The sequence below is a fragment of the Sturnus vulgaris genome, chromosome Z (genome assembly GCF_052056855.1).
Source record: "Sturnus vulgaris isolate bStuVul1 chromosome Z, bStuVul1.hap1, whole genome shotgun sequence".
Classification (NCBI taxonomy): Eukaryota; Metazoa; Chordata; class Aves; order Passeriformes; family Sturnidae; genus Sturnus; species Sturnus vulgaris.
Window position 1 is genome coordinate 69,205,154 of NC_142283.1, and position 207,952 is coordinate 69,413,105.

At 38.3% G+C, this 207,952-nt stretch overlaps 3 protein-coding genes and 1 long non-coding RNA gene across 15 annotated transcripts; 3 read left to right on the plus strand and 1 right to left on the minus strand.

Annotated features, from left to right (window-relative positions):
* Window positions 1–41,718: 41,718 nt before the first annotated feature.
* Window positions 41,719–146,889, minus strand: LOC148219907 (uncharacterized). 2 transcript variants are annotated; one of them, XR_015799334.1, is made up of 4 exons: window positions 146,753–146,889; window positions 134,669–134,784; window positions 57,781–57,888; window positions 41,719–42,502 (listed from the first exon to the last, which is right to left on the minus strand). It is a non-coding gene; the product is annotated as an uncharacterized LOC148219907 (long non-coding RNA). The 2 variants fall into 2 exon arrangements; XR_015799335.1 differs by lacking the exons at window positions 41,719–42,502; window positions 57,781–57,888 and adding an exon at window positions 139,341–139,445 and having other exon boundaries at window positions 134,650–134,784; window positions 146,753–146,879.
* On the plus strand, window positions 91,230–116,256 carry DAB2 (DAB adaptor protein 2). Of its 7 annotated transcripts, none has more exons than XM_088156195.1 (15): window positions 91,230–91,485; window positions 103,357–103,476; window positions 104,642–104,781; window positions 105,395–105,493; window positions 105,801–105,932; window positions 107,902–107,985; window positions 108,219–108,242; window positions 108,515–108,562; window positions 108,765–108,827; window positions 109,620–110,252; window positions 111,102–111,255; window positions 111,856–112,383; window positions 112,836–112,927; window positions 113,785–113,852; window positions 114,612–116,256. In XM_088156195.1, exons 2-14 carry the CDS (start codon window positions 103,383–103,385, stop codon window positions 113,845–113,847), a joined length of 2,154 nt encoding a protein of 717 aa, XP_088012321.1. In that variant the 5' UTR covers window positions 91,230–91,485; window positions 103,357–103,382; the 3' UTR covers window positions 113,848–113,852; window positions 114,612–116,256. The 7 variants fall into 7 exon arrangements, with proteins under 7 accessions (XP_088012321.1, XP_088012324.1, XP_014731004.1 ...); XM_014875510.2 differs by having other exon boundaries at window positions 91,275–91,485; window positions 103,350–103,476; XM_088156197.1 differs by having other exon boundaries at window positions 91,275–91,485; window positions 103,350–103,476; window positions 113,788–113,852.
* C9 (complement C9) lies at window positions 117,955–140,796 on the plus strand. 4 transcript variants are annotated; one of them, XR_015799332.1, is made up of 12 exons: window positions 117,955–118,058; window positions 123,508–123,625; window positions 124,320–124,467; window positions 125,716–125,863; window positions 127,503–127,641; window positions 129,119–129,337; window positions 132,340–132,580; window positions 133,875–134,003; window positions 137,066–137,244; window positions 137,372–137,644; window positions 138,378–138,557; window positions 140,591–140,796. XR_015799332.1 is itself a non-coding variant. In XM_014875519.2 (12 exons), exons 1-11 carry the CDS (start codon window positions 117,973–117,975, stop codon window positions 138,527–138,529), a joined length of 1,788 nt encoding a protein of 595 aa, XP_014731005.2. In that variant the 5' UTR covers window positions 117,955–117,972; the 3' UTR covers window positions 138,530–138,557; window positions 140,591–140,796. The 4 variants fall into 4 exon arrangements, 2 of the variants coding, with proteins under 2 accessions (XP_014731005.2, XP_088012327.1); XR_015799333.1 differs by having other exon boundaries at window positions 123,532–123,625; XM_014875519.2 differs by having other exon boundaries at window positions 137,416–137,644.
* Window positions 146,890–152,266: 5,377 nt separating the features above from the next.
* On the plus strand, window positions 152,267–197,493 carry FYB1 (FYN binding protein 1). Of its 2 annotated transcripts, XM_014875577.2 has the most exons (19): window positions 152,267–152,447; window positions 158,073–159,201; window positions 172,524–172,704; window positions 174,330–174,379; window positions 175,512–175,531; window positions 176,339–176,385; window positions 177,768–177,885; window positions 180,127–180,283; window positions 183,013–183,157; window positions 185,397–185,425; window positions 186,564–186,633; window positions 187,157–187,297; window positions 187,969–188,000; window positions 189,015–189,081; window positions 190,414–190,516; window positions 190,806–190,968; window positions 194,076–194,109; window positions 195,247–195,278; window positions 195,433–197,493. In XM_014875577.2, the coding sequence occupies exons 2-19, from the start codon at window positions 158,100–158,102 to the stop codon at window positions 195,471–195,473; spliced, it is 2,532 nt and encodes an 843-aa protein (XP_014731063.2). In that variant the 5' UTR covers window positions 152,267–152,447; window positions 158,073–158,099; the 3' UTR covers window positions 195,474–197,493. The 2 variants fall into 2 exon arrangements, with proteins under 2 accessions (XP_014731063.2, XP_014731066.2); XM_014875580.2 differs by lacking the exon at window positions 187,157–187,297.
* Window positions 197,494–207,952: the final 10,459 nt, after the last annotated feature.

Sequence of the window (207,952 nt, forward strand, 5' to 3'; positions counted from 1 at the left end):
AAATACAATTTTTCCTACTCCAAGTTATCTATCACTTTTATTGATTTTTCAAACTTTACAAGATAATTTCTGTATTGGGTTGTTAGGGAATGTATCTTACTATCACGCTGCAGAGCAAGTTGTAGTCATCACAAGGAAGAAATTCTCTTGATAGCTACCTTGCTGCTATCACTTTTCATGGAAGATATTAATGTGATCAGTCTTCCCTGTTCTACATTAAAGCAACTCCCATTGATAGAGTGATTCATCTATGATGCAACTCCCAGTATTGCATCCACTTTATGGTAATCACACTGTCTCGTGGTAACATACATGCTCATTGAAATGTGCAGCAAAGCTTTGATCACAATGCTTTACCTCCAGAACCAAGTTATCACCTCCTGGTTGCCAGCCTTTTGCTCCATGTATGAGATTTTTCTAACCCTCACAAAGGTAGGCGACGGTGCTGGAGAAGCGTGAGTAATAAATAATGGAACGTAGGGTGCATATTACTCATTATGGCAGGCTCTGTGTGGGTTTGTGGTCACTGACTGTGTGTGGGCTAGCTGGCAGAGAAAACAGTTTCGTATTTTGGACAAGATTTTCTAGATATAGCGAGGACCTTACAGGCAACACAGTCCAGCATAGAATCAATATGAAATGTAAGAAACTACGCTCATACAATGATAAAAGCTCTTTGTTGGGACTTGCACAGTTTTACACCATTGGAGCACTAAAACACACTGTTGCTGTTAATGAAAGAGGCTCCAGACTGCAGAAAGTTTTCTTGTCCTTTTCCTGCTGTTCTCATTCACTTTTCTTCAAAATTACTTGGCTTAAATAATGTAAAACTAGTCCTTGCAACAATTACTAAGTTACAGGAGAGGAGGAAGGCTTTGCTGAAGAGAAATATGAGATCAGGGCATGTAGATCAGTGCATGTGCGAATAAGAAAGCTCAGATGAGGGTAAAAAGGACTGATTTTAAAATAAATCTTGTTATGTGGTTGAATTTCAAGTTATCACTGCAGACTGCATAAGACTGAATATGGACAAGAAAGTAGAATTAATGTTTGATATTACAATTCTTTCTTCTGAAAAAATAAAGTGTTGCAGTTATAATCAAATGTAATGAAAAATTCATTAACCTAATGAGAAATGTAAGCATGGAAACTTGTTACTGAAGACACAACCCAGAGACAAACTCGGAGGATAAATAATCTGGACATTGAAGTTAAACTTAGCATGCTGAATGTCAGAGTAATTAAAGATTCTAGTAGCTTCTTAGGGAGCTAAAAGATTTCACTTCATTGGAAGTTTCAAAAAAAATTAAAGGAACTTAATTTTCAGAGTCGTAAGTTATTGATCATTATGAAGTCAAAAGCGAAAAGAAAAAAATGCACCTGTACATCAGTGTCTCACAATATACACCTCCAAATATAGGAAAAGTTATTTAATAGGCTAGCATGGAAAAGTAAAGTCAGAAACAATTAGGAGTAAATAAATCTTCCCCAAGAATCTTCTCAAAAATCTTTTCAAGTTCATAGCTTCAGATTATCAGATCAACAGATTAACAGACCAACAGCTGAAAAAAAATTATTTTTAACATTGGGATATAAAGATAAATCTAAAAAGTGCTTATTAACGGGGATTTTCAATGTAACTGCAACTCACAAATATTTTCAGGTGACTATTAGCATACAACAAGTCCACACATGAGGCATGTTTGCATACCAGACCTGTTAGTCACGAGCAGGGTCTCCCAGTGCTCAGTAGTGGGATACACTGTCCAGCATCTCTATAAGTGAGCTGGTTTGCTGATAACACCAAACTGGTTGGTGGGATGAACACGTTAGAAGGGAGAGCCATCATACAAGGAGAGATTTGGGCAGGCTGGAAGAGTGAGTGAGCTAGAACTTTACGAAACTTAACAGAGATGTGTGCAAAGTCCTGCTCCTGGGTTGGCACAAGCAAAGGTCCCAGAGCAGCGTGGGCTCTGTGTGTGTGGGCAGCCCTTTGCTGAAAGGGGTGTGGGTTCTGGTGGACAGCAAGCTGATCAGTGTCAGTGCAAGGGCAAATCAAACCCTAGGCTGCACCCACAGGTGGCACTGAGAGGCAGACAGAGCCTGGAGCAGGACTGAACACACTTCCAGTGGCAGTGCTTGGATGAGCATGAATTACTGGAGCAACAATTGATGGGAGCAATGTATCAGCACCTGCTGTGTGAAACACATGGCCTATTTCTTCCTTTTGGCATTACAGTGCAACAGGTCTTTCACACCTCCTAAGACATGGTCAGTTCCAGTTCCCAACATCCCCTGCATTTGACCATACATCTATTATGTCTAGACAATGTGTTAAAAAGCAATTCCTCACTTAAGGAGGTAGCTAACAGATATAACCAGGAAACCATACAAAACACAATCTACCCTTGACCTTTTTAAAAACCTCAGAAATGAGGAAAAATTTCTATAGAAATGCAAATTATTGGAGATCTACAACATGACTGTTTAGGTTATTGTTCAGAGAACAGCTTCTGAATGTCTTGGTGGACAAAGAGACCAGGAGAACTTGATTAATATTTTTTTGCAATCTCGTGTGAAAATGCTTTTGACTTTTCACAACAGTTTCCTGCCTTGACCATTAGACAAAAGTCACTTAAACTGCTCACTAGTAGATTAACCTATCAAAAAAATTGCTGCTTTTTTGTACTGAAGGATTACATGGATGCATACGGGTAAATCATGGTCAAGTCTTTAATTTTGTAATTTAATCCTGATTTATAAAGGAAAAGTGCATCACTAAGAAGCAAAAATATGAAGAGATATATCTTTATTAAGAATCTTGATGCTGACATTACATCACCTCCATATTCCTTGATCATCTACTACTAAAGCTGCTTCCTTTTGAAATCTTCTATATTTGCAATTAACGCACAGTGGATGTACAAGTGTCTGGAATTTCAAGCTAGGGGAAAATAAACTCATTCACTTTCTGGCAAATGGAAATATATATACTCTAAATCATATTCTTCCAGATGCAATACTCTAAGGAATACATAACCTACCTACTCTGCTCATTCTTTTCCTGCAAAAAGCATAGACAGAGGGATGAACCCAGCACAGCGTTATTTAGCCTTTTGTTGATGTAGTAGTGGCCCATTTGGTCATCCTATGAAACTCTTTTTTAAGCCATGGCTCTTCCTGTTGAATTAGATTGTGTCAACAGGGTGTGTAGTGCTCTAGAAACCTTTTATTAAAGGGTTGAGAACAGTGTGAAAATATATTGCAACATCTAAATTACTACACTATTTCCTCTTCTTTTATTTTAGTCTTGCAGCAATGCTGTCTTTGATAGATTGGTGGCTTGAGTGAAACATGTTAAAACGTTGTGGTGTCCCATCCTCAAGGGGAAGAGTGACCCAAGATTCATTGATGTCTGTGGTAGAAAGGAATGACAGAAGTCAGAGGTTCTGCAAAAGCTTACAAAGTTTTATTCATAGATTACACACTGGGCATGGGCATTGGTATAAATCAGTCCCTGATCTCCTTGTCCAAGCACACAGAGGTGGGTTTTGAACAAAAGGATAGGGTGAAAGGGAAGAGAGAGAGAGAGATGGATTAAAGAGGGGAAGAGAGACAAATGGATTAAAGAGCAGGAGAGAGAAGAAGAGGAAGAATGGGAGAGAGACTGCCAGTCCTGGCTGCAGAGCTGATCCAGCTGATGGGGTCTCCTGTTGGGGGGATTGGTGGGAGACCTTTTTAGAGATGAGTTTGCCATGCCTTGGAGATAAATTTCTCTCTTTCCATGCAAATCAGTTCTCATGTGCAGTTTATTATTTCAGACCTTTCTGGAAATGGGTCAGAGGCTGTGGAGGTTTTGGGTGTCTTGATACCTCCTACAGCCCATGTCCACTTCCTGGCCTCATTCCTGCTGTGCTGGGTTGTGCTGCCCATCTCCAGGAGCCAGAACAAGGACATTTCTTCCAAAAAATGCTGCCCTACCTACTGCAGAGGTCTACAAAGACCTACAGAGACCTACATGTCTCTTCTCTGGGTTCCTGTTCTTTTTCACAGCATTTGGTTGGTCCTTACCAACCACCCTTGGTTGGGTTCACAGCCATCCGACTACCAGTGATGTACACATTACCCCTTATCTTCTGGGCTTCTACAGATGCTCCCCAAGCATTTTTACTGCTGAGTCTGTTTAGATAAAGAATCATTTGGTTCTGTCAGTTGATAACCTTTTGCTAAATTTATCTCTTTGATACTTTATCAGATAAAATATCAACTCTGTCACTTGAAAAGTTGAAATAGATTATGCTAAATAAATCTCATGAATAGGCTTTAACCTTCATACCTCAGGAGAGTAATAGGAGATAGGAGAGTCTTTCCTGTGTAACATATCATCAGTGTTTCCATTTGATAAGGATGTGGTGATTCTTAGCTATAGACATGTACCTTTTCAGATAATTAGCAAGTACCACAGCCAAAGATGTCTCAGTCAATGTCTAAATATTCTTCAAAAAAAAAAATCTACTTGAAATAAAGCTCTTAGGAGGTCAGTATGACCTTCCCATTTACATGAGATACCAGATTTCTCTTCTGCCACAGAACTATCTGCTCATTCTAAGCATTTCTCATCAATTTTCAGTACCTTTGGGACTCAGACCATAGTAATAACATGCTGGGGGGACATTTTGGGAAACATTAGATGGAATGTTATCACTTCTTGTGTTCTTACTGCCACAGAATAAAGTTAGGAGGCCAGTCTTGAATTTATGTTTAGGAAACCCTGCACTGGTCTTTGAACAGCAAAAGAAAATATTCAGACACATTTTAGAACCTGATGACTTCAAGGCTGCATTTATGAGAATAACACAATCTGCTGAAAGCAACAAGTTCTGATGACTGCTGAAGAGATTTCTGTTGAACTCAGTCAATGGGTTTACACAGAAGATAGAAGGAAATACAGGTGAGATTTGTCAAGATTTCTATGAAGTTCTTTTGAGGTCTTATTTTCCTGGAAGTGTAAATACTATTAACACAGGAAACATTCCAGGAGTAAAATTCTGATCCTGTTATAAACTTCATGGGTTTTGTCATTAAGTTCAATGTCTTGAGGCATGTTATTCGTTTGACAAAAATAGAAAAGTGTATGAGGTCACAAGGGAAGAAGTAGCAAAAGATGTTTAACCACTCCAAACACTTTTTTCAAGCTCATCTACCACTCCACTCTCTTTAGCCACAATTCAATAAACTAGATATGGTTCAATATAAAACAGCTTTATGGGTTTTCTTAAATACCCATAGATCCACAAGAACTTATTTTCTTTCAGCTGTCATCCCTCACCCAAGCTAATTTGCTGTGCCCCCCATGTCCCTTACCTGCATTATAGCTTTCACAACAGGTGACCTGCCCAGCTCTGCAATCCCAACCACACCATTTGCTGTTGAAGATCCACAGAAAACTCCAGAAATGCTTTTCTATCTTTGTGCCACTAAACTGGACAAACCTGGGTGAGACTGCAGTGTTGGAGACCTTTGGCATTGGTGGAATAAGGCAGTTTCACTGTGTATCATTTTATTCTCATTTATAATCTCCTGTAGAATTTAAAGATCTTTCATCAGACATTGCACACTTGGCAGCTCTCCATGCTCCAGAGCACTCTCAAGAATTTTTTATTTCCCTTGGGAAGATAAGTGTCCTGATGAGTGGGATTTCTATGAACATCTGTAATTCAACCAGTCATTACTTCTTGTGGTTTAATCACACTGATTGCAAATTTATCTCCACATACAACCAAGTTTAAAAACATGGCCCACCTTTTGTACTTTAATCGTATAAAAACCTGCAATAAGAATTGAAGTCAGAGAGTATTTTTTTCTAATACAAATTTTATTAAGATGTATGTAAAACCAAGTCCAGACAAATGTATCTGTCCATAGCAGTGCTGAGTTTTCATGGGTTTGCTTCAGTCCTCTGCAAAGTTATACACAAGTGTTATAAACAGCATGAGGCATGGACACAGAGAGGCACAGGTAAGAATGCCAACTCAGATCAGTAGGCAGGACCTTCACTTGCTCCAGAAACATTTACAAAGGCCAAAGTTACTATCACTGCACTCGTAGGTGCATAGACATGGCAGCAAATGCTGAGAAAGAGGAAGTTTAAAAGTCTAAGAGTGAGGTTCTACCAGGTTGAATCTGCACTTTCTGGAATTCTCCATACTTTGTGTCGTGCCCATGACACCACTGACTTCACAAAAGTGGAACTGGGCCACTGAACACTGAACATTCCTGTGACTTCCACATTAACTATACCCATTTAGTGGCAAAATAAAACAGAGAAATCAGGTTGACTGCTTTAGAAATCTGTCAAATTAATCCAGAACTTGGAAGGGTTTTAATGCAGACAATTATGGATTAGCCCAGGCTAGTTTGTTTTTTCTTTTTACTCCTTGTCTTATTTTATTTTCACTAATATTTTTCAGGTTATTCAACTTATTACTTCTTTCCATTTCACATGGATTTCTAAAGCAGAATGGATGGAATATCTCTCCTTGAAAACAAAATTCTCAAGACGAAATTATGTACCATATAGACTAGGGAACTCTCTACACCAGCCAGATGTTTGACCCAAACTGACGTTTTTTCACTCCTGCATAGTTCCACTCTTTGGACATCTGGCATCTCTCTCTGCATCAGTTTTCTGACATATTTTAGACAATTATACAAAGTGGATAATAGTCTACAAAGACAAAAGAGCAATTTTCTCAAGGATAGCTACAATAATTAGAATTTTATAGAGCTGCGAGTTAATTATGTATATCAGAAAGATAATGTCTCTAGATGGGCTAAGTATTTAAAATTCCCCAGAGCCTGAGCATACTTGTACAGTGGCTAAAATAAAAAAGATAATTTGAAGCACTAGAAAGAGGCCAAAGAATAATTATTCATTCTCTCAGCACTTGAACTAAATGTTATGGACCATGAACACCATAAAGAGAATGTGATTACTTTCATATTTTTCATCTTTGGGGGGAAAAAGTCATAAGTCTAAATGCACTTCTTACCACTTTTGGTGAAGAGCTCTAGAGGTATGTGGTTTTTGGATTATGTGTTCCAAAATTCACTGCAGTAGAAATTCATCACACTCACTCTTAATTTTACACTTTACAGTGTAGAGAAAGTGAAATCCCAGCTTTGATATCTTTAAAACCGGAATTCTGACTATGTATTCCAGGTTCCCAGTACTTACATATATCAAACATGTTTTATGTTATTTAATATTCTTGTTAAAGACATTTAAATTACTTAAAACACTGTTGTTGCTGCTATTACTACTATTAGGCAGCTGCTTTCACTGAATGTTTTTCTTTCTAAAGACGTGATATCACTCTTATGGTATCTTGGTTTCTGAAATTAATTTCTTACATAATTCTACCAGAAGTGGAATTCAGAAATCTTGTGGGTATGCTAAAATTTCTCACTTTTAAAAGATGCAAAGGGGATAAGCAGACAAGTCAGATGGTTTGAATGCTAAATGTGTATAGCATTTATTATTGTTAATTTGGAGTTATTATCTTTAAGGAGATGGTTCTGGTGAAGCAGCTATTTGGTGGTTTTGAACTTTTCTACATCTGTATTTTAATCTAGTTGGGAAAAGTGGTAATCCTTAATAAAAGAGATAATGAAGGGGAACAGGCCAGGCCAACATATTAAAAATATACTAAATGGGGAAAATGGATTTGTAACAAACCAAATTTTTCATCTGTGGGCTCTTTCATAGCCTGTCTAAATTCAGTTGACTTTCTCTGTGTTGTGCACATCCCAGAACCACAGAATCACAGCTGGCACCAAATCACAATGTTTTTGTTGGAGAAAAACAGGTCTGAACACTGAGTAATCAGAAGTGCAGCATATGTAGCAATCTTGGGAAGACTGTGTTAAGCATGTCTCTGCAAGGTTTTCCTTTCAGATCCATGTTGTCCTGCTCTTATTTTTTTTTTTAATTACCCCTATCATATCTGTCTGACTTAAGCTGCTTGAAGTGAGAACCTGTTCTAGTTATAAAGCACAAAGCACTCTACAAACTCTAAGGTGTACTAGGAAGAGTAACTACACTGGTCACTAGTTACACTTCCTGTTTAGTTCAAAGGGAAATTAAAAGTTAGGAGACTCCTGACAGATTATCTGAAATAAATGTGTTTTGTCCTTGCTCCTGGATTGCTTTAGGATAGTTTAAGGGAAATAACCACAAGTCTTTTGCCAATGGGCTAGATGGAAAAACAGGACACATGTTGCTGACAATCATCTGCATCACAGGGCCTGGATACTCGGTGTTTATATAGCAAAAAAAGTGAAGATTAGGGACAGGTGAGCCATGGCAACACATTTGCTAATACATCCCAGCCAGGATGCTGCCTTGAGCTTCCCTGCTAACCATGGAATAACTGCAGTGCCATCCTACATACTCTATGAAAATGTCCTCTAGTCCCCGTGCAATTGCACTTGGTGGGGGTTGTGGGCTAAGCATGAAAGGAAATTATCCAACAATGCAGAAGTAGGCATGCTAAATCAAGTGCACCCTGTGGGAAATTGCAGCAGCTAAAATGAAAGGAAGTTTAACTTTTCCTGCTTTCTTCAATGAACATATTTTAAATGCTGCACAATAGAGTATAAGATTGATGCCATAACACTACAAAGATGAGATAGAGATATAGAAAAATAATCAAAATATAAATTTCCAAGTTCCCATATTAATTGTTGTGTTCAAGTAAAACAATGTATTTTATGTTAAAACAAATCTCTCTTGTTCTCTGTTGCCTGTCTGAAAGATGATATGGGCAGAGAGGTGCATGAAATGAATGTTAGCTGGAGACAAAATTATGAGGAATAAATCTCAGTACTAGAAAATTTCCTCATAGACAAAATGGGCTTTACACTACAAGGCTCTATGACAATCTTTAGTTAATAATACACAGACTATAGTTATGCCTCAACACCTTCATGCCACAGACTTGTGTCTACATCAGAAGCCAAACGAAGTACAGTTGTTCCCTTCAAATGCATGTCAAGGTTGTTTGTGCCCTATTATAACTTGTCCTGCTCATTCTGCCAAGCTGTACTTGCTGCAGGCTCTTTGTGCTCATTCACGTCTTCCTGATGGCATCACAGGTGTATCTTCACAGTCCCAGGTTTTCATAACAACTAATTTATCACAATATCTACCAACAGAATTCTGTGTATTGGCAGCTGTATCTTGGAGGCACTTAAGGTCATTCAGGGGCTCAGCCTGCTGTCTTCTGTGCTGAGAAAAAATACTACTCCTGGTGCTAGAACAGTCTAAACCATAGTTAGAGACACTGTGCCCCAAAGGATGGCAGGAAAAAAAAAAAAGAGAAAAGTTGAATAAAAGGGGGTTTACCTGTAAATTCCAGAGGCAGATTTGCCCTTTAACATGCATAGTCCACAGGTATTTTGTTCTGACAAGGCTACAGGTGGGGAAAGTTTAGCTGGAAGTCCCAGCGAAACATTAGCAGGTGTCAGGAGCACCTAAGGTGAGGAGACCACTGGGAGAGCAGTGTGGTAATAAAGCTGTACCTGACACTGCACAACATGTATTTGTCAGGAAGGAAAAAAATAAGTAGATGGGGAAAACTGATTTTCTCATCAAGAACTCAGGAAAGCTGCAAAAGAAATTACACAGCAGTCTTAAATTCTTAACAGGTTTTCTTATATAAAGAATTATTGTAGCAAAAGTTGTTGAAGGAAGCTTTTGAAAACAAAATCCCCTGGGGATGTCCACCTGGATTCTCCAGGTTTTTAATGGTTCTTTCATTGGAACAATTAGGTTAGTGCAAAGGATTCCTTTACTGCAGTGTAAATACCCAGTCCTGGCCCTATCCTTTGGGGACAGGAATGAACTCATACCAGCAACCAGTAGTTAAGTGCATCATAATAGTTAGAAGGCAGAAGGAAGCCCAAAATTAAGTTTCAGTGATAACGATTCTCCCAGATTATAAGAATTTCAAAAGAGCTAGGAGGTGTGGTCTGTAGTCCTAGTCTGAATCCTAGGCAAGAACTTTAAGAAAAACAAGGTTTTCCTTGTCCATCTCCTGTCAGATACAAGGTGCTGTTTCTCTACCATGAGCCATGGGAGCAAGCCAAAGCCTTGGATTGCACTCTGGAAAAAAGACTTGCAGGAGCTCTTGTCCTTCTTAGAAACTGAGTGCTAAATACCAATTGACACATCTAAACTGCCCCCCCAGTAACAAAAGTAATTATGAGTATGATACATGCTACTCTCCAGTCTTTCTCTAATCTAACGTTGCTTCTCCCCCTTCCCAGATGACAAAACAAATTGTCTAGAGTTAAGATCTCTGGTTCACTGAAAGGAGACAGAATGAGGGTTGGATTTGACTACCTATTAAACATGAGATAATAATATTTTGTTGCAGATCTGATTAGGACTCTAAGGACACTGGCAATCTGAGTGGTTTAATGTGATTTCCCAGTATGAAAATGTAAGGCGCTCCTAGGATTAGGGCCAGCATTTCTGGTGCATTGATTTGCTCTTTTTGTTTTCTTTTGCTTTCTGCCTTTTAGATAGATGGATAAGAAGAAAACCATAAACACTAACACTCAGTTAAATTCCATGTCTTTTATATCACAGAACTTAAATTAAGAAATAAAAGATAAGTATGGAAAACTTTCTTAAGGGTAAAAGTTTATCCTCTCCATGGACAAACTGTGCTGAGTCATCCTCATTATGGTACAACAGAACATTACTTCAGACCTAAAACAATTAGTGTTATGAGTCAGTACATCAATTGTTTTAGACCTTAAACCCATGTTCCAGCATTGTCATATAATGCAGTAGGCTTAACTAGCTGAGGAATCAGGCAGAAAGGTGGGACCAGGAAGCAAATACAGCTGTCATGGATATTTCTTCTGAAAAAGAACAAATACCAGAGCCATATTATTCCCAGTTCTGCATCATATCCAAATATCACAGCTCAGTTAAATACCTCTTATGAAACAGGGTCTCTTGCCTACAAGCAGAAGTTAGGATCAAAAAGAAAAGCACAGTTCCTACCATAATATACACACTCTCACTGTCTCAAATAAAACTGGAGCAAAAATTCAAAATAAGTCTTGGGAAATAGCAGCTTCTAAGCAGAAAACCAGTTCACAGCACCTTGTCAGTGGCATGTACCTCAATCCAGCAAACTTTATCAGGTACAGTGTTCGAGGGTTACAACCCCATGATTAACAACAGCTGACTTTGAAACACAGATTAGACTCTTTTCAAGTATTAAGCCCTGAATAAAGCCTTATTTCCAAGACTGTTTCCAAGGCAGGAAAAGAGCTCTTATTCTCAATGCCCTTGAAAATTAAGCCCTTTCATTTTAAAGAATGCACATGGGATTCTGGCCATTGTTCTGTTCTACTTGAGAAAAAGTGTTATCAAATTACTCATGTTTCATGTAGCTATTTCAAACATCTTTGAATATTTTGGCACCACCATAAATTTGCCAAGAACCCTGCTTGAAAAACAGAGCAAAGAAACAAGCCTTTCCTAAAGAGCTCACTACCCCAAATCTGAGGTAGCAACAACTGCAAACAAAATAGGCATGTGAAGAAGAGTATAACATAAACAAAAATATTTAAAGGCTCTGAGTTCACAGACACTTCACACACACAATTCTTGATAGACAAAAGTAGAGTAATCTTCCAATTAAGTATTTCAAATTTTACCTTTAAACCAGTGCATTTCTTCTAGCTGGACTACACGGGTCTCTGAATTGCACCTATTTGTGATTTCCATTGCAAATGGCTGAATTAAGGCAATTTTATATATAATAGTATACACTTGTCAAGCATCTCAAGGTAATATTCAGCAAAAGCAGGAGCAACTCAGTGCTCATTCATAACTATACTCCTACTCTTACTAAACCAGTAAGATTATCTTTGCAACATATTTTCAGTCATCTGATTCTTAGCTGTGATAGTGAGGCAGATTCCATTCTCCCTGGCCCCTCTTGTGTTCACTATAAAACAGGATGTTTCAAAGTTGTTTCCTCATGAGTGAATTCCACTGTTGGCTGCAAATCTCCACATACTGGGGTGTGTCTCCAGGTGAGGCTGAAGATTAAGACAGGAATTTGCCAGAGCCCCAAGGCAGCAGGATTGATCAAACAAGAACACATTTCATTAGCTGAGATCAGAGCACCACTCTCTGGACAAATGCTTACAGCATTTTCTTACCAGCACATGGTAGTTATTCTTCTGCAATTGTTCTTTAATAGACTGCATCATTTCCAGGTTCCTGATGAGGGGATTTCATCTCTTCAGCACTGACTACTTTTCTCCCAAATCTACTTTCTTTGCAAAGCAATAATCTTGAGGTGGAGATCAACAGGACTATGAGAAACCACTGACTTCAATTAGTCAAGCCTTTTATGGAAAACAATTGTATCATCTGAAATGTTTGGCAGTTGGAGCGAATTTCAGAAAAATGCTTTTCCTTCTCACCCTTGGAGAATGACAAGTTGCCCTTAGTAGAAACAAATAATTTTTCTTTCTCAGCCTGATCCTAGGATGTATTAAAACAGATTGGTGTGCAGCCATGGCTGTTGAATGGCATACTTCTGATGTTTACCTATGTATATATATGTGCTGCCAAAATGTCTGAAAAAAATTAAGAATGACTCTTCCAATGAGAAAAAAATAGAAGATAAGGGAATAGCACAACGTAGAGTGGAAATCAGTTCAGAACCAGGGGCTGTCTGTGAACTGATTTCTGCTGCACTGGGTGCAGCCTCTCAATGACTTGTGCACAAAGGGCAGTGGTGCAGCAAGAATTCTGTGAGTACCACAGCAGGGTTTTGGAACAGAAACTATCCTTTCAGAGGTGAAAAATGTGTTATGGTTGCAGTGCATTACATCAGCATGAAGAACACACAACATGAAACACATAAAGGAAGACATGAAAATAGGAAAATCAGTGAAAACACCATGGTTGAGTTCACAGGCGATATGGGAAAGTTTGGGGAAAAAAGGAAGAGAACAGACCAGTTCTTTAGTCACTGAAAAGGTACACATTACAGTCTAGGGAAGAATAACAGTTCTCATCCTCCTCTAGTGATCTCACTCAGGTTGTAAACTAGATTGTAGAGACAGAGCCTTGAACACAAAACAAAGAGCTTAAACTTGAGGTCAATGAACAGGGAAGCAACAAGCCTGCTGGCAGCAGGGAGAGGCACCTGCAAGCACCAAGCCTGTCTCTCCCTCAAGGGACAGCAGCTTTACAGCTCCATTCTAGACACGCCTTGGTCACACAAGCTGTACAAAAACAGTGCAGCAAGTGCTGTGCATCAATGGCAGCAGAGTGCTGGGGAATGTTTTCCATAGAGCACGGCAGGCAGCAATACTGTACAGCTGTAATTTCATTTTCTCTTCTCTTGAGCACAAGAAGGCTGAAAAAACATCTTGTAAATCAAGACGCACCAACACATGTTCAGTAGGAACTAGTTGTTTATTCCAGCTCTTTATGACTACCACCCCCAAACCCTGCTTTCACCTCATCACGCAACTACTAGAAAATTTATACACTAGTTTCATGGGGAAACTTTTGAAGTCTGACTCAGAAAAAAACCAAACATCTTTTGCTGCCAAATCATGGCTGAGCATAGTAAAAAATGAAGGAAAAGCAATCTATCTCTGAAGATTATAAATTAGGATACGAACAAGGGACTTAAAATGGTAATAAACTGGAAGGGAGGGGTGTTGGGCGTTTTGGTGTGGGTTGTGGATTAGTTTTGTTTACTTGTTTCAGTAAAATTAAAGCTTATTCAAATCTATATGACCGTGTTTTAGTCAACTCAAAATTAATGAAAAAGATATTTATTTAAATGTGTACCAACTGGTATGTTTGTTTTCTTTTAAACATAACAAAAAATTTTATTCAATCCTTCTGCCTCTATAATGAGTTTAGAAGTGCTTATTGTGCCATTTTTTTTTCCTTTTGTATGTTCAAAAATCTGCATTTTGCTGTTGTCTTAGACCTATGCTAATGTTCTGGAGCTGGATGTGAGAGGTGACAAAACCTCTTCTGATTAAGTACCCTTAGTTGCTTCTCCTCCAGAAGGAGGAGAATTATTTACTACAGGTCATATAGGAAAATAGGGATCACACCCATCTCTTTGTGCTGAACCTGAGGTACTCTCAGTGCTCAGCCCAGAACTGATGAATACTCTGCCTCTACTTCCTGGCATAGCTGCATTTCAGACTTCTGCTCTTTACAAGCACTGACAGACCAACCAAGAAACTTTCTTGGAAACGAGGTGGCTTCATCCATCCCTTAAACCTGAGGCCTGGGAGAAAGAAACAAAAGTATTGAATTGAAGACACACAAATAGAAACAGACTGCAGCTGGAGGAGAACTACAGAACAGAGCAACACCAGCTAGTCCAGATGAGATTTCTTATGTAACGAAGTAGTTACTCCAAGAAAGCTTTTTCAAGGCTTACCAAGAAAAGAAAGGTTTTTCATGAGCACATGTAGGGAAATCCATGCTGCAGTATTGTTACCTTAGCAGCTCTGTGAACCATTTCAGGCCAGTGTTATAAAACCGTAGACCACATGATCTTGTGGGGCACACATTGTCCCATGAAAATCTGGATTTTGATTGTAAGAGAAATACAGCTTTTGTCTCTTAGAGACATTGATATGGTAGACAGAGGAAAATAAATACAAGATAAATTGTTCTCATGGTCTCTAACATTGCCTGTGTTTTCTACCCAGCAGTTAAATATATTTATTATTGACATAGAAACTGAGCGAAATCTGTAAGAAAATTAATTAAACAATATCAATTAAATGCAACAGAATTTTTTTCCACCTATGTTATTTGTGTATTTGGATTAATGTGTCATAGCTGTTAAAAATATTTCATATAGCATTTTTAATTAATAAAGTTAATTCAGTCATCTTTATACAGAGTAATTCCTAAAAGCAAAAAGAAATTGTTAGACATATAATTCCGAATACTGCCTCACTAAGAACAGTTTTCAAAATTCTTTTTATTTAGGAAAAATTGCCTGCCAGAAAAGCTAACGAATTAAATGAACTTGTGATTTGTTGAGCTGCTTACAGCAACCACAGTATCCTCGTGAGTCCACACCAGCTATGGATACTTCTGAATAATTTTAAATCTCATAAACTGAATCCATAGAAGATTGGCACTGGCAACATCCCATACCAGCATGCCACTCAGCCTCCCATCACCTTTCATCAAAAACTCATCTCATTTAAAATACAAGTTTCTGGCTACTTAGGCTGCAAGGAAAACCCATGAACTATGTTGATGTGCATAAACAAAATTCACTTAATCTCTGAACATAAGTCACACAGACTCTGGGGAGTTATTCAGCAATATGACATTGATGTGTCACTTTAGCACAGATAAGGCAGGAAAACAGGGGATGTGATTACACACTTGGCCATAAATATCCCTCTTTGTTACATGGGAGTGGCAGGGGGGAGAGGCAGTAATCTCCAGAAAAAGAAACCAAATCTAAGGAGGCTTTATAGGACCATAGGACTATTCAGCTCCCATCAAGGAGAGTCACGACAGCATGGGATAGAATCCCAACGAGATACACTGTCTTACTTGAAATATTGGCTGAAAAATTGATAGAAACTTGCCTGGTTGACATGCATGAACTGGCTTTTGGGGAAAGTATTTGATTGGAAGTAGTTCCTTGAGCTTTTTATGATATCTTACCCCCTAACATCTGTCTAGCACAACAGATGGTTGTTAGAAATATAAAGTACTTTGTACCTTTTTATGAAATATTTCCTGCATGGCTATACTTCTCCTCAAGTACCTTCAACAAAAACTGCAACTCTCCAGCGCATGTAATATAACCTCACTGTAAAATTAAAAGCATAGAAAAAGACAAGACACAGTAATAGCAGGTCAGGTATTGAAAATGCTTCTTCAGGGGAACAGCCTGACTCAATATCAGAACATAACATTCAGATTTACTGATCATTAAGGCATTCTGCTTACCAGTGATTAGAAAGGATGTCCCCACCAACCCTTCAGAAGATATATTCCTAGGCAATAAATTTTATCTGTGGTACAGAGTTCCTTTGACACTAGTATAAATCTGGAATCACTTGTATTTTCTACCTCTGGAAAAAAGCAAGCCATGGCAAGGTAGCCATTCATCATTTCTATTGAGTGCTAAACTGTCCTTGAAGACCAATTTCAAACTGGTTGCCTTCAGAAAAATAAGCAACAGGAATGATGTGATGTCATGTCTTAGAGAAAGGAAACAGTGCTAATGTAAACAGTGCTGCCTTGGTCTTCTCTAACTGGGGAGAGGTACTAAATGCAGACTGCTTTATATAAGTTCTACAGAACAAAGCATTGGCTTCAACACTGAAATATTCCAACTTACAGTATCCTTGGAGATATTAAAAACCTGACAGGGCACAGACCTGAGCAACGTGGTCTAGTTGACCCTGCTTTGAGCAAGGGGGTTTGGACAAGACAGTCTTTCAAAGACTTCTTATATTTCAATAATTTTGTCATTCTGTTAAAATACTGTTTTAATTGAATATTTTCTTAAAACCTCACTGCCTGACCACATGTAGTTATATAAAATTCACATTCTTGTTCAGTATGGTTCTCATATCCCTAATAATACAGAATGGTCTGAGAAAGAGATTAATTCTTATGAGTCAAGAAACTGAAAAAAAAAAAATCAAAAAATAGTATTTTATGATCCAAGATGGAAAGGTTTTAGACTTAAGATCTCTAAAAATCTTATGGTTTACTACATTAGTACCAAGCTGAATTCTTCTGTAACTAGTATAGACAAAAGTCAGAAATTTTGCTTGTGACTGAATAGGGGAAACAGTTACATTAAAAAGCGTGTAAAATACATGTAGGATGCTCCAAAGCCTAAATGGGAGCAGCTGTTTTAAACAATGCCTGATTATGTGACATTTGTTGTCTCTTCTCTGAGACTGTCCTCTGTCCTTGGACAATCTGTAAGCACTAGCCTTCTTTAAATATTAACTTTTAAGAAAAAAAAGGGTACATGTAATTATTATGACCCAAACAATGGGAACACTTGCTTTGGGAACTTTGGGGATGGGAGTTCCACATCTGTTTGACATCTGTCCTGCTTTTCTGTTTACTTGGAAAGCATATAGGTTTGACAGTCATTCACAGACTGTTGTCTAATGCCGAGTATTCTAGGGAACTTCAAACTGTGTCTTCACTGACTTTGCAATACTTTACAAGCAAGATACTTCAGCTTAGAAGCAACTTGTAAATTGTGTTGTAAAATGTATCTTTCTCTTACAGGGGTACCACAGTAGATCAATGCATGAGTTGGAAAAGGCTTTGTGAGAAAAATTTGCAATGAGTTATTAAAAGCATCAAAGCTTTTTATCTTAGTTCCCCTCAGATTAAGTAACACAGAAGCTACAAACAGCATGAAAGATAGCTAAAAGAGGAGGAGTTTCTCTCTTCTCTGTGTTTGGAAGAGTGGCACTTAATCTTTAGGTAGGATAGAAGGCAGGAAAATGCTTCATACTATCTGCTAATCTTAGATGTACAAAAATTACATGACCCCTGAAAAAGTGAATACCTTTCAGATTTAAGCTTCTGTAAATTACATTTAATTTAAATTAATTTTTTTAGTTTCTTTCACAAGTCTTATGATATAGAGGACTTTGTGTTCTGCTTTTTCTTTTTTGTCACACTGACTATTTTACTCACCTCTTCTCCTTTTCTTCACTCTCAGCCCCTGAATCTTAGCTGCCCAAGGAACAGAATCCTTAGAAAATTCATCAAGATTGAAGGCAAGAGTGTAGCAGGATAGATTCCTGTTAGTTCCACTTTCTCAAGTCCTCAGCCTCTTTTTTTAGCCATAAGCAACAGAATATGTGCTAGCCATTTGGCCCAAGATAGGCTAGTGTCTTTTCTCCTAAAGGCCACAAATTATTTTAGAATGCAGTTGCCTTAACAATAATATTTACAAATATGTTAACATTAACGACATTAAAAAGTTTCTCTTACTCTTTTCTCCCTGAACACTGATGCTTCCCTCAGTTTCCTTCCTAACAGTACTTCAACTACTTAGATATCTCCATTTTGCATTTTCTTTCTAGAAAGCAAGATGTCCTTAAACTAAGAGGTGCACTCTATTCCTCTTAACTAGTAGCATCATATATAGGGCATGTAGCATAATTGATTAAATTATGCTCAATATCAGGACCATCATATCAGTAATCTAGAAAATAATTCTATTATTCAGGTGTCATTAGGACCACAACTAAAAACCCAGTGGTTATTGCAATTTTTATTTCTCCGTATGAAACATTTCTCCATTCTTCCAGGAGTCCCTACTGCTGGATTCAACAGACAATCTCTGCTCATACAGGAGAAAAAGGATCTTCCAAATCAGTGTAGACCTGCGAGGATATGGGAATCAGTTATGCTCCAGTTATGCACCTTAGTACCTTATGCTTCTACCAGTTTTCAGAAGAATAAATCAATCAGATCTTTTTCTCTTTTTTTTTTCAGATTTAGGTACACTGAAGCTGTGTCTTTGAAAACAGAAATATCAGATGAACCACCCAGGTCACCAGCATACTAATGAGAGTACCCCATGTAAAAGGTGAAAGATGCCTAGCAATCCAGATTTTTCACTTGACATCCCACTGAACATTTTGGTGAATCAGATTAGTTTTAGAAGTCTGATGTATTAATTCAAATATTTTTCTTTTGTGTATTTTGATTAAAGTAAAAACCTTGAGATAAAATGCAGGTGTACATCACATACCACAGAAGTTTGTATGACTTGGTCATAAAGTCGACAAAGTAATCATTCAGGTTCCCAATATCTACTGGTCTGATTTAATCTCATTACTTGAAACAATTAAAGCAGTTGCAAAACATTTCTTTTAACATCAATCAGTTAATAATTATGATCCTTTACAAATGATGATGTTAGAAAGTTAAATAAAATATTAAAGTTAGCTTCTTCATTCATTCCCAGAAAGATAATGAGTAAAGGGATTTTAAGAGTTAATAAAGAAATCAGAGAGGGAAACTGTAGCTTTGCAAGTTATTTCACCATTTCCCCTCCTCTCCCTTCATCTGGACTGGATCATGTTATTGTATGAGTCAGCTAATTATGAAAGACTTCTCTGAAATGAATTAGATGAACACAGCATCTTTAACAGAAACAGAACTTGTGACCTGGCAGAGTTCCCATCACAGACCAAAGAAAGCCCACCCAGATGTGACCACTTCCTTTACTGTAACTCAAAGAACAGAGTGAAACAACAATATGAACTTCCTCACCTAAGCATCTTCTCAGTGTTCCTGATGGATAGAAATAACAATCATTTGCTATTCTGATGAATCAAATCATATGTGGCACTATATCCAGGGATAAACTAGTTTAATATTATTGAGAACCAAGCTACACTTTTCAATAAAATGTCAGTTTACTATTGTGTGCAAAAAATGATTGGGACCTATGAACTTAGTAGGTATTTTAAAATGGCAGTTCTGATAAATTTAAGGACTGTAAACTTGTCCAAAAGCACTATTATCCCAAATGTGCTTTCCAGATTGTTTTTGGAACCTAAAAGAAGTTGGTGCACTTCACTACCAGGAGGAAAGATTGTGCACTTTGGTTACGGGTCTGACACATGGTTTTTCATGTTAGTGTCCAGATTCAGTTCAGTGGTGACTTCAGTAACCATGCACAGGAATTGTGCTATAGTTCACTGTCTTGATAGAACAACTGAAAAATTATGAAGCTTTAGTTGGTTTAGTCCCTGTGATGACATCAATAAACCAACAGATTAGTTTCACAATTAATACAACCTATAACTCAGTCACAGATTTGCAAGCCCAAACCCCTGCAGATAAGAACAAGGCAATATAAGTTGTAACCTGCACACTAAATGAACATTTAACTCATTAGCAAGTCAGATGTGTCAGTAGAAGTGGCCACTTACCTGTATAGACAAGTGATATCATTCACACCTGGTTAACATCAACTAAAAGAGCTGGGGGAAGAAACAAAACGAGAAGAAAAGGCAGAAAGAAATTCCAAGTATCAACACCCAAATCAGATCACCTTGACATTAGACACTCCAAAAGTATTAGAGCAAAATCAGACACACATCTCTATACTGTACAGCTGCTTGCACTGAATTAGCTATATACCTTAATGTAAAGCTAGTGATGGTTGGTCCAAGAAAATTCCAAGCAGACAAGGCTACGTTGGTCACATGAATCTCTGGAAGTCTTGTTACGAAGTTAAATTTTCCATTTCCTCTTTTTTTTTAAGATTTTTTTTTTTTTAATGCACCGGTTGTTTTCAGTGGGGCACGAGTGTGAGAATTCCAAATTAATATGACGTTACAAACAGAGTTTCAAAGCCTGAATGATTAGCTTTACTTACAGTACAAAACACATGGCCAAAATCTCTTCTTTCTTATGCTGGTTAAAATCAACAAATACTATAAAGGAAGGAAAATTTGACTTCTTATAGGACTCAAAAATAAGAGCTATTTTAAAAGATTCTGTCTAGCCTTATTAGTATGCAAACTTGTTCACCCCTATCAGTATTGTTAATCAGGATTTCTCAGCTTGTTTTTTAAGCATGAACATTTTATGGTTTTCTTACCTTTTTCAATTTTTCCCCACCTAGTGACTTGAACTACTATAATTAAACTTTCCAGCAATTTTCACACGTATTTATTGAACTCTTTGGTTACATTTGACATAGTGTGTATATCTATTTTCTGTTCTTTTAAGTGATACCCAATAAGATTGGTGATGTGATAAGAATCTATTTCCTTGGCCTTGAAGCCACCCAGGGGAATAATGGGTAGCAAATGGGTAATAATTTTTAGGTCATGATTTCTAGTAAAGACACTGAATAATGTCCGTCACCATTTCATTTAATTAACTTTTTACTACTAAATCCAAACCGATGCCTGTTAGTGCTCTCCAAAGATGGTTGGAATCAAGCAATGCTTTCCGACCAAACATTTAATTTAATTTAATTTAATTTAATTTTTTAATATGATATGTCCTACCTATTCTCTCTGACTGTATTAGAGCAAGTTCTTGTGAGAGACCATTCTCTAGTAAACCAAACCAGAGACAGCTGGAACTAAAACTGGTTCAAAATCTGATTATATCTCTCACTTTCACTATTAAACATCATGAGCCTTGTAAACCATTAATTGCTTTTTTTTTTTTTCATTTTCTTTCATTACTAAAATGTACTTATTCAATCTAAAACTCTTTTCTAACAAACTATGAGAGGGGGAAAAAATAGGTTTACTGTATAGAATCTATACAAGTAGTCCCACTTCAGGATTTTTCTGTGTGAATTTTCAGTTTCCAATGGGCCCCTGGAGGATATTGGATGCATTCAGCTCTTGCCACACAGCCTAGGGGTTACAGCACTTTCTGAGCAGTGGGATATACAATTTTCAAGACTTCTCTGATTCAGAAACTTTGAATGAGGTCTCTTGGAGGCCAAACTGAGAACACTGTTAACCACAAGCATTCTAGAGCTCAAGGCTGGTAAGAGAAGCCTCTTCTTTTTGCTGGCTTTGTCAACAGTCGTGAACCTTCTTCACAGCCATGCACCAAGAATCTAAATGGAAGAAAAATATTTCTGGAATGCTAAAACTTCAGGGTGGGCGTTATGACAAAATTACTACCCAACATCAATTCAAGAACTTACATACTTTTAGTGAAGTAAAACTGCATTTTTCTATAAATAAAGAGTGCTCGGGAAAATCCTGACAAACACTTGTGTCTTCACCATGCCATCCATCCAGATAGACACCGTTCTGCATTTCAGTATCTTTATTTGCTTGAATTATCTTATTTTTGTACAGAAGGAAGATGGTAAAAGAATCACTGCATGATGCTATCTAGAAAAAGAAAGGCTTCCCTTTTCAACTAATTATAGAAATTAAGTTACTCTGTGCTAGCAATAAAATAGAAAAGTCTTTTTAGTATTTTGATAATGGATTGTTTTCCAGTTTAATCCAGTTCATATTTGTTTCATACAATATTTCTTCTCACATTTTTTATTTTTTTGTTTAAGAAGAACCTTCCCAAGTCTTCTGTAATTCTGCTGTTTAAACTGTATCATGGAGTGGTGGGGATTTTTCCTAGAAAAAAATCCTCTTACACTGCCCTACAGTTTCTAAAATTAATATTATTCAAAAGCCAACTTCCCTGGCTAAATCATACTGTCAAAACAATCACCACCAAGACAATCATGATTTCTTGTCATATATATGCTGATTTGTCCCAGTATCCCACTATCATTTCATTATCAGGGCACAAAGAGCTGGAGACTTCTTTGCATAGCAGACTGCAATGTACAGCACAACTCTATGCACATCTTTGGGTGCCTGACCTGCTGCCCACATGCAAAGCCCCTATTCTTGCTCTATTTTCTGGACAGCAGAACTTGCAGCATTTTTCAGCTCCCAGAAGAGACAGAAGCTGTCTTCTGCAAGGCAAGGGTAGGATGAGTATATTTGGTTCTCCAGGACTTTCTTCCACCTGTGTCCCAGACCAGTCCCCTCTCCTATTCCACAAAAAAAATAGAAAGACCTGCTGGAGAAAGAAGGGGTGAATGCAGGCAGCTATGAGCTACTTTTGCATGCCAAATATAGGGAGAATGGGGACGTGAGCAGTGAAGCAGCAGAAGCAAGGAACTCACTGAGAAGAGAGAGAATATACACCCCTATCTTCCTCTCAGGACCTCTGAGATCACCTAGTATATTCCAAATCTCTAATGATTGTCTTTGTAGTCGTTTTGCCCAGGCTCCTCAGTCTCTTCAACAAAATCCACCATGGCAAAAGCACAGGATTCATAGACTCACAGGAATCATAGACTCGTTAAGGCTGGAAAAGACTTCCAACATCATCAAGCCAAACTATCAGGCTACCATTATGTTCAGCATCAAAGTATGTCCTTACGTGCCATATCCACCATTTTTTTAACAGTTCAGGGATGCTGACTCCATCACTTCCCTGGGCAGCCTCTTCCAATGCCTGAAAAACTTTCTGTGAAGAAATTTTCCTGATATCCAACCTAAACATGCACTGGCACAACGTGGGACCATTTCCTCTTGTTTTGTCATTTGTTACCTGGGAGAAGAGACCAACCTTCACCTCACTACATCCTCCATTCAGGGAGCTGTAGAGAGCAACAGGATGCCTGAGCATCCTTTTCTCCAGGCTAAACACTCCCAGCTTCCTCAACAGCTCCTCATCAGACTTGTGTTCCAGACTCTTCCCCAGCTCCATTGGTCTTCTCTGGACAGCACCTCAGTGTCATTCTTGAAGGCAGTGCTGGGCAGAGCACTCGAGGTGCCAGTGGTCACACACTACAGGTGCAGCCATTGTCCATCAGCATGCCCAGGTCCTTTCCTGTGGCCCCAGAGCCGATTTCCAGCCACTCGTCCCCAAGCCTGCAGTTCTGTTTGGTGTTGTGACCCAAATGCAGGAACAGGCACTTGGTCTTGCTGAGCCTCACACAACAGGCCTTGGCTCATCAATCCAGCCTGTCCAGATTCCTCTGCAGGGCTTTTCTGCCCTCCAGCAAATCAACACTCCGTTTTGATTGATTTTACCTGCTGAGAAGTTTTGAGCCAGTTCTGAGCATGAAAAAGGAGAATATATCACTTGATCCCGTCTTGGTTCAAGTAATACTGGCTAGTCCAGGATCTAGAGTCCTCACTGGTAAAGGAGAATCATCCAGTCTTCAGAAGCAAAAATGGCATGGGTCCCAAAGAAGACGGACACTAAGAATCTGTTCTAAACATAAAATTATAGTACAAGAAAAAGCTCCAATATTTCTATTCATTTATATTTTCTACTGTTCTCCCACTAAGCATATTTTATCTGTAAAATGCTTGTAAAACTCATTCCATACTGTGCACATGAACGGATATTAATAACCTTCCCAGCTGAAGCAGATCTGAGCTTCTTCAGAGCTTCTACTGATGCAGGGCATGTAGCATTTGCTCATACTAGACTTCTTTGTTCTCACAGCAAAAACATAACTACTTTAGATTTGCATTTTCTTAAATGCAAAATAGGGTTCTGATGCAATTCAGGTTCAGAACTCCAAACACACTGCTAATATTTATGCATGAATTCAAAGTCAATTCTGTGCTTGTTTCTGGAAAAGAGCTTCTCCTTAATCTTACTTGATACAAAAAATGTTATGACATTAACTGCTTTTTGGCATGAGAACATTTAACTATGCACCTAACACCTGTTCTGTACTAGTCATTTCTTGTCCAATTTTTCATGGATAAGACATTAAAAAAATACGCCACTATCTATTGATGTTTATAGCTTTGCTGTCATGGCCACCTTCAAAACAAATAGCTGTGCCAGCCACAAACCATAGATCACTATTAAGACATTGGGGTTTCCATAATGGAACATGCTGAGCAATCTGTTCATCTGTGGCCTCCAGGCTCCCTTCTCACAAACAGTGAATGCTTGCGCTGTGAAATTAAGATCAAATTTGGGCATGTGTGTAAAGATATGTTCAACCTCAGGTTTAGAACCCATCTCTAAAGTTTCAATCCTCAGGCTTACCACGAAGTTGACATTCAGTGTGGAAAGAACCTAAATTACCTGAACATTTATTCTCTTGATACTAAACCATCCTTATTTAAATCTAAAGGTTCAGGCAGCAGTGATGTCAAATCCTGAGATCAACAATCTACTCAGGGTGCAATAATACACTGACTTATGTTTCTTGCAAATATCAACTTGTTAGTGCAAAAAATAATAGGTATAATCCACCTTTTACTCAACAGTAGAGTAGCTCCTGTAATCATCTCCAAAGGAAAGAAACATGTTCAAATTATCCTTTCCTAAGTAGAACACTCATTTAACCTTAATTTTCCCCACAAACAGGAAAGGTGAGCTAGCTTTTATGCTATCTTGTATTCTACTAGATGTAGTCAGTCCCTCATAGCCATGTGGTTCCATTTTATATTAAGCTTATTAACCTTAATATATATATATTAAGTAACTATAACTAATAACTATATATATATATTAAGGTATTATATTAAGCTATCTAAAGAAGAAATTATGACTGCATGGAATGTTGATTAGGGCATAAATCTACGGTTAACTAAAAGATCTGGAAGTCACTGAAGAGATTTTATGTTGGAATATCATCTCCAACACAAGCATATAAAGAAATGAACCCAGTAAAGGACTAAGATTAGTCAAGGGCTAAAACATAGAAAGTATGTGAAGTGGAGAGAACAGTGTTCATTCAGCCTTGAGAAGTGACATGAAGGGGATTGAACATCACTATCTATAAATGCCTGATTGGAACAAAAGAAGTCAGAACTAGATTCTTCTCACAGCTGCACGGTGGATAAAAGGATAATAGACCACAAACTCAGGCTGGAACCCAGCTTGCCATCCTGGTGGACTCTGCAGTCCTCAGGGGCAGCCCAGTCTCTGCAATACCACAACAAATTGCAAAGAATCATTCACAGCATCAAATTACCAGTTAAAATAAAGACAAATATTACAAACGCTTTATAATATATAAGCTGTGATGATAAACACACATAAAACCCAAGCATATTTTCTCCATGCTTTGACTGCCAATATATACAGTCCAAAATGAAACACATGCCTCAAAATTTTATTACTATTTTATGCATTAAAATTGTTTTAAGATTACAATATTACTCTATTAACTAGCTCTGGATGCTTCTTTCTCTCATTGACCATGACATGATCCTGGACTTTTCTTCTACATCCAGCAAGTGTCACAGGATATAAATTACAGATTTTTTTCCCCTAGAAATATTTTCTCCCTTAAAATTGCTATCTAAAAATAATTTTCTCCCTCTTGAGAGTCATTGAGGCAGAATTGACTTGAAATTAATTTCTTTATCAGAGTTCACAGAAAAATAAAATTAACCAGATTATTTAAAACTGTTTATAAAAGCTAAAATATATAGCTAGTGAAAAGAGAGCACTAGTCTGTTGGATTATTAATGCTCATCACACATTAATGCTCATATTATTCTGGACATTTTGCTTAGTACTCCAAACTATACTTCACCAAAACGTTTTTGACTTTGCATTTTCACCTGATTCTTATTGTCTTAAAAGCAAATTACCTAAAATATGAAGCTTAGGCTGACATTTAGAAAACTAGACACAGAGAGCTGAGTTTTTCCCATAAAATAAATAATTACTGTAAAGCTCAACTCAAAGCCAGAATAAAGGGCAAACGTCTTTGACCAGCATTCCCTAAGACAAAGTAAAACGCATAACACAATGTTCCAAAACAAAACTGCCATAAATAAGCCTTGTCTCCAGAGGATGGCAGAAAGAATACACCATATATAACACTTCTCTTAGATCAATTAAAGCACAAGTTGGGGATTAAAAACCCAAGGAGAGTGCCTGAAAATCCACAAGAGAATGGACCCTATAGTCCATCTTCACAGACTGAGGCTTCAGTGTGACCCTCCAATTGCTGTCTTCTGCTTTCCTCCCTGCTGAACTTCCCTCCTCACAGCAGAGAGCCAGGGATCAAAGCCCCAGTTTCAATATGCCTTGACTAACTCCTATTTCACACACTAAGCAAGAAGCAATTCTCATATCCTGCCACTTTATAAGCTGGGATAAAGCCCATTAAGAGTATTTACCAACCATCATTTTTCTTGGCAGCCCTTACTTTTTGTATGTGTGTATGTCCAGCATTGTATTGTTAAGTAAATTAGGATGTTCAGATGTCCAACAATACTATTTTCCCACATGCATCTTAAGTGAAGTTGCATAAATGGTTCAAACCAAACTACTGCCACCTAAGACAACTCTACTTCACTGAGTGTTATCCAGTGTGTGAACAACCAGATAGGATTACAAAAAGAAATTATAGACTAGCATGATCATCTGCCAGTCATATAAAATCTTCCTTCATATTACTTCTAGATAATACCCACAATCCAATATTGGATAATAGGACCCTTTTGTCAAAACCTTCCAAAATAAATTGACTGACATTGGACCAGGGAGACAAAAGAAAATTGTTGTCCTTCTTTCACTCAAACAAAATAAGAGCTCAGGGCAGGAACAAGTGGAGAGCTTTCCGCCAACTGTCAAAATAAAACCAGGATAAAACACATCAGACATGGAAAAAGCTTCTGTCAACATAGTTAAATTTGGGCAATGTGAAGGCACCTAAAATAAAGGTTTCCTACTGACTCTGACTGTAACTCTAATGGCTTGTATTACAAATAAACATCCACTACAAGAAACCTGACAGGAATATCTTATGATTATGCACGTATAAGCTAATAATATTCCCTTTGCCATGATCATAAAAGAGTCAATTCTGGATGGAAAATGATGAAACTAAAGAGACTTGACCTTGAAGAGGAAAATTGACTAAAATTAAATATTTTTCCTTATTCACAATGGAAAAAACATGAAGTGGTGGGAAAAGTATTTAATTCTCAGAGTCCATTAGAAGGTCTACTGAGAACTAAGTCACTGGGACTCTAGAATGTCTCTCAAGCCATATCTTTTGGGAAAACACAAGGAAAAATAGTATGCAAGAGCAAAGACATCCGTAAATGTCAAAGACATTCAGATGAATCAAGCTGATTAAACATAAGGTAATACAGTGACTCACACCACCATCATTCAACTCAATCAACGAATTCAGCACAGGACATTTAGTGTCATATTAGAAAAATTAGTTAATGTTAGAATAATCTAAATCTCTCAGCTCATAGTACTTCATGTCTGATTACATTTGAGTGATTTAAGCTTTCATTGTTGAGCACCTAATTACACTAGGATGTCATTAGCCTTTCTGCAGAGCATATAAAGAGCTAACTGCCATAATAAAAATCACTGTGAAAAGATTCCCCCAGTTAGCCATTTAATGCAATGAGATTCTGTTGTTTCTGATTTGATAAGACTTCAGCAGTCACTGCAAAAACTGCTTGAGAAAAAGAAAAAAGAAGCTGTATTTCTGGTCTTCACCATCTCTTTGAATTTCTTCATCCATGCCTAAATGTTGATGTAAAATCCTTTCTTATCTACACAAATAAGGAAATAGAATGTAATTTGTGTGCAATGATAATAGACCTTATCACAGCTTTATTACCATATCACAAGTAGGCAAATGAATTATGTTCATCTATATTTCTTGTGCAATTTTGAGATGATAGGATATTTTTATTCTTCATTTCTACATGGCCGAATGACAGTGTTTAGCCAAATTTTTACTCTATAGCTGCAAGAATCCTTAAGCACTAAATATCACTCAGGTGAACAAAAATTATTACTTCTTCAGAAAACCAGTTTTCAAAATTCATTTTCAAAGGCTAGACAGCTAATTATCAGAAGTGATTCATTTGCAGTGGGGAAAGGGGACCAGATGGTAGAGGATAAAGAATCCAGCCATTTCCTAGAGTGCAGAAAATGTGTCCATACTAAAGGGAAAAAAAAATCACAAAAGCTGTGTTAAAAAGCTTGAGAAGGAACTTTGGATTTGGGTTTGGTTGACATTTGGTAAAACGTTGTTCTTACACAGAGATGAGGTAGAATTTCTGGTGCAGGATGAAGTTACTAAACAGCCTAGAGATTACTTTATCAAAACCATTGTAACGCTGTGAGAGGTGTTCCAGGTTATTTTAAATCCCTGTTTACCATCACTTGTTGAAGGGCAGCACTTACTGTAGACACTGTTGTTAAGCAGACAACCATGTTTCAGTGTGATGCACTGGCAGAGGAAAAGTCTCTAAGGCTTGCTGGTGGTCTGTGCCCTGCAGAAGACTATGCAAGTCTGAAGAAATGCAATCATAAATTGCAACGTTTTAAAAAACCCTGTGGATTACAAAATACATTCAGAAATTGTAAGACCTAATAAAACATTCTTGAAAACAAATTAATTTAAGTCAGACTTAAGTGCATTTTACTACTGTCTCTGTTGTGGTATGGTAAGTATTCTTTGATCTACTGAGTTAAAAATGTAAGTCAGCTGAAAGCTTTGTAATAGTGCCGAGAATATGTCCCAGTATGAGACGAGCAGAGTGAGGTAGGGGGAAAAGCACAAATAGAATGATTAAAGTCATCGCAGAGCACCCTCAGAAGCCTGCAGAACATCCTGAAGGTGACTGTGGAGCCAGTGAATGACACCTAATATAGCTCTGAGCTGAGATGTACCAGACTAAGCATTTTCCCCTTCAAACCTTCCCTGGCAGTGACAAATGGCCAGATTTCCCAAGGTGACGAAGAGATCCCATTGTTGGTAGGGTACAAGCTATAAGTTTAAGTCAAAAGGTATGAGAAAAAGCTTGGCAAGAATCTCAATACAAAGTTTTGGAATCTGGTACACTTACTGTATCTTTGTTATGTCAACTCCGTAGACTGAGAGGATGTGTCTTGCATAACATTTGTTAAAATTGTTAGTTTCAAAAGTGATTTTTGGTTGGTTGTTGGGTTGTATGTTTAACTAGCCTTATGCATAAATAGAGGATCTACTCAGACACTTTATTGTCCATTGTCAGTGTTTCAGAATTCCAGTGACAGATTGAAGGGTAAGTAGTCACAGAACTATATCTGTTTTGACACGTGTACATAATCACAGGTAGTCAAGATAAGGAGCACAGATTGTATGTGAAGGAAATGTTGACATAAACTATTGTTACTGATTTAAGTTCTACTTCATCTCTGTATAAGGAGATGTAACTTTTTCAAAAGTTACTCAAATCCAGAATCAAATATATTTGCTCATGTATATCATATATGTATACCATATTTTTTAAGCAAATTAAAGAGCAAGGCACATGTTTGATGTTTTGTATTGGTTGTTTGTTTTAGAAAAGGACTGCTCTTATGTGTTTTCTGAATAAATCTATATCTGCAAGTTACCAATTAAATCAAACGTGTGCAATCCCAGGACCTCAGACTGCATTTATGCTCTAAAGAATGCTTTTCACACTTTTATCTTTTTCGGCTTGGTGATTGTGGGAGATATTTCCTCAGCAGATTCGATAAAAATCTAGGAGGTTTAATATCAGCTAAAGGCCTGTGTTCAAGAAAATAGGGTACATTTGGGTCAAGCTAAGCTTGGCTGTTTTTGGTTGAGTACAGGTCTTACCCAGACTGAAATGAGAACTCCTTGCTCCATTTTGTAGCTCTGACATTCCTAACTATATCAATACCCTCAATCTGTCACATACACAACAAACAGATTCCATAGGATTCAGTTCCTCAGCCTCCTCAGTTTTCCCAACACTCTTAACTCTGTATGCCTAAAAGGAAAATGGTAAAATTATGAGATGAGGGAGCTATACTCAAATTACACAACAAAAATGCAGGTCCCAGTGTCTGCAATGGTTGTGGTACCATCTAGTGGAATAACAGGAGTTTTGCAAGCAGAAACTGCAACCTATAGGTCAAAGGGTAGAAGGAGAATTTGAGTCTCTAACTGTGCCAATGTATCCATCCAGCAAGGAAAAGTACACGGCACATAAATATTTTGGAAGCTCCGTGGGGTCTCCATGGGGTCAGCAGTCATGTTACAGCAGCAAATTGGTGGCACCTGAGAGAAGGATGGCTTCCATATCAAAGTGGTGTTGAGTTCAAGGAAGGGAGGGGGAAAAATCATCCCCACTGCATCCCAAAAATATTTGTTTAAAAATGGGGCTGAGAACATCCAGGATCTGATGAATGCCAGGTAATGTATTACATAATTATAACCTGCTCTGCTGGCTCAGTATCAGAAGTTTTAAGACTGGTTTCACTGTTTGAAACAGATAACTGGAAACTTAATTGAATACAGTTCAGTGTAGAGTGCTTGTCCTTGAGAGAAGATTGTGCCAAGCTGGTCTGGTAATTGAACTTCCAGGGGAGAAAAAAAACAACAATAAAAAAAACCAACAATTAAAAAAAACCAACCAAACAAACGAACAAAAAAAACCCCACCAGAAACAAACAATAAATGTCCACCAAAATCCATTAAAAAAAAACAAAATAAGGAAAAAAAAAAAAAAAAGGAAAAAAATAAACAAGCAAAAAAACCCAAACAAAAAAAAACCCCAAAAATATATTAAATCAAAGACTGGAGTACAATTATGGCAAGTAAAGAAATAGGTAAATAGGTATAAACCATTCAGGAGCTAGACAGGTGTCTAACCCTCCAAGGCCTGGGACTGAGGACAGCCTGCCTGCAGGGTGAAATGAGAAACAAGTTAATTAGCTGTAAAGTGCTCACCCCATATATTGGTCCATGACTGATGGGGGTTGGAGCTGCTGGTCCAGGAAGTTTCTACTCTTCATGTCCTATTTCCAGATCTTTCATTTTCCTTCTCGAATTGTCACAAATTGTGAAGCAACACCTTGGAAGACATAATTTCAATTGCAGAACCTGTGTCTGAACTGGTCCTGCAGTGAGCATATAAATCCCTGCTTCTGCTTATTAATTTTCAAGCAACTAGTTGTTTTTATAATGCATTTGATTTTCTTTCTGCTGAAATTGTTTTTCAATAAGGTGATGCACTGCCTTTTCACACATTTGATTTCAATCTTGATGGAACATCCCAGTTTGTACAAAAGGAGGCAGAAAAAGTCTCATTTTCTGATCTCCTACAAAGATTAGTTTTGCAACCTGAAAACAAATATTTGCATTTCTCATTACAACAAGCTGATTTATAAGCTAATCAAATAAAAGTATGTAGGTTTTTGTTTTCGTGGATTCTTTTGTTTACATTAATTGCTACTATAGAAACACCAGGCTCAGAGTTTACCTGGTGTCAGCACAGCAGTGGGAGCTCTCTGCAGAAGCTCACATAGAGAGAAGTGACTTGACAGCCCCTGTTGAAGGTGTAAAAAGTCAAAACGTGGCTCGCAGCCCTTCTCTGGGAAAGCATCGTTTGAATCTCCGGGACACAGGGAGCTCTGCGCTGCTCTGGACTGCGCTGCCGTGTGAGCGCTGGCCGTGCCTCGCTCTGCAGTTACCGGGAGAGACCCACAGAGGGCACTCACGGATAACCCAGCAGGTAAGGATGCCAGGACTTCTGTCCTGGAGAAAACACAGGAATGTTACTGCAGTTTACAGTCTGTGAATTTGCTTTGAGGAGGATCAAACAGATCAAGATCTTTAATTCAGGACTTACAGCAGTGTCCCCTAATCAAAAAAATACTTAGATTGGAAATGTTGCTGGTTCTTACTTACTGAACTGATTAAGACTTGCTCTTGCTCCTTGTATCCCCTCCAGCTCTTTACATCACCTTCTCCAAAAAAGCCAAGTGCTGAATCTTTTCAATTCTGATCCTGAGCCACTTATATCTCAGAATATTGAACAGAAAAGAAACTTAATGGGCTATTGTGCCAAGCCCAAGACATGCGTTTCACCTCCCACTCTCCCCAGAATCTCCAAAGCACAAACTGATTTTTTAATCTCCAAACATCCTTGTAACCATTATAGCATAACCAGAGAGAATGTATTTCAGAGTCTCTGCCAAATACTTTTTGAACATATACATGTGTTTATTTATTTTAATGTGATTCTCTGAAAAGCAAAAAAAATTCTCTAGTTCCAGTCCTCTGGCTCTTGGTTGATACAGCCAACACACCAGAACCTCTTTTTTGGTTTATTTTGCACAGCCTGTAGGTTATCCTTTTCCGTTTCAACAAGGAAAGCTTGCTATGCCTTGCTACAAACCACTTCTAAAGCAATTTCTGCTTCTCTGGAACAAATTAATGGAGATGGTATGAAAGAGTAAATTGTTTCAGCTCAAATACACTATCCAGAATAGATAGTCTTTTGACTAGAGCTGTTCCTTATTTCTTCTAGGAATCTATGAAATCTTATCTGACAGAGTCCACATTAAAAAAAAAAAAACAAACCAAACCTGACTGAATTCACTATAAGCATTATATAGTTCATTGTTGCAGACCTGAACCTCACTACATCAACAAATTCGTTCACAATGGGTACTACTATACACAGCTTTAACAGGGTCACTGCCCTATATGTTCCCACTGAACTTGCTGAGGCAAACTTCCAAACCACAGACAGCTTTACAAGCATGGGAAAAGAGTGGATCAAACACACTTGCCTTTCCTCAGGCATTCCCTTTGCATGGAACAGATGGGACTTCAGCATCTGAGTGACACAACTCATACCTTCCTTTTTCTGCAAATAAATTGTTGTCAAAATTAAATAGAAACAAGATATTTACATCATTATTCAAAATCCAACTTCTTGAATAAGTAACACCTTACCTTCAGAGTAATATAATCTAGTTATTTCTCAGACACTAACAACCCTGACCAGAAACTTTTCTATCCTTAAAAAATCAGGGTCTCAATCTGCATATAAGTCATGCTCTTGAATTTAATCACCTGGGAAAACAGCAAGCTTAGTGGAGCCTTTGTGTTTTTATTATAAGACAAAAACAATCCCTATCTTCAGCAGTTAGAATCTTTAAATTAATTATTTCACAGGTGCCACAGTGGCCCAGACTTGTAAGAATATTTTGGGACTGTGAGAAAATCTCCAAAATAACGTAAACTATTGTATTTACCTAAAGCTACAAGCAGCGAGGTAAACTCTCAAGAGCCTTCAGATAACTGAGCATCCCCCTACACCATTCCCACAGGCAGCTGAAGGGCTGCAAAAGTGAGGGAGTAAGGAGAGAGTTAGAATATCTCAACCTTCCAAGCAAGCAGACAGAAAAGGAGGTTGCAGAGAATCTTTGGCCTTCAAGCACTCATGTTTGGTCTGGGAAGAGCTGATAGATGCAGCACCCATGACCTTGCCCACACACTGATCAGACAAGGCTGGAGGAACATCGAGTGCTGGGTCAGTGTGGTCCTTGCTGGTTTGAAGGCATCGCAGAATTAAGTACAGAGGTTAAGGTGGACATGGAGGCCACGGACACACCGTGCAGGGCAGCCTGTCTGCCACAGAACTATGCAGCTATCAGATGCTACAAGGTTTCTTGTCTACTCTCCACAGGCACTTTTGTGGTCAGCATCTTTTTATTGCAAAGACGAGGACAGGTAGTGATGCTTAAACTCTCCCCCCACCCCGAGTACAAGCATCCAAACAATTTAGGCTCACCCCCTTGTTAGCACAATGGACAAAGAACTGAAATGTTCCATTTGGTGACAAGTACCTGCTGCTGAGAAACTGGATATCCCCTAAATCAGTAGTTTGAAATGTTTACTAAATATGCAGAGGAGGTGGCTGGGGCTTGTAGACAGGTGGGTGGTGTGGGTGTACATACAGGTGCTTGTTGCTAAAGGTCAGCTGCAAGCAGATAAGCTCAGCAAGCCACACTCCTGGTTGAAAATAAAACAGTAGAACAAAGAAAGTTATTCTTACAATGTCAGCACTGATTTCTAGTGGAATAGTCAAATACTTTGATTTTATAATCAGATTACTTCACTTTTGAAGCTCTCAGGAGCTCCCACATCTTGCACATGGCTATATCTAGACAAATGCATTATTATCCTCCTGGTAGGCCATCTTAGTGACTCATGTATCAACACAGGGCATAATAGCCTGACTTCAACTTGCACATATTTTGTAGTTCCTTTGCTGTTTAAGCACCTGAGGATGGAGGTTAGCTAATAAAAGAACTTCTACTTTTTTTCAAGTCTAGACACCTAAAAATTTAAGCAAATCCACTGTTCCTGCAAGAAGTTTAGGCTGCTTGCAAGTCAGCCACAGAGATAACATTGAGGATGGTTTTGCAATCTTAAGCAAAGACTGGAAATGCAGAGCTCGAGCAGGCCAGGTCCTCAGCGATGTCTCTTTTCAGGACAGAATCAGCATTTGTTGGAATCAAATCTGGCCTTCAAATTTGTGCCATCTCACACGCCCTATACATCACTGAAAATTTTGACTTCAGCCCTAACTATGTCTTAGGTGAGGCAGCCAACAGCCAAGTCAGTGATCACAGTCATTGACTGAAAATTTGGGAATAAGCACTTAACCCAAGCTTTGCCTAAAGCTTTGCCACTCTGATAAAACCAGAGAGTGAACATAGTCTTGTTCTCTGCCACAGTTCATGCATAAAGCAAATTATCAAGTTGAGAAAATTCTGATGAGACCCACACATCTAAAATATGTACAGAAACAGAGCAGCATGGATTTTAAATATGTTGGTGCTGCGTATTTTCATGTAATATCACACAAACTATTGAGATACAGTTTGAATAGGTGGATAGCACAGTGTGTTAGTAACTGGCTGCACTGCTGGGGCCAAAGGTTTTTGGGAGTGATCAGCAGTACAAACTGGTGTTCAGTCAGGAGTCGAGTTCCTCAGCATTTGATACTGTTTAGCATTTTCCTAATGAGATGGACAGTGGGATGCTCACAGTGTATTTGGGAGAGCAGTTTAGATACTGGAGAAAAGGATTTCTACTCAGAGGGATCCAGACAGACAGGAGTGAGCAGCTGATGAAAACCTCATTAAGTCTGACACAGTGAAATGCCAGGTCCTGCAGCTAGGACACAGTAGCCTACACAGTGGCACGGGGGAGGATCTGACTGGATGGAAAAGAGATTCTCAGGGAGTTGGTGAAAAAAGGAGCAGGACAAGGTCAGCAGTGTGCCCTCACGGGGAAGAGGGCAGGCTGCAGGCTGGGCTGTCTCAGCAAGCACACAGTCACTAGGATGAGGAGGAGAGTGCTCTCCTTTTTCAGGCCACATTGCAGTACTGACAAACCCAAAACTGGAGGAAGCACAAGACAGAAACTGCAATCATGGAGCAAGTCTGGAAAACAGCTTCAGGATGGTTGGGGCCTAGAACATATGGCACACAAAGAGAGGCTGAAGGAGCTATGTTTGGTGTCCAGCCTTAAGAAAGCTCGGTCTGGCTCTTCATGCTCACTACAGGTCCCTAATGGCAGGGCACAGAGAAGGTGGGATATGACTGTTCTCAGGGATGGAATAAAAAGCAAAGGAATTCTGTATTTATATTACATATAAGGTACTGGCACTTTTGGTCTCATGGGGACCAATTTTTCTAATTGTATGTCTTCAGAATTAGCAACTAAATTTCTATTATGAAGATGCCACTCAGCAAAACAATCATAGCCTCATTCTAGATTGAAGAATGATATTTATTGTAACTACAGTTAGCTTATATTTTTATGAAGCATGAAATCAAGAAAGGTTTAATGCAAGCTCATGATAACACTGACAAACAAAGGACAACTGAGTTCTCAGTCCTTAGTTGGATATAAGAAGTTATCAGTTTGATTAATCTCTTATCAAAAGTAGCTATTACTCAACCAAATTAAAGGGTAAATCCAAAATATTTTTTTCCTAAAAATTATGGGGTTTTTCTGCAAGAAAGAGGCCTTGCTAAACAATAATGGGCTCATCTATAGCAATTACATCTGTATTACAAGGATACTATTACTTTATGAAACAAAGCTGAAAAGCCTATTTTTAAAGCCACATCACATATGCACAGAAAACAAGAAGTGATGACCTTTAATATATCACTGTTCAAAAATAACCTCCAAGACCAAGAAAACAGTGCTGAACTGTCTTACTTGGAGCTCCCATGAACTCCTCCTCAATTAACAGAAGGAAACAGGAAGCACATCTGAACCCTTTGGCTCTCTTGACAACTGTACAGATGTGTTGGGGTACCCCTGGCACATAATGAAATGAGGTTTTGATTCTCAGCACTAGCTCTGATCATGGGTTTACTCTTAACATCTTATGTGATCCATTAGAGTTACACGTCTTTCACTCACAGCTAATATAAGCCTCAAAAACCTTCCTCCTGAAAATAACATATCTTTCCATTCAGCAACACATACACAGAGTGTTGTACTTCTGTATTGTATAAATATCTTCCTTAAATGCTGTTATATGCACAAGGTGTTTCACATCCAGTTCCTTCCCCTTTCCATTTATGCAGAGCAGCGAGCAGCACACCACGCATGTGGTCTGTGCTGCTGAGCAGAAAGACATTTTTGTTTTGCTGCTGCTAGATGCTGAATTAGAGTGCTTCAGAACTTCTGCATAGTGTTCCATAAAAGACATAAAACATATTGTACTCATGCCACCACGCACACACACACACATTCTGCCTCCCTGGGCCTGCAGAGAGCCTGCACAGTACCACAGCAGCAGTTCCTCCTTCTGTTCACCACCAGCTTCAGAATCCCTGCTGCAGGGCAGTAAAAATTTCATCTTTGTATGTCTTTGTATGCATTTAATTATGAGCATATACATAACTTAGCGTGTGTCAAACCAATTTCCTCTGTGAGTAGGTTTGGTTGAAGAATTTAAGTTCTGTTGCAACAGTCCTTGTACCTACTTTCATAGAACATCTAGAAAGAGTTCTGAATTCAGTATCAGCCCCTATGAAAAGAGCCTATGGAGGAAATAAAAAGCCCAGGAGCTTTGACTGGTCACGCTTATGATCAGGAAGAGAGAAAAGTGTCAAACCTCCTCAGTCAGTACACAGCATATCCCATATGTGATGTTCTGTGCTTAGTAAAGTAATGTAAAACTCTGTAAAACCACAGCCTTTTAATACATCAGTAAGAAACATAAAGCATATCTAGATTTTTCTGTTGAAGCAAAAGTACTAATATTACCACTTTTAAGAAACTTAGTTTCTTGAAGAAAATGTAGTTATTGGTGCCCTCCACCAGCTCCCTACAACAGTCAGCCTCTAACACTGTGTTTTATACAAAAATAGTAATTTCTCAGTTCTCATTTGGAACAACATTTGAAAATATCCATTTAACAGCAAGAGATTTGAAACATGACCAGGCACATGTTTGAACTCCATTTCACTGAAATTCAAGTGGGAAAAGACTGTTATTAATCCCAGGTCATCAGCCTGGCTATTTTAAGACATGCTTGTCTCCTTGTTACTATAATAAAATTTTGTTATTCCAAGAGGTTTCTGCTTCATCTACACTATGCATAAATTGGGAGTTTTACTTACCATAATCCAGGTGGGAAGTTTCATCTTTATACTATCTGAATACTACCTACCATAAATGAAACTATACAGAGGTCAGGCACAGGCATGTGTAGCTTCCCTACCTGTATTCAAGCCTCTCTTGGACTTACTCATGCATCAGGGTCATTTCTACTGTAACATAAATGAGAACTATCTGTATTTCAGAGAAACTACTCCAGAAAAGGATAGGTTCTAGGGAAGGTAGAAAGGGTGACTTTTGGGCTATTTCTTCCTTTGTAAATAAAGAAAGAACATATAGTCTATGCAGAAGAACTTGCAAGTACATATAAACAAACATAAAAGGACTGAAATATCAAGAAGAAGAATGAGAAAAAACAATCTGTTCTTAAAACCACTATGAGAATCTGGGAAATGCAAAATACAAATTTAGGAAAAGACATTTAAGCTAGTTGGCATTACTCAACTGCAGTGGTATGACTCACATGACTGGATATTAAACTCATTGGTTACAGACTATTTAGGAAAGACAGTGGGGATATTACACGGTTTAGAGCTGCAAAGAGTCCAGAAAAACAGAACCTTGATTGTATACTAATTCACATACTAAATTATAAATCACAGAATGGGATAATGCTAAGACAATATAATAGACTATTGAATAGCCTAAGGAAATAAAATAGCTATCCCCTTCCTTGTTAAAATATTGAGGAGAAATGTGTTCAGCTACAGACTGTCAGTTTAAGAGATTTTAGTGCTCTACAAGTACAAATACAAATCAAGTAGATGTAATTACAAATAGTAAATCAAGCAGATGTAGTTACAATTATGCTTTCTTCACATGAGAATAGAATAATACAGTTATGATTAATATCCATATTGGGTGCTTGAAAAGATCCAGTCTCTCAAAGCTGAAGACAAAAATTGAACAGAAATAGATCTTTAAATAGAAAGAACAGTTAGGAATTACTTTTGCTGCTATGTGGTCTTTCCAGCAACCAAGTTCTTGAGTAAGTTGGGCACACTTCACACAAATGTCTACTCCTCCTACTATACATACTACAGGCAGTGCATTTTCTGCCAATCTGATATGCATGGAAATTCTTTCTGAACTGGCCACCTGGAGGAAAAATTAATTTTTAGTACTTGAGAATATATTAAACATCTATAAGGTCTATAATAATAACAACTGCACTTTGCCAAATATAACTCCTGTAGTTGTAGCCATTTTGTAAGCATTACGAGAAGGCATTCCTTGCCTCCTTCTGCAGCTCACTAGAGATGGAAAAAGAAAAGTTGTCTCCTAGATCCCAGGGTGATCGGTATAAGTCCTGTAGAAATCCTGGGACTGATACAATTTGGTTTAATAACCAGAACAAATGCTGATCAGGAATCCTTCAAACCTTCTGGGAAATTGGCCAAATAAGGCTTTCCTAAATGCTCCAAACTGATAATGATTTCTGAAGGTGGCTGTAATTATAAAAAAGCAACATGAAGAGGAATGAAGACATTTGTAATGGCTGAGTATGAATGTGCTATAGAAAACCTGGCAACTAGAAAGGACAATATTGGCTAAAAACACTAATAAAAGAAGGAGGAAGTTAAAGTCAGTGAAATACCATGGCCATTAGAATTAAAGATAACAGGATGTTGAATGTTCAACAGAAAAAAGTATTTAGCCAATCGTTATTAATTTGGTAAAACTATTGAGCATGATAACTGAAGATAGCCTGCAACAGAATAATTTATACATCAATGTATAAATTCAATATCTTTTGCATTGAACTTGGAGTAAAGTTGAGTTTGGAACGAGTTCATATTCCAGAGAAAATTGCATCGTTTATGTTTAAACGATGGTCTTACACACTCTGAAAGTTGCATTTTTGTGAACTTCCAAAATGTCAAGCTAACAGCAACCACAGTTAAATCAAGGAAAGTCTGTTCCATCAGAAAAGCACTCCAATGTTATAACAGAATGAATGCAAAAAATCTTGGTTTGTGAGAGACTTGAGTAGCTGATATATCAGAAAAAGTATCAGAGAAAAGGAAATGGGTGTTTCTAAATGCTAGTTAGTCCTTATTGAGGAAAATATAAAAATTCCTAGCAATACCTAGCATTTATCAGTATAATTCATTGGAGGTGTAAATGAGATGTGAACTGATCAGTTATATAGGCTGGCTGTGTTACTTCCTAAGGTACATCTGTTTCAGCAGCATCACTTTAACACAGCTAAATTCTATGCCAGATTCCAGGAAGCACAGCTGCCAGGTACACTGCTAGGATTGGAGATGGAATCCTGGAAAGCAGCAACACTGGAGAGTGCATTGGAACCTTGAGGCCTGTGCAAGAAAGCTAAATGCAAGTCACAGATGCATTCTCAGGAAACCTGAAGGTGGGAGTAGGGAAGTAATTTAATACAGAAATTACAGAGCCTCTCACTGCAATAATCTTTCCAGATCCGGTGTCAACACTTTCTTTCAATACGGAAGCCGACAACTTTGAAAATTTACAGAGAGGTCTGCCATAGTGATTCAGTGAGTTACAATAAGAGACAGAGGAAGGTCAATTTATTTTCCTTGTTCAAAAGATTCTGTGAAATAGGCAGGGCAGAAAACTTTCCAGTAAGATCAGAGTGTGTGAGGGTATGGTACATCATGAAAGATATGGAAAAATTACTTGAACTCCAGACTTGTGAAAACACAACTGTTGAACCATCTATTGCTTTCTAAATTTCGACTGGAAGCTCAAAATCAACTATGAATTTTTGGCTGGAACTAATCAGGAGACAAATCCTTCAGTTCCATATAAGTATCAAAGGAAGATCCTTCTGACATACAGTGACTCTGCAGTTCAGGACAAAAAAATATCTTTTATTTAAAAGGAAAGTGTGTTTGGTTATTTATTTTTGTTTGTTTGTTTGTTTGTTTGTTTTAAAATACATAAAATTCTACCAACCCTCTACCTTTTGAAAAGCTTCCTGTAACATGTCTTGAGAAATGGAAGAAAATTTTAGTGAACAGTTGGTGTGTAACAAATCAGTTTATACTCTCATAGAATATTTTCTTTGTATTAAATCCAGAACTTTAATTTCTAAATACGTATCCCCATATTACCTGAATTAACGAGAATTACTTGCTATAGCTTATCCTCTAAATCTCCAGAACATTAGTAAATGAAAAAAGCACATTTAGTTACCAAGAGAATCCTGTTACCTTTCTTGTCATTAAGAAATTGTCCCATCCCACCTGTATCATTACTTCACTGAGTTTTGGTGAGCTAAATTTACTTCCATTGTTAAAAATGTCTTAATTTTCCCTGGAGTGGAATTAAAATGCCTAGAGCAAAAGAATTGCAAAGGCATGCAGAAAGAATATGAAGTCACTCATTTTAGAACTTGTAAAGGAGCCCTAGGATCTTGGATTTGCAGTCAGATGCCTGGAAACATAAGTAATCATAATCCACAGGGGGAAAACAGGAGAAAGCAGTCTTTTGTGGATGTCACAAAGGAAAATCTTGTAAGAAATACTTTCTTTCATGATTTTTCCACTCTCGGGATTTGAAAGCTAAGTCAGGAATTAATGGTTTGAATTTGCTTATGTATGTCAGCAGCTGCTCTTTTAATAACCACTTTCACAATAAAAGAGTAGTGAGTACATATTCTCAGAACAACAAATTAGCTTTAACCAGAATTTTTATTTATTGGAGGCCTTTGTTTTTCATTACAGAAATCTTTGACTCATGCAGTTGATTTTGGTTCAATACAGGGAAGATGCACTTCTTTGTAAAAACATGTGATGTACATATTATGCATGACAACTGGACTATGTACACAAAATATCCATGTATTTTTCAGACAAAATCTGAAATTACATTGCCATAGATTTCCTTTCAACAGTGAGGCATCCAGCTTTGTATGGCACAACAATTGTGAGTGATGGTGAGTCAAAATCTTTGGTCAGTACAGCAGCCTTAAATTCTGGATTACTTCAGTGACAAGTCAGAGAAACTGAGAGCAGTGTTCAGTTATTCATGCTTCTGTTTCTGAGAACTTCCTGTATGTCATGAGCCTTTGAAAACCTGCTTGAATGTTTTTCTTAAGAAAATGTTACTTTAGAAAAGTAAGAGTTTATGAAGGCATATTAGCTGTGTCCTTGTGAGGGATTGCACAAACAAGAGAACATAAATTCTTCCTGAAAATTGTTGGAATCAAATCCTGTTGGAATCAACAGTCTGATACTACAGAACCTTTTCTGTGTTGACTTCAAACGGTGATTTATTTCTGTTTTGGTAGAAAATCACAGATTTTCTGTTTAACTATTTCTCATTCTATATTACAGCAAAGTTTCTTGATCAACAGCTTGTTATCATATTTATTGCAGTTTGTCTTTTGTCCTGTGGGGAAAAAATACATCTGTGATCCTTTCTTGCATCTTCTAAAGCATATGGTTTTAGATAAGCTGAAAGGGAAGAAGACATATATTAAAAAAAAAAAAAAAAGAACATGAAAATACTCATTAGTAATCTTTTAAAGTGAGATAATGGGATCGTTTTCCTCTGTAGGAAATACCATAAAAGAATCCAGAAAAATTATCTGCTGAGAGTGCAATCACATGATTCCCATGGGGAAGGAAAAGGCCTAGTTGTTTAAGGTCACAGTTCAAGGGACAGAGCAGTTGATTTCTATATCCCATTAAATCTGAGAGCTTGAAATTGCACTTATAAAACCCTAAATTTATACCACAATGATAAGGTGTGGCTGCATGGTCAGACCACAAGACTAAGGAGAAATACCAAGCATTTTGTATGTCAAATTGCTTCTGGGGAAAGCAAATTGTTAATAATATAATAATTTTTTTCTCCAAATTTCAGCTGAAATATATTATTTTAAGGAGTAACATTTGTGCAGCTGGCTGTGACAGCATTCTCAGAGACATTTAACTTCACTTTTCCAAATGGAGCATGTTAAGAAAGTAGATTCAAGTGTCAGAATTACAAAAACCTGAATAACTCTTTTAAATAGTAGCAGTCTGTAAAAGAATTGGAAAAAAATATGGAAGTTATTTCACAAAATTTCCTCCATATGCATTTTAGGATACACTGAATCTTCATTTAACTATACATTATAAAATCAAAACTGAGGACAATGTGGTGTTATCATCAGTTGTTTAATAGTATAGAACATCTACTTGAAGAACAAGGTAAAATCATGACAGTTCATGTTCCCTATGAAATTTAGTGAACAAGAAATAATATTTCCACTGAAAATAAAACAACTTTTTCAGCAGATCCATGGCTGGTGGGCTGGACCTCATTTATATGGAGGTTTCTGGCACACATTTTCCTGGATCAAAGACCCATGACGATTATTTCTGTAACTGCAAAGAGAAGGCAAAGGCCTGGGGGAATCTCTGCTCCCTGTGTCACCTCTTTTCTATCTCTCAGCACTCATTATCTCAGAGCATTGAAACTTCTGAAAGATGAAGTTCAATTCATGCTCATTCTTTTAACCCGGTACAAATTCCTACCTAATGCAAAAGAAAAACTTTATTTATTATTGTTATTGTTATTGTTGTTTATTTATTTGATATTTAAAACTTAGTTATTTTATCATTAACAGTTCCTTTCTTGGCAATGTAAAATATTTATCAAGGCCTCTCAGTGCAAAGGAAACTCAGAGTAACCCGTGAAGTGAGATGGTCCATGCAGGAATAGTTTCAGTCAAGCCAGCATCTCTCAGACACTAAATGCCTGTCAATACAGACTACAAATCTGCAGACAGCAGTGCCCTTTGCCATGCAAGCTCATCTTGCTCCCATTTCCTTTGGGTGGCTGTAAGGGATTAATGAATTAAAAAAAAACCCACAACTACCATGCTAACACCTGGAATGAAGGATGTTGAAGGGTCAGTCTGTGATACAGTGAAAAAGGTGGAGATCTTGCCTATGTAACTATTGGGTCTGTCTGATAGCAGGTACATTGGTTTGTTGGTTTCAGTTTTGTTTTTTGGATAATTGCTAAAATATTTTCTTTCAATACTTCCTGCCAATTCTCTCTCTTCCACACTGCACAAATCCAGTGGTTAAAGTAGCACCCAGGCTGTAGAACAACAGCTTTGTCCAGCTTGGAGAAAAGTTTCGATATCTTATTTGTTAGGCAAGCATCCTAAATTTTAAGTATGAAATGGAAGGCCTATCCAAGTATTCCCTATTGAAGGGCCAGAAAAATAATAGGCTGGAGTAGTACTGATGAAATTCATAAGATGTATGAGAGAAGAAAATGGAAATACCAGTCTGAAAACTCAAATACCCCCAATCTGTGGAAGATTTGGCTGTAAAGACTGCAAGGTGACAGCTAACACCATGGTGACATTGACACTCATGCACTTAAACACATTACTAATGAGCTGACCCAGTGGGCATAGGGAAAGACATTAACATAGGGAAATGATGTATAGAATATGGTCAGTCAAGACCATATTCATTCCTTCTGTCCAGCACCTGGATCTGGTCTTTAAGCTCTGTCTTTGCCTCTGACCTTTGAGACTCAAATCGCAACTGCTTAACTGTAGGAAAAATAGAATAATTAAGAAAAATATTTTTAACAGTGATCTAAGGAACACAATACCACCAATGAGGAAGAACTTATCTAAAAATAAAATAATCTAACTTCCTAGAATAACTTCCAGACTGCTCCATTTTATAAATGGGACTAGTGGCACAATGTCTGCATCTCAAGGCATAATGTTTACAAAACACAACTAAATTAAGATCAATAACCTCTAGCCTGACAGAATATGAATAAGAAAGCCTATGCTGGAACACTTTTTTAATATACTGTTCTACTTTCTATTTTTTTCTGTGGGTGATATTGGCAGCTTTTCTTATTCTGAACGGAAAATTTCCAAAAGTCACTCTTTCCCTGCCAGCACAATGTTTATATTCATGCTACAACTTGTTGGCACATAATACCAAGTACTCAGAATGATTATGCAGCATTGCATTTTTTCTTAATGAATGGAGCACATTCACAGAGGATTAATACTAACCTTTAATTCGTGTCCCAAAGTTATTTTTAATTTTATTTCTGCAAAATATAGAAAATTTAGTTTTTACAGCAGGATTCTGCTTACCTAACAGTCACCATCTCAAGTTAGAAATTTAGTATAAGGCATTTGTATAGTTTCCCTTTATAATCAGTGATCTATCCATCTAAAAAGACATATGAGCTGAATTTTCTTCCAACAGATCCCATATATCTCCAGTGTAGGTGTAGGGAGCAACTAATTCGGAACTGCTAAAGTTAGGTGAGACAGATCCCAATCAGTTGCTGGGTAATCTGTTCCAAGAGAAAGCTGCAACATACAAATTATATTCATTACTTCAGGAGAAGATAACTGATTTTCTTTCTTGAGGGTCATCAATCTTTGCTGGGTAAATTCCTACAGAGTGCTAGAATTCAAACGGGAAAAAATCTTTATTGAGTTCATGGAGCACATCCTTCTGAATTCAGCTACTTTTTTAGCTGATGGAAGAAGCAATGTCTGGCAGAATCACTTTTCCTGAAATACGACCACTGAAGTGTTAGCATTATGTAGAGTGAAATAGCCTATGGAGTCTTTTTGGCACTTCACAACAAAATCAGTGTGTCCATCACTGAGTTTAGACAATACCAATGTATTATTTTAGAAAACCCACGGCTAGTCTGGACTTTTAGCTCCATAAATTACAAAGAGCAATGGGCAAGGCTGATTCTCAGATTCTTTTGTGGTGGTTCCCCAACAGAAGTGATACTACACGAGAAATTAGAATATTTGGGGAATAACTGATGTCTAGATGCACAGAGGCAAAGCAAGCAGCCAGTGGTGTCCACCCTGCACTCTCTCCACTTAGCTATCTGAGTTGAAATGGACATTTGGATGTGAAAACATAAATATGTAGAACCAACTGGCCCTTTTCATGTTCATAAATAGTATTTGTTGTGTATTTTCCTGGTAGTCAGAGCCCATTCCCCTGTCATACACTGTTCCTTTACAACTCAACAGAAGTTGATGACATAAACACATCCTTTTCCTAAACACTTGGGTTGTGTGTGATTTAACCTTTAACTCTCAGTTGGTGTAAAAGGTTAGATGTCAAATATTTCTTGCAAGCCTTTGGCAAGAGTTTGAATATATTTTTGTCACTCTTCCCCTAAGAAATGTAAGCTGCAGTTGCAGAAGCATCATAGGAAGGTTTCCCATCCCCCCATCCCTGTGGCCACTTCCTCCAAGCTCAAACAGGAAAGCAGGGACAATGCAGAGGGACCAGCCATGGGCTCAACAGTAAATCTGCAATTACTTGAAATGTCACTTCCTGTTTTTGAAGCCTGCAGAAGAATAAATACCCTCCTGTGCCGTGCTGTGAAGCCAAGGGGCCCTGGCGTGTGCGCAGCCGGCGCTGCTGGGGCTGGGGGCAGCAGGAACACAGGGACGTGCTGCTCGGCCAAACACTCTGATGCTTCCAGAGGTGACAGTCCATCTTCCTCTGGGGACTTATAAATGCTCTTTGACCTGTGTAAATGGGATTTTTTTTCACCCACTAAGACTGCTACTTTTGCCTCAGGAAAGAGCGCTTTGATAGTCTGTGGAGTTTAATTTGTCAGAAGTCCCTGCCGCTTTGTCCCTCAGAAATATCTGTATTACTGTTTTCAGTACATCCTGATGAAAACTAACCCACCACACAGTTCTCCTCCTAATGTCTGGGGTGAATTTTTCCAGATGTATTCAGTATTTGGTCATATTTACCAAGTTGAAAGCCCAAAGTGGGCTTGAATGTAGGCTGCAGAAAGGGCAGGAATGGGTTAAGCCAACAGTAGCTTAAGAGAAAGCTACTTATAGAAAGAACTGTGGTGTTAGTGTAAAGGATATTTCAACTCTGTAAGCAGTATTCAAGCTGTTGAATAAGAATTTGCAGTAAGTTTTGGCATTACATGAGTGCTCTCTCAGCCCTATATGTAGACCATCTTCTGTTCTTCTGGAAAATGCAGAAGAAAGCTTTTTGAAATATCTCAGCCCTCTCAGAAACACAGCAAGGTGCACTCCCTGTCTAGTTGAGCATGCTTTTCCAAACTGAAATATACTTAATTCACAAAGCAATAAATTTGTATGTTTAATTGTACCTCACGACCTCAGAGCACCAGATTGGGCATAAAAGGGAAGCCAGTGCTGCTGGTTTTGAAAATGGAAAACACGTTGCCAAAGTGAGCAAATGTTGCGTAAAGTCAGAAACTGTGTTCTGTGAAGTACTGCCTAAACTGTTTTCAGAGAAATGCTACTTCAAGAAAACTGCATAAAATTCTTCAGAAGAATTTAAAAGTGCTTTCTTCATGTTGTTCCTGGAGAACCATATTGAACCCGGAGTTTTACCAGAGATTTTAATTTCTTTCTTTTTTCTACATTTATATTTACCACATTTTCTTGCTACTTTTGTCTAAATAGTCAATAAAGAATGAGAACAAACAGGGATCAGATGAAAAATATCAATTATTTTCTTTTGTTTGGAGTTACTGTTGTTGTTGCAGTATGATTGTTTGTCTGATATCAAAATTGCACAAGGAAGAGGAGCTGGAAAGCTGTCCGATAGAAATGGACTGGAAGAGATTAAAAAGTGAATGGCTAATGACACAAAAGCATTGCCTACTTGTGGAAATGGCAGGGTGCTTTGCTGAGGCCAGGTTTACAGCCCCTGAGGAGGAGGAGGTGAGATTTTGGGCATGTAAAGGCAAGTCTCTGATCCACAGGAGAGAGGGTGAAACGCCACCACAGGAGGCTCCAAGCCAGATAAGAGCCAGACTCTGCAGAGAAGGGATGGTGCCTTTTACCATGCCATTTGCCTTCCCTCACACAAACTCAGGCTCAGCTGTAAAACCCCCACCTTGCCCCCAGGGAAGGCCACATTCACAGGAGGCTTTCACTTTGACAGGCTGGCCTGAGAACATTCATCCTTCTGATGGGGCATAGTTGGCTTAACTACATCAACTTGAGAGGTAGCTGTCATGTCCCAGAAGGAGTCATAAACCACCAAAGGCCCCCAGGTTCATCCTTTAGGATTTCCAACAGAGAACTGAAAGTTCCTCCCCCTAGGGGAGCTACACGGGCATTCCCATCTGAACCTGAGCATACATGAACCCATTGGACTTTGTGCTTCATCCCTCATCCCTGATGGATTGAGGCAGTGACCCTCACTTCAACAAGACAGTGACCATCACTTCAGCCAATGAAATTGCTACAACCAAGTCTTGTCACTGGACCCATGGGTGGTGACAGCATACCTTCCTAGTCTTACTCTTCCTTTCTTTCTTTCTTTTCTTCAATAAATTTCCCTAAGTGCTATTTTTATGCTTTTGTACTGCTATATCACTATAGATAACAGCCAAAAAGGCTACATATCTGCTTTTCATTGCAGCAAAATTGTTCAAAAATAAGCCCTACATATATGTGTATATAGATAGATGTATATGTATATGTATATGTATATGTACATAAAATCTGGGTTACCTTTGTCTTCTGGGGTGGCTTAGGGGTGCTGATCAACAGCAGCTGACCATGAGCCAGGGTGTGCCCAGGTGGCCAAGAAGGCCAATGGCATCCTGGGCTGGATCAGCAATAGTGTGGCCAGCAGGAGCAGGGCAGGGATTGTCCCCCTGTGCTGGGCAGTGGTTAGGTTGCACTTGAAATACTGCATTCATTTCTGGGCCCCTCAATTCAAGAAAGATATCAAGGTGCTGGGGCAAGTCCAGAGAAGGGCAATGCAGCTGATGAAGGGTCTGGATCACAGGCTTGATAAGGAGCAGCTGAGGGAACTGGGGGTGTTTAGCCTGGAGAAAAGGAGGCTCAGGAGAAACTTTATCAGTCGCCACAACTGCGTGGAAGGAGGCTGCAGTGAGGAGGAAACAGCGTCAAGTTACTCCAAGGTGGGTGTACATTGGATATTGCAAACAATTTCTTCGTGGAAAGGTTTGTCAAGCATTGGAACAGGATGCTCAGGAAGTGGTGGAGGTACCATCCCTGGAAATATTTGAAAGATCTGTAGATGTGGTGCTAAGGGACATGGCTTAGGGGTGAACTCAGTGCAGTGCTGTGTTAACAGGTGGATTTGATGATCTTTCCCTACCTAAACATTTCATGATTTCATAAAGCTTGCTACAAACCCAGTTTGTAGCAATTTGGTTCTCGTTCCAAGGGAATCAAAATAAAAACATAAGAGATTCATTCTCTCAGGCAAGAAGTGGAGGATTTCACCCAAATCCTTGCAGATCACCTGTCTGCTCCAGAGAATTCCAGCAAAGCACTTGACAGGGCCTCAGGGCTGCCAAATTTCCAAAAACATTCCCTAACTCTCCAGGAACAGCTTGGACAGGCTGGTGACCTTTGTGCTAAGAGGTGATTTGAGGGGATGGTCAGGCAGGCAGGACCATGGCCTTGCAACAGCTGTGCCATCCCACAGCAAAAAAACAAAACAAAACAAAAAAAAAACCACCAAAAAAAACAAAAAACAAAAAACAAAAAACAAAAACAAAAACAAAAAAAAAAAAAAAAAAAAAAAAAAAAAAAAAAAAAAAAAAAGGGACCTGTGCATTTAGGAAACAGGTCTTCAAACACAAGCATCCTCCCATAGCAATGCTTTCTCCAGCTGCATGGTTTTGTAGTAACCAAGGTAAAAAAGTGAGACTTCCATGTCCTCACAAAAGGATCAGTCAGGTAGGACTGGCACTGGCACTGGAAGGCCAGGGCACTTTCTCCTTCACTTACAGTTTTGGCATTTAGGGGTTTCATTCCAGGCTTAAATCAAATTTCAAGTCCTCTACACCACAAATGTCCTTACAGAAAACTCTGAATTATATAGCACTGTAGAAATGCAGCTCATGCTGCTTGGAAATGTAACCTATGCCACGTTAGGATTTCATATTTTCATTAAATATTTTCTATCTTACTATCATATTTTATTCTGCATTTTCAGATATACAGTTAATTCATTCTATCAGTACTCCTCTGATACTGTTAAGAATAAGACTTTTTCCAGTAGAATAGACTTTCATGTCTTGAACATATCCATGCTGGCAATTCAGAGAATAAAGCCATACTTAAATGCCTGTTTAGCTTGTGACCACAAACATAATAATGAGAGCAGAGGTGAATCTATCAGAAAATCCTCAATATTGTGTGCTTTTGCAATTAAACCAGTCATTTAGAAACACAAATCAAAGCCTTGAAGATATACTAATGGTGCACCTATTTTTCACTTTTTTTTTAATCGTTTAATTCTCATTAACTACTATTCCTGCCAAATATATTGGAAAGGCTTTTGTTGAAGCCTGCATTGTTTCCTGCCAGCTCATCAGCTGGCTCTGGAGGCCCTGTGCTCTTAGACAAGATCATATCAATGTTAGGGATGCCAAGTTTTTGATATTATTAGGGAGCAGGAGCCATGTGCTACTGAGGGTTCTCAGGGTACACACGGAGCTGCAGAACCCCTGTGGCAAAGTTAAACTGGGCTTGGACACTTCCCACACATTAGCTGGCAACCTAGGAAACTATAAGATTCATAAATCAAATTTAAACCCTAATCATGTTAGACACTTCTGTTCCATTACAAGATCCTTCAGCTACACCTTTCAGTTCTAAGGTCACTTATTTAGCCAGGACTTCAAAGACGCGGGAGTTCTGAGGGACAACAATTCTTCCTGGTTTCTTTCGGAAAAAAAGATTTAAAAATCAAAAATATTTTACATTTTTCTATAAGCTCAGACATTCCCTTTCTGAAGAGGCTATAATAAGTTCAAGAAAATTATATGTGTATTTTTCTAATTATTATAACTTCCTAGGGTCAAGAAATGCTAATTGTCTTCTTCATAGCTGATATGTTTTTAGAACCTCAGGGAAGTCTTAAGATTTTTGGGGTTTTGCTTACTTGGTTGTGGTTTTGTCTGTATTTATTTGGAGGGGTTTTCGTTTGGTTTGATTTAAATTTTTTGTGTTTTTTTTAAATTTGGTGGGGGTTTTTTGTTTCATTTTGGTTTGTTTAATTTTGTTTTGCTTCATTTTTTAATTTCTATTATTGAGTAAAATTTTAAAATTTGCCAAGCCTACAGAAGCAGATGCATTGATACCCTTAGATATCCAACATGGAAGTGCTGAGTCCCAGTGGGTTACCTAATTTGAGGTCGGAATCATTCATGTGGTTCCACAACAAAAGCAGGTACTTAGAGACACACAGCTGTTAAAAATCAGACACACAACTAGAAGTAATGAGTGGAAAACTCACAGGAGATATCTTTTGACTAAACACAAATGATTTCCGCTAGAAAAATACATGGATTTTTAAGAAATGATGATTAGTGAAAAGCTGTAAATATTAGGTGGAAGAGCAAAATTTTCATTCTAATTGTCACTACTTTTATTAAAGTCTGTCTACAGATTATACTCATTTGCATAAGTGTCTCAGAAGGACTTTTTAGATCTTATTGATCATGTTTGGCTTTTTCAGCCAAAAAGAAGGTTTTTCAACCTACACATATTTTTATCTGGGAGTAAATGCAGAGATTTATATTTAGCCAGACATTCACTTCTGGGGATTTGGTCAAACCAGAGTTCATACTTTCAGACATTCCCTTAAGACTATAATATGACCCCCCTTCAAAACCAGAGGATTTAGGAGACTTGGTCATTTAAGAGGCTTACTGCTAGTTTATAGGAATACAATTAACATCTGCAAGGAAGGCTAACTTTACTGAATACTTCCATGCTAGGAATCTGTAAGACCAAATTCACTGTAACAATCACTACATTTTCACATTGGTTCTAACTAATGGATTGAAAACTGTTAATTTCTAATACACTGCCCCAAGTGCTTGCTAAATGAATAGCACTTTTCAGTATAATCTTACAGTAATGTTCAGTTATCCTGATTTAGGCAAATATATGCATTCAGGAAGTCATTGACATAAATAACTTTATTTGTGAGTACTCATCAAGACAGAGGTCTCAGCTCATGCTGAGTTGATCTATTAAAAAAAAAATTCATTAAATTCAGCATTAAATTACAGATTTTATTGATTCAGCCTGGAAAATCTGTACAAATAATCAGATGAAAATAAATTCCTTTGTTCCTCACATCTCAGACTGCATTAGACTTTCCTATTATAATAATATCACACCTTATTTTTTTAACCAATATCCCCAGTTAAAATGTGTACCTACCTTGATATTAAGGATATTTAATTTCTTTGTGGAAGCACAAAGGTTAGTAATATTTTTGTACTGTTTTGTATTGTTTTCAAGTGGATAGGAGTGGCTTCTCAGATTTCAACATATTCTGGAGAATATCCAAGACCAGTCATAAACTAGAAGATTATATGAATTCCATAAATTATTAAGGGTCATCACTGGCCAACCTTTCTTCTCATTTCCTTTTGAGAGGAATAATGACTTCGTTATGAAAAACTTTCAAAAGTATAGGAATGTGAAGAATAGTCAGCCCAAATCTGTTTAATAAAGACAGATTAAAGTCCAGCTACACAGTAATTTATGGCACAGACTGAATAGTATTGAATAAGCATTTATATAAAAATCAGCCAAGCATAGGAAATAACACAATTTCCGGAAGTTTCAATTTGTTTGCCTTTAATTCATGCTTGTGTTAATCATGAAGTAACTTTAAAAATGTAGAAGTGACATGAAACTTCTGCCAGTCAAAGTTGGCCTTCTAGGAATACAACTCATCTATTTTGCAATATCTGTCACACAAAGAAATTGAAAAGCAAACTCCAGCCATAACTCTCTTTAAGATGTAAGAGACCTTGCTACTTTATTTGCTAACTAGGTGATCCAGTGATCCTTAATTCACTTGATAACTTACTGTAGAGAAAGCAGACAGCAAAACAGGAATTATCAGCTAAGACAAATTTTGAAAAGTTCCTGGCAAGACAGAATGGGAGGAAGCTCTCATGTGATGTAACTCAACATGGCTCAGCTGAAATCACCTATTGAGAAACTTTATAGCTTGGCGAAGATTTAAAACAAATGTCTCAAAACACATGCAGCCTTTATGAAGACTCTAATAGCAAACTTTCCGTTTAAAACCAAATATCACAAAATCACAGAATATGCTGAGTCGAAAGGGACTCACAAGGATTATGGAATCCAACCCCTGCCCTGCCACAAGAGTCACACTCTTGGCTTGAGAGCATTGTCCAAACAGTCCTTGAGCTCTGTCAGCTTTGGTGCTGTGACCACCACCCTGGGGAGCTGTTCCAGTGCCCAAACACCCTCTGGGAGAAAAGCCTTTTCTTTTCTTTCCCCTAGCACAATTCATGCCAGTCCCTCAGGCCCTGTCATGTGGTTCATACCTGCACAAAATGATTCAGCCTCCTTTTTTTTTCAGGCATGACAAACAGCTGCTATCCTTTTGTGGTCACTTGAAAGTGCTGAAGTTTCAACCAGTTAATTATGAAATTGCTGTTGTTTCTTTTATGCCTTTATCTTTAAATGAAGGCACATTGCAGGCTTTGCCATTGTATCAGTTCATTCCTGTCTTGCCAGATTTCATTTCATCAATGTAACATGTAAATTACAGTGGCTTGCAACCTGCTCCTAGCAGTGTGTTAAAGTCTGTGTGAAATAAATAGGGTTTCCTGGGCTTTGAAGGGATGAGCAGAACAGTATGGAGATGTGTCCTACTCTAAAAGGGGAAAAAATATTTTAAAATACATATTCTATTTGTTGTAGCTTTTATTTCCTCAGTTCTAACATTGGTAATATTCTTCAGGAAACTAAATGATGTCATTTCCTTTCTACAGGCAAGTTACATAAATGCTGGAATATAGCCACTTCAAACAGTGTTCAAACAGATGGCTGTGTGTCTAAGTGCCAGAAAAGTGAGAGCAGTCACTTGCAGTAAAAAATGTTACCCCACACATGGTATAATGTTTATTTTATAACCTCTCTCATGGACTTACATAGCTCATTTTTCTAATTTTTCCAGGCTCAAATCCCTTTGGAAGTAGCTGAAGAATACAAATATAAAATAAATTAAAATTATATAAATAAAATAACTTGGATAGAACAAAGCTTAATGTCTCAACAGATACCAGTCACAACAGAGAATAGAACGCAGACAGATCTCGATATCAAACATTCCAGGACTGAATTTTGAGTAATAAACCAATGAGACTTAAGAAAATCCAATTTGGTTCAAAGTATTCATAAAGCTTGGTAATTTAGGTAGAGGTGTGACAGCCAAATCCCTTGAACATGAACCCATATTTACTGTAAAAAAGAAAACCTGTCCGTAAGGCAGTGACCAAAAGCCAGATGCTGTACTCATCATGCACAGTGAGGAGGAGCAAACAGCAGTTTTGTTCTTGGAAACACAGCCATGAGGACAAAACCCAGTACTGCATGACCAGCCTTCCCAGGAAAGCTGTCACAGCACTGTGAGCACAGTGTTTCATGTCACAAGGGAGACAACACAAAGGAAGGGACCATCCTGCAGGACACACTGCAAGCCACCCCCAGAGACCTGCAGGCAGGGCAGCTGCTGGAGGTAATTCTGATTCTGCCTTTCTGTCACATGTCCCTCCTTACATTTTACCATTGTGGGATTCAGAATAAGGAAACACCAGTGGGTCAGCTGTACCACCTTAGTGTGAAGAGAATCAAGGGCACCCTGAAAGTACAGGGCTAACATGAAGAAATCAGAGAGGCCACCTCCTGGATTCATAAAATGCCACAATTCTTTCCAACACCAAAATCTTCTGACTCAATAAAACCGTGCACAGATTAACAGTGGGTAAAATTTTTTTTTAAAGGGATGAAATTGTTCTGATTCTCTTAAAATCTAACACAATGGGAGAAGTCCCTGACTTCAAAAGAAATGGCAGAAGGCCAAAGCACAGCACTTCTGAAGTTTCTGTCCAGGCAGCTTTGGGGCTACTTTCTTTCATGCCTGTGTTATCAGAGAATGATTTGTCCTGGCTCCAGAATTGTTCCTTCAGTGCCATGCTCCTGCCATGTGAAGATTCATTTCTTAAATGTGGCAGACTGATTTTTTCTCAGGTGGGAAAATCAGTGACAGAGAGATCTGGACTTTTATTTGCACTTTAACTTGATTTACTCATTCACTGCAGCCTGGTAAAGCAGTGGAAGCAACCACAAACTCATTACAGGCAATTTCCTCTTACAAACGTTTCCACACACAATGTTCATTTCCCAGGAAAATTTTCTATCTCAGCAGCCTCTTCCAAATACAGGGATAAAGTAAAAAAAAAAAAAAAAAAAAAAAGAGTTCTCGTGGATGCCACAGCTTATTTCAAGGACCTTTGCATAACAAAACAATACAGCTTATCTTCAGAATAGATAGGGGCACTGCCATTTGAATTCCTGGTAGTAATGATAACAAACTGAGTCTCATGATATTGCCTAGTATCATACTAAGCTTGTTGGACAAGGGTCACTGAGGTTTCCAGGCAGCTGTGCTTGAAGGTAGAGATGTTTCATTCTCCCCCCTTGCTCTCTGTTCTCCATCCATTATCATTTCTCATGTCTGAGACCTTTTTTCTGGAGTGATTTACTCTGTTACAGGGGTTATTAAAAAAGCAGCAGTTACAATGTTAGAATCCTTCCCCACAGATCCTGCATGCCTTGCTAGCACAGTATGGCATGAAGTTATAGACCATCACTCCTATAAAGATCACAAACTTGCTAGCCTGCTAAGAACATAATTGTGAGATTCTGTATAACAGCACCACAACTGTCACAACCTGCTATGCACCTTGGTTCTTGATTCAAACACTGCAATAACAAAGACCACTCTACACCACAGCAGCAGGTCACCACTTTACCTTTCTTTAAAGGGTAGTACTTTGGTATGACTTTTTGTCTCCTTGCATTACAGTCACATAAAAGGAGAAATATGTATTTATACTCCTTGAGTACAGAAATATCCACAAAACAAAGTCTCAGACTTTAGCTGTCCATCTTCTTATGGGGCAGAAAAAGATGATTAGAGGTCCTAAATTTTTCTATAACACCCAATTCTAATAAAGAAGCTACACAAGATCAGGATGTCCCTTTAATTGTTTTCAGGAGTGATCAAAGCTAGCAGCACCCTGCACAGGCCACAGTTTCATGCTCAGAGGACTGTCAAAGCAGATGAGAGGAAGGGAGAGAGTATAGGGGTTGCACAGAGCCCTCCATCCTCTAACACTGTCCCCAGAGAAGGATACTGCATAACAGTCTGCCCTAAGAACACCCATGGAACAGAAACATCCAGTGTTATCTCTTGCTATGGCTGCCAAAGCCAAAATTTAATCTGAGTTATTTGTTCAGTTTCTCTTATCATTCAACACTGTGAAGGAAGATCTGCTCAGTCTGGGGTCATTCTGTTCTCACTGTGCAACAGGGACAAGGAATCACTTGGAAGAAGGTACAAACAGGTGCTGGAAAATGGCAGCTCATTTGTGTTTCCCATCTGCAGCACTGTCTTTTTTCATCTCCAAGGAGACTGATTGACCCTCTCTGCCAATGCACCAGAGGCACAGAAATCCACTGCAGTGAAACCTCGGCTCAGAACCCCTCGATACAACTTGAACTGCTAAATAGCCAAGGATCAATGCACTCTGCTGAGGAAACAGACCCAAACTCACCAACTATTGCTGCAATCAAACCACTGGTTTTTTACTACTATTACAAGTTCTTTACTTAAGGTCTTGTGACTGTTTGGAATGTAAAATGTTCTCCATTCAGGATGTTTCTCCCCTGTATTCTGTATGTATTTGATTGCAAAAAACAGTTTAGAGATCCTATTACCTTAAGGTAGAATTGTGTCCTCAGATGTTTTTATGCTTCTCTTGGGCTCTGCTGCCTGAACTCCACCAAATAGTCTAATAAGTTCCATATGCCCATTTTTTGAAGAGCACATTTTCAAAGCAGCAAATGTTTTGACGGATTGGCTCACAGAGAGTCTGAATGCTGTTATACACATCGTTTAGCATTCCACAAGGCCCCCACTGTTAAATTCTGGGAATGTGGCCAGAGTGACCTACCTAATACTGCACTAACTAGCTTTAAAAAAAATAAAGAAAGAAAGAAAAAAGAAAACAAAAAAGAAAATAAGACATTCTTAACCATTGTGCTTTACTAAAGCATATTTGGAATTTGAATGTGTATTTGCTGCCCTGGTAATTTTGTCTCTGAGGCGTGTGGGAATGAAGCTGACACATATCTGGACTCACAGAAAGAATGTTTTGCATAAAAATAAAAATATTTTTTAAAGTAGCTCACACATATCATCTAAAGCAGAAGCTGGGGCCCCCGTCTTGCAAGAAGTTAAACACCACCTGAGTGGCTGAGCCTCCCACACACAGTGAGCCCAGGCAAACATGAACCTGTCCAACACTGCCTAGAGAAAAAAACAATTCACTAGAGTGCTCAACACTTCATTCAGAGTAAAAACAAAAATATTTACAAGCATGCATCAAACACATATTTCCTGTAATTAAACTATATATTATGAGTGAGGATTGGAAAACAAACACTAACATTTATTTTGGTTAAGGAAATGTTCTAATATTTTTTTCAAAGACAACAACCCCAATTTTGATTTTTCCATCTCCTTTTACTCTTCGAAACTTCGTATTTCTCTCTTCTCTCAGGTCAAAACATTCTGGAAAGCTGGTGTTGTTCTGCTAAATTTTTTACCTGTTAAAGAAAAGGCACTTGAGCAGACTGAGAAACAAATGACAACTTCACTACTGCAGCCTCATATCTCCCACGGTGAAGCCAAATGATGCTTACTTCTTCTTCAGGCTGAAACAAATAAAGAAAGGAATTACAATGCATTTGTTTATTTGAAAGGAGAAACTTCCTAACCTAGCGTGCTTATTCTGTGTGTATAACCCAGACAAAATTCAGTATCTAACATTAGGCCAAAGAGAGAGGAGAAAAAAACAGCGAGGAGGACAGATATATGGAAGATATTCTATATCTCTGCACACATGATGAAAGGCAAGGCAGGGTTCATAACTCAGGAGGGTTCATCAAGATTTAAATTTGTGAGCAGCAGTTATTAGACATATTCAGTAGCTAGTGTGGAAATCGGGTATATATTTATTATAGGCCCTATATGACATAATTTCTTTCACCCAAGCCACTTAGATTGCAAATATAGTAAGAATGAAGTGTATTGCATAGGTTTGCATGCAAGTCTGACTACATAAAAGCAACAATTTAATGCAGGAATATATGTACCTACAATAGAAAACTGAATTTCAAAATCTATGGCACTGTTGCACCACTTAATTAATGTCATGCCTCTAGGCTTACTTGTTGAAGACAGATTTCATTAATGTAATTCTTGATCTAACAAGAAGTGCTATAGGAAGGAAATAATAGACTGTATGGCCACAGTAGACTGAGTGGCTCACACAAAATCTGGTCATATTTTATGGGCTGATCTTAATATTTGCTCCGTTTCAAATACAGATTTCTGTTCTCACCAGCAGCTATGCTGACCTGTTACCCCAGAGTGTGGAATGCTGATAGCTCTGCCTGTCATCAAGATGCAGAAGGACTGGAAAAAAAAATGAGACCTTTGCAAGCTCCTAGCTGTCTATAATGACAAATAGAACTTGTCTGGGACATGCTGTCAGAAATAAGACACCAGCTCTGGACAAAGATCAGTGGGGGATTTAAGTATTTCTGCTAAAGTACAAAGGTATAAATGATGTTGAAACAATATATTTAAATACACACAACAGCTACAAACTGGAAGAGGGAAAATGAGCAAAACCATTTAACTGGCAGTCCAACATCATTTTGTAAGACCTTCTTTACATTCTGCATACTACCTTGCAGTGCCTCACAGAATTTACTGTGTGGTTAGAAAGGACAAAGTCAAACTTTTATCTTTTAAAAGATGAAGTCTTTGTCATCACTGCCAGTGTAAGATACTCGTATCCTTCCCATACATTCCTCATTCCCACCCTTTGCCACTCTCCTCAGTTGTGCTAGCATAGCTGCCCGTGCAGCAATGTCATAAAGCACTGTGAAACAGCTTGTAAATAGATCTCATCTTTAGAAATGCTCCCAAGAACCTATATTTTCTGAAGTTGATGATGTCCTCAGTCTGATTCATCAACAGCTGCACAAACTATGCTGTTGGAACATCTGAAGGGGTGATGCATTAACTGGTATAATTAAATTAGTATAATTGCCAAAGACTTCATCTTCTGAAGTCACAATCTGCTTTTTGTGTGTATTATAAGGTTTTTTTCTCCTAAGAAACTTACTAGTATTTCTCCTTTGAAAGCTGTCTGGAAATTACTAAACCAAAATATAGAGCATTCTACATATATGCTACAACTATTTTATTATCATGTATTTTACTGTACTGTCACTGATTTCTTGAAAGTCCTGAAGGACACAACTCCTACTGCAGCAGAAACACAGGGATTATAAAATGTACCTCCTCTGAATCATTGATCACCAAGAATTGCAAATTTTGCAATGTCAAGAAAAATAAATATAGAATTGCTCTAAAATTAAATTTAGGACTAAACAATGGTAGTGGGTTGTTCTAGCCTCATTCTGCCAAATGAGTAGCAAACACTTATTTTCAGTTGGTTCTTCTGCTCCTGCTGCCATCACCCCTTCAGAATTATTCTGCTTAGAAAATTTGAAATTATTTTGCATCTGTTCTGCATTTTGTCAGAACACTTGGTTTCAAAAGAAAAAGAATATCTCAACATGTATTTGAAATCCACATTTCAAAAGCAAGGATTGCTACAAGAAACTTTTTACTTATCCAAATGATGATGTGATCCCAAATTGTTTGGATTTATGGTGTTCTAGAGTTAGGCACATTGGAAAGAGGCTTAATCACACGGTTTTTTCTTTCAGCCATCTACTCACTCATGTAGAGCAATGAGAATTTTTTAGATCACCCCTTAAAAGGTAGTTTTCTGTAGAGAGAAGATCAAAACAATGTTATTCTTATGTAATTACAGAAAAGACTTGGAACGCTTTTTTCATCCCTACAGACTGCACACACAAAGCTCTGTATTTTAGATTTCTGGCTGTGGTTTTAGCTGACCTCTCACTTTAAAATACTTGTTTATTTAAAGTCCTGCATGCCACTGCTTGAAGGTTTTTTTCATTGTATTTTGCAGTCAGTATAACCAGAGGTCTCCTTAATCACTGGGAAACCTTGAAAAGTTACAGATTATGGCCTGGGATAATCCTGGGATTCATGGGCTGCCTCAAGATGAAACCCCCAGGTTCCTACACTGTCTCAGCCCTTACTGAGGCTTGGAATTTTCCTTGTTACCTCACCTTTGGCCAAAGCCAAAGTCTTTCCCACCACTAAGAGAGTGCAAGAAGAAAAAAGATAATTCTTCATTGAATATGGACAATGTCCATATGTCACATAATTTCAGGGGCAGTTTAGCACCCATAGCATCTGCTGTGGGGTCCTACATCCTATGACAAAACCTTCATTATGGAATACACTTTGCCTAAGTCCAGTTCTGATTTTTTCAGCATAGTCATCCAGTTAGTCCTCTACAACAGGCCTTCCTAGGAGGTGGAAGGGAGGCAGGGATGCTATTTCCATACCCACTGCTGTCCATCAAGGTTCTGTCAGTAAAGGGTCAGCTAAGACCTTCAGCTCAGCTGTGCTCTAGAATGCTACTGGTTTTGGGACTTAACCAGGTCCATGGTTATGCAGCTGGTACCAGCCCTTCTATGGTCCTTGCTCTTAGTTTTGCTCAGCAGAGGTGAAAATATGGTACATTTTCAAGATTAAATACTTCTTCTTTTAAAAACTAAATTAATTCATGCAAAATTATAATTGTGATACATTTGAGTATTACTACAGGACTGTATGGAGCAATTATCAGTTTAAAGAAAAGATCTTCACAAGGTATTTAATTGCAAAATCTACAGGACTTAATTTTGCCACGACAAGGCCCATTATTCCTTCAGCAAATGCAGTTGCCATTCTAGGAAGCCCTCATCACCTTTGCTGTTGTTTCTTGAAGTTATTTGGAATAAGCCATAACATTATTAACAGCCAATGGGCTAGTAAAAAGTAACTGTTAAATCTTCACCATCTCCACTCTCTGGTACCAAATATTTCCTCTAAAAATAATTTCAGACATTAATTTGAACTTGTCCGGGTGTTTAAAATGTCATTTGCACATAGAAAGAATGGCATATTTCTAAGTATCCTGTACAGCAAAGAAGAGAACCTGCAAGAAAAAAGCGAGGAGGCTCTGTGTCCTCTGTGATCTTATTTATCAGGGTGTTCACTTGGTCAAATTTTAATGTAAATAATGGTGGCTTCCTCTTGCTGACAGTCTGAGTTGTTTTGCTTGATCAGCACTAATATGGAAAAGGGTAAGAGAAAGATTAAATGCCCAGGCCAAAAAGGAAAATTATGTGCAATACTGCAGTGCAGCAAGGACCTATCGGGGTAGTATGTCCTTATTTCCTGAGTCTGTTTAGCACTGATGTGGTCTTGGAGTCAAAAGCACACAGAATTAGATGCACTTCTCAGCTGCCAGTCCACTACACTGCCACAAAGTGATTCCAACTGGGAGATAATTTTGAAGTGCAGAGAATGGGAAGAGATGAGGACCACACTAACCAAGTCCTTCTGGAGGGCCTTCAAGCAGGGGGATCTATTGGCTGAAGGGGCTGAGATAGCAAGACAAGCTGGTGGACCCTGGAATGGAGGTTGATGTCTTGTTTTACATCTGCCTGGAAACCCAGAACTTCAGAGTGTAGCAGCATGGAAGGCTGTGTTCCTGTGGGCACCAGGACGGAATCATTCCTGGGAGGAGTCAGGTTAGCAAGGCTGACCCATTTGCAATCATTTGCAGTCATGCAAACTTCATCCTGGGGGCTTTGATTTTTATAAGATGCACACACTAGTCTTTAAGACAGTTTCTAGTGCAGCAAAATAATTCATTGCCCCAGTGCAGGGTAACAATCAGTCACAGTACCTAAATTTGTATAAGCCTGAAACACCCACAATTTGTCTTTATACTAGAGGTGACAGTGTTTAATTTTGCTGTAGCAACAGGATACGTCAAGGCAAGGGAGCTTTGGCATAGAGAGACAACTGGTATTGTGGTGAGTTCTGATGAGAAAAATGGTCTAGAAAGGATCAATATTATTGCAGAGGCTGTCAAAACCTGAAGCCTCCTCCCCTGCCATGACATCCTTCTGCCTACATGCTAGTGCTTCTGCTTCTAAATTATAAAGTAAACTAAGATAATTAAAGGAAACTGGGATATGGAGGAAAATATTTTTCCAGACATAGGAAAAGTACTACACTTCCCCAAAAAATCTGCCCAGATCTACATAAATAAATATGAACATGTTCTCTTTCATGTGTTAAATACATATCTATCAGAACTTTGCAATCCAAGGTAAGACATGTACCAAGGCACTAGGGTCAAAATATAATGATCTTGTGACAGGGGCTGAGAAAAGCCTGTGCACTAAAAAACCATCCTCAGAGCACAGGCGGCTGGAGAGCACTGACCATGCACAGGAACATCCAGCCAAGAAAAGCTTTGCACACAGGAGATCAGGACAGAGAAAAAGTAGGCTGATACCTGCTTATGTAGGGAATGTGGTGAGAGAGGATGGACTGTGAGACTACTTTCAGAGCTTAAATGCCCTCACAGCCTCTTCTCCCAGTGCAGCCCGTAGCCCTTCCAGGCTCCAGTGTCTGCTGGGCTCCTTCCAGCTCCTGAGGACTCTCCTACTACCCCAAGCGTTTCCTGGCACTTGCTTCTTCCAGCCACTACCCCCATAGGCCTGCCAAGCCCTCACCTTGGATGATGACAATGGAAATAGACAACTCAAATAGATTTTCTGATACTCGTCACCTCCCTCCTTTGGTGGACGTGGCTATTTTTGATGAACTCAAATGCCAAGCACTGACACCACTTTCCCATTCTTTTCTCCCTGTCTTTCTCTTACTGAGGACGTCACAGCCTGCTCTGATTCCAGTCCACAATATAAGCCATATCTGTCAGAGAACCCCAAGGTGAAAAAAAGTACTAAATGATATATTTTTAGTATTTCATTTGCATTTCCAGCTGGTCATCCAATAACCATATGCCCTTGGTGCTAATAATTAAATCCCTGTATTCTTACAGCCCACCAGCAAATGCCATGGGACCTGAATAACAGAGCCAGTCACACAGCTCCAGCAAAACTTGGCAGGAATATTCAGCTGGCTCTCTTGCTTGTCTTTTCCTCCTCCGCTTCCCTGCCCTGACTCCTCTTTTGTTAGTTTTGGAGACACTCATTGACATATGTGAACATGCCATAAAAATCAATACTGAAATTCCTCAGGGTTCTGGAGGACCTGGAAAGAACGTGTAGTGGTGCTAAGATGGGCAGTGTTACCCAATCCCATCCCCCTAGGGCTAATTGCAGCAAAATATAAAACAGCTCCATCCAAAGGATGGGGTATAGCCAGAGCCATCATTCTCACTCCTCACCAGGCCCACTGTCCAATCAACCCCCAACACTGAGTCATCAAACTCGCCTTTAGCCTTCTTCACTGCTGGCAAACAAGCCAGAAGTAACCAGGATGTTGCAACACTTCCAGGACTTCATACTGCAGCCATCCAATCAGTGGAAAATGACAGGAATGAAGAGGCAGTCATGCTTCCTTTTTGCTAAACAACATTCTCATTTAAAGTGACAGATACAGAAAGCAGGTACTGGTATCCCCTGGTGCTGAAAAAGGTTTTGAGGTTACTACAGTGGTCTGGAACATTTTCAGCAGGAGAAAAGTAACTGGCCAAAATAACAAAACAGAAGTGCAAGAGGAAAGTCGCTGGTCCAAGCCTCCTCTTACTTATGTTGACAGAAAAGCTTCCACTGTTTTCTGCGAGGGGAGTGTTACTACAACAGGCATGAAATGTCTAAAACACCCTTCTATCTCATAAAACAAAGGAGACTTCATCATTTGTGATGAACCAGAATAAATCCTGAGTCATGAATCAGAGAGCAGAAAGGGCAAGGCATTTCCATCTTGTGCCTGCAAAGTGAGGTGTGAGAGCAGCCCAGGAGCCAGCAGATCTCCCTGCCACGATGGAGCCAGGATGGAGGAATGTTCAGCTTGGCAGCACGTGGTCACCTTTGCAGCACACAGCACTCTCCCAGCACGCTGCAAGGCACACAAGGAAGCAAGTGCTTTGCTCCTCTTCCTTCCTGGCAAGAGCAGGACGCAGACATTACCTCAAGAGACGTCTCTCACAGCAGGGTGAGATCCCAGTTTAGCATGGTATTGAGGAAACAGAGGCAACCAAGGGCTTAAAGCTGGAATGCTAGCTGCAGGCTCTAAAATGAGGAATAAATCCATATATTTCCCCAGGGAGACCATCATTTAATCATACGTTGGTGTTAAAAGACCCAGGATTCAAAAGTTCCCAGGGCTTTCTTTTGTTCACCTGTATTAGTGTAACTTAACAGAAGTAAGCTACTGAAACACTTAAGCAGGTATTTTATTATATTAAGGGAGCTACCATTGGTATTTTTTCTAATACTGAAAAAATTTAATTGTTATCTGCAGTCATTTCCTCTTAAAAATACCAGTTTGCACCATGTTATTTTTCTGCTTTTTCTGTTTGTTGATTCTGCAAGGAACTTTTAACTTTAGGTACAGAATCCTTAAGAATTAATAAAGAGCTAATGTTAGAAAAATCTATCAAAAGTACAGATATTCACCTGCTATGCACATTATTTTAAATGAGTAAAAGGATTTTTAATGTTTTTGCTGTCATGAAAAGGATTCTGTGAATCAGCCAAAGGCGTGCAAGACAGGGATATTTGTCTTACTTCATTTGATGTAATTCAGTCACATTATTATTCTGGCTGCTGAAAAATAACAAGGAATGTCTTAGGAGAGCTGGCACAACATGCCCTGTAGGCAGTGTTCTTCCTCCTGTCTACTGGAAAGAATCCCTGTTTAAATATTTAGAAGAACAAATCTTGTATTATTAACAGCTGTAGTTAAGCTAGCCTCAAGAGAGAAGGAGAGAGCAAAGAGGGGCAAGAGATAAAGATGGATAGAAAAAAGGATAAAAAAAATAAAAATAAAACTAAGAAAAGAGAAAAAAAAGAGAAAAAAAAAAGTTAAAAAAAGATCAAGATTGCTTCAGATTACCCAGTGTGGCTTTTTTCACATTTTACAGTGCTTCTCCCTAACATGATGGTGAAAAAGTCAACTTGGATACAGATATCTTTAGGACACAAATCATTCACATCACCACAGAAATAATTTAAAAACGGGAGAGAAATGGTTCAAGACCCGAGGAAAACAAGGCTGGTGCTTCAAACAGCAACATGTAATGTTCTGTGACTATGCCAGGCTTTGGGTCTATACCTGGAAGGCAGGAAACGCTCTCAGAGATGTGCTGACAGGAGTCTTTGGGTAATTTAATTGATCTTCCTTCATTTTCCCATTTGTGAAATGGAAATAATTATACTTGTCTCCTTTCAAATATCATTTTGACTTTTAAAGACGAAGGCTGTACACCTGATTTCAGCCAGATTCCTCTCTGCAGCATGAATAAAAATACAGTTTTCACAAGGGCAGAAATTGCAGCAGATTTTATGGAATTACATGGCTGAATGAAATGTAGCTGATTCACACTACAAGTGTGGCCCCCATATGTTTCCATTAGTACTGTCTCAAAATAAACCCTTTCCAGAGTTATCTGTGGTTGAACAAATATTTGTTATATCTATGAGTACAATATATTTCATTAAAATATGCTTTATGTTGACAGATTTTTGTTCCCAAACATACAATACCAAACATAGAATGGTGGGGAACTGCATAAAATATTAAATGATTGTGTTGGCTTTTTTGTCCTGTACTTAAGAGAATTATACACAGATCCCAAAGGAGATAAAGCAGAATGGACTCTAAAGACTAATGCATATTTGCATTTCTGTGCAAGTCTCCAGCCAGTTTTCTTTCATATTTACATTCCTATAAATGCCTTAATTCCTATTGTGTCTATCCATTATGTTCTGCTGTAAACCTAAACTGTGACTGTCTTCTTAGTTCCCTTCTTTAATAAACTCTTCTGTTTTAATTGCACATAATTAAGGGCTGATGGCTGAATACAGCTGCTTACACACGATGCAAGAACATGCATCTTTAGCAGGCTTGGGCCCTCGTTCAGCTGGCAGTGGTGTTGGAATGGGTATCCATGATCCTGTCTGCAGAGAAGAGGTGTTTTCAAAGACCAGGGATAGCCTGAGATGCTCCCACTGAGCCCTCCAGAGCCACGGGTGAGAGCAAAGCTGCTGTGGTTCCACCTGAGTCCAGCTCTCCGTTTCAAGGGGTCTGCCTCCACAGACTACAGAAATCTATGGAGGCTACAGACACTAAAGTAAGGTTGGGCTTAGAAAATGCCCCCCAGAGAGGCACTTGGAGCTGTAAAACCCTAGAGCACAGAAAGAGTCCTCTCTAAGTATCTTGACATCATGTTCCATCACTTGCAGAAAAATAAATCTGGCAGAACAATAATCATATTACTAATGAAGCCTTCTTATTATAAACCTGCAGCATGCACTTGGAGAGCAACTGTAAATAAGCTCTCCAAATATTTGTTAGCATCACAGAAAAACACCTCACCACAGCATTTCAATAAAAAGGAGATTTTAAATTTACTCTTGTCAGTAATGGTATGTTGTATGAGATACTGAACAGACATTGGCTTAACAGGAGTGAATAAACATCAAGGTTTATAGATATAAAAAGTAAATATTGGTGCAGGATGAAGGCAAGGTTAATTTTTGCCCCAAAGGACAATGAATTTTGGTGACTGACAAAATTTCAGCTTAGGCAAGGCATCTAACACCTCCAGATTAGTGGTATTAATACATTACTGGTCTGTGAAGCAAACACAGTTGTACCAGTTTGAAAAGAAACTCATGTTAGTCTTAATATATTTTCTCTTTTTCCTCAAAACAATGGTCTGATATCATGGCTATAATTTTTAAAGGCTCTTAAAATCCTACCTCTTACAGTAGGTATCATTAAATAGAAAGAGAAAATATGGAAGTAGATCAGTGTGATATGATTGAAGAATAAACACAATGAAATTTCTTTTTTAAATTCTGAGATGGCAGATAAAATGAAATATATTAATTTGTAGCCCAAATTAAATAAACATAATAATTTGAATAAAAAAAACTTGCATTGAATTTTTATATGATTCTGCCTTGATAATAATTGCAGCAAACTCATGTAAAACAAGGTAGAATTGTATTTTTAAAGCATTTTCCATCTAGGCTTTCCCATCACATGACTACTGATAATTTTACTTGTATATAGTATAAATCTAGCTCTATTCTGATTACCCAATCTGATTAGTTATTTTGTTATTTCAGTGCCATATGGATGATTTCAACAGAACTAAACCAGCAAAACAATGGAAAAATGCCATTGGAAATGAATCAAGCTCAACTCTTTTCTGAAGTTTACTTTTTCTGCCAGAAACATTCTCCAGGTCATGTGACCTAAACTCTAATTTCACAAAACAAAACAAAACAGAAAAAAAACCCAACCCAAACACTTTAAATGTCCTTTCAAGACTTTCTCAGAAGCAAGGATTTCCCATCATCAATACATCAGGTTCTTGTGCAAAGGGCAGCCACGGAGGATTCTTGCAACATCAAAAACAAATCCATCCTTGAGGGATCTTTAAAGCATTTCAAAACATGTTCTCATCAAAACAAGCAGCACACACATGGCAGAACCATTTTATTGTCACTTCTCAGCCATTAGGCATTTCTGTGTGTAAATGATTTCTTACGCTGTTATTCTACTACCTGAATGTTATGGTGCTCTCCTCAGTTCCTGAAAAGATGTAAAAGAGGGTTTATGATGTCCCTTTCTTTACATGTGATACTGATAACTTGATAAAGATTTTGCAATCGCTTTTCCAAGGACAAACAAGGAAGAAAAAACATCCAAATTCACATCACCAACGTGTATGGAGGACTTTGACACCAAATTAGTTTGCCCGATGTAACCTCAAAAGGCACAGCTTAAGAATGAGAAAAACATAGTTCTGAAAGTATATGATGTTGGTGTTGGCAATGAGTATTGCTGAACTGCTGAGAAACACAGGATGCTTCTGCTGTTTCCTTTTTGCAGAATACATTTGTTTTTGGAAGTGTTCTTTTAAGGTGTTTTCTGCAAATATAAACTACCTGATCTAAATGGGTTCTTTTACTAGTTTGATTACTTACAAATAATTTATACTTGCTGAATCAGGAATAATTGTGTTTGACAAGGATACATTTAAAGTTGCAAGAAATTGTGAAAGAGTTTGTTGGGTTTTTTAAGTAACATAAGTTGAAGTAGTTTGTATTTGTGTATAGAAATTCAGGCAGCTTGGGCACATGTCCACATAACCTTTAATTAATGTTTATTTATCTTAACAGACAATAAAGTGGAAATATTCTGAGCTGAATTCAGAATTCATGCTTTTACTTTTGGGAGGAATTTGCTCTGTCCAAACCCACAGAATTGATCCAGAACTTATTGATTATATTTTGCTAATGACAATGCTAATTGGAAGAAATGAACATCATACTATGTTTTAATTATTGGATGGTTTTAGTAGTTTGAGTCTAGCAGCCAATCTTAAAATAGCCCAGCAGTGTATTTCTCTATGGAATAATTTAAATGGAAAAATGTCGTGGAACTGTGTACTGAAATGAACTTAAGCCTCACCAAAGACGAGATTGTTAGTTCATGAAAACTGCAAACATTTGTAGCTTTGTCGAATCTTTGTTCCAAAGTGAACTTCAAATTCCTGAATTACCTCTGCATCTGGAAGATTGACAGGCAGAATCTGCAGATTTTTTGTATTTGCCTCAGCTGCATGGCGTGTAAGCCCTGGATGCACACACGTAGCTTGTGCAGATCAACCAGGCTGCAAGCAAGAGGCACAGCTGGCACCTGGGCTACCTCTGACACACCAACAATAGTCCTGCATATGGACCTGCCTTCCAGGAGGTGCCAGACCACTTCTGTGCTTCCCACACAACTGGCATGAGCCTGGCATCCCAGGACAAGGGGAGCAATAAGAGAAGTTTGACAGGAAACAGTCACACTTGCCAACAAAACTAAAAAAGTGCCACTTCCCCTTCCCGTTTCTTCCTGTGGCTTTGCAAGGGTCTTCACAAAATCTGGGACTCACTGTACACATTCTTCTGTGCCTATAAACAACAACCAGAGAGAGTGTGGCAGTCCTGTGTAAAAAGCTTTGAGTCAGCTTCCCATGTGCCAGCTGTATCCCTCTGACAAGTGAGCCACTAGCCAATGTGCAGGAGGTCTGTTCTGCACTATCTTCTCTGCAGAGAGGACCTCCAATGCCAAAACTGGTTTTCTCCAAATCCATACTTAGTTGCTGCCAAAAGAAGAACCATCTAAAATCTGTGGTTAATCTAGTTTCTCACACTGATGCACTCCAGGCAATTAAGAGTTCTGCTTTTCAACATGTCTGAAAACACTTATCTCAACCAGTCTAAGTAATTCAGCACTCTACCTTCCCCATGAGCATACATTTCTTTCACGCACAGACACTAAGTTAGTCAACTCTGAACACAGCAGAAAATCAGACTCTGCATTAAACAAGTCAGAAAGAGATGGGACAGGGGTTCACCTTCAGCCAGAGGATCCAAGGTAGAGTGATCTGGCAGGAACTTGTCACCAGATTCCTCCTCTAGACTTGGCAAATCAAAATATTTCACCCATATTTTCCACAGCAGACAAAAACCCTTTCTGCCAACCCAGAGATTCAAGTGCCCCTACTTCTCACAGGAATTTCATGTTTCCACAGTGAGTGGAAGAATTTAATTAGAAGGCATTAAATCTGATTTCTCCCTTTTTCTCCACTGAGCAATCCTTTGTCCTCTACTAAAAACATATTCCTGTGATAAGTGAGGTGACTGATGCCTGAAAACCTGAGGATCTGATACCTGCATGTCTAGAACCTGGGTGAAATCCCTGCCTAATTTCGGGGGGAATGGCTGACGTTATCTCCTCTCCAGGGGCATTTTTATAAGAAATAAAGAAAGCACAACCCACCAATCAAACAGAAGACAGAAGAGCTGTGTATCTTTCTTAAGAAAAACTCTAGGCACCTAATGTGTGGGATGGGAATCCCAAGACAATTCCAAGTGAAGGGAAGATCTTCTTTGAAATCCAGCACAAGTTAACTAACTATTCTCTAAAGAAAAGCAGCATTCAGATCTTGAAGATTTTTAGCCCCAAGTTGTTACTGAAAAATCACTTCACATGTTTTAGCTTTATCAGATATATCAAGAGCACCTCCAGGGGAAAAAGAGGACTGGGGAGACAAATTCATGAGGAACCCTGAAGGAGCCCAGAAGCAGAGGGCTTTCAGACCTGCTCACCTTGTCTAAGTGTCACGCTGGGAACACTATCCTGTCACTGTTTAAGGATAGCTGTCTCTCAGGGCCCTCTGAACTGTCCCTAATTCAATTTGGCAAAACATGAATTGCAGCCCCAAAATTGACTTTTGTCTACCTACTACGCCTGTCAATGGAAACATGACACTAATTTCAATTTGTCTTTTAATTTCTAAGTCAGAGACAGAGGAACAAGCTACACACAGAAACTTAAAGTTTCAGACAGTTGCAGTTTTTTCAAAAGAGAGCTGAGGCATTTTCAGAAAAAAAATACTGACACAAAGATGAAAATTTCATGTTTAGAACTGAAGTTGCTTTCATTTTCTATAAATTGTTATTTGTTATATTTTACATGTGATATACTTCATAATTTTGCATCATCAAATCTGGCCCTGTAGAATAAAACTTAAAAATTCCAAATCCTTAAAGCCTTTTATAAGTCAATCTTTTATGCATAAGCACTTCTATTAACAATAATAAAAATATTTCTCCCAATACAGACTAGCCCAGGGAGTTAACACCAAGTTCTCCTGGGCAGGTTGTGCTATTAAGACACAGTTTTGCATTGCTGCAATATGGACATGCCTGATTCATTCCAGAGATATCTGAGACTGTGTATCAGAGACCATAGGCATACCCAGACAGATTGATTTATGCCATATACTCTGACTAAGGGAAAAAGCTGTGTCACAATTAATATGGGTGTCTATAAATAATAAGTAAACAATTATCTTAAGTGAGCCCTTTGGCTTTTCTAATTTATATTCCCTTCTATGAGCACGCTCTTTAATTGTAGTTGGATACTGGAACTCAAAGCAAGGGCATAGGTTTTCAGAGAAATAGGAACTTGGGTCTACAGTTACCACACACAAGCTGGTCATTTACAATTCAAACAGAACAACAACAGGATGGTACAAACTGCTGGAGAGACACTTGTATCTTTTTAAATCCTAACTAGAGTGGAGCTTTTCTGGTATCTCAAAAAACCCTGGTGGGATGGTCATTATTTACCACCATCTGAAAATAAAGAGACTATGACTTAAGGCAGATGTAGGAAGGTGATATTACATGAAAATAATTATATATATTGTGTCTATGACCTGCTTCATGATGAAAAAAGGGCATGTGATGAAGCCCTGAAGCACACCGCCTTCTTGTCTTATCGTCCTTGTACATTTTTGCTTATCATTACATTAATTTTTGTAAAAGGATACAAAGGCCTTCAGAGTATATCACCATTTAATGGTGAATCCACACTAGCTGAAAGGCAGCGTCCTTACTGTCTAAGAATTGCTGGTACTTTATCTGGTAGTGTGTTTGGTGGCTTTTATTTGTGTGGTATACTGGCCAATCATTTTGTATTGCATGACTAGCAGCAATGTAAAAATCTCAGCTTCATGGAAAAGATGAAGTTTTGATAGATGTTTGAAGGGGTTTTTTCTGTAGTGAAATAAAGTCTAGAAGTTTTGAAAAATGTCTATGGGAGAGCTAGGAAAGAAAAATTCTGGAAGGGATCGGCTCACAGAAGTTGGTAAATCTCGCAGTTCAGCTGTAGAGGGAGATTAAGGAGGAGAAAGAGACTACTTGATGTTTTCTATTTCCCAGTCCCTCCTCTGTCTGCATTTTGCAATCTGCTGTCCCTGGTGGTGTGGCCGTTTCTGGTCTATCAGACCCCTGTGCATAACATGGTTTAATCAGTAGTCTGAGTTACTCTTTTACTGTAGCAATGAAAGAAAAGCAAACAGTTAACAAGTGACTAGAAGTCCTTATAATTGCTGACCTTCAATAGTCTATATAATGTGACTTTAGGCCACTGAGTAATAAATAGACTAGTGTAATATTTACAGACATGTCTGGAATGCAGTAAGTTCCTCTCTTCTCTTTCACGAAGTCATTAATGGCTCTGTGAGGAATCAGACTACTGCTGTTCGTGTTCCCCCAAAAACACTCTTTATCTCTTGACAGTTTATGCTGACCTTTCTACTTTGTTTTGGTTTGTTGTTCACAGATCCATTTCCCAAGTCCTGGAGTTTACAAACCTTTGTGAGGGGTTAAACATTTTCAGGAAATCATTCTGTGAACTCAGTTCTAACCATGGATTCCCCAGCCCAGTGATCAGAAGACCAGTTGGAGACAGTGTTTCTCAATCAGTTCCTTTCAGGTGGAAAGGACCATGTTGTTTGTAGGAATAGAGCTTTTCTTGCTGAAAGTATACAACTCTCCCTCTTTCCCCAGCCATCAGCCAGTTTCCATTGCTTTGAAATTCTGAACACTGAGGTAAACCAGAAAAATAGGAAATGTGTATGGAGAGAAAAAATGAAAACATATTGAAGAACAGTTTCTTGCTTCCCTTCTTTTCTTGCCTCTAAGACAAAGTTTGAACATATTAGTGTCTTCTGACAAGTCCAGCCTTGCAGAAACAAACTGTGTACTTTGTCTCTGAGAAAATTTGGTATACAGGATTTACTTATAAGAAGAGGGAGGGGATTACTTCCAAATAATAAAAATCTGTGCTTTTGAAAAAGTAGAGCAGAATCATAACACTGTGGAGTTCCATTTAAAAGTTTAGTAATTGTTTGCAGCTGCCCATTAAATCTATTTCCTTTAAATCCCATGGCACTGAAGGCAAAATAAGTATGCCAATTCTTATGCATGCTAGTGTTGGATATAAACCCTTCCACTGTGGTCCCCAAACCATTATTGGTTTGTTTCTGTTTTATTCCAAATACAGACAATATATACAGTCACTTCATGTTCCAAACCAAAAATAAAATAGTGAAGATATAAAGGATTGTACATAAAATATAGTCTGTATATTCTGAAGTCTTTACAAAACAAAAGAGAAGTAGTTGGAAGTCCTGAGTATTGGACAGTCCATTAAATGCTCAATCTGTGTCTGCATTAGGTCATGCCTATATTACAAATGTAGAATTAAGCTTGGTTAGACTCCTTGACATAAAATAGCACAGTCTGAGTCAAATCTGGTGTCTAGTGTTCACAGAGATTTGCATTCCAGCTTGTAATTTGCTATGATTTTAAATGTGCATTTTGTTGCACTGTGACTCAGCAATTAATTTGTCCCATGGGTGTATTAAAGAAGCATTGCCCTCAGCTAAACTCATTTACCTTGTAATATTTACATTGTGGAACTAATTTTGGCTTTCAATACAATGCTTTTACCTTTCACATAACTATTCAATGGCCTAATTACTCACCTGAACCTTACTTCCTTGGAAAACAACAGCATTAGTTAAGTAAAAGCCTAAGGCATTTTTAGCACCACTCAAAGATGATGGACCCAAACAATATCTATTTTCCAAGCACTATGTGGAATGAAGAGTGAATGGAAATTTTTTTGAAGGAATTTCTCTATGAGGTCAGTACAAAAACAATTATCAACATTCAGTTATTTTTGCACAATAGCAAATAAGGAAATATGAGAAATCTGCCTCACGTTATCATCTTCCTCTGATATTGGACAAGCTATTTTTGGATTTGTTCAGCAATTTCTTTCTCTTCCATTCCCACCCCCTCAATTTCTGCACATGTGCAAAAACCATCTGTGTTAAAGCAAAGACACATTTCTCACTTTGGACCCATTCCTTTCCCTTTTTAGGGAGAGCTGCTAGAGTCCTCTCTAGAGGACTTAACAAGCGGCAGCATGTTAGTATTTATTTTCACTTATTATAGAGAATAAAATTTTTCAGCACTTAAACGTCACCGTTTGGACAAGACTATGAGATACAGAGAGGACTCAGACTACAACAAAGGTCATTTGCATTCTACCTAAATTCAATTCACTTTGCCAAATATTTCTGTCTGACAGAACCACTACAAATGATTCAAGTAAGGAGGAAAACAGCGTGTAGATATATCTGATGCAAAGATATTTTCATCAAAGGAAAGGAATGAACTGGAGCCTTCTCAAAAATACTGTGCTATTTGTTGTGCTAGTCAATGCACCTTGAGTAGATTTTGCTGATGCAGTGGTTGGGATGACACCAACAGTAGAGATTCATTTAGATAAATTTTCCACGAAAAGAATTTATCATTGTGTCCCACACAATCTGTGCAATCTTTATTCATAACTGCTCCTATCATGCCCAGAAAGAAGCAATATTTTCATTTCAGGTTATCCAACAGTGGTCTCATTTCTCATGTTACATTTTATTGTAATATCCAAAATAAAAATAATACCAACACATGCATTTGTAAATGAGAAGCACATACAATCCAGCCTCTGTCTCCCATAGACAAAGAGGTTACTTTTGCTACCCAGCTTAGCGTTTCCCCATGAAATATTTTTACTTCCTTTACCACAAATACTACTATAAAAATAAAAAAAATTGCTTTTTTCTAATATACCAGCAAGGAAATGAGTAGTTCACAATGTAAGTGCTTGCACAACCCAAAGAGACATAGTGCATGAGACAGAAAAGCAATGTAAACAATAAAAGTAGAGAAGCAAGAGAATAATTATGGGAAACTGGCAAAAGGAGAAGCAAAATGTAAGCCAAGGCTTACATGGCTTCCAGTGTGTTTCTGCTTTGCGAAATGTATTTGCTTTTCCCTTTAACTATTTCATTTCTTTCTAGGCTTTCTTTTGCTACTGTTTTCCTCTTTAGCAAGAAAGATGAAGAGCTTTTCTGCAGCCTGTCTTTTCTTTGTGGTACACATCTGCTCATTGGTTGAAAGCACCATTGTCATGTGCACAGATGGCTGGAGCTGCACCTCCATTTCCCTGTCACAGTCCTATAACAACCTGATTTTTCTGCTGCAACCCCTAAGGCTTTTGGTTCATTTGCTCCGTTTTTGCATATTCTCATTTTACCTGCATCACCTGCAGCAGTGCAAGGGCTTCCTTCTGAAGCTGAGCCACCAGTATTTCATTCTGTTCACCTTCAAATCTGACTATTGCTTTTGCATGGTGACATGGCTTTGAATATTTTTATTGATTAAGCCCTGGCTGTCTTTCATTCTTTCTCTTCGAACTACAGAAAATTAACACCTGATGCACAAGAACATCCAAAATCAACAGATGACTGCCTTTAATCTACCCAGACCTTTGATATGCTGTCATTTGACAGTATATAAAATGGAAAACTGGGATCATTTGAAATCAATTTACGAAATCTGGCTTGCAAATTTGTACTATCTCATTGTTCACAGTGATGGTTGAAAAATATCTCTATATCTTAGTTTGCTTTCCATATTTCTTGCCTTTTTTTTAAAAATACTTGTAATCAGAAGTTGAGTCTTCAGTTGGTTCTCCTAAATGTTTTGCCAATTCTATCTTTTTGAAAGGGATTTTTGAACACTCTCACAAAATTCCTTCCTCTTTCACTTGTTTGGCTTAGGAAACACTGAAGCTGCACAAATCTGATCTGCAGTCTGCTAGACCAAGACACTTCTAGAGATACTCCTGTATTTTTCATATGCAAAAATCAAATAGCTTTCACAACAAAACAAACAAACAAACACTCTAAAGTTTCAGGTCATCCTTGTAAATCCTGCAAAGATGCATTCTTCAACTGCCTCCTCAAAAGAAAAAAAAAAAAAAAAAAAAAAAAAAAAAAAAAGAAAGAAAGGAAAAAGGAAAGGAAAGTAGGAAAGGCAAGGAGAAAGGAAAGGAGAAAGTCAAAGATTTATAAGGCTCCCAGAATTTTTTTTACTACTATATTGGCCACTCCATAAACCATTTATCCCATCACAAGAAGAATCACAGTTGTGAATGATCCTGAAGGTCTTGCTAGCCTGTCTCCCACAGTAGCCTTCAGCAGATGGCTGAAGAAGTGCATAAAAGAAAAAGTGTACACTACTACCCTATAATGACTCTCTGAGCTTCCCATGTTTTCACCTTAGGATCTTCCTAAGATGGATGTAGTTTCCAAATATTTGGCTATGCTTACTGTATCCCTCCATCCTGAACTTTCAGTCTTCCCTTGGTCCAGGTGAGCTCCTACCTACCATGCCATGCTTTGGTCAGGTGCTCTGTGTTGTAGAGACATTTTCTCTCTTCTGAGCCATGACTTCTGTCATTTTATAGACCACTTGTATATTGCCTCTAGGCATCTCTTTTCTGCACAAAAGAATGCTGGATTACTAAGAAATTCTCATACTTTTTGAGAAGAGATGCATGCTGTTTAGTATTGAGTAGCCTAGCTATCTGGGAATGGTGGTTGTCCATGTAAATGCTCTGCAGCTACTAGTGGAAGTTCATCACTTTTACCCTCTGACTCCAGAATGTTTATATTGAATTTCCTTCACCCAGTGTGTACTTAGAATTGGTCTAAGTATTTGTGTTTGCCCCTAAAGCCTTACTGGATAATAAATACACCGACAGTTTTCTAGCAGACAAATAAAAAACCCCTCTGTTCTGTGTTTTTGGTGTAATTTAACTTTATTTACAATTAAGAACTTAATGCTTGAAAATAAAAAAATTCACCAATGATTTCCAGGATAACAGAGTATCTCATGAGCTACATTAACTCTCAATCAGCAGTTTCTCTGATTTGACACTCTATAGAAAGCAAATACCTCCAAAATTACATCATTACAGCCTCAAAGAATAACATTCTGACTGAGGACAAAATTTCTGCTGTGTTCAAATGGTAGGTCTGCAAGTTGAAGGAGAGCTCCACCCAAAATGTAGAAGGTCTGAATTAGACATTTCTTGCCTGCAGGCAGCAAACTGGACTCCACACTAGTCCCACAGTTGTGCTTGCCAGCACCTCTCCAGGGAAACAGCTTTTTAGCATCAGGAAGTACTGAGTTGCAAATTTTTTTCTTACCATATTTTCTTTTAGTAAGCTAAGTAATTGCATGTAGTAGTCTAATTAACCTAGATTCTCAGCAAATCAGAGAATTATGTTCCATTTATACACTACGCCCTAGATGACACATTTTTATCTAGCTACAAAAACAACAGAAATTTTTGAATCATTCCAAATATTACCTGATTCACTCAGTTGTATTCATCAGGATTTATTTCTACACTTATCCCACAAAGGCTATCTCTCATCTACTTTCAAAAACAGATGGCTGGCACTGTTACTGTCCAGGCTACATGGCACTTGCAGGTAAATCTTTGTTAGTAGCTCAGAGACACTTCAAAGAAAAAGCCATGTGATGCCTGCCTCTTTATACAGTAAAAATAATTACAATCTTAAAAATAGTCATTACTGTCTTTTTCAACATAGCCCTTACATCAAGAGAGCTGTGTAGGTCGGGGTGCAGCTGCAGGTACCCACCATGCTGCTGTTCCAGGGGACATTTTCCTGCCTGCCATTGCTCACAGAGGGTTGTTGCATGGGCTGTGACACTTATAACTGCAAATCAGCCAAAAATTGTGAGATTCAGCCTTAGCTTTGCAAACTGTGGACCATGAAATACAATATCTCTACATCTCTGCTACTCAAGACAGAAGCCTGCTGCAAAAGTAGACGGATTTGCAGCAATATCTAGTCTAAGGAGCTGGATTTATCATCCTATAGTGACAACAAATTTTTCAAAAGATCCCCAGCGTGCCAAGAAAAGCTGAACATTTGCAGCCTTTCTGTCATAGTGTTGCAAATCCCAGCTTCTGTGAAGAAGATTCCAGGAGCTTCCATGGGCATGCAAAGCCCAGAATGAGCCACAGGTAAGCAAGTGTCATTCTAATACTGCTGTACCGTGGTTGTGATGGATAAATGGGCCCACCCCTCCTTTTGGGAGCACTGCTCAGTTAGGCACACCCTCCAGCTGAGTCAGACCCTCCACAGACTGCAATAGGTTCCCCTATTCTTCCCAGGCTACAGATGGTTTTAATTGCTCCTTTAGCAAGAATGTGCCAATTTATCTTTGGTCTTTAAATGCAAAGATTTTGTAGGGAGACGCTGAAACAGTTAAACCCTGACTCTGAAAAAAAAAGAAGCTGTAGAGATGGCACTCTAGTCTAACTTGTGCTCAAGCATTGAGAACATCACCGTCTTGGCAGACAAGTGCAAAAGACATAAATGGATAACTGTATCTGTCCAAACCCCACTCACTTTCAATCAGTAGGGTTTGCTTACTTCAGTGTCACGGCACAAACCAAGAAATTTTTATGAGGTCTATTTATGCAACTTCTGCATTATTTTCCAATTGCATCAGATTATAGCAGGATTTCCTTGAAAATCCTGCCAATTACTCCTATGCTTGTATGATTACCTGAATGCAGATTAGATCTTCATTGTCATACAAATGAAAGATCACCCTGACAATGTCCAGGATGAATAACACAATTAACAAATTAGAATAAAATATCAAATTAAAAGTCATAACTGTGGCTACTGATGCAATTAAATAAAAAACACTAATCAGAATGAACCTTAGTTGTTACAAAATTTCACTTAATTAAATGCTGAATACATTCAAAAATTACTTTCCTATTATACAGGTAGAAGTTTCCAATTCTATGTTTCTTATTAAAACATACTATCAAATATATCTTCCTTGTATATCTATACTAATTTGTCTTTTATTATTTCTGTAAGGGTGCTATAGTTCTCTACATACACATGAATTCATGTATACTTGCACTTAATCAAGTAAATTTATCAAATTTATCACTTTCAATAGTATAAGCTTACAAGAATATAGTTACTTTCTTTGGGCCCTTTTTTCTTGTTTTTACACAAACAGAAAAGCAGTAGAAATGGGATTTGCAACACACTGAAAATAGCCATTCAAAATTTATATATTCTATTCACCTTGAAAGAAATGCAAGAATTTAACATATAATTTAATTATATATTAGATTATTAGAATTAGATGATTCAAAAATTAGAATTAGATGATTCACAAATTCAAAACACTCAGTTCCCTATATTGCTGCAGCTGTTAATGAAAAAATACCCTTGTGTCATCATTATCTTGCTCAGTTTTCACTTCTCCATGAGCCAACTTTAGTCTCAGTCCTGGAAGTGCTACATGAGTCACTCTGCACTTTCCAGGGCTAGCTGCATTCATAAAACTGCAAATTTGGGGATCTAAATAGCCTGAACCAAAATCTGAGGTCTGTCCTCACCGGTGCAGGGAAACATTCAAGGAGGACTTTGAAGGTAGCTCCTGGTAGCAAGGTGGCAGCAGAAGTCTAACAGGAGGTAACTCATGTCCATCATCTTATCTGGGAGATTCTGGTGGTCCTCCAGCTCCCCAGCAGAGAGATTCTGCCACGCACATACCATCCATAAAGCCCAGAAAAATGGAGAGGCCAAGGAGGAGAGTGTGCTGAGAAGGTCTGGATGGGAACCCCAGAAACTAGAGAAGCAGACAGTGGAGTCCTACAGAGCAAATTCTGGTCCCTCAACAAAATCAGATGGCTTGAGAACATGGAAATGATGTGCAATAAGTGAAATAACGGAAAAAATCCTCCTTGCCCCTACCCACTGCCTCCCCTCACCCCAATTACAGCCAGTTTCATGATTTCACAATACCTTGTGGTATTGCAATATTTTCTTAGTGTTGCTTTTGAAAAGAATTCAAGTATATGTACTGATTTAGCAGAAAATCAACAGAGTCTCACTGAACTTCAACTTCCTCACACAAGCCATGGGGCCCCAGAATTTATACCCTTGGTGGAATTAATTATTAAAGAATTAAATCAAAAGTTAAAGTTTAAAAGTTAATACTTTTAAAGAGTTGTACAGCAGTAGAGAAGGGCAAATTTTTCTCTCAAAACTGTAGACTGGAAAGAAGTAGAGGAAGTAAATGGAAGCACACATTACTCCTCCTTCCTTTTTCTCTTTAATTCTGGCATGGGCTAGGGCAGCTGCAAAGTTGCCATGTAATAAAGGATCTTGCTCTTCTAACCTGACACCCAAGTAGGAAGCAGGCAGAGGTGGAAGAGATGGGCTGCTCCCGAATCAGTTCCACTGTGTGAATTTGAAATCTAGTTGGATAACACACTTCCCTCTCTCTTACTGTTTGTTATACTTCTGGACTTTTTGCTGTATATATGGAGTAGGAATCCTGTCAACTTCTGTTCCAAAGTCAACTTCTGTTCCAAAGTCTCCACTTCAGGTACATACTCCCGTTTTCAGAAGCTGGTGGTTGGGTTCTAGGCCATTTTTGCTGCACTGAAGTGGGATGTGCTTTTTTCACCTCATGGAAGAAGGCAACAGATAAACTGAAATCTTTCAATACTCTTTGAAATATGTTTTTGTGTTATATCGCATATTCATGCTTCTGTAGATATCAACCAAAACGTGCATTATTTACAGAGCAGATACACTGAGATCCTTTAGCACAAATTGCAGGTGTTCACCCCTCACCAGGAAGAGTGATGCTGTCATCATGGTCCTCCTAAGGTGCTACCTTCTGCGGAGCTAAGCTGACTAGAGCTAATCCTGATAGAAATTTGGGGTGTACCTATTAGGAGTTAGACTGAGACCAGTCACAGTGATTGCCATACAGACCACACAGCTGACAGCAGCCATGACAGGCAGCTTTCAAGAAGGATCTTTTGCCAGTCTGAGTCTGTGCTGGCCCAGCACATCTGCAGTGTATCTCCAGCGAGCACCAGGAGCAGGTGTCTGATCCTGAACACGGTTCCCAGGCTGAGAGCTGCCCTAGACCAGACATCTATCAGCTGTTTTCACAGCAGCTCAATCCAAGTTTACGCAGCTGTGCTCTATCAAAGCTGACCTTGAATGAATCTTCCTAGGGTGAAAAAAATCACTATTTCTCTATAAAGGCTACATTCATTTTCCCAGACAACAGGAAAAGGGTTTTTGAACAACATAGAAAAAAACCCCAAAACATGGTGATATAAAAAAATTGTTTCAAAACCTCTCTTTCTCCTGGTGCTCTTTGTTAAGAATAATACAGATAGCCTGTGACACGTGAGCAGCACAGAAACTGACATGGAAGATGTTTTCTAGCTCCAAACAGGATGCTCTGAACAGTATAACCTCTTGGGATTTAAGTAACAAGTAGCTGGATAACTTCTAACAGCAAGTGCTGTCTTGTATTCATATTGTTTGAATGTATTGTGAAATTTCTGGGCATAGAGATGCTTAGAAAGAGGAGGTAAAAATATGGGATAGATGAAGACAGGGTATTACAGCACACAGTTGCCACCTCTTTTGGAGCAGTACACAGTGAGGTGTGCATGGGCACTGGGGGAAGATGCAGCACAGGATTAACAGGTTCAAAAAGGGGGCTAATAAGATCAGTTTAAGATGAAGTTTGTATCAGCAAAGTCACAGAGCCATTCCTACAGTGGCCCTTCCAACAACCACTGGAAACATTAGTGTGCACTATCACTAGTTGTCAGACCACATACTTAGAAGACATTCCTTAGGCAGCTTCATCAGTAGACTCTAAGCTAGCTTGCTATGAGTTTTCCAGTTCTGCTTATCAAGTTTCTCCAAATTATGGAGAAACTCCATCCTTGTAGAAGATGAACATGCTTAAAAACATTTGTCCTGTCACTAAAACATGTGTTCTGTGTAGGATACTCTTGCAGCAAGCTTTCATCATTTCCTGTGCTCTGATTCACTACCCTGTTGGCTTTGTGAGATCTTGAGAACAGGGACTTTTGATATTGGTACTTGGCTCAGATGGCCTGATGTAAGATGATGGCTCAGTGTAAGTCAGTGAAAGTCAAGTTCTTATTTATAATTTTTTTTATATTTACTTAAATGGGGAATTTTAAATTTTTACATTATGAGTTTTTCCCCTTTGAAAAGAGATTTTAAAAAAAAAAGTTATTTAAAATCTGAATTTGCACATTTTCTATCTCATAACCAAGACTGAACAGTTGGTACCTTCCAGATTTGGGGAGTCTCAAAGCTGAAGTGGAACAGCCCTCCATGAAGTCTTGAAAGTCCTGTGAAAGGGCAGTGCAACGCAAGAAAAATTAATGGCTGCTGTATTTACAAGGGTCCACACACAGCAACCTCAGCAGGGGAGCACATTTCACCCTTGAGATCAACCCTGTTGTGAAAGAAAGCAGTTTCCAGAAACTCATAGCTGACAAGACCTTAAGTCCAGGCTTGTACAGTCACAGACAACAATGTAAAACAGTTCTTTAGTCCAGAAGGGTCCCCACAAACCACAAAATACTTCCCAACACCCTGCAACAAGCCTACAACCTATGGTGCAAAACACCAAAAACCACAAAGACTCCAGTGTGGCACAGGAAGAGGGAAGGAAAGCTCCAGCTCACCACCACCACCTTTGGCCTTGACAAAAGCAAAGCCCCAGGGAGAGGAATACTTTTTGAATTTGCCTTTGGTAAGGTCTTTTTGATCTGACAATTATTAGTAAAAAAAATTCCAATTGTGCTGTAAAATGTGCCCAAAATATTATATTTAATTTGGGAGAGAAAGCTACATAGTCATGCGTCCCTAAAACTATTTACCTTCTCACTCTGTTTTGTTAACTGCTGCTCTCTTTCTTCCCAGAGAGGCTGTGTGTTAGTGAACATTAAATAGCCAACAACTTATACTGAAGTGTCTTTCCCTGTAAGCAGAAACTGAAAACAGCATTCCTAAGCCTTTGCCAAATGCATCTGTGAAAAACAATCAGAAAAATGTGTTCAAGACACAAACCTGTGATTTTCTTTTTTCTATTTTAAAGCTCTCAGATTTGGAGTGAAGCCCAATCTGGATTTTGCCTTCTCAAAATATCCTGTGAGCATCCAGTTGGGTTGGTGGTTGGTTTGTTTCTGTGCTTTCTACACTATAAGTTATATTCAGGGTCATATGTAACCTAACACATATTTTTACTGCACTTTCAAAAGAAAGGCCACAACAACAGCAACAAAAGTTTCATTCCAGAGAGATGCAGAGCCAGCTTGGACTTGGCAGGCAAATGTTGCTTTAAACATGGCTTGACAGACCTCCCAAAACATAATGAATATGGCATCAGAATATGCTGAAATGGGAATTTTGGTTTGTTGCAAATTTAGAGTGTATTATTTTCCCTTCATTGCAGTTTTGCTGTCTAGTACATAGACTATTTTCTTCAAAAACTCAGAATCCTGCTGTTCTCAGTAGGAGTTGGATATTATGGCAGTGCTGTTGGAAGTCTTACTTAGAATGACTGAAATGTTTTTGCAGGGTGTCAACTTCCAAGTCATCATTAATGTTTATAGTCTCAATAGCAGTTTGCATTGCTATAGTAACTCTTAAAGAAACATTCCTAAAAGAAAATTAAAAGAAAAAGAAGCCAAATTTTTACCAAATACTCATAAATAGGTACTGTTCCTGGGATATTTCAATAATTTATTTTTTAAACAAATGGGACCTAAAGAAAAAGAGGGCATCTGGTATTAGCAAATCTTTTTTATATACTGCCAAGTAATGGGATGCAACAGAATTTGGATAGATGCCCTCTCTAAAAAATAACCTCTGTTGCTCTGATTGAAGTAAGAATGGGAAAGAGGTTAAGGAAAGTGAGGCTTCTTGTCAGCAATTTTTCCTGTGTATGGAATTCTGTAGCTATTACTACCAGAATTTTTCTATTTACCTCTAGGCCAATTTATAGAAAACAAAGATGTATTTGGAGTAATAGGTGCCATGCACTGTAGAGAGATCAATGATATGGTAGTTTATGCCCTAGAATAATTCCTCAGTTTGAACTAGAGTACATGCAGCAATCATTTTCCCAAGAAAAAGCAAATTGTGCTTAACTCCATACATTTTTATAGTTGGATTTATGTAAATGAATTTGTTCTATATTTCTCTAATATTTTACACTATCAAAATCCAAATTTCCTTCATAGAGCTGTAACCTAGTAAGCTGTATTTATTAGGAAAATCCTGAATCCATTTTGCAAACCATCTGTTTTCCAGTAATGACAGTGTGTTCTTATCTTCCCGACTGCTTGGAATGCAACAGTTGAGGAGAGATAACAAGATTTGAATGTTCTCAGGTTTTTCAAATCATAATCATCTTATGGCATTGCAAATTTTTCTCAAAATTTTTATGTCAGTTATGAAAAAAGGAAACACAAAATCTAATTTGACTTGCAAAAATATCAAACTCTGAAAAAACAGCAAGAGAAAGATTTTTGGAAGAAAAAATTTGCAAACAGGAAGTTTACAGGAATGAGTGAAGTCCAAGAAGTAAGAGTCATATCCTAATGCTGATCTTACAAGTACCCTAAAAACTTTATTTAGTTTGAAATTACTAAATGGCTTTGCCCTAACTTCCCTGCTAGTCTGAGTAAAACAAAGACAAATTGATGTGGTCAGAGCCACAAACGAAGTATCAAAACTCCAAGACGACAGTTGTCTAAGATAAAAACATTTCAGATTAAACAGGAATCACAGTCTGTTAAAGATCACTACCCCAAAAATAAGTCATAAAAGACCAGTTCAGGCTTTCAAGAGCTAAAATAATTTTTTTTCTCTCGGAGGCGAAACACTAAAATCTGAGCCTCCATTCTCTTGTTTGCATAATGATCCTTTGTGTCCCTTTCTGTTAACTAAAATCAAATAACCCTGGGTGAAATATAAACAATTTTAGATGGCAGTAAGGATGAGTCAACCTGAACAAAATATTATTAGCCAAACTTTACAAATTTAGGATAAATTAAATGACCCATAGAATGGAAGGGATAGATCAGTCTAGATGGTCCCCAAATGTGTCTCTCTCATTGAATTGGATATGTGTCAGCTCACAAACACTGGTAAAAGGTTCACATTTCATGAGCTGATGCCAGGGACTGACAAACTAAAAAAGAACAAAAAAGGAAGAGGCTGCAGTTTCACTGTATTCCTCATGATGTGTTATTTACAAGGTAGAAAAGGAAGATCCTAAAATAGGGTCCACAATTAGACAGTAAGGCTACTAAGAAGAAGCTATTCTAAAAAATTATGATCAAGGAGAACTGGAGAATCCTATCTTAAAATGTAGTTCAGAGATTTAGAGAAATAAGAATCAGGCAACAAGCAAAGGTAATATGTACTGCCTTATGTGAAAAGTGCAAGGAGAGCTCTAAGGAATGCTGAGAAACAGATAAAGTGAGAAGAAAGAAAAGGGCCCAAGGAGGATTGATTCTTCTCCATAGACAACATATCACATGACCAACATCTAAATACCATAAATATTCTGTTAATTTTATAGAAGTCATCACTTCTGTTACCTTGAGGATGTTAAATGGGATTAAAAGTATAGAAAAACAAAATTTAGCCTGGGTACTGTTAGCAAACAAGTGAAAGCCTTTGCTCAAGCAGGTAAATTTTAGTACTTTTATAGGAGATCATGAGCTCTAATTCTATTTTGAATGTGAACTTACTCTGTAGCATAAACTACACCTCTGAACTCCGCTCTATTTAACCTAAGTTAATAAAAGCAATTTACTTGCAAAGGGTTTTGTGAATACATAATAGAAATGTTATGTTCTATTTTGCGAGGTTCACAAAAAATGTATTTCACTATGTTACATGTTTCTGACTTAGAGAACAAGGTACATGGACCAAGAGAAGATGAGCAGTTAAAGAAACTGTTTAAATCAATATCTGTGCAAAGGTCTGGACTGCATCTTTTCATCCAAAAATGTTTTTGAAAGTATTTACTCTCGAAAGGTACCTTTTGAGTATTCTAACAGAAATATACCAGGGCTGGCTTCTCAGAGCAGTGTGCTGCTCGAGGATGCACTGACTGAATCAGGGTGAAAAAACCTACATATTAAACACCATTTGAGGAAGATTTCTGAAAGTACATGGGCACAGAAAGGCTGTAACCAAAGTAGCTTCTGTATAAACATTTGAAGAAAAAAAACATGTGTGTTTCTTCTTTTGGATGACTGATCCCAGCAGTGCTGTTTCCCGGCCTTGACTATTTATGAGCTAAATACAAAAATAATGTCACAGTCTCATGTAGATTAAGCTGACACCTTTCAGGCATTGGTTTGTACTTGTCTGGGTTTCTCAGTTACTTACTCATTTACTTGGACAAATTCAAGTTTAAATTCAAAGACAAGGCTTAGTTCCTGGAATTTCAGATAAATTTAGTTAGTCTCAGATTCCCTTCTGCTCAATCTATGTACTTCATAGCTACAGAGACAATCTTCGAAAATGCAACAGAAGCCATATTGGGAAGGATGTCTACACTCAATTATGTTATATTAAATAAGACCCTGTGGATTTTAATACATTTTCTAGATTTGCTCAGATCTAAATTGTGTATAATGCCTAATTTATGCAACTGTGCTTTACGAATCACAAGGGTTGAGCTTTTACACTGACACATATAGACAGGGAATCATGCAGCACATCAAAGAGAGGTTTCAATTAACTGAAAAGAGGAAGACTGAGTTTGTAAGAGTGGTTTGTAAAACTATATAGACAATTAAATATCAAGGCATTTTAACCAGAATTTAAAAATACAGCTAAGAAAGTCAACTGCCAAACTCCATTTAATAGGTTAGGAATAATGAACCAGACCCTAGAAGAATCTCACATGTTTGGATGCTAAATATTATGAAGCCCAAAAGTCAAGCACCAGCTGTGGACTCAAAAAACCGAGCCAGAATATGTAATACACAAAAACAGAAGGAGCTGTAGCCAGCCAATGGGAAACACTGCCAAGAAGAATGGTCTGAAATTCTCCCTCTCTTCTGGACATAACACCTCTCTAGGGAAGAAGCACACTGTGGCCAAGATCCCTTCCTGAATGCAGGAATGTACGTGCACATGTGCTGTCAACCAGGCCACAGATTCTGGCCATGTTTTGTCAAGAGAGAAAGAAGTCACCTCCCACTATTTACAGAGCAGCCTCACAGTCAGAGAACATGGCTTAGGTATTGCCCTTTCTTGATCTTGATGGGTGCCAAACAAAATACTGTGTTTATTTATCTAACCTGGGTCGGGGTAATGCACTCTTTCAAATGAGATAATATTGCCTACCAATGTATTTTTTGTTGGACAAATTCATGGCCCTGAGAAAAAACATGGCTGTAGATGAGAGGATATAGAAAAAAATGCTGAACAACTCAATGTGTCTCTTGTTTTGGAAGAGCTGGAGGGCTGCAGTACGGGTAAGGCACGTGCTTCTTGTCCTAAAATTCACCATCTGCTCCTCAAGTATTCCTGCCTGAAGCAAATCAGACAGTAACCTAGTGCTGGAAATTATCCACTCTCAGCCACACATTAGTAATCATCAGCTGAGTGAGCTGTAGCTTCACCTGTTAGCAAATACCACTGAAAGCAATCTAAAATAATTGGGTTTACCTCAGTGGTTAAGGCACAGACTGAGAGTAGTTTTACCTCCTTTGAGTCTCAACAGTTCTTACACTTCTACAACTCAATCACTTCTGAATTGCTGAACATGTTACCTCCTTAAATCATTGTGGTAGTCTGAGTTTGAAACACCCAGATTTGGGCCTCAAGAAGCGAGCCTTCAATTAAATAATTATTCAAGTCTATCCTTGATTCCAGAATAAAATATTTTGAGGACAAGTTTGAGGTCTTTTGATGAACCAGCATTTGGATATTGAGGTTATCAATGTGCATTTCCTGGAGAAATGCCTGGAGCTGTACTAAAATGAACTATAGATTGTAATTTCAGATTTTAAAACAGCGAGGATGCTTTTTGCTTTGGATATTCTGTGGACTTTATCTTTAACTGACTTTATAAAAAGAAGTGGTCAGCAAGTCCAAGTCACATGAGAAACTTGGCTGAGAAGTCCAAAGGCTGAAGTACAAATTCTTCCTTCATGTTTCCTTTGTCATACTTCGCCTTTTCCAGTTGTCAGCAGTGAAGCTTCACTGAAAATGTACTTTCTAGGGCAGTTTTCCATTAATTTTTTCCCCACATATTCCAAAGTGAGAATACTCTGGGGATAAAATGAACATCTGAACAACTGCTTCATTCCTGTCAGCCTTTTTTTAGTGGTAAGACACAAGTTTGCAAGTTCTCTTACATCCAGTCATTTATTGTGTGTCTGCAGCAGTGCAGGAAAGTATAGGAGCAGACAGTTTACCTTATGGCAAATTCCTAGGAAGTATTTAAAGTTCAAATGAAATTCCAGCATTCAAAGTGGGAGGTTTAAGGAAAAAAAGTCCCAGGTCTGTCAGTGAGAAGTTTAATTATGGACAAGATGACACACACATAATAAAGCACACAAAGGCAAAAACATCTCTGTGGAAGCACATTCCAATAAAATCTTAAAAGATTACTTTAATAATAAACCATGCATTCCTGAGCAAGCCATCGCAAGATTAGCTACCAGATTGCTTTGCTGCAAGCAGATTTTTCAAAAACTGTTATTGATACCACTTTCGAGGCATTCATGAAAGCTGATGTCTTCCAAAGGTCTCTGCACTTCCATGGGGTTTTTCGTGCTGCTACCACAGTTTCCACCCAGACTGGAATCCTGGTGATCTTAATGACAGGCTGTGGTTTGGGTAGAGTTAACATCCGGAAAGCTATAGAAAAACTCACTGAGGTGAAGGGTTCCAGCTGCAACTTCAAGATAATTTTAGACCTGCTGAAAAATGGCTTGTGTTTGGGAAGTGCTGAGGCTGATACTGTTCTGTACAAAAAGCAGTTAACTTACACAAAAAATCCTTATGTGCAGGCTGAGCCTATGCCAGCTGTAGTAAAATCAGATACAAAAAATATAAGAAAAAAGGAATCATCTTGGGAAACAGCACTCCCTCTCTGCTATAGCATTTAAATGGTCACTCCTGAAATCATAGCAGCCATTGTGCATTTGATTCTGGTTTTGCTGTAGATAAATATAAATAATTTTTCATAAAGTGTAAAACATGTCCTCATGCAGTGCAGTATAGACGTAATAATTTAATTCCTGTGAGGCTTTCTGCCTGGATTCTTCCTGCATTCAGAAGACAAGGCATCCTATTACATATGTTTAATGTAACAGTTCTGAATTTTAGCATTTAGCACAATAATGTGGGACATCAGGGGAGATGTTCTTAGCCAATTTACAAAAAAAAAAGTATTCCTTGAAGTCTTGAATTTTTTTTTTATTATTTTCTAAGAAAACTGTAATTTTTCAAGTTAGTTATTAACCACTTTTCAGTTTAAAAAATAAAGCTTTCCTGCGAGGCTGTTAGTGATATTCCAAGTTCTGGTGCACATGGCACCTCTTGCCATTTCTGTAGTAGATGTAATTTCTTTGCATCTCAAAAGAGCTCTTAAACTGCTCACTTTTAGCAAATGAAAAGCATTTTCCTTTCTTCCAAATTCAACAACAAATAGTACAAATCATATCTGTAATCATTAGTGTGACTAGTCAATGTACTTTTGATGAAATGTGCCTGGAGTTTGTTTGGGCAAAACACAGATGATAATCCTGCTTATGCCAGCTCCAAGCTGGTCTGTTTCATAGAAGTTGCTTTGTTACTGCACCATGTATAAAGTAGGCACAATGTCAACTTTCATGTCAGGCAGCCTGTGTGACTCTCATAAAGGACGCTGAGCTAAGTACTACTCTCTAAAATACATACTGCCCCAGGACCAAGAACCTCCAGTTCTGCTGGTGGGCGTTTAGCACGAGTTGTTCAAAACAATGTGCAGTGCAGAGCCAGCCGTATAAAACCAACATTGTTAAACATGAATATAACTGTGTCCCGAGGAATTCAGATCTAATCCTGCAAATACCGACGTCTGTGTAGCCAGCAACCTGTTAACGGTAGCCAAAGCCTCCTTTACTTCTGCGGCATGCACTTCCTTCTCCGAACACTAGGCTAGGGTATAAAAAGACGTTTCTCGTGTCCTTTTCAGTTAAAATTAGCAATTCTCCAATGAGAGGTTGATACAGACAAGTGAGACACAACTAGCAGCTCCTAGTCACCTCAGGCACAGGGAGGAATAGTACGCTCTAGCTATTCATGAAAAAAAAAAACAAACCATGCCGTATCTAAAAAAGTGTTGTATCATTTAGTAGCTTTGGATGACGATGTTTGCCAAATGCATCCCCCAGTTTTGAGCCTTGAACCTCCCGGTGGTAAAAAAATAAGTTTGTGTTAAATATCTCCGTCTTTTGAACACTTCGAAATATCTATCAAATGTATTTAACCAGCAGGAGGGAAAAAAAAAAAAAAAAAAAAAGAAAAAGAAAAAGAAAAGAGAGAAAGAAGAAAAGTGTTGCTCTCATTTTTTCTTTTTTTCTTTTTTTTTTTTTTTTTTTTTTTTTTAAATAGCGTACTGGCGCAGAGCAAAATGCACAGTTTTGAACAGAATTTTTTAAAAAATTAAAAGTTGAGCTAGGTTTACAGCCTTGAAAAGAAAAAAAAAATACAACATTCTGCGACAAGGACAAAAATACGATTTTTTTTTTTTTTTTTTTAATCGGAGGTTCTTTCACACAAGTTGGGAAACAGCTGTAGTACTCTGGGGGAAAAAAGAAAAAAAAAGAAAAAAAAAAAAAGAAAAAAACCCATGATAGATGTTTGATTAGAGACGAGTGGGAAGCACAAAAGTCAGGTCTGGATGTGACCCAGAAACTGAATTGAACTGACCCAATATTTCGGTTCGGCTGGTCACAGACCAGGGGAGATGGAGGACGGAGAGGGCGGTACAATCTGTGGGTGCCACACGACTCCGTGCCCCCGCAGGGCCCACCTGTCCCCCCGCTTGGCTCGGCCGTGTCCCCGTGGGGCTCCGTGTCCCCGTGGGAGGCTGTCCGTGCTCTGCTCGCTCCCGGGCCCGCCGCAGGGCCGCAGCGGAGCTCGCAAGGGTTAAACTTGTGAGCACCGACACGTTGAGGGGGAGTAGCCAAGACCAAGCAGCAAAAACATCACAGCGCATTCCTGGGTAGTCCTCAGCTGCCAGCATCTGATTAAAACCATATCGCTCGCTGTGAGTGGCTAACTAATCTGAAGGCGAGAGTGCAACCGAATATTTAACCGGGGCCCCGGTCCCAGCTAGGCTACCGGCTGCGGTCATCGGATCATGCACGGAGCGGCACGGATCTAGCCTGTAAGGAGCTTTGCGAGCTGGGCTCGGCTCTCGCACAGCCGGGGAGGGGGTGATGCGGGCCTGAAGGAGCTGTCACCGGGGGAAGGAGCTTTTTTTCTGCGGCGACGTGACAGCCGGTGCCCGCGGCGGGGCGCGGGGTACCCCTGCGGGGTGGGCGCTGGCACGGATGGGGCTCCGGAGGGGCTGTGTGTGTGTGTGTGTGTGTGTGTGTGTGTGCCGGGCGGAGGGGCTGTGTGTGTGGTGTGTCTGTGTCTGGCTGTGTGTGTGTGCGTGCGTGTGTGTGTGTACCGGAGGGGCTGTGTATTTGTGTGTGTGCCGAGCCGGAGCCCTGTGTGTTCGCTGGGCGGAGGGGCTCTGTGTGTGTGTGTGTAATTTGTGTGTATTTGTGCGTGTGCCGGGTCAGGGCTCGGCTGAGGCGCCGCAGGGGCCGTGCTGCCGGGAGCCGGCGGCGCTGAGGGGGCCCCGACCCGCGGGGTCTCGGCGCTGCCCGAGCCGGGTGCCCGGCCGAGGTGGGCTGGAGGGCGCCCGGGTGCCCGGCCGAGGTGGGCTGGAGGGCGCCCTCATGCTGCTCCTGGCTCCGGCGAGGCGAGTGGCCGGGGGAGGCATGAGAGCAAAGCAATATAGACGCGCGTTTTCGGTTTTGTGTGTAGGGTTAAAATCATTAAATAGTTTAGCTACATAAATACTAAATTTCCTATGACTAATTAGCTGTATTAAATAACTTTATATGAAAGAATCTCTCTAATAGTAGCGATAATGAGAACATACGTTAGGATGCTGTGAAGCTGCAGTAGGGTTTTGTTCTGTTTTTGGATGGAGTGCCCTTACTGTTTTTGATGGAGCACTCATCTGTCTACCAGTGAATGTCTGCATGCTACTTTAGTGTGGGGTAAACTGTAGATGTTGACTATTATCTAGAATTAGTCTTCTACTATGACAGAGAAACTGACTTCTCAGCTGATGATATATAAAGTCTAATGCCCATTATATGGTGACACTTCATGCTGGGACGGTGCCAGTGCAGTGAGCCGTAATGCAAATGCAGGTGTTGCCAACATAGACAGATTTCCTCAGCTGCACTTCTATGTAAAGAGCTTTTACCCCCCCAAAAATATTGAGACTGGTTACTTGAATGCTTACTACAAATTAATTTGTAAGGCTGATGATTTTATTCTTTTGAGAGTTGGGAATTTTTAAGTCTTCTCCTAATTAAGCTAGTTTGCCTCAAAAGGGTACATTCTTTTCTTCAGAAGTCTTCTGTAACTTCTATAAACAAGGCTGCCCAAAATGAACCAGATCTGAGAGCATGAAGGCTCAGATATGCACATAGAATGGCCATAGGTGTGGTCTAGGATGGCAGCACCTCTGCAAATAGACAAAATTAAAGATGCAGATTCAATTAGAGAAAATTAATTATGAAGGTGTGTGTTCTAGTTTGCTGGGAAGACTTGACAGACAATGTTAAATTGAAAGGATGTCATTGTGTCTGATTATGACCTTCTAGGCAATTATAATGCTAGCAGATCTTTGTGTCAGCTTCCATTAGAACCTTCCTGGAGGTAGGTAAGGCTGGAGACATAATTTGTAATCTAAAGAAAATATTTGCAGCTGAGTTTTTACTGAGGGAGTCACTCACCACATTTGGTCAAAGGATCACTGCAGTTGCATCTAGCACGGTTTCTTGAGGCGTAATCAGCTTTTCAAAATTCATTGGATGGTGTGAGGATGTGGTCAAGTCTGAAGCAGAAATTTTTATTAATAATAGGTTTGCATTGGAAGGAGGACAACCAAACAGTAAGAAAGGTAAGGAGGATGGGAGTGCTAAATGAATGTCAGGTGAGTCACCAGAACAGAGGCTTAACTAGCAAACATCATGATTTGGTGCATAGGTGAGCTCAGTGTAAAATGAAGTGAATGCCAAGTCCTTCAGGCTTTATATAGCTGGCATCTGTTTCTTTTTGTGAAGGTGATTGTCTAATCTGCCATATGCCTTCTACATTGCTGCTAAGCATCTCTACACAGTCTATTTTCTCAGTGAGAAGAACATTGTTAAACTACCTGCACACTGCAGACTATAGCAGCTGTGGATATACTTCTTACACTTCTTGCTCCAGGCCTTTATTTCTCAAGCAGATATGAGATGAAACACTCTAAGCAGGTGATTATAATGTATGGAAAGGGTGGATTTTTGTCTCTGTGGGAAAGCAAATAAATGCTCTTAATGTCATGGAAGGGTGAGTCCAGTGTGGATACTCAAAAATCAAAGTAGAAAAGCAATAGCTTGAGATATGATGTAAAAGTGCACCAATATACTATAGTTGTTGGGTGTTATTGCCAAACCTGATGATTTTTCTCTCCCATTGATGCTCTCCTTTCCTAGTAAACCTTACACTTGTAGGAAATTTGTGTGACCAGCTGGGTTGTGAACCCTGGGAATGCTTGTGGAATTTATTCAGCAAGAATAGCAATATGTGACCACTACAGAAACATGAATTTGCCTGTACAAAGCAATAAATTCCACCTCTAGAGAAGGCCAGCTTGATCTGGAAACAGTGCTGATGCAAATCTAGCTTGCTGGCTAGATTCTGTCAAAAGAAATGGTGACACACAGCATGAAGGTAATTTATAATCTGCAAGGATTTTGAAGAAAAACTTTAGATCTTGTGTGTAGACTAATGGATTGTTAGTAGAATCAAGATGATACCACTGGGATGGGGGATTGCCAAGATGTCCTAATGAGTTCTGCTGTGAACCACAAACAGGCATTAGTCACTACTCACTACCTCAGCATGGACAACACAGAATTACAACTTGGGGTTGTGTTAAAACGATCAAATACAATAAGGTGTCCAAGGATTGTAACTAAGAAGAAAAACTGGCATTAGAAACGCATATCTGAGGCTGTGCTTGGGCTCAAGGGTCTCAGGATTATAAAGCTGGATGAAGCACAGTGTCAGGCCTAGTCAATAAACAAGAGGTACCTGTTTCAACAAGATTACTTTGTTTATACAAGCTGGGTAGTTGAGTGGTGAACAAAGCACCTTCTCCCATCCAGGTCTTCTCAGCCCTGGCTGATGGATACAGGCAATTCTAGTCTCCCCTCATCTTAAAGACTATGCCTTGCACATGCTCTGGAGTGCTTGAGGGTGACGTGTCTCAGCTGAAATGCCCTATAGATCTTTACCCTTAGTTATGTGTGTGATTTTTAAATTGGTTTTAAAAGTTTTTAATATGGCTTCATATCTAGTGCATATCCCCTTAAATATAAAAGCTCAGACGTTTCAGGGCCAGTTAAGGAAAGATTATTGGCCTTAGACGTGAATTTCCTGCTCTTCTTGGTTCACGTTGTATCCTTAAGCAATAAGATGAGGATTATCTCTTCAGCAGAAAACATAGGCCTAAGAGACAGGATAATGGACCTTCACTTTGACAGTCAGGAGGCTTCATGATAATGTCAGCTAGAAAGTTGTGCCTCTAGCAAAGTCTATTCAAATCCTAATGCTCATGTATGACACACCTAATAATTTTAGCCCTGTGGCTAAAACGCCTATGGATGAAACTTTCCTATTAGGAGGGGACAAAAGAAGTTGGGAGCATTAAGGATGTAGTTTTAATATTGCAACCTGTTTTTCTACCTTACAGATCTCCTCTGTGCCCTGTCAGAATACAGTCATTTGAGCTTTCAGGCAAGGGACAAAAGTCACTGTATGAGTAAGGACTAGTTTTCTAGTAGCTTGAATTACAGATCTGTCTGCAAACTACAGCTACCCTGGTTGATGGAAGGTAAACTCTAGGTCTGATACTTCTCCTTTTATGCTTCTGAGGGATGGGAGCATCCCTATAAAATGTTATCAAGACTATCATAGACATGGGAAATAAGTAAGACCCTGGTCAATATTGCTCTATAGTCTGAATTCACAAATTGTAGTGTAAACTTCTCTAATATCTGTAAATATAATTAGGGTAGGGGAAACTTGAAAATATGAAAACTCTATTAACTGTTCAAGAGCTGTAGGGGAAGTCTAAAATCCCTGGTTAATCCTTTCTAACTTCTGATATAGATCTTTTTGTACCACCTTTTTAGATTTGAGTCTTGTGTAGTTATTCATTGCCTTTCTTGCTGCATACACAAGGGAGAGCTGGGGGCCTTGGTAATAACTAATCATGAAGGCAAGTGTAACCCTTATATTAAGCAGAATGCCTCATAATACTCAGACTGGAACTGCTGTAGAAGAACCTACAACAAGTAGGCTCTGCAAGCAGAATTTTCATCAGTCTTCTCAGAATACATAATGAACATAATTTGCATCTCTTACAAGAGGCAGTATGGAGTGACAGTAACTGCTACAACAATTTGAGTATTGAGAGGCACACTGTGTGGGGGGTAGGTAGAGTGCACTTCAATTACTGCTGAAACGAATGTTTAATGATAGGCTTTTGGCTGCTCATGGGATAACCAGGCTGGGTAAGCAAACTGTACTCAACAACATAGCCAGATTTACATGGGTTTAGGCTGTGTGAATGCAAGAATAATACAGGAAAATCCTGTTTCTCGTACAGATAGATTTGTGAACTGATAGAGAGCACAGTTAAGAGTAAACTGTGCAGAACATATGCAATCTCTCAGTACAGCTTGCCTATACCCAAACTGCAAAGAAGGATAACTGTGCCAGCAGCAGACAGTTAACTGTATGCAGCTGACATAACCTATGATAACAGCTTCAATATGTGTCAAGTTCCTGCTCTGAGAAGGAGGGGTGAAAAGCATGATTATTGGCAAGAGTCCTTCACTATACTAACAACCAAAAAGATCAGAAACAGGCCTTCTAGGCAGGAGGGCTTTAGGAGTACAGTTGGAAATGAAGTGTTTGATTTCTTGTTCAGTTCAAACTCGGTTGCATCTGAGTAAACACTAGCTGCATTGAATAACAACTGCTTTGCTTCCATGTTGTTTGGTATATCCAGCAAGTCTCAAAAAGGAATATTGATAAAAGGTTGAGCTGTAGGCACTGCAGCCCTATTGAGATTCCTCATCCTATGGGCAGGTGACACTTTCCTTAGCAATAACTACAGCAGACAGCTGAGGTCTGGCTCAGGTACCACTAACTTGTGAGGCCTCAGAACTGGAAACTGGAGAGAGGTATAGAGGAGTGCTTCCTCAGCAGGTTGCAAACCATGCTGTCTTTCCTGAAGACTGATAGGAAGACAATTCTTATGGATAATTTAAATATATAATCTATTTAGTCTCTTATTCAAAAATAATAGCTCTCTATCAAGGAATGTATCCCCATATGCCCTTTCAATTTCTTTCTAAGGAAAGAGTTTGAAGTTCAGATGTTGGTAATGCTGGTACTAAAAGTGAAGAGATTTCTTAATTCAAGAAATTAATGAATAGGTTACCACAGCTAATAAATGGAGATTGGAAAGGCTGCTTTCAAGCCTTGTTGTAACATGCTGTCATATTCCTGGAACAACTCATGATTTGAGGTGGACTAGCTAGAAATCTGAGCAATACCTTTGGATACTGAAGTTCCTGGCTGAAACAGCTGAAAAACAGCTCTGTAAAACACTATGACAGTGCTAGTTTCCTTCATCTTGTGATTAAGTCTTCAGGGAACCAGGTAGCACTAGCTCATTAAATGCTTTTCACTCATTAATTGATACTGTTTCATATTCATCAGGTACAACTTATTTAAACTGGTCATTACCTCCCTTGAGCCTCCTGCTTTAATCTTCCTGCAAAAAACATTTATTTCCATGACAAGTGGAAGAAAAATCCAAAATAGAGCCACTACTGTAGCTGGGTTGACAAGTAACAAAATATCTTGTGAGAAATTATGTGCTTAAAAGTATAGTGGAATTATAAAAATGTACCAATCCAATTGCACCTCTTGAACTGTGTGACCTGTTCAGCCCCAGCTGCTAACTTAGTCATATTCTCTTGGCCATGATTCAAGTGTGTATGAAACACTTTTGGGAACTAAGTTTGAATTTTTATGTTCTTGCTAAAAACCAAGAGGTTCAGAGGAGACTGATGTGATGAGAACAGAGTGTTCTGTTCAACTGATGAAATAGCAGCTGGCAAGTTGGCTGGATGGTGAGATGTCTGTGTGGTTTCATAGGCATGATCCTGCACCAGCAATGGTACATGCCAGCATCTGTAGCTGACATGGCTAATCAGTGCACTATGACCTTTATCTACTTTGTAGTAGGTACTAGGGAAGGGAGCAGCATGAGGGAGGTATTCCCTGATGTGTCTAATACTGTACTTCTATCTATTAAGTAGATGAAGGTCACCCTTCCCTCTTTCTCATTACTGGTTGTATATGATGAAGACAGCTGGACTGTGTTCTGCATCCTGCAATATGTAAGTACTGTTGCAGTTTATTCCAGACTGGCATGTGTGTTGACAGAGGAAGTCCTTGGCATAAGTCTGCCTTTAATGCCTCAACAAAGTATCAATCCACCTCTTGGGTAAGAAGACAAAACATCAAACAGGGCTTGAAAAGCAAGTTGCACATAAGAAGTTCCCTAAAGTAAAAAAAGTAAAGATGTTAGTCTAGGAATACTTGGTCCAGGTAAGGGCCTGGTTTAACCAAAGTTACAATATCAAGCCAAATGATTTCTTGAACACAAGTTACATTTCTATCAATCTACACCCTAAGCAGGACAGTTCAACAGGATTTTTTGAACTGAGTGATGGGCGCATTGCTAGTCTAGGAATTACTGAACTGGGGGAATGACAGCTGCACTTGCCAGGAAAGTAGTTTAATATCCTTTTCAGCTGTCTCGTACAAGATCAACCACGGGACCTTTGGTTATACTCTGCAGTACAAAAGTATGTATTCAGTCATCTTTCTGACAAGTAATACTGCTCTTGCATTCCAGACATGGCTAAAAACTGGAGGTGAATAGTTCCCAAGCTGTCTATCAACTTCACTGTACCACTTGCCTTCAAGCAGGTACTTGTCATGTATAAGTGTGAACACATCAGGTGTAACCTATCTGTAGGAAAGACAATTACTTCTCGTGGATATTAGTTTCTGGATATGCTGGTTCATAACTGAGTAGTTAGATTGTTTTAACAGAGAAAACAGACTAATATTAATGCTTGCATAAGAACAGGTATCTGGAATGTTCCATCTAAACCATTTTAATCTCTTGTGAGGTTTATTCAACCTAAATTCTTTAGACACTGTCAGATACCAGAGCAATAGGTGTTCTAGTAATGAAAGAAAATACTTAAGATTGTATTTTGACTCCTCATTATGAGTGATCCTATTTAAAAAGCAAGAGTCAAATCAGCAGTTTTATGGTTTTGATTTATTAATGCATGCCTAGGGCTTCTCAAGGCTACTACTATTGAAGCAGGAACTAAGCAGAAAATGTGCTAATCAAATGGGGAGTTGTTAGATATAAATGTCAGTCAGCCCTACAGGATCTCACAGAAATGCGCTGTTGTACTCCTGATGTGAGCAGAAGGTTACCAGTCAAGATAGTTTACTGATAAGACTGTCTGGCTTTACAGCTTTGACTCTTGGTAGTCATTGTGTGAATTGGTGTTTAGCCTTTAATGTCTTTGCTTAGCTTGAAAACTAAAGTCTTGAATTCACTAACATGGCCTTCTAACCAGAAGAACCTGACTCAAGAATGGAGGGGGAGGAAGCAACCTGCCCCAGAAACATGTTCAGCAGCTGAACTGTTGCTGTGCTTCCTGACAGTTACTACTTCATCCTAACAGACTATATTTCACTTGGCAGTAAAAGCTTCTCTTGTCCTCTCCCGGCCTTGCAGATTGTACTTCAAGGTTAATATTTGCATGCAATAGCTCTTTAATTCTCTGACAAACTACAGTGATAATGAAGATTCTCAATTCACTTGTGTGCAGGACAGGAACATAATCATTAAGGTACCTATCACATTGCCACCCCTTTCTCAAATAAAAGATATCTGTAAAAACATCTCTAAGGGAAACTAAATGTTACCCAACAGAATTGTTCAGCATGTTCTTCCAAGTCTTGCGAAGAAACAGGTATTTCAGGGATGACTTGTCATTACTGACAGCCCTCCCTGCAGAGTTCAGAGAAGACACGAAGAAAGCAGTATGCTAGAAGTTATAAGACTGACTTTCCTAAGGTCAATGTAGAAATGAAATACAAGTCTTGAATGGAGCATACTCTGACTTGAGACAGTAGGTAGCAAGTCGTACATCAAGGCCTGTGTATTGAGGCCGTGACAGGGTGCTTGTCTGAGGAATCATCAGTATCTATTTGCTCTTCACAGGATAGTCCCTGAAGGAAAGGAGGAAGATATTGCAAGTGGTCTCTTTAAAAACCCTGTCTGAAGTAAATTGAAAAGTGGGTGAGAAAAATGTGTGTGATATGTATGTGGTGATACAGGCAGAGTTTGGTGCAGTACTCCCAAAGTAGCAGCATCTGTAAATCTGTAGTCTTTGGATTTTTGAAACAGTGTATTTAGCATAGTAATGAAGATGGACCATGCAACTGATTAGTGAATAATTAAGGTGCAGTGCTATCAATGGACTCATCTACATGAACAAGATTCAAACGGCTTTAAACTAAGTGCTGACATAGTTGCTGGGGGAATGACCTTGTTCTTTACTATGCCAGTATATCTGAAGGCTTGACTGTCCTTTTACCTTTGCATAAAAGCACACGCATCTCTAACCTTCCTATGCTTGCTGGCTGACTCTTTTGAGATGACCTCAAAATTAAAGTGTAAGAGAACAATTCTAGTCTTGCTGCCTTCAACCTGCAGATGGAGTAAGGAAATTCCAAGAGGCTGGGTACTGTGAAAGGTAGAGCCCAAGAAACAAATGGAAGATTTTAACTTTATTTTAGTTACTTGCATGTTAAGCATACCAGCACTTTCCATTATGATAACACAAGCTTAAGTCTGGTGAAGACCTTGCCAAGCTTTACCTTGAGTGTAAAGCCCAGAATCCGCATTTTTCTTGTGGTTGAGGCTCTTTTATAGTGAGCAGAATAGATTACTGCTAGCTCAAGCTGTATGTTCCTTCCCCACCCCAGTGAAACTTTATGGTGAAACCAGAGACAGTTAGGCATATGCAAGACATGTGACTTAACCCAGGTACCAAGTAGTTATTTGAAACATGAACACGTATTTAGTCTATCATTGCATTCTTAGTTTCACTTATTCTGTTGTTTTTGAGGTGACTTTCAAAGACACCAAGTTCTCCAAAGGTATGATAAATGACCATCATGTACTGTGAAATCTCACCAGGGAACATGAGTTTTGCCAGATCTGATATGAGAGTAGGTCCTGTAAAGCAGCTAGAAGGCCCTCACTAACCTAAAATTGCATTGCTAACACTAAAAATGAGCTTTTCCATAGTAAGACAGGGTACTTACAAAGGTTCACCCACACTTGTGTGCATCCCTGCCCATCTTCCTTCACTGTGGGTTTTTTTTTGCTATCTGGTTCTATAAAAATTAATGGTCTGACTTCCACATAATGGAGGCAGATGGCAATGATGACCAGAGATGCTTTGAATTCAAATGGCAGCTGCATATAGACCATTTTGCAGTTGCCAAAGTGAGGTCTTGCTTGTGCATATTTCCTCCTAAGTTATTTTTTTTTTATTGCCTCTTAATTTTAGTTCAATAGGTGATGCAAGTTGTAAAACACACCAGCTAGGTGTAGCTCTACTAATTAGAGGAAGAAGGATCACTGACAGGCAGGATTCAATGCCTTGAGGTTCTTATTTCTTCTTTCCACAATGGAGCGAGGCAGAATATCCTAAAGCTATAAATCTCTCAGCTTCTTGAGAGCTAGTCTCTCTCCTGGGCCTTTTCCTTCTCTTCTCTCAACAGTAATCTTCTATATAGGAGTGGGTGTTTAACTAATGATCCAACCTTAACTCTATTTCCTTCATTATTTCTGAAGACTTGGTAAATCTAGAGAGGGGCTTCTTATGCTTGTCTAAAAGCTGTCTCCACCCAAAACTATACTATCAGGCAAACTGGCTTAGCTACTCTGAAAGAATAATTCAGTTGACTTCATTTTGTCTGATTAAAATGTGAATTTCAATAGGTACAATCTGTTTTAGCACTTTTGCAAGTATTCTGCAAAATCCCTGCAGGCTTAATAGTTTTTCCCCTTGACCCTTTTTCAGAATGGACATGGAAGCCACTCTTCAATGATAACACTTCTTAAATAACCATGGCTTGCTAAATAAACTCTTCCTCTGACATCTATTTCTACCCAGAACCACTTGAAACTTTCACAGCAACACCTTTGTTCCCTTGCATCAAATGTTCCCTCACAGTGACCAGATAAGTTGCTTCCAGAGGAGAACAGGTACAGCTGACAGTTCTTTCCCATTTGAGCACCCTTATCTCTGTTGATTTACTTGACCAATGCTAAATGTAATTCACAAACCATCTGGTAAGAAGCTAGGTCGAATTTTGCTTAGATTAGCTAGTTCCATAAAGGCCTTCCTCCTGATTAAATGGAAATTGAGGCTTTCGGGGTGAAATTTTATCTTTAAGATCTAGGAATTTGTGTTCTCCTGGGTTAAGAGTCAGTTAAGAATCCATATCCCTTACTCAATGAGTGGCAGGCTGGTTGAGTCAGTCTAGTTATCGATGCAGCAGGAGGAAGGGAAGGCAGGAGTGAGAGCAAAACCCCGAAAGTACATTTCAAGTAATGGGTAAAGCATCAGCTATTAGTAAAGCAAATGGAGAATTGGATATTGAAAATAACAAACGTCTAATGAAAGGGGATATGCAATGCTTCAGCATTTGTATCTACATACAAATTGTGTCTCAAATGCTGGATAAAAGGGGTGGCTTGATCTGTAGCAGCTGCCTGGATGTAGGGGGAATTAGAGGTGAGCCCAATTATTTAATCATCTGAACAATTTCTTGACTTCATTCATTATCCTAAAATTTGAGGGGCTAACTGCAGCCATTGCAATATTCCAGACAGAAGATTGGTAGAATCATTTCTGTAGCAGATGTGGATAACCTGTTCTTTCTGGCTTGGTTTAGATCTTCATAACTCTATAAAGCTGCTCTGAGTACCTCTGTTTGGTAAGAGTGAATGCTTCAGCCATGTTGGAACAAAACATGGTGACTATAAATTTTTTAAAAATTTGTGTCTCAGAGGCAAAAGAGCCTCATGGCATAGAGGTAAGTCCTAAAAGTCTGTAGTTTCTTGTCAATATGCAGGGGTTTTTAAAATTCTGAAGGTTACTTGATTACTGTTAAGACAAGCCTGTGGGGGGTTTTGCTTGAGGGTCTATTATGGTTTTACTGGAACAGTCTGTCTGCAGCCTGAGGAAATTATTTTATTTTACCTGTTAGGTGGTATAACCTCTGACTTTTGCTGGTTATAGAAATATGAATAATATCTACAGGCATCTTTTGGGTGTTTTGGTGTCATCCTCATTGGTGTTTGGAACAGACCCTAGCAAATATTTCTTGTGTTCTCTCCTACACTACTTCAGAGATGCAGCTGGCAGTACTGAATGAGGATAGACTAAAATACCTGAGGTTCTATAAATAGCTTTAAAAGGTAAAAAAAGCTAAAGATTGGCAGATTAAAACATGTTGTTGGTGCAAGTACAGCCCGTTGATGTAGATCAGTGTGCCCTATGCTTAGGTATTACTGAGGTGAGGGTTCATCACCTCCTGGCCATAAGTTCATGCTGTGTAGTCTGACTCAGAGTTGGATTTGCCATATGATCCCTCCTTACACTTTCAGGCTTTATCAGGCATCAGTGTTCAGCAGAACTCAGATGGACTAACAGCTCTAATAAGAATATTTCTTCTTCAAGGTAAAATATTATGTCTGTCTTCTAACTTATTTGGATTTTTAAGCCTACAGGAAACATAACTGGCCATAATCCCATCATGTCTACTGAAGCTGAAACAACTGCTACCAACAACCAGCCTGAACAACAGGCTCCACCAAAGGCACAGTCTTCAAAGAAAGAAAAAAAGAAAGGTAAGAAAGACTTACCACTTGAACACCTCCTCTATTCCATGTCCTTAATCTTTTGCATTTGCTTAAATCACCCTCACACTATTGCTGAAGTAACTCCGAGTTTTCCAGCTGACCAGAAGAGTGAGTAAATATGCCAGTACAATAAACTTAACCAGAAGGTAGGCTTTTAGTTTTAAAAGCTTTTTTCTACCCTTAAGTTCTAAAGCTCTGTTCTACTGTTAAGTAAGTCGTTTGCTGAGCCTGACAAGTAAGCAAGAACCCAGAGAAGCGAGAGCCTCCTGAGGAGGTGATCAAAGCCTGGACTATGATGGTAGCTGTTAGTCTGAACTTTAACCTGACTCCTCCCCACCCTCCAGACAGAACTATGCTGGATACAAAATTCTACTCCAGGGAAGCAAGAAAACTCATTCCATGAGAATTATTGTATATCAGATAATAGATTTTTTTTATATATTAGATCATGTAAATATAATTACCTCATAAGAATACATACCTAGGTACATACTTGAGCTATGTTGAGCATGCAGAGAAGAAAAGCAAGCAGTTCCTAGTAGCAGGAGCAGCAGAAATAACAAATTAGCTAAAATCCCAGATGCTTAGAAGGACAAAAGTACCAGGACTCATGGCAGAAATGATAGTGCTGATATCAGATTCTAATAGAGGAACTGGGAGCAAGAAGGGATCTGCCTATATCAGAACATGGGGATAACACCAAAAAGTCTTAGTGAACACCCTGCATATATGGCCATGAGAAGTACCATTTCTGCATCGTGTTTTTTCTTAGCACCTATATCTACTTAACTATTGCCTATCCACATTTTAGTCTTTGTGTGGTGGACAATTGTTCTAAAGCCTTCAGTCCTTAAGCACTGGGCTCCACTCTTTGAACTGAGGCCACATTCTGCAGGAGTAGTGTGATCTTAACGGAGTGACTGTCTTGCAGTGCATGTGGATTGTTAGTCAGCTGTACTCAGAGTTTTAATGTGTTCTTGATGTATATTTATAGGATGTATTTTTTTTAAAGATGACAAATCTCAACATAGCAATTTCTATCAAAAAAACCCCAAAAAATAACAACAAAAACAAACAAAAAACTCCAACTCATCTAAATGTAAAAATAACTTCAAGAAACAAACAGACCCACCAAACTTTTTTCTATCTCCAGCGGCAGAAAAAACAGATGAATCCCTCTTGGCTAGATTCAAAGGTGATGGTGTAAAATACAAGGCTAAACTGATTGGAATAGATGATGTTCCTGAAGCAAGAGGAGACAAAATGAGTCAGGATTCAATGATGAAGCTGAAGGTAAGGGCTTGGTCTGTCACATAAGGAACAATCTCTGGTTAGCCTTCAAAAAGCAGATCAAACTGTCACTTTGGCAAAAGTTCAAATATAGCTTAATGGTAATGTTGTTACTAACAGCACTGTCTAGATGGATGTTGCTTCCTAAACTGTAACCTCTGGCTCAAATTTCTCTAAAAGTCTGGGAACATTCCTTTGGGTCTTTAAGCATCCAGTGTGAATGCTGGCAGTATGAATTTCATCACAAATTATGAGCTTGGGTTTTGGAGGGGAAGGGGAGATTGCTGTGCAATCTAACACTGACCTCAAAGCACAGATTGGCATCCTGTGTCAGTGGTGACACTGAGAGATACAAACAAATTTAAAAATAAATTAACCCCTGCAGCAATTAATCCCCTATAGTACATAACATTCACATACCTCCAGACTGGAAAATCAGGTAAAGATGCTGCTGCTGCAGCAGTTTTGTGGACTAAAATCTGTTTTAAAGCCTTAAAACATTTACAGGGGAAACCATCTAGATCTGTGATATTTTAAACCACATATGTTACAAAGAGCAAGTTAAAGCTCAATCCAGCAGAAGTCTCATCAATACTTTGGCATTGATTCTCTTTAGGGAATGGCAGCAGCAGCCCGTTCCCAGGGTCAACACAAACAGAAGATCTGGGTAAACATCTCCCTCTCTGGTATCAAGATAATAGATGAAAAAACTGGGGTAAGATACATTTTCTTAACGTGATTCTTAAAGCTAGTGAGGCACCTGCAACTTAGACCAATATGAACTAGATTCCTATTGGGGCACTACACCTCACTTCTACACCTAAAAATTGGCTTCTGAAATGTTTGTAATGTCGAAGACTCCTGTCAGAAAACAACTGCATCCTGTTGTGGTTAGTCAAAGGCTGATAAATCTGAGGTTTGGACTGGAGATTTTTTACAGTCTCAGTCATTCTGACTACAGAGAATAGCAGCTATTACATCTCCAGAAATTTAAACCAATAGTTACTTTTTCCCAATTCCAGGTCATAGAGCATGAGCATCCAGTAAACAAAATCTCCTTTATTGCTCGGGATGTAACAGACAACCGTGCCTTTGGCTATATATGTGGAGGAGAAGGCCAGCACCAATTTTTTGCCATAAAAACAGCACAACAGGTATGAATCAGATACTTTCTTTCACGTGCTATGGATGATGCTGTTGTGTAATCATTTAATGTGTGATAAGAGTCTAGTGTTTTGCCGGTAATCCTGCAAAATTCCTTTGGGGAATACCAGCATGCATGGATAGACTCTATTGAAAGAAAGACAACAGGAATTGGCTGTGTCACCACTGGCTTCTGTCTTGTACAGTTTCTTTGTAGTCCAGAATAAAAGCACTCATGTTACTATAATTAACAATGCTTAACTTGTCTATGTACCATGAAAGTCATTAGTGAGATGAATAGAGCCATTACCACAGGCTTCCCACTGTACTAATTCTTAAGTAAAATAGCAAGAGCTTCTCTCTGAATTAACAGGAGTATAGAACTAAATTAGTCTAGTTCATGTGATGCTTTGCCTGTGCAGCAGAAAAATCACTTATTCAATTGCAATAATGATTCTGGGGCCTGTAAATGACAGGTCTGGTCCTTCTAGGACCTCCTAACTCTAACTTGTTGGGATGGATTCTGATTCTTCGGTGACAAGTTCCTCACATGCAGAAATCCTGTGTGCAAGGTTAGTCCCTCTTAGGGGAATCTGTACATAAGCAATACTGGAAAAAGCTACTTTAAAATACCAGTGATAATTATGCAGCTTCATAAACAACCTGAAGCTAGGTATTTTTTATTTACCAGATTTTTCTTTATAGTGACGTTGTAATAATCACTATAATGACTTGATGAGCCTAGACTTCAAAGCTAGAATTTTTTTACCCGTTCCTGCCTGCCTTCCTGGAGAACTTCCTGGCAGGTTTGGACCCAGTACAGGTGGGACTGAGGAGCTCCTTGTTGAAGCATATTACTACTTCAGTAACAGCTATAAGGCCTTCTTCTGAGTCTGTTTTATTGGTTTGTCAGCATTCTGACCAATAATTGTATTGATTTCAGTGGAATTGTAGATTAAGCACAAAAGCCTTTTGTATATACTCTGGAGTGTATTCCTTCACTTCACCACAGGGTGCTGCTTGCCAGCCTCTAAGCTCAGCTACATCTCAGACAGCTCTTGACTTGCTGCTGGGTGATAAACTTGTCTAGCTCAGAAGTAAGGACTTCTGCAGCTCTAGTCTGCTGCAGCTGTACTCCTTGTTAAAGTTGATAATTCCTGAATTGGCTCTTCCCACACTGGTTGTCTAAACCCCTTAATTAGAAGAGGATGCTGCTCATGTAAACAGTGAGATCTGTTCAAAGGATTCTCTGCTTGTGCCAAAGGTAGTGGCAGAAGATGGGGGCATGTCCTACTCTATAGACATTGACAAGCTGCTGTATGCCTGATACAAGTGCTCCGAAGCAGTGTAGCTGAACTCACCATCATCCAAAAACAACATCCTCGTTAATGGATGTGCAGGGCATGCCATGCCTTTCTAATTTACATTAAACTGTCATCATGTCACAGACCCCATTTAAAGCTGGTCTCTGCTTTACATATTTGATAATGATGATAATCCTATGCTCACTTTGCTCATTTGCTATTTGAATACTGTTTTAAATAAAAGTAGTATTGTATATAGAAGCTTTCTCCATGTTCAATGCTAGAGTTGGTAGCAAATAGACAAATGCAAAATGTTCTTCCTCTCAGGAGATTATCAGAAGGCTGGGATAAATTTTGCATTTCTAGGACTTGCCATGCACTTAAGAAGTATTGCTATCATCTTTTTACTAAAAACGTAGGACGTTAGCACCATTTCATGTACAGACTCTTTTGGTAGAGTTAACAACAGTTCCACACCGGTTGTGTTCCGTTTCTCTTGTATTCTGCATAAGCAGGATTTTGTATGAAGAATAAACAGGTACTTAAACTCTTGTTTTTCCTGTTATCTCAGTCTAAGTCTTGCATCATTTAGCGAAGTTTGACTTGTTGCACAGATTGCAGCAGTAGAAGTCCAGGTAAAAGTAGTACATGGCCTAAAATCTACATTCTTTTCCAGGCTGAGCCTCTGGTTTCTGATCTTAAGGACCTCTTCCAACTAATTTATAATATGAAGAAGAAGGAAGAAGAAGAAAAGAAAAAGGTGAGTAAAAAAATAGAAATTTCATAACTCTGCATAAAGCTTATATAAATTTTGGCTGAGTTTGGGGCACCTGTGGGGCTTGATACTAAGCTCTGCCTAATTCCAGAAACACTGGAAGCTATTGGTTGGCAGTTGTGCCAGCTGTCTCCCTATGCTGGTAAGCTACTCTGAAGTGAGAGACTTTTGATATTCTACATGATGTTTAGGTATTAAAAGTCTTCTTTTTTCTTTAGAGTGAAGAAGCAAGTAAGACTGAGGTAGGTCACTCCTGCTCAGCCTCTCTTGATTAGGTATGCTGCTGACTACATCTGACTTTTACTTTCTTTATGCTGCTGGCATTATGAAGGCAATGTCAGATGCCCAATTACATTGAAATGGAAGTGAAAGGGGACTGTGGAGCTAATACTGAGTAGTGATCTCTCTCATGCTTCTTTTCTCCATCACTTGCCTTTTAAAGTCCACAAGTCCCTTGCTTAAGGCAAATTTTGAAATTCCAGTTATTTCTGACATAGTTATCCATCTATTACAGAATGGTAATGAAGAACTGCCTGCTGATCAAGCTGACAAAATGAAACTGGTAGGTTAAATTTTAAAACTTTGTTGATGCCATTAAAGAGTTCATAACTGACTGTTGACGTATTGTGTAGGAAATGCAGTGTTTATAGATCAGGTTTTATAGTGTTTACTGCAGATTTTACAGGAAATCTGTATGATGCTTGATTCTTTTTCTTGCAAGAGCTCTAACAGATATCAATTCTTTCAATATTTCTGGCTTCAAGGGAGTTGACCAGATGGACTTGTTTGGGGATATGTCAACACCCCCTGATATGAGCAGTCCCACAGTAAGTAGCATCTAGCTTACTTGCCTTGGCTTTTTCTTTGACAGCAAATTTAATCCTAGCAATTAGTCCTGGTTTTACTGAGACACCTGCCTAGTAATCATCACTGTACTAGTGGGGTAGGGCTATTGAAGTACCTGCTTAACAACTAGATGTCATTCTAGTACTTAATTCTACTAATGTAATTCCAGTAGCTCTGGCTCAAAATTTGGCCTAATTGCACAAAAATGTGCATAAACCTTATCGTAGCTCAGTATGACCCCTAAAATCCTGTCATTTTAAATCTGGCACTATAAGCCACCATCAGTGTGATGCCGTTGGTGCTGTCAACGCAGCCAGTGACCAAGCCTTACCTTTCTTCTGCATGCTTGGTGGAGAATTAGCATGTTACCTTCCACTGGCAGATAGCTCTTCAGTGTTATTCTGAAGCTGATACTGCAACTTAAAGTCATAGCAAAACTTTCACAGCTTGTCAAAACTAAGGACTAGAATTCAAACAGAGGTCTTTGACTCAGGTGAAAGCCCAGGTGTAATTAGTTTTTACTAACTCTGTCACTAGATTGAAGAGCAAGCATCTGATATTTATCTATAGGACCTGAAAACAGATGTTTCAGTATTGAAATAGCTGTAATTTGACTATAGGTAGCAGTGCTTTCCTGTGTGATTTTGAATATTTATTGGTGCAATGTATTGGATACTAGGATCTCTTCTTTTGCATCTATTTTTCTTGAGCTTTTTCACTGTGCAGCAAAATCTGTGTAATAACTAACTTCATTTTTCTCTCTGAAAAAATAGGAAACTAAAGAGATTCTGTTAGTGGATTTTAATTCTGAAATTGAGACCAAACAAACCTTTGCAAAAGAGGATCTCTTCTTGAATGGCATCACAGCCTCTCTTCCACAACCAAAGGCACAGACACCCTTCTTGCCTGAGAGTTCTTTCTCTACCAATCTCAGCTTCTTTCCTACACCTAATCCAGACCCTTTCAGTGATGATCCTTTCACACAGCCAGCACCACAATCTGCACTACCTTCATTTGATTCTCTAAAATGTGATCAGAAGAAAAGTCTGAGTACCTTGACATCAGTGTGTAATGGTCCTTCAGATGGTGATACTGACTACTTTGATAAACAGTTTGATCAGATTTCTAATAGAACTGGCAAACGAGAAGCACTAACATGCCAGTGGCCAGTTGAGAGTAAGTCACCTGCAGCAAGAATTCCCCATGTGATACCAGAGAGAGAACGGAATGGCTTTCTTGAAGTCCCAACAAACCTGTTTGTGGAAGGTGCTTCCAAAGGAACATCTCTGCAGAATGGAGTAAAGCTGGATTCTGAAAACAATATCCAGTTCATGCCACATGAGCCTATAACAATTAGTCCACCACCACAGAGTACCAAGCCAGGAAGAGGAAGGAGATCTGTCAAGGTGAAGAGTGTTCAAATAATATATGGTGATATGCATGATTTTACTTGGAGAAGCTGGGTGAAAGAAGCTTTTCCTTCTTATTGCTGTATAACTGGCTGCCTAGCTTCACAACACATCTACTTCTGCCTGCCCTGCTCATACTAACCTCTCTGCAGCCATGGTACCTTCTAATATCTATGAATGCTTCACAGTAGCTATGGTCACTAAATTCTATACTCTCTTCTTTAATGCTGCCATACTCCTGTAAAGGTCTGGTAAGTATGCTGCTATGCATATTAACATTTGATATTGTAACAGATCCTGTTATTATAGCAGTATAACATTTAAGATAGCAATATGTCCATCAACCTAGGGTTTCATAAAAAGATACTAGTACTAGCTTACCAAAACCCATGTGGTTTCTCAGTATTTGCCTTCTGAAGGCAATTTCAATGACTTGCCTGATTAGGCACAGGGTGGCTCTGGATCAGCTTCATTTGTCTTGTGCTCATATTATGCAAAACTCTGCTGGCCTTGCCACAACCACGGGGATTTTTGCAGACTAAGCAGTAGTGTTTAAAGGGTGAGTGCAGAGGGAAGCTCAATTACAGCAAATAATTCAGCCATTTTAAGTCCTGCTCTTCTGCTGTTGACATGTGACTACTATATATTTTACCTATTTAATGCCATGTATCTCCTTAGGCATGAACTAAAGGGTGATGCTTGAAACTCTTATACTCTTAATGATACATCTAAACTCCCTCCTCTGCTTTAGATGAAAAAAAAAGTCTTCTAGCTCTGGACCAGGGAGCCCTGAATGTGCTGGCATGTGTTCTGCCATGGCATATCACTTTTTTTTTTTCTGTCTAGACTGCATCAGATGATTTATTCAGCTCAGACTTCTTTGTGCCACCTATGGAGAGCCATAGCTTGAGCTCAGGGGCACAAGCAGGAGCTCTGCCGACTAATCCACTGGACCTCTTCAAAACAAGTTCTACCACAGCATCTCCATTGGCTGGTCTAGGTTAGTTTATAAAAGTAAAGGTCTTGTTCCACTCCAAGATATCTGCTAACACCAAAATATGGATTCTAGTTTTCTTTTACTTCTTGTGTAGTGCTATACCCCTTAAATCCATGTGCTGTTTGCCCTAAACGATTAAGTTCTGCAAATAGAGAGCTAAACTCTGTATCATCAACTTAATCAGGATTAAAGCAGTTAACTGCTTTAACTTTGATAGCAGATTCCTGCTTCAGGTACACAAGGCTCAAGTGAGCCAAGCACAACTTGTGAGGTCAGGGTAACATTGCTGCACAGTGTCTAAATAATCATTTAAACAGAAGTAACTATATGGTAAATCCATTTTTTAAAAAAGTTACTTCTGTGCTAGATGTTCCTCCTTCCCTTACAATAACCTCAGTTTTGTCCTTGCAGCACCGAAATGCAGCAAAGTAAAAATTTAAACCCTTTCTCCCACCCTCTCTCCTCCAAATTATTTGATTTGTAAGTGCAATCCAAGAGATTTTTTTGCAAACAGTACATGCTGGTACCCTTAATAGAATTGATACACTCCTGCTTGTGGTATTCAGATGACTGAAGTGCTGTGTAACAACAATCTCCCCCCAGGTTGCATGCCAGCAACTTCATCACCATGGACCCCACAGACAGCTTCCTTCACTCAGGCTGCATCAGTCTTTCATGGGTCTATGATGCCTGCTCAGTCTCCAGGATTTACTCAATCACTTGCCTTTGGTACTCAAACAGTGCCAGGCTGGAGCCAATCTTCATCTTTTGGTGCCACACCCACTCAGTCTTCTGGCATGTGGTCACAGCCAGCACAAGTTCCACCCAGCTCTTGGGCACAGCCAGCCAGTGCTGCAAATCCCTTCCAGAGCAGCGTGTTCACATCTCCAACGCTACCAGCTCAGACAGCCTCGGCACTGCCCTCCATGTCAACCACAGCCAGCCCACCGCAGCCACCCCCCAGAACTACACTGCAGAAGGAGCTGTCCAAAAAAGAGAGTGATGCATTCATTGCTCTGGATCCACTTGGGGATAAAGAAATGAAGGATGTCAAGGAAATGTTCAAAGACTTCCAACTGACAAAGCCACCTGCAGTACCAGCGAGGAGAGGAGAACAGCAAAGCCTTTCAGGTGCTTCTGGAGTTTTCAGGAGTTTTACTTTAGTAGTAAAGTAGGCATTTCTAAAGATAGTACAGATAATGATTAAATGGAAGCTAGCAAGCTGTCTGCCAAAATGACTGGCAACACTTTGGAGTTAATGTTTACTGAAGTAGAGGGTTGAAAGGCTATCTCAACTAATAAAGCGAAGACTTGATCAGCGGCAGTGGCCGAACACTGACACCTAGTGCCTAAATTACTTGACTAGAGCAAGGTAAACCTAAGTCTGTACAACGTTAGAATTTCCAGCTGATTTAAGCTTAGTGAGGGACAAGCAGGAGTTAATATTGTGACTCAAAGTCACTCCCAGCAACTTCCAGGGGATTATTTTGTGTTTCTAATTAGATGAGCTTTGTTGCTATACATGCAGACCTGAGATCTTGTTAAATCTGTCAAGATTATAGCAGTATGTGTCTCTTTTTTAGAGCCACCAAAACCTGTTGCTCGACAAAGTGCACTGCCAGCTGATGGCCTCTTTGAAAGTCAAGATAAAACAGACCCTTTCAGTGCCTCATCTGTAAGTAGTAAAATAACCCAACAAACCAAACTACAAACAACAACAAAAATAAAAACCCTGAACACCAAAATTCCCAAACGGCATCACCACCACAAAAAAAAAGCCATCAAAAACCTTTTTTTCTCCTTAACTGTGGTGCCTGTGCTTGAGCAGTAGTTCAGCTTTGGCTTTAGAGGCCATACAATAAGAACCTTTTGCATCTTTGAGACTAATATGTAATCTAGCAGAGGGTATCTGTTAAGAAAGGGTAGCTGCAAGAAAGTTAACAAAACAGTATTCTCTTTGGTTTGGCTTAACAGCCAGTTTCCCAAGGTGCAGAGTTCTACAGTATTGGGACCCTCCACAAAAGCATATCAAATAATGTAGCTGCAGATGTACTCCACTTTGGTTATATATAACACTCCTTAGAGCAGATGGAGCAGTGTGGATTGTTCAGCTCTCTAGCTGAACAAATGGGAGGCTCCATGGTCAGAACTCTGTAAGGCAGAAAGTGGCTTCACCAGATCATTCCTTTTGGGACAAAGCACTTGAAGCCCTCAGTGAAAATTCTGGACCAATTCCAGAGTGCTGACTTCAATCATGTAGCATTTGACAGATACCTTGTCATGACTCCACTGGCTCCAAAGGAGTGTTCAGTAGCAGACATGGTTTTCTGAAAAATACCTTGCCTTGGGCTAGCATAACAGCTAACACAGCGTAGAGCCCTCTTTTGTTGAAGCAGTACGGTAAATATGTGTTTAGCAGGAGCTCTGAAGTATTCTTTCCAGGTGTTTGAATAGGAAATAGCTCATAGAGACATGCAGTGTAAATCTTGTGAAAACTGTAAATCCACCAACAGCTTATCTCTCTCTCCTTAGAAGGAATCTCAAAATCCACCTTCTGGTCATTTTGGTGATCAATTTGGCAATCCATTTGCATAGATCAGGTAAGTCTTCCACTAATAAGCCAACCTACTTCATCCTCTGAAATTTATTGAGGAAATGATTGGTAAAGAGGATAGTGTAGTTTTCTATCTTAACACTAATGCGCTCTGAAATATGGCAAACATTTATATTTTATATTTATATCTTTATTGAAAGAACTTCGGCTAGAGTACCTCTATCAGACTTGTACATAGCTGCATTGTCTAAGCCTAGTTAGCTTTACTTTCTAGAAATAAAGACTTTATTCTTCCAAAGATTTAAATCCCAAGCCCACAACAGATCTAGATTTCCTTTCCTTGAGGAAAATTAATATATATGCTGCACAACTCAGGGGGCTGACTTTAATACCTTCAGGTATCTGTGGGAGAATGTTAGCATAGAGTACCCTGTATACAGCATACAGCTTTCTGAAGTTTAATCATCTCAACAATTGCAGTTTTGGACTCTGGGTAAACTGGAATAAAACTAGAATAAGGCTGTAAGACTTTTACTCTGATTTTTAATCAAAAGCTATTACAAGCACTTTTGTTGCTAGAAACTAATGTCATTTGAAATTTCATACCATTGACTGAAGAACAGGATCTACTGATCCAGCAAATGTTCTGCCATAACTTTCAGTATTCCCCTGAAATACTGTCTAGCTTTTGATAGAAGACAAGTGTTGGTATTTATTGCTTTAGTTTTGCTCTCAGTGGCTCTGTTTAAGCAATAAAGTCACAATTCATAAGCATCCTAACACTAATTCCTTTCCATTATACTAGGCATAACCAGAAAAGGACAAATGGAATAACTGGACCTCCTCTCATTGTGATTTTTCTACATGTTTCACTTTGCTGTCTGCTATTCTTGCTGTTGTTTCATGATGTCTGCAATCTGAAATATATCCAGGTGGATTGAAGCATGTACCCTCAAAGAACATGCTGTGAAGATGATAATTCAGGGCAAAGCAAATGGGGATATTGACTCACGCTGAAAACCCAAATTCAAATTGGTGGATGTTACCTTTACTTTAGTTCTTTGCACTCCGTTACAGAGTGGCAGCACTGAGTAATGTGTCTTTCTACCATTTCCCTTTACAAAGCGCTTACTGCCCCAAAATAGAGGAACTTAATGTATCTAGGGGAGAGGTGTTGCCTTTGCTTAAGGGTGTTGAATTAGTAGCTAAAACTCCACATCTTAAACAACTAGGTCAGTTTCCTGTTATGACAGCAGGAGCCAGTTGTAAAGTTAAGGGGATGCTATTCAGTTCTAACTGGTGACTGGACAGATGACTTGGTTTCTTAGCCACAAAAATGTACCTATGTGTAGAGGAACGTAATCTAATTTTAGTCTATTTAACTAAAAGTAAAAGTTTCATTCTGCCATAAATGTGTCATGAAGGGACTGCGGGGTCTGTAACAGCACTGCTGAAGCCCTGAGTACTAAAGGCCTACACTGTAAGCTGAAAAACTTCTTGCAGAACATTTAGGTAGCTGTGGACACTAACTGTTGTCTTGGTGCTAATATGGCAGTTTTCAGGGAGGGAAGTCTACTAGGATTACTTTTCTATTAGGGTGGCTTGGCAAACAAATGAAACAAGCAGGTAGGATTCTTGCTTATATCTCAGTGAATCCCTGATTATGCTCAGTTTGATTTGTCACATGGTGCAATGGGGTATGTTTCCAGCATGCTAGAAAACAAAAACACCAAAATGGCTTCACTCCATGTCTAGGCTCCTTGTGAACAGTGCACCACCTCTGTGCCATTAATGAGGTAGTACTCTATCTCTTGGAAAACATGCCTTTTCTCAAGAGCCTCTTTACTAACAGGTTTTTTTAACCAGTTACAACTGCCTGTAACAACTACATTCTTGGCCAGTGGTGATGACTGATGTGTCAGAAGTTTTTCTGTTAAGTATAAACTTGAAATGTTATTGTTAAATCAAATGCCTAAGCCGCTGCTAAACTGGAGAGCAAAGAAAGTCAACTTGAATACAGCCTTAGTACCCAATTCTGCCAGTCATGCAATTAGTCTTGTATATGAACTTCTCTTGCACTTTCTGTAATGCAAATAAAAGAAAAATTTAAAAAATCACAAATTTAAGTATTTGACTCAAACTGGAAATGTAGAAACTTAACTGATGTTACACTGTTTATATAAAACTGTATCTGTTACTTAATGACATTAAAAAGAAGCAACTCTTCATACCAAATGAACATCAGTGTGTCTGTTAATTCTGTCCTCTGTAACTCAGTCTCGTGGTCTAGTTGACATTAGAAGTTCAAAGCCTGCTGAGAATCATTCCTCACAGGTTCGTTCTGTAGCTCTCTGATGGTGAAGTGTCTTTCTGTTACTTCTTGCATTGGACCTGTTCAACAAATGCTCTGCCATATTAAAAAATAAAATCTCCAATTGATTTAGTAAAAATTGTCTCTAGAACTTTGTCCCTTTGGCTGCTCAGTCTGAGCTTGTTGCTGCTTGAGATGCTTTCATGCTTCTTTCTGGAGGAAAGAAATTGCATTGCACTCAGAAGTTTCAATAATTCATCTTCTAAACTGATGCTGGGAAATCTCAGTTAGAACATCTTCTCATGTTCAGAAGAAGTTATATAACTCCTTTAACAGAGATAGCTAAAAAAAATGAATCCATTAGTAAGCTGCTGTTTTAGACTACTCTGCTTATTTCTAATATTGTTTGATGGTTAAGGGGTTAAAAACAACTCATTGCAAGAGATTTGTTATCCAGCTTGAAATAAAAGTCTTAAGGGGTTTACAGAGTCACAGTGGGGCATTTTGGAGGGTTTGTTTGCTTGGTTTTGGGGGGGGTGGTTTGGGTTTTGGGCTCTTTTTTGGGGGGTGGGGTTTTTTGTTGGTTTTTTTTTTTTTAATCCTCTTGACTGCATGTCAACGCAATTCTGTATTAAAACTAGAAGGACAATTGACTGCCTTAAAGCCCATATGAAGGAATATATTTATTAGCATTTGAGTTAAGGATTTAAATCACTGTTTTTGATTTTTTTTTTTTTGGGGGGGGGGTTGTTGTTTTGGTTTTTTTTAAGGGCCATTAGGATGATCATTTAGAGTAGAACCTCCTACAAGCTGATCAAATATGCTAGCTAACTTTGAATAGCTGTTTACAGAACCATGAACTCTGATAGCAGATTTGATGAAACAATACAATATTACAAGTGTCTGTGTCTTGCATTCTTGCCTAATAAATGAGTTTATTGTAACTGGACTCATCAAACTGGACCATAGCTGCAGCAAATGAAAATTTCTTTAAATGAAATAATCCAAATCAAGGCTTGAATAGGGGTGAAATTTGCCTGCTTTTCTTTACACACTTCCCTCACCCTGCCACAAAAAGCAGGGAACAGAAAAAAAGTAAAACTACTTTTATTGTTTTTTCAATTACCCGTGGTAATTTGGAATATCTTTACCCTGGATCATAATTTTAAGATTGTATCCAGGTATGTAATTCTTAATGGCTTAAAAACAGCTTATGTATGAGTGACTTGTGACTGTGTCCAACACATGATGCCTTAAATGTGGATTACTGCAATCTACTGAAAAGGAATGCTCTTCTAAAGAGCTGGCTTGTGGTTTGGGTTTTTGTGACAGAGTGAAAGCTAAGAGTTTTAATCTTATGCAAACCCACAATAAAAATGTGTTGTTCTTATGTATTGGTGGGGGGAGGAAGAAAAAAAGCATCTTGGGACTTTAGTCCTCCAGTACTCCAAATGAGGATGCCAAAGCTGTTATACACTGAACTTGCTCTTGTAAACAGTTCTGCTTTAGGAACTACTTGTTCTTTACATGAGTCACTGTTATGACAGCTTTTTTACTAGGCAGTTAATGATTCTCTTAATTCAATACATAATGTCTTTCTATATTCAGAAGGAACTGTTAAACAAAATTGGTTTATTTTTAACCTTGTAAGTACTTCACAGTATTTCCTCATTCAGGGAAAAAGTGAAATTTCTAAAAAGTGGACTTTAGAGCACTTACAGTAAGGCAGATTTGGCCAGTTACTGGCATTCTTCAGTACACATTGCTTTTTGTTTGTTCACTTGGTAATAAATAACAAGAGGAACAAATAAATTACAAATTCAGTCACAACAATTCTAGTCTGTTCACTTACAAAATGAGGATCATGCATGTTATTCTGCAGCTTATAGCTATACTATGCAATGTAGAGACAGTTACCTCAATTTTGGGGGAAGGCAGAAGGTAAGTGTTCTTTTTCTTCTGCAGCTGCCTCCACTGTTTTGTTTCTCTAACACAGGGCATAAACAATCAGTGTGGACATTTCTAATAGTACCTTGCTCAGATGTCCTGTGAAAAAGAAAACTACTTCTTGCTGTATTTCGAGGAGTCAGATAGCAATGATTTATTTCTTTATTTTGGATATATGTGACACAAAAAAGGTGTCTGATAGCAGCTGAAGGCGTATTTTTGCAGGCAGGTGAAGCCCAGGTACCTTTTTTGGGTTGCATGCTGTGTGAAAATACCTAATCTCCATCTGTTTCTGAAGCTGCACAATTTTATGCTGACAGTGCTTCCCTTAGAATTTAAAGTCACCTAGACTGCCTATTTCTAATCTTTGGAAATACAGCCTTGGTGTTTTCACTGCAAGTACTACTAGGAGGAGAACAAAGGCCTAGTCCCTACCAAATGGTCATGTGAAAAAAAACTAAAGAGCTACTCTACCCGGAATGTGTTATTCACAAGGATGGTCAAAACTAAGAGATGAAAAAACGTGAGCCTTATAATAGATATATGTTGAAGCAAGTCCAGAGGAATTAGAAGACTGGAGCACCTTCCCTACAACAACAGCTGAGAAAGTTGGGGCTGTTCAGCCTAGAGAAGGTTGTGTGGAGACCTTATAGTCCCCAGACCTTCCAGTATCTGAAGGTGCCTACAGGGAACCTGGAGATGTACTCTTCAACAGGAACTATAGTGATAGGATGAGGATGAATGGGTGCACTCCGAACGAGGGGAAATTATGGTTAGTTATTAGGAAGGAGTTCTTGGGGTGTGGTGTGACACTCTGGAACAGGTTTCCCAGGGATGCTGTGGATTACCGACACTGGGAGTGTTCAAAGCCGGGCTGGATAAGACTTTGAGGAACCTGGTCTAGTGGGAGATGTCCCTGCAGATGGTAGGAAGATAGGGACAAGATGATCTTGAAGGTCCCATCTGTGCACAAGGACACCTTTCACTAGACCAGGTAGCTCAGACCCCCATCCAGTCTGGCTTTAAATGTTTCTGTGGATGAGGCATCCATAATTCCACTGGGCAAGCTGTGCCAATGTCTCACTAGCCTCATAACAAAGAACTTCCTCCTAATATCTAATCCAAACCTCCTCTCTTTTAATCTGTTCTCCTTTATCCAGTCACTCCATGCTCTTGTAAAAAGCCCCTCTGCATCTTGCTTGTAGGCTCCCTTCAGGTATGGGATGGCTGCAGTGAGGTCACCCCTAAACCACTTCTTTTCCTGGTTGAACAATCCCAACTCTCTTACCCTTTCCTCACAGGAGAGGTACTCCATCCCTCTGAGCATCTTAGTGGCTTCCCCTGGACTCTGGCAAGTTCCTGTCCCTCTTGTGCAGGGACCCCAGCTCTGGATGCAGTGCTCCAGGTGGGTCTCAGCAGAGCAGAGCAGAGGGGCAGAATCCCCTCCCTGCCCTGCTGCCCACGGGGCTCTGGATGCAGCCCAGGACACGTTTGGCTCTCTGGGCTGGGAGTGCCATGGCCAGGGCATGTCCAGCCTCTCACCCACAGCACCCCCAAGCCCTTCTGGGCAGGGCTGCTCTGGGGCTGTTCATGCCCAGCCTGTGCTGATACCAGGGGTTGATCTGACCCAGATGAGCACCAGCACTGGCCTTGTTAAACCTTATCAGATTCCCATGGACACACTTCTCGAGCTTGTCCAAGTCCCTCTGGATGGCATCCCATCCTTCAGAACTGCCAACAGCCCCACTCAGCTTGGTGTCACCTGCTAATTTCTGAGGGTGCACTCAATTCCTTCGTCTGTGTCATTATTGAAAATATCAAATAAGACTGGTCCCAGTACAGACTCCTGAGGGACACCATTTGTCACTGATGTCCACTGGGACTCTGAGCTATTCACCATTAACCTCTGGATGTGACCATCTAACCACTTTCTTATCCATCTATCAGTATGGAATTGGATCCATCTCTCTCCAATTCAGAGAGAATACGGTTGTGAGGGACCATGAGAAAGGTTGTACAGAAGTCCAGATAAATGACATCTGCAGCCCTTCTCTTGTCCACTGATGGAGGTATTCCACCACAAAAGACCACTAGACTGGGCAGGCACTTGCTCCTTATGTTTTGATGACCATTATTATTTTAACATTCAGATCCAAATAAAGCACATGTTCAGCACGTTCAGTTAGAAATGGTCCAGACAGAAGATATGATTAATTAGAGAGAATTCATAGCTGGCAACATTAGCCAGCAACTTGGCTCCCCAGCATACCAAAGGCTGTGCAGTTTGAAGATGGTGCTAGCAACTACAGTTGGCAAAGTTATGCTCTTATGTGATGCTATCTTGTCTTCAAATTCAAGAGAGTGTGCCTTATTTCTAGGTCAGTCATCAAATCAAGAGGTTTTTTTGAGTCATCCATTTTGTATCTGATGAAGTCAGCAGCTCTCTATTCTGAAGTATGACTCAACAACAAATCACCAAAGCCATGTGGCCTGCAGGTGTATAGTGTACTGTGCAATCCAAGACAAGGTGCAAACTGTTCTGTGCACTGATTGTGAAACAGCTTTTGCTTTCCAAAGGGTGCTCCTCTGTTCCTCAAACCTCTCAATAAAAGATAAAAGATAAAAGATAAAAGATAGAAGGTATTTTGATTTCCATGCCCACCTCTAAAGTTTGTGCTCTCAACTGTCACCGTCAGTGATGTTCTTCAGTAGCTGAACTGCTTTTACCTCCTCTCCTATATAAACTGTGACTAAGCATCTGCTTCAGTGTGTTTTTTCAGCAACACTTTTTCTTCAAATTTAATATGGAGGTGACAAGTTTGCAAATTTTTGTAGTATCTTGATTCTTTTAAACAACATTGTTGAATATATGTCCCTTTGATTTCCCAGATAATCTAAATAGTGGATGCATTAGTGGTGTTTCAGAGTTTATGAATAATTTGCCATGAGATTTTTCTGAATTTTTTTTCATTTTTATTTTTATTTCTCTAACCTCAAGTAAATTCAAAACCCTAAATCTGAATCTGCAGGAAATCATGTGAACTTCATATACTATACTGGAGAGGCCCGTGGGTCTGTGGGCATTACTCCATGAGTATTCTTGGAAAAGTTGCTAAATTGTGATTATCATAAAATGATAGAATTACTTAGGTTGGAAAAGGCCTTTAATTATATGAAAAATGTTGCTATCTGAAAGTCAGTCCCAGACTACCATCAGCTCTAGTTTGCAGACAGTTGATGGCAAGACTTCCATTTGCATTAGAGACTTCAACTCAGTCTTTTCTGATTTTTATTTTAGACTCTAAATAATGTCTTACAACAACTTCTGGGAGACTCTTTAGAACCTGAAATAATTTGAGTCTGATTGCTTCTTTAGGCACATGGCTGCTTTCCATGATTAATCCTTACCACCTGTAAGGGTTTTTGGCTCTATTTTTACAGGAATAATTTAACAGTTCAGAAATATATTTCAATGTAAACTTGTCTAACATCAGAATACTTGGTAGTTGCTAGGAATAAGACAGCTATCTGTTTCCAGACTTCCCATTAGATGCCTCAATATATCTTATAGGTCCCGTTTCTAAGGGTTCTCACTCCTACTGTCTTTAAGGACAACTTGTCAGTCTTCAACCCAAGATGCCAGAATAGATGTTGTTACTCAGAGGTTTGCAGTCCTCCATTAGTAAGAAGATGAAAAGGCATCCTGCAGATATAGTAAGGAACAAGCTGATTCTCATCCATTTACCAGAGAAATAGATTTTAATTTTTCCCCACTGTTGATGTTACTGTCATGCTGAGTGGTGGGAAATACATAAAAAACTGTAAAGGAACTTTTTAAGGACTACTTCCTTAGTGTAAGGTACTTGTAAGATGAGCTACTTACAGATGAAAGAGTTGGTTCTGAAGAGGCTAGAGAGCTACATCAAATTTCAAATACAATACAACTTTCCATAATTTCACAGAACTGCTGAATACATTGAAAAGTTTAGGTTGAACTTCTGGAGATCTTCTCTTCAAAACAGGGGTTTAGATTAGGTTATCCAGGGATCCTGACAATAGTGTTTCATATTTCCAGGAGAGGACATTCTGCCATTTCCCCGGGTAACCTACTTCTCTGTTTAATAGCTGTCATGGCAAAATGTTGGGCAAGTCTGATCCCTGAGCTGGTTAAGGCTTGATAGCTGAAAAGAGGTCAATTTATTTTCTCAATAGCAACTTAGTACATATGTAAACTTAATACAGAATAAATGGCACCAGAAAGTTGGATCAACTGTGATGTCTTTGTCATCCAAACTGCAGATTTCTTCATCTTATGGAATCAGGTTACATTTGTTTGGACTCCTGTGATATTTGTATGATGTAAGGAGGTCAAAGAGCAGAGGGCAAAGCCCAGCCTGCAATGAAAACCCATAGGTACCTCACACTGCAGGAGCTGCCAACCAGCTGGGGTCAGCAAAGGAGGTCCCATTGCAGAGCAGACATCAGAGAATTGACTTGGAGAGATGCAGAGAGAGAATTGCTTCACAGAGAATAAATACTCATCATGTAAGGCCAAATTGGAATAAGTCACTGAGAGTAAAAAGGCAAGTCAGACTTCAATGCTCCTTTATTCTTCTGCTATTTACCATTGAAGATAAGGTCACGAGTAAACTACTAGCCTTGGTTTTTAAACTTGATAAGTCATTCTATAATGTATCAGTTTTTAATATCTACCAGTGGGTGCTTAAAAGAAATTTGATTTCTGTTAAGTAATGGCCTTACACATACTGAACTTTAATGATATTTAAAACTGTGCATCAAAATGACAAGTCACTCTAAAAAAAATAGGCCTAACTACAAGAGTACTCAACTTGGCAAGCTGAAGAATAGTAAGAGAGATAAACATGTCTGTTTTTTCCAGCAATATAAGTTATCCTGTTCCCAAGTAATACCTTTATTTATGAGTCTTCTTTCAACTCTGGAAGGCATTGATGCTTTTATCCAGGGTTAAGAGCAATACCATCAAAGTCATTTAGCTAAAATCACAAAGATGTATTGAAGTGCTACATCCACTTGAGATGTGTTGCTTTGTGTTAGTCTTAGCTTTACATATTGGGTAGCACAACCATTGTCTGAATAGGAGACTGCAGATGTTCTCTGTGTATTATTGTTTCATTCTCTTCAATAACATGACCCACCAGAAGACCATTTGTATGCACAAAGATCTAAAAAAGAGGAAAAGACCTGGCTTATTAAGTCTTCAAAGTTGTTTTTAATGTAATTTTAAACCACCAAAGAATTTAATATTAGGCAGCTGTTGATAGATACATCTAAGTACTGCTATGAAAGTGAAACAGAAATCAGCTTGAAGATGCTTCCAAAATATTGGTCTATGGTTCAAATACAAACTCATATGTGATTTAATATAGTGCCCAGGACTGTACTGGAATGTTTTGTTTGACAGCTCTTCAGAAAAAGCTTTCCACAGGGGAACAAGGGAACTGAATGCTCCATCTCCAATAGACTGCAAACTGAGCAGCTGGAGCGCTTGGGGGCCCTGCGACCCATGCACCAATCAAAGGGTAAGCTGTCCTTGGAAGTCTTTGTTCCAAAGTCACAGCCAAAGGGATATCTGTCTGCCTTTTGCTAGTGAGAAAGTGTCAGATTGCAGCTCTTAATACTGTATGTTCATGATTTGATGAAACCCATAATAATGTCAGATTTGAAGCCGCAGAGTAAGAGAATACTACATCCAGTTGTGCAATACTGCTCAAGTGTTTTCATTCAAAAATTTTCTTCATAGAAAGTATCTATTTTGGCCATGTGTGCATTTCTGTTTAAAACATTATTTTTCAATATATTTTTCCATTTTTAAATTGAAACAAACAAACAAACAACAAACAAATAACAAAAAAAAACCCCACGATTTCTCTTCTGAAGCAAATTTTTATTTCCTATGGGGAGTTCTTTAAAGGCTTTAAAAAATCAAAGATGTGAAAACATACAAAATAGAAATTATTCATTTCCACACTGGAGAGAAATAAACAAAATAATGAAGTAAATTAAATAGTGAAAACTTAGCATATTAGCTAAGTATAATTAATCATAGTTATTCATTCAATGTTATTTTATTCATTAATTGTTCCTGTGGATTTTCAACAAACAGTTTCACCAAAGATGTTTAGTTTTGAAAATCTCTAAGTTCTGCTGGAAGCCCTGAAGTTCTGGTTCTCTTTTCTCTCTGAGTTATATTAATAGCGTTATTTTTCTTTCAAGTTTCGCTCCAGACGTATTGAAAGATTCGGGCAGTTTGGTGGAAAAGCGTGCCTGGAGGCCCTAGGAGACACACAGACCTGTAAAACCAGTGAAGTCTGTCCTGAAGAATCAGAACCAGACTGTGGTACTGACTTCCAGTGCAGTTCGGGTAGGTTTTGCCTTCATGCCATAGCAAGAAAGCAGTGACTCAGAAAACACATTTTAGTTCTGTGAATAAGTTACATCAGCCTCATGTTAGCATTTAAAAACAGTCCACGGACAGGTGGGTTCACAGCCACGATGCCAAAACCACAGCAGCAAAACTGCTTAAGAAGGGGTATATTCCTCTCATCTTCCATTTTAATTTGCACCTAGTTTAAATTCTTCTGTAACTTCCACTCCATGGCTAGAAGCTGACCATACTGACCATATCCTTTCTTCTAGCTTAACTGCCCCAATTGCTACTGAATCACTAGGTTTTATGGAAAATCACCAGGAGAAAAATTAGGAATTTTAAAAGAATGGATATGGAAGTTTACCGATCTAACTGGTACAATAGGTGCTAGTTGGAGACCAGCATGCATCTAGATCCAAAATAAGATATAAATTTGTAATGTGATACAAGGAATATAAATGTAGCGCTCAAGCTTCATCAGAAATAAAAATAAAGCAGGAAAAGTTAATAGCAGCAAAAATTGCCCAAAACAAAACCAGAAAGATGGTGAATGAATTTGACGTTCCGAGCCCTTTTTTGTATTTCTTTTAACTCAAATACTGAAAAGTGCAAATAAAGCAATTTAAGATTAGAAAGTACACCTTTAACTACTAGTTCACAGGGATTGTGTGGCATTTCCAGGTGAGGCTTATGATATCAAAGTATTGTTTTATCATGCTACATCTAATTTACCACAGTCTTTAAATTCTGTAGGAAAAAAAAAAAAAGTCTTTGTGTAACTTGTGATATGTAAACTCAGGAAAGTTACTACTTCCCTGTTGCTTTAGAACACAGATCACTATAATTTTGGACACTACATGTCTATATTATTCATATAATATAGCCCAAATAGCAACAATTTAAATGATTTACAAAGAATTTTTTGTTGATGTTGAATTGATATTTCCATGTATTCTTTTAATACATATAAGAAAACCCCAACTAACCTAAACTAACCTAACATTTGAAGGTTACTACAGAATAGTCTAGGATTTTCTGCAGGTGACAGCAGTTCTCCTGCCATTTACTTTTCTCAGTCATCCTACTAACTTACATATAACAGTAGAATGCAGGTTTTTTGTCATTTGAAAGTGGCAGTAGAAATATATGCAGAGGAAGATCTTAATATGGAGTAGCTGAGGGTGCCATTTAAAGTCCATCTTGACAAAAATGCACTCAGGCAATGTTTTATTCCTTGACCAGGTCGATGTATAAAGCGAAGACTTGTGTGCAATGTAGATAATGACTGTGGAGACTATTCTGATGAAGATGAGTGTGAATCTGACCCACGACCACCATGCCGGAACCTTGATATTGACGTGTCTGAAGTTGGCAGGACTGCAGGACATGGGTGTGTAGTAAAAAGTAATACTGGGCCTAGTGAAGAGTTTGGGATTTTCTCCAAAGCCAGCTGAAAAGACTAAGGCACAGTGACATTCCCAAAAGTGCAATATGAATCATGGTAGTGTTTGTATTCAGAAGTGCTAAGTAGCCTTTGCAAGAACACTTGATTACCATTTTATTTTGTATTCTTGTGACAATAAAATATGCAGACAGTATAAATCAATCATAATGTTAGTAAACAGAATCATGCATATATGTCAAATGTATAAACTTACATTTTATTTAAATGTAACATTTATAGGTATATAGATTAGTTTCTAATGATATTTCACAACCAATCAGTAATTTTCAATTACTTTTCTATTATGCATGTTCAAAATGGAAAAAAATATCTCTTGGCTATTTATACAATGCAACGCCTTACTGCAACAACACTTTATGTGCAGCTTTCTTCTAGCATTGCATTGTCCACTTCTTGGATCTTTGTTGTTTACAGGAGCTTTCATCATTAATCTAAGTTGAAAATTAATCTTTCTGTTCTTAGACCCTTCTTCATTTCTTTCATCTCTAACAAAAAGAAAACGTGACATAATGTTTACCTACAAATAGAGTTAGAAGGCAGCAATCCAAACTGGACAGAAAATAAAAGTATACTACAGCACCACCGTGTGTTTAATGAAAGTTATACATCCTTTTCATTTCATTTCTCACTGTGCAAGAGCAAAAATGCTGCTTTTCTAGCATGGGGAAGTAAACCAAGTATGTAGGCAATTCTGGAAGTTTCTGTTACAATCTGTAACTAAAATCCTGCATGAGAAAATGTTGTATAGAGGTGCAGTAATGACACTGGTGACTTGGATGACTTGTTTACCACTTTGTACACTCACAAATCTACATATACATTTGCCAGATGTAAATATTGGAAATACTGAAAATATTGAAATTTACAAAACAGGTACAAAAGGGCAGACAATTGTACAGAATCCTCCAAGGAGCTGTTTTTGGAAGTATTTCTTGTACATCAATATATAGATGCCTAGAGCTATGCAGCTGATAAGCCTGCCTCCCTGGTTTTGTAATGGTTCAGATTTCTCCTTATGCTCCAGAAAATGCTGCTATTCTACTAGATCAGACTCTGCAAGAAGAGACAACACTAAGAGTAGCTGCATATTCCTTCTAAAGATTTTATGGATGTTGTAAACGCTTGATAACCAAGTACCTACCAGCAAACAAACTATTATAAGTTATTAAAAAATATATATGTAGCTGCTGAGAAGTACATTTTAAATCCATAAGGAATGCTTTCTCAGAGATGTACTTGTCAAGAACAAATGTTCTTGACCAATATATCGGTCAAGTTTTTTACCTCCTTTTATGCCTAAGGTTTTCACCATGTTTGAGGCTTAGTGTCTTTTATTTGTTTATTTCTCACACATGATCCTTCAAGAACTTTACAAAAGATGTAACTATCTCCAGTACACAGATGAGAAACCACAAGAGATGAGGCAAGCTGCTTAGATGGAGCAAGATTCAGTTTCACAGCTATAGTTTCCATCTCTTACAGAATACAGCTTTTCCAGTCTACAGGTCATGTGTGCTGACACCTGCTCTGTTGAACTATAACTTCTCTTGTATATCTCTTGTAGAATCAATGTTTTAGGAATGCAACCAATGGCCAGCCCATTTGACAATGACTTTTTCAATGGTCTTTGTGAGCGGGTGCGTGATGGGAACACACGGACATATTACCGCAAGCCGTGGAATGTGGCTGTTCTCACTTACGATGTAAGTTTCAGTCCTTTGCAAGATAGGATGTAATTAATTGAATTCCAGCTCCTGGCATACTCTCGGAAGACTCCTGGGCCAGGCAGCAGCTTTTTAGGCTCAAGCTTGTGCTAACTTTCAGAGGAAAAGAGGTTATGTTATCATTTACTTTGGCAATTAAGCTCAGTTATGCCAGACAAACTCCCACATCTTCATGCTGCACCTTTGCACAGTAAATGGAACTAACTTTCTGGAATGTTTAAAATATGAGCAGAAGAAATGAACAGAAGGTGTACAGAAAGGATTATGATATCCAACTTTACTAGGTAGAAGAGCAAATAAGCTACATTTTCAAGGACATGTAAAAGCCACTGATAAAAAGGTAGACATAACATTACAATATTCTGGTCCTACTTGTTTTTTCTAACCAGTGATGGTTTTCTCTGTCCCGTGGGGGAAAAAAAGAATCGTTAGGCTTTTAAGTTTCAGACTACAACTTTCAGTGAGGTTTGAACACCAAAAATGTTGATGATTGTTGAAAAAAAATACCAGATACTTTTCAGAAATCAAAGCACAATTTTGCCTCCTAAATTACTGTAAGCAGGAACTTGATAAATACAATTTAAACCAGGTCCTTCTCAAAATGAATAAATCTGATCCAGAGATGTCTGGTTATGTTTGGTTTTGATGTATAACAATTTTCAGTTGCTAAAATGTGGTGTTATGCTAAAGTACATTAAAATAAACAACACTGAAACAGGTATTCTAAATTAGTTATTGTTTGCTGTAAGAAAAGAAGGCAGAATCATAATTCTGACTTATTTCAGAAGTCAGGAGCTTTTAGCAAATCTTAACTATGTTTTAGGAAAGAGAGACTATCATTCCTCACATGGAGTCATGGAATCTCCTGAGCTGGAAGGGACCCACAAGGATCATTGTGTCCAACTCCTGGCTCTGCACAGGACACCACAAGGGTCACGCCTGAGCACTGCCAAACACTTGAGCTCTGGCTGGCTGGTGCTGTGACCACTGCCCTGGGGAGCCTGTTTTCCAGTGCTCAACCACCCTCTGGGTGAAGAAACTTTTTTAATATCCAAACTAAACCTCCCCTGACACAACTTCAGACCATACCCTTGGGTACTGTCACTGGTCACAGGGAGAAGAGATCGGTGTCTGCCCCTCCTCTTCCCTCATAAGCTGTAGACAGTGTAAAGGGATTGTTGAGACACGTAAATTACTTTGACAGTGTTGCATGCTGAGATTTAATATTCACTAAATTATTGTCAATGCAGCTTTCTGTTCACTTTTGAACCACTGAACTGATGCCGATGAGATAGTTTGTGGAGGGAGTGCTATTTCCATCTGTTCTCATTTAAAAGCAAAAAGAGCTGTAAGAAAATGCTTTGATATGCTCTGCAACAGGTCGAGCTTTAAAGTGCTACAGAGATTTTTCTATTACTGCCTGTTGTTTCCTCTTACAACCTTTCTTCTTTTTCAGACAAAAGCAGACAAAAGTTTCTCATCTGTGTACTACCATGATCGTGTGCAAATGTTACGAGAAGTTTACATACAAAAAGAGAAACATTTTAGTGCTGACTTCTCTCTGAAATACACACCTACTGATGGAAGCAACAGAAATGCTTCAGAAGGAAATTTCAAATATGACTACAGAAATAATTATACATTTGGCTCCATCCTGCATGAGTACACAGAAAGGGTGAGATTAATTCTTTTAAAGGTTTTAATATAACTATTTAGAAATGGTACCGTTTATTCAGTGTTAGAATTAGGCAATAATAATCTAAGTATTCTAGTCAGCTGCTGCTTTTTTTAATTTATTTCTTTTTAATAATGAAATACTGGTGACAATAAGGTCAAGATTTCAGACACAGCCAAATGACAACTCAAAGGATCTTCTTTTCCCCACTGTTTTATTTGACTACAAAACACCCTCATCTTCAGGGTGTTAGATCATCTTCAGGGTCTTGGTGTTAGAAAGGATCAAGACCTCTGGTCTCATCCTGATTAAAGAGTGGCTCTGATTTAGTGCAATGTGGGCAAATCAGATCAAGTCTTATGATGAAAAATTGCCACTGAGTAGGCCTACACTATATAAACAAAAATAAATTTTAGGAATAATCACTATAAAGTCAGATCTCAGACATTTGGGTACATCTATACTAATAAACTAGCTAAGGCTATAAGGCACAGGCACTAGCACTGGTACACAATAATCCAGTTTTACTGGCATGCTTCCATAGCTTTAGTCAGTGCTAGTTCACATAAGCAATGCTCATCCTGCACTTACCCACAGTTCTTGCAGTCTGGAGGAAAGCAAGCCTATTCTGAGATTGTGCATAAGCCCTCCTCTACCTGCCCTTTGAAACAGCGTAAACCCTATTTTATTCTATAGTAAAGAACTAGCCTTAGCATTTAGTGAAGTCAAAACGAGATAGACCACAAAAAGTGATACTAGACAAGTTATGGTTGAATCCCAAGCAGCAGACAAGCTCCAGGCAGCTGCTCCTTCACTCCCCCACCAGCAGGCTTGGGAGAGAGTGGGAAGGGTAAAAACAAGAGAACTCGTGGGTTGAGATAAAGACAGTTCAACAGGAAAGCAAAGCTCATACACAAAAGCAAAGCAAAACAACAAATTCTTTCACTGCTTCCCACAGGAAAGCAGGTGTTCAGGTATCTCCAGGAAAGCAAGGCTCTATCACGTGTACCTTGTCTTGGGAAAACAAATGCCATCTCTCCAAACATCCCCCCTTTCCTCCTTCTTCAATCCACTTTATATACATAGGCCAATGTCATATGGTGTGGAAAATCCTTTGGATCAATTTGAGTCACCTGTCTCAGCTGTGTCTCCTCCAAATTTCCAAGCACCCCCAACTTCCTTGCCAGCACAGCAGTACAAAAAGTAGAAAGGTTTTGTCTGTGTGTAAGCAATGTTCAGCAATAACAAAAACATCTCTGTATTATCAATCCTGTGTTCAGCACAAAACCCAAACACAGTCCCATGCTAGCCACTGTGAAGAAACTTAACTTTTCCCTCAGCTATTATGAGCAAAACATGACATTACGGCCTAATCCAGCAGCTAGGTGCTAATGAAATTAACTGATCAGGTCATATACCCTTTTCCACACTTTATGCCATCATACACAAGGCATATCAACTCCACAGAGCTGAAGTGCACTATATGCAAGGAATACTAGATTTATCTCAGCTAATTAAAATTTTCAGGTTTGTCAGTCTTCTTGTCTAGGACCCATTCAGAGCTCTGGAGGTCAAATAGATATAAGGGAAAACTAAGCTAAGTTTTATCACTGATTAATTAAAATAATGCTGAAGACTAAGATCTACAAAGATAAATAAGCTGAATCCAGCATTGCCTTTGTACTGGTACGAATATTCTTGGGATGGAAACAAGCCATTTAAATCTCAAACCATGAACCTTCACAGACATAAAACATCAAGCTTTATAGCTCAGGGGGTTTTAATGTTTGCTTATAGTCTAATAGCCTGTGATAGGAGTTTTGGACTCAAATTCTTGCTGAGAGATCAGTTCAGAGAATGAGTCACAATCTGTCACAAGCCGAGTTCTATCAATGCAAAGTCATGGGGCTGCAGGGTAGTGGAGTGACAGTCCCTGCATGAGATCCCTCCAGGGCCCACCTGAAAGTTAAAGTCAGAATCCTGGAGGGGCCTGGAGGAACCTGGACAGAAACAATCTATGTATGCTGGTTGTCAGGAATATTGCACCTACAAAAATTTCCTCACAGTAATACAGGTGCCCTAAGATTTCTGCCAGTCTTAAGCAGCATCTGAGCCAGCAGTTTAAGATCTTTTAAATTGTGCTGGATAACGTGATGGTCAGGTGCTAGGTCCTTTTTACATACCTCCTATTGGGCAGTACTATTAAGGGAGTCACATAAACTCTGCAAATAATAATGGGGTTTGAAAGGCATGTGCTCCCTTAGTGTCTTAAGTGCAACTATTTCACAAAATTTTATTCCACAAGTTACGGACAGTAGCTAGGTCCTAATTTAGAATAGGATATAAAATCAGCTTGAGTGTAATTTAATAAAATATCAGGTGCTATACCTACACTTACAATGTATGTATAGCTCAAATATATAATATGCAGTTTTTTCCTTGTTAATTTTCCTTTTGTGATGTTGATTTGGGTTTTTTTGTTTTTAATTGAAGCTGTGCCCTTCTTTCTAACAGTCAGTAGGGTTTTGTTTTTAATTGGAGATGCGCCCTTCCTTCTGACAGTCTAAGAATAACAGGGAAGTAATCCAAAAAGAGAGAGAACTTAGGTCTGCTCTGACTATAAACAAAGAGGAAACTCCATCTGACCTCAGTAGGCAGCATGTAGAACTACTTTTCAATGTCACAAAAGTCAGAAGGCCACTTTTTGGTAGGCATTGTGTTTCAAGAGACCTGCTGTCAAATAGATCACAAAAGATCTTGCTGAAATGAGTAAGGGAAGAGTTCTACAAAATTGGAAGAACTCAAATAACTCTCTTGCTGCTTCCTCAGTATAAATCAGAGGGCTTTTTAATTTTTATAAAACAAGATTGTCTGGTTTCCATAATGCCAGATTGAATGCCATGTTGAAAAGTGCTGCAGCTTTTTTACAAGTAAAACAGAATAGATGTTTGTGCTGTGCTGCATATCAGAATGACACTCTCTTTTCTTCTCTCTGCATTCAGAACCAAACATTTCTGCATGTAAAAGGACAGATACAGCTGGGAAGGTTCCAAATTCGGAGTCGTGATATCCGTCTCACAGATAGTTTCCTTGATGATTTAAAATTTCTTCCTGCTGAATATGACAAGGGGGAGTATTTCAAATTCCTAGAAGATTATGGAACTCACTATGCAGTCTCTGGAACCGTAGGAGGAAAATATGAACTTGTTTACGTGCTGGATAATTACGAGATGTCTCGACTAGGTATGCTTTCTGCTGGCCTTGCTATGACCAAGTTCCCAGACTCTCAGAGACGTGTGATGGTACATCTGTGTATGTGGAAAAATACTGAGAACAGCACAGTTCAGTGCATGGTGCTTGTGGCATACCTGACATTGTAGAATTACATGAGTTAACAGAGAAAAGAGTCAACCTTTATAGCTTACAGACCTATTCGAAATCTCTGGTTTAAGTCTGTGAGGGACAAAAAAAAACCCTTAAACAAATCTTGTGAATACATGAGCGATAATTGCATGATTCACAAAAGATTTCCAAAGATAAGAAAACCCACCTAAACCCTAAATTCTTTTTGTGGTACAAACACTTTAAGAATATGGTGGTGACAAAATACAAGGATTAAACTGAAGTGCTTTCTAGAAACCACATGGAGCACGAGTGTGTTGAAATTGATTTCATAGCTTTCAACATTCATGGAATATTCCATGCCCTGATTAAAACAGAAAGTTGAAATTTAATTTTCCTTCATGTGCCGTTCAGATATATGTGGGTTTGTGCAGGATTAAAGTGATCACACTGAAATAAAGTGAGAAAAGGCAATTCTCACATTGATTTTGGAGATCTGAAAATGAGCACCTGCTGTAATAACACTATTATTATCAAAAATATTCAGGCTGTGAAAAGGGACATGGGACAAACATGTCACTTTCATTTCCCACTATTAGTCTGTTTAGCACCTGGAGATTGTAGTTCTGGATTTTTTAAGTCCCAATTTTAAGCAAAATTCTTTCTGAACACGATAATGAAGTCATAGATAATACCTTTGGGTTCAATAACAATAGTGGATAGAGGAGGATTAGAATTAACGGGAAAAGCATACTTTTAAGAGATCAGTGGATTTATAATTTTATGGGGAAAAGGAGTGGAGAAATATAATTGAGGTTAGACTAAAGAGACTGAAAGAATTCAGTAATTTACTATATTAAAAAAGTAAATATTGAGGAACTGCAAAAGACAAACTTTCAATATAATAAAAGGATAAAATGGTTCATAAAGGAAGACCTGCTTTCAGCTAGATAAAGGAAAACAGAATTCCATTTTTAGTATTTTCCTAGTCACCATGGATCTCACCTGCAACTGTTCAGGCACTTCAATTACAGTCATCCTTATATTCATTACATAGACAAGGAAAAAGTAAAAGATAAATGGGAAGAAGAAAGCTCAAATATTTCCAATAAGCCTGAAATATATTCTGTAAGAATAATAATGTCTCGTTATTTATGCTTATTCAATCTATTTAATTACTTACTTCTACTTCCAGGAATCACTGTAGAAGATGTGAAAAAATGCCTTGGTTATCACTTAGATGGCAATATAGCATATAAAAGCATACAAGCCAATTTTAATGTTGATGGTGGTAAATGTGAAACTATTCATAAGAAAGACAAATGTAAGTATATCCTTGATTTATGTTATATCTTTTCCTTAAGGAAAGATAATACCAGTTGCTTCCCTGAATAATCAATATAGTTATTGCTATTAGGGAAAAGCCAAATCCAGTAGAGCAGTACAGGTGAGATTCCCATTCTTTCATGCTCCCAAGTCAAGACAGCCTGAGAATGTGTTCCCAGCATGTACACACATGAACACACCAGCATGATGCATATACACATACACACACACATCACTGGCCACAAATAAATACAGACAAAATACAGACAGCGCTCAGGCAAACACAAATGGCACAAATGGCTTCATCCTTTTCTCCATCTGATCAGGGACAAAGCCTTTTAGTGGGCAATATCACAGAATCACAAGATGGTTGAGGGCTGGGAGGCCACCTTGTCCAAGGCAAGACAATCCTCAGGTACTTCAGTCCCCCCACAATATTTATATATAATCAAAACAGATAACTCCAGCAGTTGACCTTAAATATCCACTTGCCCCAGCAACTCAATTATTAGTCTCTCCTGTTAGCAACAGAGACATATAACATCAGACCCACAGCTCCATTCCTATTGTTGGTGCAGACACTCATGCACACACACCTGATGCCTCCAGGGACTGGCCTTAGGTGCTCAGTCGATCCAGCAACTGGCCTTTAGATCCTCTTACCTCCAGTTGCCTTAGACAGAAATGCACTCATATGCAAACAGATCTCAGTCAAATCCAGAACTTTGAGGTCTCTCCAGTATTTGGCCTAGAAACCCAGCTCCTCCATTTGTCTCACTCTGCAAACATAAAATCATAGAATGGTTCAGGTTGGAAGGTACCTTAGAGATCATCTAGTTTCAACACATCATTTTGGAAAGGGATTTAACACACTAGATCAGGCAGTCCAGAGCCCCATCCAACCTGACCTTGAACACTTACAGGGACAAGGCACAGTTTTTTGGGTAATCAGTTCAATTGCTTCACTGCACTCTGAGTAAAGAAATTCCTTCCATAATCTAATCTAGATCTCTCCTCTTTGAGCTTAAAACCACTCCTCCTTGTTCTGTCACTATCTAACCGAGTAAAAATATTGTACTCCTCTCTCTTTATAAGTCCCCTTCAAGAACTGGAAGACTGCAATGAGGTCTTTCCAGAGCCTTCTCTTTTCCAGGCTGAACAACTCCCTCTCTCAGCCTCATAGGAAAGGTCTTCCAGCACTGTGTCCATTTCTGTGGCCTCCTCTGGACTTGCTCCACAGGGTCCACATCTTGTGCTGGAGACCCCTGAGCTGAACACAGGTGGGATCTCAGGAAAGCAGAGTAGATAGGCAAAATGTCTTCCCTTGCCCTGCTGCCCACAGGGCTCTGGATGCAGCCCAGGACACGTTTGGCTCTCTGGGCTGGGAGTGCCATGGCCAGGGCATGTCCAGCCTCTCATCCACTGCACCCCCAAGTCCTTCTGGGCAGGGCTGCTCTCCATGAGCTTTTCTCCCAGCCTGTACTCAGGCTTGCTATTGCCTGACCTGCATGCAGCACTTTGCACTTGGACCTGCTGAACCTCACGAGGTTTTTGCAGCCTCACTTCTCAAGTTTGTCTGGGTGTCTCAGGATGGAATCCAATCCCTCTGTCATGGGGATATGTAATGGATACATTTTGTGTCATCTGGAAACTTTCTGAGGGTGCACTCTCTATCATTGATGATGAGCATTGGTCCTAAATAGAGCCCTGAGGGACACCACCCATCACCAGCCTCCACCTGGACATAGAGCCATTGACCACAACCCTCTGGCTGTGTCCATCCAGCCAATTCTTGCCCACCAATAAGTCCACTCTTCGGGTCCATATGTCTCCAACTGGGAGATAAGGAAGTCATGTGGGACTGTAACAAAGGCCTTGCAGGAGGCCAGGTAGCTGACATTTGTTGGTTGTCCCTTGCTGACCATTGCTGTCACTACATCATGGAAAGCCACCAGATCTAGTCCATAGCAACAGCTGCTCTGGTACTTGGCTCCCAAGCCACTTATCCCATATTCATCTGCTAGTCTGGCTTGATACCTGCTACTCATTACATACTAGCATATGTTTTGTAACTTGTTCCAATAGTTACCACCACAAACACGAGGTCTGTCAGCCTATCAGCCCTTGTCCAGCTCTACCTGCTGACACACAGGGCTCTATACACATGCATGCACACAGAATAGAGTCCCTTCACCCCAGAAGAAAGTTAGAATAGAATTTGGTAAACTGTAAGCCAGGACGGCCTGCAAAGATGAATGACAGTATACAGCAGAGAAGTTCACAGATCATGACTTTTCTATATGCAGTCAGTCCCCTTTTTTTGCCTTAATCCCTTTATTTTCTTAAGTTTGCTCCTCCCAAAGCCACCTTGAACCCCCCTTTACCTTTTCAATGGCATTTCTGTAAATATATGTTAAGTATTTAAGTTTATGCAATCCATTGACTCATCTTACAGCTGATTCATCCTCAGCCCTGTTCTGCAGGGTTAATGGTTCTGCTGGAACAGGCCTGGGAGAAGTCAAAGCAGGGGCTCCCTTTCTCTGATTAGCCTGTTTGTGTTCTTCTGCCTGTCATTGTTGCCCTCTGCTCCTTTACGAGTCTGGAGATGGGCTTTGTTTCACATGGAATAAAAATTGCAAAAGGGAGGGATATTTACTACAACTAAGTGCATAAGAGGCAGTTCTTTCAGTGTTCTGCTCTTGCATTTTAATTATGAAGCAAAAGCTCCTACTATTCTAATTCCTGCTCTATTTTGGTTTAGTTCAGGGGATACAGTAGAATTACTCATTATCATCTGCTTGTCATCAAAGGGCTGTGATCTCCATAATGTGTCTCAGTTTGTCCTACCCTTTCTTTTCCTTTCAGATCTAGGGTTTTCTAATTTAATCAAAAAATAAGATTTCCTCCCACATAAGAGGTATGACCAAAGAGATATTGGATTCTGCTACAACCAAGAGCTCTCTCTATAATCATTTTACAAAGAGGGATTGGGAAGACAGAAGTTCTTCCAAATGCATGGACATTAAACATCCTTCTTCATACTCTTTTTTTTTTCTGCAGCAGAAATGAATGATAATGCTGTCATTGATGATGTCCTTTCGTTAGTTGAGGGGGGGCAGATTGACTTTTCAGTTAAAATCAAAGAAATGTTACTACGAGGATCCAAAGCGGTTGATATAGAGGATTACATACAGTGGGCTAAATCTTTGATTGATGCTCCAGTGGTGATACAGCAGCGGGTAAGTACAGCTTCTTCAAAGCTGTGGCTTTTTACAGCTTGAAAGCTTTTGTTCTAAGATGGAGGTGAGACTCCAAGTTTATTATGAACTTTTACACATTGTCTTTATCTTAACTGTTTCTTCACAGCTTTGGGAAAGTGTGTTATGCATGGGCTTTTTTATGTTCTGCAGCCTTCTCCAATACATACACTTGTTCCAGTTAAGATGAGGGATGCATATTTAAAGAAACAAAATTTGGAAAGAGCAATTGAAGACTACATTACCGAATACAGTGTGTGCAAATGTGAACCCTGTAAAAATGGAGGCACCCTTGTGCTGGTAGATGGAGTCTGTACATGCCTGTGCTCAAGTTATTTTAAGGGAATTGCTTGTCAAATTCCCAAATCTGCATTCGTAAAAGGTTAGTAAATACTCCAAATAAGCTAAAATGAGTGTATCTGTTGTAACAATATGCTGACAAAATGAGCCTTCATAAGAACAGAAGCATTTCGTAACACTTCCTTATACCTACTGCAGTCAAATCTCAGGGGCAAGGTGTGGAAGTTAAGCTAAGTTACTGGGTTCTTTCCAAAAAGAGGGTGCTCTAATTTCCAGTTCATTGTCCAACATACATTATTGTGTCTTGGAATGACACAAAGTTCATTTAAGTACACAGGAGTATTACTGAAGCCTGGTGCAATACTGGTAAACTGATTTCAGGCAATAGCAATCTCACCACATCCTAAACTATTTTGTCTTCAGTTTTCTGCAAAAGCTCGGTGTCTGCTAGCACATGAACATGTTTCACAATTACTGCGCTAGGTTAATATTAGGCTGGGGAAAAGGGAAAAGAATGCAGTACCACAACCAACAATGAAAAAATTTACTGTGCAGTAAATTCATTCTCCGTGGCCAGGTTTTTAATGTGCAGGTGCCCAAAATGGACCTTAGAGCTTGTTTCTAGAGCATGACAAAAATGTTGAAAACCCAGGACTCTTAAGCATTGCCACTGACAAATGCATTTTCAAAAGCCAAATTTTTGTGAGGGGTTGTGTTCAGGAGTTTGCAATGATCTGCAAAATCACCGTAACTGAGTTGAATCATGGTCTACCTTAAGATGTAGATGGCCTAATCCTCTATGATCTTAATACCAGGTGTGACTGATGGAGGCTGGAGCTGTTGGAGTGCCTGGTCCACCTGCATCAACGGAGAGAGCACTCGAACTCGCCGGTGTAATAACCCTGCACCAGGACCTGATGGCAGACCATGCCAGGGAGAAAGCATTGAAAAACGGCCATGTGAATAAGGGAAATAGTTATGCTATTCAAAACCAGGTAAGCAGCCTCTTTAAATGTGTCGCTGCAGTTTAGAATAATTGCTCAGCCAATATTTGGAGCATTTAAGAAATGCAGTTGATGAAGTGATGGGTAGGTTTACTTATATATTTCACTTAAATCTGTAATTTGATATCACCTTTGATCAACAACTGTGTATTGAATTTATGAATGGTTAGATTTGTATTTGAATGTTTTGACAAGTAATGTTACAGTACAAAATTTGAGATTAGAATAGAATTCTGGATAAGAATAGACTAAAAATACAGTTCTCAAAAGGCCAGATTTCATCTCCAGTCAGACTATCCGTCAAAAAGCTTATGTCTTAAGGAGAAGGAAGATACTTATTTTCCAGGAAAAAAATATTAAGACAGTTTAGGAGAGTGAAGTCTCTTACTTGATAAACAGAATGCTGAAATCCAACAAAGCTGGTGTTACATCAGATTTGTAATTTTCAGCTTGAAGAAATATATTTTTAAGAAATGTCTAAGTATGGTTTTGTCACAGGCTTTTGGTGGGGTTTTTGCTTTCTGGGGTTTATTAAATTATTATTATTAAATTATTGCTGTTGTTGTTGTAATTTACTGAAAAGCAAAACAAAAAACAACAAGAAACAAACAAAATAAATAAAACAGAACAGGATTTTGAGGATGTATGCTCTGGTCTCCAAAATGGAAAGTCAGACACAAACTTCTTTACCTTTACTATAAACAGTAGTAGTTTTTATGCCCAGAAAAAAAGTGTTTGGGTTTTATGCTTAACATATTGCTGTAAGACTCTTACCTTCTGAGAAGCCACAAGAGGAAAAGAGGTGGAAAGATAGGGAAAATTGTTGAATGCTTCCCCACTGAAACTACTTCATGGTAAGTCTTGCAAGAGGTCCTCTACCTGCACCAAAAATATGTATCAGAAGATTTCCACTGCCCTCTCTCAGCTTCAGTATATCTCAGCTACATTTAGTATTTCACCTATGAAACACTCTGAAGAAAGCATGGCCAGCAAGACTTAACAGCCCCATGTAAGGAAATCACAACACCTTCCTACAGCACCACATCTTAGAGCTACTTATTCCATAAGTTATTCCACAGGTAGAAAACATAAAATTGAGAGAAGAATATGATACAGATCTGGAAGAGTAACATCAGAAGGACAGGTATAAGTGGCATAAATTAAATAAACCAGCAAGTGATAGATTTTAGACCAACTGAAGACCTGTCCTTCATACAATGGGCATACCAAAAGTAAATATGCATTTTAAAACCTCAACACAAAAAAAATGGAAGGTTATTAAAGGTAGATAATCAGGCTCACTCAGGAAGTCACTGAAGAATCAAGTTTTGCAGGATTGGAAACTATTCTGAGAATGTCTTTCTATGTGCTTCTCTACTCCTGGACATTCCCTAGGTCAGTGCTATTGCCCTTTTCAGGGTATGAAGTTAGCCTTTGCTTAATTCAATGAAGCTGGTTTTATTAAAATAGAATGAAACCTTTTAAGCAGATTAATTTTATTCCTGCACTGTATCATTAACATGTTCCTCTTCAGCCATGAAAGCAAACACCACAATCAGTATTCATGACATGCACATATTCACAAACAATTCCTCTGCTATGGCATAGAAAATAATATTAACTTAACTTTGGCTTCTGATATTTATATGGTTTCAGACATTGGAGTCCTCACTCTTGAAACAGAAGTCTGATATTTAAGTCTTCTGAAAATCACACTATGAGTTTTGATTCATCCTTCACAGAATCACACAGAGTCTCAGAATGGGTCAGGTTGGAAGGGACCACACTGGGTTATCTGGTCCAATCCCTTTGCTCAAGCAGGGTCATCCTAGAGTACGTGGCACTTAATTGTGTCCAGATGGTTCTCCATTAGAATTCCCTTACAGTACAGTCATAGTTGGGGATACAATAAAATAATTACCTTGGTGAGCTGTGAGAGTAAAATTTCTTTTAAATTCTGACCAAATATATATGTTGTAGCTACTACATCCTATCATTTCTTCACTATTTTTATCTTGTTTTAGAAAAAAAATGAATGGACTTTGTACTGGTTCCACGAATCACAGTTTCTGCTGGCCAGCTAGCTACACCAGAAGAATGGAATGGCATGATTTAAAAGTACCTGCAGCTTAAATGATCTGTAATCAAAACAAAGTAATAAACTATTAAATAATAAACATATTAATAAAACTAGTAATAAACATACTAATAGAGATGTGTTGATAGAGTAGCTGTGGTAAACCTTTTATTTGTCTGTGGCTGTCATTAGAACATGAATACTCCATTTTTGTTAATCAATAGAGTGTCCCTTTATCAATGTTTTTTCATAATTATTTCTAACATGATTTCAAACTGATTTTCAAGAACTCAAATCCAGCACAGTTTTAAGAATAGTGCATATAGCATCATTTGATTGATGGTACATTGTTAGAGAAAAACTTTGAAGAGTCATTATCTTCAGCAAAACGCTGTTGGAGATTTATATCACTCCTATGTTTTACATCTAATTTATGGCACAGATCACAAGGTTGTTTATGAAGACACGCAGATTCACTAGACCTATTTTGCTTGCTCCTTACAATATTTGCAGAAAAGTCCATCACTGTATCTTGACTATGTCAATGAGCTAAAGATTTCATGTGAAATCAGAGGCACATTAGAAAGGGATAGAAGAATTGTCCTATTACCATCCATTTCTTTAGCAGAACTTCCAAAACAAGGAGACAAGGCTGATGCAATTGTGTTGCCAATGAACCAACCTGTCCATCTCCCTCAGTGACTTTTGAACTCAGAAGACTGGAAATTACTGGAAAATTTGTTTGGAATGAGGTGGAAGGATAGTTCTCAAGCAGGTATTATTTAACAAGGCAGGTAACTTGGGAAAACAAAGAGAAATCAGTGTCCTCTTTGAGGAAAAGGTAACCATGTTCCCCTTGGAAGCAAGATAAAAGGAAACAGTTAATAACAAAGATAATATGAGGGCTGAGCGGTTTGGAAATACAGAAATAGTAGATGCCATTAAATCAATGAGATTAGTCCCTTGCATAGTGGCAGTGCAGATCTGCAAGAGTCCTTTGGAACATTCTTTATCTTCCTCCTGCCCACCATGAGTGATTCTAAAGACCCTGAGTACCCAAAATTAAACATCACAAAAGAAAGCAGCAGAGAAAACAGTGAATGACAAAATCTACTGTGCTACAAAAATTAGACCAAATAAAGGCCTTTCACTGCTCCTGCCACCATGAACAGTCCCTTCAGACCACAGGAGTGGCAACAGGTTTCCACTAAAAGGCTTCCACTCATTCATGTTTCTGAACGCAAGCACAGGATATTCCCAATGGACAGAACACACGTGCACCTAGCATTCCTGCAGTCTTCCTGGGACATTTCAGAAAGCCTCAAACCTAGCAGGCTTTTTACTCCACTGTGCACCTGTAATAAAGCACCTCTTGGTGAAGATCTGGTGTTAACTGTCTCACAGTGGGAGCAGCAGAACTCTCCACCAAGAGTAGAGCTATCAGATACCAGGAAACTTTTAATAGACAGAGTAAATCCTAAAGAGCTGGATGTGAAAACATTCCTGCTTTAAAAAAAAGTACAAAGATGATAGGCCTAGGGTAACCTACCATAATCTAAAATTTAATATGCAATGTGAGCAGACATGGTGACCAAGCTTCTTTCCAATCCGTAATTTGCCTCTGATAAGCAGATTTTTTTTCCTAACAGCAGAATTCTCCCTGTCCTGTTATTAAATGGCTCTCCTAAATTGCTCATGTAGCAGATGCAAGCCTTACTGATCTCCTTCCTCCTCTATGCTCTTTGGAAGATCACTTCTGAATATTAATGAATATAAATTAATATAAATTATAAAATAATACCTACTTTAAATGTAGTTGTAACTTATTTAGACATACTTGATTTCAATCCAATATTTTTGGTATAAATACTCTTTCTTCCCTGATACTTACAAACCTTGTCATAACCTTTCATCTCCACTTTCTTAAGTTACCCAAGGTAAGCTCTTTCAGCTTCTTTTTAGAAGCCAGGAAGTCCTACTCGTACCATAAGTCTTCACCTGGTGACTCAGCATAGCTGACCAGAGCTGCACGCAAGACTCTAAACAAGCCCTCATCAGTCCTCTGCACAAATTCTTTTCCCGCCTCTCCCAAAAATCATTTGCCTAATCTGCACTCAAATTACATGAACTTTTCACATGTGCATGTCATATTGGTGACTCATTGTGTCCCTGGCACAAAGCAAAAAAATCTTCTTTCCAGCCTTAAGTACATGACTTTATTATTAAAATTTGGTTGAGTTCTATCACTCCAGTACAAACTCTTCTCTTCCTTCCTGTATAACCACTTGATTCGCCTCAGGATAAGAACCACTCGGTTTAGAACACCTTCAAATAACATCAGTATAGGCCCAGCTCTTGAACTAGATTCCTAATCCATACAATGGATCAGAAAGGATCAGTTCCATGACAGATGCCTGCAGAACACTGCAAGTAATCCCAGTTTAACTCAATAACTCCCTTTCTTCTAAAGTGATGTATCTCTAATCACTTCATGTCTGCCTTGCACTCTTTCTGATAGGTCACATCTTTTCCCAATTCCTGTCACTTAAAATTCAACAAAATACATCACATGAAATACTCTGTAGAAATCTAGACAAATAAAGTAAATTGTATTACCTTTGCCTCAAATGCCAGCTGAACTTTGTAAAACGTGTATTCATTTGTTCAGACATAACCCTTCTTTAGTGAAACCTACATTAGATATAGCTACATTTATCTAATGTTTCCTCATTCAAATAATTTTTTCCAAGTTATTCTTAGAGTTACATAATGTTGTGCTCAAGAAAATAAGCATGATGCTGATTTCCTTTTAGATTTTAGGAAAATAGGTAGTATGTTTACTAATTGTCCTTATAAGTATCTGTAGTTGTATTTGCTATTACCTATATAATAGGTAGCATTGATGTATTCCATCGAAAGTTTAATAGAAAGCAAATGGTTTGGGACTTAGAGCAATACAGTAACCTTTTCAGTGCTATAGCACTGAGATTTTAGTGAAATCCTAATTTCACCACAGAATACAGTTTAAACCTTGCTTCTTACACAGATAGAGTACCTTCTGTTATTTTACAATCATATTTATTTATCCCTCATTGATTCATACTGAAATTGCTTACTGAAAACTCAACTGATTTTTATTTAGAAGTTAGACATCAGCAATATATACCAGTACCCTCTTGCCTGTACTAGCCAGGACTTCACTCCCCTTCCTCCTTTCACCCTTTTTCATTAAGCCCTTTGTTTTAGTTTTAGGGTTTTTTCTAGATCTAGATCACTGAAGTTTATGGCCATATACCTTTTCTTCCTTTAATTTTTGTGCACAGGAAGTCTGCAGCACTACAGAACCTGCATACCCTCTCAGACCAGGACAATCCTATTTTTCTAAGAGTATCAGCTGTGAAGAGCTGAATAATTAAAAGCTAATTGATAGAAATATAATTCAGCCTATTAGAGATAGAAAATCCCTTCAGATATTAAACATCCATGAAAGTCTGGGTCAGGAGACGTGCATGGTGTTGATTGTGAAGCTTAAATATATGTAAATTCAGGAACCCTGAGTTTGAAAAACAAAACCAAAATACATATGCCTTTTTAATTCACTCAAAGATCACTGAAAAAATAACTAATTTTATCATCAGCATAGACTTGGTTTTCATGAAAATCTTGGAAGTAATTAAATGAATGAATAAAACCTATTCATCCTTCACAGCCGTGCAGCATAACCCAAACAAATACTGTTTAAAATTCTCTTAGGTCTCTGATAACATGCAAAACAAGAATACTGCTGATATCTTTCCGTGTGAAGGCTTTATAGACACACAGACTCTCTAAAAACAGGCTTATAGTGAAGGACAACGAACATCTTTTACTGCCTCTAGTACACTGCATACTCCTTAACAGACTTTTGGAGACCGAAAAACCGAAATTATGGTAAGTACAGGACTTTACTCATTTACTTTTACTACATGGATGCATTAGCACTAAAACTGCTGTGGATGGGCCTGTAAAACTTCAAGTTTATTCCTAACAATTTTCAGATCTTTGAATCTGGCTTCCTTCTTTTTGAGGGCAGGAGGAAACTTTATTTTTTTTAAGGTACTTCATCATCTGAACTGGTTTGTATATGATTTACTGATTTTGGCATTCAAAATTAAGGAAAACAACTTCTTTCAATGCCAAACTGACAAAATAGTTTGTCAAGTGCAGTCAAGGGTCAATGTAACACTAAGCAAGGAATAGGCAGGGGTTACAGGTTCTAACTAGACTTTTTTTAAAAAAAATCTACTATTTTATTTTGATTCAGCAGGACTTTGTAACTCAAACGATAAGGGAATTTATCTGTATACCTACAGTACAGTACGATGTGGAGTGTGGTGTTCTGTGTTTAGCAAACCAATATAATTTGTTTCCTTAGAAAGTCAGTTTCTTTAAACTCTCTAGATGTATCTTTTTATAAGTATTTTATTAATAAATCAAATAGAAAATTTCAAGATTAGTGATTTTACAGATACATGTTGAAAAGTATGAAATCTACATTTAAGCTTTCCCTTTCCTTCTTTCTTTAGAATATAAAAGTAATTGAAATATGGCATACACGATAACTAAAAAATTAAAATTTCAGCCCACAAGAGTGGGCTCTACAAGTATTAGATGGAGTTCTAATAAACAAGATTAATTATCACAGAAGCACTGGGAAAGGATACAGAAGCACAAAGGTGAATGATTCCTGGCTATTGAGAATTTAATTTCAGCCTTAATTTCCTGTTTCAGATGTATTCACATTCAGCCTCACTTGTGACAGGTAACTTCTTTAGAGCATATAAAGTACAGAAAGGTGTAAATCTGCATTCATTAAAACTCAGTTTTTTCTAAACTTTACTAGGGTTTGCTTGACTAATTGAGATTGACCATGAAAATCTAGGAAATTTTGTTTGGGGTGTTTTAAGCAAATATATTTTGGAAGAAAAAGCAAACATGACCCCTCTAATATGAATTGGGGAATAGCTAACAAATCTAAGTCTGATCTTCCACTTTTTAAAATGAAAAGACTGAAGAGCCATTGTTAAGAAATCATCTGGCATTAACAGAAACTAAATTGCTCTCACCTGAAGCCTTTTATTCAGAGGTTTGGGGATGATACCTTGAAGGGTAAAGGCCTTTTATTACCCCCTTCCCAAAGAAAGCCTAAGATACCTGAACTATGTGAGACCAGAAGAGACACGGGTGTCAGCTGCAAGTTCTCTCTGCCCCGTTAAGGGGGTGTAGAAGGCCAAACAGCTCAGAACAGGACCTTGCCTGCAGCTTGGATACTTTTTAGGAAATACGAGTTTCTCTTTTGCTCCTCTGTACTAAAAGCAGGTGAGGCTTGATGAGCTGTTGCGTGTTTAATACATGAGAAGGCAGGAAAGGAGGTTGCTAAATTTGTGTATGAAAGCGCGCGGCGTCCCTGTCTCCCTCCCGCAGCGTTCGACAATTCCCGGTGAGGTATTTGCATTGTTTTTGCGCACACCTTTTTGCCTCTCAGGCGGAGGCAGGGACAGACATGTTGACGAGGAAGGGAAGTCACGGAGCGTTTTGCTAAAGCTGTCCCTGCTGCTTTCCCACTTCCTCCTGGTACCAGCAGCTGGGGGGCATGCTGAAGGGGAAGCCAGACCAGCTGATAACCCCTGCCTAGCCATTCACATGAGGGTATATAGGGTGGAAACTGAACCAACTTCTTCCTTGAGAAAGTTTCCCTTCCTCTCCGATGTTCCCCCGTGTCCTTCCCGCAGCTCGGGCTCCCCCGCTTCTCCTCTCCCCGCGCAGCTGCTGCGATCGCCGCCTCCGCGCCCTCATGCCCGCACCGGCCCCATGCAGCCCCGGGTCCCTCCGGGACAGCCTGAGCCCGGGCAGGGAGGCACAGAGTGGCGGCTCGGCCAGCGGAAGGTGCGGGAAGGCAGGGCACGGGCACGGGCACAGCCATTCCTGAAGGACACGGTGGCGGGGGGCTGAGAGACCAAAACATCGCCAGGGCAGACCCTCCCCAGCTGCCAGAGGTCCTTTCCCCACACAAATCGCTCGTGCGCAGCTCCCCAAAAGCGCTGCTCTGCTCCTCCATTCTCCCTCTTACCCCAAACTCTTCTGATTTCCTCTCATACACAGCTTCTAGCAACTTCCCAGCCAGCGAGTCTGTTCGCCTGCCAGTGTCTGAGCGGCTGGCTTGCATCACCGAGATGGCCTCCAGGTCGTCCCCACATGCCGCTTGCCTAGACTAGTAGGTGATTGCTGCAAACTCAGCCATCACAGCTACACTCACATCACCTGCATTTTAGCTCATTAAATCGTCTAACCCAGCTACCCCTGGTGACCAGTGGTGGCCCTCAGTGAGGCAGAGCTGTGGGGTGTGGGTGGCAGTGGTGCTGTGGCACACTCTGTGATCCCCTCAGACCCTGTTTCAGGGGGCTGTGTCTGAATTCCTCAGGGCTCTTCACTTCATAGTGAACTCACTGCCTCCCTATGGAAGGTTTAGCAAAAGCCTGGTGCTCCCATTTGGTCTGTGTAAAGTGTGCTCCTGCTGCGGCACTGCTTTCAATTCCCCCGGAGCTCCTGCTGCTGAACCCAGGCACACAACACAGTGAGCAGAACCCACACAGCCTGTGGGGCAAAGAGCCTCATTTCGTTTCATTTCGCCTGATCTGAGCCCGCTGTGTGGGTGATCTCGGCAGCCAAAGGTGCAGGGAGCAGCCTGTGACATGGCAGTGGGCACTGGGGGTCAGTGCAGGGACAGGCATGGAAGGGGTTGCAGGGCAGTGCAGGTGACTCGCTTGGTCGAACATGATAGCTAATGTCTGAATATGAGCTTTGTGTTGAAACAAAAATTGAGATCAGAACACTCCACAAGTCACAAAAACTAGAGACTTTTGGCTTTTTGTGTGGAAGATTTTTTTATTTTGTACAGCATCAGCTTCAGCTGTCCCCAGAAAGGACTCTGATTTATTACACTACATACAACCCAGCAGAAAAACAGGATCTTAACACACTTGATTGTGATGCTCTGGAGAGCACTGAGGTTTCCTTCATGACAGAAACGTGTCCCTCACAAGGCATAGTCAGGGCAAGGACACTGCCAGTGTCCTTTGACTCCTTCCTTGAATTTGTCAATCCTCACTGTCTATTGAAAAATATAAATAGAGGAAACAGGTTTCTGCACTCGCTGTTCAGGCAAGTATAAATATATTAATACTAGGCAATGGTTGTAAGATTATAAATATTGAATAACAACAATTTAAAAGAGCCACGGCAGTGAGTTGAGGAGCTTCCAGGGAATCCTGCATGTCAGTAGTCTTCAAGCAGCATCTGGAAAGCCAGGCTGTTCCCATAGTCATGACATTGCATGTAGGCACAAGGAAATTGTGTTAATTTGCTATGACCAAACTTCTGTCAGAAATACTAAAACTGCCTTCAAATGAGAAAGCAATGGAAATGCAGCAGCATGTTTTTGAGGAAGTCTATCTCTGTCTGCAGACACAAAGATAACACAGACCGACCCTCCAAAAATGTTATTCTCATAGTGCACTGCAGCAATTGCAGGCAGAAGCTCCTGCCAATGTTCAGGAATATCAAGTTTATTGTGAAAATCAGGTAATTTCCAACATGATGCTGTAACAGGATCACTGCCATGGCAAGGTGGCACTTCACCCCAGAATTCTGACACTGGGGAGCGGCACAGCATTGTGAACCAGGACTGCTGACTCTTTGCCTCGCCCTCTGATGGGGTTCGCATACTCAAAATGTTACCCCAGAAGCGGCATGAAACCGGGTAGCCCAAAACTTTCAGTACAAGTATGTACAGAGATTATTTATAAATATGTTATTTCTGCTCCTGTGCCAAGTCTGCCCCCATGCCATCGAACACTGGGAAATAAACTCTCCAACCAACTTGTTAGTTAAGAAAAACAACATTATCAGCAATACTGGGTGCATGGGGAATTCGCCTTAAAACTTACATGTTCGGTAACCTAATAGACCGAATTCATAATTTCATTCATCATATTTCCTGAATACATGTATATATACTAATTATTTCCATTTACTTGTTTGGATATGGTTGCAGATCTTCTCATGAAAGTTTTCTCCTTGACAGTGTCAGGTCATAATGTACTTCTCTTATCATTCTTAGCTCTGACATACAATCCTTGTTCTCAAAACTATGATATCAGCTAGTACATATTAATCACTGATAGAAGTAAACAAGGAAGCATTAGCTGGCAGAAGAGTTATTAGTCACAGATGTAGGGAGTTAACACAAAGCCATATTAATCTCTGGTATTTGTACTAAGCACTATATGGTACGAAACTTTGCATTAACCATGAATACAGGGATCATACACTAATGAGCTAAATTTAAAAGAATTTTCCAACATCTTCACTCACTGCTGCATAGACTACTTTTTACAGAAATATAACCTGTTCAGTTACAACTAGGAGGCAAAAGCCATGTGAGAGAGAGAAGGAGGAGAAGCCAGGAAACAAAGTTTCAGTGAAAAATGCTGCTTATGTAGACTTTCTCTTGCTCAGTGCTCCATATATTTGCATGTGTTGTATATTACACAGCAACACTATTCTAACTTAGGAAGGAGATTTTCAAAGCGTTTTAATGATATCAATGCACCTGTCCAAAAGTATTCTCCCACATACTGGCCCCCTCCAGCCCTGTCTCCCCCTATATACACGTGGTTTAAAGGTTAGCTGCCCCAGCCAATCATCTTTGCCTTTTTCTTCTCCCACCCTCCCTCACAAATGTTATGCAGTCTCTCCTTATCTGGGATCATATAATACACTTACAGTTAGTGAAATGAAGCAGGTTAAAAACAATGTCAAAAGATAAAGATTTTTTTTTCTTTGTATCATGTCCCTTCAGTTTACAGCAACTCAAACAAGTATTGACACAGCTATGGAGGTAACAAAATCCTATGATGTTCTTTGTGACTATTGAATTGGAAAGGAAGAGGTGTTCATATGAAATGCCTGACTTTTTAAACCATTTTGGAGCAAAGAACATCAGAAGATGAAAGGAAAATGTCTTAGAAAGATGGACTAGCATTTACAGCAGAGACTCAAACAATCACAGGATCATTGGGGCTGGAAGGGAACTCTGGATTCCAGTCCAGCCCTCCTGATGAAGTTACACAGGAAGGTCCAACCCCCCACATGTCCAGGTGGGTTTTCAATATCTCCAGAGAGGGACACTCCATGACTGCCCTGGGCAGGTGTTCCAATGCTCTGCCACCCTCAATTGAAAGAGGTTCCTACTCACATTGAGGTGGAACTTCTTGTGTTTTAGTTTACAGACATTGCTCCTTGTCCTGTCTCTGCGTACCACTGAAGAGAGCCTGGCGCCATCCTCTGGGCACCCACCTCTGAGATATTTTTATGCATTAATAAGATCCCCTCTTAGTCTTTTCTTCTCCAGACTAAACACACCCAGCTCCCACAGTCTCTGCACATAAGAGCAATTCTCCAGATCCTAAATCATCTTTCTAAATTGTGCTGAACCCTCTCCAGTATCTCCTTTTCTTTTTTCTACTGAGTTGCCCAGAACTGGATACCCCACTCCAGATGTGGCCTCACCAGAGCCGAGTAGAGTGGGAGGATTGCCTACCTTGGTCTGCTGGCCACACTCTTCCTGAATGGCCAGGGTTCTGATTTTTTTTCTTCCCTTTCTTTTTTCTTCTAATTTTTGAAAAACTTAATTCCTAAGTAGCCACTTTTGCCAAAGTTACATGGACACGTCTATTTAAATCCTTTCTTTAAATGCTTTATTTAAACTTAAAACATTTATTTAAATGCTCTTATAACAAAATGTACTTAAGGTTCCAGTCATAACATTTCCACATGGGAGCAGTGACACACCAGTGGTGTGCTGGAATTTGGAGGCAGGGTTTGGTCTATACAAAGAGTATAATGGCATGTGTATACATGAGAAAGCATTATCATTATTAGCATCCTTGTCTTGCTTGAATATGAACCAGTGATTTTGTTGCTGCTGCTATTGTTGTTTTTGTGAAAAGAGAAAATGGCAGAATAACTTTAAGCTGCTTTCAGGTCCTGTTCCTTAAAATATTAATTTATTCAGATTCCTTTTTTCACCTACAAATAGCTAATTTCCCTATATCACACACAAACAACCTCCACAGAAATAAGCAGAAAAAAACCCCAGAGATTTCAGGAAGCTATTGCATGTACAAATGCAAAATGAGGCACATGGTGGATATTGCAGATGGGCAAGCTTCACAGAAATTTCACAGCATAAACTTATTTTCATTGTGTTTGTTGCAATTTATATTCTCATCAGTATTCTGTCAGTTAGGTATATACTTACTGTGTGTGTACTGGATGAAAGAGAAGACAACAGGAACTGTCTAGCATTCGGAGCTGTGAAGATAAGCTAGTTCTTTGATCATTGCATGATTTGTCTAGAGCAGATACAGTGAGCTAACCCTTGCAGTGGTGTTTACCCACATAAAATGACTGTATTGCTACAGTTAGCATCTGAAAACAGTCACAAAGGCTGATGCATACAACAGCAAGTCACAAATTCTAATCTGTCATCAGATTGATAATAAGTGCATAATCATCTGTGATGATTATTTTCACAAATAAATACTATTTTATAAATAAAATACACTGTTTAGCTGAATGAATAGCATAAAGAACTGCATTTCTCCCACTACAAAAAACAATTATGATATATTACAAATAAATCAGTTATCATTGACATGCAGCAGTGTTTCTAATTCAAATAAGCTCCATCTAGCACCCTAATAAACTTCTGAAGTAGCTAAGCTACAAGTTTTTGTAAAATTCAGCTAGAAATATCAAGCACTATGAAGGCTTTACTTTAATACCACAAAATATTTCAAGAAATACTAGTAAGTTTGTGCAGAAGGAGAGTAGTAGACCACGAGAAAGATTCAGTTAACTTTTAATTAAGCTCAAAGACGCACAACTTTTCCTCTGCAATCTCCTCCCCATGCACTGCTCCAGCAAATTCACTGAGCTGTATTTTGTAGAGGGTTCCGCCTTTGTGGTTTTGTTTTAGCTTCAGCACAAACACAAGTTTAGAATTTCTTGTGATGCTTATTTACTCAGTATTGGCTTTTCTATCCTATATCATCCTCCAAACTCAAACTTACAGGAGGAAGGACAGAAGAAATGTATGATTGTAGTTGTTGGGTTTTTTTAAATATCTCCACATAACAGAAGTTTAAAAAAACTGGTCAGCAGAATCTCAAGATCCGACTGGCAAATGTGATCTCACTGGCAGCATAGGAGCATGCTAGCTGACACCTGAGAGTGGGCCATGTATGCAGGGTTCTCAGTGGTAGCAGGGCACTGGACCTGTGGCCAGTCCACCCTTTATGCCCGTAATTGCCACACACATTTCTTTAGCAGCTGTTCTGTAATGGCTCAGGTTTGTATGCACCAAGGCAGCCTCACAGGGCAACGCAATATGGGGTGAATGCAATACTTTTGGATATCACATGGTGCTTACTGCTAATGGAAGCAGCCAACCAGTCTAAACACCCTTTAGTTCCCTTTTCCTCCAGCACTTCTTGCCTAATATCCTGTGGAGAGCAGTAACTGTTCATGATAATGAAACCCACAAGTGTATCTTGTGAGAAGCAAAAACTCCTGTGTGAGAAGCAGAACTCCTCTTTAGCAAATAGACCAGGCTGGTAAGCTGATACACCCGTGGATTGTCGCATTGAGGGAGCCAGTTTTTCTGCCTGTATCAAAATACTGGAGAGCTTTGGGATATTCAGGTAAACTGTTGTACATATTTGTCTAAAAAATAAGTGGAAAGTTCCAGAAGAAATAGAATCACTACAAGGTATTGAATATAACTTAATTAACTGGAAATCTAGTTGTGGATTTTACTTAGTTTAGGAGCTGAAAAGATGCTAAGCTGACAAAATGGAGTTTTCTCTCTCAAAGTTTTGTGGTTAGTTCTCTGAAACTTTAATAAAGTGGTCCTAATTTAAGTGGCCTTTGCATTTTGAATAATAGCAGAAATGGTATTTTCAAAGGCAGTTATTTTTTAGTTATCCCCTTTGCATTATTTGTTGTTTGTTAAATTATGGGTAGAGTATCAATTAATATACCATACTCTGGGTTGAGGTATCAGTGTATGTATTTTGTTAGTAATTGGTCATGGAAAATATTTTCCTTTCCAGGTTTGAGTAAAAATGCTACTCAATGTCTTAAAATTGCATAAAACTTCCTTAAAAATCATATGGGATCCTGAAATCCTCAAAATATAGGTAGAACCTGTGCAGTGACAGGAATGCAAATTTTTGTTCCTGGAGACTTGGAGCATTCACTTTAGTGGGATAACCAGACAAATAAGACATTCATAAGACAGTGACTATATACACTATAAAGAAGGAGGGCACCGAGTGAAAAGAAATCTGTTTCATTTCTGGGCAGATCATGAGAAAATTTACATTAATCTGAAAGAAATAATTGATAAAGGGTGTTAGAAGGCACATGAGAAAAATAATTTTTAAAAGGAAGTTATTAAGTATCATGAAATTTTGTGCATATATAAAACCATTTTGTAAAATAAATTGATATTAACTAGTCTGTTTATATCAGATACAAATTCTTGATGGAAAATTTGAAGACATAGGCTTTTGTTTTTGAAGACCAAGTTGGCAGTGGTTGATAGTTCTTACTTTTACTTAAACAGGTACCAAAAAAATCCATTAAGAGAGAAATTTTGTCATGAGCCTATTAGGACATAGAATGAACGGATAATCATGCCTCTATTGATGCTTTGACTTCGTGCATAGTCTTTCACAGAAGCAGTTTGGGAACAAGATGGGATTTAATCTGGCTGTTCTGGTCAAGCCCTATGCCCTCACTTGTCCATGTCTCAAACTCACTTGGAATGGTCCTTTTATTTTTCTGCAGTATGAGTAGCTGGTCTTGCGATTAGATAGAAGGTGAGAAAAAGTGGCAAGAGAGATATAAGAAGAAATATAAGAGGAATGCACAGTGGAAAAATGTAGAATACACTGTGACCAGGCTGGAATAACTGCCTTGTATAATTTTGATAACCATATATCCTCATGTATGTGTTGTTTTTTCCTTGTTGTTGTTAGAGGGATGTTTGAAATGATGCTCTCCAAGTAACATAGGGGCTGTCAGCCTCTCACTGGAGAATCCCTTCGATTTCTCTCCATCCTCTCCGTCCTAGAGGTTTGCCTTTCATAAAAACCCCAGACAGAAGAATAGCCTGTCTCCTCATTCTTAAGTATTATCTGATGAGGCCTCATTTCCCTTCTATACCACCCATTGTGTTAGCAAGTCTTGTATGAGCAAACTGTGTGTCTTTATCTTATTTTTATCCTTCTGCTATACACATTCATAGGTGCAGATCATTGCAACTTCTCAACTTCACTTTCCAAATGATGTAATTACTGTTAGAGCAAGTCTTGAACTAGTAATTATAGCTATATTCAAGGGGAAGAAAAGCAATTTGGAAATCTCTTCTGAAAACAACGAAGTTGAATAATGATAATTCTGAGGTGTCTGGAAAAGAAAGTAGTCAAGCAATAATTGATCACAAATTCAGAATGTAAATGCTGACTGCCTCAAATCTACTAACTTCAGTAGAAGTTATATCAGACATATAAAGTTGCAAAATAATTTTCAGATCTGTATTTTTCTATAATTCTCTGTGTAATTTTCCTTGTCATTTTTGTCCATTTTCTTATTCCTTATTTCCTGCCCATAGGTTAGAGCTCAATTCCCTTAGTGCTTATCGACTTCTCTGGTTATTTCACTATCACAGAATTCATGAGTAAGCATAGTTTTCTTCTTAAAGGGATAGTTTTATAATCTTTATTTTATTAATCTCTAGCAAACTCATCCAGATCTGATTTTGAGTTTTTAAAGGGTATATTTAGACCCCATCACTTGGGAATAGAAATGTAAAAGTTACAGTTGAGAAGAGCAAAGGTGGGGGTTTTATCCTTTATAAATCAGATCTGCATGTATTTTGAATTAATTCTTTGTATAGTCAAAAGTTAAATATTTTTCATTTGTCTAATTAATAATTGTATGCACACACATCTGCTATTCCATTCACTGTTCCAGTGTCAGTGTTTGAAGAAAAAGTGGCCTCAAGGGGAAGTTGAAGTGAAATAATCTTTTGGCTTCACCAAAACAGGAAAGTAAATAATTAAGCTATATTTATGCCAAGGCAAAAAAACCCCAAAAAACAAAAAAAAGAAAAAAAAAAGCTTTTTGTTCAGGCTGCCAGTTGAGACAGAAATATCCGTACTAAACTCAGGAAGAATACAGATGAATTTTTTAATGTACTTTTGTGTTCTCATTACAGCATACTTCTGTACAGAAGTGTGCAGCCATATTGTAAATTATGGGTAATTAGTCCTGTTAATACTGAGCTGTCACTAAGGTGTAGTTGTGGAACAATTCTGCAGAAGTGTAACTTGGTACCTGAATGAGTCTCTGCTGAAGGCAGTGGAAGGCTGTGAAAGCTCTGTATATGAAAATGTATCTGTGGCATGGGAGCTATAGCCTAGGTATTGATCTAGATTTGAGCAAACATTTCTCAATAATGCAACTATCTTGTATCAAAGGAACTCTTACTATGTTCCTTATGTGCTGCTTGCAGTTCAGATCAAAAGTTGAAAAGCCAAAATATTTTGCACTGAGTTTCCAATAGAGATCAAAGAGAAAGTTCAGAAAATAACCCAAAAAGCTTTTGCATGAGACTCCTCTTTTGCACAGATACTTTGCACTTTAGAGGGGAAGGGTAGGGGGAATTTAATCTCTCTTCAGAATCTTTTCAAGTTCCCATTTCATGATTTAAAACTTACTGTGTGTGATAATGAAGTAGGTAACTGCTGTCGCTTCTGGGAAGGGAAGCACAGAAACTGTAGCGATTACTCTATAACCAGGGCCACAGACAAAACATTTTCTTTTTTCCCCAGTCCCCCTCTGTCTACCTGACCAGCCAGGCTCTGTATTAGAATCCACATGGCTTCTAATGTAACACAGATTATGAAGGCCGAAACTGGTGTTGTACATTAAAGATAAGCAGAAAGATTTTCAAAGAGAGTTTCTTACTCTCTTTTGATTCTTACTATTACCTTTACCAAATAAGATAAAGAGGCTTTATTTTTTAATTGTAAACTCTTCCACATGTCCAGGAACTTTCCCTCTTGCTGAGCTTGTAAATATGTATGACTAGGGCAAGGTTTGTTCACAGTGTTGGGAAGAAATTTATTTTTAAAAATTCATTGACACTTCTAACATGCCAATAATGAATGGTTCATTTGAATAATGAATAGTGCATTTGAAAGCATATATGAATGTAATTCATGTAATTCATGTAATCTTGCTATTGCAAGTGTAGAAAATTTCTCAGAAACCATGTATCATAATAATAAAATTTTCTTCAAAGTCACATTCCCAGCTTCCTAAAGGTCTACATGCTGAATGGTTCTTGCAATATAAAAGTGTTGTCATTTGCACAGTACATTTTCCTATATTTCAAATAGAAGAAGTAACAAAGAAATCAATTTATTGCTATGACTTTCAAAAGAAATGAGTTGCTGAGTTGGCCAAGCAGCTGATCAAGTCCTAACTTCGAAGTTCTGAAGGCTTCAGACATAAACTATAATGATACTATCTCTAATAGTCTGTATTTTGTTACAGACCTTAGGAAAAAAAAAGAATTAGTAAAAAGTCAAAAGAGATCAGAGACAAAAGGCTTTTTTATTCTCTCTGGTCCTGCGATTGGCTTAACTTTCTAAGATGGTGAAATCAGTGTCTTATGAGGTATTGTGGGACAAATCTTGAGTAATTAGCGATACCTGTACATACCCCTGCAATGTAATTGTGTGTGTGTGAGTGTGTATGCATCAAACAGCAGTAGATGGCTTAACCCTGATAATCTCCATAGTACATGTGTACTTCCTCCTTTCTTTATATGCACAAAAATACCCAACAATGTGGTTGCTGGGTATAAGTTTCATTATGTCTACCTTGTTCTGGCTGCATTTAATGTAAGTAATTTGTAGCTCAACACAATCAGTTTGGAAAGACTGAATTTCGTGGCAATGCTGAAAGACTTGGGATAGTTACCTTTAAGTTGCAGAAGTCTCTCTCTCTCTCTCTAAATATATATAACTACTCCAACATAACAGGCTATTTATGTAATGAGATAAAATCAAGCAGAAGGCAAAAGGAGCAAAAGCCCAATTGAGAAGCTCCTGTTATTGAAGTAAAAAAAATCAAAACACCGAGCACTTGCTGAACCACAGTAAGTTAAGACACAGTTCATTCTTAAACCTCTAATTCTTTTTCACGCACCTATTTATTATGTTTTGTTGCAATACTTGGTTGTTTACAAATAGATTATTCAGAACCCTACCTAGTTATAACATTCCTGCTTTATACCATAAATTTTACATTTTAACTCATACAGGAAGTCCAGGTCCTACTTGCAAGTTTTATTAATCAATGTGTCTGCCATATCTGCACCCCTGCTGCCACTATCAGCTGGGAAGAAGACTTCTTGCTCCCAAGGGCTCCTGAACCTAAAGGTGGCCCGTGCCCAGTGCATGGGACCACTGCCTTTTGCTCCCATCCTGCACTGTGATGTATTTTATTTTTCCTGAATTCAAATGTATTGAACTTTTGGTTTCAGTTCATAATTAAGATTCCTCCTGAAAGTTACTGAATTGGGCTGACTAATTAAAACATCTATTTTTTTTTTAATAAAAGATAATATTTTTATAATAATAAAATATAATCTTTTATAATCTTGGAATTACTCAACTTCTTTTCTTTTCTCAAGAAATTTAGTAACTTTGACAATATCTGGGGTATTGATGGTCATTTCTTTCCATTTTACTTCACATACTTTCATTTTCTACCCACACATGCACAGTTTTATTCAGATGCAAAATGGAGAAGAGAAACAGGTGAAAGTGAGGGTGGGGGGAGCAGAAAGTAAAAAATTTGCTGAGAAGGGAAAGAAAAATTGACACACACATACACCAACCAGAAGAAATTTTTTTTCACAAAGGAACTTGCAGTTCTCCAGAATTAGCAGGAATAACATGAATCTGGTACATTCCCCCAGGTTCCAGCACAATCAGATTTTTAGTACCTGCACTACCTGAAGGGCAGCACCTGAATGAAAATTTTAAAATATTGTATAAATGCCGCAAGGATACAATGAAATTGTCAGCTTCTCTTAACCCTACAGGAAGAGGAGCAATAGCACCTCCTTAGCCAATCAGCAGTACTAAAGCCTCAGACCAGGAAACTCTTTAAAGTACAGTATTTGTGAACATTACAACAGTACTTTCCATTTCTGCCCTTTGTTTTTCTCTTCTTTATGTTTATAGAGTTGGAAGCCGCGTGTGAAGTTTCTCATGGAGAAATATGAGGCACGTAACAGAGACACGGAGGATACTTCAAACAGCCGACCCATGAAAATCCCAAGACAAGAAATCCCAATAGGATTACAGACAAGGAAAGCAGCATTTGAGAAATTATCAAAAAAAGCAAATGATGAGTGTTCTTCAGGACCCAGTACCCTTCACAAACCTGTGCAGCCTAAGCCTCAACTGGCAGTCAAGCCTTCAAGTGATGATAAAACAGAGAAAGATCGAAACCCACCATATTTGGGCCCTGTGGCACAAAGGTTTGGTGTTCAGCTTCAGCCCACTAACAGAGGAAATGATGAAAAAACTGGGTGCACTAAATTGTCTATCAAAACCAGTGATCCGTCAAAAGAGGACCCAAAGCCTTTGAATCCAAAACCTGCATGGAACAAATTCCTTGCTCCTCCAGATAAAGAAAAATGTCCTCTGGGACCAAAACCTAATTTAAATTTTGCATCACAGGAGAATGAGGCAAAACCAGAATTTTTAAAAGTATCTGCAGTTAAGGAAAAATTAAAGTCTGCAACACAAGCAAATGAGCCCAAGCCTCCTGCTTCTAAACCACCTCTTGCACAGAAACCTTCTCTAAGCAATGAGGTATCTCAAAATGAAGACACTTCTAATAAACGTGGTTTTCTGCAAAGACAGTCAGGACCTAAAACAAATACACATGCATACCAAGAAGCAAAGGAAATCGGTGAAAACAGTAAGTCTGCTGCAGAAACTACGGGCAGCAATTTTCCAAAAATAGTCCTGAAGCCTGCTGGCCACAGGTCCAGTTTATCAAAAGGAGCCTCCAGAGCTGTGGTGGAAAACATTGAAGAAAAGGGAGTAAGTGCTGCCAATAACATCTTCCTCAATACAATCATCCAGGAAGAATCAAGGCCTTCTCATACATTCCGTAAGAAGAATACAGCACTTGCTGCAGGAAGGCCATCAGGTGAACCTCAAGAGGAAGGGGACAGGAATTCTAGAATGCCCAAGCGGAAAATCTTGCCCCCAGTGTCCAAACTGGGCCAGCCCCCAAAAAAGCCCAGCAGACCTCCCAGTGTGCACCTGGGAAAATTCCAGCAGAGCCACCAAGAAAAGAGTAAGTCCATTCTGTTCTTACTTCCTTGGGAATTAGCTTTTTGATGCATTTAGAATCAGTTTAATTTCAGATGGAATCTCCTCTGCTGTTCAGAAATAACATGAAACCTGTGCATGAGAAAACCCCTTAAAGTTGTAACTTAGGCTTCCACACAGGACAGAAATTAAAGTTATATTCTCTATCCCTCAGCAATAAAGTTCAAGTTTAATGTTTACTCTATTGGGTTCACCTGTTTCACAAGGCTACTCAGATGCAGCTATAATTTGTGTGAGGGAGTGTTTTCTCAACATTTAAGTCCTGATCTAATTAAACAGATCAAACTTAGATTCTTATATTTTAAGTTTAGTTAGTGAGAAAGGGGGATGCCCAATGGTGTGATTCTGAGCTCTAAAGTTGCTGACAGTGGATGCTCTAATTCCACATTGTGCATGTGTGGTACATCAGGTACATTCATGTAATTTACTTGATAGATAATTTGTTCTCATAGCTTCTGTGTCTAGAATACAGCATGGCTTGTGTTTCAGAAGTTCTGAATACACGTAAGGCTGGTCTTCCTGAGGAAGAGGTTCAGAAAGGCTATGGCAGCATGAAAAAGCTCAGAGCTGATTTCTCTCTCGAGAAAAAGCCTCACTAAAAACAGTGTCTGCATGCAGCTATATGTTGTGTTACTATTAATTCCACTCAAAGATTAGGAGTATATTAGTGATAAAAAAATGTACTTTCTTGTCAGCTACCATATTCTGGTTTTCCTCTGTTACCCTATAGTTAAGGAAATGTTCTCACAAATCCAACATCAGGCCAAGATCCTCAAATGATGCAAATTTATGTAGGTCTTTAAAATAAATATGCCTATATACAATCTCAGTACAGAAAGACAGCATTTTTAACCAACTACACCAGTAGATGTTTTGTTTATATAAGAGTAAGAGCTTTGCTAGTTAAAACTTTGAGAAGTCCTGACAAAGGCTGGACATACAGAAAATGACAATTTATTTAAAACACATTTTTAAATTTACTTTAAGTAATTCATGGAGAATTTCTATTTGTTGTTCTGCTCATTGTTTATTCAGTTTTTTTCTGGTTCCCATTCAGTTACAGGCACAAAGCTTTTTCTTCATCCTGTTTTTAAAACTAAGCATAATAAATATTTATTCTATGCATTTTAAATTAACACTGTGAGCTGTAAGAATAATGTCAGAATTTTTGTTAGAAGGAGGGTGCCCAGTTGTCACTAATCAGGGGTAGCAGCCAACACTCTGACAGTCATGGGAACATGAGCTAAGGATGGAGCTGCCCAGCATGGTGTCATGGGTGGTTTTCCAATTATATTGTGAAACTCGCACACAGCTAAGTAGAATCAGAGGGTCAGACATGGTCTTCTCTATCTCACAATCATATAGGGGCAGGTCAAGAGTGCAAGTTTGGAAACCATATCCAAGAGAAGCTGTCCATAGTGTCCCTGAACTTCAGCCTTCCCCTACACAGCTGGCATGTAGTCCTTGATATTCTGTTTGGCTTTAAATAATGAGGCCATTTCTTTGTGGCCAGAAGTCTACACAGAGCAGTTCTGCTTGTCCACAGAGCAGACAAGTTGTTCTCTCCTGTTGTGAATCCTGAGCAAACTCCTTTTCAGCTCAACAGTTATTAATTGTTGATGGGTTTCTTGGAACATAATAACAGAATCTACCTGCCTTGGAAGGGCAGTTAAACTGAACTGTATTTTTTTTCTTAACTGTCATTTCAAGAATCAAAGTCATGTCAGGAAGATGCCACCCTCACAGTACAGAATCTTCCTGTTCGTTACTCTGTCCTCGTGAACAGAAGCTTTCCATAGCTGCTGCTGGGATTCAGGTGCTGAAAATAAAGAAGACTAAGCAAACGAAAATAATTTTTCCATTCAACAAAGCTTTCTGAGATCTAACATTTGGAGCTTTTGGTCTGTAATAGGGCAAAAGTTAGACTTGGCATTGTCCTTTGAGAAGAGAAAACCTCCACACATATTGTTTTTTACACTTGTGTTAGGAGCATATGCCTGCACTATAGAAAACTTTGTATCCCCTGATTTAAAACAGGAGTTTAAATTCTGCTTTCTCAGAAGTATCAGTTCACCCCTGGTTATTTGGTTATTCTTTCCCATGAGACCTGTTTTACTGTTTTCTTTTTTTTTAATAAGTATTCACTGGGCATGAAATGACATTAAATGTTAGAAGCTGAAGGACTTAGCTTTGACACAGTAGCCTTAGTTAAGTGTGGGAGAAGGATTTAAATCACCCATCATGCCTTCATGAATACTAAAGGATGTAAGTTTGATGTTAGCCTTGCTGTGGATTAGAAATTTTCACCTATTCCTAAAAAAATTTTCGTGTAAAACTTCTGTAGATACAAATGTCTTTTTCAGCAAAGTCTGACTATTGAGGTGCTACTATTTTCCAGTGAAGGCAGGCTTTAAGTCTGGGCCTGCAAATACATGGCAGGATAGTTAATCCCTGTGTTATGTCCCATTACAGCAATTTTCCCTGACAGATCATATTTACCTCACCTAAGAATCAATGATATGCATGTGCCTTCTGTGTTCAGAAAACAATACAAACTATATTGTTTTATAATAAACACCCAAGGTCTTAGAAAAAAAGAAGAGAAACAAAGTCATGTGAGGCCACAACTGTAGTGTTGCTTCCTGAGGAGAACAGCACTGGGCACAGTGGGATCATACAGGCAGGGTGGCCACACACACAAACCCAGCCAGAGGCTGAGCCCCCAGTGCTCTACTCACCTCTGCACAACTCCTGAACAACAAACACTGAGGCTTCAGTTTTTCAATGAATAAAACGTGGGCACATGCTGTCACTCTGCTTCAGTCAGAGAGAAAATTTCTCAGAATTTTTAAGACCCTCCACAACAAAGAATATTAAGGCTATGTAGGAAACCCTACCACCCTGGAGATTTTGAAGCATTGCCTTCAAAGGTCAAGGATTTGTCACATCATTCTGCTAAAATATGTGGATAAAACTGTAAATTAAACTGCCAGTATGGCTTACAACATTGAAAAAGACAAAACACTGCAATTTAAAAATTAGTTCAACCATCCTGAGAGAAATATGAATGAGAGAAGTATGAGACTGTTATTTATCTGTCTTAGTTAGTTAGTTAGTTAGTTAGTTAGTTAGTTAGTTAGTTAGTTAATCTAAGAAAACAGATAAACCAACATTGAGTGTTTACTTGCAGGTGGTTGCTCGGAATGCAACTTGCTGCTGTTGTTTATAAGGAAGCTAAAGTACACAAAATCCATTGCAAATTAATATTTAAACTCATTATGCTTGATTATTGCCTTTGCTACAACAGCCTGCAACATTTTCCAAATGTCTTAGCGTATATTTTTATTTTTAAATGAATAAATTGTATGCATTTAACATCAGAAGACAGCTCGCCATTGTGAATTGTCAAAGCTTCTGCAACTAGCAGACCTTCCCCTAAGTATCTCCAGTTTTGTTTGTTATGACTTAGGTGCCACACATTCCCATCAAGATTATCTGATTCTAGTAAATTGACAGTAAGATGTGGGTTGTTTGTATCACAGGATGAAGGCACAGAAATCTATTTTTGTCATGCATACTGTTGTTATAGTCTACACATGAATTCTGGAGTTGTTCCTGCAGCTATCAGCTCTAAGTCCTGTTGAGTCAGCTATAACCACTCCTGATGGAGGCTTCAGAAACTAAGATGCAGAATTTAGGACTTGGGAGAGAAACCGTGTGAATGCACCTGTTAATTATGGTAAGAGGTTTGACATGTAGTTTGAACAGCTTTGAGGCCCCTTCTGTTCTGAATCAAAGCATATATATAACATATTCACTCAATAGGTCTGAACCTCTGCAAAGGTCTGAATGAAGTACATGAAGAATTTTGTTCTACTTGAAACCGTTGCCCACCTTCCAACAGGGTCAGTGCTGGATGGATTTAACACAGTGCCTTGAGGATTACACTACATAGAATAGCAGCCTTTGAGAAGTGCTAAGAGCAGTAGCTAGAAAGGAAAATTCATAAGGATAAAGAAAAAAGACAGCCATTACTTTCTCATGGAACGTGACAGAAAGGAAGCTGCTGGAGAAAAATAAGTAAAACTGATGGAACTGAGTAATTCTTTCATCTTAAGAAGATTTCCTTAATTTAATTTCTTAAATCTTGTTATTTTGTATACCTATTTTGATTCACAAAAAGAAACACCTGTTTATGCACCTTCATCTTGTGGTTGCATTATATGGGTCGCAATACAAAATACAAAAATCTCTGCTGTATACCAATGCTTCAAGTGCACTGAAACCCATTGAGATTCCAGAAAATAATGTGAACACATAGCATATCAATAAATTTAATGTAGAGATTGATAAAAGTGATAAGAACTAGCTGAAAGTTTCCCATTCTTTAAGTTGACACATATTTTGCTTAAAGCCTACTTTACAGTTATTTTTAGCAAGAGTGTGTATCCAGCACATCACACTACTTTATAGATAGCTTTGTGGCCAAGTTGGAAAATGTCTTGTTTTCCCTTATACACAAAAGTACTGGGGTGATGGTGTTCTGGACGTGTTGCTGGTAACATTACTGGAGAATGTATCTTGCACCCAAAAGGTGTCTAGCTCCAAAAATAAAAAAGCTTTGTAGTATGTTTATTTTTATTAAAAGCTAGATAGTCTTGTAATTACAAGAATGATTGGCATATACTTCTTGTATTTGAAGTTTGATAAGTACTGAAATTTCTTTCTGAGCTAAAAGTTCTAATTTCTCTATACTCTTTAAATATCTCCTTCGCAGCTCACAGAGGTAAAATCTATGTAGCATGCATAGTGTTGAATTTGAAACAATCTGTGCTCTACTGATGCAAGTATTTTCACCATTTAATTTTCTAGACCTATTTTGAGTCACAGGGAGAAATGCTCCTAATGAATCTTCTTCATTACAAATTAATATATTTCATTGTAGAAAATATATTCAAAATAATAGTTCATTATAGTTCGTATATAGAAAACTTCCAGTCATTCCTGAAAGTTTTGATAGTAAAGCTACAGTAAGTATTCAGTATTAATAGACACAAAAAAACCCAGGCCTTTCATAATAAAGCTGTTAGGAACATTTTGAAATTGTATCTAACAAATTTTTTTTATCCTAAAAGGTTCATTTTTGTAAAGAACATTCCTGAGGTCATTGGTTTCCTCTTGAAATTGAACCCTCCTCAGACATGTGCATTTGGAACAATGGTGTTCCTTGTTTGCAAATTGTAAAGAGAAAATTTTCAAACTTCCACTATACAAATGCAAGACTTTGTTGCATGGGAATTATTTATGAAAATTATTTTTTTATATATCATGTTGTGTATGATGTGATTATTTTTCACACTGAAAAATTTTAAAACCCCTCATCATTTTTTTTAGGGAAATATTCACATTTTAAGAAAACTTTTCCAGTACATTTTCTTTTAGTTGCCTTTGCATCATTGTACACATTTTGTTTTGCCTTCTCTTTCAAATATAAATGAATTACAAAATATTAGTTTTAAATTTTTGCTATCTTAGATGTCCTCCATTTCTGAATGCTTTCAATTTTTATTCTTTTTTCTTGCCTATGAAATGATACCATGCAATATAAAATTAATTGACTCAGGTTTATAAATATTTTTAGTAGAACCAGAAGTAGTCATTAAGGCTTTTTATCCGACAAATGAAAAGTTTCAACTGCAGTTCAATTTCGAATTAATTTTATGTTCCTCTTTAGATAAGGGTAGGCTTCTGTCTATGATAACACATCTGCAGTTGGAAATAATTTTCCTTATGCCAGTCAGCACTGCCTAGATAAAGAATTAGGAATATCTAACCTCACATTTAGTCACCATAAGGCTCAGTCCTGCAAACTTTTCCATACTGAAATGCAGTGGGTGAAGCTGTGAGCCTTCTTTTGGGAGTAAAACTATGTGCATGCTTAATGTTTTTCAGCCATCAAATTTTGATGTAGATTTAGATGCTCGCTTTCATGTGCTGTATATTCTTCATCTGTCTCTACATATATGTAAGGGGAAAAATCCCCTACCAGGTATGGGGTCAAGGACTTAATATGTCAACTCTATGATATTTTTGAGAATATATGGGTTAGAATAGGTGTTAAATGTTATATGAAACACCCTTAAGGTAGTCTGTGCATCTCTTGTGGATTTTCCAATTGAAACCAATGAGAAGTTTTGCTTAAAAAAGAACAGCTTCTCCACCTGCCTTGCTCATCTGTTTTGTGATGTATGAGCAACCATCAGCAGAGTGATCTTGTAACGGATGGAGACTTAGGCGTTCAATTCCCCCTTTTTTACCTTGTCTGACATTCCACCTTTTTGGGATGTAATTTTGTTTGCATACAGGAGAAAAAAATAAAAAGAGCTTAACCACCTAACTGGGAGGAGAATCAGGAGAGAAAAGAAAAGAAAAGAAAAGAAAAGAAAAGAAAAGAAAAGAAAAGAAAAGAAAAGAAAAGAAAAGAAAAGAAAAGAAAAGAAAAGAAAAGAAAAGAAAAGAAAAGAAAAGAAAAGAAAAGAAAAGAAAAGAAAAGAAAAGAAAAAAAAGAAAAGAAAAGAAAAGAAAAGAAAAGAAAAGAAAAGGATTAATAAAATATTGTAGCTAGATATTTTTAAAAGTAAGGTCTAGGTTCAAGGAGAGCAACAACGAGAAACTTTCTGTGCTCTTTGTTTTTAAGGTGTGAACAGGGCTGCAACTGAACCTTGTTGCTACCTATGTGTAACAACAGCCTAATCAAAACCACTGAGCTTCAGCGCTGTTTTAAGTTTACCTGCTCACTCTGAGAGCTCCAAATCAGCATCATAGTGAAACCTGAAACCATCGTTTGTACCTAAACGAATATGTGGTTAGGGAAGGAGAGCAGAGCACAGCTCTCTGCACAGTAGGAAGTGGCTGATCAGCTGCTGCAGATATTGTTGCAGGTTCTTAGTAAACCCTATGTAAAACTCAGAAAGCTTCCCAGGTCTTCCCAGGTAGAAGTGGTGAAGTGCTTTGCAATAAAACAGAAAAAATTGTTGGGTTTGCAGAGTAGCTCAAAAGCATTTTGTTTTATAAAAAGATTATTTTAAAGTGCAAGACTTTTGGATGTGTAACTGATTCAAAAATCTTGAAGTCATTTTATGATGAAAACTATAAAAATTCACTAAGAATTTTAAAATTAGAATCCTTTTTTCCCACAGAATATTCAAAACTTCCTTATAGTGCCTGCTCATTGTCAGGTTTCCTTAACATTACTGAAAGCAGGAGTCAACAACACACCAGGAGCTCACTGCATCAGGGGTCAAAGGGAATAAGGTCTCACCAAATGCCATACTCTAGGCTCAAGAAAGAAGGTGTGGGGTTTTTTTAGAATGCAAAGTCAAGAATCAGTTTTTTCCTTGCATCTACAAGATACTGTATTGTTATGGAAGGGATTTTCTTACATACTTATACATATAGGTATAAGGTATTTATGCAGTCTATTTATGGTGAAGCAGGTATAACAAGACCACTCAAAATGGAATGTTCACAGTACTGTGCGTTGCTGTTCACTTCCACTTTGATTTAGGATGCAGTCTTGGACCAGAAATTTCTAGATAGAGGCAATGGATAGGCTGTATGCTACAGCCTGATACCTTAAACATCATTAACAGTTCAGTCTTTGTAGTTAAGTCTGGACTGGTTGGAGACTGGAGGCCAGGCTAATGCATTTACAAAACAGCATATTGCAGATAAGATCAACACAGCTGTTCTGAGCTAACTGGGATTTCTAAAATGCTGCTGGCTTTGGAAGCAGGTATACATTGCTGCTGCAATCCAGCCAAGGGTGAGAAAAACATGAATAGCTGAAGCCAGACCACCCTCTGCTAGGACAGGATATTTTCCTGCTTCAAGGGAGATTACCAAAATTATTATTTGTCATTGTTGCCAATTAAAAACTTTGTGCCGAATAAACACATTCTGTTGCAACACTGATTGCATTGAACAGATGGGTTTGTATCTTCAGCTGCTGGACGTAGAAGTGCAAGTGTGAGTGCTAAAAGATGTGTAGGGGGTTTTTTCGTCTTTGATAACTTTCATTCTGCTAAGATTGATAATTGGATGTTCACCTTCTTCTGTGTGATAATCTCTCACCCAAACACCGAGATACTCTGGTATTTAGGGAAGCAAGAAATAGAGACGTGTCATTTAAACTTTATTAGTACTAGCCAAAATCACTCTTGCACGAGTCCAACTCATTTTACAATTTTGAAAAACAGAGAACAATCTGTGACCAAACAATGGGATAGGATTCCCATCCCACTAAGTAATGCTAGTTCCAGGTGTACTCCATTATGGACTTTGGGCAGTGCTAGGACTTCCCTTCATTTTGCCACATACTTATGGCATTAACATCTCAGGACACAGTGATAAAGTATCTCAGGACAACACTGAAGGTTTAGTAGGGGGAGAATGGCTTTTTCTCATTCTGCCCTGAATGCTTTTGCCTACATAGAATTCACAAGTTCCAAAAGAGCTGGACTTCTAATTTCTCTTTGAGTTCACATGGGAAAGGCATGGAAATTTTTTTCTTTTATGCAGGTTGATTTCTTATGTTGACCACAGAATATCTGGACATGAAGGGAAGATGCAATCTTTCTCTAGATGTCATACTGGCTACGAAAGATGTATCATTGTTTCACTTTCACAAGCCAAGAATGGCAAGGGTCAAAGTCACAAGTATTGCATCAAGACAACTTCAGTGTCCTTCACTTCCCAATAAACAAACATTCCCAAGAATGTAAGTGACCTTTTGGCCACTGCCCATATGGAAGCTGTTTGAGAAGGTTCTCCAAGAACACAAGATAGATTTTTGCAGTGTTCTGTGCATGTTGTACTGTAAGTGCTGAGGATCTGGGCCTCAAGCAGCTGTGTAATAGAATATTTGGGATATTCTGTGGATAGTTTTTATGGCAGGTTTCTCTATACAGCTGCAGTCCCTTTTCTTCTGTTCTTTGGTTTCTTTTTGAAGAGCTTCAGTTTCTACCTGTGGTTTATTCAGTGCCACACAACATGTGAAAAAGCTAAGAGTCCTAAGAAGAGAGGAGAGGCTATTTGGAAACTGAGGTGTTAGCTGTCAAAGTTGCCACACTATGACCACCCCTAACACTATTTACTCTGATCAGAGTGCTTCAAATATAGGTGAGGCCAGGATGCAGCTTCAGTTTAATTTCTTGATCTGAGTGTCTGCAGCTGACTGCTGTTCCACTACCTTTACAGAACTTTTCCATGTTTTTATAGTACCAAGTGTCCCAGGTTAGAAAAAAAAAAAAAAAGGAGTAAAAAATTAAATACTCCACTAAAATAGGGGGAAAAAACCCCACTATTGAAATGTTATGATAACTTTGGCTCAGCAGGCCTGATTATAACACCTTTTTTTCCAAACAGCTTTTCAGCATGTCACTTTCCCACCCAAATCATTCCACTATTTCTAGTATTAGAAGTAATACCTACATGAATCTCTATCATAAGTGTAACTATTTAAGCTACTTTAAACTCTAAAGGTGGAGAAGAGTCAGTTCTAACAGTTAGAAAATAAAAAAAAGTATTTCCATTAACATGATGATCATTTAGTTACTGTTAGATTATAACAAATTACAAAAATTTAAAGAGACAGATTGTTCAGCCTTTATACTTAAAAATAAGCACTCAATCTAAAATCCATGTGGTGTCCTTCTGGGCTCAGTTTCCTATTGCCTGGATTTGGCTCTCAAGAGACATCGGATGAAAGAAGTATTATGCACAGAGACTTGGGAAGAATTTTTACCTTAGTCCTAGAAACTTATCACAAGTAATACAATATGATGACAGAAGGTTCGTATGCATGGTGTGCACATACACAACACTCTGGGCAACAAAGATATAACCACAGAAAAACTGATATAAGATTCATTATTAAAACACAAAAATAAATTTGAGAATATCATTAATACCAATTAACATGGCTTTCAGGAAAACAAAACAAAACAACAAAACAAAAAACAAACCCAACCAAACAAACCAAAAAAGAGACTCCTTTCTGGTTGCTTTCTTTGATTAGAATCTAGAATTCAGCTGTTATAGAGATATACATGTTGTCAGTAGTATTCATCTTTATAAGAAGTTTTAGGACAATGAGAAATTATAGCTGGTAGTCTGTGGATAAATAAAGAATGTGAAGAATTAAATGCTAAGATATAGTCTGGAGATACTCAGGTACAATAAGAGCACAATCGTGTAACCTTGGCTCATTTAAGCAAAGTTTGCTTTTATTCAAATGCAATTGTACATATGTAATGAAGAAATGTAAACCACACCTGTGAAAAAATGTTGTGTGATGATTTAGGGAAAAAAATCAAGTTATAAGCAGCTGTACAATTGGGTAAGGACTATGATGAGACAGAAGAGTATAATGCATAAAGGTTATCAGCTTGCAACTCTAAATTCTTGGAGTTTTACCCTTAAAGAATTTTCACAAAGATTTTGAAGAAAGCTTTTTGCTCATGGGAATTAGTTTAATAGTCAGGAGTCAGCACTTCCAAAACAGGAGGAGAGATGACAATTGGAAAAAATACTGAAACCCTCTGGATGCAATCAGTACAGATATGGCCAGATGAAGAATGACTTGCAATTTTCATCACTACATGTGGCAGATAAGTGCATGCTCTGTAGAATTGCAGTGCCAGATAGTCTAAGTGTTGAAAAGGTTAGAGAGATAACAGAAATAGCTATGAATTAATTGCTACATGGGGAAAAAAACCCAAAAAGAAACAAAAAAAACCCAACCACAACAAAAAAACAGAAACAAAACAAAACAAAACAAAACAAAACAAAAAAAAACCCACAAAACAACAAACAACCAAGCAAAAAAACCCTTTTTAGTCTTTAAAGTCACTGAAAAGAAATCTGAGTTATGTATTAATTCTAGTGGTGTCAATATCTTTTGGGTATAAAACAGTGGTGATAAAAAGGCTTTTGACTCTGGGTGGTAAGGTAAAAATAAAAGTAATAGAACTTGAAGCCTGAGGAGCTTAGAAAACAGTAAGATGCAGATTTTAACGGTAAGCAAACTTAAACGAATAAGTACCACTACAAAACCTTTGTAGTATTCTTTCTCTTGTCAACACCCCTCAAACAACTTAGACACATTTTAGCCAAAATGTTACTTTAGTATATCTCTAGCTGTTGATCTCAATATAGCAGCAAATATTTCAAATGTGATGTGACGCACAGGACAGCAATCAAAGGATGTCAGCATTGAATCGAAAGGGAAATAAAGAAGTAGTTTGTCACTATGTTGATGTCCATCCAATGTATAGGGTAAGAACAACAGTACTAGAACTTTCTCATGCCGTAAATTTATCCTACTTCTTCAACAGGGTCCTCAAGGCATGGAAATTCCATTTTCACTGTTAGGAAGTTCCTCCTAACAAATGTTGCTGGCCTTTAAATGTATTTCTTTTTGCCTCTTCACGATGGAAACAAAAGGGGCAAATACAAATTATCCCTTTTTTCGCAACCAGAGACTTAGGTATTAATTTTGTTCTATCCCAGTCTTACCACGGTTCCCTAAACAATGACCATTTGTTCAATATATTCAGGAATTCATGTTTTCTAGATCTCATTCTCACTATTCTCCTTTGGCTACTCTCCAGCTGGCATATATTGACTCTGCTGTAACCTCCTCAGTACTAAGAGAAAGGATTATTTCACTTGACTTTTGGGCTATATTTTTTAATAAAATGTTAAAAAGATAAGTGGTACAAATTTAATCTTGGCAAGTCTTATGTTGTAAGGATCTTCTTTTGTAAGATGCTTGTTCTTTAATGCACAAACCACAAAGTATTTCACCTGTGTAATCATCCATTTTGGGACTATCAGTATTTTGCTGTTTAAGTAATGGAAGAGCTTAACAGGTTTAAAATGCACCATTTTTCATATGTATGTTTAAAAGTTGGCCCAAGCATCCATGAAGAAATATTTTTCCATAAATTTTTGAGTTCTGTGGTAGTAAGTAGAAAAAATATCAAGGCTTGATGATTTCACTTTGGTTTCCATGTGAGATATGGAAAGGTCCATCCTAAAGTTATCAATTACCCCTTTCCTGTCTATCACAAGGAAAGAATTCCAAACATCCAATAAACTAAAAAGCTCTTCCAATAGCTTGTTGCAATTTTCAATCTTAATATTAAACTTTAGTAAATATTTGTCATTGTTCTGTGTTTTGAGTCTTGTTTTTATGTGTGGCTAACATTTCCTTTACTTGACAAGATTTCAATCTCTCACAGGTGTGAACTTAAATAAAATCTCCAGAAGAGAGGGGGTTTCTTCTCAGCTGTAATTGATTTTAAAAGAATTCTGAATTTGCTTTTTCCCTCTGTTTCCTCTCCTTGGATTTTCCTGGATTTGTCTCCATGCATCTGGGGAGAATTCCTTTTGAGTAGATTTTAATCTACTAATGATAATTCCAAAAACAATGATACTTCAAAAACATCACGGCATCCAAACTCTGACTTCATTTGCTTGTGCAGAAAAATTTCTCTCAAAATCAACCCTCAAAACAATGGTTGCTATGGTTTGGTTGTGGCTTGTGCAGGGAGCATAAATTCAGTGCAGCATACTTGCACGCCAGCTCACTCATGTAATTGTGGCTTCTATGCCTGGTGCACAGCACCATTGGTTTTTAAGGCTGCACCTGTCTGCTGAGGGTGTAGCTTCTGTGCAGTTACACAAACTGCCAATTTTCTAGTCAGAGCTTGCTAGGAAGTCCAGACTTTTACAACTTACATTAAAAATCTATTTGAACATGTTCAGAGACCTGTACCTCTCTTTATAAAGGTCAAAATATATTTTCGTGTCTATCCCTTCCCTTAAAACTCTTTCTCTGAGCAAGAAAAATTCAGCAAGACTACATCAGTGCTCATATAAAACTCTGCAGCTGGTCTTTTAAGCAAACTGTGGAATTAAATTATAATTTAGTTTTAGAACACAGGTGTTATTGTATTGTATGAACTGTGGCTTTTTTTGTCTTGTTCATGTCTTGGCAAAGACATTTTTGAGACCTTGTACAGGGACAACATTCTTAAATGCAGTCTCCTCTCTATTCTGATAAGATAATGCAACGAAAATATCTAAGAGTGGGTTCAACAAAACATACTTTCTCTTGGGTGTGTGCAGTACTGATATCTTACCCAAAACTTCATCAAACACAGCAAAATTCCTTCCTCAAATGTTTGCTTGATAAATTCAGTCTGTTCTGCTTTATTTCAGATCTTACAAAAGAAGGTTTGAAGCAGAAAGCAGCTTCCTCAACAGCACTTACCCCACCGATATCTACATCTCATTCTGCTGTGCAGTTGCCACCTCCTCCACCAGCCTCTCACCCATCCCTGCAGGTGCCAGCAGCTCCCAGTCTGCCTCCCAGAAACATCAAGCCCAGCTCTGAAACAATGTGAGTGAACATAAGTCTTTATTTTCTCACCTTCCTCTACCTATCACTTTCCTCCCCCAGGCAAAGGGCTGCATGATTTCGAGTTTTCTGAGAGGGGTATGTCACACTACTTTTCTTATCCTGCCCTGTACCTAACCTGTTTAGAATTAACTTTCATTAGTTTGGACCCTCCATCCCTCCATCTATTCAGTTGTTTCCCTGAATTGTCTTGTCTATAGCAACAATTTTTTTGCTTTTGTTGGTGAGGGTAGGGGGAAGGGAACAGACTTTTTTTAACCCTAGAACAATCCAAATACTTTAAACACTGATAGAAAATCAGTCGCTTCAATAGCTGAAAGTTTTCCCTGAATTTTTCTGGGCAAAGAGGGCGAGAAGGGTCAGGTCTATGAGCTAATACCCCAGGAAGCAGCTTTGCAAGCTGGAGGAATTGAGCTCAGCACTGGTTGTGAAAGTGCACCAAGGCCATGTCGTGGCCTTGGTGATAACCCTGAGAAGCCCCTGTTGCTATGAGGCTCCTTTCTTTATCCTTCTTTGAAGAGCAGTGTACAAAAGCAGAACTTCTGCTGACAGAGTTATAAGTACTTGAGTCCAGCATCAAAACTGACCAGAATCAAGCTGAGCCTGAATAATGAGCTGCTCTCTGGCCAGCAGGCACTGCAAAGAGCATCAAACAGCAGGCAGGGAGAGGGAGGGAGGCGTGTCCAGCTCAGCGCTGTGTGGCAGCATCAGTCCAGCCTCACAGCTGCAGCAGCAGTGCTGGGTACCCTCCTCTTTACCAAGGCATGGGAGCCAAGTTTGACACCAGACACCTCGGAAATGTACCTCCAGATGTCTGCTCTCCCATTCCTGTGTGCCCTGTAAAGTATCCCCTCTGCTGAAAATTTTTGCCTGGTGCTGACACATTTGCTTTCACCTGTCTCCATGCTTTCCCCATCTAGCCAGTTTTAGAACATCCCATTCTGCTTTCAAGTCCTTTTTTTGATTACATTTCTTTGATGATGACTGTCAGCCCTTGTTTTGTTTCTGCTGTTACAAGGCATTATAAAGTTAAAAGTAGTTGATATTATTAATTATATTCTCAATTCAATTTCTTATTTTTCTCATTTGGACAACATTTTAAATCTAAGAGCACCGGTGACATTTTACCTGGCCTAACCTTTACTCCATTGTTTCTCTTGTCCCTTATTTAGACTTTAAGCCCAACAAGTCAAAGTCTCAGAGCTGTATTTAGCACTGAGAAAAGTCTGACATTGTACTTTTGCCCTGTGTAAGAAGCCTGCACCTGCAAAAATGGTTAAAAAGCCAAACAGATTTTTTCATTCAGTCAAGCCATCTGCCTATGGTATTTTTCATACAACACTCGTCTTCACAGTATTCTGAGTGCCTTTGGCACACTTTGATGGTTTTTACTCAGGATCAAGGTGGCCCCACCTGAAACATCTAGTCACAGTCAGGGAGAATAAGTTAGAAAATCTTGTGTGCTCTTAAGTTGGATATAGGGCTCAATAGACTGTTCAGCCTTTGTATAAAATAGGTAATAAAAAGCACCAGAAAAATGGTGAAGGAAAATGTAATCATAAAACCATCTTCATACGTTTCACATGTCTACATTTTCATACTTACAGAAACCTAGAAAATGAAGAAAATTATGATGACGTTGAATTTGTTTCACAGGGTAAGATGCATACGTTTTATACATTTTAATTACTGGCTACTGGGAGAAGCTGTAAGCACGTTGTATTTACAAGATAAACAAAAGTTTAGTGTATTCAAGAGTGATTTGTATAACTAATTATACTGGTTCTGCAGCTTTATGGGTGAAGATGGTTGTCTCATAACACTAACGGATCTACTGTTTCATGATTAATATGACAGACTCTGAGAAACTGCTTTAAATTTCTTTCTTCTCCCTCCCTGCTCTCTTTTTCTTTTTCTTTCTTTTTTTTGTTTGCTTAGAAATATGCTAGGACCATAAATCACCAGATTTTCAAACCTGAACCAAAATGAATGCATGAATGCTGCTCTTTCAGAGTTGACTTTGTGTGTTCTGGTGAAGGAGGCACTGTCCTATACTTGATTTAAAAAAAAAAAAAATAAGATGGGTTGACTGTGTTTTTACTGTTGCATTGTGGTCTGAGGCAGTGAGAGGCAGTGAGTTGTACCAGGAGCAGCAGAGAAGCAGATTGTGACACAAGGAATTTCAATCTGCTTTCTGATCCCTCCTTGGTGGCACTTGGTCTGTGCCAGGCACACTGTGCATTTAGTGTGCTAGCCATCCACAACTCACAGCACTGCAGGCTATGAAGCTGAAACAGAGCTTTTCTTATTTACCTGCCTGCAGAGGAAGGAGGAAGCAGGAGGTTCACAGAATATCTTCTTCTGCTGGCTTAGGAAAAGAGCCTTTGGCCTACTTATTCAGCTGTTGGGCTGGTGCAAGCAAGTTCTTTGAAGTCTGTTTGGATTTATTAGGTTTTTGACAATTACTTTTCATATAAATAGTGATTTTGTAAGCAAATAGCACAGGTAAATTCATCAATATCATTAAAGATTTTGAAAACAGATTTTTCACCTTTAAAATACATAGTGAAATATGCTGTTTGTAGATATTTTTAGTTTGCAGTGTTCTACAAAAGCAATCTAGAAAAACTGAATTTTACATTCATACTTTCACCAAAAAACAGGAGCCTGCACATATTTCTAGTTAATATCACTGATGTTATAGGCAGTTTTAAATAGTTAATGCTAGAATAACTGTTTTCTCTACAAGAAAAAATAAATATCCTGTTTTTATTTTTTTGTTCCTGTAGGTCATGGAAATACACAGAGGGTAAGTACTATCTGTTGACATAAACCTATCCTTTTTCAGCAAAAACTTACAAATTTCAGAAAACTTCTTCAATACATTGGACAATTACTTGCAGATTTAATCCAGTGTATTCACAGTAAGTTGTAGAAGCAATTATATGTTGTGAAGGATAGAAATAATATCAGGGAAGCAGAGTAAACTGGAACAAATTATCAAAGCTGCTTTGTAGACACAAAAATTGATTTAAAAAAAGAAAATGCAATATTATACCTTCTATTAACACTGACATTTAATTTCACTGGAATTTTCCAGAAATAATAGAAATAATGGCCCTGTTCCATTTTAGTAGTAGAATATTTCAGTTAATATTTCAGTTAATAACAGATTTTATCAGTATGTTTAAGCATCTGACTACATATGGACTAAGACAATCTCTTGGACCCTAATCTGAGTCCCATTTAGATCCTTAGAATTCCAGTTTAAATAGGGCTAACCTTGACACCATCATATGGCAGTGCAATCATCAGCAGTGATAAAGATTTTACTGGACACACTTTGCAATTAAAACATCCACTTTGGATTAAGCAATGTGCTCATGTGATTCTAACAATCCAAAGCTTCATAGGTGTGATATTGTGAAAAAAATTAGCAGAAATAATAGAATAGTGCATTTGAATAATGGACTAACTTGTTTTGGGAAGAATAAAGGTATTTGCATTTTGGTATAAATGTTTTTATATAGTTTGTATGAAACTTATATAGCAGGCCAAGTTTCTTCCTGTCTTTCCAAATGTACTTAGACCATTGAAAATTGATTATTTTTTATAGGGCCAAGAAAGTGATGGAGAGATGTATGAAGACATTAATGACATCAGGTAGTAATTCTAAACTCTATAACCTATTGTATCTTTATTACTATCTTTTCTAATAGGTGTATTTCTTCTGACACAAAAGTGTTATTCCACTGCAGTCCCTGCCAGGGATTACTGTCTTCATTCATTTCCTCTGGAGAAAGTCTGGCTGTTCATGGGTTCTTTCCCAGTTAGATCTGCCATTCCCTGGCATGGCAAAACTCCTGCAATTAAATAATGTAATTACTGTGACTGAGGTAACAGCTCTGATTTCTGATCTAAGAAGTATGTCTGAACCACTGGTTGGAATTACAGCCTAGGAGGAAAAATGAGTTCAGATTCAAGGTGTTATGGTCCCAGATAGAGCTTTTGTTGTGTTTTTTTAATTGGTTTTCAGACAACTGTTCTTAGAACTCCTATAAGAGGCTGGATTGACAATTTGCATTGCCTGAGTCAACTAGTACAGTTACAGAGACAGAATACAAGTTCTTGTATTCTGCTTGACAGAATACAAGAATGGATATTCTTCATCCATTTACACTTTTCCTTTGATGACTCTCCTGCCCCGGTAATGTCTAAATCTATGGGATTTACTGTATTATAATAACCAAAGAAAAACTCTAATTCCCTCTGAATGAGTAATTAATGTAGAATATTTCAGATGCATAACAATTTTCAGCAAAAAATTATTTCCCTTTGATTTATAGCCCAAGTGATCCTCATTTCAGACCTTTTTTTTTAGCAATTTGAGCCTATCTGTTTAGTAAAAGTATTTTAAAAAATACATAAGGGAGGCTCAGTCAATCAGTTCCATAGGTTTTCTAAAACATAGGTCTTCCAGCCAAATGGCAGAGCTGGAGATGCAGGCTTAATTCCATCCCAAGCTCCCAGATCCTCGTACCTTCCAGTCCACAAGACACAGCAAACAGTGTACCCTGATGTGAAGAAATGAGTGCAGAAGACTGGTTCATTTGTGTGAACTGCTGGAATAGGTTGCAGTCAGGTTTAAAAACACAGTCTAGTGGCAGCTCAGGCTTCAGGTCAGTCTGCATCAACCACTGGTGGCTGGGTAAATATTTAACAGCTGCATCCAGTAGAACACCTAGACTGCTGCCAGTTCACAAGCATGCTCAACACAATTAGCTCAGAGACATTTGGACACACACATGTCGAGCAGATAACCTTTTCTGGTGTGTTGTCCTCATGAGGACAGACACTTTAACTTACATATGTAGTAAAGGGCTACTTATTCTATCCATTGCAGCTTCATTACAGTTTAGAATCTGTAGCTTTGATTTCACTTGGAGAAGTCTTTTTTCATCATCTGCAGTCCTTTTGTCAGCCTTGGGTAAGGTAGCTCTAAGGAAAATTTGCTTCACACTTCTGTCCTGATAATGCACTTTCAGATCATCAAGGGCAAAAGACAAGAAGCAGGACAAAGAAGATAAAAGAAGAATGGACCAAGAGAAGAAAGAACAAAAGGAGAAAGAAAAGAAAGAGTATGAACTGAAGAAAAAGTTCAAAGTAAGCTTTTAATTTGGTAATGTGGACAAAGGTATGCAAGGTGCATTATTTAGCATTGTCAAGTTCAAAATACACTTTTCAGCTGGCTAGGAAACTATTTGTTATGGTAGGTAGTTCAAACACCTGCATAAATTCTGAATAAAGGTTTAAGCTACCTTTTTATTGTTTTCCCTGTGTTTGAATGCAAACTCTGCACTGATGGATGGCAAAGACTGTGTGATTACAGTTTTCATTAAATTATTTCTCACCTTTTTTCTATGTAAGAAAGCCTTAAAATCATATGCTTCCACTTTTATAATTCTAATAATTTACTTCATTAGAATAGCATCAAAAGCCCTTAATAAAAGTGGGAATTGAATCCCATACACATAGTGTTGTTTGTTTCACTGTAGTCAGATAAAAAATTATTTAGCCCTTTAAAGATTTCAAATTGTATTGCAACACATTGCCCTTGCCTTGGTAGAAAGGGACTTGCAGTAAATTCCAGCATAAATGAGGAGGAGGAAAATAAGACATGTATAGGAGAGCTACAGTCATTCTTTGGCGCTAAATGATTAGACAGTTCTTTCTGTTTTAAATAATGTTTGCATCGCTGGTGGTCAGCGTGCTATCACAGTTTACAAGTCTGACAGTCAGTTCTTCTTAACTAATGCCCATTCACAATTCTCCATTCTGCTACTTTCAGTGTCACTGTACACAGGGGCAGCTTTGTTTTCCTTCCTATTATGCTCTGTACAGATAAAATCATAGTGATTCACATCATGGCCTTGATCTGCTGTGGAGAGCCTGACATGAGTTAAGAAGTAAATATTAAAGATATACATAGTTAATAATAGTGAGTTAGCTGGTGTTTATTAGGCACCAAGTCTATTTTTTAGACCACTCACGAGAAGTGTAGGCATTAGTGCACAGAAACCCTTTAACTTACAGACTTTGCACTTGCAGCCATTAAGATATTTTATTATTCTTAAACAAATACATTTTACTGTACATTTTCTTTCCCATTTATTGGCCACTTATACAGGATAGATATTCCTGATTTAGTCTATATTTGGCAAGAGCAATATGCCTCTGAAATAAAGATCCTAAAGTCACAAATACTAAATCCCAAAATGGCTTCTTCATAGCATAAAAACCTCACAAAGTGAATCCTGAACATCAGTAAACAGCGTGATCATCTCTTGTGAGTACTTGCAAGATCATTTATAGAGTAGAACTGTAAACACAAAGCAGACTCCTTAACATTAATGTTAATGAATATTTACTCATATGATTTGTGTCAGGAATAGTGTGGCCAGCAGGATCAGGGATGGTCTGATTGCCCTGTACTTGGCATCGGTGAGGCCACATCTCAAATCCCATTTGAGATGGGAAGTCCAGTTTTGGGCCCCTCAGTACAAGAAAGACACAGATGGGCTGGAGTGAGTCCAGAGAAAGGAAATCGAGCTGGGGGAGGGTCTGGAGCATAAGTCCTGTGAGGAGCAGCTGAGGGAACTGGGGGTGTTTAGCCTGGAGAAAAGGTGGTTCAGGGAGGACCTTATCACAGTCTATAACTGCCTGACAGGGAGCTGTAGCCAGGTGGGGTTCAGCCTCTTCTCCCAAGTAACAAGGGATAGAAAAAGAGGAAATGGGATGTTTAATTTAGATGCCAGGAAAAATTTCTTCATGGAAAGGGTTGTAAAGGACTGGAAGAGGTGCCCAGTGAACTGGTAGAATCACTATCTCTGGAGGTATTTAAAACATGTGTAGATGTGGTGCTTAGGGACATGGTTTAATTGAACTTGGCAGTGTTAGTGGTAGAGCTCAGTGATTTTAGAGGTCTTTTCCAACCTAAAAGATTCTATGATTCCATGAGTAGTTCTGATAGAAATAAATGGAGACACACATTGGAATTAAATAAATCTGTTCTGTGAACAGATAGGTTAGTCCATAATCTTAGTATTAATCTTTTATTCTTAGTCTTTTAATTTTAGTATTAATCTTAGTATTTCTGTGATTTTGCCAGTCAGTTCTTCAATCGCTCTATTGCCATGTCATTCCCCTCTCTTTTAATCTCTGATTTTTAATTTAAACTGTGTAACTGGGGCAGGAGGAAGCCTTTCTGTTTATTTGTTCACATCATTTTAACTGCCAATGAAACAAGTAACCATCGTTAACATTATTTTTACTGGGTTTTTTTCTGAATTACTGGGAAAGAACTCCATTTTTACACATCTTTGATATCTTCTGTTTCTTCTTCAGTTAACAGGACCCATTGAAGTCCTTCATCAGGCACGAGCTTGCATTGACCACAAAGGAGGGAGGAATGAACTGACTGTCAAACAGGGGGATAAGATTGAAATCATTCGCCTTACAGACAACCCAGAAGGAAAGTGGCTGGGCAGGATAAAAGGATGCTGTGAGTTCTGTTTCTTCACCGTGCTCCTGAATGTTTTCACTGCATGACAGCAAACATGCCAGCATTACACCAAGGACTAGCCCTACCTGAGTCACTGGCCACCAAAGTAAACAATTACCCAAGTCACCCCTCCATCCTCAGCTGGCATACAAGGCATAGTTCATAGCAGGGAGTTACTGCACTACCTAATGTAACACCTATAGGCACTAGAATAAGTTAGGCACAGTATGCTGGGACCTTCACTAGTATGCTGAGGGTTAATTCCCTGTCAGCAGTCTTCAAATAGCATCAGAACTCAGCTCCCTGCAAGTAAAAAGTATAACCTTTTTTTCATGTCTTTGCATTAAACATAACACAGGTAATGTTAAAATAGAATTAGAGAATATAAGGGCCTTTTTTAAGTGTTTTTCTTGTTCCTATTTCTATGGAAAGTTTCTAACTGGTTTCTAGATCTTATTTTCTCTGAAATCCAAGATGTTTCTCTTATTGTCTAAATCCATCTTTGAATATAAAGAGGTTGATGATCTGGCTCCTGGGTTATAAAAGGTTATTTATGATATAGACCAAAATTATTAAAAGCATTCGCTTGATCTTTAGGGGGACCAAAATGACAATAAAATTAGTAAGACAATTCACACATGTAGAACAGAGTTCTACAAAATTGTAGATGACACCAGCTGAGCAATTTGAAGTGATAGGTATATACAGATAGTAAGGAACTGAATGTGTCTCATACAAAGAGAATCTGGGAAAGCTGGGACTATTCAGCATGCTGAAAGGAATACTAAATGGTATAATTGTTCATAAATACTTGGTGGGAGGATGTAAAGAAAATGGAGCCAGGCTCTTTCCAGTAACACAGTGACAGTGCAAGAGGCAGCAGGCACATACTGAAACACACAGGTTCTATTCAGACAGCAGAAAACACTTTTTTCACTGTGAGGGTGACCAAGCAAGGGAAAAGGTTGCTCAAAGAGGTGGTGGAGTCTCCATCTGTGGAGATATTCAAAGCGTGACTGGACACAGTCCTGGCCAAGTTGCTGTAATGGAGGATCATGTTTGCTTAGAGGGATTGGCCAAGATGATCTCAAGAGGCAAGTTCCAATAATATCTTTTCCACAATACCTTGAAATTGTGAAAATAAGTCAATTACATGGATCATTTTGTACAGAGAAAACCAAACTCTGGTGAGGGCTGGGAGAAGCATATTTTCTAATACACATGCAGTCCATTAATTAATTTACTTTTCATTAATCAATTCTTCCATCAGCAAATCTTGAACCTGTACAAGGCTTCTCATTGAAAAGTTTCAATAATACAGACCAATTTTTTACACCAATGCTTCGGCCTCCTATGTTCACAGGCCAGGTCTATGAAGAAGACCAAACCAAAGAGGAAAATCAGTTCTTATCATTTAAGTAAGAGGAAAGATCAATGTTTTACATTTGAGAGGAAACACTAAAATCTGCATTCACACAGAAGAAGGAGAGGGGTGAATTTTCCATTTTCAAAGAAGTGGATGAGCATTTTTCACCTTGGAGAAGTCCACTTGTGCACTCCTCTGTACAGGCAGCATACCTGTCAAAATTTGCCCTTGAGAGAGACAGAGTTCCTCATCTCAGGTCAACTGCGCTGGTCAAGGCAGCTACAGTGTGTCTGCCAACCTGAAGAAAAATCAGTGCACATGATCCTTCTGTCAGGAGCTTTATGTCATGGACTGCCCTAAAATATGCCACAAGACTGCAGTGGTGTTACAAATGGATGTGGGAGTCTAGATTCCCTTTTGTCCAGGTCTCTGGCAGCAGGCAGTAACTTTATTGAGGTGGCTAGCACCCCAAAACCCTCTCTGGTTTGCAAGTTCCTTAATAATGGCTGATTCAATCTATTATAAAATGAATTATTTATTCAATAGACATAAAACTAACAGACATAAGACTTAATCTTATAAGACTTAATACGACACAGGAATAAGGACGAAAACCTGATAGGTGTATATAGCACAAAGTTAAAGGTATCTGTTAATGTTACAGGTAGCAAAAAATAATATAATTTATGATTCAATGTACCTTACCATCCAGTTGTTGGCGGGGCACACATCAAGACCTTTTCCCTCAGTCCCAGGGAAGTAACCACACAACCTATGTCCAGACTCTGGGGAAGATCTCCCCCATTTTCTGAGTGTGTGTAGAAGGTTTCTGCCTCTGTGATAACTCATTTGTCTTTTACATTTTGTAAAACAGGGTCTCTCAGTCAAGATATTTCCTTTATCTCTTCCCACATCAGTTCTCCAGACTACGATGTTGATTCTTAGCTGAGGTCTGAGCACTTTTGGCACCAGAGGTGCCATCTTGCTGAGCCTTTTAACCTTTTGTTTTTATGCACCAGCTCCCTGTGGTAGAGAGGAGAGGGGGGTAGATGTCCTGCCACAAGTGGTCCCAAAGCCAGCTGAGAAGAGGAGTCTGCCCCATGATTCCTGCACAGAAAATTTTTCTGCTGTAGCTGAGAAGCAAATAAAGATGAACTTAACATCAGCTAAGGAAGGCTTACCAGGGGGATCTGAGATAAATCTGGTATTTGTATTTGTGTCGATAGATGAGACTGTGTGGAATTAGACATTCCTTTGAAAGTTTTCAAAAATTGTACAAAACATTTCAAACACTGATTCTGAACCTCTTGTTAAAATCATCCCTTTATCATGGCCCTCAAACTGTATGGTTTCGTTTATTTAGATGGATACGTTAAAACAACCATGGTGGAGATTGATTATGATTCTTTAAAAAGAAAGCAAAAACCATCTACTAGAGCTGCAATGAAACATACAGAGAGTGACCAAGAAATGTATGATGATGTTGGAGAGCAGAACACTACTAGCAGGTATGTATAAGTAATGTATGAAAAGAAGCAAGTGATTCACCTGGGCCAGCTTGGACAGGGGAAGTTTTACAACAAACCCAGCCCTTGTCACAAAACAGCCATTTATATAAGAAGTATGTAACTATTATATGTAGCTATTCAGTCTGAATTTAAATGAATACTGGAATCCATTATCTGTAAGCACTCATACTGAGGAGGAACCTATACTATTGGAAGAGGATGTACTTCGTTGAAATCCAAAGGAGAAAAAAATGCAATCCATGCAGGCTTACAAATCTGCAGAAGTCCAATTTTCTTCCCTGTCTCTCTCTATACTTGTGCTGTCTTTCGGAGTCACACGCTCCCTTTTTTAAGATGCAATAACAGAAAACTCAAAAAGCAATGGAAACACTCACTGCACCAGGGAATTCCTGATCACCCTCATGCCTTTGCATGAATCTTTAAGTCTTACTAACTCTTTCATTTTGATGAGAAGGGACTTCTGGAATCATGTCTAGTGCAACCCTTCAGAAAAGAGTGCAGGTGATGAATTTAACCCTGAAAACAAGGCCTCTCGAATTCCATGAGATGGGTATGAGCTGTACTTTTTCGACTTCATCATAAGCTTCTCCTCTACGGAACAGTTTCTATGCATTTGCAGTGCAGTGCTACATTGCAGATTCTCTACTTCATTGTGTCATCTTTTCCATGTCAAATAGATCTGCAGCTAGAGAAGTGGCATATCCAGCAGCAGATCAGACTTGCAGGCACAGAAATACCCTAGTGGTCCCGTCACAAGAGTCAAGGCTATCACATAACCTAGCGTGACAGTGGTAGATATGTTACCAGACCTCACAGGAAAGTTTTGTTTCTTACATGTGATTCAACAAACCATTCTCCACTAAATGTCCTGATGTGCAGAAACAGAGCCTGGGATTGAGATAAGAGATCTGCATATGGATATAAAGGATTTCAATATGTAGGGCAACCATCTTGAAGTACTCAGCCATTACACCTGATTTTACTGCTTCTGGTAAAACTCCATGGCTTAGAGGCCTGCCTGGAATAAAAGGATTGCAGCTGGCTGGCTGCTAGAACATCCCCATGAGCTCCAGCAGCAGCATGTGGAAAAGTCTGCCTTCAGGCTGGCACTTTTCATGTAACCAATATAGCTTTGTGTCTGATATTTTTCCAGGTTGCTCAGTATCAGTTTTCCTCCCTGCATATTGGTCTCATAGCATCATGACCTAGCCATGAGAGTCATGATAGTTGCTCTAGGTTTCAGGTAATCTCAGCATTAGTTACTTCATTGCAGAGATATCTTTAGCCAATCCTTTTCAGTAGGGCAAGCATTACAATTAGTCACCTCAATGCAAAGAATTTAGAAAATATATTGCATTCAAAAGCAAACAATCGCACCTACACTGTTGCATACTAAACTAGCAATGTGTTCCAAGGAACTTCAATGGATTTATGATTGACTTAGATTCATCAAATCCTTTAAACTGTATTTTGACATTTTTTCTTCTCTAGTGATTACTAGCACTCTGTTCAGTTCATGAACATGATGTGTTGGAAGGTCTGACATATATCAACATGTTTTGAAAACACTGGAAGAATGCCATTCAAAAAAAAGCTCTTGACTAAATAGTATTATCTCATTATCAGTAGTATTGCTAATATTCCAAAATTAATAAATGACTAGGGGTGTTGTATTTCAGTATTTCTTGGCACAAGAGTTTAACAAATATCTTAGTTTGATGTATAATTTTAGGTAAGGCTTTGACCTGGAAATAATCTCAGCTACTATGAACCTCTCAGGCTTTTTTCAACTACTGTTAGAATGTTGGGCTAATATGGAATCCTTCCATATTGTTAGAAACACACACTTATACCCAAAAAAAGCTAGTTGAGCAATAAATTAACTTGTTTACCATTTCATTTCAAGATCACCTCATAAGGATTGAATCTAAAGGGTCTGGATCTGCTTTCTAGTGCTCAGTCAGATATTTTTTATTCTCATCAGGTCTGACTACATAATGTCCTGAAACCCCTACACACAAATTATCCTATGATCCAAAGGCATATTTTGTACTTGAATTTAAAGATATCAACAGGAATATAAAATACAGTCTAAATATTTTTGCCAAGGCCAAAAGCTTTAGAATTAATAATTGCACAAGTGACGCGTGATCATGGTGTTTTCTTTTTCTGAAGGATTACTGCTTTTCTCTAAAATGTCTTTTGTTTGCTTTTCCAGTCAAAGTGGTGACCAAGGTGGAGCTGGAAGTAAGTTCTACTTATGTGTTTAGGGGGGAGTTGTTTCTATGTATTTCTTACCCTCACATTCTGAATTCTTCAGCTTCCACATAATGACCTAATTATCCATAAGCAAGTTAAATGTTAGCTAACAGGCAACAAACAAGGAAGGGTAGTGGCCAACTAAATTTCCCCACTACCTATGGGAACTTGGGTGAGACAGAACCTTTGTCTTCAGATACTGTATGCCAGATGATCAAACTTTAACTTTTTAAGGCAAATCATCCCACAAAACAGCACAGATAACTGGAGAAATATCAACATGAACAAGAGGTTTTGTATAGGAGAAATCCAGTTCTGAAATAACTGGCACTACTATAAATTAGAGTTTCATTTTGCTGACAGAATTAGGGTGGACTTCAATTGCAGTAGCACACTGGAGGCCCAACTGCAGCAGCTTCATGCTGTCAAGCTGACACATTTAAACTCAGTTTCCCCTTTCTTAGCATATATATTTATGTAGCATTATCTGTTAATCACAAGAGCACAGCTCATCTTCTCAGCTTCAAGTTTAGATACTGGTCATGGCAGAAGCATCCCCTGACAGTACTGAATGGAGCTTCTGCCAGCTGAGTACAGATTTCAGTGCCTATTCTGACCAGTAGATTTGGACAAGCAAACCAAGCTAACCCTGCACTGAAGGAGGTGGGGCACAAAGGTCAAAACTGAGACCAAAATGGGGAGCTTACCTTGCTCTTGTCTCTGATTTCTTTGGATGAAAACAAGATGTCAGCTGCTGAGAGTGTTAGTCTGACATGTTGAATCATCACTTGAGTCACACATGAAAATTTAAAAGTCATCATAAGGTCTGGGCCAAAATCAGCCATTTAGAATTTCATTGACTATACAGTAGAAGCATTTGTTTTCAGTATCCATACTCTTGTGATTGACAGTTCCATATTTAAATGCTGTGAATGGCATCCTAAACGGGGATTAGTCTAAATTTCTGTTTTAATAAAGCGTCTGGGCTGGTTTACAAAAATATTCAATTTGCAAGGATATTGTATAAACTGCACACACATCAGATACAGTAAAGAAGCCTATAATGAATACCTTATTCAGCAATAGGAAATATAACTGCACTAATTCACTATTTGATCTATTAAAGACGTGTTCCCACCTCCTCCTTCTGATCAAGACATTTATGATGGAATCGATGATGAAGATGCTACAGCTAGGTATGTTTTTATATATTTTAAATAATTTGCTTATTTGACAGAATGTTTTCAGTTTTTAATGGTTTTGAATGAAGCGTAACAATTAGCAGGTATTAGGATGATCAGCAAGTGGGTATACATCAAATGGATATGTGAAGCTAGAGAAAAGGGTTCTTCAGTCTTTTGAAGAAGTTTCATTCTGTAATTTTGATATGTCAGCAAAAGAAGTCTGCAATCACAAAAATCTCCCAATCTCTAACTAGACAGAATAAGTCTGAAATGAAAATAACAAACTAAAATGTCAGGTTGCTGAGTAACAACATGAAAACAGTAAGCCACTAGATTAATATCTATACTACAAATACATCTTAGTAGCTACAAATGGCCTAATATACATATTTCTAGTTTAGCATGTTAGCATTTGGGTAAGCTACTTTTTCTTCGGGAATTAATGATAATTATGTGCATCAATGGAGAATTTAACTGGGCCTTTTAAGAAGAACATTACATTTTACATTGTGATAATCACATGCATACTCCAAAGGTCTGTATCGCAGGATGAAGATAAGAATGGTATCTGGCCCTGGGGAATCTTGAAGAGGCTAAAGGTCAAAGATGGCAAAAAGAAAAGTGTACGAGAAAAAACAGCCAAAGTCAATGAGGCAGAAGAAAATGAAAATTTGTTGTAAGAGTCTGCCAGGAAATCAAAGTGCACATTAACTAATTCTAATAAAGCATTGATCACATGCTACTAACATGTCCTCACAGCAGCCTAATGAATCATGCATCAAATTGCAGCTCAGGAGGACACTTTTCTGCGAAAACACTGAGCTTTCTTTACACCTGCATAACTATTCTCTTAACAAGCTGTATTTGTTGCAAAACTCTGGTAATCAACATATGCTGAATTCTTTTTTTAGTGAAAAGCACCAGAATAATCTACCATCTTTGTGCCACTGGTCATGTGAATTTGCTGCATACTCAGTTAAAATTTACTTTTCTCACCAGTACAATGTAGCTGAGATAAACTGGTAAATCTAGGCCTGTTAATCAAAATTTTGGAAATAACATGCCAAACAGAAAAATGCGAAGATTGTCTTCTATCCATCTTATCTAGCAAACAAATCAGCAGGTGGTTGTTTTGCCACATTCTTCAGTCATTTGGTTCTAAACCAGTTTACTTTAATTCAGTGATAAAAATATATTTATTCACTAAGTATTGCTGGTATCAGTGGCATTTCAAAATGTCTGGAGATTACTTGGAGCCCACATGTTGCAAGTTTTTAAAACTATTTAGGTAACAAAAAAGGCTATTAATGTGATATAAATACTTAATGAGCTTTTTTTTTCCCCCAGCACGTCTTCTTCAGCAAAGCAGTCTGGAAAAGGTAATTAATAGCCTATTGTTCAGTCTCCATATTGATTCCTGATTCTTTTTCTGTACATTGCTCTGTATCATGCTAGTCACAAAAATACATCCAAGGAAGGAAACAGGACTTCCTATTGCTTACCCAGTTCCAGTAAACAAATTTCAAATATTTTGACTGATCCAGCTGCAGACAAGGAGATACATATACATTGCAAGATCTCTGGTAAACAATTTAATCTATTTAATGTGATTTTTCTACCTGAGATTTACACTAGTCCGTTTTATTTGGTTTAAATTTTAACAGATACATCTGGAAAGAAGCACTTAGTAAAGATCTCAGAAGTAAAGAGAAATTATTTTTTTCTATTTTTATCACTTGCAGTGTCTCTGTAAAGGAACATATAAGCATCAGCTCAGTTGTGGAATAAAAAGAAAGTTCTTAGAATTTTTGAGTCTACTTCTGGAACTGAGTTCTAGACCTCCTATATCCTGCTGATTTTGCTGGCCATTGGTGCTGGCCATTTGATGAGTCGAACAATTGCTTCCCCTCTACAAATATGCTGAATGTGATTGAAAAAGCATTCTTGGGCTAAGAATTCTCTTCACTGCTTTGGCATTGCGAGATGGCCTAAAAACTGACATACCTATGATTCATATCCACTTCTAAGGAATGTTGAATTCACCAGGATGCTATAGAAGTTATTGAATGTGCATTAAGATCAAGCTCAAAAAAGTACACTCAAAAAAGCAATAAAGTAGGAATAGAATTAAAATGAAAGGCTATCTCATATGCTAGAACTTGCTTTAGCTTCAGAAGATTAGAATTTCAGTGAATATCTCTTATTATTGATAATCTTAATCTGAAAAGGTTTGTGCAATACAGTACCCAGAGTTATCATAGACAGTAAATGGCTACAGTACTTGCCATAATTTCTTCTCAATTTAGCTAAGATACCATACATTGTAACACAATGTATTCACTTCTCAGTTTTCACATAATAATGTTTCATTCTTTTGAACACTATTGTTTCAGATTATGGAGACAATGTTTATGATGATGTAGATTCTTCAGATTTCCCTCCTCCACCATCTGATCCCAGGCAAGTGAAATATTACTTCCATGATCAGAAATCTAATGCACTGAGATACATTTTAAAAGTATATATTAAAGGCAAATTGCTACTAATATCTGTTTTATTTGGTGTTGTCAGGTTTTTAGCTCTCGGAATCCTACTGCTGCTAATGGCAGTTAAATGCTCTTTGTTACACACTGAAGTAATAATTAGACTATAGAATAAGTAAGCATGCTTTGCATTCCAACATATTCCGTCCCTGATGGAAAAGAGACAGAAAATTACGCATGGCCTAAAGGAGCTTAATTATAGATTGTAGTTATTTTTTATCAAAATTTGGGGACTATTAGGATAGATACTTTACTTCAGCTGCTGCAGTATTTTAAGAGGAAAGAAGGCAGTGCTTAAAGTATGAAACATATTTGGAAGTGTAAATTCAGCTTGAAAAATTTTTATCCTGAACCAGAAAATTATGGTCATCTCTGGAGCACAATGTTATGGTGACAGTTGTGTCTGTGAGGATGACTGTGACATGTCACATCCTGTTGTCGCTTACTCCACTCAGGTGGAGTGACAGTGCACTACAGTAAAGTAGTCTGGAAACATAAAAAGAGAGAGATCTCTTTGGGCTGTGTATCCAAACGAAAATATAAATAAAATATAAAATAAAATATAAAATAAAATATAAATAAAATATATATAAATCTGGAGTAGGTCACACACACACACGTACATTCATCATCAATGAAACTGTCATCCTGCTGAGATCAGCAAGGATCAAAAAGTAGAGTCAGACTTTACATTCCCAGGTGCATCATCAGAAAGGGCAGTTAGGTGCTGAAACCCTTCCATGCTCTTTGGCCAAAGTCAGTGCTATCAGGGATGTGCTATCAGGGATGTGCAAAAAACCACAGAACTTAAAACAGATCATGGAACATAGATTCCCTTGTGTAGGAAAGTCTACAGGCACATAGGACTAGCACACACAAGGCTACAATATTCCAGCTGCCCCGACAGTGTGACATGTCTTTCAGCTTATTGCCCAGAGATGCACAGCCTTCACAAGAACTGCTCCTTACAGAATGATTCTAAAGTGTTTTAGCAGATAGAAACTTAAAATTCATTTTTGATATTCACTTATGTGATAGATATACACATACAAAGAGAAGTAGGAAAGACAGCCCCAACTTTTAAAATTTATTTGGGATCAAATCTGTTGTATTCTCAGTATTAGTTTTTCAGAGCAACAAAAATGTGATAGACATATAAGGCAAATGCATTTTCACCAAAATTATCAGAATGCATGCCAATGCCTCTGATGTGTTGCTAATTTTGTTTTATCTGTAACCTCTTGGTTAGTTCATCAAAATCAGGAAGCTTTGGAAAACTTAAGTCAGAAGAAAAAGATGCACAAAAACTCAAGATGGAAAAAGAGGAGAAAGAGTTCAGAAAAAAGTTTAAGGTAAGTTTTGTTCAAAATGTTTTCTTCACATAAAATATAAAAACAAAGTACCTGTATGATGTCTTATAATTTGCTCCCCATAACTTGCTTTTGAAAGGAAAAGTATTACTACATGTAAAAATAGTGATCTGAGCATCTCAAATTCCAAATGGCAAGTATGGGCACATAAAATAGTAGCATATACAAATATTTGTTGATTTCCAGAAACTTAGTAATAAATGAGAATATTAACGGAAAAAACATTAATGGGTTTTAACCAGGTTTGGGGGATTTTTTTTCTTCTTTTCAGTTTGATGGTGAAATAAAAGTTCTTTACTCTACAACCACAGTCCAGGATGTGTCTCAGAAAAGATGGGGATATAAAGATTTACAAATCAAACCGGGGGAATCTCTTGACATTATTGAAAGCACAGATGATACCAAGGTCCTCTGCAGGAACAAAGAAGGAAAATGTAAGTTATGTTAAAAAACTGTAGTACATATCAAACTGTCAGAGTATGGTTGAGTCTTCCCTGGTTTACCGAGGTTTAGCTTGCCAGGTGGTTGACAAGAGGCAGATTGTTGTTTCCCTATTACTGTGTTTTAACACTGGCTTGCCTTAAAAAAATCCAAAACACTTCCAATGGACAAGATATACTAAGTATTATAAAAAAGGACCAATTTTTTTGGTAAAGTTTTTCTTTGCAGCTAGGATTAGCAGATGTTTTTGTTGCTTCTGTCTCTCCCCCTTTGCCAAAAGGAGTGTAGCTATGATAGCCCACTGAGCCTAGTAAAAGTAAAATCCTTGCTGCACCTCTGGATAGCACTAGCCCATTGATTGCAGCCAAGAGAAAACCAATAACAATATTCTTACTTTGGATTGCAAGAGATGTGGTTTAGTCTTTTCAACAGTCTGGGGGGAACATTGCTTAGGAGTCTTATCCCCAGCTCCCAGCTAATCCAAGGCATATGTCCTAGCTGGCATGTCTGCTTGTTCTGGGAGCTGCACGAGGTCTTTCAGTGCTTCTTTGAAATCCTTGGCCAGGGTTTGCACTGGCAGAAAGTTTTGAATTTTTGGAGAAGTCCGAAACCATCTCCTGATGGTTTCAATTTCTTAATGAGCTTCTGTTACAACACTTTCCAAATCTCCTAGTGAAAATTCACTTTGTTCTGGAACAGCCCACTTTCAAAGTAGCAGCATTCTCCTGCTCACCTTTCCTTTTCACCTCTGACCTATTTAGAAGACAGTCCAATGCTATAAATCTCTGAAGAAGCTTCAGCCACCTTCCTTTTACTTTTTCCCTCCTGTATTCCTGTGTTACATTCTGGAGTACAGCCTTCTTCCTGGCAGGCCTGCAGGGTGAGGAAGAATTTCTTGCATAACAACACATATGTTTTTCAAAATATGGATTGAACTAGAAGAGCCACTTCCCAAAAAAAACCAGCTCTCAAAGCCACATTTTTTGAACCAAGCTAATAACAAAGTAGAAAGTAGTTCACGCTGGCTGTTTTCCTCTCATAGTTTTCAAAGCCTTTCAGATAATGACAGGAGCAACTGCTTTGCTATGCATAAAAGAGCAAAACAAAAAAATCCCTGAAAACCTCTGAATAGATCCCAATCAATTTACACATTAGTTAGTGAAGTTTGAATCCTACTTTAGTTAAGTACATGACAGTTTTGTTTATTTTCTCCAGTTGTCCTAGTTCCTCAAATCTTAAAGCTATAATTTTACCTTCTGAAGGCCAGGTAGACTGAAAAGCCACAACTAAAGGTGGTTTTGTTATTTTCTTGCATATGAATTCTTTGATTTAATCATTAACTTATGAAACACTTCCATAGTTTCAAGCCTCTACCAACAGTTCAACAAAACCTCAAATTATATTTCATTGTGTTTTCACCTTCTTATGCAAGGGCTGATGATCTTAGGAATCTTAGGATATTCTGCTATGGCTTATTTTAAATGGTATGAAATTATTTGCAATGTCAAAAGTGAAACAAGGAACTGATTTTCATCTGCCACCTCAAATTCCTTCTTGGTCTGAACACAAACATTTTGAAATTCACAAAAGCTTTCAATTCAGGTTTGTAGATTTTGTTTAGTCAGTAGGACATAAATGGACTTCAGTGGCCCAAAGGTTAAATTTTGACCTCTTTGTGCTTCCTTTACATTGTCAGGGGGCAGCTGGCACGATATGTTATAGCTTTCAGTGGCTGTTAAGTTACCAACATAGAGTGTGTTGACCTGATAGCTTCTTCCTTATTTGGAAGCACCCTAAAAACTAATAAAATGTTTAGAAACTGAAACTTTGGACGTGTACCTTTAGATTAGTAAATGTGAAAGAGTATGAGACCAGCAGGGCTTGTATCTCCCACATATTTAAGGGCTAGAAATCATCAGAAAAACCTAGATAATACTTTGCAATGATAGAAGCACTATCACATGCACATGACTTCGAAGAACACTGTGTTTGTATGCCATGACTATGAGCAAAGAAACTTTGCTTTCATGTATTTCACTTGAGAAAATTATATGAACAAGCAGAGAAATTTAGATTGGCCAAACAATTTTAAATTATTTCCGTGAGACTTCAAGAATCATGGAAATTATTAGACTGCCCTAAAAAGAATTTTGAAAAGACAGTGTCTTTAAAAAAAATAAAATTGAAAAAATCAATTCCATGTCTTTATTCCAGAAAATAAAAACTGAGAAAAGACAACTGAGCTAAGATATCCTGATAGACACTCCTAACGATTAAAAGAAGAAAATTTGCATAGTAATTTGAAATACAAGACACGATCATATTTATTCTTTAGAATTCTCCTAATTTTGTACAAGTTTACTAGTGTTTACCTGCAAACATGTAATTACTGTTATGGCGCTCTCTTTTTTTTGTATTCATTATATCAATTGACAAGTATTTCAGTAGATGTCTTTCACCAAAGTCAGAAAGGGTTTTTTTAAAGAAATTCTATCCATTAAAAGAAATGTGTAGTTTTATCTGATTTCATGAGTAATGCACCAGAGTAATAGAATTATAATCAGTAACCTTTCTAAGGTATTTCCATTATTACATCCATTATTGGTCTTGTTAATGTTACAGTTAAAATTTTAAACAGTTGCAGGTAAAGATATTTAATTGTTGTACACATCCTGAAATACATTTTTGTCCCTGTATGAAACTCTAAATATTTCTGTTACTTAATATTACTGCAAGTATTATTATGTTATTATTATTATACTGCATTTTTGTGCTATAGTTTCTGAATTGAACTATAGTTTTTTAATAATTGTTGTTTCATACCCTTCTCATGCAATCAGGAAACTGAAATACAAGATGAAAACTTAATCTTGCATAACCTCTATTACTATTTAAGTAGGCAAATAAGAATAAGCAAAACATTGCACGCAGCAACATCTTCATCAACTAGAGGTCCATTGTACATTGTTTTCTATATATTATGAATAGATATCTGTCTGAAGTATATAAAAGAGAAAAACTGCATTTCCTTAGTGCTAACAACAGAGGTAATAACAAGTATTTAAATTTAACTTAAATATATCTATATTTCACTTTACAGATGGCTATGTTCTGAGAAGCAATTTGGTTCAGAAGTAAGTATAAAGTGATTATTTGGAAAATTTTGTTGTAACACTTGATTTTGTTCCAAATGGTCTGGTAAAAAAAAGTGAAATACTATTATTTTAGTCTGTCATTCTAAACTTGCAAATTGACTTGTTTTTAAGGAGTTAGGATTTGTCAAATATTAATCATAGACATCCATGCAGAAGTTTACCAGAGTTTCATTCCTTGTTGCTTAACCATAAACTCTGGTGGTTAAGCCAAGAAAAATCACATAAATTAAGTATTATTGGTACTAGACTCTATTACTGAATAGCAAGTTAATATAATTAGGTGTATTGATGCATTTTTCAAATATTTAACTAAAATAGACCAAATTTACTTTAGGTTTGTTTATACTTCAGTCTCAATGGGATAGAGATTTGGCTCAGTGTTGCTCAAAGAAATTGCATGGAGCTCAGCATTTTGGTCCTAATCCCAAACTCTTGTCAGACACAGCCTCTCCATTTCCTTCAAGAGGCTTTTTATATTAGACCCTTAAATATCAAATCAGATATCACTTTTAGAATTGTCCCTTTTACAGTTTAGAAGCATTTAACACTTACACACATGTTTGAATTATATAAATAAACAGTCTTACTGTCTTCCATGGGCCTGTCCATGTATCTAAGTCACATATTTGAAAATTCCTATTCATGAAGCAGGTATCTTTTGTAGACATTATCTAAATTCATTGCCTAATAAGTAGCACCTCCAAAACGATTATGTAATTGCTGAGTACAGAAACAAAAATAATTTCAAGGGCATACTGATTGGATTTTTAAATTCCATTTTTCTCGTGACCATTTTCTTAAAAAAATGAAGTATTTAATTTATTTATGGAAATAACTCTATGATAATATCTACATAAAAATGTAATAAATAAACCTGACTTTTAATAAAGCAACCTTTTTAAGTTAGAAAGAAATGTATCCAAGTCTACCCTTCCCTGAAAATACTTTGACCTAACCATCTTGCTCAACATTGTTCTGTTACCATAAATATTGCATTTTCCTAATCAGCAAGTTAATTATTTGATAGATGGCCTGCACCATACTGCTACTGTATTTTTAAATAAATTTCTGATGTCTCAACTTTTAAATATATTATTTGTCTTTTTTAACTTGCAGTGATGGAGAGATTTATGACGATATTGGTGACGGTATGTTGAACACTTGGAATAATACTACATTTATATTCAATTACTAATTGAATATAAATTCAATATATTATTTAATACAATTCAATAAATAACTTTATCTTTGTGTTGAAGTACTACACAATATTCATAGTTTTTCATTTTATTTCTATTTCAGATTGCATCTATGATAATGAAAGTGATGCTGAATTATATTGAAATTACAGCTTCATTGAAGATCGAACTCTAGTTTGGAATCCCACTTCTGGAAGCAAGAAGAGTCATGAATACTGACTGCAAGTTGATTGGTTGCTCTTTTAAATGTACAATTAATCTTTTCTTGGGATTTCAGCCTTTTGTTCTCCAATGCTTTGTAGAAATTTTTATTCCCATTTATCTAAGCATCTAAAATTCAGGGAATATGAGCTAAAGTTAGGGTTGTAATTTGTCACTTCCTTTCCACATTTTTGACAGTCCATGTAGAAACACTTTTTTCACTATCTATTCCCAAAGAGGGCAGTTCACATCTGTGAAAGGTCCCGAGGACAACAATCCCTGGTTTTACTTTGGCTTTCATCTATTAAACACCAAAGACAGCCACTCTGGGTAGGATAGTATTCTGAAAAAAAAAAAAATGGTGATAACATCCTGTTGTGAAAAGAAGAAACCAAAAGTGGTCATCAGAGAAGGCAATACATCACTGACCTGCCATTCCAACTGCAATAGTGTTCGCTACACTGACATATGCAGCCATGTTCCATTATTGCAAAAGTCTCTTTTTCAGTGTTGTCCTAATGATAGAATATCATTCTCTAAAATTTATCTGAAGTCTGCTTTAGAGTATATATAGTTAGAACATTTAGGTTAAGATTTAATTTCTGTTTAGTTTGAGGATAAGTTGTCACTATGATAATATAGGTATTGTAAGCTATAAACTGATGATAAAGTTTTTGGAAATTACTTCTAGACTAAATATATTTACCACTCTAGTTATAGGTATAATATATCACTAGGTATATTTGTTACTCTAGTTTGATAATGCCCTTTTTTTCGAAGTACTAGATTTGGCTAAGAAAGAGTACAGAAATCAAATATTTCCATGCTTATCCATAGTAGAAATAAGATTAATTCCTAAATTTCATTTTTGATGTTGTTGTCTGAACCACCAAGTTGCAAATAAAAGCAAAGTCAACAAGTAAGTCATAAAAGTAAATATCACTTTACCCTTGCATATCACTGGAAATCAAAAGACATTTATGCTAAGCTCCCAATAAAGAGGGTGAGCGTGTGCAAAAAAATGGAACATCTGTTGCTTTTGCTATAGTGCAAGTTAATCAAAAACCCTATAACAACCAATGTGGCTGGATCAGTGTAAGCAGCTCCTTTTGATGATAGAGTCTCCTATAATCTTGAAGGGAAGCCAGGTACATTATGCAACACAGAAAGTTTAGCTTATAAACATAAGAAAATTTCGCTCTCTTAAGTCAGTGACTTTTGTTCTTACCTTCAGTGGAGCTAAGATTCCATCTTATAAAAGTGTCTTTTATTGCTGCTTCAAAATACAGTAAATCTCAATGGAGGCATAATGCAGTGGGGATATCAAACATAAAATTAAGATATAGTAGCCTATAAGCTATCTTTTACTGTATGTAGAATCACTATTAGTGTAGTGAAAACTTAGTGAAAACTTGACTTTCTCTTTCTATTTGCTATTTCTCTTATCTATTTGCTATTCAACCAGCATCCAGGCATCAAGTACCGACTTTATGTATAAACATTGGCAGCAGCACTCGAATATAAAACATGACCATGCATATTAAGTTCAATGAATATGTCTGACTATCTGACTGTCACTGCTAATGGATTATTTATTTTTCAGTGGCATTCAAGAGGCTGTCTGCATTAAATTAGTGATTTGCCAAAGAACTGAGTGGGCATGCAGGCAACTAAACAACTACATTGTTTCTCCATGTTCTAAGTGTTAATGTGTGTAGGCAATTAGTCATATGATACATAAAATAATGAAAAGAAATAAATATACTTACAGCTAAAACTCTATGCATTGGTTGTTCAAATCAAATATAATGTGATTGCTGCAGGGCGTTAAAATTAATTTTTAATGTATTACCCATTGAAAAATTACTGTCATTTTATCTTAACTTTTACCAATGCTGGATGCTTTTTTTTTCCTTATGAATAAAAGTATTTCTTCTGAATAAACTATTATTCTAGCAAGAAATGTGGGTACACTGTCTTCTGTCAAAATAGAACAACAGTAGCTGAACAGTAACTTCTGAAAATTATCACTGAGCAGCTAACAAAGTGAAAATCAACTTTTTATTGTTGCAAAGGCTGCACAAATGCAACGTGGCATTTGTTAGTAATTGCTACCCAGAAAGTGATATGTAAGCAGAAAATCATCCAGACAGGAAAATCTATGCTTATGCAGTCTATATTCTAAGGGTTTCTCACCTGTAATTTATTCTAGTATCTTTTAAAAGACATAAAGAAAGAAAAGGAAAGCTGTTCCCTTGATATTTTTCCACCTCCGAATTCGGTCTATAATTCTGCACTATTTGGCTTTGCCTGCTAAAACAGTCAGCAGTGAAAACATCAAAATATTGACATAAAAATTAGGTTTCAGCATGAACATCCTAGTTAGGGTAAACAGAGCTGGTTTCCATCTGTGTTGTACCTCTGTGCTGTCCCAGTAAACAGGCTAAGCAAAACCAATACTGGGAGGGCAAAAAAGACTTCTCTATTTCAGTAGCTTTATAACATTTCTCTGCTGTTACCGCAGGCTCTGGACTGAAGGAATGCAGCTGATCTCCTGCACATTCCTGTGTAAGAGGTTTATATTCTCGATCCACATAATTGCAGATCCCCTGGCTACCCTTCACACAGCTGCAACAAAATTTCTTCTATGTGTGATCCCTTTGCATAACCCATTCTCCACTGCAAAGATCAGTACTTTAGTAAGATCATGGAAATTCAGGGGTGGAATGTAGATTCTCTGTGTGAATTAGAATACTCCTTACATTACAGCAGACACTATTTTAAGGACATGTGTGCATAGGAATGTGTGCATCTGTTGTGTGTGAGTATACTTTATGTATATATAAGGCAAATTCTGAGAAAACCAATGGACACATAAAAGGGTACATTTATGATTTCTGTATAGCAGCCCCAGACCATCCTGCATGGAAAAGCTTTTGCATGTAGTGAAAAGAACTCAAGTGCTAGGAGCATCAATAGATGTGCTTGTATTTGCACAGCTTCTGCTCTGATTCCTTGTGTGGATTCATTGCTAACTGCGTGTGCAGTCTATAATTACATGATGGCTCAGTATTTTTTTCCACAGGATCCCCGCCTCATTTACTGGGCTGGATGAGAACTAATAGAAAGGGCAGTTGTTCAGCTCTGCTCGTTCAGTTTCTGGCCACTCCTTCATTTAGTGCAAATCTTCCCAAGGTTATGCTTCACCCAGAATTATTAGTTTCTCATGGCATTCATCACAATGATATCTCGCATTCCCTTGAATAGGAATGGATTCATCTTGTGAGAGAGGAAAACATTTTATCCCCATTTTAATGTATGAAAGATGGCACAAACAGAGAACAATTCGTGGCACATATCCATTAATCCTGGATATAAAACCAAACCACTGAAGCTAAATTAATTTTTTTGTACTTTCCTAGATTAGGACTCTCACTATTTTATCTTCCTCTTCTTTGCCTCTGCTTATGGTTAAATACAAAGACAGAGACATCATCTTGTGTTTAAAAAGTACTAACATGCAAAATTTATACTGTAAATAGACTACAGAATCACAGAATCACCAAATGCTTCTTGAATTCTGGTAGACATGGTGCTGTGACCACTTCCCTGGGAAGCTTGTTCCAGTGCTCAACCAACCTTCCCGTGAAGAACCTTTTCCCAACATTAAAATTTCCCCTGACTGATCTTTGGCCATTGCTTCAGGTTCTGTCAGTGGACACCACAGAGCAGAGATCAGTGTCTGCCCCTTTGCTTCCCCTTATGAGGAAGCTGTAACTGCAGTGAGGTCTCCCCTCAGTTTCCTCCAGGCTGAACTGACCAAGTGACTTCAGTAACTTCTCACACAGCTTCCCCTCCAGATATTTGACCACCCTTATGGCCCTCCTTTGGACACTCTCTAATGGTTTCATGCCTCTCTTACACTGTGGCCCCCAGAGCTGCCCCCAGCACTGGAGTGGGGCTGCCCCAGTGCAGAGCAGAGCAGGACAATCATTCCCCAGTTTGTCCATACATCCAGGGTTGCCTCCTTCCAAGGTATAGAATCCTCTCTGCGTTAGAGAGAGTCAACAGCTCCTCACAGTTTTTTATCATCTGTGAACTTGCTCAGTGTCCAAGTAATTTCTGAAGATGTTGAAGAGAGCTCAGAGCTGAAGATGGAGCCCATGGAACCCCACTAGAGACAGATCACCAGCCTGATGTCACCCCAATCACTGTAATCCTTTGTGCCTGACCCATGAGCCAGCTGCTCACCCATCATAGGATGTGTTTATCCAGCTCTGGGCTGCACATTTTGTCGAGAAGGATCCTGTGAGAGTATCAAAAGCTTTGTTGAAAACTAAAAAGATTATAACAACTGACTTCTCTTGATCAACAAGGTAGGTTACCTTGTCATAAAAGGAAATCAGATTTGAATTATGTTTACAGTAATAAAAAGGTGAAGAGAGAGAATTGTGATTAAAATTTAATGTAAATAATAGGTTAGGCTATATTGTGAAACTTAATAAAAACTGAGGACTAATAGTATAATTTTGTGGTCCACATTATTACACTTTATATCATTTACTATCTTGCAGCTCTCATGTTGACAGGCAGTTTGTTGGTATGGTTTTGAGTGATGTCTATGTCTCCCGCCAGAATTAAACCTTTATGTGTATGTGGTCTGAGTAGACCCAAGGCTGAGACATCTAAACCAGGTCTGAAAGAGCCAACTTACCTGTTAGAAGCAGTTCACTCAGGATTGCAGCATAACCCCACAAGCTCTCCACCTTGACTGCTTAGCCTGCCTAAGAAATAAGGCGGTAGTGCAGATGAAGGATCATCTTAAGCAATTTCCAGAACACCAACCATTTGGGAACCATTTCAGTGCCACTGTGATTAGCCATGGTACTGCAGAACTCCCCCTAATGCATGTTCTAATCTTGTGCTAAGCAGCAGTGGTAACCCCTAGTCTCCTGGGTGCAGCAAAATACAGTGATTTCACAGTTTTCCTTCTCTGTGTTTCATTCTAGATAGATGACTCCTGAACATACATAGAATTTGGTAAATAATTTCTATTTGCCTCCTCTGAAAGCACTTTGAAAGAGACGATTAAGATGTTAATAAATGTATTAAATTTCTTGATGGAGGCTTTTTTTCTTGTGGGCCTTGCTACAAAGAATACGGGAAACTGTGTATCATTTCTCTAGACACAGACCGGTAAGTATTGCTTGAATTTAAAATATTTGCTACTAGGCACAGAGTAAGTATGCAAAATGTCTACACAAACATGAATGAAATGCAAATTAGATGGATACCAAGGGTTTTAAGAAATATTATACGATTTGCATTACTTCAGTAATATCACAAAATCCTACTGCTCAGGCATTACGAGACAAAGAAAGGAAAAATTAGCACTGGCTTTTTTCCCTGCTTTTCCAATTTTTTTTTTCTTTGGCCTGATTTCTGATTTTCAAGTTCTTAACAGGAAAAGCTGGCTGATTCTTCATTTACGCGTGGGTGTGCTTCAGGTGGAAAATGTACACAAAACACAGACACACAATACGGGGCTCTCGTCCATTTTTGCTGCTGACAGAAGGGACACACTGTCAAGCTCCCTTCCCTTCTCCTGCGTCTCAGCTTCTTCCATGTTCTCCTGCCTTGAACAATGTTGTCACACACCTTCCAGCTCACACAGGTAAGCCCAGCTTCTTCTGTATGGATCCAAAAAAATTATATATTTTGTTGTCATTGCCTCCTTTCACCGCCTGAGATGTTCTCTGTACTATTTTACTCAATTACTTATTGTTCCCCATAATTATTCCTCCTTTTCTTGACCATCTGACCATGGCATTCTCTTCTTTACTTTTCTGCTTCCTTGCTCATTTCTCTTTTCATCCTTTTAAACTGTTCCCCTACTTCTGCATTTCTGCCCCTGGCACTTTGATTTTTATTCTACTTTTTAAAGCTGCTCTATTTAAATTACTTTTTTTTTTTCCCCGTGTGTGTGTGTGTGTGTGTGTGTGTGTGTGCGTGCGTGTGTGTGTGTGCGTGTGTGTGTGTGTGCAGGATTCCTAACTCTGTGGGTGACACCAGCAGAGGTTCAATGACTCAACAGGCACTGAGGAGACTTATAATTTCTGTATTTTGAGTTCTAGGCTGTTTATCCCACAGCATTTAAAATCAGGTCAAACATACCTTCCTCTGCCTTCAGTATTTGGAGGAGTTTTTCTTTACTACTCAAGTTGGGATACTATATATAACTCAATCCTAGAACTGCCAATTTAAACTTTAAAAAAGTATTCTTTTCTACCCCATCCCTTTTTTCTGCTTCTATATTTATAGTAAGCCACTTGCTACTGGCCATGTAAGAGACTGAAGCCTGTTCTAATGGCAGTCAGTGGTTGCTGAGCATCTCCAATATCCAAATATTTCAGTGTGGATACCATGATGTATAACAGCATTGCTGTTCAAATGTTAGCCAGTGTTTGTCAGCCAGTGCCCAAAGAGAATATTAATGGGCTTCTTCAGTTTTCAAGAAAAGACTATGAGTTACAAAAAATAGTTTCAGCTGCCTTATAGATTTTATATTAGAAGATATCTAGAATTTATTAGAATTTTATACAGAATTTATCAGTAGATAGTAAATTATCCTTACATACAGCTTCAGCACTATTACCGGAGTTTGTTTGGACAGAAACAGCAGCTGTGTTTCATAAAAGTTTTTTCCTCAGGTGTAATTATTATGCCAACCATACACAAACTAAACACCTGCTGCTTTTCACAGCTTCAATAGGATTATATAGTGTGGAATGCTGGGAAAAAATCTCACATGAACGAGTGCCTAAGTATAAGGCTATACTAATTAACAATCTAGTTAGCAACCTGCCCAGTTAATCAGGAAGATTTGTTGCAGCACTTGACATTCTGTTACTTTGCCACTGATTGTTATTGCTTTAGTGCAATACTTACTGCTGCTCTTGCTTAATTTTATGCTATGCACTGTATGTTCATTTTTTAAATTTCTTCCATTATGGGGTACTGAAGAAATAGTAACACTACAAACAACTGCAATAAATTCTGATCTTTATTAATACCTTTTATTTAAGGGTACTATCTTTGTGAATTAACTTAGATTATGATGGTTGCCAAAATCAGAGCAATTTCATAAAAAAAAAAAAAATTACTGAGTTAAAACTGTTGGATATTGGGGAGTTTATAGCAAATTACACTACTTTTGCCAACTATATTACTCATACTTAAAATAGGGCCTATAGAACTCATTTTCATTTACGTAACAATATATGTAGAAATACACCTAGTTAATTCTATTTTAAAAGGTTAGCACAGAAATATATTAGGAATGTAGCATATAAGCCAGAAGAGCATTCACACCCCAAAAAGCAAGCCTAGTAGTAGCAACTGCAAACTGCATATTTATTTTTCTCCAAGCTGTTTGGTGAACATGAGACCAAAATGGCCAAATCAAAAAATCTAACATATGGATCAAAAGTTCACCAAAAAAATATTCAGCATCCACTTAAACCCAGTACTTACCCAATAAGGTCTTCCTTGCTTGACTTACTCTCTGCACTGTGCCTGGGCAGTTTGGCAAAACACACCTTGCCTATAAGCAGATGCAGCCCATAGCTGCATCCATACTAGTAGTTTAAAACTGTGCTAGGGAACATCCCTGGGCACCAGACCTTGATGGCCTTTGCTGTCACATTGCCTAACTCAGACAGTTTTGTCTCAAGACTAGTGCAAGGCTGTCCAAAGAACTCCCAGCATATATTTTCAAGATATCCATGTAACCACTTCCCTCCCCAGGTTACCCCATGAACCAGATGGATTTCCAAGGGAGCAGATGTGTGTAATATGCAATATCCCTGCTTTCACATTGTAATTCTGTTTCAAGACCTCTATCCTTCCCAATATCACAGATTCTGCTAGGTTTTCAACCCAGCTCCAGCCACATTGAATTTTTCTCAGATTCTCTGGTAGCACTCACAGCAAAACGACTGGTCCCAGGAGTCAGATAAATTTACATCCAGGAGGAAGGACCCTTCCTATTTCTGCTTGTTGCTGTATTATGGGGACACAGAACTAAATCTCCAGAATGGCACATTAAAGGACCTTGATTTATGTAGATTAAGCTGCAAATTAATGGGGGGTCACCTTTTTCCCCTTGTTCCTTTCCTCACATCCTCTGAAGAGGATGCCTTTTAAATCTTGCAACACAACCCTCTCCTTAGCACGTCCTTTTGTTGCACAGCAGGCACACAAGCTCAGAGCTGCAGCTGAATCCTCCCACACACTGCTCTGTATCTGGATGGAGATGTGACATTCAGGCTTGTACCACTTCATGCCAACTGTGAAGCACAGGAAGGTCTGAGAATTTCAGGGCATGGCTGCCCAGGGGTCAGGCATTGTGCAGGTCTGCTCTAGAACCTGTGTGTTCTTCAGAATGACCACCGGTTGTTCAGAACTCAAATAATTTAATTTGATTCTATACATTTGTCCCACTGCTAAAAATGTGCTGATGAGATAGATTCTATTTGACTGAAACAGTGGAACTTTTAAACTCAAAATCTACCAGGACCCATTCTTAGACTCACGGAATTGTTTAGGTTGGAAAAGACATCTAAGATCATGAATCCAACTGTTAACCCAGCACTGCCAAGTCCACCACTAAAGCATGTCCCTAAACACCATGCCTATATAGCTCTTAAATACCTCCAGGACCACTTCCCTGGGCAGCCTGTTCCAACACTTGACCAACTTTTCAGTGAAGAAATCTTTCTTGTTATCCAGTCTAAACCTCCTCTGCTAAAACTTGAGGCCATTTCCTCTTGTCCTATTGCTTGGGAGAAGAGACTGACCCCCACCTCGCTAGATATAGCCCCTGTCAGGCAGCTGTAGAGAGTGATAAGGTCTCTCCCAAGCCTCCTTTTCTCCAGGCTAACATCCCCAGCTCCCTCAGCTGCTCCTCATAGAACTCCAGACTCTTCCTTAGCTCCACTGCCCTTTTCTGGACTCACTCAAGTACTGAAGTGTCTTTCTTGACCTGATTCTGAGCTGCTGCTCAGATAGACCATTATACAGCCTGAGATTTTTTTACATAAGAAAAATAATGTCAAATGATTTTTGCAATATTATATGGACAAACCAATATCTGATAAACTCTTGAGCTACTTCACTGAGCGATGGTTTCTTTACACCTTTCTTTTTTATACCTCCTGTGACAGTATTTCTTAGCTGCAGAGAACAGATCTCATGTTTTATCATGTTCTATGCAGGGGCTTCATGTCAAGGATAAGACTAAACAAATAGAGTGATTACAAAGACTCTTGCTAACAGTATAGAAATAGCAAAGAAGGGATGATGGTTTTAACCTTTTGATCCCATTCACTAGATTTTCTCTTCCTGTTTGTCCAATTGTCAGTCAGAATTTATCATCTATTTATAGCCAACTTCATGATATTGAAAATTAAGGGAGAGTATTACAAGTACATTTGCATAAGATAAAATGCTCTTCAGCCACAAATCACAGTAGCTTAGCTGAATTCAGTAAGTTAACTTCTTCTCTGAATAGCCTGATTCAGGTTTATGTTTCTTCTTCTACATTTATATGATGGACAGGCTGCAGCTGGTGTACATTGCACATCCATATTCATTTCCATGCAGTTTAAATAATTCAAGACAGTTAAGGCTCTGCCACTAGCTTTCTTTATTTGACCCGAAACAAGTGAAAAGCTTTCCTTTTTGATCTGTATTTTAATTGATTTTAATTCTTGAAGATTTATAATTCACATAGTAGTATCTTCTACAACATATAGCATATCCCTGTTCAATATGTAAAAAAGCTGCCCCACACTTGGAGGGGGCAAAAGCAACAATTTTGTGATTGGAAAAGGAAGGAACAAAGAAGTTTCTTTTTGAGTCCTTTGCATGCATGCACAGAAATGTGGCTCAAGTTTTAGATGCCCCTTTTCATCTCTGAACATGCACAAATGTTTTACCCTGGTTTCAAGACCAACCTGCCTCTGCAAACCTCCAGGTGACACTAGAGGATTGTTATGGTCTCATATGTCATGCTTTGCAGTGGGGAAAGGAAATAGACCAGCAGCTCACAGGAAATTCTGCTTTCACAGTGTGTCCCTGTGTCTCCTTTTGGAGATTTACTAAACTACATAGAGAACTAAATTACATAACTTCACATAAAATTATAAAGGAAGACTTAAATTGAAGCATTCTGATTTCCCATTTGGCAGCTAATATATATCTTCTTTGATTTGGTTTATAGTGATTTGATGTATTGTGTTTTAGCCACTAAAAGACAAAAGAATAAATAGAAGACGCTGCCATACACTGGGTCAGCTGTAATCTGTAACACACAAGACAAGTGCAGAAGTTAATTTTCTCTTTGGCATTAATTTTCTCCTCCAAATGGGAGAGATTTTTTCCCTGTCCCTATTTCTTCCCTTCTGCATGCTCAGGAGCAATAACGTTTGATGAACGTGTATAGAAAAATTGAGAGGTAAGGAATCCTTATAATTTTTTTAAATAAACTTTTGTGATTCTTTCCCCACATTTAAGTGAAGGCTAGAACATAGGAAAAGCTCCAAAAACAGATCCAAAAATGTCCTCTACTCTTCTAGCATGAGAACTCCTCATGCCAGTGATGACCACAACATTTTAAGGCCCTGCCTCCTTGTAGCCATATGTATGGGGCTGTTTGTTTGTTTGTGAGGATCTAAGTGGTCATTGAGGTTAATACATTCTCACTCCTTTCCATTTCACCATAATGAAAAGTGAAAAATATAATGTTCCATTTCCTTTTCTTTCCCAGTTGTGGCAAATATTAATTATACCTCATACCTTATTCTTTTAACACAGCCTTATGGATTAGCACTTATAACTGACATGGCATTATTTTATGTGTCATTATCAAAGACAACCTCAATTTTTCCTGCAGAAACCAAATACAATTAGGGTGAAAAAGACCCAGGAAACTGAAGCCCCCCAAGATAAATGTAATATTTTGATTATTAAAGGGTGTCTTCAAGAAAAAAGCTGCAAAAGAGTACTCTGGGATTTAAACATTACTCCTTTCTTATTCTCCTTTGTTGAAATACAATGTTTGGATTCTCTTGAAAAGCCTCATGTCTCTCAGACTTTGTATCTCTTGGGGAAGAAGCAAGTGTTGAATGGCAGTAGCATTTAGCATGAGTATCCAAAGCTTTACATAGAGATTACAAGTTCAAATCCAATCCAGCCTGGGCCAATGTTTAGTGATGAGTCAAAGTTATGTGAAAACAATTAGACAACAGCAGAATTTGTAGTAAATAGAATGCAGCATTATTACCACTAGCAGCAGTTAATTTGGCGTTTTCAAGAAATCCTAAAAGACAGTCATGAGGTATATTGATGAAAAGAAAGTTTGACCTGTTCCTGTATTATGGACAGATGAGATTTTATTGTTCAGAGCTTTTAATTTTCAGAATGTTTAGTTCCTCCAAAACATTACCTTCATATTTAACAAGCAATAATCATGATACATAAGTTCTTGAAAATGGTATTTTAAATTAAGTATAATTGTTATAATTATAGCAAGATTCTTCGATGTCTGGCATTAAAGTTTTGGCAAAAAGTCTTTCCACTCTGTTTTACCAAATAATTAGTTTACCCTCCTAAATCATTATTGATGTTTTAGAAGTGCACCAGTAAGTGTAAAAATTTTGAGATGAAACTTAATGTTCATGAACCCTTAAAAGCCCCGGATTTTTATAAGTGATGCTGGACCTGAATTGAAAGACCTCCAAGAGGGAAAATTCAGAGTAGAAAATGATTGACTAGAAAACAGGAAAACAGTTATCTAAGCTTGTGAAGGTATTTTTATACGGCTGGCTACTTCCACGCTATACCTTTACAATTATTGGCTGGGATTGGTCTAGAGAATGTGGGATGCCAGAGTGCAAGGATTTGCCTTGTCTGTTGCTGTCTGTACCATCAGGGCGTGATGTGGGTGCTATCAGCAAATTTAAACTTCTCCCTAAAGAAGAGCCAATATGTCAGTGCACGGTTTCTTGCAGTGGGACTTCTTCACCGCTTTGGGGGTTTGGGTCTTTTTTTTTTTTTTTTTTTTTTTTTTTTTTAATATGCTTTTTTAATTAAGTAAGTTTCACAAATGTAAAAGCAGTAAGAAGTACATCAGCACTTGAGCCTACAGAGACCCGCTGCGCACAAACTAAACAAACGAAGAAAAGCTATTTCTTTTTTCCTGTTTTTAATTACTTCACGCTTTAAAAAGCAGAAAACATCCGGCGTACAAAGCCCACGGTCACGCCGCACCCACGTGAATTACCACCTCATCACAAGGCCGAGAAACCGGGCGGGCAAACCTCAAAGAAAGAAACAAAGAAACAAAGAAGCAAACAAAAGTA

Coding starts and splice junctions, on each gene's coding strand:
- FYB1 (XM_014875577.2), top strand. CDS start 158,100: ATGGAGAAATATGAGGCACGTAACAGAGACACGGAGGATACTTCAAAC. Junction 176,386..177,767: donor GAAGACATTAATGACATCAG/GTAGTAATTCTA, acceptor ATGCACTTTCAG/ATCATCAAGGGCAAAAGACA. Junction 195,279..195,432: donor TTATGACGATATTGGTGACG/GTATGTTGAACA, acceptor TTTCTATTTCAG/ATTGCATCTATGATAATGAA.
- C9 (XM_014875519.2), top strand. CDS start 117,973: ATGAGGATCATGCATGTTATTCTGCAGCTTATAGCTATACTATGCAAT. Junction 118,059..123,507: donor ATTTTGGGGGAAGGCAGAAG/GTAAGTGTTCTT, acceptor TTTGTTTGACAG/CTCTTCAGAAAAAGCTTTCC. Junction 127,642..129,118: donor TGGCTGTTCTCACTTACGAT/GTAAGTTTCAGT, acceptor CTTCTTTTTCAG/ACAAAAGCAGACAAAAGTTT.
- DAB2 (XM_088156195.1), top strand. CDS start 103,383: ATGTCTACTGAAGCTGAAACAACTGCTACCAACAACCAGCCTGAACAA. Junction 107,986..108,218: donor AAGAAGAAGAAAAGAAAAAG/GTGAGTAAAAAA, acceptor TTTTTTCTTTAG/AGTGAAGAAGCAAGTAAGAC. Junction 108,563..108,764: donor AAGCTGACAAAATGAAACTG/GTAGGTTAAATT, acceptor TCTGGCTTCAAG/GGAGTTGACCAGATGGACTT.